Source organism: Vicugna pacos, chromosome 32 (assembly GCF_048564905.1).
Source record: "Vicugna pacos chromosome 32, VicPac4, whole genome shotgun sequence".
In the NCBI taxonomy this organism is placed as follows: domain Eukaryota; kingdom Metazoa; phylum Chordata; class Mammalia; order Artiodactyla; family Camelidae; genus Vicugna; species Vicugna pacos.
This window is the reverse complement of record NC_133018.1, coordinates 15,807,084-16,058,550: the sequence shown is the minus strand read 5'-3', so window position 1 is coordinate 16,058,550 and position 251,467 is coordinate 15,807,084. Positions and strand designations below refer to the sequence as shown.

The 251,467-nt window shown below is 48.5% G+C and overlaps 10 protein-coding genes, 1 long non-coding RNA gene and 3 other non-coding genes across 23 annotated transcripts; 10 read left to right on the top strand and 4 right to left on the bottom strand.

The window, feature by feature from the left end:
• The first annotated feature begins 17,462 nt into the window (after nt 1–17,462).
• SRSF9 (serine and arginine rich splicing factor 9) lies at nt 17,463–24,820 on the top strand. The gene is made up of 4 exons (XM_006204914.4): nt 17,463–18,553; nt 20,958–21,118; nt 22,626–22,798; nt 24,330–24,820. The coding sequence occupies exons 1-4, from the start codon at nt 18,366–18,368 to the stop codon at nt 24,471–24,473; spliced, it is 666 nt and encodes a 221-aa protein (XP_006204976.2). The 5' UTR covers nt 17,463–18,365; the 3' UTR covers nt 24,474–24,820.
• A 550-nt stretch (nt 24,821–25,370) lies between these two features.
• On the bottom strand, nt 25,371–32,961 carry GATC (glutamyl-tRNA amidotransferase subunit C). Its single transcript, XM_015239626.3, has 4 exons — nt 32,822–32,961; nt 32,556–32,728; nt 27,595–27,698; nt 25,371–26,038 (listed from the first exon to the last, which is right to left on the bottom strand). The coding sequence occupies exons 1-4, from the start codon at nt 32,906–32,908 to the stop codon at nt 25,983–25,985; spliced, it is 420 nt and encodes a 139-aa protein (XP_015095112.2). The 5' UTR covers nt 32,909–32,961; the 3' UTR covers nt 25,371–25,982.
• A 9-nt stretch (nt 32,962–32,970) lies between these two features.
• TRIAP1 (TP53 regulated inhibitor of apoptosis 1) lies at nt 32,971–34,737 on the top strand. The gene is made up of 2 exons (XM_072953380.1): nt 32,971–33,160; nt 33,797–34,737. Exons 1-2 carry the CDS (start codon nt 32,972–32,974, stop codon nt 33,878–33,880), a joined length of 273 nt encoding a protein of 90 aa, XP_072809481.1. The 5' UTR covers nt 32,971; the 3' UTR covers nt 33,881–34,737.
• Nucleotides 34,738–35,922: 1,185 nt separating this feature from the next.
• Nucleotides 35,923–38,168, bottom strand: COX6A1 (cytochrome c oxidase subunit 6A1). The gene is made up of 3 exons (XM_006204808.4): nt 38,025–38,168; nt 37,732–37,874; nt 35,923–36,189 (listed from the first exon to the last, which is right to left on the bottom strand). The coding sequence occupies exons 1-3, from the start codon at nt 38,122–38,124 to the stop codon at nt 36,106–36,108; spliced, it is 327 nt and encodes a 108-aa protein (XP_006204870.1). The 5' UTR covers nt 38,125–38,168; the 3' UTR covers nt 35,923–36,105.
• Nucleotides 36,979–37,057, top strand: TRNAS-AGA (transfer RNA serine (anticodon AGA)). The gene has a single exon. It is a non-coding gene; the product is annotated as a tRNA-Ser (tRNA).
• Nucleotides 38,169–61,250: 23,082 nt separating the features above from the next.
• On the bottom strand, nt 61,251–63,899 carry LOC140690981 (uncharacterized). Of its 2 annotated transcripts, XR_012066403.1 has the most exons (3): nt 63,654–63,899; nt 62,836–63,152; nt 61,251–61,586 (listed from the first exon to the last, which is right to left on the bottom strand). It is a non-coding gene; the product is annotated as an uncharacterized lncRNA (long non-coding RNA). The 2 variants fall into 2 exon arrangements; XR_012066402.1 differs by lacking the exon at nt 61,251–61,586 and having other exon boundaries at nt 62,808–63,152.
• Nucleotides 63,900–81,697: 17,798 nt separating this feature from the next.
• Nucleotides 81,698–103,972, top strand: MSI1 (musashi RNA binding protein 1). 2 transcript variants are annotated; one of them, XM_072952917.1, is made up of 15 exons: nt 81,698–81,888; nt 82,058–82,098; nt 82,660–82,741; nt 82,840–82,924; nt 85,890–85,931; nt 87,428–87,520; nt 91,069–91,117; nt 92,256–92,338; nt 92,832–92,949; nt 95,436–95,516; nt 96,736–96,792; nt 99,536–99,604; nt 100,435–100,589; nt 101,037–101,100; nt 102,190–103,972. In XM_072952917.1, exons 1-14 carry the CDS (start codon nt 81,830–81,832, stop codon nt 101,076–101,078), a joined length of 1,056 nt encoding a protein of 351 aa, XP_072809018.1. In that variant the 5' UTR covers nt 81,698–81,829; the 3' UTR covers nt 101,079–101,100; nt 102,190–103,972. The 2 variants fall into 2 exon arrangements, with proteins under 2 accessions (XP_072809018.1, XP_072809017.1); XM_072952916.1 differs by having other exon boundaries at nt 100,402–100,589.
• A 5,845-nt stretch (nt 103,973–109,817) lies between these two features.
• PLA2G1B (phospholipase A2 group IB) lies at nt 109,818–115,987 on the top strand. Its single transcript, XM_006204806.4, has 4 exons — nt 109,818–109,874; nt 112,470–112,629; nt 113,152–113,279; nt 115,833–115,987. The coding sequence occupies exons 1-4, from the start codon at nt 109,841–109,843 to the stop codon at nt 115,946–115,948; spliced, it is 438 nt and encodes a 145-aa protein (XP_006204868.2). The 5' UTR covers nt 109,818–109,840; the 3' UTR covers nt 115,949–115,987.
• Nucleotides 115,988–121,812: 5,825 nt separating this feature from the next.
• Nucleotides 121,813–134,281, bottom strand: SIRT4 (sirtuin 4). Of its 5 annotated transcripts, none has more exons than XM_072952950.1 (5): nt 134,066–134,281; nt 127,114–127,611; nt 124,270–124,564; nt 123,939–124,151; nt 121,813–122,314 (listed from the first exon to the last, which is right to left on the bottom strand). In XM_072952950.1, the coding sequence occupies exons 2-4, from the start codon at nt 127,608–127,610 to the stop codon at nt 123,999–124,001; spliced, it is 945 nt and encodes a 314-aa protein (XP_072809051.1). In that variant the 5' UTR covers nt 127,611; nt 134,066–134,281; the 3' UTR covers nt 121,813–122,314; nt 123,939–123,998. The 5 variants fall into 5 exon arrangements, with proteins under 5 accessions (XP_072809051.1, XP_072809050.1, XP_072809049.1 ...); XM_072952949.1 differs by lacking the exon at nt 134,066–134,281 and adding an exon at nt 131,391–131,661 and having other exon boundaries at nt 123,922–124,151; XM_072952948.1 differs by lacking the exon at nt 134,066–134,281 and adding an exon at nt 131,391–131,660.
• Nucleotides 134,123–134,263, top strand: LOC116276640 (U4 spliceosomal RNA). The gene has a single exon (XR_004186126.1). It is a non-coding gene; the product is annotated as a U4 spliceosomal RNA (small nuclear RNA).
• Nucleotides 134,282–135,042: 761 nt separating the features above from the next.
• Nucleotides 135,043–135,183, top strand: LOC116276639 (U4 spliceosomal RNA). The gene has a single exon (XR_004186125.1). It is a non-coding gene; the product is annotated as a U4 spliceosomal RNA (small nuclear RNA).
• Nucleotides 135,184–141,436: 6,253 nt separating this feature from the next.
• On the top strand, nt 141,437–183,837 carry PXN (paxillin). 4 transcript variants are annotated; one of them, XM_031670032.2, is made up of 15 exons: nt 141,437–141,671; nt 171,791–172,020; nt 172,309–172,424; nt 172,865–173,001; nt 173,096–173,297; nt 174,079–174,214; nt 175,673–176,554; nt 177,672–177,947; nt 178,186–178,500; nt 179,120–179,221; nt 179,481–179,651; nt 179,776–179,949; nt 180,508–180,589; nt 180,704–180,852; nt 181,724–183,837. In XM_031670032.2, the coding sequence occupies exons 1-15, from the start codon at nt 141,659–141,661 to the stop codon at nt 181,988–181,990; spliced, it is 3,252 nt and encodes a 1,083-aa protein (XP_031525892.2). In that variant the 5' UTR covers nt 141,437–141,658; the 3' UTR covers nt 181,991–183,837. The 4 variants fall into 4 exon arrangements, with proteins under 4 accessions (XP_031525892.2, XP_072808905.1, XP_072808906.1 ...); XM_072952804.1 differs by lacking the exons at nt 175,673–176,554; nt 178,186–178,500 and having other exon boundaries at nt 141,444–141,671; XM_072952805.1 differs by lacking the exons at nt 175,673–176,554; nt 177,672–177,947; nt 178,186–178,500 and having other exon boundaries at nt 141,447–141,671.
• A 2,544-nt stretch (nt 183,838–186,381) lies between these two features.
• Nucleotides 186,382–190,619, top strand: RPLP0 (ribosomal protein lateral stalk subunit P0). The gene is made up of 8 exons (XM_006204803.4): nt 186,382–186,434; nt 186,698–186,799; nt 187,738–187,913; nt 188,027–188,114; nt 188,239–188,385; nt 188,494–188,679; nt 189,485–189,625; nt 190,383–190,619. Exons 2-8 carry the CDS (start codon nt 186,746–186,748, stop codon nt 190,545–190,547), a joined length of 957 nt encoding a protein of 318 aa, XP_006204865.1. The 5' UTR covers nt 186,382–186,434; nt 186,698–186,745; the 3' UTR covers nt 190,548–190,619.
• Nucleotides 190,620–191,742: 1,123 nt separating this feature from the next.
• GCN1 (GCN1 activator of EIF2AK4) lies at nt 191,743–244,231 on the top strand. Its single transcript, XM_072953616.1, has 58 exons — nt 191,743–191,815; nt 196,018–196,120; nt 199,040–199,103; nt 199,606–199,737; nt 200,250–200,358; nt 203,034–203,132; nt 203,225–203,359; nt 204,202–204,270; nt 204,399–204,507; nt 205,096–205,170; nt 205,426–205,554; nt 206,050–206,100; nt 206,379–206,477; nt 206,702–206,875; nt 208,872–209,024; nt 210,282–210,374; nt 211,415–211,490; nt 211,633–211,792; nt 212,594–212,783; nt 212,875–212,999; nt 213,726–213,904; nt 214,208–214,301; nt 214,930–215,043; nt 215,159–215,357; nt 216,196–216,351; nt 216,814–216,995; nt 218,207–218,287; nt 218,583–218,726; nt 220,017–220,144; nt 220,298–220,487; nt 220,666–220,736; nt 221,374–221,539; nt 221,894–222,088; nt 223,152–223,398; nt 223,850–223,971; nt 224,321–224,435; nt 225,185–225,364; nt 227,586–227,806; nt 229,036–229,104; nt 229,300–229,438; nt 229,526–229,722; nt 229,920–230,062; nt 231,156–231,273; nt 231,383–231,598; nt 232,615–232,779; nt 234,064–234,225; nt 234,503–234,595; nt 234,773–234,916; nt 235,011–235,280; nt 235,519–235,632; nt 236,055–236,285; nt 237,971–238,164; nt 238,307–238,421; nt 240,274–240,370; nt 240,733–240,881; nt 241,369–241,476; nt 242,800–243,018; nt 243,550–244,231. The coding sequence occupies exons 1-58, from the start codon at nt 191,798–191,800 to the stop codon at nt 243,673–243,675; spliced, it is 8,016 nt and encodes a 2,671-aa protein (XP_072809717.1). The 5' UTR covers nt 191,743–191,797; the 3' UTR covers nt 243,676–244,231.
• The last annotated feature ends 7,236 nt before the right edge of the window (nt 244,232–251,467 follow it).

Sequence of the window (251,467 nt, the reverse complement as noted above, 5' to 3'; positions counted from 1 at the left end):
CAGAGTCACACAACTCCAAAGAGAAACAGGTAGGGGAGGGGGGAGGGTATAGCTCATTGGTAGAGCACATGCTTAGCATGCACAAGGTCCTGGGTTCAATCCCCAGTACCTCCATTAAAAAAAAAAAAATTGAAACCCCTAATTACCTCCTCCCAAAAAGAAACAGGTAGAAATAATGAGAAACTCAGGCACCACATATGCATGGCAATTAAATCAAATTAAGAGGCTTTTCCCAGTTCCAGCTTCCAGTGGTGGGATTATGGGTTTGACGAGATAAAAAGTTCTAATAAAAAAGATAAAAAAGTAGTTCTAATAAGGTGTCACTCCTGAGGAAGAAGTTGGATTGGCAATGGGAGTGAAACTGGTTAGTGCTTCTACCTGACTTGGGTGTATGATTCAGAGCTGTGGAAATCTGATGCTGGTGCCAGAACCTGAATCTCTCTCTTGGGGACCCATACACACAGACATATATATAATTTTTAAAAATTCCTCTGATCTATGGCTTGGCCAGCCTCGCCTTGTTTGAGCAGAAGGAGCTGAGAGTAAAGTGGATGAGGTCATAAGAACAGCAGCTGTGTAGAGTGGTTGCTTCCCACCAAGTGCTTTGCATTCACTCAGTTATTCCTCACAACAGCTGTGCCTGGGACCCCTTTCCTCCCACCTCCCTCTTGGCATAACCTCTGCTCATTTCGATTTGAGCTCAAATGCCTCCTTCCCTAAAGGATCATCTCTGCTTTCCCTCTGCCACCACCCTTCAGTTACTCTCTACAATAACACTTTTATTTCCTCCATTGTACTTGCCTCATTTATTCCTTCAGAACAAATTCACAGGAATTATCTCAGGTATTTATTTGCTTGGTTATTGTCTGTCCCTGCCTGTCTTGTTCACTGCTGCATCTTCAGCATCTAATTCAGTGTCTGCATACATAGCATGCATTGAGTTAAATATGCATTGAATTAAAAGTACCAGGTCTTATATCTCCATTTTACAGATTAGGACATTGACTTTCACAAGGTCATGCTTTTCATATACGAATACATTCCAGGTCTGGAAGATCCTAAAATCCATTCTTTTAACTTCAGTACATTTAGCTGAGTAGACAGTGTGCCTTTTTCTTACTTATAATTCTGAAGAAAAGGAATTTGAAATGAGATGATTTAAAGGTTTTCTAACACATAAGAGGATTTTGTTCAATAAATGCCCATAGGTTTTCCTCCATTTGTAGCACCTGCCTTCCCCAGTATCTCCTGTGTTTGCTGCTCATCTCAACCAGCTCCTGACCCTAATTATTTTCTTTAAAAGTGAATGAAGAGCACTATCAGAAACTCGGGCTTTTCTGACCTGTGTTTAACCCCAAGAGACCGTTTGGTGAGTATTGTTTCTAGGACCTAACTACCTTCTTCATTCCTTTACCACCTATTTCTGCAGAATCATTTCTCATTTCCTATCTACTTATTCCACAATGAAGCCAGCAATAAATATCCCCTGCTTACAAGATAAATGTACTGTGTAGGATTTGGATGCTTGAAATATATACCCAGAGTCAGTTACAGCCCCATCCTCAAGGAGTGTCTAGTCAACAGTAACCTGATCCTTCTAATATCTTAGGTTTGGGGGTTTGAAAGGGTTTTAGAAATCCAGGGGCTCAGTAGGTAATATTAATGAGAGAGGTGAGGTAGGTGGTACAATAGAGAGTGGTGGAGACTGTGGCAAATAGAAAAGCCCTTTCAAAGATGCCAAGTAGGTGTTGCAATTTGGAAATGCTGACTCAGTGTTGCTAAATCTTCTGATTTTCAAGAAAGATGAGAAATCTAAATTATTTTTATGAGCAATGTTAATTTTAAAATGTTGGTCACAAATTAATTTCTTAAAACACAGGGCAGTCTAGATATGACCTATAGGCCTCCAGTTTGCAACCTCTTATCTAGTTCAATAACTACTCTCTTTTTGTAACCAGAAGACAGACTCAGAGAAGTATAATTTAAAAGAAAAATACATATATATATATATATATATATATATATATATATGCATTTGATCTTTGTCCAAAGATCCTAGCACAGAGCTCTTAAAACCCTTGGAATTATTTGTGTGATAAGAGCATCTTTTTTTAAATCATAATGAGACCCCATCAACTACAATGGAGTTTAGGTAATGAAGTGACTGACTCTTTGTGGGGAGGGTGGCTAGATACCTTCAGAAACATAGATAGCTTCAGATATCTAGATAGCTGGTCACCAGAGGACACAACCATGTGATTAGAGGGCTGTAACTCTCAGCCCTCTATCCCTACCCATGTCCCCTTCACTCCATCTTCTCCATCTCCCGACCTCCTGGGAGGGAAGAGGAACTGGAGGTTGAATTCAGTCTCCATAAAGACTCCAAAACCATGAGGTGCTGTCAGGGTGGCATACCCAGTGAGGGCATGGGAACTGCACCAACCCCCACCCCTCCCATACCCTGCCTTATGTGTGTCTCCTATTTGGCTGTTCCTGAGTTGTATCCTTTGCAATCTGTAATAGTAAGTAGAGTATGTTCCTGAGTTCTGTGAGTTGTTCTACAGAATTATTAAACCTGAGGAGGCGGTCGTTGGGAACCCAAATTTGTAGTCAGCTGGGCTCAGTGAGGGGAGCCTGGAAACTTGATCTGCTGCTGGTGTCGGAAGAGGGGCAATCCTGTGGGACTGTGCCTTTAGCCTGTGGGGTTCTTGCTAACTCTGGGAATGAGTGTCAGAAATGAATAAAAGTTGGACACCCAGTTGATGTTGGAGAATTGGTGTGGAACCATAAGTATTTGGTGTTAGGAAAACAAACACAGTATCAGAAGTGTGGTCAGAAAAGACATCACAGAAGGGAATAGACCTGCCCATGATTACACAGCAAGTTAGTTACAGAGCCAAATCTCAGAGATGGTCTGACTCCAAACCTAGTGCTCTTTCCATCACATATGACAGGCTGGCTTATCCCTGGGCGCTGGGGAGTTCACAGTTTCCGGGAGTGAACGGAGCGTAGCCTATGCTTGCTACTTGGCACGTGATGTTTGCTGAATGAATGAGACTAAATGAGTGGGTATAGCAGCAAAATGCCTGCACTCAGAGCTGCATGAAGACAGTATCTGGCAGGAGGGAAGGTTCAGCTCATCACAGGCACTAGGGGTATTCCATAAGAAGGCAAGAAAGTGGAAACTCAGCAGTATACTTGGCTAATCAGTACCATCCAATCAGATGTAGAGAGCCCAAGAACAGGTCATTTCCAGAGTCCTCCAGAAGCTCAGATGACACTAAGGCAAACCCACCACAACTCCGCCAAGTAGAAACCCAAGGTACGTTTCCTAAATCATCCTCATGATTTTTGCCATACCTGCACCTTACCTCTTCAATATTTTTCTTTAAACTCCCTATGTTTTAAAAATAAATGTACTTTTGTAAGGCAAAGTTATATCACTACAATAAATGGAAAACTAGTCTCATTTGTCATAAATACAAGGTAACTATAAAATATAGATATTAGAATATAAAACATTTTGTCCTCATATTGCTAAACAGATCTGAGTCCCTACTAGTGATATGTGTCCCACACTTGGGAAATGCTGCCCTAGAGGAGGGTTCTTAAAGGGGGGTCCATGGGTGGATTGCAAAGGTGCTACAAGCCCCCTGGAATTATGCGCAAAATGTGTATTATGCTCACAGGCATTTTTCCAGGGAGAGGAGCTGTACCTTCCATCAGAGGCACAGAGTCAGAACTCAAAGAGGATAAAGAATAATTGCTCTAGAATAACTCAGACTCCTGGAATGAATGCAAGATTCCCTCACCAGGTCCCACTGAATTGGCCCATCTGGGGTTCCATAGCATCATATGTCTAGACAATTCACCTTACTCCACTCCCAGCTGCTAAATTTTCTTGAGAACCCTTGTGAGCCTGAAAACATGCATTTTTTATTCTTACCATCAGAAATCATAATTAGGGGGAGGCAAAACTTCTGAGATCATAGGCTTTGAATCAGACGGACCTGGGAAAAATCAAGTTGTGTGCCCTCTTACAAGTTAGTTAGCCTCTCAGAAGCACAGGGTCCTGATTTTTAAACAGAGATAATACCTTCATTGTAGGGTGGTGGCAAGGATAATACTAAATAATGCATCTAAAGACCTAGCCGAGGTCCAAAAGACGGTAGCTACTGCTGTTGTGTATTGAGACCTTACTATGTGCCAGGCATTGGGGACATATTATCTCCTTGACTTCTCACAACTCTATGAGGTGGATTTTAAGAGCTGTTGGTCTCTCCATTACAGAGATGAGGAAAATGAGGTGTAGAGAGGTGAAGTCCCTTGCCTAAAGTCACATTGCTAGGAAATGACAGGGCTGGGATTTGAACTCTAGTCTGTCTGACTCCACAGTCCTTCATGGTAGATGGAAACTCTGGGCTGCCCCACCTCGCAGACAAAGAGCTGATGTGTGTCCCCCAGGACTCTAAGCATCCCTGGCTCCTGGCAGGAGCTCCCTAAATATATGTTGAGTGGATGGATGGATGGATGGACTGAAGAAAAGATGGGTATTTCAAACTAATTCAACATTGCTTCCTCTCAAACCTGATCCTAGATTAGCCATCAGACTTTTCCAGGGCCCTCAGAAAGACCATTGGAATTGTTCATAAGCACGCTGAGGGATTCCTTGCAGGGATTAGAGATCTAAGCTCCCAAAATAGGCTAGAAAAGACCACAGCCTGTGCCACCTCCACACCACCACTGGCCTAGAATTGCACTGTTCCCAGCCCTGTCCAGCAATCATTCTTCAAGATTTTCTGGGACCTCAAGTTCTTTCTTGGACCATGAGTTCTGTCACCAGCCTAGCAGCTCCAGCCCTCCTTTACCTGAAAGGAAGTATGAGCAGATGTGACCCCGCAGTCCCCAGAGTTGATTCAAGGACGCCATCCAGAAAGGAAGGGCTCCATGCGAGAATGTGCAGGGCCTAGGTCTGACTCTAGAAGCTTTCTCCCCATGGAGAAGGGCTGGCACTAGCCTGGGGCTGGCAAGGGAACTGAGTTTTGGAGCCAAGTACTGTATACTGCAGTGCGGGGAGAGTGAGGCCAGACAGACAGGGACAACTCAGGGGAGAAAAATCTCCCCTCTGGCCAATAGCCAAGCCTCACTTGAATGGACAGACACCCTGAAGTTTCATTGCTCAGCCTCCTGTCCATGGGGGTAGAAGATAATTTTGGGCACGTCCAGAGTGGCCTAATGGGCCCCCCTCAGCTTCCAATTAGTGGGCAGAGCATCCCAGAGTAGAGGCTAAAAGTACAATCTTTGAAGCCAGGCAGACCTGGGTGTGCATCCTCACCCTGCCCCTACTAAGGTGTGTGACCTTAGGTAAGTGAGTCCACCTCTCTGACCCTCAGTTTCCTCAGCTGTAAAATGGGGATTGTAATAGTCCTTGTTTCTCAGGGACAATTTGAAGATTGAAATAGTGCATGTAAAGTGGGTAGTATAGGACTTGGCACATGGCAAAGGTCAGTGATGCTAGTAGTGGTGCCCTAAACCAGGATTCTTCAACCTCAGCACCAACATTTTGGACCAGAAAGGTTTTTTATTGTGTGGGGGCTGTCCCTAGCCTCCCACCCAGTTGTTAACCAAAAATGTCTCAGACAGCGCCAAATGTCCCCTGGAGGGTGAAACTGCCCCAGGTTGAGAACCAGTGCCCTAAATAATCTAGGCTGAGTCCGAATACCACAGACCCCAAACTCACAGCCCTCTGTAAGGACCACAAGGTGGGCGAGCCTACTTATCTACATAGGGATGGGATGTCCAACAATGGCAAAACAAGTTCCCTCCAGCACAGACTAAGAGGCAGGACCTGAGTCTGCTCTAGGAGCCCCCTCTGACTCACTAGGTGACCGTGCTGTCACTCTTTAATTATATGCAAAGTGGCCTCAAGTTAAATCTCAACTATTCTAGGGCCCCAGATAAAGGAACAGGTAGTTGGTATCTGATTTCTGGCATCTCCATTCTTATTCACTGACTAGGAGGAAACCTGATTCTTCAGAATTGAAGAGTTCATTCAGACCTTCACCCATGATTGCTGAGAGATTCTGGCGAGAGAACTAGTGTCAGTCACTGTCTGGGTGCTGGGGATTATGATATTATCACTTATGATAAGAAATATATACTTGGTCGTTTTCCAGTTCCTGGCTCACAACTCCCCAAACCCTTTGAATTTTCTGAGCAACAAGAGCAGTGGGAGCATCTTTTATTATAATATTTGGTCTCATCCTCAGTTCCTGAAATCACTTCAGAGCCATGAAGGTAAAATGAGTGCCCTGTTATTCATAACAAGCCCCTTTCCACCACAACTGGTTTTATGCTAATGAGTTGACTTTTGGAAAGCACCTGAGGTGAAGGCTGGTTGTGAATGGAGCCAACCATGGGATTAGAGGGTTGGAACATTCAGTCCCACCCCTGACACTCAAAGTGGGAAGAGGGGCTGGAGATTGAGTCCAATCACCAATGACCAATGATTCAATCAACCATGCCTATGTAATGAAGCTTCCGTAAAAACCCAAAAGGATGGGGTTCAGACAGCTTTCAGGCTGGTGAACACGTGGAGGTGCAGGGAGGGTGATGCCCCTGCAGAGGACATGGAAGCTCCACACCTTCCCACATACCGTGTCCAATGTGTCTTTCCCACCTGGCTCTTCCTGAGTTACATCCTTTCATAATAAACCAATGATCCACTAAGTAAAATGAGTTCTGTGAGCTGCTCTAGCAAATTAATTGAACTCAAGGAGTGGGTCATAGGAATCTCTGACTTAAAGTCAGTTGTTCAAAAGTATAGGTAACAACATGTGCTTGCAACTGGCATCTGAAGTGAACTTGACGGGAAGCCTTGTAGGACTGAACGCTTAACCAATGGAATCTGATGCTATATCCGGGTAGAAGGTGTCAGAATTGAGTTGAATCGTAGGACAACCAGCTGGTATCTGGAGAATTGTGTGTTGGTGTGAGGGAAGCCCCCTACCTCCCCACACATCTTAATTGGTGATCAGAATCCTATCAGGGATGTACAAGAGAACAAAACAGGCAAGATCCTTTCTTTGTGGAACTTATATTCTAGCAAGAGAATAAAGATAATAAATAAGCAAAAATATGCCTGACCCTGATAAGGGCAACAGATAAAAAAAAATAGAATAAAAAAACCAAAGATGACTGAGTGAGAGGTCTTGTCTTCAACAGAGGTTTCCAGGCAGGCCTCTCTGAGAAGGTGCCATTTGAGCCAAGACGAGGACCTGGCTACTGGGTGGAGGACAAAGTGTGGGGAAGCCAGTGGGAGCAGAGAGGCCAGGAAGAGGCTGTTGCAGCAGTCCAGGTGAGAAGTGATGGTGGCTTGGACCAGGACGGTAGCCGCAGAGGTAGAATGAGAGGTGTCTGGATTCTGGATATATTCTGAAGGTGGAGCTGACAGATTTGCTGATTAATTGAATGCAGGGTGTGAGGGAAAGAGAGGAGTCAAGCATGACTCCAAGACTTGTGGCCTAAACAATGAGAAGAATAGACTGAGATGGGGAAAGCTGACCAAAACAGAAACAAAAAGTTGTTTTGGCGATGTTAAGTTTGAGACGCCTGTTAGACATTCCAAGTGGAGATGTCAAATATGCAGTTGGATATATGAGTTCTGGGAAGAGGTCCAGGCTAGAGCTATAATTTGGGGAGTCATCAGATTATAGATGACATTTAAAGCCATGGGACTTGATGAGATCACCACTGAGGGAGGAGTACGTGTAGATAGACGAGGTAATGCTTATTCAGCTAGCAACATTCTCTGAGCTTTCACTGTGGGCCAGGCCCCAGCTAGGTAGAGAGATGTACATCCCTCGACACCTGAGCAAGAGATGCTCCATTACTTATTTAACTTTTCCTGTCTGAGTGCTTTGCCCACTTAGAAGATAAACACTGAGAGTTCCTGCCCTGCCTCTTCGTCACTTGTTCATTTTATTAAAAGAGAGATTTATCCAGTTGGTACTAGGTCCCCATCTAAGTCCTAGGGACATGAAAGGGAGCAATTCAGACCTGTCCTCCTGTCCTCATGGAATTTACACTTTATGTGTGGAGATGGACATTGAACAAGATGCACATGATGATGTGATTACAGTTATGACAAAGGCAAAGATGGAGACAGGCTGGTGTGAAAGCTGTTAATGGGGGCTCTCCTCTAGCCTGGGAGGCAGGAAAGGCTTTTCTGAGAAGTCACATTTGGGCAACAATCTAAAGGAGCTGGAACCTGGGCTAAGGAAAAGTGCAGGGAGCTTTTCTGGTGGAAGGAACATGCATACTCAAAGGCTTTGAAGGCCAGGAGGAGGTTGACAGCTGAAGGAAGGTCAACCTGGCTAACAGAGACGTGATCTGGGGGAGTATAGGAGAGATAAGGCTGGAGACATGAGCAGTAGCCAGACCTTCAGGGCTTTGTGAGCCTGGTTAAGACACATGGATTCTGTCTTAAAGCCACCAGCGGCCTTGAAAAGCTATTGGTAGGGGAGGGTAGAGTGCAGTGGTAGAGTGTGTGCTTAGCATGCACGAGGTCCTGGGTTCAATCCTCAGTACCTCCATTAAAATAATAATAATTTAAAAATAAATAAAAATAAAACCTAATTACCTCCCTTCCCTGCTCCAAAAAAAAGGATAAAATACTGGGCTTTAAAATGGAAAAAAAATAGAGAAAAAAAAGAATATGAAAAAATTTTTTTAATTTTCTAAATTAAAAAAAGATAAAAGAAAGGCTATTGGTGGGGTCCCACATGATCAGAGGATCACTGAGGAGAATGGGCTGGGGGGCCCATCCTGGTGTGGCAGCCAGGACACCAGTGAGGAAGTTCTTGACTACTGCCCTTTGCCTCAGCCCCTCAGTTCCTGCATTTTAAACACCTGTTTGCAGAACCTCAGTTCTCTCCAGAGCAGCAGGGGATGCAAAGAGGTTGTCACTCTCTCTCAGTAAAAGCAGAACACTTGATACTCCCCAATTTGTCAACTGGGGATCTCAAAGTCAGAGCTCAAGGCTGGACTTCAAAAATCTGTCTCTTCTAGGAGACACATCCCCAAAGAGGCTCCAAAAGTATTGTTTCCTTAGCAGGGGTGTCAGGTGGTTCTGGCCGGAGCCTCTGTGACTCTCTCCTCTGTGACTGTTTTCCATCTAAGTTTATATAAATCAGCCTCCTGGATCTATGGGCCCTTTACTGTGAGGCTATAAAGTAAAATAATATAATAAGTGCCACCAACTACAGCTGTTCTCAATCTCCATGTCATGGCCATTACATGTATGAAATATTTACGGAGTTTTTGACCAATTGGTTTTCTTTCCTGACGTCCATTTTTCATTAAAAATGACAAAAACAGTAAATGTACACAGTAGAAGATACAGAAGAACACAAAGAATAAATTATAAATATTAACTAGACAGAGATAACCATTATTAATATTTTGCCCTAAATATATAGACTTTTTATATGCGTACATATATATATATATATATCCATATTCATATAATACTTATCATATTGTGTACATCATTTTTGTTACTTGCTTTTCCATGTCCTTAAAAAGCCTTCTACAACATGATTTTTCAATTGCTTCTTAATAGTTCATCATTAATCTTTTGAAATAATCCCTTATCATTGGACACAGCTTGTTTCCAATTCTTCAATATTATAGTGATGCTTTGTTCTAATGAAATGTCTTTCAAAATTAAAAATAATCTGTTTTAGGAGTTACTAAGTTTTTCCGGGTCTTTCCCATGTATACATGTTATTAAACCTTTGTGTGATTTTCTCCTGTTTGGGAAAAAAATATCTGTATTACTCTACTTTCAGAAGTAATAGGTATTCACTGTACCAAAGACAAACACCGCAGACATTTAGAACATGGTAATCTAACAACTCAAAGATAACTTTTAAAATTAGGGGCTTTTTTTAATGCAGAATGTAGTTTTTTCTTTCTTTTTACCAAAATGGGATGATACTGGGTTTTCCATGTCACAACATATAGATTTAGTTCACGTCATCCTTTTAATGAACTTCCCTATGTTTCCAGCACCACCTCTACCCACACACCCACTTCTGCATGGACACACAGTCTCCTGTCCAGTTACCATGCAGGAACCATTCGGGCCATCTCCTTGGTGCTGAGTCCATCCCCTCCACTCCTGAAATTCCCTCTTCTCCTTCTCCTACATCATCAATTTCCACTGTCTACCGGATTATTCCCAGCAGCATACAAACGTGCTGTTACATCCCCCATCTTTAAAAAATACCTCCCTTGTCTACACATTTTCCTCCGCCTACCACCCCATGTCAGCTCTCTTCCAAAGAGTTGTCTGTAATCACTGTCTCCAATTCAGACCTGTAAGAAATAAATTTCTCTTGCTTAAAGCCACCCAGTATGGCATTTTGTTACAGCAGCCTAAACAGACTAAGACACTTTCCATTCTCTCTTCAGTCCATTCCACCAAAACAGTCTATGGAGTGACCCGTGACCACCATGCTGCCAAGTCCAGAGGCCAGTTCTCCGCATCCTTCATTGATGTACTTGTCTCAGTGCTCTCCTCCTCTTTGAAGCTCATTCTTCGTTTGGCTTCCAGGATTCCCAGGACTCTGCCTGTTCTCCTCCTGTCTCACTGGCTGCTCCTCCTCAGCTTCATCTATTGTTTCTGTCTCTTCTCCCTGACCTTGAAAGGAAGAAGTGTCCCAGGCCTCGGTCTTTGGACTGCTTCTCGTGGTTTCTATTTTCCAGGTTTTGAATACCATCTCCATACTCATGACTCCTGTCTTAGTCTGTTTAGGATGCTATAACAGAGTATCTTAGACTCGGTGGCTTCTAAACGATAGATATTTATTTTTCACAGTTCTAGAGGCCAGAAGCCCAAGATCAGGGTGCCAACGCTGGGAGGTTCTGGGGAGGGCCCACTTCCTGGTTCATAGATGGCCGTCTTCTCCCTGTGTCCTCATGTGGTGGAAGGGGCGAGGGAGCTCTCTGAGGCCTCTTCTATAAGGGCCCTAATACTATTCACGAGGGTTTTACACTCATGACCTAATTACGTCCCCAAAGTGCCATCTTCTGTACTATCACATTGGGGGTTAGGCTTCAACATATGAATTTTGGGGGATACATAAACATTCAGTCTATAGGAACCCCCAAATTTGAAGTCAGCCAGGAAGAAGTATGGGTAGACTGGTAACCCCATTTGCAGCTGGCATCTGTACTGAGGGGAAGTCTTGTGGGACTAAACCTGTAACCTGTGGGGATCTGCACTAACTCTGGGTAGTGTCAGAATTGAAGTGAATTATTGGACATCGAATTGGTGTTGGAGAACTGGTGTGGGAAAATGACACATTTGGTGTTGGAAGTGGTATCAAAAAAAAAAAAAGATACCACAGGAAGTCCCTGGATATCAGCACAGTGCTAGACATACAGATTTCAATAAATATAAAAATTATTAGCCACAAATAGGAGAAAAGAAAAAAGATATGAATAAATGGAAAACGATACCAAACTTCTGGATGGGAAAGCCAATTATAGCAAAAATGGAAAAAAGTTTTCTCCGTGTAAATTTATAGATTCAACACCATTTCAAAGAAAAGAAGGTACCATACAGAACTTGATAAAAAGATTCTAAGATGTGCTTAGACAAATCAACTGGCAAAAATACTGTGGGAATGAAAGGAGCAATAGGGGACAACTAGGTCTTCCAGAGGTACAAACTGGGAGGAAGGCTCTAGACTGGGGTCACACAGGTCTTGGCACCACTGAATGCTAACGTACTAAGTCAGGGACCTGAAGGCTAAGGAGGGTATGGTCAGGAAAAAGACTGGGGAGGTAGATGTGGGGAAATCAATGTTCCAAGGAGAGGTAGCCTCTGAAAGACACAGTAAAGGCTTTCAGACACAGCAGATCCTGGAAAAGCTGGCAGACCTGGCATAAGCGGAGGTAAGGCAGAGACTGGTGGAGGCAAATCATGAAGGGCAAAGATAAGGGGGTGCAGATGGGGCTCTCTCCAGGGGGGGCAAACACTGTCTCCTCCACCGCTGGGACCCTAGCATCTAGCACAGTGCACACAGTAGGTGCTCCATAAAAATCTCGCAGATCTTTTCATACCTACATTATGGATTTGGTTTTTTTAACATCTGCATGGTATTCAGAACTGCACATCTCCCATGTAACTAGTCCCCTCTGGATGGACCCTGAGGTTGCTTCCAGTTTCTAGGGGAATTAACAGTTATTAATAAACATCGCAGCATTTTGAATACAGCCCCCTCTGCAGCCCGTCTTCCTCAAGCCCACGAGAGATCCCTGCGTTTTGCTTGGTCCTGTTTTGCTTTCCTTCTGGCTTCCAAACAAGTACCCTTTTGCTTTTCACAGCTCCCCTAGAAGACTGTGAGACTCTCTTCCCCTCAGGCTCTCCCCTCCCCACTGCTTGAGAATCTCACCCCCTTTACAATCATCCTAGTCAGTGATATACAATAAACATTTGTACGAGCAGCTGAAATACGTAGCATCGACATGTATAATCTAACCCAGTTGGGCTCTGATTTACACTTGGGCTTCTCACTCTGTCACTGGTGGCTCTAGAGTGAGAAAGAAACACCCCTCACCCCCACCTAACTGTGCTGAGCTATGCAGCTTCCCCAAAGAACCAAGCCCTCTTCTGTCTTCCCAGCTTTCTCTCTGCACATGCTTTTCCTTCTGCCTGGAATGCTCTTCTTCTCTCCTCATGTACTTGGTTAACACTAGCTGGTACTTCAGGTCTCAGCTTAGAAGCCAGTCCCTCCAGGAAGTCTTCCCTGAACACTCCATGGTGTCTGGGTTAAGAGCTGCAGGAGCACCCGGTGCCATCACCTTTTTAGTTGTATGTGAACATCGTGAGGACACAATTTGGGTCTTGATCACTGTCGTGTCCCTGGCACTCGGCACAGAGCCAGGCTGTTCTGCAGCTCAGTAAATACTCAGTTGAATGAGTGAACAAATGTCAAGTGGGCAAAGAGTGGGGTAAGCTACCAAAGTCCGAGATGCCACATATACAACCCTGGGCTCTTTGAGCTGGGGTCAAAGCATTCCACGAGGGAAAAAAACCTGGTCTCCTGCAGGCACCATCAAGGAGTGTGCCTTAACAAGACAAACTGGCAGCCCATGAGAAGGATGGAATAATAAAAGAACTCGTCCCCAGCTGCCTAGCTCCAGGGAACGTTTGTCAATGTGACATTCACAGAAGCCCTGCACATGTGCTGGCTGAGGGGGAGAGCCAGCCTCAGTCAGACAGAAGGAGATTCAGCTACTGTGCACATATTAGCACTGGGGGAGGTATGGGTTGGGTTTTGCTGGGGAGGCAGTGGTTCACTGATCCCTGAAGCCCTGTGAATCCAAGAAAAAGAAGCCTTGACAATGACAAGCTATTCGAGGACTCCATCTCAGAAGACAGCAAGTTGGCAAAAATAAAGCAACAAGGCTGCTACAAACTCAGTATGCACCTCATATAAAAGCAGGCCCTTGGGTTTCTATCTGCCTGGCCACATTCAAAGAAACATCAGTTCATTATCCAAAAATAACTGAAAATGTTAACGATTTTCTGCAGTCTCTTAAGAGAACATCAAAGGGGAATAATATTCACAACGTACTGCAACTCTTCTTCAATTATCTTTCCCATCTTTTTCCTCTTCTCATCCTCCCACACATGACACTTGCTTCTCTAAAGCTCTCTGCACCTCCCTCCAAACTCTCTCCAAACCTCCTAGTTCTGCTGCTGCTTCTCCCCTTCCTCCCCTACATGGCTCAGTTCTTAATTACGTAGATCTCCAGAATACATTTGATTTTACTCCATCGCACAAATATAGTGGCAAAGAATGACAGAAAGCTCCCGGGGTGCAGTGACCAGAAGCACATTCCACAGCGACCCAGCCCAAGACCTCCCTGCCAGCCTGGACCAGTTTCGCTGAGATGACTCATTTTCCCACCAATGGTTTACTCCCCCATCACTTCCTCTTCTGCCCACTGCTCCCAGGGGCGAGGGTCTGGCAGAAGCTCATGACTGAGCCTGGCAGAGAGGGCTGGCATGCCAGAGGGGGCTGACGTCATAGGGAAAGGGAGGAAACCAGATGGGCAGGTTCATAGAATGTTTTATCCCCACTGTTAATTGTTTTATTATTATTTTTTATTGGGCACTGCCCTACTCCCTAGTAGGGAGTAAATGGCTTGCTGTGGGAAATGCATTAACTCTTAACAAAGGCTTCTTTTCAATCTGAAGACAATCCCATTGGTGCCATTCTTACCATCATATTAGGAAAGATGAATTTTATTGGGCCCCCATATAGTTAAAGCTCCTCCCTGTATCCCATGTATCTGAGGACTCCAGTGTCATCCACCATCACCTGGTCATGCACCTGGAATTGTTTTCAGTGGAGAAGGCACACAGAGCTGGAGCCATCACATCTTATCCTTCCTTCTTACATCCTCCACACATCTGAACTCATCATTGTCCATCCTCTCCAGATTAGTTCCTTCTGCTTTATTCCCCATCTCAGAACAATACCACTGCGTAACCAGTACCCCAAGCCAGAAACCTGGGAACTGACCCGGACTCCTTCTCCTTCCTCAGCTCCCACGTCCAGTCTATCTCCAAGTCTTATGAGATAGGATATGAGGTATCCCAAGGACACAAAATCATAGGACTTGGAGATAGACTGGATGTCCATCCAAAGATATGACAGTGTGTTCCGATTAACCTAAAGGTGCATATAGTTAACAGGGATAGCCCCAAGTGGTCTGTTGACTAGCTGGTTACATGGGGAAGTAATGTGGGAGTGGGTCTATTTCTGTCCCTTTATATCAGGCCACTGGCATCTCTTGCTTGGGTGACCACAGTGGTCTCCCTGTTGGTGTCTACCTGCACCCACTCCCATTATTCCCCTGTGTAACCTGTTCTTAACTATATGCAGCTTTAGGTTAATCTGAGCACACTGTCATATCTTCCCAGAACTATACGAATCCAACTTTAAAATCATCAATGGATAATGTAGATTTTTAATGAAGTCACAGGAGGGGGCTTACACTGTGATTTACACAGCAATCTTCCTACCCTGACCCCTTAATTACCTCTCCTCTTTCTCCAAGTTTCCCTATAATGGCTGCTGCCACATCTCTCCCTGACTCCCTCTCCTTTCCTACAATCCTGCAGCTGCCCTCCAGTCAAATTAGCTCTCAGTCTCCTGCCCTACTCCGACATCCCACCCCCTCAATTGCCCCTTCTCATCCCAACATAACTCCTTAGAACTCTTCAATGGCTCCTCACTGTCCTCAGTAGAGTCCAAACTCCATAAGATAGTCTACTAAGCCTTGCAAGCCCCAGTCCCAGCTCCTTCTCTCTACTTTTTCCTACTTGAACTCTTTGCCTTAGCCATTCTGTAGGGTGGTAGGGATTGTCCCTGGCCTGCCATGATCTCTTCGATCTGAGCAATGGCTCATGCTGTTCTTTTTGTCCGAAAAGCCTTCCCCTTCTTCTCTATGGTTAATTTCTACTGGTCCCTCAGGGCTCAACCTAAACATCTTCTCTTGGAAGCCTTCCTTATATATAATTGCTAAGACTGCATTAGGTGGTCTCACAGCAGTTTATCCTTATCACAACCGTCCTCTAAATGAACATCTGAATAGCAACTTGCATATACACCTTGAGGACAGAGTTGTATCACTGCTTGCACACAGGTCCTAAATTATAGCATGCAATTGATGATGCTGAATAACTGGACGAGCAAAAGCTCAAAAGGATGTCCCTGCCTAGCATCTGAGGCCTCAGTAGAGAATGGAGCCCATAGGCCTCAAGTAATTTTGGCTTCCTTTGGGTTCTAACCTGCAAAGGTTAGTACCTGGGCTCACAGAAATAAAACCTACCTTTGGGATTCCCTAGATGATCACAAATGACTCATAGCAGTTTAGCTGTCTTCTTCTAATCCAGAAAGGCCATACTTGTCGCATCCCCGCATCTGGGCACATTTTCTAGGCTAGGTGTGAACCAAGACTTTGCACAAGACAAGTTGAATCATTACTATTTACACCTAGAGTCCTATTAGGTCACTTAGCTGACTCCATTTCTGTCTCCCTAGGAGACTACCCATCCGTCTCCAACAGCACTTTCCAGGCAACAATCATGTAGGAGTGGTAGGACTCAGAGGGTGGTTTTAACACACATAAGCACAACCCCAAAATGAGGAGGCATCTGGACTTTAGGATGCTTTCAGGATACATTAGCTCCTATATATTCTGGTCAGGGCTCTTTCCTGCTTGCCTTCTGAAGGCCAGCAAAGAACTGGAAGCTTTACATAATCCAGAATACAACAGATGGTTCTGATTGTTTTATTGTAGAAATAATTTATTGTTTTATTCCAATTATGAAAGTAGTACATGCTAATTACAGGCAATTTCATAAACACAGAAAAGCATAAATAAAAATATAGAAGTCATTTTCATCAAGAGATATCTCCACAAACATTTGGAAGGTTATTTTCTTCTGTGCCTTTTTGTTGTAAGCAATGAAAAAAAAAAGTATTCTCTTTTACACAACTGAATAATATTGCATAACATTTCCTCTTTTTTAAGAATATAAAAATAAAACAGTTGCAGTAACAATCTTCAACTTTATACAAGTGTATGACATCCAAAGTGAAAATTCCCACAACTGCATTCTCTAGAGAACTGGTGTCAACGAGTTTAATAAATTTCTTCATAATACATATGTGTACAACATTTTAAATTAATTTTAATTATTACTAAATTAGCATGACCTAAATATCCTTCAAAACATCATTTAATACTTGTGTAACATTCAATATTATTGTCTGAACCACTCCTTTATTATCAGGAATTTAATATTTTTTTATTGAACAGAATGTAATGAATACACAAAATTTATTGTGAGGATTTCTTATGTCCTTGTGATAATATCCTACAAGTGGAATTACTGGATCAAGAGGTATATGTGTATAATCAGGACCTGATATATATGATCAATCTGCCTTCCAAAAAGCTACATATTCAGTAGTTACGTGTCTCTCCTAATTTTTTGTTTGTTTTGATTTTAAAAGGCTCAACTACATTCAGATTCAACGTCTGGTTTTATTCTCTTGCTATTGCTAGCACTAATACTTTGTGTTTCCTAACTCCCCTCAACATTTTATTATAAGTTTTCAAATATACAGGAAGGTTGAAAAAATGGTACAGTGAACACACCGAATACACCCACCGTCTAGATCATACTGTTAACATTCTGCTACACTTGCTTTCTCATATATCTACCCATCCGTCAATCCATAAAGGTTTCCTTTTTAATAAGAAAAATCCTTTTAGATCAAGACTCTTTGGATGCAAGTCCTCATTCTTGTAACGTTCCCAGGTTCAACGCTCTGCACCATGGAATGTAAGTGTGGTAACGTTCCAAGGTGGGAGTCTACCTGAGCTCCAGAGCTTCGGAAGGACTCAGCGCGTAGGTTGGAAGCATGGCTTCGGGTTCTGATCTTGACCCCACTATGATACCTCTGTTTTCTCGCCTGTAATATTGGAATCCCTCCATACTAGGTGAAGATTAAAAGCACAAACTGCCGGAAGCATTCTATAATGACAGTCTCTATAGTTATGATTCTTTTACTCCCTCCTTGTCTCCGATAAACTTCAAGTCCAAGCTACGGAACCCATCTCAGGCCTTTTACATCCATTGTAAGTCCATCTTGCACCTTCAGTTCTAAGCAATTATAAAACAGGGACAGGCGGGCCCAGAGGGAAACAAACCTGAGGCTCAGGGCCGCGACAGCCCCGCTCAGCCCAGCCGTCGGGGACTGCTTCAGGCCGCCGCGGGGTCAGCCTGAGGCCCCGGGCCGACTCCCTCCCTGCGGCGCCCGCACCCGGAATGACAGCCCGTGGGACCCGCCCTGGACGCTACACCCGCGTCACCTCAGCAAGTGCTCACAAAAGCCTGTGAGGTAAGCAGCGCTACAGAGAGAGAAAACTGAGGCCCAGGGAGCCTGAGTCACTTGCCCCAGTCCACTGAGCTGGCGTGCGTCTTACCTTCGGGAACTGAATCCAGTCTCCTCAGTCTCTACCTCTGGCCTCTCCCGAGCGCCCCCTGCACCTACAGGGAGAACCGGCCGGCGCGCACGCGCAGTCGTTCCGGCCGCGTCCCCTTTAAGAGGAATCCTTTTGCTTCCTCCGACCCCCTCGCTTCCGCTCCCGTTCCCACAATGCTGTGCGCCTGAGCGCCTCCGAGCCCGCGGGGACGCTGCGGGGGTACCCCGGCTGAGGCGGCGGCGGCGGCGTGGGCTGCGGCGGGCCCGCGGCGTCGGGCGGTGCGGATGTCGGGCTGGGCGGACGAGCGCGGCGGCGAGGGCGACGGGCGCATCTACGTGGGGAACCTTCCGACCGACGTGCGCGAGAAGGACTTGGAGGACCTGTTCTACAAGTACGGCCGCATCCGCGAGATCGAGCTCAAGAACCGGCACGGCCTCGTGCCCTTCGCCTTCGTGCGCTTCGAGGACCCCCGGTGAGGCCCCCGCGCCACCAGACCGCGGACCCGAGGCCCCGGGCCCCCACCTTCTCCCGTCCTCTTCCCCCTCCCTTTCCGCGGCCTCCCCTCCCCCCTCGCCGCAGACCCCTCACGGCGCCCCCGGGTGGAGGCTGAGGCCTCCTCTCACCGCGGGGCTCCGGGCCGTCCTTTGCTCCATCGTCACTTCCTCTATTATTATTTTTTTACTTTACTTAAAAACACAAAAGCTGGGCCTTGGGAGGGCCCAACCCCGCGCAGACCGGCCTCTGGGATGGTACAGATGCCCATTCCTTCCCTCACGGCTGGACAGGCACCCTTCGTGGGAAGTGATGCAGGGCTTGTGAAGCTTGGCCCCTGAGCCGGCCCGGGAGAGGACTCGGTGAGGAGAAGTGGTCGGTCGCCTTCCCAGCCCACCCCTCCCCCAGCTGGAACCCGCCGTTGGCGGGGCGCGCAGTGCGGGGATGTGGGTGCCTTTGGAGCGCAGAAAGGGGTCTCTGATGGAACAGGTCTCCATCCAGGCGCGCCCCGCCTCAAAATGCCGGGGCTTTTTCTTATAAAAGCATCAGGGATTTGGGAAAACTTCTAAAACAGTCTGGAGGGCTCTCTGAGTTCACTCTTAATCTAGTGAAGGAAGCGCCGCTAGCTGCTAAGGGCCCCAAGGATTTGGAAGCTCTCCATCCCGAAACCCAAAACCGGCTTGAAGGAGTCCTTGTGATTTTGCGAAGAGGGTCGACCCTTGGGCCGGAAAAGGCTGGGAACTTTCAAAACTGCGGTTGGTGGTTCTTAGAAGCCATCTCGCTCTGCTGGTTACTACACTCGGGGTAAACAGGAGCCTGCTCTCTGTTTTCCAGCATCGTCTCAGGGGGCGCTTTGCCTGGTCTGCGACCTTCGGGCTTCACTGCAAGGACTGACCCTGGGGTGTCTTACCCATCTGGTGTGGTTGTACAGGCAAGGAGAGCCTCTGAGGATGGGGAGGCAGGAAGCACCCTGAGGCTTTGATGGTTGAAGACTCTTGACAGAGCTCATTCCTAGCGTTTTGCCATTTGCCTCAGAAATGGAACTAGGCGTTTTCACACCTAAACTGGAAAAGGTTGCGCCACTATTAATTAGATAACAGTCCTAGTTGTTATGTGTCACGTATCATGCTATGTATCATTTAGCATTTTCAACAACTTGTAAGGTAGGCACCGTTAACCACATTTTATGGATAAGGAAACTGAGGATTTAGAGTTGATAACAGAAGGCTACTAAGGGAAGATAAGATTTGAACCCCCCTGTTCTGCCCTTTCAAATACAAACTTGCTGTGTGATATGCTACATTGTCATCTCGTCCTTCATTCCTTTCATAATAGAAGAGCTATCTTTTCATACCACTAGATGCCAAGTTTCAAGCAAAGCACTGCGCACACAGTGTCTTAGTTAATCCTTACAAAAACCCTGTGAGACAGGGTTTCTCACATTTAGAGATGTAAAAATCTTGATCAAATACTTACCCAGAGAAACTACTAAGTTAAGTAGCCAAAGAATGATTTGAACTGAGGTCGATTTGTGTTCATAGGCTGCTCGTAAACTCTTGCAGTTCTGCCTTTCTTCCTCTGTATTATGAACTTAGCTAGGGTTGAACTGGACGTGGTCCTTATTGCTTTTAATCCTGTGACTAGAATCTTGGTAAACGATTATGCGCCTGTGACAAGTGAATGATGCCTTCATTAGTATGTTTTCAGCTCTGCTTGTCCTCCCAACCTCTGAGGGCATTCTTTCTCCCATCAATACTGGAGAAGCGACTTGGCATTCCTAACTCTCCTAGAGCCCTAGGGAAGACTTAAAGTATTACTTTATTGGATATTTACCTCTTTCGGTGAAATTGTACTGAGTGGTTTTGACAACTTAGTCCTCCAAACCATGCTGAAAAGGTACACTTGAGGGAATCCCATATTCCTCACAAAACACTAATTTGCATTTGTCTTTTGAGCTTTTATCTCTTTCCCTCTTCTTAAATGGGTTTTTCTTTCTATAGACTTGATGGTACTAGGCCTTGAGAGTATTAAAGGAGTAGTGTGTGGTGTGCATTTTGAGAAACAGCTCACCACGGTTAGAAAAACACTTTCCTTGGCAAAATCAATCATCTGTCAACAGTTTGTTTTCATCTGAATTAGACCTCTTGTAAGTAATCTATTTATTTATTCATTATCATTTCATACCTAGAGAACCCTGTGTGTGATAGCTATAAAGTTCTATCCCAATATCATTAAAGGTTTTCAAACCAAAGCAGTAGGGTATCAAGCTTTGGGGTTTTTTTTTCCTCACTCAAAGTTTCCTTTTTATACTTGTTATTCATGCCCCTCATGGGGAAGTCATTCTGCCTTCCTGAGCAGCACTAACTCCAAACTTTTCTTTGCAGAGATGCTGAGGATGCAATTTATGGAAGGAACGGTTATGATTATGGCCAATGTCGGCTTCGTGTGGAGTTCCCCAGGACTTATGGAGGTCGGGGTGGGTGGCCCCGTGGTGGAAGGAATGGGCCTCCTACAAGAAGATCTGATTTCCGAGTTCTTGTTTCAGGTATGTTCCTTTCAAACTGAATGAGATAATGCATGTAAAATACTTAGCACAGAGTCTGACCTCCAAGAGATGTTATTCTTTAGTGCATGGGATATGTGGGGTTTCCTTTTCAATAGCCTACGTGCAGTGACAGTCTGAAGCTCTACCAGTGAGGCAGGTACCTTACCAATGAAATTGCACTGATAGTGCAGCCTTGGTAGAACATAAACTTGCTTCTTATAAAGGAGTTTTCTAGTGTTGAAAGGGAAGATGATGATAAAATCCCTTGAGCTGGAATTCTAAAGACATTTTCTTTTGGAATGTGCCCTGCTATCAGACTTGCTAGAAAGACATTCCAGGAACCAGATCTGAACATATTACCCAGCCTTGAATCCTAAAATAGGCCAGATTTTATGGTGGTTTTGGAATTATATAGAAAAGAAAACAAACAACTTGGAGTCTTAGGGATTGTATTGCAAAGTATAGAATGAAATGTCTAGTGTTGACAAGTGATGAAATGCTAAGCTCAGAGGTTTATGCGTCTTTTTGAAATAGTTAACACACTGGTAAAGACCTGGGGCTGGGGCCTTCTGCACGCAATATTACTGGGCTGTTTTAGGGCCCTGGTGGAGTGAAATGTATTGAGGAACCTCGCACCTTCTTAGACGTGAATGTCACACAATCACAGCAGACTCCCGTGGTGCTTAAGAGTGATACTGTCAGTATCTGCCTATCTGTGTCCCTTGTAATTTTTTAACCCCAGAACTCTATTCCCTCCTTCAGGATGTCATACATATCTTTTTTTCTCTCCATGCTGCTCTGAAATCCTGCTTAGAAAACTATTAGGAAATGGCTGCAGTCCTGAGCTGTGAGCGGTAAACACAGCCTTTGAGAGCAGGAGCACATTTCCCTTTCATGACATCAGGTAGGGTTGTATGACTCCCGACTAGTTTTAGCGTCTGAGTCTTACCTTTTCCCCTACTGTATTGAAGAATGTTGGTGATCTTTTAAGAGGTACTTTATCTAGTTTGTCAGTCATTCTTACCTACAAGAAACTTTAGGTTTTTGTTGTGTTACTTCAGTTACACTTTGGTTATCTTACTGGATGGTTTCAAAGTTCCCGTGTCCTGGGAACCCAGTCAGGCAAGAAATAATTGGTACTGATAAATTTCATAATGGAAAAAATTAGAACTCAAAGCCTTGGGAGTTTGTTATTAATTATGAAGCACAAAGAAAGAGAAGCTCTGAATTCTTAGAGATACTAAACCTGTAGTGGGATGGACTTCTTGCTTTGTTGAAAAGGCTTGGTCTCTGGAAACTTAGCCTAGGCCCAGCTTCTTATGGTGGTTTACCACACATACTTTAGTGCTTTTCTCTGGTTTTGTGTCCCTTATCAAGATTTGTGATATGAGGACCCTCAGGATTTAAGAGTAGTGATTGATGAAGAAGGGACCCTAGGTCTTGATGGCTCTTAACAGTTAATATGGATGAAGGATGTGGCCTCTTCTCTTATGTTCTCCGTGCCTAGGACTCCCTCCATCAGGCAGCTGGCAGGACCTGAAGGATCACATGCGAGAAGCTGGGGACGTCTGTTATGCAGATGTGCAGAAAGATGGAATGGGGATGGTTGAATATCTCAGAAAAGAAGATATGGAATATGCCCTGCGTAAACTGGATGACACCAAATTCCGCTCTCATGAGGTGGGTCCCCACCTTCTGTTGAGCTTGTACCCAGAGCACTCCACCTGAAGCTGACCTGGCAGAAGTAGCAACAGGCCATGCGTTTGCATTTGATGACCGCACAGTACCATTAAAGATCTGTCTTAAGTGGACAAAGCCAAGGAAGTCATCATGCCTAAGCCCTGCAGGGTCATAACAGAGAGGCGTCTGCAGTCATGGTATTTTTAACCCGGAGAGAATACCTGTGCAGTCTGTCATAATGTGGTGAGCTATTCTGTGATAACACCCTTTTCACACCTGGCTTACTCTGCAGTGTCCCTCCACAAACGTCATTATGGCTCTCCCTCCTCTGGGTCTAATCCTGGCTCTGCAGGCCAGCCTCTTCGTCTCAGCCCTTCTGAGTACTGCTGAACTGTCACTTCACTGTGCCTTTCCTGAAGCGGTGCAGGAGTTAGTGTCACTGGAGCCCTTGGCATTTTCTTGTGGTTCATTACCTCACCCTGGGGACTCAGCTTTTGATGTCCTTCCTTTCAAGAAGGTGGCTGCTGCTTTGGGTCTCAGTCTAATTCAGATGGTGATTGTTCCTTTGATACCATTGAGACCAGATACCAGACCACCAGTTGGACTTTTTTTTTCTGGTTATCCTATCCTAACTTGCTATGGGGTTTAAGGATGTCTGGAGACATGAATTTCTTTCTGGGCCTATTTCTTTTTCTAAGGATTCATATAATTCCCTAACTTTATGGCTTGGAGACTGCATGGCTAAACAATGCTTTTGCTCAGTCCTATCCTCTAAGACTTGAATTTGGAGCAGAAACAAAACAGCACCTGATCCTCAGTTATGCTGCAAAGTAGGGCCCCAGTAAGAGTAAATCACATTACTAACTTCACTGAGGAAAGAAGCATCTGGCTTCTTTCATCTTAGCATCTTTAGATCTGAGAATGTTGGCTGAGGACAAAGGGCCTGGAGACAGGCCAGCCTGGACATGACTCTGCTGCTTGTTAAAATCTTAGCTGAGCTACTCTCTGAGCCGTGGTTCCTCCATATGCAAAATAGTCACAATAATAGCATTGTCTTACAAGACTTTCCAGGAAGCTTAATTATGAAGATAATTAAGCATCTAGTCCAGGTCCTGACACCTGGAAGGTGTTGAATACACATTAGCTCCTTCCATGGGTGCCTATCGAAAGATGCATATGTGAGGTGGCAGGGGACTGAACTGTATTTATGACTTCTGAGATCCTTTTCAGTTCTCAGATTCTGAGAGTGGCAGTAATTCAGGTATGTTAACAGTAGTAGCTAGTATTTATTTACCACATAATCGAGTTGCCATTTATTATTTGTGTCACCTTGGGCAGATGGTACTTAGTTTTCCTCATTCTTGAAGTGGACAAGTAAGAATATCTACCTCCTGCACCGCTGTGAGGGTTAAATGAGGTAGCATTGTGCCAAGCAAGCCGTAGAACTATCAGTTAGGCAGCCATGTTAGCGGTGGTATGCTTTATTCTTCTGGGTCTTATTTTTTCCTTTACTTTTTTGTTTGAATTTCAGGGTGAAACTTCCTACATCCGAGTTTATCCAGAGAGAAGCACCAGCTATGGCTACTCACGGTCTCGGTCTGGGTCAAGGGGCCGTGACTCTCCATACCAAAGCAGGGGTTCCCCACACTACTTCTCTCCTTTCAGACCCTACTGAGACAGGTGATGGGAATTTTTTCTTTATTTTTTAGGTGAACTGAGCTGCTTTGTGCTCAGAATCTACATTCCAGATTGATGACTTAGTGTCTTAGGAAATTTTTTAAATTTTTTTTTAAAGGAAATAAAACTACATAATTTCTACCAGGGCCATATTAGCAGTGAAACATTTTTAACTGCAGAAATTGTGGTTTTGGTTCAGAAACAAGTTGTATATTTTTCACCCCTGATTATGGGAAAAAAATCAGTGCTGTGTCTTTGTGGGTTGCTCTTCTATGGAGATCAGCAGTTACTGTGACTGAGTCGGCCCATTCTGTTTAGAAATATATTTTAACGTTTAGTAATTGACACGTGTGGTTGTCCTTGATTACGTTTATAGATTTCACCATACAGGCACACAAAAATCAAGTGGTAGCAGCACTTTACACCCAATTGGTAAGAAGCAGGAGTAGATTATTTTATCTAGGGGATAAAGATAATTGCTCTGATGGTGGTTTGAGAACTTCAATCCCAAGGGCAGGTTCAGGGTTCTCTTACAATTCAAGGGCAACCATGTAAAGCAAGCAGCTTTAAAGAAGAAGATGCAGCTTTTAAAGCAAAAGGGAGCTTTGCAGATAGGGGAAGGGAATGGGAAGACTCAAAACTGACTTTAAAGTGGACACCAACATACAGAAAAAAACCCCTCTAAATTCTGGTACTATCTTTTTCACTCCTAAATTTGCCTCATTTGTCCTTGGTATCAGAGCTTTAAAAACCAACCCTGAACCAAACCCCACTATCTTGGATTCTGTTCAATTCAGTAATCATGGGGCAAGGGGCCTACTTTGTTGCAGGCTCAGGGCTATCCCCAGCCACCCCCCCAACCTAAAACACTTTATTGAAGTATGGTTGACCCGTAAAAAGCTATACTTATTTAATATTTACAAGTCAGTGACTTTGGGGTTAAGTATACACATGAAATCATAACTATGAAGGCCATAAATATATCCATCACCTCCCAAAGTTGCCTCCCTACTCCTGTTACCTTAGCAGAAAGTCAGCCTTCTATTTGGAACAAAGTGGGTACCCAGGAATGAATTCAAATGTGTTCAGTAAAGATAAAAGGCTGCTCAAGTTGACAGAAAAAGCACCTAAAAATGACAGCTCAGGTTGTCACACAGTGATCAGATGCAATGTCTAGCGGTTACATAAATAGAAAAATTCACTTAAATGCAGTTTGGTAGACAGTCTCATGGGGAGGGGTTAAAGTCTTTCACACCAAACAGCCTGTGAGTAAATACTTGATTCATTTCCTTGGGAATGGCAACACCTACTTCCATTGGCATCAGGAACTCATTGCCTTGTTTTTGCTAGATCTTTCCCAGTTGTCTTCAGAAGAGATAGTTACTAAAAAATACTTAACCGTCAGTTTTTTTACAGATGACTGGAGGAAGTGGGAACATTAGTGTTTATAATAACGAAACAGTCAGTGCACTTCCATGTGTTCATAAAGCACCCCTCCCCAGAATAGCTACTCAGCGGTGTGAGAAGGGCCTTTTTCATCCGGCTTTGACCAAGAGATATTACCTGTTTGAAAACAGTAACAAAAAAGAATGTTATAGCTGAACCTGCTTCCCAGTTGGCTCCAAACTGAGCTAACTTATCACATAGTTTGTCATGAAAAATAAGCAATAGAAATGTGTAGTTACTATCCTGTTTCTGTAACTATGAGTATCTGAAAGAATCACAGTTCTGAGTGATGCCTAATTAATGCACACTTCAGTAAGGAGCAGAGACAGGTTGGCCAGTCATTTATATGCATGTAGGAGAGGAGAGACTGCGAACTCAGTTCTTCCCAAGAAGCAAAGTCTGACACAAAGTTCTATTTGAGAACTAGCATATGATCAATGAATATGTTTGCTGAAACAGCAACTATCAGACTCTTGAGATGGAGAGATTATAAAATCTTATTTCTCTCCACAGTTAACTGAGGTAGTTTAGTTAATCAGAGGCATGATTAAGAGTTGAGTTCACAAATTTTTTAGCTTTCCTTCCCATCCTTGCTTCAACCAGAGCTTTCCTTTAACTCGTTGGTTAGACTTGATCAAAGAGTTAATCCCTGAGCTGGAGGGCTGATGTTTGTCTCTGGAGGCTGCTCAGAATGGTTCTCCTCTGAGGGGATCTCCTGAACTTGAAGTTGGCACTTGGAAAGCCATCTACCTGAGTGCTCAGGCTACTCCCATCCCCAAATGTCCAGAAGGGTGCAGGAGCTCTGAGGACTCACCTACCTGCAGAGGAGATAACAGTTCAACCCACCCAAGGTCTGAGTTTCATCACTGACCCAGAGTTTTCTTTCAAGCTTCCATTTAAAATAGTTACAGTGAGGTTTAAAGATGCAAATCTCTACACTAGGGGTTGCAAACTGATGACTCACAGGATGCATCTGGCTTGCAGGTATATTTTATTTGCATGGTATTTCATTTTTTAGTTGGATTAGTTCTCAACACTTAAAATATGGGAAATAACACACAAAATGCCAGATTTCTAGGTTCTCTTGGAAAATGGGCTCTCATTCCTGCCTGGTGCTGAATGAGAAGTAGCACATGCCAGCTGCCCCCTTAGGCTGAGCTTGAGCTCCAGATATGCCGCTGTCCCTAGAGGTGACTGTGACCCATGGAGTCTACTGCCACCTGTATGTATGTTACATTTTTTTTCATTGTTAATACATGTGGTTTTTAAAGAATTATTATTTCCAGTTTTATTGAGATATAATTGACATATAATATTGTATAAGTTTAAGGTATGCAACATAATGATTTGATATATGTATATACTGCAAAACGATTACCATAATAAGATTAACATCCATTATAATTTTTCCCCTTGTGAGGATTTTTAAGATCTGCTCTATTAGCAACTTTCAAATATACAATACAGTATTTCTATATAAGGTGACCATGCTATACATTACATCCCTAGGACTTAATTTATCTTGAAGTTTGTTATCTTTTGACCGCCTTCATCTGATACCCACATCATACTTGTCAGAGTGCTTTCACACAGCAAATTTGGGCCTCACAGTTCCTAGTACGTTCTTAATTTACTGTGGGACAGTCTGTTAAACCATTTTGGGCAACACATACCTGGGGGGGCCACAAAATACTCCTCCACAACTCGATGGGAGTTTTGTAGTAGCTCTTCAACACAGTTGCCTTCTACCACATTGTCAGATCGCAAGTACAGACATCTACAAAACCAGAAGCTTAAGGTTACCGTCTCAGAACAGCTTCTAGGGATGAGTGGAGAGGGTCAAGAACGGGACAAGGGAACAGCATATTCTGGAGTTAGGGTCACTGCTCAAAGATGGAGGAGCGATGTTCAACAGTAGACCAAATAACAGCCTACAGTTTATAGATTCTCCCCAAAACCCTGTGAGGTAAGTGGTAATTCCTCAGGATTGATACGTTCAGTAAATATTTTTGATGATTACTATGGATAGGTTGCTTTGGTGGAGAGAGGTAAACTCCCACTCTTCCCAGGGCCTACTGGCTTCATTAAAGTATCCAGGTGACAAACTAGTGAAACATGGGTTGAACATATGTATGGGGATTCACTATTTTAAGCTTTAAAAGTCCATGAGAAGAGGCCTGAGCCTGTTCCAGATACTTGGGCTGAAAAATAAGTAGTCTGCTCAGTCACTGATAGCAGCCAGGCTCTTTGTGCTTTGAGCCAGACACAGCCTGAGGGCCAAGCCTCCTGGGACAATGGGGCCAAGGATGTGACATGAACATCTGGGTAAAGGCTGCGTAGAGGGCCGACTTGTCACGATTCTTTCAGAAAAGGATTGGTTTTTATTTCTCTTGTGGCACGCAGCCTAGGAAGAGACACAATAAACACTTACTCATGGTACAAAGAGTGGCGAGCTGGACTCTCAGGATCTGGCACTGTCTTAACTGTGTGGCCCTGAACAAGTATGATCTTTCCAGACCTTAAGTTTCTTGCCAAAAATGAAAGCTGCACTAGATTTTTTTTAAATCATACAAGGATTGGGCATTCATGCACATTTAAGGAAACTTGGAAAACAAAAATAAAAATCATTAGAAGGAAAAAGAAGAAAAAAAATTAAAAATCACCTGTAAAGGTGACCACTGGACTTTCTGGAGTTTATATTTCTGTTGGGCAGTGTAACAAAATGGCTAAGAGCTTGGGCTCCAGAATCACAGCTGAATTCAAATGCCAGAGCCACATGGCCTGTATGCAAGTTACGCAGCCTTTCCATGTTATCACTTTCATTATCTGTATAATGCTTCAGAGAATTGCTGGGAATATTAAGTGAAATAATGTTCACGGAGATCTGACAGTGCTGGGCCTGCGTTCTCATGGCAGGAAGAGGTGGGCACTAAATACCACCCGCTCCTTTCAGAAAGTCTACCTACCCCAAGCACGCCTCAGTCCCCCCTCACTCGGAGAACACCTATGCACTTAACCTGGGTCCTCATGCATGACCTGCCTGGTCCCTAGGGACTGGAAGCTGCTACTTGTTCCTGGGCACTTGGAGATTTTGATGGAATATGAATGCTGCAGCCAACAGGTGATTAAAGACTACTGCTTCCCGGCAGTGGGTAGCAGTTGATTTGTTCACTCATTTGGTAATCAGGTTTCCTGTGTAAGTGACATTTCCAAACCGAAATCCACCTCTAAATGTCACACATTTCCACCTAATTACTGTTTGACATGGAGTCGTTTCTAGACTAAATCCACACCTTTCTATGAATCATAGGCTACTAAGCCCAGGGTCTCTGTAAGGGTGGCACACCAAGCAGACCCCTCACTTGGCAAGTCACTTAACTTCTTGACTTCAAATCATGCATAAAATGCTAAACAGGACCAGATGAGCTCTTCAAGTGCTTGTCAATTACTGACAATGTCTGCCTCACCTCACAAAGCTTTCTCAGTCAGGGTTCTACTATTGTAGAACAGTTGAATTTGGTCCAGATAATGTTTTAATCAACTTCTGTGCATCTGGGCTAATAGTTACGTACTATCCTTCACAGAATTGAAAAAGAGTAATGTGATCGTTCTGTGTTCTCATTCAGATGAAAAACCCTGGTTGAGAAAGTTTCCAGCAGTGAATTAGAAATCCCTGCCCTCTAAAGCTCACAGACAAGGCACTGAAACCAGTAACTAGGAAATGCAGTAGTTAATTTAACAGCCGCATGGAGGAAGAAGCGCCTCTGCCGGCCCTCGCGCTGACCATTGGGACAGTTCTGCTGCTGTTTTTGTTTCTTTCTGCCTCTTCCCTGGAATCAGGCTGCCAGGAGTTGTTTCTCTGGGTGCCACTCTACTTCCATCTACAAGTCTTTCCATTTATTTCTAGTTTCATGCAGACTGGAATTGAGAGCTAATTGATTTGGTAAATAAGGTTCTGAGGGACATCCTAAGCATTGAAGTATGTGACTGCAATCAGAGATGCCATCATCTGAGTCAGTCTCTGGATTTGAGATGAAAAACAATAAAGTTTCTAAAGGCTGACTTGAGGTGGCATAGCTAGAGCAGTATTTGAGAGCAGCTCTGAGTTCCAAGTCTTGGATTCTCCTCTTACTACCTGTGGAACTTTGTCGAGGGTAACAACCTTCCTGAGCCTTAGTTCCTTCATCTTCTTTACCTTTCGGGATTGTATCTGATAACTGAGATATAATGCATATAAAATCTTAGTGCCTGGTATGTAAGCACACTAATACTTTTTAGCTCGAAACAAGTGACGGGTTATTAATGTGCCAAGAGATTTCTATTAGCCAGTCAAGGCCTTTATAGCTAGTGTGACTATCACCTAAAACCCTTTTAACACTTGACTTAACTAGGTTCCATTTCAAATGTCAGTGAAGGCAGTATGTCCAAAACACGAAAATCCTACAAATGTCACACATTTGAAATGGAATCATTACCCTACTGGTTTCCTAATTTATGGCAAGACTGTAAATCACTGGATCCAAATCCCTCTTCAACCTTTCCACAGACTTCCCTGAGTAACAGTTGCATTTCTTTATAGTTAACCTCTAGATGACTGAGGAAACTGACTCCTCTTTGCACTTTTATTCCCTTTCCCGTAGATATTAATAAAGAATATTCAACGAACATTTACTGAGTGCTCAGTGTTAGAAGATGATGGGCAGCAGGAGAGGGGCAGAGAATCAAAGATCACTTAAATAGATGTATAAAAATATGATTACAGCTCTTTTAAATACCATGTGAGCCACAGGTCCTGAAAGGGAACCTGACTCAATATAAAAGAATGAAACTTCCTTAAGGAAGTGGCAGTTGAAATCTAAAGAAAGGAGGTTAAGTAGGCAAAAAAGAGAAGTGGGTGGGATGAAGGGGCAGTAAAAACAAGAGGCCAGAATTCTAAGAAGGCTAAAGAATGGAGAGCTCTGAGGGATCACTGTCTTGAAGAAGTGGGCAGGGGTGTGGTTAAATGATGCCTCCTAGGTGAGGTGAAAGTTTCCTCCTTATTCTAAAGAGCACCGGGGAGCCATCTCAAGGGCTTGGGTAGGAGAATGATACCAGATTTGTTTTGAAACACCGTAACTTTGGACAAATTTGTTAACCTCCCTAGACTTAAGCATCACTTTACAAAATAGAGGATATGAAGAAATCAAAGACTGGAGTGAGACCATGAGGCTAGCAAGCACTTTACACGAAGGTTATAGTTACAGAGGAGGTGGATCTCCTACCAGCATTAATGGCAGCTACTCCCACCTGTGGTAGTTTTTTTTTTTTTTATTCCATCAGGAAAAGGCTAAGACAGAGTTGTAGGCTGCCCCTATCTTTATGAACTACATACCCACCCTTCCTAAGAAACTGTAGTCCCAAACAACAAGTCTGCTTTTCAAAAAATACAGCCTCTTTTTAAATGTATTAAGATTTGGCAACAACTGGTAGAGGTGGGTAGAAGTTGCACCCTTTAAGAACAGTATTCACAGGCTGCTTTGTCAATGACCTGCCCCCTCTACTGCATTACACGACACGACTTCACTACTTGGGTTATTTCTCTGCTCCCTTATTTGTGTTTTTGAGTGCTAAGTATAAAAGGAAAAGTTAGAACTTCCCTCTGCATTTCCACTTTCTTTAACACTAACATTGTTAACAGTTTCTTGCATGCCCTTTCAGGGAACAAAACAAAACTTAATGCATACCAGAATATATAAAATAGATTACACATAAAGTATCAATAATACCACATACAATGTCCTGAACTTTGCCTTTTTTATTAAGTACATCTTGGAGACCTTTCTATATCAGCATATATAATTTCATTATTTTTAATTGCCAAATATTCCAGTGTATGATGAGGTATTTAGCCACGAAAGACTGTTTCTGGGTTTTTTTGTTTGTTTCTTTTCTGTTGTTTTGTATTATAAGCAGATTTGCAAACCCTGGACGCTTGCGCACACATCATTAAGCACTTTCACAGATTTCCATAGGGAACTGCTAGGTCAGAAAATAATGTGCATTTGAAATTTTTGAGGCAGAAATCCAGCAGTAAGCAAGTCAGACATGAGCTCACGTTCTAATAACAAGAAACAGTACAACATCAACAAAAATAAGATAATCAAGAAAAATATTAGAAGAAAACCCAAGAGAATAAGGAGTTAGTGACTGGAAGGGGGGAGGGTATTTGGTCAGGAGAGGCTAAAACCAGCCAAGAAGACAGGAACAGCAAGTGCAAAGATCCTAGAGAGGGAACGCATCCGGCGTGTTGGAGAAACAGTGAGGGAAGCCAGTGTGACTGGAGTGATACGAATAGTATGTGGGAATGGAAAGTTAGGGAGGGACTCTAGGAAGCTGGGCCTCAAAGGTGAAGCTTAGCAGTTCGGATTTTGTTCCCAGTTACACTGGGAGGCCTCGAGAATTTCAAAGCGAGGGACAGGAGCCATAATGAACAAGAGAAAGAGTGAAAGCACCTACCCGCGGGGTGACGGGGGGGCAAGTTCTTTTACCACGCTAATGCTCCTTTCCCCTTCGTGAAATGAGACACTAATCTCCACCTTAACTGGTAGCGAAGGCGCCACAGGCCAGGCTTCGAGGGCCGCAGCCACGAGCTTACCTGTCCTCCAGGACTGACTCCATGGGCTCCACCCCGTCCGTGTCCACGGCGCGGAGCCGGTCGGCAAAGGCGATGGCTTTCTCCAGCCGCGCCACGGCCTCCTGGCTGCCGAAGTCCACAAGCGCGAGCCGCTCCAGGTGCTCGATCAGCTCGGCCGTGACCCGGCCACTTCCCTGGGGGGATGAGGCGGACGGTGTGGGTCACGGGTGGGGCCTGCTCCGCCTCCCGCCCCGCTTCAGCACCCGCCCGGGAGCCCCGGCCTTTACCTGAGGATCCGCCCCAGCGGAGGTGAAGCTCCGGCGCCGGGACGCCGCCGAAGCCCGAAGGCCCAGGCACGCAGCCCGCGCCCACATCCCTCTCCTTCTCGGCCTCCGTAGTGCGTCCTCTCGTAAAGCCGAGCGACGCGTTTAAAAGTGATGACATCCGAGAGCGCCGCCGCCGCCGCCGCCGCCGCCGCCATGAACAGCGTCGGGGAGGCTTGCACCGACATGAAGCGCGAGTACGACCAGTGCTTCAATCGCTGGTTTGCCGAGAAGTTCCTCAAGGGGGACGGCTCCGGGGACCCGTGCACTGACCTCTTCAAGCGCTACCAGCAGTGTGTTCAGGTGAGCTGCGGCCCGAGCCCCGCGTCCCCGGCCACATGTGTCGTGTCTTGAGGGGGTTGGGACGGGCAGGGTGAAGAAAAGCCTCAGCGAGACCTGTGGTAGTTCTCTCGCCTGGTATCTCTCGAATAACAAAGTTAATTATATTTACAGCGTTTTACTTTTTATGGAGCCCAGTAACATTCTTTGGTTCATTTGGTGCTCAACCTGAACTTTCAACGTGGGCATACTTATTCATATTTTATGCATGGAACACTCATGGCCAGAAATAGGAAGGGACTAGTCGAAGGTCACTAGAATCAAGTTTCCTTGGTTTGCGGTGGTGTGCTTTTCCACTGTTGCTGAGGGGCGAGTCGCGGGGTGTTAGCCTCGCTGGCCTATTAGACATCAGTGGAGGGTCTCGTTTTGTTACAATCCCTTCATTGACTTATTTTCTCTCTAGGCTAATTCGGAAATTTTCATTCCAGCCCAATGAACGTGAAACTGTTTTGAATTGTAAGAATAGCCTGCGCAAGGCACTCCCAATTAGTTAACTTAAAAAACATCCTCAGAACAATTCCAAGATGTCTTTATCCCATTATAAGGTTTGGTCTTCAGGCTTCATGTAGATCTTTATCATGTGTTTTATTCTCCCATTAGAAAGCAATAAAGGAGAAGGAGATTCCCATTGAAGGACTGGAGTTCATGGGCCATGGCAAAGAAAAGCCTGAAAGCTCTTCTTGACCTTGACAGTCACCTTGAAATGGACTCCTCGAATCAGGAAATTGAGAACTCTGGATTGTGTCAATTAAAGCTGTGAAGCGATCCATTTGATGAGTTTAGGAGGGAGCAGTTTCCTCATTGATATTTTTCACTCGTTAATGAACTGTCACTCTTTGCTTTGAGATTTCTGGCTTTGACATCTCTGCAGAAACTCAATGTGCTAAATAATGCGATCATTTAGGATTGTGGTTGCAATACTTGGCCTGTGATCAGTTTTTAAAATATCTGATAAGCTTGTAAGGATGAGCAAGTTTCCCGACCTCTTGAGTTATGCTGCAAAGGACATGTACACTGTACTGGGGTTATTGTCCATGGAAGCAACTGCTTAGGATCTCTTTTCTCTCAGGGAGCTTATGCTCTGGAAAAGGCTCCCAGCACATTTTCAATAATGCTTGGGAGCAGAGTTTTACTTTTATATAGTAACTTAACTGTTAAGATTGCTGGTGGACTGGGTTAACCTAGAGGAAAACAGCTTTTAACAGTTCCCTGCCTTAACAAATAGTGTCAGATCTCACTAAGATGTGAAAGCTTCAAGAATTCTGCAGTGAGCACCATTTCATAGCTCATAGTGTAGTTCAGAAATTAAGATCCTTGGAGTAGCTATGGAGGATTATCTTATATTGCAAAGATTTGCTGTTGCCAGCTTTCAACCTAAGTTGATGAGTTAAGTCAACTTGTATGTCATAAAAATGCCAAAATGCTGCATCTGGTTAAATGGGGGAGAGAAAAGTTTGCTTTATTTTCTTTGTCTGCTCCCCCTGCCCTGTAATGTCTGTAATCATGAAGCTGGAATAAATTTCTATTATTTGCCCCTGGAACTCAGTGCACTTTATGGAAGTTATCACCCTGTAATCCCACATATCCCATGTAGACACCGGGGAGAGTTTTACATGTTTTTATGATTTAAAAATGAAGGTTTACCTAAGCTAGGTAGTATGGTACAGCAGTTGGAAACCTCATTGATTTCTAAAATTTCCACAATAAGCTACACAAATACCTTCTTTAAAAGTTTATATAATGGCACACACACACAAAAGTCAGAATCAGGTGAGCACCTACATACTTTTAGAATCTCATGTAGTCTCCACAACTGCAAATCGTGAATGATTTGGTTCTGTTTTTTATGTGCCTACATAGTGTGAAACTTGACTTACAGAAGGCCTAGATTCTATTATCTCCTCTTCACTTTATCAATTAAGAATTTCATATTTAACATGACCAGCCCTTAATGTCATTATAATACATTTTACATTGATTATTTTGACAGGTTAAGGTCCATTATACTAAAGATATTTGGAATGCAGCTGAGGGAGAAACCTGGAGTTAAGTATATCTGTCCTGAAATAAGACTGGCCACAAGCCAGTCAAAACCTTATAGCCTCTCGAATCTTACCACAAAAATGTCTGGTTGAGCCTTGAGAATAAAACAAATATTACTGTAATTGCTAATGAAGGAATAATTTTTTCTGATTGTTCTTATCCAACAATCAGCTACTTCAAAGGTTTTAAACTGTGAAGAGGAAAATCTTAATTGCTCTTTAACAGTGAGTTTGTAACTATTATTTCTCCTAAATCTTATGGCTACAGGAAGGTTTTAATTCCAGAAACCAATAAAGCTTGTACTACATGCAGAAATGTGTCATACTGCCTTTATTTCTCCAAAACTTTCTTCCAGCCTTTAGGCTGCTGATTAATGACCCAAGATGAGAACTTGACACCTTTGGAAAAAATTATCTGACTATAGGGAGTATTCTGCAGCAAAGGCTGGTGTCTTTGCCATCCAGAGTCTGCCAGGACTCTGCCAATTTTGACCATAAATTAGATCTACTTATAGTCTCTGCTTTACTAACTTCAGGCACAAGAAATCAAGGACAGGCCTGGTACACTGTTAATCAGAGGTCTGAACTGTACCTGAAGCAGCAGCCACAGATCTTCACTGCAGAAACAGAAATAACATTCATGCTAATTTCTGAGGGAAAAACACCAAGGAATGCCACTCCAGCTCATGACTAAGTTATTTATTTAAGCCATCTCCTGCTATAAGCAAAGGGACGGAAGATCAGTATAATGGTCATCACTGGATACAAGGTGAGCTTAAGGTCCCATACACTTTTCTGGTCCATGTGTGCAGAGTAATGGTCCAAACCAGTGCTGTGGTCCCCACTGGGTAGTGGTCCAGGTTCTCTTCATTCATCTTCATAGCCAGTTGGAAGCGGATTCACATGAGGGTTATGGAATAGGGTATGGTTACCATCTCCCCAGGGAAAGGGCTGTGGAGTAAACATGCCAATTAGGCAATTCCAGAAAATAGTTCCGCAATAGCACTGCCACAAGCTGCTTAAAATAGGGTAATACATTAAAAAAACAAAGTGGAAATTGGTCCTTTAACTGCTGACATATTTCAGTCCTCCCATAACTTAAGGGAGCTCTTATAAACTACAGGAGAGCCTGTACATTAGACCGTAGGAAAAGCAAGCTCAAGTTCATTACTCAGAAGCCTCTCCCTGGTAACTGTATATCAGTGATGTGTTTCTGAAAGTGTAATCCTTCAATCACCTGTCCCCCATCAGAATGGTAGAGGTGAGTACAGGGGAGGAGATGCTTACTTAAATGCAGGCTTCTGGACCTGAAACAACTCTCTGGATTGGAAACTGCAACTTACTCTCATTTATTTTGCATGCTACTATTGAAAAGCATTACTCTAGGGCAGTGGTTTCCAACCCAGGATGATTTTGCCCCTCTAGGGACACAGGCCAACATCTGGAGCCATCTTGGGGAGAGAGGCAGTACTACTGACACCTAGTGGATAGGATGCTGCTAAATATCCCATAATTTACAGGACAGCCCCTCACCCAAACAAGAATTACCCAACTCTAAATGTCAACAATACTTAGGTTAAGAAACCTTGCTGTGTGCCTTCTAATTCTATTGTACCGGGGTGGGGGTGGGGGTTGGGCTCAAAGATTCTGTCTGAATCTAAGAATTGAGGTTAAGTTTCCATGAGGCCAGTCCTACCTGGGCTGAGTGAGGTAATATTAAAGAATCAGTTTCTAGGGGGAGGTGGGTATAGCTCAGTGGTAGAGCACATTGCTTAGAATGCACGAGGTCCTGGCCTGGGTTCAATCCCCAGTACCTCCAGTACCTCCGTTTAAAAAAACAAACAAAACAGTGGGGGAGGGTGTAGCTCAAGTGGTAGACCACTTGCCTAGCAAGCATGGGGTCCTGGGTTCAATCTCCAGTACCTCCTCTTAAACAAACAAATCTAATTATCTCCCTCTCACCCCTCCAAAAAAATTATTTAACAAAAATCAATTATTAAAGTGCTCTTTCTAAAAATAGTTACAGCAAAAAACCAAATGATTATATTTGCATCAATAGCGAAAGAATGAAATAGCTGGGACGGTAACTAGCATAGAGGTGAGGAATAGATGCTGTCAGTCTCTTCATTAGCTGCTAATAGATACCAGGTGCCCAGATCTTAGAAAGGTGAACCACCTTCCGATTCTGAAAGTCTAAGAGTTCCCCAAACCTCCAAGTTTTGTACAACCGACAACTGTACAGTATCAGAGGGCAAAAGGTGGAATGACTCAGGGAAAGGAAAGCTAAAGGACACTTATCGTATGACAATGAAGAAAACTTCAGACATGACACCAGAGTCTCAAGTTTCCCTCCCGTAAAACCGGAGAAACTAAAAAATGTTTGGGAGGATTAAAGGAGAAACAACACACCCGGCTCCGACGCTTTTAGAGAATGAAGAACTAGGGCATTTTGAATGAAAGGTGAACAGACACTATAAGAGACTGCAGGGGTACCTTGGACCTGACGCGGAGATGGGGGTAAGCGATGAACTCGGGCCTCTCCTCCTCTCCGTGGTGCGTCTTCAGGAAGACGTTCAGCATGCTCACTCCGACCCCGGGGAGCGCCACGAAGTAGGTGAGGGTCTTCCACATGCGAGCTGAGGAGGGGGCACAAACCCTCAGGCCCAGCGAGCGGGGACCCGCCCGGGTCTCACCTCCCTCCCCTAAGGCTTCAAGCCAAGGTCACGGTCCTGCCTACCCTCGCTCGAGTGGGACTGAGACCCGCCCCGCGACCCCAGGCCCAGTACCTGAGCCCTCCTCGCCGTGGGCGCCACTCGACATAGGCCGCCGCAGTAGCAGCCGGGAACGACCTAGCAGGCCAGAAACCCGGGACGCAACCGCCGCCATCTTCGACCTGGATCTCCGCAACACCGGAAGCGGAAACGGAAGGATTGCTGTAGGGGCGGGACCACAATCTCAAAAGGAAGTTCCTATTGGGCAGTGCCTTTTAATCCAAGGAGCCTGCGCACTGTCCTCCTGGCCGAATTCGAGAGCTCCGAACCGTGGAGCTGGAGGGAGCGTGCACGCTGCATTTCCCCGTGCCCTCCCTTCTCCTTAAGCTCAGCACCCTGGTGAGGTTAAGCGGAGAAGAAAGGTTTGCGGAGGACACCCTGGCATCTGGGATCACTCCCTTCGTTGAAGTCCATGCACAGCAACAGGAGGTTCTGAGCACAAAACACCAATACCGTTCTAAAATGCCATCTCCCCTCCTCCCCATCCTCTGACTCCGCTATTTTTTTCATGGCACCTGGACATAATAACTGTCATCATCATTATTATTTTGTCGGCATCAGAGAGTTTATATTCCATCAGAGGAGACAAAGAGTTTGCCATTGCAGCATTCCCAGACTCTGGAATCGTACCTGGCGAGTAGCAAGTGCTCAACACAAATTTGTTGAATGAATGAATGGGTGAGTTAATGAATGAATAGCGACGGGTAACAAAAATTGGCATCTGTTATTTTTTATCTCTGCAATTCTTGCCCACCATCCATTTCTTTTTTCTTCCTTCTACTCATCTAAAAAGTTTTTTTAAGTTAAAAAATAGATACATAAGATAAAATGTAAGTAAACTTTTTGATCATAGGCTCCTTGAAGAATGTAATGAAAGATATGAATCCTTTCCCCGCAAAAACTGCGCCTGCTCCTAAGTACACATGGTTTAGCAGACAATGTTGGGGGGAAAGGTACCATAAATTATATCCGAAGATCCTCTAAGAATCCTTGTGCCCCAGATTAAGAACCCCTACATAGTTCTTACTTTTTAGTAGAGGAATAAACAGAGATTCAGGCGTGGGAAGACTGGGTTCACATTTTGTTTCTGTCCCTTACAGCCGGTGTGACCTTCAGCAAGTTAGATAAAATGAATGCTTTAAAGTCCTGCAGTTTCACAAAGACAAAAATTTAGGTCATATTACCGGAGTTTCACAATCTGATCCGGCATTGGATCTTTCTTTCCTTGAGTGGCCTGGATTTTTACATGTTATGGTGTAATCAGGATCATCAAATCCTTAGGCATTCTCAAACACAGCCGAAGAGGGTATGAGGCCCCAGAGGGTAGCTGTGGAAAGGGTCCTAGCTCGGGATCAGGAAATCCTGGCTTCAAATTTGGTCTGCCCCTAGCTGTTCCTCTTCTCTAAAATGGAAATGTAATATGCATTTATTCACCCCTTTATCCAACAAATAATTTATTAAGAAGCAGCTTCACCTGGGGAAGTTACTCAACCTCTATCTATAATAATGATAGTTCATTTAAAAAATATTAACTAAGGTGGCTACTGTGTGCCAGGTGGATGTAGTAGTATACAAGAGGTAGAAGATCTCTCTCATGTAATTTTCATTCTAGTGGTAGAGACAGGATTAAGTGAAAAATGCCCAATGCCTGGACTATACTAAAAATTCAACAAATATTTATTTTATCATAGGACGCTCATACATCTTGCAGGGTGGTACTGCTAAGTAAAGATCCTGCCTATCATGTGCGTGGCACACGGTACATACTCAGGCTAGATGCCTATGATGTTTTTGCCTGGTGTGCTCATCACTGGCAAAGCCTTGGGTGACTGAATTTAGACAGCCCAGGAAACCAAAATCATCAATACAAAGAATGGCTTATATTTACTGAGCACTTATTTCATGCCCACATCAGTCTAAGCTCTTTACATAAGTTGTCTTCCCACCTCAGTAAATGGCCACTCTATTCCTCAAGCTAAACATTTTGGAATCATCTTTGATCTCTCTCTCACACACACATATATTTTATATCCAATCCATCAGCATATCCTGCCAGCTCTTCCTTCAGACATATCCAGAATCTGACCACCTCTTACTACCTACTACCAATTTAATCAAAGGTGTTCTTGTCTCTCACCTGGATAATCCCAACAGCCTGCCAACTGCTCTCCCTGCTACCTGGCCCTTCTACAGTCTAGTCTTATGTGGCAGCCAGAGGGATCCTTTAAAACCTATCACATCATCTTCCTTCTCTGCTCAAAATCCTCCAATGGCTTCCATCTCACTTGGAGTAAAGGCTAAAGTCTTTATAGAAGGCTGCCAGGTCCTACACACCTTGCCCCTGCCACCTCTCTGACGTCATCTAGTCTACCTGCCCCCTTGACCACTTCATTCCAGCTACATTGGCCTTCTTACCTATCCTTGAACATATCAGGCATGCCCCTGCCTCAGGACTTTTGCACATGCTCATTTCTCTGCCTGGAAGAGTTTCCCCAACATGGTGCCATGAATTGCTTCTTTATTTCACTCAGGAGTCTACTCAGAAGTCATCTTATCAGAAAGGCTTTCCCAGACCACCCTGAAGTGAAATAACTCCTCCCAGCCCGTGACACCCTTTCCACCTTTCTGTGCCTTATCTGTCTCGGTGGTACTTCCCACCATCTGCTGACTTAAATATTTACTGGTTTATTGTCTGCCTTTCTTCACCACGCACTATGGGGGCAGGGCCTATGTTTTGTTAGTTGGTGTGACCATGTGGCAAATGATAGGACATAACTGAAGAAACATTAATTCCAACCATGATCCTGTGAGCTACTTAGTATTCGCCACATTTTTCAGATAAGAAAACTGAGAGTCTAAGATGTACAGGAAATTGCCCAAGGTCACAAAGTTTTAGGCCAGGAGTGGACCCAGGCAGAATGGGACTCAGGTCAGTTCTTTTAACCTCAAAGCTGTACAGACTTTGCTTTAGATAGAATGACACCAGTTCTGAGAGATCACGCTGATCATGCTCTGAATAGGGATGAGCATGAAAAAGAAGAGCTATATAATTTCTGACTTTGGTGGTTTTGGAAAGAAAAATATTTCATGTCCTGGGGTCCTTGAGAATGGATGGAACCTTCAAATGTGTTTTCAAGGTGCTGAACTGGCAGTTCCCAGCTTGTGCTGCCTTTCCCAGTGACTCCCCCCCCAACCCACCCCACCCCCCCACCCCACCCCACCCCCCCCACCCACCCCCCCGCTCCCAGGGCATCTGGTCTTTCTGTGCAGGGAGTCTCCCCAAGGCCATGGCCAGCCAGGCCTAGATTTGACGTCATCTTGTCTGGCAGCTGGGGATGTTTACACTCATGCTGAAGCCACTAAGGTCTCCGATGCTCTATTTCCTTGAAACAGTGAGCTAGAGGGCGGGCACCTCAGAACTGGTGGCAGCTGCTGCTGGGGGATTGGAGTGAGACTAGGGGAGGCTGCCTAGCCAAGGACAGGGCTTGCTTAGGGGGAAGCTTATCTGGGGCATTCTGCCTGCTACTTCTACTGTGGCTTCTCCCGGCTAAGAGCTCTTCCAGTTCCTGGACCAGTAAATATCTATCTTCCAAGAGACTAATCCTGCCTAAATTAAGTGCTCAGTTATTGTTCACTATTATTTTTGCCATGGTCAGGGGAGGGGTACAGGTTCTGTGGAAACAGAGCAGAGAGGCATTTGGCCTGGACTATTGAGGAGGCACTGAAGCATTTTCCCAAGCACATGGCAGGCAAGGGAGGTCAGGGTGTGCTATGACCACCACTTTCATCATCTGAATAACTTGTCCGAGCTGCTCAGCATCGTTAATTTATTTAATTAGGGCCTCAACTGTGTCCTTGGACTGGGGTAACAGCAGGGGCCCTCATAGAACACCCAATCTGGAGGGAGAAACTGACAAGTAAGCAGTTACTACAGCCAGTGTGATGGGTTCTACAATGGGAGGCAATACAGCAGAACCTTGGCATCAAGTTCAAGTCACAAGTTGGCTCCTTAGCTGCATAATTATGGGCAAATCAATTTGCTTCTTAAGGTCTCACCTGTGAATTGGAGTTATTACAAGGATTTAACAGGATAATAGTTATTAGCTAACATTTATTAAGCACTTGCCATGTACTGGGTCCCTCACATGCATTAATGTAGTCACTGCAGAGCTCCTGTGAGATAGCTAGTCTTCTTATCCCCATTTTACAGATAAGGAAACTGAGGCACAAAGGGAGGGATTTGCCTAAGTTTCACAGCCTTTTAAATAATTGAGCCAGGATTCAAATCCAAGAAGTCTAGCTCAAAAGTTGCACATTTAATCACTCTCTGATACCACTTTAGTAAGGTCAAGTGACCATAGCACAGTGCCTGGCACAAAGTGAGTGCTCAACAATTGTTAACTATTCTTATTGCCATGATTAGGGGAGGGGAGACAAGGTTATAGAAGCAGAGCAGAAGGGCATTTGGCCTGGAGGGGCAGTCAGGGAAGGCTTCCTGTAGGAGATGACATCTAAGTCATCCTCCCCACCACCAAAAAAATATAAGTAAGTCTGGGGCAAGTTTGGGTTGGGAGGGAGATGGGAAGAGTTTTCCAGGTAGACATCACCACAGAGAAAATATAGGGATACCCAGGGGAAGGGAAATAGCTCAGTGATAGAGCACTTGCTTGGCATGCACAATGAGGTCTTGGGTTCAATGTCCAGTACCTCCACTAAAAGAAAAAGAGAAGGAAAATACATAGGTATTGTATCCAGAATTCCAAACAATGCGCTAAGGTTAGAGGTGTGAGGGGAGGTAAGAAGCAAGAATATCCGGTGTCTTGCAGGCCATGCTGAATTAGGATTTTATCTGAAGTGTAGTGAGAAGATTTGCTTTTAAGCAAGGAGAGAGATGATCAAATTTGCACCTGAGACTTTGCACAGGCTGGCTCCTCCTGGCTGGAAACGCCCTTCCCACCCTGTTGCCTGTCTCTGTCTGCACTCACCCCGCTCAGTCCTCATCTCCTACAGGCAGCCTTCCCTGGTTACACCGCGTCCCTGGCCTCTGGTCCCCCAGTGATGTTTAAGCTCACTGCAACGCGTATGAGGACTATTCCATCTCCTCATTTCCACACTGAACCCAGGCGATCTCTCCTCCCCCAACCCTTTCCCAAGATTCCTCTAAATTCCCATACAGCCTGGCACAGAGCTGTCATAACAAAATGGTTGAGAGCTCAGTTTCTCAGACAAATCTGGATTAAAACTGTGGCTCTGCTAGTTTTGCTGGACAAATCACTTCAACTTTCTGTGCCTCAGTTTCTTCATCTGCAGAAGGGGGTATATCATAGTACATATTTGCCTGTAAGATTGTTGGGAGGACTGATTGTGATGTGTGTAAAAGCACTTGGCATCTTGCTCAACAAATAGCAGCAATTTTTAGTATAGTATTATTTTTTCTTTTTTAAGGGGGAGGTAATTGGGTTATTTATTTATTTATTTATTTATTTATTTATTTATTTATTTATTTTAATCGCAGTACTGGGGACTGAACCCAGGACCTCGTGCATGCTAAGCACACGCTCTGCCACTGAGCTATACCCTCCTTCCTCTGTATTATATTATTATTAATCATCTATTGTTACACTGAGTTAAAAACAGAACCAGTTTATGGTCTGTGAAATATATCCCAGTAAAGCTTTTAAATACCACAAAGCAAGCTACGAAATATTATGAAATGTATGTTTCCATATTGGTAAAATGCAAAGAGAAATACTGTAAGGGCTATACTTACATGTTAAAAGGAATATGTCTGGGTTTTAATTTTCTTTTAAAAATTTCTACAGTGAAATGTTTACTTCTGTTATAAAAACAAAGTCTTTCACTAAAAAGCAGACTTTGAAGTCTCTACCAGCACTTCTGTTGTTGGTATTCCTCCCATTAGACTATAAGCCCCTTAAGGGCAGGGACCCTTTCTGCCTGGTGCAGAAAAGGCGCTGAGTAAGCATTGATAGAAAGGTGACTATATGGATGGGGGCGTCTCTGGTACCCGCACCTGCAGTACCGCTCTCTCCCTGTGGGTGGCAGGCTCCGCATGTGCGGGCGCCGCCCACGAGTCTGGACAGAGTTAAGTCTTGCCTGCGACCTTCAACGTGGCTGTCTGATCTCAGAATCCTTGAAGGAGGGAGGGAGGTGGAAACTGCGAGCGGGTTAGAGGGAGCCTGGGCTCAGGGACTCCTTCTTAAGACCTTGCCTCTAAGACTTCCCCAGATTGGAACAAGAAAACTTCACTTCCTAGAGAATATCCCTTCACCCCACCTCACCCCACAATGAGAGGCAGAGAAGAGCCTGAAAGGCTCCCTGGGCCTAGGAAACAGAGAGAAAGAGAGGTCATTCCGAAAATCGTCATCTTCATAACTCATAACTCACACCGTGCTGCACTTGGCTGGTGACTAATTGCCCCCACCCAGTAGCTCTTTGATCTTGGTAGGGAGGTGAGCTAGCATCCCATTTTGCTAAGGAGGGTCATTGTGGCTTAGAGAGGTAGTGATCACTTAGACAGCCTTCAGCTGTGTCGGATTTCAAATCCCTTCCCTTGACTCCGCCTCCCCAATCTCCCCCTCAAACACCCCCCACCCCCCACCCCCAGCCTGTCAAGCTGAGACTTTCTGTGTGCCCACCTATGTTAGCATTATTAATTACTAATACTAATAGCCTCTATTTACCCTATCCTTCCTGTGTTGCTGGCACTCAATATATATTATCTCATTTAATCCTTCCAACAACCTTTTGAAGTAAGAACTGTTATCCCCATTTTACATTTTACAGAGACTCAGAGAAGCAAATGTTGACACAGCTAGAGAGAGTGCCAAGATTCAGAAGCATGGCTGTCTGACCCTAACATCTTTGCTTTTTACCAGTATATGTTTTTCCTTCATAATTATTTTAAATATAGAAGTATTGGATACATACATCTATATGGTTCAAATTACCAATAAATTAAATAAATAATAAAGAATGACAAGGCTCCCCCATCTCTGTCCTCCAAACACCCAGTTTCACTCCAAGGTTACCATACTAGAGATTTACCATGATCCTTGTAGAGACACTGGGTACATAGACAAGCACCCATTTTACTGCCTCTCACACATTCATCACTGACTTTCTAAAATATAAGAAGGACCAAGTCCTCTTCTTCTTCTAGAACAGGGTGTAATTTCTCTCCACTGACTCCATAGATTGGCATGTAGGGCCTCCCAGGGGCACCTCCACCCACTTCATGCGTCAGCCACATAGGTCTTCTCTAAGCTCCACATCACGTTGTCTTCCTGAGCCTCTTTGCCTCCAGCTTCCCTCCTATGACTCCATCTATTGCGATCTCTTTCCCTTTTGAGTCTCCCCAGCCACAATCTTTCCCCACTCCCTCACTGCCCCCAGAGGCCCTGCCAGCCTCTCTCTTTTAGCACATTTCATGGTACTGCATGTGATGAATGGTAGTCTCCAAGCCTGCATCTCCCACTATATTATTAATTTTATGTGTCTCTTGTCATTGGGTAGGTGGCCTTATAATGGCACCATCATCCACCCAGTCCTCATGCTGACAAACTAGGAGTCGATCATTCTCATTGTCTCTGCTTTCATTCTCCCACCAAGTGGATTTTACTTTGGAAATGTCTGTCTAATCTCCATCCCTGTTTTGTCATGGCCACTCTTCTCTCTCCTGGGTTATTGCAGTAGCCTGAGAGCTGGTCTGTCTCTGTATAGCTTCACCACCTCCAATCTGTTCATGGAGGAGCTAAAGTGCAAATCTGCCTAGACCACCTCTCCTCTCTGCAACCCTTCAATGGCCTGAGACCCAGGCGTGGTTTAAATAGATCTCCAAGGATAAAACCCAAATGCCTTATTCTGACCTCTAAAGCCCTGAAGGATATAATCACTGCCTATCACCACCATTTTCACTAAGGACACCTCAGTCATCTTCTGAGCTAACCTTTCTGTTTCTGAAATATGCCAAGTCCCTTCCAACCTCAGGGCCTTTGCTCATGCTGTTCTCTCTGGCAGGAATGCTCTTCCCACTCCTCATCTCACTAACTTCTAAGTAGCTGGGGAGTTCCATGAGAGCAGGGACCTTGCCAACCTTGCTTACTCCTGTATCCCAACACCAAACCCAGTGCCTGACACATCAATATTTTTTTAAATGAAGTGATTCTGCTTTTTAAAAATTTGACACAATTTTTGGACTTTACTGTGCCATACAACATCATGTCTTCCGTTTTTAGTTAACAACTTTTTGTTCCCCATGAACTATATCCTGAGCTGCACTCAGACAATTACCTTAATATCTGCATTTCCCATGACAGGCCACACAGTAATAAATATTAATTGTTCTTTAAAAAATTTTTCTTTTACACTGAAGCATTTTATTATTATTTTCCTGTTGTTGTTCTTCTGGTGACAAAAGAAAATATGTCAGTTGTAAAAACTTCAGACAGAAATATTAGAAGGTAAAAGTCCTCCCTGGGCCCACCGTTCAGAGCCATTGCTGATTTAAATGGCTCCTGTAACCCATTTTCATTTGTAGACTTTGCAGGGGAGGAAGAGAGGGCTCACTGCCTACCTGTGAGCCAACGTTGGGGGATCTGTTTCTCCCTTAATTTCTAGCCTGCACCCCACCCCGTAGTTAATGCACATAGTTTTGATCCCAACATTATACATTTTCTGTGTTGAAATCAGCCAACTTTGGCGCCAATGACCCCAAGGGAAAGGAGGTCTGTTTAAACTATGCCTGGGTTAGAGACCCTTTCTCAAGCTTAAATCAGACTCTAGGTCTCCATTCAAGTTTGTAAATGCTGGAAAGAAAAGTAGAATTCCTAGTGAACTGAACTCAGGTTCAAATCTTGCCTCCAGCACTTCTGTGCCCTTGGGCTAGTCTTGCTTTCTCTGGGCCTCCTTTCTTCAACTGGAAGACGGCAGCCACAGAGATAGGCTCACACCAAGCTGTACTGCCTTTCTTGTTCCTTGAACAAGCCAACCTTATTCCCGCCTCAGGGCCTTGGTAACGCTGTGCCCCGCTGCCTGGAATCCTCCTCCCCCAACCTGTCCTGTGGTTTGTCTCCCCTTCAATATCAGCCTTCTTGAGGAAGCCTTCCCTGGTCACTGTCTCTGAAGGAGACCCTCTTTTTTAAATAGCAAGTATCATATTTTTTATAGCACAAGTCGTAATCTGTGCATTTGTTTCTTTTTCGTTACCCAACATTTTCTGAGGTCCTACTGTGTGCCAGGCACTCTTCTAAACATTTCATAGGAAAATTCATTTCATTTTCAAAATAACACTTTGGAGATAATAGGTACTTTTAGTAACCTCCTTGGCCACGGGAGGAAATTGAGGCATCAGGAGGTCCAGTAACGTAGTCCAAGGACAGACGATTAGAAAACAGTTGGGAGGGGATTTGAATCCAGACTGGCCAGGGCCAGAGTCCTACTAACCACCTAATATGAGTCATCAGTGGTGGCCAGGAGGGTTATTCCAAGAGGAAAGAGACTGTGCTTTTCCTCTGTAATAGGGTGGATCTAAACAGGTGTTCTCCGGGTCCCATTACAAAGGCCTTCTACGCCATTTACTACCAGCACTAAGGGCTCTAGATGGAAGGACTTAGTACAGATAAACAAAGACTTAGCATTGACAATGGAGGTGAAAACAGCATTCAGATTAGAAGATGATTCGGCTTCCGCCCACTGTTAGTTGGCTGATAAGAGGCCTCTAATGTCCTGGGAGACCACACCTCCAGCCAGCCCTGAATCTCCTCCACACCCGTTCTCTTCACTCAAGATGTGATGAAGCCGATGCTTAAATGCTTATACCTGGGTGTTGGAAAACAGTCAAGATTCCTCAGGCTAAGTCAACGCCTCTTCTGCGGTCCCAGAGCCCCCGGGCGCATCACTCTGCCTAGTGGCTCCCCCTCTCCCACCCCTCTTCCCTCACTCCGCCCCCCTCCACTGTGAATCCCCCACAGACCGAGACTGGCTTCTTGCTTGCTGTGTCTCTTTCCTCTTCCTTTTGGTCTGTTCACTCCTATTCCCCCTTCAGGTCTCATCTTAAAGGTCACCTCCTCCAAGAAGCCTTCTCTGGTAACCTCCATAATCGGTAGAGGAAATTTTTCTCTGTGTAATAGTTGCTGGCTGCTTGCTCACCTTCCATCCAGACGTTCTATGCCTCAGTGTCTATAGTCACCGGGGAAGCTTGTCAGATGAATATTCCCAGGTTTCAAGCTCAGAGAGTCTGATTCCGGGGACTGGAGCAGGGCCTGACAATCTGTACTGCAACAGTTCACACCCCAAAGCTGGTGCTGGGAGTGTCAGAGGAAAGATGCCATAAATGGGGCTGCTTGAGGGCAGGGACCCTGATCATCGTGAGCCCCCATTAGGCAGTTGGTGTCTGGCCTGTACATGACAACTGAACAAATGCTTGAAGGAAAGACTGGTTGCCAGCAGTGTATGTTCTTCAAATACAGCAAATTGAATTTGGCCTTGAAAGAGCCACATGGGGCTCACATGTTTATACTTTCCTGGAATGGAGGTGGGAGAGTGCTGAGGCTCTGGTGTCTGCCCTTCTGAATTGGAATCCAGAGCCCCTGCTTCCTGACTCTGCTAACTGAGCAAGTTATTGAGTCCCACTAAGCTTCAGTTTCTTCATGGGCAGAACAGAGATGATGATAATAATGGCAGTATCATTATTATTCACGGGCTGGGAAGCATTTAAATGAAGTAAAGCTCTAAGCACAGTGCCTGGCCCTGAGTCAGTGTCCAAAAACTTCTGAATTCTTTTATAATTATTGTTATTGTTATCACGACAGGCATTAACATCAGAGTTGGATGGGACCTCAGATCCTCAAGTTCAGGGGCTTCCTATTCAGGGTTCCTTGTGTCACCCTCTCCTAAGGAATCTATAGTGGGCGTTCAGGAAGGTGTTCTGTGAACATCCGTAAATGGAGTCAAAAACTGTCTATGTATGTCTGCCCATTTTCCCAAGGAGAAGAGCCTCAGCCACTTAATGACGGGAGTCTGAGTCCAGAGAGAGCAGGGGACTTGCTCCAAGTTTTGCACATCATTCATTCATTCATTCCACATTTCTTCAACTAAGCACTGAATATTTCCTGAGGGCCTACTGTGTGCCAAGATCCAGAGATGAACCAGGGTCACATCCTAGTCTACTCCTTACCCCCTACTGCCCGCCCCAAGGCATCTCCTCCTCAGTTGCTAAAGATTTAGTGCTTTTATTCCTTTACCCCTTGGTTAACACAATGCCCTGGACTATAGGTGCTTCACCAAGTAAGTCTAAGGTCTTGCCCCAGTTGAATGCCTTGCTGATAGTTTTACTTGAAGCCTTTCTCTCCCTTCCCTGAGCCTTAGTTTCCCAACCTGTAAAAAGGGGATAATAACGCCTGCTGCCCAGAGTTGTGAGAATTAAATGAAATACACTTGAAAGTGCTTTATAAACTGCAAAGTGCTGTGCCAGTATCAGATGTCATTGGCTGCAGAGGGATGAAGTAAAGATCAACAAATAATCAAGAACTGCACAGTCCCCTCCTTCTTGTCTCTAATGTAAAAAATAATGCTGGTGGGGAAGGTATAGCTCAGTGGTAAAGTGTGTGCTCAGCACGCATGAGGTCCTGGGTTCAATCCCCAGTACCTCCATTAAAAAAATAAATAAATGGATAAACCTAATTACCTCCCCCTCCAAAAAAAGAAAAAGTTTAAGTTAAAAAAAATATGGAGTAGGAGCTCTGTAATCCAGTCTGATCAGATGAGTAGCTGGTAAGCTTATTGAAAAAGTCCATTGAAGCTGGACATGATAAAAAAAGAAGACTTACAACCCTTAAATATTCTAGTTTAACTTAAAAACCTATTGCTGTATATTCATTCACCAATCTTTTGACGTAGGGCCAAAGCCTTTTCTTTGAGCCTGATCTGAGTCAGCTGGTTGGCGTTTCCCCACTTCCTTCTTGCAGAAACCGCTCCCCTGAGTTCTAGTTTGGGCTTCTTAAAAGTTGATGTAGATCTCAAGGTCCTAGTTGTCTAGATTTTTAGAATTCCACCTCCATCCCCACCCAATAGTGTTTTTGTCCAGACCACACCTAACCCAACCAGCTCCCCCCCCCCCCGTCATCACACACACAGCCCCAGTGGTTTATGACAAAAGTTTATTTTGTGCTCATACCATATGGCCATTGTGGTTCAAGCTGTGGCTTCACTCATCTTTCTTTTTTAATCTTTATTTTCTAGAGCAGTTTTAGATTCATAGCAATATTAGCAAGAGGTACAGAGATTTCTCACATGCTCCCCCCACCCCCACACATATGCACAGCCTCCCCCGTTCTTAAAATCCCCCACCAGAGCGGGACGTTTGTTTCAATGAATGGACCCACATTAACACATCATTATCACCCGAAGTCCAAGTTTACATTAGGGTTCACTCTGATATAATGGTTGTACATTCTATGGATTTGGACATATTTATAATGACGCATAACAACGAACTGTTTTAAAGAATCTCTCCAAAGCATTCAACTGTGCATGTAGAAACATCAGTTGTCTTTTCCTACTCATATGTCATCTGTTTGTCATATGCAGTTATATGGTTTAATAACACGAGTAAGTGATTGGAGAACCCATCCAGCTGACGCTTGGTAAGCACACAGTCACACAGTTGTCAAGTCAGCAGGAGTTAGTGGCTGGTCCTACTAGAGCTGAGTCCTCCAGCTGCTGTGGGCACTGCCTTGTTCTGCAGTTTACAGTAGACAAGGTGAGTGTTGGCTAACCCAGGAGCCAGCTCCAGTGAATTCTTAATCCAGTGAGTTGGTTAATCCAGAAACCTTTACTATACAACCATGTGTAACAAAAACCCATCTCTCTGAGTAATTGGTGAGACCGGAGCTAATTCTGTCCTTTCTGCTCATTTATATTTTCTAGTTATTTTTTGCCCCTTTAAAATGGATGATTTTCTTTAGGAGTTAATGAAGAATATAGGGTCATATGTGCCAAGTGCTGAATGAACTATGCTAGACTTAAAACTCTTTGAATTGAGTCTATTGTATTAGACTGGACATGACATAAAATGCCTAATTGGGATAATGACAGTGGAGAAATCTTGGTATGAGGTAGTGGTTCTCAAAATATGCTCCTGGGACCAGCAGCTACAGCATCACCCTGGAACTTGTAAGAAATGCAAATTCTCAGGCTCCCTGCCCCCAGACCTGCTACAGCAGAAATTTCGGGGTAGGGCCCAGCAATCTGTGTTCGAACAAACTTTCCAGGGGATTGTGGTGCTCCCTGGAGCTAACAGATGTTTCACATCCCAGGTTTACCACTCAGAAGCTGTGTGATCTCAAACAAGTCACTGCACCTCTCTAAACCTGGAAAATATGGATAATAACAAACCCACCTTAGAAGGTCATTGTGAAATGCGATAATACATGTAAAGTGCATAGGACAGTGCGTGACACACAGCAGACATCCAATAAACCTTAGGAATAGTTAATGTTATTATTAGGAACTCACAAGTGACTGCTCTGATTATGGTGAAATACGTTTGGGAGAAAAGAGGAAAGATGTTAGGGGGTTTAACATCTTTCTGAGTGGTACAAAATAGGCATTTTGACCTCATTATGTCCTTGGCATAAACATGTTGAGTAACAATAATGTAGTCATAATAATATATAACTATATATAGTATAAAAATGAATAAACGTGTTAAAGTAGGTAGAATTATATGCTCTTCACAAACTTCACAAACGTGAAGACTGAGGCCTGGTGAGACTGAATGACAGCTAAGAAGTAGACGAGCTGGCACCTGACCACATCCGTGTACCCCACATGCCCTACCCCAACCCCAGCCCCAAGCAGATGCAGGCAGATTGCAGGCTCCCGGTGCCAGGGGAGCCTGGCTCCAAACCATCTGCCTTCCGGAGTCTGACTGTTCTTCTCCTGGGGCCCCCCTGCCTGGTGCAGGAGGAGGCTTGGATTTCCTGCAGAGGTCACAGCAGGATTGTCTCCTTGGTGCTCTAGAAGTCAAGCCTTTCAACTCAGTCCTGCTGCCCAGGGATTTCCTGGTTCTGTGCACTGGACCGTTTCTGCTGCTTTAGGCCCTAGCCTGGCTCCAGCCAACACCAGCATAATTCAATTTTGGACCTCAGACCAGAACTAATAAGTGCATTAATTCATTAACTCATCAGACATTCCACCTGCTACATGCCATGTACTGGGATCACAAAACAGACATGGGCCCTACTGCAGAAAATTCACATTAAGGACACACAGAACCAATGAATACCATACAGTGTGATCAGTGCAGGGAATACAACCTGGCCTTAGAGACCAGAGGAGGCACCAGATCCAGTCTGAGAGTGGAAGGGGATCCAGGAAGGCTTCCCGGAGGAGGTACCCTCTAAGCTGATTGGCTGGGATTCACCTTACTGTTTCATCAATTTCTCACTTTATAGATGGAGAAATGGGTCCAGACAGAATTATTTAGCTCATTCATTCATCTAAGCAAGCAAACATTTCCCCAGTATCAGGCCCTGAGCCTGAAGCTACAGAGGTGAATAAGGAAACAGCCCTGCTAGAGGGAAAAGTACGAAGAGGCCCAAGCACCAGGGGACCTCACCCACTCACAACCCATGGGCGCCTTTGTTTGTTTGGTTTCTGTATGTATTTTCTTTCCTTTTCCCTTTTTGAAGTCAGGATTATTACAGAAGGCTTTACACAGGGTAAAATTCTCCCTTTTTAGTGTATAGTCCTATGAGTTTGGACAAATCTATACAGTCCTGTAACCACTATCACAATGGAGACCTTGAACACTTTGCATTTCTTGCTCAACCCACTTCCTGAGCCCAGGCTTTCCCCCTAATTCACTGTGGGACCTAGGGCAGGTCTTCCCCTCCTTGAACCTCAGTACCTTTGCCTATAAAATAGGGACCCTCATGTCTATCTCATCAGAGTAAAGTGAAAATGCCAGGCACACAGTAAGCGCTCAATAAAAAATGCCAACTCTTATTGGGTGTTCCTCTTTCATTCTTTTTTCCTGGGTCTCTCTCTCTCTCTCTCTCTCTCTCTCTCTCTCTCTCTCTCTCATACACACACACGCACGCACGCACACACACACACACACACACACACACACATACACGCACGCACACAAAGACATTTTTGAAGCCTCTTGTTTCTCAGAGAGGTTTTATTTATAGGCCGCGCCTCATTGTGAATGTGAAAAGGAGAAAGCCCAGGCCCTCCGCAGACCTTTCATGTGTAAATCAGCCCGGGCCCGGAGCACCGAGGTCACCAGGAGGAGGATTTCACTCTTAATTACTCCTAGAGAAAGCGGGCGGGAGGGAGGCCGGGCGCAGGCTCCACCCACGTGGGAGGGAGGCCTCGCCGGGAGCCCCGCGCGGGCCGGGGCCGGGCCCCTGGCTGCCCCGGCTGGGGAGCTGGCCCGCCCGGGCCCGGGGCCGGCGGGGCTGGGCCGGGGGCCGCCTGGGCCTTGATTTCTGCTGAACCTGGGCCAAGGCAGAGGAGCAGGTGCCTCTGGGGAGGGTTTCTTTGAGGGCAAGATGTTTGGACCTGGAAAGAGGGCACACAGTTTGGTAGAGTGGGTGGCAGGGAGGCATCGTCTCCGAGAGGGCAGCGGAGGTCTTAACGAAAAAAAAATTTTTTTTGAGTCTTTCATTCATTCTTTCTTTTCCGGTGTAAAAATAACATGCTCTAGAAAGAAGTATGGAAGTATTCTCACCAGGCCCTGAACACTGTTAACCTCAGGGAATGATTTCGGAGGTGAGGACGTGGACATTATTAACATTTTTTTCTAACACGTTTCTTTATTTTTGGCTTATTACAATGACTATGTATTGCGTTTTGTAATTAAAAAAAGAGAGATACTGTTCATAATATCTGTGATACTGTTTTCTGATTAGAAAAATTTCTATTCAGTGTGAAACACTGAGAAAACTTAAAAACTACCCATGACCCCATCCAAAGAAAGTCACTTTTAACGTTTAGGTATATAGCCTTTGACGATTCATTTCTGCACCAAGTTTTTCCATTTGATTTTTGTTGATTTTGCAACTTATACTGCACAAACCGTTTTGGCACAACTTAACATACTGAGGTCTTCTTCCATTTGTCTTTTCTCTTCATGTGTTTTATATATGTGTATTATATATTGAAAATTATATAAATATATGTTTATGTATAATTTATATAAAATATATTTTATGTTTAAATATATATTTAAATACATTATATTGTATAAATATATAATATATTTAGATATTAATATATAAGATATATTTAAATGTTATAAATATATTTATATTTGGATGGCAATATCTTGAAATTTAAAGTACACAAATCCCTGGGCCCTGGCAATTTCACATCTAAAGTTCTATTCTACATATATACTCATAGGAGTCAGAAAAAGTTACATAGCACGAACAGATATGCTTAATGCAGCAGTGTTTATAGAAGCGAAAGTTAGCAATACCCTTGAAGTTCATCGCCAGCCGTGATCGTCATCAGTAAGGAATTAATTAAGTAAATTATCATGTCACATTACAGTGGAATGTTTTGTGGACATTATACCAGAATATCACACATACCCAAAGGTACCCGGAAATCTTGACTACATTGAATAACAAAGAAGTTTCAGAATCACTTGAATTTTCTAAATCTCTCTCTCTCTCTAAATATATTTTTAAACGGATAATCATATCTAAGTGTATATGCACAGAAAATTTCTGGAAAAACACATATGAAACTGATAAGTTACTTTCGGAGAAAAGGACTAAGGGATAAAGAGGGGTCCAAGAGCTTTTACTTTCACCTTATACCTTTATGTGCTGACTGAATTTTTCTTTTAATGTGAGCATATGTTATAATTTAAAACAAGCTAGTTAATAAAAATATCGTTTAGCTATGCATAATTCTAATGTATGTTCATTAAAGAAAATACAATATTCACTAAATAAACACAAAGTTCATTAAATAAATACACTGTCGGTTAAAGAAAATATAATCCTCTATACCATCCAAAGACGACCACTGTTAACATTTTGGTTTATTTCCTCCTAGATTTATTTCTAAATTTTTTTTAACTTTACAAAATATACTAATGGAAAAATACACACAAAGAATATATTTGTAGAAAAGTTGGGAAATAAATAGTAGTCAAACCCTACTATTCAGAAATAACCACTGTTTACATTTTAGTGTATAAACTTTGAATGCTTCTCTGCCACATTTTCTTTGGGGAGTTGATTTTCGGTTTTTTTACACCATTCCTTCCATCTGTGTAAATTTGTGTTTTCCTTTTATTCATTAGCTTATTTTTATATGCTTTTCTATGTTATTATAAATGACTTGTGTATATAATTTTAATAGTTACAAAATATCCTTCACTCAGACATTCGCCTCTTAATGGCCACTAAGTTGTTTCCAAGTTTTTGTGATTATAAACAACTCAGATGAACACTTTATACTTATATTTTTTTCTTCTATGTCAAGTAATGTCCTTGTATCTCAGCAGTGGAGTTACTGAGCTAAAGGCAATACCATTTTTCGGGCCCTTCAAAAGCATTATCAAATCATTTCTCAGGTGTTACCCTTTCTTACATTCCCCACTCACAGTCTATGAAATGTCCTGTGCATTTCACTGTGTATGGCTGGGCACCGGCATTCTAGAGGGGAGGGGTGTTCAGCTTGGCCAGATTGGGTGGCAACACCTAGAATTTAAATATGTATATGTGCCTGTCTGCTGCCTGCCATCCCCTTTCTTTCTCTTCTCTAACATTGCAGCTGCCGCTGCTGCCACCAATTACTAAGCATTTACTTTGTGCTTCACACTTTACATGCATTATCTCATTTACTTCTCACAAGACCCTATGAGGTGGGTAGTCTTACCATCCCCATTTTACAGAAAAGGAAACTGAGGCTTAGAGAGGGAAGTGTCATTCCCAAGATCACGTAGCTGGTGAATGGTGCGGCTGAGGTTTGAACCAGGTAATCTGATACCCTTTGCATGAATTTGTAGGCTGACCAAGCTCTCATTTTACAGATTAATAAAACAAAAACAAAAACAAAAAATCCTGAGGGAGAAAAAGGATGTGAACTGCCCAAAGTCAGAGAAAGAGCCTAGCCCAGATTGCTGGTCTCTTTCCCACTCTGCTCCATTGTCTGCTCACAGGGCGCTAATCCAGGGAGTTAGGTCTGTAGGAGTTCCAAAATTCTTTGCCTTAGAAAATCTTCCTGTGGGGCTTTTGGGTTCCAGCGAGACTCAGATTCTCTCAGAACCACAGCCCCAGCTGTGCGTCTCCCCTCCAGGGCTGGGTGCTGCCTGCCAGTCATAAAAAAAAAAAAAAAAAAAAAAAAAGGAAATAGCAGTGAAGCACCCACATGCCCAGACAGGGAGGAAGTCGGGCAACCCCAGTGCATGTTCAGCCATGGCCATTCCATGGTTGGGAGTATGAAGTGTTAAGATGAACAGAAAAGAGATGATCGAAGAGAAGGAAAATGCTTTCAAAAGGAGTGCACTCTGGGGGAAGGCTACAGAAACAGGCGGTGGAGGCGGAGATGGTGCCTGGAAGAAGTCAGTTAGGAATTGGCTGGTCCCCACAGGTGGAAGAGAACTAAGTGTCTGAGTTCCCACTTCAAAAGATTGCGGGGTGTCTGGCCTAGACGTTCCAGTCACAGCATTTTACAAATGAGGCTTCTGCAGCACAGAGAGGTAGGCTCTCCCCAGCCACAGAGACAGCAAGCCTGGGGTTCTGCCATTGCCTCTGAGGTCTCCTTCTGTTACATTGTCCCATCAGCTCTTGGCTGAAGGTCAGAGCTGCAGGAGCTGAAGATCTAGATCTTTTTTCCTAGCTCAAGCCTGGGCTATACTCACTCCCGGCTCATGTGGACCCAGCTGCTGTAATGGGGAAGCAACTAGTAGAATGGGAAATTCCAAGGCCAGGACACTGGATATCCATCCATCCATCCATTCATCCATGCATGTACTCATCCGTCCGTCTATTTAACTCTCCACCCATCCATTCATGCATTCATTTATCCACTGATTTGTCCATTCATTTACCAGTCCTCCTCTCCATCCATCCATCCATGGATACCCATCATCCATGCTAACACTAACCACTAGTTATAGAGATCTGTTGGTTAAGACTCAGTTCTGGAAGCAGACTCACCAGGTAGAATCCTGGCCCCACTACACACAAACTGTGTGGCCTTAGGCAAATTGCCTCGCCTTTCCAGTGTCTTAGTTTCTTCATTGAGAAAGTACAGATAACAGTATTATATTCACTTCCTAGTGTTGTTGTCATTGTTAAATGAGTTAATCCACTTAAGGTACTTAGAACTGGTTCATAGCTATTGGGCAAATGCTCCTCACTGTTAGCACCACGTATATTACTCAAGGATGTGCTGTATAAGGTCCTGAGGTTTGAATAAGGTGCGGTGGAATACAGAGGCAAAAGTGAATACCTTGCTTGGAGACCTAAGTCAGGGAAAGTTGAGGTTCTTGTTCCTTGATAACTGTTTTCAGGGTCTTTGTTTGGAGTATAGAGATGAGAAGAGGGGAGAATGGCCCCCGGGCTGTGGTCTGGGGGGGCTGTGTAATGGATGCCTTGGTACACTGTGCTAATCTCCCTTTAGGACTGAGGCATGCACTTCCCTGGTGTTGGTGGCTGACACCTGTTGGCTGAGTCCACTCTGTGGCTTCCTCACAGTTGAAGGGAGCCACAGCACCAAGGTCATGCCCCTTTCTCAGGGCACCTCAGGTCCTGGAACTGATCAGCGTAGGGATAAATGCTCAGCCCCCTTATCTGGACTCAGAACAACTCTGCTGGATCGCCTTAGCCTTGGAACTCCCCATGAGGTTGGCTGAGACCTCCACTGAGAGTGCAGTACAGCCCTGCTCTTCCCTCTACCCATTCCTGCTTCCTTCCTTTCCTTTCCACAGGTGTTGGCCCCAAGAACAAGTCCCAGTGGAGTTCTGCATGCTAAGCTCCATCTCTGAGTCTGCCTCCCCTAGAACCTGATCTGTTGGATAAAGATTTATATATACCATGTGGTATGTATATAAAATTCCTGACCACGCCCTCAGGGAGTGATGTGTTCCCATTTGCAAGTCTTTGGCCCTGCCTGGCCTTCAGTGGGAGCGGCTGGTATCTGCTACCTCGGTAGGGGCTGCGAAGCTATGGGGAACAGAAGGAGTGGAGTTAAACTGTCGGGTTCCGATCCCATCCTCTTAGCTGTGTGACTTCAGCAACTTACCCTCTCTGATCCTCTACTTCCTCTGCTGTGAAGTGAGAGTCTAACAGTAGCTCCTTCATAGGACTTGCTGTAAGGCTGAATACCACCTGAAATCATGCTGACCCCATAGTACATCCTCAATAATGCTATTTTGTTATTATTTTGAACCCACACCAGACATTAGAGAAGTGCTTTTCCAGAGGAAAGTGACTTTGTCTAGCAGTTATGTTGTCCATCCTTATGAAGCAGGTACTAGCATGCCCATTTTATAGATGAGGAAACTGAGGCTCAGCAAAATAAAGAAACTGGCCTCAGGTCACACAGCAAGTGAGTGACAAAGTCAAATTTCAAAAGTTGGTCTCACTCTGATTCCAGGGTTCTTCCTACCACCCCACAGCTGCCTCCTTGTTTGGCCTAGAAGCTTCTGGGTTGTGACAACTTGTCCTGTAAACTCTGTTCAATGCAGATATTTTGCCACCTACATGTTTTTCTCTTGTGTTGCCTACTCACAAGAGAATATGTAGGGATGCGCAGGTGGTCAGACTTCATGGGAAAAAAAGCCCCAGACATTTCTGTTTGTGTAGAAAGAAATACAAGTGAGACAGTTGAGATAGTCAAGCGGGGAGCTCTTAGAGGAAAATGGGAGGTTCAAAAGGCAATTAATGCTTCTGTCTGAAACTGTAAACAGATAGTTACCAGCTCTGACACCACCAGCACACAGACAAAAGGCAGACAGAAACAGCGCACCACAAAGAAGCTGGGATAGACTACGCCCAGGGTGGAAATTAAATGTTTTCCTGAAAGCAGAAAGGAAAACCATGGTTAAAGCCAAGCCATGACTCTAAGTCTGTGACTCCATGACAGTATAAGTTTAGTGAGTTAAAGGCCCATAATTTGTACCTAGGTGTTGTGAATCTTAAAGTCTTACTCGGCATTCCCTCTTGACCTAAGTTTGTAAAACAAAAGTAATAATTAGAAGTGAGTCTTCAGTGTATGCTGTCATTTTAATCAAAGATATGTATGTGTGTATATGTGTGTGTGCATATATATGTATATTTATATACAGAGAGAGGGGACATAATTAGCATGCTTAATCAGAACTCAGTTGTAAGCAACAGAAAATCCAACTCAAACTGCTGCAGATAAAAACTTAATAATTAATAATTATTGGGGGAAGGGTATAGCTCAGTGGTAGAGTATGTGCTTAGCATGCACGAGATCCTGGGTTCAATCCATAGTACCTCCATTTAAAAAATTAATTAAAAAATAATTATTATTATTATTGTTACTTAGTGGCTTACAACTAGATCCAGGCATACAAAGGTTTCAATTTTTTTGCCATGTCTTCGCTCTGCTTTCCTCGATGGCTTTGTTCTCTGGCAGACATGCTCCTCCCCAGGGTGACAAGGTGGCCCTCAGAAGCTCCCTGCTTGATTTCTCCTTCTAGTGGAAAAGAGATTGCCTCTTTCCAGCCGAAATCTCAGGGTTCTCTCTGATTGGCTCTCATTGGGTCACATGTCCATCTTTCAACCAATCCTGTAGCCAGACTAGATCACAGGGGTGGAGTAAGCCCCATCCAAGGCACCGGGACTGATACTGGTGGAGGGAGAGTTCCCCAGGGACACTGGGGTGCTCTTTCCAGAAGAAAACATATGTTCACCATCTGGAAGTTCCTGCCTCTCTGTTAACCAAGCTTAAGGAGAGGCTGTCATCAGGAATAATAATAATAAATAAATCTTACTGAGCACTCACTGTGCACTGGGCATTATGCTAAATGCTTTATATGCATTATCATATTTACTCTTCGTATTTATTCCTTAGCATCATCTAACTTTGCCAAAGGCAAACTGATGTTTAGGGTGTTTAAGGAACTAGCCCAAGTTTGTACAGATAGTAAGGACTGGAACCAGACAGTCCTTTTCCAAATCCTATGCTCTTAGCTGCTCTGGGAACTCCATTTAGAGCTGGCCTATCTCATAATTGCCAGCTTCAGCCACAGAGGAAGCCCTGAGCCTTCTAAAGGGCTACCTTGCAAAGGCTAACCCGTGTGGGATGGCAGATAGCATTCTGAGGCTCATTTAGAGTCATTCATGATTCTCAAAGGACTTCTCCTGGAGCAGTGCCACGAATCCAGTGCCTTGGATACCGAGAGGTTTGACAACAGGGAAGTTGGATCCAAGGATCACTGTGGGTTTAGGAGCCAAGATTCTTTGATGCTCCTGCCTTCCCTCCCATCAGGAGTGGCGGGAAAAAAAGTGTGCCACGGAGGGCTGTGCTAGGCTTGAGCCCATTCTGCCACTAACCAGCTGTATGTGTCCTCAAGTAAACTCCCTTCACCTCTCTGAGCCTCAGTTTCTGCCTCCATAAAACGGGTGTAATAACACCTTCCTCAGAGGGTTGTGAAAATTGCACTGCATACAAAATAATGCCTGCCTGTCACCCAGCTGGTGCTCCAAGAAGTTAGTTTTCTCGCATGACCTCCATTCTTAACACCCCAGAGATTTAGCAAGGGCGGCAAGGAAAGGGAAGCACCTCATGCCTTTTCCCCCTCCTCCATCCAGCACCGCTCCTGGGTTTGACTTCCAGCTCAGCTGTCCTCTTCCTAGCACTGTGACCTTGGGTAAGTCCCTGTCACCGCGCCTCAGCTAAAGAACACACCTTCTTCACGAGATCTGATGAAAACCCCCTCTGTAAAGGCACTGGTACATAGGTTGTTTATTCTCTGGGTCTGAACCGGAGAAAAGACAGAGCTAGGGGGTTAGTCTGATGTCCGGAGAGCAGAGGGGCCCTCTCAGCTCCACTCCCATCTCCTGAATAATTCATGACAAACAAAATGGCTGGCCCAGACCAGGGCCTTCCCTCCTCCTGGCTGGGGAAGGGAGAAAAGTTTCTAATTACAGGTCAGCAGCCTGGCTCCCCGAGGCCCCTGGGTGCTGCACACAGGGGGTATTTATGGGAAGAGACAGGAGGGAGGGGGGCCTCAGTCCCAGCCCCTTTCCAGAAGGAACTCAACTCCTTTTGAAATTGTAGCCTGGGCTTGCCAAGGCCCAGGGAGGGACTGGGGAAAGACACTTAGAATCGGCAGGAAGAGAAAAGTGTTCGGCGGGGTCAGAAAGGAGAAGTGTCCAGAAAGATGGCAGGCCAGGGATGGGCTCTGGGGAAGGCCTGGCTGGGGGAACACACAGGCTGGTGAGGGAAGAGACTTGCCCAAGTTCCACAGAGAGGGGGGCCCTGCTGGGCTTCAAAAGGAGGACGTCCTGACTCCAAAACTGCAGCGTCACAGTCACCTTACAGTTTCCTCACCTGTAAAATGGAGAGAAACACTGAACCGACCTGACAGCATGGTTGGAGAATTACGTGAGTTCAATACATGTGAAGGGCTCAGAATACTGCCTGGCACAGAAACTTAAAAAAATATATTAGGAGTAGTACAGTTGTTCTTTTTGACATTATGCTGCCTCCAGGGGAGGCCAGTAAAGAGAGGGGTGACAAAAAGTTTCAGAGAGATGGCAGGAGAGGAGAAAAATATGAGGTGATTTTGTACAGTAATTAAGAGTAATGACCCCATATATTTTACAACAACAACAATAATGGTAAAGAGTAAGAACCCCAGGACCAGGCTGCCTGAGTTCAATTCCAACTCTGCCTCTTACTAGCTGTGTGATCTTAGGCAAGTTGCTATACCTCTCTGAACCTCTGGATTCGCCATCTGTAACAAGGTCCCTGACCTCATGGAGCTTACAGTCTAGGAGAAAGTTTATGCTAATCAAGAGCATTTATTGAATGCCTACTGTGTGCAGGTCCCAAGGCCAACAGCTTCACGGAGCTTGCCATCTACCAGAAAAGCTATGCTAATCTATAACATTTATTGTATGCCTACTATGCATAGGTCCTGGGCACTGTGCAGATAGTTTCCCAACGAACCCTGACAGCATCCACTCCCATATTATAGATGAAGAGAAAAGCTCAGAGAGGTCAGGAGAAAGGGGGTTTGAAACTGAGGGGTTGTTCCACAGCGTGGCTGAATCTTCAAACTAGCATTTGAGTGAAAAAAAAAAAACAGACACAAAAGAATACACATTGTATGATTTCATTTATATGAAATTCTAGGAAATGCAAACTAACCTATAGTGACAGAAAGCAGATCAGTGGTTGCCTGGGAACCAGCAGGGGAGGGCGGGCATTGACTGCAAAGGGGCACAGGGGAACTTTTTGGGGAGATGGAAATGTTTTATATCTGACAGGGATGCTAGTTATATGGGTGTGTGCACTTGCCAATGCTCATTGAACTGGACACTTAAGACGGGTGCATTTTATTGCATGTAAATTGTATCTCAATGAAGTGGATTTTTTTTTTAAACAAGGGGAAAAAACTATGCACCAGACTCCAGAGCCCTGCAACCCTTCTTATATAGTGTCTGATTTCAAGCTCTTTTGTGGGCAGAAACTGTATCAGATTCATCTTTAGGTTTTCCTCCCACTTCCCACCCGCAGATCCTAGCAAAATATTCTCAAACCCAATAGTGCAGGTCAACAAATATACCATGGGCACCTTTATTTGTGTTGAGTGCTGAGGTCACAGGCAGTCTAGTGGGGAAAACAGACACAGTAAGACAGTGCGGTCAATGTCCCGATGAGGTAAGGGAGACACCGGAGATACGCCTGCTGGGTCACGGTCACGAATCCCATACAGAGCCTGGAGCTTGCATAGTGGTGAGGATGCCGCGGCTCTGGAATCTACTGCTTGGGTTCAAATCTTCACTCTGCCCCTTGCTAGCTGTGTGACCTTCTGTGGCCACCTTACCATTCCAAGCTCCAGTTTCCACTTCTGGAAAATGAAGGTCACAGCAGCTCCAACCTAGATGGCTGCTGTGAGGATGAAAGAAGACGGGCATTGTCACATGCTTAGCACAGTGAGCATAGTAAGTGTTCAATAATTGTTAGCTGTTCCTATCATGATTGAAGAGTCAGAGAGCTGGGCGGCACACACAGAGACAGGGGTACTCCGGACTGAACCTGGGGCTGGGAGAGGGGTCAGGGATGCTTTCCCAGAGAGGTGATACTTGGAGGAGTTGGCCAGTTTAAGTGGCCCTGGGGGCAGGAGAGTGGGAACAGCTTGAAGCAAAAGCTCAATAAATATTTGTTCAATAAATAGAGAAAAATAAAGACCGCAAGGCCTGCCTGTAACCAGGGGGACAGAGAAGGCCTGCCAGCCCAGACTAGGGGGGGTCCTCAAGAGGCCGGATCCGGGTAGCAGACCCCACTAGCCGGCTGCAGATCTTTCTGGACTACAGGGCCTTCCTTGGCCTGGCCCGACCCCAGCCTGTGCCCTGCCCAGTGCCCCTGAAGGGATCCGGACCCCCCCCAGACCTGAGGCCTGGAGCCCACAGGAGGGGGACCGGTGCGGCGGGCTGGCGGGGCGGGGGTTCTCGCCGGCCTTCTCCCCATAATGAGAATGGGCCACGTCCCCGCGAGGCGCCTCCCGCGCCCCCGTTGTCCAAGCCACAAAGGGCCGAAATCAATGGAAGGCGGGAGCGGCCGAGGGGCCTCCTCTTTGTGCGGCTGTCTCAGGCCTGTTTGCGCCGCCGTCTCCGCGCCCCCATTGATCAGGCATGTGGAAAGATTCCGCCTCCCGGGCTCCCTTTGTGGCCGCGTTGCCAGGCTGCGCCCGGCGTGACTGCACCGCGCAGGGCGCTCCCGCCTGCGGTGGGCACCGGGGCTGCGAGACCGGGCGGGGTCCCGAGACGGTAGGGTTGCCAGATTTAGCAAATAAAAATACAGGATGCCCAGTTAAATGCGAATTCCTGATAAAAAAAAAAACAAAACAAATAAAAGCCCAGAAAAAAAAAATCAGTGTATGCCCCAAATACTGCACGGGACATATTAATACTTTAAAAGTATTTGGGTTTTTTAAATCTGAAATTCAAATATAACAAGACATCCTGTATGTTTATCTGGCACCATATGAGAGAAACAAGTGGAATAAAACTCCATCGCCCAGCACTCAGGCTGATACTTCTCCCAACTTCAGTCACTGAAGTTTTTTTGCTTTTTTTTTTTTTTTTGCCATATCTGTATATTCCCCGAACTACTATTTATTCATTATTTTTCTTTCAATGAATTTATTTTAAAGTTAAATTGTTAACAATGACTTACTGATGCATACATTGCATATTTCAACTTGAATAAATACTAAATGTACTTCCAGATGCATATTTACCTACACAGACACCCATGTGACCACACCAGGCCAAGATATCATGTATCTCCTTCACCTTCTAGGGTTTTCTTGGATTGCTTCCCTTTTAAGACCCTTCCCAGTTGGCAGCCTCCAATCTGACTTCTGTCACCGTAGATTCATTTTAGTTGTTCTTGAACTTCATATAAATGGAATTGTAGACTATGTACTCTCTTGAGCCTGGCCTCTTTCATCCAATATTCTGACTGTGTGCATCGACCACTTCGTGGCTTGGATTAGAATTTATTCCATCATGTGGCTATACCACGGTTTTTTCATCCAGTCTCTCATTGATGGATGTCTCAGCTGTTTCTAGTTTGGGGCTACTACGAATAAAGTTGCTAGGACCAGACTTGTACTAGTCATTGCATGGACTTAAATATATTTAACCTAAGCAATAGTATTTGTGAATTTATAGACTTGAAATGCTAGGGGTTTTTTCTCTCCTGCACATTAAATATATAACTATCACATGTTTAAGTTTATGTGAACATTTTTGTACCGACCAAGCTCACCTTCTGCATGGTGAGTGGCCACATGCCAAAGTGCAGAATACCAGTTAAGGGAACAGGCCAGCTAGGGGCGGATCCTGGGCAAACAGTTGAGCTCCTTTTAGCCTTAGTTTCTTCATCTGTAAAATGGGAGTGATAGTGATCATTATCTCCTGGGACAGCTGAAAGGCAAAATGGGCTAATGCCGTATAAAAGGACTCAGCATTAGGCTGATACATAGAGGGTGCTCTCCCCTAGGGCTGCTGTCAAGCTCTGGATTGCCAGTAGTGACTGATGAGTTAGGTGTATTAGATGCCAGCTCTCATTCCATCCGCATTTCAATCCTTTGTGATAGGTACTATTATTATCAACCTATTTTATAGATGAGGAAACTGAGGCTCTGGGAGGCAAAGTCACTGGCTCATGATGGCCTAGTTAATAAGTGGTAAAGCCAACACCAAGTGTGGTTTACAGATCTGAGGGGCAGGAAGGACCCAGGAAGGATGAGGCTCGATGCCGGAAATGAGAGTGGGCTATAAGGAGGAACTGGGTACCTTCTCCTCCTGCCTCTGTTTCTCCCATTAGCACCTACTCCAAAGACTCGCAGGTGAAGGTGGGACCTGTCTTCCTTTGGAGAGCGAAAAGAGCTGGGCTGGACATTTCTAGGAGAAACCAAGGCTCCTAGCCACCAGACAGGTGGGAGGACAGACAGGGCGTGTCTAACAGGGTCGGTCGAAGGGAGGGCAGAGGAAGCAGGGAGCAGGAGGAAAAGGCAGGCTGTCTTACAGAGCTGCAGCCACAGGCGCTGGGCAGAGCCCGGCATCGCTACCTGCCATCTGAAGGGCACGCGAACTGCTGATCTCAGGCGATTAGCATAACAATCCCCGATCCTGCGTCCTCGGGGCCCAAAGCTGGGTCTGCACAATCCCATTTCGAGCCAGCTCTTTCTTTAGCTGGCTAATTACGGGGCGGGGGGGGGGAGGCACAGAGAGGGAGGGGGACATGATCTTCTTAAAGGGCCCCTGCACCCAGGGCCCAGGCTGGAGCTGGGAGCAGGAAAGGGCCTCAATAATACCTTTTGCTCTGGCAAACGGTGGGTACCATCACCCCAGGCTATGGGGTAAATGACTGCCCTCGCTAGGGATTTCAAAGTGCTTCTTGTTTTAATCCTTGGCTCCATTAGTGCACAGCTGGAGGATATGTCCTGTACACAGCTGTATCCTGGTGCTTGGCACAGAGTAGGTGCTCTGATGAGTAGCTGAAGCACAGAGCGCATGGCTCCAGTACCCAGGACTCTACCGACCAATAGCATGAGGCCCCGGCTGATGCTAATGGAGGGCATTAAGGCAGCCTCATCTTTGCAGGCCCCTTGGGGTCTTCCTTTTGCCCATTTCCAACTTCAGGTGCTGGAACCTCTCCTAGCCCCTCCAGCCTCCTAACATCGGAAGTCAAAGAGAGACTTTGAGTTAGAATAGGCAGAACACAATGACAGGGCTGGGCTCGAATCCTAACTCAGCTGCTGATTACCTGTGTGACCTTGGACAAGTCTTTTAACCTCTCTGAGGCTCAGTCTTCTCATCTGTAAAACAGGGACAATCAACACCTACTTCCTTATATTACTTATAAGTGTCCCCTAAAATACTGTATGGGAGTGCCTGCCACATTGATGGGGACAAGCGAATGGGAATCCTCTCTCTGCCTTCCATAGAAACATCTATTGTCTTATTACAAATGTGGCTCTTGTTTATCAGGCACCCATTATGTGCCAATCTGTGCTCAGTGCTTAAATTCTCTCTTCAACCCTCGAAACATCCCTGCGAGGTGTGTTCTGTACTGTTTGAAGAAGAGGAAAATGAAATCAGAGAGTGACTTGACCAAGGCCACTTGACCCTGAAAACAATAGCTGGGGGGTATGGTGGGAAGTGATAGCAGTTACTGCAGCCACGACCCCTTTCCCACTCAGCCAGCCAGCCAGCCAGCCAGCCAGCGAGCCTCCAGTCTCTTGATCACCTGCTGTGTGTTAAGCTTTGTGCTGAGCGCTAGGGATAGAGTGGGGCACAAGATGGACATAGTCCATCGTTTCGCTCTCCTAGGTTGGAATCTGACAATAGGCAAGTAATTTCTGTGAGTGATAAGGGCCTTGAAGATAGTAAAACAAGATGATGGGCTGGAGTTATGGGGGTTCGAGAAGTGATATTTGGGAAGATGGGAAGGGAGGCAGGAGAGCATACCAGGGTGAAAGCAGAGCAAGTGCAAAGATCCTGGGGCAGGGTGGAGCTTGCAGTATCCCAGGAGCTGAAAGACAGCCTTGTACCTGGAGAGGGTGAGAGAGGGATGGGAAGAGAGTGGGATGGGAAGAGGCTGGGGAGGGAGGAAGGGCTCTAACCAGGCAGGGCTTATGGGACATGTTAAGAAGCGTGCTTTTCCTTCCAGCCTTCCTTTCTTCCTTACTCTTTCCTTCCTCCTTCCTTCCGTTCTTTTCTTCCCTCCGTGCCTACTACTTTCCAGGCACTGGGCCAGGGACTCCTGTGGGTTTCTCCATGCTTCTCCCTCTCTTCTCATCTCCCCTCCCCCTCCTCTTCTGAACTGCTGCCCCACCCCCACTGGTCCAGCTCTTCCCCCTCTACCCCATCCTATCCCTTCCCCCTGACAATGAGAACGAACCCTGAGCCCAGCTCTCCCTCACATTGTCTCTTTAAGGAATCCCTAAATCCGGACACCCCTCTCCTCCCCCACCTGAGAACCAATTAGGGTTCCCGAATTCAAGTAGAGGCTTTTGTGTGTCACGTGTTTGGGGAACAAAGCCCTCTCCGGCAGGAATAAAAGCTTCTATTCAGGAGCCAGTTTGTTCTCATTCTAATCGTTTCCACTCCAGCCTCGCCTCCTTCCCGGGTTCCCAGGGCCGCCCAGCTTGGCCTCACCTTCCCGCCTCAGCACCCGCATTAGAGCCCTACTCAAATGCAGGTGGCCTCAGACCCAGGGTGTGACCCACCTTTTCTTCCTGAAAGGTCCTGTGACGCCAGCCTCTGAGCTGTGCTCAGTGCTTCATGTGCATCCTCCTGTAGGACTCTTACTATTCTCAATGCAACCGACGAAACTGAGGCTCAGAGGGGTTAGGGAACTTGCCTGAGGTCACACAGCTAGTAAGAGGGGGAGTCTAGACTCTAGAGCATGAGCATTACGCTTCAGTACCCTCAGCTGATTTTTGAGTGGGACAGGGTCAGGGAGAAGGGAGCTGTCATTTTCACAAAGCCCATGGGGCCAAGCAACTGCTGGGTATTGGAGACTCCTCACAATGCCATGTGAAGAAGCCACAACGGAGGTCAAAGTCACGGACAGGTCTGTGGCAGAACAGGAGTTAGGGTTGGAACTCTGGACTCTGAGGATGGAGAGACGGGAGGGTACTTTCATATAATGGAGCCATTAAGAAGATTGTATTGAAATGGAACGGTCATTGATATATTGCCAAGCGAAAAAGGGCAATATACTGAGTATAATATAATCCCATTTGTGTAAGAGAAAAAGGAGATAGCTACATATAAAGACACACACACGTATTGCACATTTCTATGTATGTGGAAAACATTTGAGGAAGAATGCACAATAAATTGTATCTGTGTTTATTTCCTTTGGGGAGTAGAAATGGGGAGTGAGAAGAGATCTTAGTACCATCCTGTGCTGTTGTAAAAAATATTTTCATACCACAATCATGTACTTCTTTTGTAATAATTAATTTTGTTTTATTGAGGTTAACTTAGCCATTCAAACGGACAATTCAGTTGCATTTAGTACATCCACAATGTTGTGCAACCATCGCTTCTATCTAGTTCCAACATATTTTCATCACTCTAAGGCAAACCCCATACCTGTTAAGCAGTTACTCCCCATTCCTCCCTCCCTTGGCCCCTAGCAACTACTAACCTGCTTTCTGTCTCTATGGATTTGACTACTGTGATTCATATAAATGGAATCAAAAAATTTGTGACCTTTTATGTCTGGTTTCTTTCACTTAGCCTAATGTTTTTGAAATTCATCATATTGTAGCAAGTATCAGTGCTTCGTTCCTTTTCGTGCCTGAATTATATTCCGCTGTATGGCTCCACCACTATTTGTTTATCCATCCATCCCTTGACAGACATTCGGGTTGTTCACATCTTTTGGTGATTGGGAATGGCACTGCTATAGTCATTTGTGTACAAGTTTTGTTTGAATACCTGTTTTCAGTTCTTTTGAGTACATACCTAGGGGCTGGGTCAGACAGTAATTCTATGTTTAACTTTTTGAAGAACCACCAAAGTGGCTTCCACAGCACCGCACCATTTTACGTACCCACCACAATGTATGGAAGATTGCAGTTTCTCCACATTCTTACCAACACTTGTAATTTCCCTCTTAAACATTTTATTGTTGTTTTGTAGCCTTCCTAGTGGGTGTGAGGTGATATCTAGCTTCTTGCGGCTTTGATTCACATTTTCGCTGTGGATAATGATATTGAACGTCTTTTCATGTGCTTGTTGGCCATTTGTGTAACTTCTTTACAGAAATACCTAGTCAAGTCTTTTGCCCATTTTTAATTGGGTTGTTTATCCTTTTACTATTGAGTTGTAAGAATTCTATATATGTTCTGGATACTAGACCCTGATCATATATAATTTGCAAATGTTTTCTCCCATTCTGTCAGTTTCTTTTCACTTTCTTGATAGTGTCCTTTGATGTACAAAAGTTTTTGATGATTTTGATTAAATCTATTTATCTGTTTTTTCTTTGTTGTTTGTGCTTTGGTGACGTAACTAAGAATCCATTGCCAAATCCAAAATCATGAAGAGTCAATCCTATGTTTTCTTCTAAGAGTTTTATAGTTCTAGGTCTTTGATGCATTTTGAGTAAATTTTTAAGTATAGTATGAGGTAGGGACCTAACTTCATTCTTTGGCTTGTAGATATTCTATCATAATTGGTTTTTTTTCTCCCTTTTCAGTTTTATTAGATAGAATTATTACAGTTTGACTGCACATACCATAATTGTTCTTAATCCTTGTCCTTGCTGTTTTAACCAATGATCTCCAAATTTTGGTGCTCATACATCCCTAAAAGGAAATCATCTTTGAGCCCTTATCACTGGTGTACGGAGATGTACTTATTTATAGAGTGTATTGTATGATTATATGGGTGTTTATACTGTTATAATATCTATGTTATAAAATGTACACAAAAGAAATTTTAATTTAAAAATTATTTGGGGGGGGAGTTAATTAAGTTTACTTATTTATTTTTAGAGGAGGTACTGGAGATTGAACCCAGGATCTTGCGCATGCTAAGCATGTGCTCTAACACTTAAGCTATACCCTCCCCCCAAAAAGAATATTTTAAAAGATGAAATAGAACTAAATACACCTAGAAGTCCTGGTCTTTTTTTGGTGGATCATCTCGAGTGTCCCCAGGGCTCTAGTCCCTCTCTGGGGCCTGCTGGTCCTGATGACGGGGCAAGGTCAGCAGTCCTTCTAAAGGGACAGCTGGGATTGCTGTGGCAAGGCCCGGGAGAGAGCGCTCCGGGCTGGATCTGACTTCCCTCATCTGGGTCACAAAGTCTGAGGTCAGGAGGACAGGTACTTAAACCCTGGCTCTGTTTCCTAGTGTGAAAACTCAGGCAAATGGCTTTGCTTTTCTGAGCCTCAGATAATACAGTCCTTACTTCGGAGGGTGGTTGTGAAACGAGTGAGTGCAGGGCCTGGCTCCTGGTAATGCCTCAGTAAACAGTGACAATGATCATTACTGCTATATGAAGGAGCCAAGTCCTGCCAGACCTTCTGATCCTTTTCTGCTCGCTAAAGAATTCAAGGCAGGTACCCCCTCTCGTTGGAGGAACTAAAGGAAGGGACAGGGGAGGGAAGCATGGAGAGGCACTCCTGGCAGGAGCGGCCCATGCTCTGAGAGGCAGTGCGGTGTGATGGGTGAGATGTACCTCGCGGGGAGAGGCCTGGGTTGCCTGCACTCCCTCTTCCCAGCCTTGTGACCTTGGCCAGGTGGTGATACTTCTCTGACCCTCAGAGTCTTCATCTGTAAAATGGAGATAATAATAATTACACTTGCATCATAGCGTTACCTAATGAGTAAATGAAACCACATGAGGGTGTTTGCCTTGCAGTAAAAGCTTGAAACACAACAGTGATTATTATTATTACTTGACATCCAAAGAGGGTAGTGTGTCTATCCCTCTACTCGCCTCTTTGTTCATTCTAATAAGATTTATAGGATGCCTACTATGTGCCAGCCATACAACAGGGACCAAAAGAAAACAGTCCTTACTTTCAAGAAGCTTATGACCTAGGGGTACACAGGCATTAACCAAGCAATAGGCACACTGAGGCATTGAGTGTGGGGGAAAGGAGGCTGGAGAGGGAGGCAGAAGCCAATTTATCCAGAGTTTTCTGGTCCACTGTAAGGATATGAATTTTGTTCTCCCAGTGCAGGGAAGCAATCGGAGGGTTTTCAGCCAGGGCAGGGGGCAACCGTCGCCTGCAGAATATCACATATGCTCTTGTATCTTGCTGAGGGGGTGGTACCTGGACTTGGTGCTGGATGAGAAGATGGATAGAAGTGATAGATACTGGGGAGGCTTAGAACCTGCCTGTGTTAAAATCCCAGCTCCCTATTTCTTTGCTGTGTGGCCTTAGGATGTTGCACGCCCTCTCAGTGTCTGGGTTTCCTCTTCCGTCAAGTAAGATAATAAATATACCTCAGCTTGGAGAGGAGGATGAAAGGAGACAATTAATGTCAATTGCTTAGCAAAGCACTTGGCACATTGTACGCATACGATAAATGGTAATTGTAGCTCCTGCACTTACTGTTGTTCTGTTGTGGAGAGGAGGTCCTGGTGATGGTATAGTTCACTCAGGTCCCAGGTGAAACACTTAGCACTATGCTTGGAACACAATAGACATTTAGGAAGTATTTGCTGAACGAATGAATGAATAAATGCACATTTCTCTCTCCATTTTCTGTTTTTAAACTTTTGTTGTTGTTGTTATTGGGGGGAGGTAATTAGTTTTACTTATTTTTATGTTTTTTAGAGGAGGTACTGGGGATTGAACCCATGACCTCATGCACACACTGAGCACTTGCTCTACCGCTTGAGCTGTACCCTCCCCCTTCTCTCTCCATTTCAGGTGAATGAGTTCCATCCTGCATCAGTCAATTAACACTGGTTGAGCCTTAATGTAGAGCCAGTATCATGCCAGGCAGTGGATGTACGACAGTAATTGGGCAGATGGGAAAAACGGACACAGTTCAGTCAACGCTGGTGCCCACCGGCTCCTCTATTTCCACTTTCTAATCCAGCTCAAATGTCAATCTTCTCTTTCCTCTCCAACCTGCTGTACTCTCCCTCCCTCCCTTGAGCCTCCAAAGCTCTCTTAAGGTCCTCATACTTTGCTTGATACACAGTAATTTGTCCCTTTACTGGAGCGTAAATGCCTTAAGAACTGGCAGCAAGTTTCATTCAGGTTTAGATTCCTCCGAAGTACCTGACACCATGGAAAAGTCATATTGCATTCATTCAATGGAAAGGGAAGAGACAAAGATGGAGCCACTGAGAACTTGGGCAAGATGCTTCTTTCTGGAGCTCTAAGTTTCTCCAAATGCAAAGAAAGATGTGGGCATCAGAGGCTCTTCGTGGCAGCTGATTCTCAACCTTTCTGAAATTGGGACATTCCTGATGGAATGACATTCCCATGTGACGCACAATTCCATGGGCATTCAGATAAGATAGCCCTACACACTATATAACCCCAGCTCTTCCTCTGCCTGCCGGGAGAGTGTGTCTGAAGGTCAGGGAGCAAGTGTGACGTTATTTACAGACATAACCTTGAGCCCACTCTTCCACATTTGTTTCTTTCTTCTTCCTTTCTTTCCTTCCTGTCTTTCATTCCTTCCTTCCCTTCCCTCCCTTCCTTCCCTTCCCTCCCTTCCTTCCTTCCTTTTTCTTTCTTCCTTCCTTCCTTTCTTTCTTCCTTTCTTTCTTTCTTTCTTTCTTTCTTTCTTTCTTTCTTTCTTTCTTTCTCTCTTTCTTTCTTTCTCTCTTTCTTTCCCTCTTTCTCTCTCTTTCTCTCTTCCTTTCTCTCTTTCTTTCTTTCAAGCAAGTAAAGCATCTCAAACTTCAGTAGAGGTAGCAGTTAACACTACCAGGCCAGGAGCCAAGGATGCCTCCATAGAAATCCCCTCTTTGCCACTACTGAGTGGAGTGACCTTGGCTGAGCGTGGGTTTCCGGGTCTGCAAAATGGGAGGATCATAGTAGAACCAGCCTCAGAGGGCTGTGGCGAGGAGTTATGCAGACAAGTTCTTAGCAACATCCTGAGCAAATGTCAAAAGCTCAGGAAAATTGTCTATATCCAGTTTTACTGTTATTAGTTACATGTAACACACTAGAAAATTAGGATACAATGCTGAAGACTGAAAACTTAAGCTCTTGATTAGTTTCTGCCAGAGTTAATCTTTTGTGGTTTTCTGACCCAGTCTTGAGGGTCCTGAGTGTAGGTGGATTTCTGTGCTAAGAAATCTGTGCTAGGAAATAGAATTATGGATGTAGCTCATTCTTTGTTTGCCTGGTTACTTTACTGTCTCTTCTTAACTCCCCTTTAATTTTTTTTTTTTTTTGCCTTTTTGGTAAAGTATCATTTTCTTATTGAGCTATAATTCACATAAAGTGAAATGCACAACTTTTAAGTATACAGCATGATAAATTTTTACGTATAATGACAACCCAGATTAAGTAAGATGTAGGCTTGAGTTGTCTCCTACGGTGACCTCTCACCACATGTGGCTGCTGAGCTTTGAAATGAGGCTGGTCCAACCTAAGAAGTGCCGTAAGAACAAAATATACATTGGGTACTGATGAATATAAAAAATGAATGTAAGATGTATCTTAACAAGTTTACATGGTTCACAACTCTGGATTGCATCTTACTTCTATTGGACAGTACTGATACCGAAGAACATTTTCATCCTCCAGAAAATTCGTTGCCTCCCAGTCAATATCTGCACCTTTTCCCCCAAGACAAACACTGTTCTGACTTCCCTCCCCATAGTTTCTTTTTGCCTATTTTAGAACTTCATATAAATGGAACCATACAGTATGTATTTTTTGGTGTCTGACTTCTTTTGCTCAACATAATGTTTCTGAAATTCATCCAGGTATCAGTCATTTGTTCCTTTTCATTTTTGCATAGTATTCCATTGTATGACTATATCATAGTTTATTCATTCTCCTATAGATGGACCGTTGGATTGCTTCCAATTTCTGACTATTATGAATAATGCTGCCATGACCGTTCTTGAAAAAGTCTCTAAATAGTCTTGTCCAAATTATTTTTACCATGTTTTTTGATTGTTGAGATGAATCCATGCTCACAGGAAAAATCCATTCGCATGCTAACACACAATATGTTCCCCCCTCCCCGTACTGTTTGATGTTAATGGCTTATGTTTTGATATAAATCCTTTCAGACCTTTTCCTCCATATATAGAATCAAGTATTGTCATTATTAATAAAATTGTCACTTTGGTGGTTCCTTCCTTGGCTACCTGATCCCTGGAGATGGCTGCATAGCTCTTGATACTTGCCCTTCTTGTTTTAAAGTCTCTAGAAGACCAAAACTGGAAAAGACATAGGGGTAGTCTAGGGAAGACAAATATATTGGCACTCCTTCCATATTCCCTGATTACCTGTATCCATGTCAGACATCACTAATCAATCACAGCTTTCTATCCTTGCCCTGCCCCAGCCACTACTAATCAATAGAAAAACTGAAACCAATTTCCCATGTCTGAAATAATCTGGCCACCTTCCATTTTGCTGATGAATAAACTAGGGCTCAGAGAAGGGAAGAGCCTGCTTCAAGGTCAGAGATGGAGCCCCAGGGCTCCTGACTTCCTGTCTAATGCTTTTACTATTACATTCACTGACTCCAGAAACAATTTCCCTGGGATACCTGAAAACCTGGTCTCTAGGGAAAGGGGAATTTGTTCCCCAGACAGGGCACATAGATGGGGACCCTCTCCTCTCGCCAGCTCCTTTACGCCCTCCCTAAGTGTAACCGGAAGCCCCTGCCAACAGACTGGCATCCCTTCCCCCACAGTCACCACCGACAGACCTGCGGTTTCTGTTCTCCAGGTCTGCAGTTTCAGTTTCCCAAAATAAACACTTAAAAAAATAAAAAATAAAGGAGGCATGCTCTTAGCATCTTTGTCGTCAGCCCCAGAATTGTGGAATTATTAATTGACCAGACTAAATCAAATTGTTAATTACAGCAGAGTGGTGACTTCAGATGCTGAAACGGTGAAACTCCAAAAGCATCCCCCTTTCACCAACACATCAAACCGATACTGGCTGTCATTGGAAGCGACAGTGAGAAAGTGGGAGAGTCAGCAGGTCTGGACAGACTGTGGGTGTTCTCAGCTGGGCAAGCAGAATAGTTTATTTAATTCTCTCCCTGCCCGGACAAGGGGGAAAAGTCAGGGGGTGAAAAATAGGTACAGAATGTAGCCTAATGTTTGAGTCAGGTCGAGCTGGGTTTAGACATGGCACTGCACACTTGCTAGCCACATGACCTGGGCATGTCACTTCTGGTATCTGAATCTCAGTTTCTTCGCCTATAAAACAGGCATGTTAATAGAACCTACTACATTAGATGATTGCAGTGATTCAAATGCCTTGCTTAAAAAGCTGTTAAATAAAACGCTCGTGAGCATCTGGCTTTAGATTGTAAGCTCTGAAAGAGTAGGGATAGCTGTCTGTCTCACGGACCATCACATCCTCCAGCCCCAGCACAGTGACTAGTTCTAGGGCAGGTACTTAATGCAACTGTTGAATGCTTACTGTAAAGTATGATCCTGAGGATGGGAATGATGGTGGAAGAGATCGCAAAGAGGCTTAGCAGTGGAACCCTACCCTTAAATAGTTCTCATACCAGCCAAACCTCTATAATAATAAGTGAATCATTATGCAATAAAGGGGAAGATAATATAATGTAGTGGTTTATGGCATCTGTGAGTTCAAATCTCAGCTCCCCACTTGCTACCATTCTGATCCTTATTAGCAAGGTTACCTCTCAATGCTTCCGTTTCCAGATCTGTAAAGTAGAGGCCTGCCTCATAGAGCTATTATAAGGATTGCATGAGCTTCCTGAAGCAAAGTGCTTAGTACAGTGCCTGGAACATAAAACTTGTTCAATAAATCTTAGCTATTACTTTTCCCAGTTACTATGTGACTTTGGACAGATTACTTAACTTTTCTGAGTCTTGTTTTCCTGGTCAGTAAAATAAAAATACAATAGTTACTACCTTGAAGAACTGCTGGGAGAATGAGATAGGAAAATCCCTGAAAACTGCTTAGCACAAGGCCTGGTATATGGAAAGTACTTAATAATTTCTAGATGATGATGATAATAATAATAATGATTAAACAAGGTGCTATGGGGGAAAAGAGAGTAAATTCATTTTGATGGATAGACACTGGGCTAAGAGAAAGGCTATTATAATAAGTAATTTTTTTAGTAACAATTTTATTGAGATGTAATTCACATACAGTATAATATACCCATTTAAAGTGTATAATTGAATAGTTTTTAGTATATTCTCAAAATTGGGCAGCTATCACCATAATCAATTTTAGAATACTGTCACTCCAAATAGAGACCTCTACCCATTAGCAGTCACCTCCCTCTCCCTAGAGCTCCCCCTGCCCCCCCCCAAACCCTAGGCAACCACCAGTTTACTTCCTTTCTGTGGATCTGCCTACAGTGGACATCTCATGTAAATGGAATCATACTACATGGCCTTTTGTTTCTGGCCTCTTTCTCTTAGCATCACGTCCTCAACATTCATCCATGTTATAGCTGCTCTCAGTACTGCATTTCTTTTTATGGTCAAATAACATTCCATTGCATAGAGTTAATAGATATTTGGGTTGTTTCCACTTTTTGGCTATTATGAATGAGGCTTCTATGAACTGTTATGGACAAGTTTTTGTGTGGATTATGTTTCCATTTCTCTGGGGATATATACCTAGGGGTAGAATTCCTGGGTTATATGGTTATTTTTTGAGGATCTGCTTTTCCAGACTGTTTTCCACAGTGCTGTACCATTTTACATTCCCACCAGCAATGTATGAAGGATCCAGTTTCTCCACATCCTCACCAACGCTTGGTATTATCTGTTTTTCTGATTACAGCTATCTTAGTGGGTGTGAAGTAGTACCTCACTGTAGCTTTGATCTGTACTTCCCTGATGGCTAATGATGTTTAGCATCTTTTCATATGCTTATTAGCCATTTATATATCTTTTCTGGAGAAATGTCTATTCAGAGCCTTTGCTCATTTTTAATTGAGTTGTTTATCTTTTTATTATTGTGTTGTAAGACTTCTTTATATATTCAAGATACAAGTCCCTTATAAAATTTATGACTTGCAAAAATTTTCTCCTTTTCTATGGGTTTTTTTTTTTTTTACTTTCCTGATGGTGTCCTTTGAAGCGCAAAGATTTTGATTTTAATGATGTCTGATTGATCTATCTTTTTATAGTTTAGCTCTTAGATTTAGGTCTTTGAACCATTTTGATTTTTGAGTTGATGTTTGTATATGATGTAAGGTAGAGGTGCCACTGAATTCTTTTCATGTGGACAATCCAGTTGAAGAGACTGTTCTTTTCCCCATTGAATTGTGTTCATCCCCTTATCAAAAATCAGTTGATTGTAAGTGAGAGGGTTTATTTCTGGACTCTCGATTCTGTTCTATTGATCTATACGTATATCTTTATGCTAGTTCCACACTGTCCTGAAGGTAACTGAATTTCAGCTGGACCAAGTTAACTAGACCCAGGAATACACAGTCACAGAGCCTCCTTACCTTTCTAGAGTGCTTCAGAATTTTTAAGGTGTTTTCATGTACATGATCTCACTTAAGTCTCGCAGCAACTCTGAGAGTAAATGGAAGCTCAGAAGACTGAGCGGCAAATCCCCAGACTCACCCAACCAGAAACAGTGGGGGCTCCGGGGCCAAGCTGTGGATCTTTTGACTCTCAGTCAAGTGTTTTCATGACACCGGCCAATCACCTGCTGAGTTCAGAAATTAGGGAAAAGTAAAAAGTAGAGAGAGAAATTAGGGCAAAAATGGGGGGAAGAGTGTAAAACAGACTGATTATAAATGTTTGGCTCCTAACCAGCTTACAATAAATTTTCCCTTCTCCTGTGTGGACAAGAAATGGGATGTTCTGGGTAATCTGGGGTTTTGCTTGAGTCTTGCATTTTCAAAGAATGAGAACACAGTGAAATACTCTCAACACTAAAACCACACAGACTATAATTTAATCTTTAATTTTGTTGTTGTTGTCATTCTAGAAGACTCTTTAGTACATTTTTAATCAGTGTTTCTTCAAGAGTGGTCCAAGGAAAACCTCAGCTATCAGCATCATCAGATAGAAGTGTTTGTTAAAAAATACAGCTTTCAGAGCCCCCATCTATCCTGCGTCTACTGAAAATCACTGGGTGGTTTTTTTATGCACATTAAAGTTTGGAAACCACTGCTTTAGAGCAGTGAAAAATCAAACTATGAATATCAATTATCATTGCACGCAAGAGATGTAGAGACTCTGCTTAAATGAGAATTCTGGATAACAGATTAATGTACCTAATTTCCTTCAAGCCTTTGCTAAAACACCCCTCTCCCTGTGAGAACTTTCCTGATTGAAAATTGCAGAGGGGGAGGTTATAGCTCAAGTGGTAGAGCACATGCTTAGCATACACAAGGTCCTGGGTTCATTCCCCAGTATCTCCTTTAAAAATAAATAAATACGTAAACCAAATTACCTACCCCCAAAAAAGTTTTTAAAAATAAATAAAATAGAATAGCATATCACTCTCTCCCCCATGCCTCCCACCCTCTCTAGTCTCCTTCCTTCTCCTTAGCACTTACCAACATCTAAGTGACACATCACTAGTTTATCTATCTATTTATTTATTATTTGACTCCTGTCTCTAGTAAGCAAGTTTCACCAAGGTAGGTGGTAGGAATATAGCACCTAAGACAGTGTCTGGTAGGTAGCAGGTGTTCAATAAATATTTGTGGAATGAATGAATGAATGTGCCAAATTGCATCTTGGTGCTTGGGTGAAATGTCACTCACCCACTGTATTTCTCAAAAGGATTTTTTTTTAAAGTATAGAGCAATTTCTGTTTTGATTCTCTGAGTGATGTTCAGGATATGTCATACCGGAGAGAAAGAACTGGAACCGCATCCTCTAATCTCCTAATTCTGGCGGTCTGGGCCCGTTGCTCTTAAAGATCGTTTTTTCTTAATACCGCTGAGATCCTCAATTTACTATGAGGATCATCCATTTACAGCTGCACTGTCCTGTGAGGGCTACCCCTAGAAGGATTCCTTGCTCCTACTGTGAACAAAGTGGAAGGAGACAGAGCCTGGGAGGAACCTGCAGTAGGAGGGGACTTCTGTAAGTTTACCCTACACGTGACAGGTAGTGACAGGGAGAAGCTTCCTCCTCTGAGGTCCTGCATGAAGGCTCTAATAAACGGATCCTCTCTCCCGTGGGCTTGGCTGGCTCTGAACAAATGACCCTTACCCATTTCCTACGCTCCCAGCCACCTGCCCAGCACTGAAATTAATGTTCATGGGTGCTTGGGGCTCCCTCCTCCCTGCACCTCCCCATTGGCCCCATTTTGCACACAGGAAACCTGAAGTTTAGACCTAGGAATAGTTCCCTAACACCAGTGTTACTCCCTGCTGATCCTCATCTGTATCTCTTCCAGGACACACCTAACATTCCAGTTTGTATTAAGATGGTGAAAAATGCCGTGTGGGGTGCCCCCCACCCGCAGTCCAGGGTATTCTGAGAAATGATGGGACAAGTCATAAAAACAGGAAAAAGCAAGTTTGTTTCTAGTGTTATGCACACAGGGTGGCAGGATATACCTGCTGAGTGTTCCCAGAAGGTCCCTGAGGAAACCATTAACTTGAGTCTCTCACGTTGTTACCGGAGAGGTGGGTGCAGTGCGGGCAGGAAAGGGATCCTGAGAGGAGGGGGATGGGCACGCTTCCAGAGGTCACGGTTATGTTGCCCAGAGCTCCTGCACACCTTAATAAAAGGTGGCTGACTTGAGGATGGAGGTCAAGGTGGGAAAGGGGCTTGTCATCAAGGATTGTCACTGAGCTACACAGGGTGGACTAAAAGTGGGTGGGGGAAGGCGTGGGAGGCGAATTGGGAGGGAGGGGCTGTGAGTGGCACTGAGACCCTCAGCGGGGTTGGGGCTTTGGAGAGGAGTGGCTGCCTCATTCTCCTGCCTTGACCCTTTCTTGCCTGGTTTCAACCAGAGAATTGAGGAGAGGATTTGGATTTGGAGAGGTGGGGATGGAGAGAGTGGCCCTGGATCCTGGGGCGATCCAGGATGGACTGTCTCAGGGTTCCCCGGCTAGAGGGAGGGAGTTCAAGGGGGTGGGTGAAAGGGCCCCCAGAAGCCTGGGGCAAAGCCCTGGAGGATCTCAGAGACCCAGAAGATGGGGAGGAGGGGAAGTGAAGGCGTTTGCCTCCATGGGCAAATTCAGACGGACTGAGAAGTAACTCCTAACGCAGTAGGCAGGCAGTTTAGGTTCTTCCAATTCGATGGGGTGGGGCTTAGAATCCTGCCCCAAAAGGGGGGTGGTCATTCAGAGGGGAAGGTGCACAGCTGAGCCATCGGTCTCCTAAACTGGAAACGGGAGGCTGTAGAGTCGCTGACCTTTCCACCAGCCTCTGTGGGGAGTGGGCGGTGAGCGTCTGGAACCGGCTTTCCCGAATCCAGACAGAAGTTCGAGTAGGGCTGACAAGAGTGAGCCAGGGAGTGAGGGAAACAGTGGCGACTCCTCACACTGCGGGGTGGGATGGGGGTCGGCAAACTAGAAACCCGGGCTCGGGGCAAGGGTTTTCTCGACAGACTGTACAGTCCCCGAGTGTGTACGGAAGGGATCTGGGGGACCTGAGAGGGATTCTCACTCGGAGACAACAAGGGTTGAAGAGGGATTGGGGAAACTGACACGGTTTCCACAGGGGTGCTGATGGAGGCTCCCCACTCGGGAAGCGAGGCACTGAGAGGGGTCCCCAAAGAAGATATGGGGGAAGTGGGACAGTGGGAGTGGACTGAGGGCCGCTGAGGGTGAACCCTAAATTAGGTTCGGGGGAACTGGGGGCTCCGAGGACGGTTCTCGTTCCGACTGGGGGAATACGTGAGGGGATTGGGGGGCTATCTCCCTCCCGACCCAAGGAGATTGGGGATCTCTTAGATTCTGGATAGCGGGGACCTGAGAGGGAGGACTAGGGGGTCCCCGATCCGGAACCGAGCTACCTTGAAGGCACCGGGAAGCGCTTCATTCCGGGAGGGCGTTCCCGAGGCCCGGCCCCCGTGCCGGGGTGGGTGGGGGGTGCGGCCGCGCCCAGGTCCCGGCCCGTCTCGAGATTCGGGGTCTCTCTCCCCCTCGGGGACCCGGGAGCCCGACGGGAGCAGGGTTCGGGCGCCGCCGCCTCCGCGGGCGCCCAGGCGCGCGGGCGAGCGCGGGGCTTTATGCTCGCAGAGCGGCGGGGGGAGGAGCCGGCAGGTCGGCCCCCGGCGGGCCCTCCCCTCGGCCGTCCCCGCCCGCCCGCCCGAGCGGGGTCGGGGGAGGGGGCAGCATGGCCTGTCCGTCCGGCCCCCTTCGCCGCGCTCCTCATCTGCCCCGCGCCGAGCGCTGCCGCCGCCGCCGCCGCCGCCGCTCCGCTGCCCGCGCCGCCCGCGGCTCCCGATGGAGACTGACGCGCCCCAGCCCGGCCTCGCCTCCCCGGACTCGCCGCACGACCCCTGGTACGGCCCGGCCCGGCCCGGCCCGGCCTTGCTGGCCCGCGCCCTCCCCGGCCCCGCCAACATGGCCGATCTGGGTCGGGCCGGGCCTCCCCGGGGCCCGGGCCCGCGCCCCCTGCGCCCGGGCGCCCGGCGCTCACGCGGGCCCTTTGTGTCTCTCCTCCTCCCGCAGCAAGATGTTCATCGGGGGACTCAGTTGGCAGACTACGCAGGGTGAGCGAGCTCGGGAGCGCCAGCCGGCCCGGCTGGGCACCCGGGACCCCCCGGCGCCCCGGAACCGGACACCTCAGCCCGGCCCTGTGCCCCGCTGACCCCGGGCGCCCCCGCGCCCTGTTTCGCGCCCCGCCCGGGGACCCGGAGAGCGCAGGGCGATCGGCGAGCGCGCACGGCCCAGCGGGTGGAGGGGAGGAGATGAGGGTTTCAGGGGCCATCGGGGGGGTGGGCTGGGCCCCCGAGACCCGCCGGCGGCAGCGCCAACTCCGCTCGCACCTGCGGCTCAAACTTTTGTGAGGCGGCTCCCGGAGCGGCGGGAACCCGGCCGGAGCCGTCCCCCCTCCAGCCCAGCTCGGCCCTCGGCTTCCTGGGGCCCCCGTGGGCGCCAGGAGGCTCCACGGGAGCCGAGTGAGGGCTGGGGAGGGGGAGGCGGTGGAGAGCGTGCAGGCTGCTGGGCGCGGGGGCGGCCGGGCCGCGCCGGGGTCACTGGGGGCAAAGGACGGGGGAAGGGGGGAAGGGCGCGGGGCGCGGGCTGGTCCGAAGGCGGGTGTGTGGTTACAGAAGGGCTGCGCGAATACTTCGGCCAGTTCGGGGAGGTGAAGGAGTGTCTGGTGATGCGGGACCCCCTGACCAAGAGATCCAGGTGAGCCCCTCACCCCCTCCTCCTGCTGCTGGCTCGCCCCCCTCCACCGCCACTCACTGCCGTGTAACCATCTGCCTCTCCCTCACTACGGCGCGCAGGGGTTTCGGCTTCGTCACTTTCATGGACCAGGCGGGGGTGGATAAAGTACTGGCGCAATCGCGACACGAGCTCGACTCCAAAACAGTGAGTGGCCCTCCGGGCTTTGGGGGCCCTTCGGGAGAGGGAGGTCGCCGGAGGAGAGGGTCAGGACTTTCCCCAGAGGACAGTTGGATGGGATCCTGAAGGAAGGAGGGAGTTTTCTGAATAGAAGGTCTGCCACGCTCTGAAACTTTGTCGCTAGAGTTGAGGGGAGACCCAGCAGAAAAATCCCAGGCCTGCTATGAGGTGTTACATCCCCCAACCCCTCCGGTACTGGTGAGGGAAGACGCAGCCACCACCCTCTCCCAGTGCGTACTAATCTTGATGCCTCAAGGAGGAGCCTGGGGTGGAGCTAGGTCCCTTCCCGAGCCCAAATTGGGTGAGTCAGGGTTGCAGTGACCCATCCGTGGCTTCTCTGAACTCTAACTAGTATTTGGCTCCCCCCACCCACCCCATTCCAGACCAATGGCAAAGCTCATTGAATCCCCCTCCCTTCTGCCCTCCCTCCCTTGACTTTTGGTCAATGAGCTCCTTGCTTTGTGTGGAAGACATGAACCTGCTTTGCCCATGAAGGGATTTATGAGAAGGGAGCTAGCTTGCCTGGAAACAGCTCTTCCCGGCTAGATCCGAGGAGAAACTGCTTGTTTGGCATTCAAACTCCTGGAACATTTTGCTGCTGTCCCACTGCTCCCCAGTGTCTTGGGCCCTGCAGGGGGCGCTGGCCCAGGCCCCAGCTCAGGGGGAGAGGGGAAAGGAGAAAGCAGAGGAGGGGTTCCTTCGTGATGGGGTAACTGTCTGCCAGGGGGGCCGGGACAGCGCGATCTCTCTCTACACTCCCCCACTCTCCTCCGGCCCGGCCCTGGGCCTCCCTGCTTGGGTCAGTCACTGGCTCCTGTTTACCTGCAACAATAGCTGGTTGTGCCCAAGAATTTGTCAAATTACCGCCTGTCCCCAGCTCCTGTTATCTCTGCCCAGTGGCTCCCACTCCTGCCCGCAGTGATGAATGAGCAAATGAGGCCAGGCCTCAACTTTGCCGGCTCTGAAAGGATCTTCTTGGCGCTGACTGAGTGACCCAAGCTGGGAATGGAAAGACAGTGGCCTATTGTTTTTGGTGATTATCTGCCATCAAGCTGCCTGTTCTCCTACCATCCCCTGTCCTCAGAATGCACCGATGGCTTCTGCAGCCCTCAGGAAGCCGAGATTTGGGGGCCGGGGGTCGGGGTGTGGGAGATTGATAAGGGGAAGAGAAGGGAGGGAGGAGGATGAGATGGGCATCCTTCTGAGATCTGGGATGTGAAAAGGGCAAGGGCTTTGTGTTTGGCGTTCCCCAGCCTGGGAAAGGGGGGGTGGAAGGGAGGCTTATTGTGGGGAGTCTATTTTGGGTTCTGACTTTCACCTTTTATTTACTTGTTGGGTTTTATTTATGCTGCCAGCTGTGAGTCAGAGTGGAGGTAGGGTGTGTCAGGGATTGGTGTGCGTGGGTCTGCAGGACATGGCTTTGGTACCACCTCCCCGTCAGGGTCTGAGCAGGGGAACTGTCTGAGGTGTGCTCTGGTAGCTTCCAGGAGAAACAGAAGGATGAACATGGCCACAGAGGTATGAACTCATGCCTTCAGACAGGGGAATGGGCAGCTCTATGAGCCCCTTGGGATTCTGGGAGAGAGGCGGCATTGTCCAATGTAGATTTTGGACGTTCCTTCTCTGTGAGTGTTTTTCAGTAGGGGAGCCTGTAGGAGGCTGGTCCCTCATCTGTGCCATTCAGGCAGTGAGGAGCCAGAGCCCATTGCCTAGAAGGAGGCTGAGTTTTGAACCGAAGGAACTTTGGGAAAAGAGAGATCTTCCTGGCGATTGGCTGGTGAACTTCTGAGTGGTGTCCACTCATGTGAGTGGCCAGAAACTCTGAAATGCCCCGGCCTCATAGGTCCTGCATTGATCACAGTGTCTCATGCCCTGGCTTTTGCTGTTTGTCAGTACGAATTCAGTACCTGGGAGTACCCAGGTGCATCTTGCTTTTCCTCTCTGGTTGTTCACAGCCAAGGGCAAAGGTGGCCCACTGGTAATAGCACCTTTGTTTGTGCAGTGAAGGGCAGTTCACAAAGGAATGCTTTCACCTGCGTTATCTCATTTGATTCCCTACAGCTGCCCCTGGGAAAAGTGGGTGTTATCGTCCCCACTTTGCAGATGAGGGAACTGAGGCGCAGGCAAGTTACCAAGATCACAAGCTTAGCCAGGGGCTCCTAGTTTCTGAGTCCAAATCCTGTGCAAGTCACCAAAGCCTGTGCTCTGCTTAACCCCAGGCCTAGCTGCATTATCAGGGAACTGTTTGCTTGCAGCCTCCAGAAGGGCTGCTAGATGTCAACAGTATTGGGAAAACAGAACTGCATCTACTCTTGGTGGTTTATGCACTCTTATCTCGAAGCCTTTTTCAGGCAGAGTGTTTCCATTCACAAGGCTTCCGAAGTCTAGATTGCATGCCTCACCTGGGCAGGTATCTGTGTGACGTCAGGCACAGAGGCCCTGGATACACCTGGTGCTAGAAGGAATAACACTTGGCTTACTTTTTTTGGGGTTCTTGCTGAGGGCTAGACACCAAGTGCTTTGTAAGCATTATCTCAGAAAATCTGCAGACACAGCACTGTAAACTGACTATACTTCAATTTACAAAAAAGTAAAAAAGAAAAAATCTGCAGACAACCCTTTGAGGTGGATGTTATTATTTGCCTGTTTTGTGGGTGAGCTCAAGCCTGAGGCTCAGAGAGGTTAAGTCATTTGTGCAGGATTTCATAGCTGGGAAGTAATGTAAATGGGATTTGAACCCAATAGCCTGGCTCTAGGGCCTAAAAGCTCAACTGTTACACTTTCCTGTCAGGGGCTGTGGCGGTTTCAGTCACCTCTGTGTCACCTCTGTATCCTGGGATGAGAAAGGTCCTCAGGTCTGCAGGCTGTGTGGTGTGGTCACCCATCTGAAGTGTGATAACCGAGGCCCCTCTACCTCTCTCTTCTCTTTTAGATTGATCCCAAGGTGGCCTTTCCCCGGCGAGCACAGCCTAAGGTAGGTGTGTCTGTGTCCGGGAGCAGCTTTGTACTGCCGGCAGTGATTTTCCCAGCATTCCCTTCTCTGGAAGATGCTTCTGCTTGGAGTGTTAATGGAATGGACTGGGATGGGGGAGGGAGGATTCTTTATGTCCTCGCTCTGTGGACTGCAGACACCATGCATTTTTCCAGCTGTGCTCTTGGGTGGACTAGTAAGAGGGGCTGCATGTGTTGTGGGAAGGAGGAACCCCTTAGGGGATTCATTGTCCTGTATTTGAAGCCAGTACACTTTGGATCCTGAGTCGAATTCTGACCTCAGAGATCACAATCTCTCTGCCCAGCCCCTCTGGGGGTCAAACACAGACTTACCCCTGTGAGGCTGAGCTAGAGTCAGGCCAGGGAGCTACCCCTGACCCCCCCCCAGGCTCCCCCCTACCTCTGAGGTCAGGTGTATTGAGCTTGCAGAGCAGGAAGGGACCCTGGAGTCTGTTACATGTTGTCTTGCAGCTTGGGTGAAGGTGGCTTCCCTCCCAAGTATTCTTTTTCCCTGGCACTGTGGCGAGTTTTTCTGGGTGTACCAAAAACAGATTTCTGAGCAGTTGAGGTATACAGAATTCAAAACTTTTGGTGCAGGACGGGGGCCTAAGAGTTTATTCCAGGCCCCAGGACTACTAGCCACATTTTTATGTTTAAGCAGTCAAAAACAGGAGACAGGTGGAAGCCTGGTTACTATCCAGGGAGCAGGACCCCTGAGTCTGCTGACTTACCATGTGTCCTGGGACTCAGTCCCTCTCCAGGAGAACTCAGTTTCCCCCTTTGCAAGAGGGTTGGTGGGAACTAAGATGCTTTAAGATTTGGAGTCAAGGTGCCCAGCTCCTGCCATGGCAAAGGGAGAGGGGCAGGTTTTGGGAGACAGGAAAAGGGCATCACTGGAAGGGTCCAGCAGAGGGCCTGAAAGCAATTATGAGGCAGGTATTCGAAGGAGGCCGCACCAGGGAGCACATGGTCAGAATTGGGTTAATTCCATTAAGCAGTTTGGTGACAGAAGGTGCTTTAGTGTTAGGATGGGGCTGGGAATTGCCGTGGATTAGCCATGCGCTCCTGGGGTAATTAGGACCATGTGTTCTTCCTAAAACAGGGCTGGGGCCACCAGGCTGCCAGAGGTTGGGTTGGGAGGAGGTTGATGGGGAAAATGTCGGCATTGAGGGGACCCTGGGATGGACCCTGGGGACCGTGGGATGGACCTGGGCCTCTCCCAGGAGGGGCTGGTGGGCTCTTTGAGGTAGGCTGACCTCAGACCCCAGGGAGTGAGCCAGCCATGGTGCGGGGTGCACAGCTGCCCGTGACAGGCCTAGAGGCGAGGGTCCAAGGGGGAGCTGGGGGGGGTGCCTTCCGAGTAGCTGGGGCCACAGACAGCTTGTCAGCTGGCGCCCTGGCAGGAGGTCTGGAGCCCCTGCTGGTGGCGGTAGGCCACAGAACTCAGATGCCCACTTTCTCATTCCCTTCCCCTAACAGATGGTGACTCGAACGAAGAAGATCTTTGTTGGGGGGCTATCAGTAAACACCACGGTGGAGGACGTGAAGCAATATTTTGAGCAGTTCGGGAAGGTGGGTCAAAACTGGGGGTGCTGGCTGGGAGCCCTGGAGAGTTTTGGTCAGAGGCAAGCCAGAGTCCAGCACGACCATTCCAGTCCCTGCAGGGGTGGAAAAGGGGGCTGGGTCCTTCTGCGGGTGAAGCCAGGCCAACCTACCGTGCGCGCTCCTGGCCTATCTGTGGACCTCAGACTCTGGGCACATCCCTGGGGAAAGAAGCCACACAGTAGCTGTCCCTGTTGTTGCCCTTCTGCTTATCTTCGTTCTCCTGAGGGAGGCTTTGCTCCCGAAGCCAGTTCAATCCAGTCACCCCTTGGCCTCCTGGGAGTTTGCACCTGTCCAGTCCACCGGCGGTTGTACCTTCCCCCACCCCTTCCTGGTCAGGATGATAAGGAAGCAATAAATATGACTCCCAGTTGTACTCAGGACCCTGCTTGCACAGGTGGGAGCTCGGGTGGGAAGCACTGATCTCTTAGCTAGTGGAGAGGGGCTGAAGAGACCACCCCAAATTGCTGATCAGTCCCAGAGGACTGGCTTTCAGCTCTGAGGTGCATGGAGGTTAAATTTCTGGGCCATTTAGTCCACAGATAAGTAGATGGGGTGACATCAGACAATAGGGTGTCCTCAGAACGGTGAGTGATGTGAACATCAAGGCCCCAGGGGGAGATGGGAAAGAGGGGGTCAAATTTTAAGCCTGGGGGTGAAGTAAGGCTGCTGTGCTTAGGCCTGGGGTCCCTGGTCTTTTCTGACGGGAGACAGGCTGCAGGTTGGGTCTCTCCTATCCCGAGGCTCATTAGTTCCCTGTTACGCAGAGGGCACAGGAGAAAGTGGCTGGAGGATGGGATGTGAGCTGGGGACTGGGTGGGTTTCCAGGCCCCTGTCTCTAGGGCAGAAGGGGAGAGGGTGGGAGGTCCCCTGGCCAGCGGATGCTGGCGATGTAGGAGCCAGAGGCCTAGGCTTAGGCGCCTCCGCGGGGACCCGGGTACAGGACCGAGAGCAGGTCGGCGGCCTGGGCCCCAGAGGGAAGGGCGCTCCTGGGAAGCAGCAGGCCCCGCTCGGCTCCGGTGGGGTGTCTTTGTGTCTGAGCGCCGAGCATTAGAGCTCGCACTAATCTGATCCAGCAGCTGTGATTGGAGGCCGCCTGCCCCCGGGGCCGGCGTTGCCATGGCAACCGGGCCCCAGGAGAAGCCGTCAGCGGCCGCGTCTTTTGTTCGGGCCTAAATCGGCGTTGGCATGTGAAACCGGCCCGGGGAGGCCAGGGGGAGCCGGAGAATAGACTGCCAGGGAGCGAGGGGGACAGCCGGGAATGCCAAGGGCCCCGCGGCGGGGGGCCCCCCGCCCGGATCGAGGGGCCGCCACCGAGGGGGGAACAATGGTCAGCCGCCATGGCTGCCACTCAGGCTTAGCGGCCGACGAACTTGGCGGCTCCCACTGGTCAGCAGGCCTCGACCGCCTCCCCTCCCCCGCCCGAGCCCCCCTGCCCCCGAGTTCCCATGGAGACCAAAGCCTATTAAGGACACTGGGCTGGGAGCCTCCCTCCCCTCAGCTGGCCCCACGAGGGGACACTGTTGGGGGTCCCCAGGACCCCCAACCACTTTCGTTGCTCTGTGCCCTGGCCTCAACCCCACTGCCCTACTATGGGTCTCCAGACAAGGCCCATATGGAAGGGTCTAGTGGACGTAGGTGGTGAAGTTGAAAGGTTGGGTGGAGAAAAGGCCATGGATCTGGGCTGAATCTCGTACAGGTCCCACAGCTACCCAAAGCTGCAGGATCCTGGAAGAGGCTGGTTCTTCTATTCATTTGTTCAAAAAGTCATTGAGCACAGGTCAAGGTCCTCAATAGAATGGTCATGATCATAACTGACACAGACACTGTGTTCCTCATCGAAACTTCAAAGCCAGTGGTGTTGGGCTGTTTTCTCCCTAGCTTTGCCACCCTCCCCCATATGACTGCGGTCAAGCCCCCCTATAATAAAGGTGATAATAATAATAATAGCTGTTATTAACTAAGCACTTACTATATCCCAGCTACTGTGAATTAGGCGTGTTACATGTACTATTTCATTTAACTCCTCCCTATAAGACACTGTTACGCCCATTTTATAGATGAAGAACTTGAATCATGGAAACATAAAGCCACTTGTCCAAATTTAATGAGCAAATGCGGAATCTAGGAATCCAATTCCGGCCTGTCATACTCAAAGCCTGTACTTTTGTCACAACCCTCCTTTCTGGGTTTCTCTTTCCCATGTGCTCAGTGTGAAAGGTCCATCTGGTTTGGACAGTCTGGTTGATTTGGGATTGGGACTCAGAATGGGTCCATAAGGATGGGAGTGAGGGTGGCACCATGCTGCAGGGCCCTGGGGCAGGAGCCTCCTTGGGAAGGGACATACCATTTCCCTCTGAGATTCTCCAGGGACCTAGCTGCCTCCTGGTTCTCCCAGGGGAAAGTCAGGGGCCTGGTGCAGCTTGGTGACTAACAAGAGCTGGAGGACCACCCTGTTCAGGGGCTGCCCTTTGCACTTTAACAAGGCAGTGGATGGGCCTAGAAAGAGAGCAAAGGAGAATGGGGAGGAGGCTGTGCCCCAAGGCCTCAGGAAGTTTTCCTTTATCCCTTGAGGGTCTGACCATTTTGGGGGAGGGTCAGCAGCTGGAGTGAGATGTGGGAGGGGGAGGCAGTATCAGAGGCAGCCCTTGATTTCCACCAACGATGAATCAGACCTTAGCTTAACCCCATGAGACAGCTGACATTGGCTGAAGAATTAAGAGGGCAAGCAGGAAGCAGCAGATGTAGGCAAAGGGAAGGGAAGGGACTGCAGAAGGAAAGCCAAGGCCTTTGGCTGTCCACGTATCCAAGAGGATGCCTTGAGGGAGTAGCAAGAAGAGAAGGCTGGGGTCCAAGGGATGGGGGATAATGCGGACCCTCCCCCTTCCTCTACCCTTTTTCCCTCCCCCAGTCAGTGGGAGGCTAGCAGCCCAGGCACTGAACTCTACTTGCTTTAATTACAGCCTCTAGCAAAAGGAAACCTCAATTAGAGGAAAAGATCTGTACCAGGAGAGGGGAGTTGGGTCTGGCTGGAGCGGCTGCTGTCCTCCTGGCCTTTTGCAAAAAGGAAAGAGGCTTTCATTTCCCCGTCTCATATCTCGCTCTCATATTTCCTCCCCTAGCACCCACTCTGTGCCTTCTCCTCCTAGGCTTGATCTGGGATTTGCTGTGTGACCTTGGGCAGGTGACTTCACCTCTCTGAGCCCATCTTCTGAGCTACCAAATGAGGATCTTACCATGCAAGGAATGGAATGTAGAGGAGAGGCTAGTGGGGCAAAGTGCCAGGCATACAGCTGGTGCTTAATATTTGCAGGCTGGTCCACTGAGAATCTGGTGGTTGAATGGGGGTGCGGTGGCATCCAGCTGGGGTTATAGATGGAAAGTTGTCCCCTGCACAGGGAGCAGATTTAAGATAAAGCCTGGAATAGGCAAGCAGGGAGGGGGTGTCGGAACCCTTGCTCCTGGGTTGTGGTAGTCCCCTGGGGTCTGGTGGGTCCTCCATTGCAGCTCTGTTTCAGGTGGACGATGCCATGCTGATGTTCGACAAAACCACCAACCGGCACCGAGGTGAGCGTGGCCCCCTCCCCCTTCCCGGGCCGGGCTGGGGGGCCTGTGGTCAGCCAGGGGGCTGCAGGTCACAGCTGCCCTTTCATCTTGCCTCCTGACATCCTATCCCCGAGGATCTGCATCCTCTCCCGGGCCTGGCCTTACAGAAGGCTTTTGTCCCGCCGTTTCCTGTGCTAGAAACTTGCCGAATTGCAGACACCCGAGAGGAGCAGAGGAGCAGACCTCTCCTCCCCCTGCAACTGAGCCCTCCGCCCCCGCCCGGGCCGGTGTCCGCCCAGCCAGTGTCTGCCTGGGTTTACCTTGTCCCTGGTAACCAGAGCTTAGGCTGCCCCAGGGTCAGGCTGACTCCACAGCCACGGGCAGTCTGCTCCCGCCACCGCCTCCTCGCCCCACCCATGGGCTGAGCCCAGCTCCCAGCCCCCTTGCCCCTGAACCTGTGAGCATCTGGGCCACCGTGTGCATATTGCCTGGTTGTTTTTCTCCCAGGGGCCTTGCCTTCTGAGAAATCCCATTCCAGCCCCTGGGGCACACCCAGGAGGAGGCGGGTTGTTTCTCCTGTGCCTTCAGAGCTTTGGGCTTTTTAGCCTGTTTAGGGAGTAGAGTATGTGCTAGTCTGTGTGTGTGTATCTGTGCATGTGAGCGTGTCTGTGTCTGAATAGTTGCATGTTTCTAGTGTGTCATGGTAAACCGTACATGTACACAGGGGCCTTTATGCCTTTGTGAGCACTGGTGAGTGTCTCTATGACATATGGGTACCTAGGAAGAGTGTGTGTGTGTATACAAAAATATATTTGGGTGTGTACACTTTTGTGTAAGTTTAAAAAAGTATGTGTGCTCTTTTCCCCTCTTTGGAAGGCATCTAAAGAAGAGAAAAGTCATGTTGAGTGGATTTTCATCACAACTTTTCTAACTGGCTGTGTGACCTTGGGCAAGTCACTTCGCTGAGCCTTGGTTTTCACAACTGTGATTTGGAGTTGAAACTCTGTCTCAGTGGGTAGTTGAGAAGTTGCTAGACGGTGGTCAGAGTATCTCCTTAACTTTTAGACACTTACTTGTGAGAGTGGAGTGGTGGTGTTGGTATGACTTGGGGCTGGGCTTTGACCACGAGCCTGGTTCTGACCCTTCCTCTGCCCTCTAGGGTTCGGCTTTGTCACATTTGAGAGCGAGGACATCGTGGAGAAAGTGTGTGAAATCCACTTCCATGAAATCAACAACAAAATGGTGAGCCAGGATTGGAGGGGGTGGAGATGCAGAGGGAGGCTGGGGCTCCAGCCTGAGCCAGCCAGGGATGCTTGGAGGTTCTGGAGGTAGGCAAACGGCCTCACAGTTAGTGGGGTAGAGCCAATTCTCCCACCCCCCAAAAATCTGGACAGGAAGGTGGTGTCCCGTGGCTCTTAAAAAGCACGGTTGGTGGGTTCATAGATACCTATGGTTGAAATCCATACTCCACCACTCACTAGTGTAGACATTGGGCAGATGTCTTCTCCACTCTAAGCCTCAGTTCCTCATCTGTAAAATGAGAGGGGGAGTAATACATCTACCATAGTTCGTATAAGCATTCCATGATCTATTGCACGCAAAGTCGATCTCTGGCACATAGCAAGCGGTCCAGAAATACTAACTATGAAATTACCAATAAAGAGCCCTGCTAGGGAATAGGAGGGTCAGTGACCCTTGGTCTATAGGAGGGACTGACCACCAGGTCTTGTTGCAGGTGGAATGTAAGAAAGCTCAGCCAAAAGAGGTGATGTCACCGACGGGCTCGGCCCGGGGGAGGTCTCGAGTCATGCCCTACGGAATGGACGCCTTCATGCTGGGCATCGGCATGCTGGGTACGTGCTAGGCCTGCACCTGCGGCTTCTTCCCGCTCGGAACTGCACCTAGGGCTCCAGGGGCTGGGTGGGTGTTGCACCTCCTCTGTGGTCAGCCCTCCTGTCTGAGTCATTGGGCCCCAATGTGAACGGAGTATCTCGGATCAGGCAGTCCTCATGAAAGTGGGGCGATTTGGTTGTGGGGTGCTGCCCTCTGGTGGTAGCCAAAAGAATGATCCAGCTGCTCATTAATTGGTCCTTCTGGTCATCCATTCCATTCATTTGTCCACCCATCCATCCACTGAATAGTTATTGAGCAACTATAAATGCCAAGCCCTATGCCAAGAAGTACAACAGTGACTTTCCTTGGAGCTTTACAGTCTGGCAGGGAAAACAAATAAGTAAGAACATAAATAAAGAGGTTTAGGACGAGGAAGTATAGGGTGCCAAGGGAGCATGGTCAGAGCAAATTTGACCAAGACTTGGAGAAGCTAGAAGTTACACTTAAACTGAGTCTGTGGGTTGAGTAGGAGCTAGTTATGGTAGGGCAGGGAGCAGGGAAGGGGAAAAATGGTCAGGCAGATGGAACAGCATTTACAGACCCAAAGGCCTTTGGGAAAGTAGAAAGATAGCTGCTTCTTCTTGGTCAGCTTCTGAAACAGGGCCTGCCTTCATGGGGTTCCCCATCAAAGTGGGAGACAGGGGTGAATGGGCAGTGTCACCACAGAGTGATGGGAGGCTGTCAGGGAGGCACTTAAACCCACTTGGGGGTTGGGGAGACTCCCTGAAAGAGGTAAAGGTTACTGTGAGCCTTGGAAGATGAGCAGGAATCAGCAGTGCTTGGTGCCCACGAATGAGGGAGAAAAAAATCTGGGCTGGGCCTCCAGGAAGGTCACAGTCTCCCTGGAGAGACGAGATGTGTCTACACAGTAAGAGCACAGTACAAGGGGGTCTTTATGCCGGGGATGGGGGAGGGGTGCACTGGGGATTCAGAGGAGGAGGGCATGGTGTGGGGTAGACGGTCAACATTGGGATTGCAGATGGGGAGTGAGAAGGAGGAATGGAACAGTCTTCTCCTGAAGTTTTTTCTAAACTTTTTATTTGGAAGTAATTTCAAACTTTCAGAAGAGTTGAAAAGATAAAGAGGCACAAAGAACATCAATTTACCCTTTCCCAAATTCACCTCTTGTTAACATCATATCCCAGTTGCTTTATCATTTCCTCTGTATGTGTATGTATATGTATGTATATATGTACATACATGTGTGTACACACAGACACACACAATACACTTGTGATTTTTCTCTGAATCATTTCAGGGTAAGTTACAAGCATTGTGGCCCTTTACCATTAAATGTTTTGGTGTGTATTTCCTAAGATTATGGGTATTCTTTCATGAAACCACAGCATGGTCATCAACTTCATACATTTATATTGGGATGGTATTTTAATCTAATCTACCAGGATTTCTTTGATCCAATGATGTTCTTTATAGCTATTTTTGTCCTCCAGAACAAGATCCATGCTAGAATCAGGTATTGAATTTAGTTATTCTGTCTCTTTAGCCTCTTTTGGAATATTGATAAAATTTTCTTTCACAACAATCATTAGCTAGTTTCACCCCATTTAAAAAGTGGGAGGGGGAAAAAAAGAAAAAGGAAACCTCTAATCCATAGAGAGAATTGTGGCTAAGAGACTTGGAGCCGGTCACATCTGAATTGGAATCCCAGTTACACTATGATTACTCACTGTATGATTTTCCTTTCAAAGCTGCAAATATTTATTATAATATATGCATACTAACTAGCAGGCACCATGCTGGTGCTGGAGATACAGAGGTAAAAGATAGAGAAGACAGAAAATCAGCACTTAAAGAAATAGTGGGCTAAATTCAGATAATAGTCATCAGTGCTCTGAAAGGAAAGACCCAGGGTGACATGATAGATATTGTAACTGATGAGAAGGAGGACTCTTGGGGGATGACCTCTCTGAGGAGGTGACATTTGGAGCTGAGACTTGCACAATGAGAAGGACACAGTCGTGGGAAAACATGGGGGAAGAGTTCTAGGCAATTGAAACAGCATGTGCAAAGGTCCTGGGGTGGGAAGGAGCTTGTTAAATTTGAGAAGCAGTGGGGAGGCCAGTGTGGCTGGAGCAGAGTGAGAGTCGGGGTATAGATGAGGACAGGACGGAGGAAGAAGCTGGAGCATGAAAGGCCTTGATATGAGTCTGGATTATTCTCAGCTAATAAGTGTCACCTCTATGGGCCTCAATTTCTTGATCTGTAAAGTGGGGCTCCTAATAGTACCTCTTAGGACTCTTGTGAGGTTTAAGGAGAGAGTAAAGTGTGCCACAGGCTTTGCACGGGGCTTGGCATGCAGCAGGTATTTGGTAAATATGACTGATTATTATTTGTGATACAAGGTGGGGAGGGAAATGAGGGGCTCACATTCTTCCCCGCTGAGCTGTAGGTGAGGCTTCTGACACTGGTCCCCTTGCCTGATCAGGTTACCCCGGTTTCCAAGCCACGACCTATGCCAGCCGGAGTTATACAGGCCTTGCCCCTGGCTACACCTACCAGTTCCCTGGTAAGTCCTGCCTGGTATCCCTCTGCTGCCAGCATGTCCCTGGTTCCCGGGCAGTCTGACTCCTCAGGGCGGTGTCTCGGGGTGCATGGCTGGGGGAGGTCTGCCTGCTGGAAGCTTGGAAGGAAGGGCATGTCTGAGGAAGGAGCGCCTCTCCCCACCTTCCCCCTCCCCACCCCATCCCCAGAAGCTGGGGGCGGGGCTCCCAGCGTGGCCCTGCATGGCACCCTCCCTTCCAGGCTGATCTCTGCCCGCCTCTTGCCTTTCTCTCCTCCCTACCCAACTCTGAGGTTGCCATTTCCACCAAAGCGGGCATCAGGCTTGTGGTGGGGGGCATGCCCAAGGGCCAACGTGGTGGTGTCTCTATGGACGCACTTCTAATGACCACTTGCTACACTGAGCCCCTTTCAAGGCCGACAAGACCTTTTGAGACCCTGAATGCTGGAAAACAGTGTGAAAGCACGATGATCAGCACCATCATTTGTAATTCAAATAAGTGGCAGGAATCCCAGCAAAATTCTGTACTTTCACGATGACTATTCATTGTTTTTTGTTTTAATATCAAATATCATATTTTTGCAAACCTTTTGTTTGTTTGCTTTTTTGTTCTTATTTTTTTAGAGGGCTCCCCCTCAGCACTTGTACCATTTGCCTCTTAGGCTGTCCAGCTTGGAATCCTCTGTCCACATTATGTTGTCTAACCCTGACAGTAGCCTCCTGCGGGGGGCATGACGATCCCCATTTTATAGGTGAGGAAATGGGCTCAGAGGGGCAAAGTGACTCGCTCAGGTGACTCAGCTATAAAGTGGTGGAGCGGGGAGCCCACCCGGAGCCTGACCTGCTCTCGAGTCATTGCTTCTCATCAGTGCCACCCCCTCCAGTTCCTCCCACCACAAAAAAAGAAGAGGTGGATTCTGGGAGATGTTTTAGGGCACTTTCAAGCCCTTTAAGGAAAATACTGGAAATAGCAGCTCCAGCATCGCCCTGTGCCCAGGGTATGGTGGCAACTCTGCCTGCACTTTCTGTCTGTCTCTCCTCTTGGTGTCTGTCTCCTTCCCCACCCTTCCCTGCTGGGGACCATGCTCTCCCCACCCCCAGCTCTTGGGTCCTATGCATGGCCTGTCCCCCTGACCCAGTGTCCCTGTGGGTACAATTGTCCTCCCTGGGCCACGCCCAAGGGGCCTCCCTGCATCTTCCTAAGCTGTTTTACGTTTCATTTTAGAATTCCGTGTAGAGCGGACCCCTCTCCCGAGCGCCCCAGTCCTCCCCGAGCTTACAGGTCAGTTGCTCGGATTTCGTACACCTCACAGGCCACATGGGGAGAAAAAAGGGCCCAGGGACCTTCCTGGGGAAAGCGAGCAGGACCTTTTCTCCTGCCTGCCAGCCCTCCGGCTGTGGAGATGCAGCAGACTCTGCTGCGGCACTGGCCAGTCTGTGTAGCTACATGGCCCTTAAGGGTGGGGCATGGGGCCAAGCCCAGCAGATGGAGGCTAAGTCACTCATTCATCCCTCTGACAAATATTTATCTAGCGCCTCCCATGTGCCAGGCACCATGTAGGTGCTGGGATCCAGTGGTGAACCAGCCAGGGTCTCAGACCCTAAGCAGAGTGGGCCGGGTAGGAGACTTAAGGGAATAGCAGTGGGCATGGCTCTCCCCGGTGCCAGCCAGCCCTGCCAGGAGGGGGTGTGGACCCAGCACTTTGAGATCTCATTTTCCAAGGGAAGCCAAAAACCCAGCTTTCACTTTCAAATGAATTTTTCAATTATTTTCCAATGTAGGCAATGAATCCAACATTTTTAAACCACCATGAGCCAAATGAAACTTTTTTGAGGGCCGAATCCAGCCCTTGGGGTGCCCGTTTGCAACTTCTGGGCAAGTGGGATGATGTGCTTGTCCACCCTGAGCCATTTCTCAAGCTGGAGTTCTCACTTGGGCCAGTCAGCTCAGCTCTGGAGCTGGGACTGAGGCCAAGGCCAAGGCCAAGGGGTGGGGTGGGGGGTGCAGGTGAGGTGGGCTGCAAGGGGTTTCTCTGTTCAACCTGCTTCTCCCCCCAACCCCATCCCCAGACTCTCCCCCCAACCTAGCCGTGTGTGGAGGATGTGAGCGTGGATGCTGCTTTAGATGAGACCTTCCTTCCAAGGGATGCTCAGGGAGCCCCAAAATGGGGGAGGGGAACGAGGAACAGGGGGTGAAGGACCAGGAGGGAGTAGAGGGTCCTGGCAGTTGGGGCGATAGAGGCTCTTCCCTGAGCAGAGAGAGGGGAGGTGAAAGGGGGTCTTTTCTACTCATTTTAGAACTCTGTGTTGAGGACCTAGCATGGGACACTTTGCCAAGCCCCGGAAGCAAAGCAGGGACCCGACAAAGCCAAGCCACGATCCACAGAACTTGTCCTCTAGAGAGGATGATGAATATTTATTATACAAATGAGGAATGCTTTACAGTTGTGATAAGAGCATGCTGATTTTGCTTTGGGGAAATGCCTAACTGGGCCCCAAACCAGACCTCAGAGCCCAGCCCTGCCCTTAAAGAACTGAGAGAAGAAATATCCCCTCTGCAGACATCTTGGCAGGGGAGGACGTGGGTTCAAGGATCAGCAATTCTTGGAGGTCTGGGGTCTGAACTTTTCCCTCCCCTTCAAGAGATGAGGATGTTTCCTTCATGCATTTAATCAATATTTGTTGTACCAAATACTGTTCCAGGCAGTGGGGATACAGCAGGGAATGAGACAGACAAGATCCCTGCTCTCCTGGAGCTGACATTCTAGTGGAGGGAGCCAGCAATAAACAAGTAAACAAACAAGGAAATCAGATACTTTCACAGGGTGAGACGTTCCACAAGAAAAATAAAACAGGGAGATGTGCTAAGGTGTTAGGGTCGGGGGCACGGGGCTGCCTTAGCGGGGGTGGTCAGGAAAGGGTTCTCAGAGGAGGTGACACCTGATGATCTTAGGCAAAGTGTCTCCTAACAGTGCAGGAATGCTGTCCTAGACTTTAATTCCCTGGCCTAAGGGCCTTGGCAAAGACTTTCAGGTTTTTTTTTTTCCGAGGTCCCTACCCCAGATCCAGTTCCATTTCAGGGCCATGGTCACCAAAATGGCCCCGAGGGGTGCATCTTGGGATGAGAGAGGGCAATGCAAACACGCCAGCCCCTGGCTGGGTGGGATTGCAGCCCCTCGGGCTGCAGTGGCAGAGCCAAGCAGCAGGGGGCACTAACCCGCCTGACGGGAGGGAGCTGCAGGCTCCCGCCAACCGGTTATTTCGGCAGAGGTCCCTTCTAATACTGTGCAGGGTGCTAGGCGCTGCAGAGGCAGGGGTGGCAGTAGACAGCAAACCAGGGAATAGCAAGATCCCTGTGTCTGAAGACAGATCGGAGAAATGGGGCTGGGGGGCTCAGGGAGGAAGTGGTCTTTTCTGCCCAAGTGGTGGTCAGGGGGCCCTGAGGCAGGAAACTGGGTGCACAGACTTTATGGAGGACATGTCCTCGGGAGAATGGGAGTGGGGAAGCCGGCCAGGCAGCAGAAGGGGCCAAACAGGATTGTGGCCTAGACTAGATCCCACAAGGAGCTCCAGGGCAGGACTCCCAGTCCATCCCTTGGGGAAACAGGCCCAGCTTTTTGTACCTGTGTCAGTCGGTCGCTAGCTCCAGTGGCCCGGGGTTGGGAAGAGAGACATAACCTCTGGATATCCCTGGGCTAAGTGGGTCCTGGTTCGACCAAGGGCCCTCCCTGAAGAGGGCAGCTGTGGGCCACGCTTAGAGCCACTCAGAGTGGGCTGCCCTTCCCCACCCTCCAGGAGATGTGGGTGGTTCAAGTGCGTCCCTCAAGTCCAGGGAAGAAGCTGAGGCTTAGCCCATCTCTGGGAAGCCATCCTCCCTCCTCCCTGTCTCCAAGGGAGCTCCTTTTGCCTTGACCCTGGGGCTGCGCTGACCCCTGTGAGGTGGGGTGAGGCCTGAGAGGCTCTGCCCTCCTCCACCTCTGCCCCTTGCCTGCCCGGCATGCTTACCTGCCCTCTTTTCCTTCTAGCCATTCCCCTCACCGCTTACGGACCCATGGCAGCAGCGGCGGCGGCAGCAGCTGTGGTTCGAGGGACAGGTGAGGTCTGCTGGGGTGCAGGAAGTGAGGGAGGGGTGCAGGTGGCAGAGAAGCCCAGGGGGAAGGAGACACGGCCACTGCCACCCCTTTCCAGAGGGACTCACTTACTCATTCACTCGACAAATATGAACTGAGCACCTGGCAGGCCAGCCAGGAAGGAGACTGATGTGGTCTCTGCCCTCAGAGCTTACAGACTAGTGGGGGTGTCAGGTACTAAAAAGGCATTCATCCTGAAGGACGCTGCCGCCCTGCGGGGGGAGGTCAGGGCAGAGGAGCTCACAGGCCTCTCGGGAAGGCTTTCAGGAGGATGGACCTCTTAACTTCCCATTTGAAGGCAAAGAAAAGGGAAGAGTATTCCCAGCAGAGGGAATAGCAGGTGCAGAGGCTTGGAGGCCAGTTAGCATGGGTGGCGCGCAGGAGTGGAGCATGGGGAGGAGGCAAGAGGAACCAGGTCTTGGGGAGACACTGAACATTTTAAGCAGTGGAGTGATGTCCACTGTAGGAAATGAGCACAGCTGCAGGGTGGGAACAGGTGTGAAGGGGCTGCAAAGGGGAGGGGAGGTCAGCGAGGAGGCTGCTGAGTGGCCAGACAAGAGGTGATGGGGGCCTGGGCTAGGGCAGCTGGGGGCGGACGGTCTTGGAGCGATCTCGGCCAGTGGACCCACATGCCCCGCTGGGGTGTGGGGGTGAGGCAGAGAGGGAGGGGTCAAGGTCAGAGCGGGTGGAACGGGTCAGAGGGGTGCTGTGGGGTGACAGTGGTCGCCGGGGCTATCACCGTCTTCTTTCTGGGTTGCTAGGCTCTCACCCCTGGACGATGGCTCCCCCTCCAGGTTCGACTCCCAGCCGCACGGGGGGCTTCCTGGGAACCACCAGCCCTGGCCCCATGGCCGAGCTCTATGGGGCAGCCAACCAGGACTCAGGGGTCAGCAGTTACATCAGTGCTGCCAGCCCCGCCCCCAGCACTGGCTTCGGCCACAGTCTTGGGGTGAGTGGCCGGACCTGGAGAACCCTGAAGTTGAAGGCGGGAGAGTCCTTGACTGTGGGTGCAGAAGGGAGGTGAGGGATGATGGGTGGAGAAAGTGTCACCTGTGGGGGATCAGTGAGGGTTATCATTCAGTCATTCAGTGGGCATTTAATAAGCACCCTCTGTTTGCCAGGCATTAGGTGGTCTCTGGGGATACTGTGCAAGTAAGACTCACCACCTCTGCCTGCATGGGAGCTAGATTCAAGCTCAGGGGTGCCCTGCTTTTCCAGGGTGCTGGTTATATACAGATTCCCTGATCCTGCCCTGGAGAATCTTCTAGCAAGGGTGATATGGGCAGGGCTAGACAAGGTCTTTGCCTCACCTGGGGCTCCTGCGGGAGAGAGAAGGAACCCCTGGGCATTCTTTGCTTCTCTCATGAATCTAGGCATCAAATGCTTTTCTTTCTAGGGCCCCTTGATTGCCACAGCTTTCACCAATGGGTACCACTGAAGCAGGAGACAGGTGGCAGGAGGTGAGGAGATGGACAGGGGCCTTGTGGGTGGGGGTGGCACTGGGGAGGCTGGTCCCGGGCAGCCCAGTCTGGGACACTGACCTCGTCCCTGCCTTCATGGAACCCACAGTCCAGTGGGGAGACAGACTTTCATCCCAGCAATAGTTGAAGGGTGGGAAAAGCTGCTCAAACTGCTACATAAAGATTGTAAATAAAAACAAACAAACAACAAAACAGTAAGGCAGCACATGCTGCCTCTCAGGAAAAGATTGTTTGAGATTGATGATGTCCAGTATTGATGAGGGGGGAAGGCAATCTGTGTAAACTGGCTCAGGTTTTCCAAAGGGTAGGGTTCTGGGGGAGGGTACAGCTCAGTGTACTTAGTATGCACGAGGTCCTGCGTTCAATCCCCAGTACCTCCATTAAACAACTTTTTTAAAGTAAGTAAGTAAATAAACCTAATCCGCCCCTCCAAAGAGCAGGGTTTATTCCAACTAAACATTCATGCCCTTAAAATAATGATTCTGCTTCTAGGCATTTATTTTTAAAACTGCAAATAACTGAAATGCCCATGAATAGGAGAGTGGTTAAACAGCCTATGCCTACAACAGAGTATTACCCAACTGGTAAAACAGGAACCTGTCAACTTATATACCAAGATCAAGGGGCAGGGAGAACCCCACACACAGGGTCATCATGCAGCCAGTGGTGACCTGGTGGGGTTCTGCGTGAACCGGCCGTTGCCTTTGTTCATTCCTTCATTAGTCCAGACAACTATAGGGCACTATTCCAGGCAAGAGGGATGCGTGAGACAAACAAGGTCCCTGCCTCACCCTACAGACAAAAATCAAGTGAGATCATTCCAAACTGAGTATGAGGGGTCTGCCTGCTTTAGGGGTTCAGGGGGCTTCTCTGAGAAGGTGAGGTTTGAACAAATCCAGCCGTTCAAAATCGAGGGAGAGTTCCAAACAGGGAACAGAAAATGCGAGGTGTAGGAACAACTCTTGTCTAGGAGGGGAGTAAGGGAAGAGGCCTTACGCCCGAGGATAGGTTTCTGGGGGTCGCAGAGGGGCGGCGGTAGGACGCCCATGACCTCCCCCTGTGTTCCAGCACCCCAGCCTGCAGCTGACTGAGGACCACGAGTGAGCCAGCGAGGGGGCGGGGACACCTCAGCCGCAGCCGCCGCCCCCTCCCCCGCAGCGACTCGGACCGCTACTGCCTGCCCCCCACTCCCTGGGCCCCGGCCCCTGCCCTGCTGCCCTCGATGGATGTGTGGATGTCCCGTCGTCTGGCTCCCCTACTAACCTCCCTCTCTGCCGCCCCTGGCCCACTTTCCCCACCTGCCCTGTCCTGCCCGCTTTTATTTATTTTGGATTAGCCGGTTGCCCCCACCCTCCCCCGGTTCTCCCCTCTCCTCTCGGATCTGCGCCCCCGGTCTCCCTGCCGCGCCCCATAGGACACCCCCAAGAAGGCTTTTGTATTTGTGCATAGCTAGAGTGAGGGCAGAGGGGGCCTGCTGCAGGCCGCAGCCACAACCCTGGTTTTTTTTATTCTGATTTTCCCTCCTTTTCTCTCTTTTTTTTTTTTAAAGAAACTGTTTTTTTTTAAACTATTTCTAGGTTTGTGAATGTGAAGCCCCAGGCCACAGGGGGCAAGGGGCCAGGTGCCCCCCACCAGCTTAGAACAAAATGTCTATGTGGGTGTGGGCCCCTGGCCACCTCCCTCCAGCCCTGGAGAGGAGGACAGGGCTGTGCAGGCCAGGCCGAGCCCCTGGACCACCCCGTCCTGTATCATATGTAAATACTGTGAGGTGAGGCCCCCACCCATCTCTCAGACCCCTTGGGGGTGAGGGCATTGCCTCGCCCCACCCAGCAAAGGTCTCCCCTGTGTTTCTGTCCCTTCCTCAGACACCGTTACTGTAAGCTTGCAGGCCTCAATTGTGGCCGAGGCAGGCCCTCTCTCTCAGGCCCTAGGGGTCAAGACCTTGGGCCCACTCACCCCGAAAACCCAGTGTTGGGGCAAGGGAAGAGAAGGGCTCGCCCGGAGCCACTGCTGGAAAGGAATTAACTCTCCAAAGGTCTCCCCCCACCCCCTACCTAGTCGGGCCTTCATGGTTTCTGCCCTGAGCCCCCCATGAGTGGGCATCAGGGGGCACTTTGGGAAGGGGCAGACCCCAGGGGAAAGCAAAGGGCTTCTCAGGGAACCCCCACATTTTTCTCACTGAAGTTCCCCACCAGGATGGTCCAGTGGCCAGAGCCCCTTGGCAGCCCCAAGCCCCCGAGTCCCCTTCAAAGGAAAACAAGGCTCAGGTCCTGCCTGTTCGTGAACAGTGAGTGACCAGGCCAGTGTGGCAGGGCTGAGGCCCACCTGTCATTGTCCCCCTCTGTGTCCTTCTCCCCCAGGTCTGAGGCTGGGGACCTAAGCTTCCTTCCCCATCATAGTTCTCCCACTTTAAAACCCCCTTTGGAGAGTTAATTGTGTGAGGTGCTTAACCTATCAGCCCCAAGATCACAAAGCAATAATCTTTGTTACTGAGATGCGCGGCTGTTCGTGGGTTTTTTTTTTTTAATGTTTCCTAATAAAAGAGAAGCTGCATTTTATTGGTTTTTATTTTTAATTAATTTTCTACATGTTTGAGCTGAGTCACAAGAGACTTAGCTTCCCTCTCCCCACTTCCTGTGATCCCTCCCACCCTGCTGGGCCCACCCATGGGCTCAGGGCCCTGGAATTCTGTTTTCTGATTTGTTTGGGAAATTTTTTTAAAAAGATGTTACATGGTGTTTCGAAGCCAGCAAGTTACCACCCTCCGGTGTCTCTTCTCTCCACATCTGTAACTTCTTTTTCCAGGTTTTATTTTCAGTTTTAAATTCCTAATAAATTATTTGAAAATGGGGCTGTGTTCGTGTCTTGCATCTCTGTGCATTTGGGTCTAGGTACCCCGACAGTACTCTGATTTCCTCCTGGAACAGTCCTCGATTTGCACTTGACCCAGCTTCCATCTCCAACTCCGTGACCAACCTCAAAGCTTCAAGTTGATGGTGAGATACCACTTGACACCCATTAGGATGGCCATCATCAAAAAGCCAGAAACCAACAAATGCTGGTGAGGATGTAGGGAAATTGGAACCCCTGTGCATTGCTGGTAGGAGTATAAAATGGTGCAGCTACTGTGGAAAAGAGTTTGGTAGATCTTCAGAAAGCTAAATATTGAATTATCATGTGGTCCAACAATTCCACTCCTAGGTATATACCCAAAGAAATTGAAAGTAGAGACTCAAACAGACACTTGTACACCAATGTTAATAGCAGCATTATTCACAATAGCCAAAAGGTGGAAACAATCCAAGTATCCATCAACAGATGAATGGATAAGTATAGTATACCCACACAGTGGACTATTATTCAGCCAGAAAAAGGAATGAAGTACTGAGACTTGCTACAATGTGGATGAACCTTGAAGACATGATGCTAAATGAAAGAAGCCAAACATAAAAGGACAAATAGTGTGTGATTCCACACATTAGAGGTACCTAGAATGAGTGAACTCAGAAACAATGTAGACTAGAGGTTCCCAGGGGCTGGGAAGAGGAAATGGGGAATTACTTTTTCGTGTTTTCAGAATTTCTGTTTGGGGTAATGAAAACATTTCAGAAATAGATAGTGGTGATAATTGTACAACATTGTGAATATAATTAATGCTGCTGAATTGTACACTTAAAAATGGTAAATTTTGTTATGTATATTCTACCCCCTCCCTTTTTTTTAAGCTCAGCATTGGACCTCTTGCTCTGGTTTTGCCTTTAACTCAAAGAGAATCCTGAGAGGGTAAGACGGGAAATTCAGCTCAGGTTGGGGTGGGTATCACCAAATGCTTAGATGTGTGGGTTCCAACACCCAGCTCCTCCCCTTCCTAGATGAGGGACGTTGAAGAGGTTCCTCAACCTTTCTGAGCCTCAATTTTCTCATCTATTAACCGGAATTATTAAGAAGCCGCTCGTAAAAAGCCACATATGGTAAGATTCCGCTTACATGAAAAATCCAGAAAGGGTAAATCCATACAGACATGGGCTGGAGTTGGGGGCGGTGATGGGGAGTAAATGTTTAATGGTTAAGGGGTTTCCTCTGGGGTGATGAAAATGTTTTGAAACTAGAGGCTGGTGGTGACACATTGTAAATGTACTAAATGCCACTGAATTGCTCACTTTTAAGTGGTTAATTTTATGTTACGGGAGTATCAGCTTTATGTTACAGGAAAATCTGAAAAGAAAATGCTGGCAGTAACTCAGGTGGTTGTTAGTTACATGGGAGGGCAGGTACGGAGGACACGCCACCAGGCAAGGCACAAACTAAGTGCTTGCTAAACAGGAGCTGCTGTTGGAGGGAGGGTATAGATCAAGTGTCAGAGCATGTGCTTAGCATGCACTAGGTCCTGGGTTCAATCCCCGGTACCTCCATTAAAAATAAAAACTATTAACAAATAAATGGACCTAATGATCTCCCCACCCAAGAAAGAATAAAATAAATTTAAAAAAAAATAGTAACTGCTATTAATACCAGGCTTCCTCAGGTGCCTGGAAATGCGGGGGCGGGGGGGTGTCATTTCAACTAAGATATGAAAGAGGGTAAGAATTAACTAGGTAAGGCTGGAGGGGAGGAGCATACGAGGAGAAGAGACCAGCAGGTGCAAAGGCTTTGAAATGGGAGGAAGCTTGAGGCCTTTAATCAAGGAGCTGAGAGAGGGCTGTTGTGGCTGGAGGAGAGGGTATTCCACCCAGCTCCAGGTTGAAAGGGAGGGAGGGGCAGATTAGACCGGGCCTCTAGGCTGGTTTTGTTGCTTACATAAGAGCCACTGGGAAGATGTAGAGGGTTTGAGGCAGTGGGGTGGGAGAGTGTGATGTAATGTAATCAGGTTTGCATTTGAAAAGGTCGTGATTCTCTACAATGGGGAACAGCCTTGAGGGCCGCCATCGTGGAGGGGAGCAGAGAGACCCTGAGGAGGCTGCTGCAACCATCTGGGCAAGAGATGCTGGGGTGTGGACTGAGGTACTGGAGGTTAAAAGAAGGGTGTGGCTGGAGAGCTAGACATGGGCTGGGACTGGATGGGGACGGGGGCGGTGAGTGGGGGAGGAAAGAGAGGGAGCGCTGGGGCGAGTTCCTGGGTTTCTGAAGACCTGGGCTCTGAGGAAGGTCAGCTTCCTTGGTAGTTGTGCTCAGTTTGAGAAATATTCTCAGCGAAGCTCGATGCAACTGGAGTCTGATAAGAGGAGGGATGGGAATCAGCACCTTAGGGTGACACTAGCCAAATTAAACCCAGTCTCCCAACAGCCACATACTGGGCTCAGTGCTGGACTAAGGCAGGTATACAGGTTCAAATCCTCTCTCCACTACTTTGCAGCTGATGACAACAATCATAACTATGTCAGAACATGGTTGTTAGGCTAAAATAAGACGAAGCACTCTTAGCACAGGGCCGAGCATGTAGAAGCACTCAGCAAATGGTAGCTGGTAGCTGCCTTTAAGCATTTCCTGGAAGCCGGAGCCTTGTCCTCCAAGGGCCCGGCAGATGTGACCTTGCTGGAGTGTGGGTATGTCATCACCTGAAGGAGCCGAGAAGCTATACTTAGCTGTTCTTTCCAATGGAGAGTGTATTTTTCTCAGGCTGGGAGAAGCTTTGCTGTGCACACCTGCGCATGGGGCAGCAGCCCCTGGCCACGGTACAAAGCGTAGGGGCCTGGTGGGCTGCCAAGGGACTCACCAGGTCCATTCCTCTGCCACCTCTGTGTCCCCTGCAGAGGTCTGGATTGTCGCATTGAGCATGTCTCTTCCCAGGGGGAGAGGGTTCCAGGAGCAGCCTGACCCCCCTCCTACCAGGTGCTCTGCCTGAGTCCTAGCATGAATTACATGTGGGAATTTGTCCAGCCCACCCTTGGGGAAGGCCTCCAGCTGGCTGGGGAAGGGCGGGGCAAGGAGGGAATCCGGCAGCACTAAACCTCCTCCTGGCTTCAAAGGGCTTTCGGCACTCCCACCTGCTGCTACAGTTCCCTGTCACAAGGTGATACTGTGGTATCATAAGCGGCAGATCCAACTAACATCTTGGTCCTGCTGTGTGACCTTGGGGCCGTCTCTTAACCTCTCTGAGCCTCAATCATCTCCTCTGTAAAGTGGAGTTTGTAACTGGACCTGCTTCAGAGTCTGTGCCAGTTTCTTAACGTGAAACTTGGACTAGTTAGCAGCCAGTAAATGGTAGTTAATACCATTAGCCTTAGGAGATGCTGAAGTACCAGCTACCTCTCCTTCCTCAGACCACCCCCAACAGGAGCAGTGTCTGTTCTTCTGTTTTCTCACCCCAAAGAACAGAGGTAAGAGGGACGTAGCATTTTTCTGGCCACGTCTCCCCTTTCCTTGGGCAGCCTTCACTCATTCTGGGGGATGCAAAGGCAGAAACATTCATCAGGTTGGTGCGGGGTCCTGAGCTAACCCTATTCTCCGTCCAGTAGCTCCCGAAGGCCTCCCGCACCTCTGGGCCAGCACTGAGACCAGCACTGCCATGACACCCTGAGCACTGCTGCCCTATAGAACCTTCTGTGATGACGGAAACATTCTGAATCTGCACTGCCCAGTACAACAGCCCTTAGCCGCATGTAGCTGTGGAACAGTTGAAATGTGGCTAGTGGGACTGAGAAACTGATTTTCAATAGTATTTAACTGTAATGAATTTAAATAGCTACATGTGACTAATGGCTACCATATTGCGCAGATACAGAACGTCTACAGGCAATTATGGAGAGACGGGTGGCCTGAACCCCAGGTCAGACAGGGGCAGAGTCAGGCCAAAGCAAATAAATCATTTCCCCTCTCTGGGCCTCGGTATCCCCAACTGCTTTCTAAACGCTGTTTCGGTGTTATCTCCTTAGCTGAAGGAGCTTTCCTGGGGCTCCTGGATTTGGGGTGAAACGGGGAAGCCCTTCCAAGTTGATTTCTTCTTTCTTGGCCCCAGCAGATGCTCAAGGGAAAAGTCCAGAGAGCTAAAATCCTGGAGTGCGTGAGCAGAGGTCACAGACTTAGGCCAGTCGATTCTGCTCTGACTCACACACACCACAGCCTCACCCGAGGCGGGGGGAGGGTTTAATGGGAAGAGGCAGGTGTGGGTTCAAGTCTTGGCACAGCCATTTCCAGCTCTATTTCAGGCTGAGCCTCACCTGGAAATTCTTATCTGAAAAGAGCCCTGTGCGATATGCCTCCCAAGACAAGAGATGATGAAACCTACCATGGCCATGGGATGAAAATGACACTTTACCTCTGTGATCTTCCTCCCCCAAGTCCATAACCAATCCCCAGTCTACACGTGAGAAAAACGTCATACAAATTCCAGTGGAGGGGCATCCTATGACACACCTGATCAGTATCCCTCAAAACAGGGCCCCAACAACAGGGACGCAGAGAAATCGCCACAGCTAGGAGGGGCCAAAAGAGACATGAGAAGTTAATATGGACACACACACACACACACACACACAAGAAGTTAATACGATTGGATCCTGGAACAGAAAAAGGACGTTTGATAAAAACTAAGCAAGTCTGAATAAACTATGGGCCTGAGTTTATTAATATTATTTTTGATAAGAAAAAGATCTCAATATTGGTTCACTAATCATAATAAGTGCACGATACTAACAGAAGATATTAGTCATAGGTGAAATGATAGGAAAGGTTGGGGGGTAGCAGGAGGGTATGTGGGGACCCTCTGCTCAAGAAAAAAATAACTGAATAGGTGAATAAAAACAATACAGCCTCCCTAACTCACAGGGTTATTGCAGAGATCAGAACCAAATGGGAAAGCACCATGCAAACCAATTATAAAATATTATATATAATGTGAAATATTTAAAGTAGGTAAATCTATAGAGATCGATAAAATTGGGGGGGGGTAATTAGATTTACTTATTTCTTTATTTTTAAAGGCGGTACTGGAGATTGAACCCAGGACCTCATGCATGCTAAGCATGCACTCTACCACTTGAGGTATACCCTCCCCTTCAAAGACCTTTTTTTATTCTACAAGTTACATCCAAGCCTTTGGAACTCCAAAGCCCAGGGTTTTCTTACCAACCCACAGTGGGAAATAGGGAGGGGAGAGTGGTATTGATGGAGTGGGAAAAAAAATAAAATGTGTGCCTTAGAATCAGACACGCTTACATTAAGTTTGAGCCCCTGCTTTGTCATTTGTTAGCTGTGTGGCCCGAGGCAAGTTGCTTCACCTCTCTGAACCTGTTTTCTCACCTGCAAAGTGCATGAGTGATAGGACCATTCAATGAGACCCACGACTCAGGCACATGAGAAGACATAGAGGCAGCAGTCAGTTCCTTCCCGACCCCCTGCTGCCAGCTGTTCAACAGGGCTGACAGTTTGCCACCCCCATACACCCCCCCCCAACACACACACACAGAGGCAATGATGAAGCTGTGCTGAGTGCAGAGGGATGGGTGTGAGGGTCAAGATTCTAAGACATGTGACTCCAGAAATAATCCCTTTCGTTCAAAAGCACTGATGTCAAATACATACACTGCTTCCAAGGGCCCCCGGCTGGCAGGGCTTGCTTGTTGCTAAGGATTGTTTACACGACAGGCAGGCTCAAGGCCAACCCAGAGTCCGCAGGGAGCAAAGCAAACACTGCAGCCTTATCTTGGGCGGTGGGGCAGCTATAAGCAGGAGGCCTTCGGTGACATCAGTCTTTTTCCTCACTCGCCAGCCTGACAGCAAGATGAGACTCCTCGTGTTGGCTGCTCTGCTCACGGGTAGGCGAGTGCCCCCAGCTCCACCCCTTCCTGGGCTGAGACCTCTCTCCTCTGCAATGGGGGCCACAGGCCCCTGGGCTGGCCAGACTTGGGGTCTTTTTCAGGGCTCACCATGGGGCTTAAGAGCTCCCATATTGGGGTTTCTTCACATCCCCCCAAAGCTGACCTTTTCAACCTCAAGTTCAAACTCAGGTGACCCCTCTCTCAGAAAGGCTTACCCCGTCCACCCAAGCTAAGACAGCCCCCCTCCTTTTTCTCTACCATCTGGCCTGGGTACAAGGTCTTCTCCGTCCCTGCCTTTGCCAGCAATTTGCATCTTATTGATTCATTTCCCCTTTTACCCTCCACCCACACCAAAGCATGGGCTCCGTGAGAGCAGGGAGAATATTGTTTGCACCATTTATTGAATGAATTAATGGAATCAGAATTCCCCAGAATTCAAATCCTACCTCGTTGATCCATGGTTCATTTGTTCATTCAACACTGATGGTATCAGAGCCTCCAAGGTTCTGGGTTGAGGCTGGGGACTCTGAGAGGAACGAGCCCTGCTCCCCTTCTGAGGAGCACACACATGCACACACGCGTGAGCAGGGATTTGTGCAGGTCTGGCCTCTGCAGAGAACACAGCTGGCTGGATCAGAGAGAAAGAACACGGAGGGAAACAGGACGGGGGCCTGGAGGGGGGCCAAGGTAGCCAGGCCACTCCTGTCTGAGCAGGCTCCTGGACACAGCTTCTGTGGGCTGCCACCGGGGAGGCTGCGTGGGGGAGAGCAACTAGCTGCCACCCTTCCTTCACCCTGAAGCTTAAGCACGTGGAGCAGCTCCAGTGTCCACAGCAGATCAAGGAAAGGACGGGCCAGGCATGGGGCGAAGAGACGACACTCGTGGCCGATTGGACAGGATCCTAAAATCACTTAATGCTGTCCTCTCTTTAGGGCGCCAAATCTCACAGGGTAGGGCTCTGCACATGGGGTAAAAGGGGCTTGCTTCCCCGAGTCTGCTGTGCCAAGCCTTGTGCTTGATTTGGGCACTTAACTAGAGGCAGACTTTTAAAACTTATTTCATAGAGAAATTCTTTTTCAGTGGAGGTACTGGGGATTGAACCCAGGACCTCGTGCATGCTAGGCATGTGCTCTACCACTTGAGCTATACCCTCCCCCACCAGGCACTTTCTTTAATTCATGTATTGATGATTTTATTTATTTAATTCATCATATATTTATTGAGGGCTCTCTTTGTGTCATACTGAAGGCCAAGCCCTAGGTTACAAAATCCATGAGGCCTGTCCTTGAGGACTTTATGGTCCTGTGAGAGGGACAGATTAAATACCTAGACGGACACAGGTTGTTAGGGATATGATGAAGCAAAAAACCTAAGGAAAGTGGTAACAGAGGAGCCACTTAGCTTGGCGGGGTAGGGGGCAGGTCAGGAAGAGCCTCTTTAAAGAAGCAGCTTTGAAACCAAGATGTTCCAGCCTTTTGAAAAGTAAGCTGACCAACGTGTGGGGCAGAGGGAAGGTAAGGCACGTGGGCTTTGAGGCAGAAAAGAGGTTGTCCTGTTGAGGACAGAGGTCACACAGGCCTCCTCACTATTCCTTACACTCCTGCCCCCCAACCCCTACCATTTGCCAGCCAAACCCTCATTGAGATTCCCTTCCCCTGCTTCAATTTTTCTCCCTTCTAATGTCTGATTTCCTTATTTATTACATTTACTGCTTGTTGGTTTTCTCCCCTACGAGGATGTAAGCTCATTGAGGTGACAGATTTTTTTATTTGCTCATGGATGTAGCTCCAGCTCTCAGGGCAGTGACTGGCACATAGTAGGTGCTCAATACATAGTTGCTGGATAAATAATGGGGATAGTTTTAAACGAGCGTGTGTTCACACAAAATCTAGTAAACAGATGTTCATAACAGCACTATTTAAAATAGGTAAAAAGTAGACACAATGCAAATGTCCATCACGTAATGAAGGGATAAACAAAATGTGGTCTCTCTGTACAGTGGAATATTATGCAGCCATAAAAAGGATGAGGTACTGATACATTTTATAACAAGGATGCACCTCAGAAACATGAAGCTAAGTGAAAGAAGCCAGTCACAATAGGCCACATATTGTACGATTCCATCTATATGAAGTGTTCAGAATAGGCAAATACATAGAAACACAAAGCAGATTAGTGTTTGTCAGAGGAGAGTGGGGCAAGGGGAGGAACTGTTAATGGGTACAGGGTGTTCTTTTGGGGGTGATGTAAATGTTCTGGAATTAGTAGTGATGGTTGCACAATCCCATGAATATGCTAAAAAACCACAGAGTTGTACGCTTTGGTTAATAATGAGTTTTATGTTATGTGAATTTTATCTCAAATATATATTTTATATGTATACTTTTTTAATGTATATATGTATTTTAAGGTCTTGGCTTAAAAAAATCCATACTCACTTTACCAGATTCCTGTGTCCAGCTCTCTTCAGGGGAGGCAGCTGGCTGGGGTCAGGGGACCAGCATGGGCCTGAGAGAGCAGACAGGCAGTGGGGCACCTGGGGCGCTGTAGCCAACTAGGACGGATTGGAACTCTGGCTGTGTCCTCTTGCAGTGGGCGCTGCCGGGAGCGGTGTCAGCCCGCGGGCATTGTGGCAGTTCCGCGACATGATCAAGTGCAAAATACCCGACAGTAGCCCCTTGTTGGATTTCAACAACTACGGCTGCTACTGTGGCCTGGGTGGATCAGGCACCCCAGTGGATGAACTGGACAGGTGAGTGATGGATCTGCCAGGGGAACGAAATGTCCCTGGGATGGGGGAAAGGCACCAGCCAAGGATCTCACGAGGCACAGAAAGAAGATTTGCCTATTTGCTAAGGATAACACACTATCACACCTTGTCATATAAACAAATATATTCCAAGAAGAACCCAAATCCAGTGCTCCCTATTAGCGACAGAAAGCAGGTCAGAGATGTAAAGTAGTGGATGCTGCTGCCCTCTAGTGGCAGAACTTTACAACACAAAACATCGCTGCTAGGATTCAATCTCCTAGCAGTGGTCAAACCGATCACAGCATCTTCAGAATATAAGCTTGTACTGTATTCCTGCAACCATTTTGTAAATCACCTTCAGTAAACATGAGAAAATGACTTAATTTTTTTCAAGCCACAGGACCAGCACATCTCAGAGCATGTCAGCTAAAACATCCCCACCTGTTCCTGAAGGAGCGGATACAGGCTGACCAGCTGCCTTACTCCTGCTCCTGCCTCAGCTCTGTCCGTCTCCTTCTCCAGGTGCTGCCAGACACATGACAACTGCTACACAGAAGCCAAGAAACTGGACAGCTGTGCAGTAATCGTGGACAACCCGTACACCAACAGCTACTCATTCTCATGTTCTAACACTGAGATCACCTGCAACAGTAGGTTTACCCACCTTGTTGGCTCAAAGGCCCTCAGCAGGCATGGGGGGAAATAACAGTAATGATGGCCATCATTGTTCGATCTTTTCCTTGGTGCCCCACAGTGCCTCCTTTAATCCTTGCAACAACCCTATGGGATAGGTACTATTATTGTCCCCTTTCCAATTGTCCAAGGACACACAGCCCACAAATGGTGGTATCTGATTTTTGAACACAGGTCTATACGACTCCAGAGCTTCTGCTTCTGCATGCCATACTGCTTCGTTATTTCATCAAAAGATCTTAGAACTAGCATATACTAGGCTCTCATTATATGCCAGGGACTAGGCTAGGTGGGTATATGAGATGGGTTTTATTAAACCCATTTTACAGGTTAGGAAGCTGAGGCTCAAAAATAGTCACTTGCAAAAAAAAAAAAGTCACTTGCCCCCAGATCACACAACTTATGAGTAGGGGCTGGCATTTTGAACTCAGTTGCTTTTGATTTTAAAGGCTCCAGTCTTAACCACTAGCTTATGCAGCACTCAGAGTGAAATGTGTCCCTCCATGGAGGTGGTTCTGAAGAGCAAACAATTTAGAGAGGTGCAAGGTACGGTCGTGTGAGACCAGCATTCGGGATTTTCATTGCCCTTCCTTTTGCACTCACAGACAGGTCCCACTTTTTAAAAACTGTACAAACAACAGTGGAATAACCATAATCCAACTCCCAAAGTGCTAAGAAAAAAACTACCTGGCACCCCATCACCCTAACAAATAAACTGTTTCATGTCTCTCTGCTCCTTTCTGCCCTGATCTTTGGAATAAAGCTTATATCATTTTAATCGTGGCTAGGCACGTGCCCATTTCCAGCCCTTTGATCCTTCTGCCTGAAACCCTTCCCACCAGATGTCTGCTTGAGTCACTCCCTCTTCCAGGTCTTTCTTCAGATGTCTCTTTTTCAGAGATGTCTTCCCTCAACACGTTCATTTAAATCACATACATACTCCCTCCATCTCTCCAGCATTCTTTTTTTTTGGCTTTATTTTCTCCACAGAATTTCTCAACAGCTGATATATTTATGTTATTTCTTCACTTGTTATCTCTCCAATAGAAAGTAGGATCTACAGGAAAGGGGGTCATTGTTTAATTCACTGCTGTATCCCCAGAATCCAGAGCAGTACCTGGCATCCAGTAGATGTTCAGTAAATGTTTGATGAATGCACAGTCTAGATACAATCTTGCATTCTGCTTTCTCTCACTCATCACCCTCTTATGACCATGTTTCTATACTGCCTCATAGTCTTCATTGTTACTTCTTTAATTGCTGCATCAGATGGCTTAATTTGCTTACCTGGTCCCCTGGTAACAGGGATTTTGGTTGTGCTCCATTTTAGAAAGCCAAAGGTGTGGGAAATCAGATTTTTTTTTTCACTACAACTTGATCAGCAAGAGCTCCCCTCTATGAATTCTGGGCTCCTTTACAAATCTGATAAAAGCTATAGACCCTCTCCCGAGGGGAAAAACACACACCCACCCACACATTTTTGCAAATAATTTCTTTTTAATGCAGCTGGCTTCTCCCCTCAAAAGCAGGTCAAGGAGCCTGCATCAGAAGGTGTTTATTCACATGATTAACAACAACTTGCTAACTAATTATCTCATTGTGCATACTTCGTAATCTAGTTAAGTGCTAATTTATGCTTTAATGGAGTAAGCAAGGAAAACGTTTGTGATTTTTAAAAGAAGGGATCCAAGAGAGATAAAACTTCAATGAGACTATTGAAGGTAAGCAGATATACATAATTAAATTACGGATAGTAAAGCTGAAATGCATTTTAAATGTTATCTTTGTTGCTTCTTTTGGCTCTAAAAATAAACAAGGCCAAAGTAATGTAATTTCAAATTCTACAGAAATATATGCCATGGAAAAGTTATAATCCTAATAGCCAAGATAACCAGTTAGATGTATCACCCTTCAAATTTTTAGGTATATATAACCTATTTTTTCTTTTAATAAAATAGCTTAGAAACATTTCCACATATAGACATACTTAATTGTTTGAAATGTCTGTATAATATTCTATTGTAAGGATGGTCTGTAATTTTAAAAATATGTGCTTTTAAGTAGAGAGATTGGCTTATGAAACTTCACTAAGTTGAAATGTACAATACTTTGCTGCCTCGAGTATATGTTTTAGTGTTTTCCATATGATTTGCAATGCTTGCCAATGTTATCAGAGCTCTGTGGCTATACAAGTTTTAAAAGCAGTGAGTTCACTGAGAGGTGTGAAATAGACAGGACTTTTCAAAAAGCAGCTGTCACACCTAGGATCATCAGATTAAAACAGGCTGTCCAGTTAAATTTGATTTTCAGATAGGCAAGGAATGATTGTTTAGTCTGTGTCCCAAATATGGTTTATCTGAAATGCCATTATTTTTATTTGCTTTATCTGTCAACCCTAAATTTGCACCAGTGGAATGGCCACCAGATCATTTCAGTTAATTCTTCCTGCCTCTAGACTGTACAAAGCATGATCCACCCTGGCTCAGTCCTCTGCTCTTACTCTTTTCCAGGCAAAAACAATGCCTGTGAGGCCTTCATCTGCAACTGTGACCGCAATGCTGCCATCTGCTTCTCAAAGGCCCCGTACAACAAGCAGCACAAGGATCTGGATGCTAAGTACTGTTAGAGTTGAGTATTGCCCCTGGAAAGTGTCATCCCTACCTGCTTCATGGCCTTAACCTTACACTGTGTCTTCCAATAAAGCACTTTGTTGAAAGGCCTCACATTTGGAGATTGTTTTATTCTCTGCCTACTGAACGTGATGAAATCTCTTCCTAGTTCATTGTGAGCATCATTCCTTCCAGCCCTGGGAGCTGAATTAGAGGGATATTTCCAGGAAGTGAGTACCACTGATGATTTACTCTGTGCCAGAACTCTGTGTCTCTAAATTCTCCGGGCAGCCCTATAAGATTTAGACACTATTAGCAAATCCTATTTTTCTAAGCTGAGCCTCAATTGGAGAGGTCACTTGCCCACTGCGATGCATCTGGTAAGTACCAAAGAAGGGATGTGAACCCAGTGAGTCCAATAGAACACACTTAACCAGAACCCTGCCCTGTCTGAAGCGGTGTGCTCTTCAATTTGAACCAGATTTTGCCCCCTTATTTCTCTGCCTCCATTTCCAACTGTGTGAAATCATTTTTTCTGTAACTCTTTTCTAAACCCTTCAAAGCTTTCACCATACTCTGCAAGCTGATTTGTACACTGTAACCATCAAAAATAATTAACAATAACAACTTCTACTTCTTTGGCACTTAACCACATATCACTGTGCTAAGGGCTTTCTGCATCTCATTAAGTGTTCAAACCAGTGTTATGAGATCACTATTACTGTCCCCATTTTATGGATGAGGAACTAAAAATTCAGAGAAGTTAAGTCACTTGCCTGAAATCACACAAATGGCAGAGTCAGGATTTGACCAGATCTGTCTGACTGGCAATGCCTTAGCTCTTACTAAGTCACTCAGCCAAATTTCTCTGCAAGGGTTTATGACTACGCTAACACTGAAATTCACCAGAGAGAGTGGGGAGGAGCACAGAATGGAACTGAATTGGAAAAGCAAAGATGAGAAAGGACAATGAGAACTATGAGAAGCCATCACTGCACGGTTTTAAACCACTGGAGGCTGACACTCATGCTGGGTGTATGTTAGGAAGCAAAGGAGTATGTGTGGATTTGTCTTTTGGCCCAATTTCTCCTTCATTTTATTCATCCATTCAATGAATATTTATTGAATACTCACTCTGGGCTAGACACCATTCAAAATGCTGAGAATACAATGTATTTGGAACTGGACTGAAGACAATGATTTATTGTAAGTAGCTGCCTTCAGTTTGTCTTCTCTGAGACTTTTTTTTCTTGCTCTCCGAATTAGTATATTCCATGCTTTGCTCTGCACTCCAGACTGTGCCAAACATTTTGCATAGATATCTCATCATTCTCACAACAGCTCTATAGTGAAGGTATTATTACCTCCCATTTTACAGATGAGGAAACTGGCTCAAAGAGGCAAGTGATTTGTCAAAGGTCACCCACTCATGGGTGGCATAGCTGAGATTGGAACGCAAATTTGGATAATTTAGAGGAAAAGTGCCATCATACCATGAACTTGCTGAAGGCAGAGCAAGGAGTCTTAATCACTTTTGTATCCCTATCTGCCTGGCACTGTTCTTGACCCACGGGGTACTCAATAAATAATTGCTGAAACCTGAATGAAGTGTTGGTCATTAGCGCTGGGGATCTTTTGGCAGGCAAGAACGTGACTATTTTCAAATTCAAATTCATCAGACTTAGATTGGCCATTTATACTGTGCTACGGTAGGATTGCAAGGGATACAAAATTAAGTTAGACCTAGCCTCAGCCTTTAAGGAACTGTAAAGATTATAAACTTCTTTCTTCAATGGAAAAAAACTTAATGCCCCTGTTTGGATGGAAGAAAGCTAAGATTTTAGGGGACTGTTGCTTACTCCCTTTTTTTTTCAGAAGATAAACAAGAGAGAGTCACCAGAGTACTCAAACTGGATCCAGAAATATCCTTTGACATAAAAACCTACCTCTTTTCATTATCCCAAGGGTTGAGGGAGAGAGAAAAAAATTCTTCTAACAATCTTTTAATGAACACCTGCAGGGTGCTCATTACAGGAATCAGAATACAGGAAACACTGATAAATACAGTGGCTGGGATGATTTAAATGAGTAAGTAAATAAACTGGACAGAGAGTAATGTGATGTTGGGATTACATATAACCTAGCAGCTTCAGTATCTTCATAGTGCTTAGCACATCTTACATACACTCATTAAATAATTGTTCAACGAAGGTACGGCATGGCGCACGGATTTGCTGCAGTCGAGGAAAAACCACGTGGCTATATTTACCTTCTCGGATCACGTGGGCCTGCGCTCCCATCCCTGGCAGTCCGCTGGCCACACTCCAGAAATGGAGGATTTAAGAGGACGAAATGTGATTGGGTATCTTTTGGGCACGTGGCTCAGGGTTCCTCTTTCCTATTGGTAGACAGCGCCCCAGCCTACCTCTACGCCTCCCAGGCGCAGGCCCCGCCCTTCTCGCGCTAGGATTGGAGGAGAGACAGCGCAGGCGCAGGTAGTTGGTGTCCTCCGAAGGTGGGTTCCCGTGCGCGCTTCTCCGGAATCCAGCAGGAAGAACGGAGTGGGCGAGCCCAGTGTGGAAAGAGGGTGAACTTACGTCCGCGTGACGTTGGGGCCATCTTTACGGCCATTCGTGTCCCTTTCTGGGTCTCTCACTACCCCCACCCCAGTCCCTTCTCCCCCAGCTCTTCTGCCTGTTTCTTGTTGGTAACTCCTCCAGTGCATGTATCTTGGGGAGGGACTGAGGGAGCCAGGAAAGTAGGGTGCAGGCAATCAGAATGAGGCGAGAAAGAGGAATGGCCAGAATGGCCAAGGAGAGGGGCGAATGAATTTTGGACAAGCCAAGGGCCCCTGGGGCGTCGGAAGTCCTCACTTGAATCCCTACCCCCACCTACAAGAGAGAAAAAGAAAGTGAAGGGATTTGCAGTTCTGATTAACATGCTTTTGCACGTTTTGTTGCCTCCGTTTGGAGTGATCTCCCTTTTCCTGCTTTGCTGATTGCTTCTTCATCTTTTGGGACCTAGCTGGGGTTACTTCTGGAAGTTTCTTGAGCCTTGCCCTTCTTCCTTCCCGAAGTACAATTGCTCAGTTACCCCACCGGATTTCGGAAACATTCAAAAGAGAGAGCAAATTTAGAACTGGACAGACTGGGTTTGATTGCTGGCCTAGGTGACCATGGGCAAGTTACATAAGGACTCCAAGCTTCAGGAGCCTCATCTTTCAAAAGAAATAATAGTGCGCAGATTACAGGATTGTGGGAGTTAGGTGAGTCGATGCGTTGTAAAATGCTTTCTACAGTGCTTGTTGTACAGTAAATGTTCGGTGAATACTGCCCAAGAAGAAGGAAGAATAATTTTCTTTAGAAGGGCTTTATTACACCAAGCAAGACTTGGCTTTTGTAATTTTTTTTTTTTAAAGACAAACAGGTACGTAAAAAGAAAGTGGCACTGGGGAAGTGAGTCCACTCAAGAGAGTACTCTATAGGAGACAAATGTTTGGCAGGAATGTTGACTTCCCCTCCTACCATAGTGCCCTCCTCCCATATCCTAGTGATAATGACTGACATCTGCTTCCTATGTGTCAGGGTCTGTGCTATGAGCTACACATACATCATTACCTTGTTTAATCTTCATGACCACCCTATGAGGTAGCTACTAATATCTTCATTTATAAAGAGACTGAAGATTTAGATAAAGTGACTTGTCCACATTCACCTAACTATCAAGTTTCAATGCCATGCCTTATTCCTTTTCTAATGAATAGAGGGGGGGAAAAATAACACTGCTTTCTTGGATGAATTTAATTTTTTTTTCTTCATGAAGTAGAATTTATCAGGGGGATGGTATAGCTCAAGTAGCAGTGTGTATGCTTAGCATGCACTACGTCCTGGGTTCAATCCCCAGTACCTCCTCTAAAAATTAACAAACGAATAAGCCTAATTACCTCCCTGCAAAAAGAAAGTAAAAAAAAAAGTCCCCCCCGCAAAGTAGAATTTATCTGTTTTGTGACCTAAAAATTAAGGAAACAATCTGAATCTCAGAGCATTATCTTAAATCTCAACAAGAATAATGTATCTGGAATTAATTATCATATCTAGTGGCAACTTTTGCTATTCCTAAGAGCAGGGTGACCAGCTTACCTTGATTTTAACACTTTAAGTCTTGCGTCAAGAAACCCTCTCAGAAATGGGCAATCTGGGACAGCTGGTCACCCTACCTAAGAGTGTTGAATCTCTTATCCATCTGGCCTTTGATCCTCTTAGGAAAAGTTTGACATTCACTGAAGACCAACCTTTATGCATGCCCAAGCATCTCGTGTGGGATTAACTCTTATTAAGTGAGCTGACATATTGTAAAATACTTTACAGAATGCCTGGGACAGAGAGTGTTCAACAGATGCTGTCATTTAAGGGACAGGTGAGAGGATATTCCATTTATGCCAGCATAAAAGAAGGAATATGAGTTAGTGGGAAGGAGATTTCGAGTTCTCTGTTCGTGTTTGTCTTTATGACTCTATGAACTAAAACTGTGATAGCAGGGCAGTTACAGAAGCAACTAGGAAAGATATGACTGAAAAGTCATGGCCAAAGCTGGGCTTATGCAGTCAGAACCGTGTAACTAGGGCAGTGACAAACCAGTAGCCCCCACTAGTGGATGTCATTCCAACAGAGTACTTAAAGTGAGTTAGGAACTGCCATGCTGGTAGAAAGCAAAAGATGTCAAGTAAGGAGATGTGAGAGGTATCAGCTTCAGGAAATACCAGGTTCCTCTTGAGACAAATTTTTTGCAAAGAATTCCATCTCAGGAGGAAATATGAATAAAGTGAACATTCCTAAGGCCCTCAAGACTCAGTCCTCAAGAATCGTGCCAGCATTAGCCTGCCTTCCCTCCCTGGCAGCCTCACCTGCTCCCACTGCCCATGTTTTAACTGTTTCCAGGCAGGTATACTGTTGGCTTCTCCTTCTACTTCAGGTTGACTTCCTTCTAATTCGAATCTTCAGACAAATAAGAATTGCTGTCTAAAAGAACTTGGAGGAAGATCTACTTGGATTCTAGTCCTGGCTCTTAGGTAAGTCTGGATCTTAGTTTCCTCAGAAATAAAGTGAAGGGAGAATGGACTGAATTTTCTTTCTTGTCATTCCATGCATGACTCTGTGACATTTTCTGGTAAAGAATGAGGGTGGGGGAGAAAACGCATCCTCTGTGAGCCACTTGAGAGTATCTTTGTAGCCTTAGTACCTTAATACAGTGGGGAGACTTGTGGATGAGAATGCCTTGAGATTCAAAAAACCCAGATTTGAATGCACATATTAGTGGTACTGACTTTGGGTAACTGAGCAGATCTGGTTCAGAGCACCTTAGTATCCCTGTCTGCAAAAAAGCTGGAGTGAGATTTATAACAACCTTACACCTCTCCGGAATGAGTGAATTGCTATGAGCGAACCTACAGTTGTGCAGATGAAAAGAACTCTTTGTGTGTTCAAGACCTTGGGTTATCTGTTAACTGAAATTTGCTTCCTAGGAGGATGCAGGGTGAGCATGTATTGCTTACCCTAACTTTAGACAAAAGGCTACCGAGAATAGACTGTGATTCTTTCATTTGCTTCATTTTTTGATGAGATTGTGCAGAAAGCTTTAGCCTGGGACAATGATTCTTTCTGGCTAATGCAGTAATCAAACAAGTCTTGCTGCTCTCCTCAGCAGAAACAAATCAATTTAAAAACCCACATGGGAATTTACTGTTTCCTCTGTACAGACCAGGTTCAAGGCTGTCTCATTCTAGCAGCTGAAATCAAGCAGAAATCCTTGGAGAACCGTGTCATAAAGCCCCATTCACTTTTAGCTGATTGAAAATGTAAAAACACAGCCCACATACCTAGTATGCTATTTTAAAAAAAGATTCCTTTATTCCTTGGTTAATTAAAAAAAATTCACTCATACCATTGCTCATCTTTTCAAAAAACATATCGAAATAGTTCAGTTAAAGACATTTAACCATTCAAAATTATAAATGAAGTCATTTCCTTCCCTCACTTCCCAGCCACCCGCCTTCTCCCCTCCCCTCCCCACTCCCCATTACTGAGATCCCTAGGTTAGCACTCCAGACAGCATTCTGGCCTACATATATCCCGTGCTATTTCTTCTGCCTGGTGAGTTAAAAAAGGGAGTGAAAGCAGTTTTCCTATCAAGAGAAGCTGCAGCTTTGAAAAAGTCCTTCTTGGGGAGGGAGCAGCAAATCTCATCAGCCTAAAGATCTTAACTCCTTGGCTCTGAGCCTGCCGGGTTCAGAGATGGGCTGGCAGAGTTCGCTGTCTTCTGCGGGCTAGGGCTACACTCGGTGAGCCTGGATCAGTTAGAGGAGGCAGGGATGAATCCTTAGCGATCTGAAAAGAAATGAAACAAATTAATGCCAAAATAAGCTGACAGTGGGATAGGGGAATGATTGCCTATGTCAGCCTACCAATTAAAAAACCACTACTTTTAGGATATGTAAAGGTGGCCATTATGTATTGTTATTACAGGATGTAATAAAACACAGCTTGATTCTACTTTTGTGGAGGTTTTTTTTTGTTTGAATGGAGGTCATGGGGAATGTACCCAGCATCTTATGCATGCTAAGTGTGCGCTCTACCACTGAGCTGTACCCCAAACCTGATTCAACTTTTGTAAGAACAGATTTAGTTATACCAGAATGTTAAATTTTGGTTATCTCAGTGGTGGGATCATGGGTAATTTGTATTCAAATCCTTCTTATCTGTATCATCTAAACTCTCTACAATAAATATGTATTATTCTAGTAATAAGAAGCTACATAAAAACTGATTGTACCAAGGGGACTTCTTGGGGGCTGGCCACATTCTGTTCCTTGATCTAGAAGTTGTCCACTCATGATACGAGCAATTCTCTGTATGTATAGTGTACTTCAGTTAAAATGGTTTTTAAACAGTGGTTTTCCGGGAACTCTCATTCATTGCTGGTGGGAATGCAAAATAGTACAGCCACTTTGGAAGGCACTTTGGCTGTTTCTTACAAAACTAAACATACTTTAACCATATGATCCAGCAGTCTCACTCCTTGATACTGACCCAGATGAATTGAAAACTTACATCCACACAAAAACCTACACATGGAGGTTTATAACAGCTTTATTCATAACTGCCAAAAAGTTGGAAGCAACCACGATGTCCTTTAGTAGATAAATGACAAATACTGAGTGAGTGTATGGGGCAACTGTATTTGGGAATTCTCTGCACTTTCTGCTCAGTTCTGCTGTGAACCTCAGACTGCAGTAAAAAAAATAAAGTCTATTTTAAAAAAAAAAGTGGCTGTACTCCTCTGAGAATATATTAAAGACTGTAGAATTGTACATAATAAGTGAGTGAACTGTATGATATGTGAACTATATCTCAAAGCTGTTACTTTTTTTAAAAGTGGTTGTATTCATAGGTTAAAACCGATACAAAGTACTGACATGCTACACTATGGATGAACCTGGAAAACATTATGCTAAGTGGAGAAGCCAGACATAAAAGGCTATATATTGTATGAAATGTCCAGAATAGGCAAAAACAGAAAGATTAGTTGTTGCCGGGGACTGGGGGAGTGGGGAATGGGGAATTGCTAATGGGTCCAAGGTTTCTTCCTGGGATGATGAAAACGTTGTGGAATTAGACAGTGGTGATTAACCTGTGCCTTCCTGAGTGTACTAAAACATGTTGATTGTATGCTTTTAAAGGATGAACTTTATGGTCTGTGAATTATCTCTCAATAAAGCTGTTTTTTAAAAATGGGGAAAAAAAGACAATGGCATATTTTGGAACATTGTCTTAAATAGCTATGTGCCTAGAATCTGGAAAATCACAGTCTTTCGAACAATATAACTTAATGTACATTAAAAATTAGTTTTAATTAAGAATGCCCATATGTTAAGAAGCCTAGAACCTTCTCTCTCGTCGGTGCTCCCAGTTGAGTGGGAACTGGAGTCTGATACCTGAGAAGGCATTTTACCATTAGCAGCGGAATTCAAGGGAACGTCCCAGGTTCTTGCTCGAGAACATCCGGCTGTGGTCAGTGCGGGTCTATTAAAGGCAGCAACTCTCCGCATGGAGAATCCAGTTTCAAACACGCCAAGTCGTCCGACCGCGTGGGCCCGATGTTCAGGATTGCGATCGGTAGCTTGTTCTCCCAGGCAGTGAGGATAAACCTGTAACCGGAGTACACCTGTCCGAGAGGAAGGCGCCGGTAAGAACTCTCTAGGCACAGGAAGAGAGAAAGCTAATGGGGAGGCTCTCCAGGGCTCCCCAAACGGGCATTTCCCCACTCCCCCTCCCCAAGTTACCTGCAAGGAGGATCCCACCACCAGGAGGGAGTCGGCTTCTTTTACACGCTTGTGCACAAAATCAACCTTGTCAGGGTTCACCGTGCCCCCAAAGAAGACGACGTCTGGTTTCAGGGGGCCTCCACAGCGAGAGCAGCACGGGACCTGGAAGCTCTGTACCTGCTCGTCGGTGAGGAAGACATCCCCGTCGGGAGCCAGGCCATGGGCCTCGGCACTCCAGGTGGGGTTCAGGACTTCAAAACGCTCCTGCAGCGCCGTGCGGGGCGTCTGCTCACCGCAGTCCAAGCAGAGGACCCTGAAACCCAAGAAGAGGCCGACTGAACAGTCTGTCCTGGGGAGGCACCAGGCTGCCGAAGACATTTCATCCCCAACCACTTCCAGCCCCTCCACCATCACTTTCTTTTCCTGACACCTGTGTCTTCCCCATGTTCAAAATACCTTCCCGTGACCTCTTTAGCTACCACCTTCCTTCCACTGACAATCTACTAGAACAACAAACATCTTTTTCCTTACTACACACTCCCTGCTCAGATCCGCTTGCTCACTTTTATTCTTAACACAGCTGCAAAGGCTTTACCAATTTCCTTCCTGCTGAAACCAGGGTTTTTTCCCTTCCATCCCCTGCTCTCCACTCATCTGCTGTAAATTATCGCTGTTCACCACCATCTTCTCTTTAAAACGCTTTCCCTCCCTTGGTGTCTGTGACAGTGTCTTCTGCTTCTCTTGTCACCTCCCTCGCCACCAGAACACAGGCTCTGTCAGGGCAAGACCTTGGAGTCCTTTGCCCACTGCTCTGTGCCCACCACCCAGAACAGTGCCTGCACACAGCAGGCACTCAGTAGCTGCTGGAAGAAAGAATGGAAGTTGATTCCTCCTCTGCTCCTCAAGTCTCCCCAAACTCTAATCCAAGTCTCTGTGACAGTCCTGCCAAACTTAACTTCCATCTTCAACCAGCCCTCCCCAAGTTCTCCATCACTGTTAGTCTTCCAGTTACCTGGGCTGAAACCCTCAGGAAAAAAACTTGTGATTCATTTTATTTTACTCTTTTTTTGGGGGGGTAACTAGGTTTTTATGTATTTATCTTTTTAATAAATATTTAAAATTATTTATTTATTATTAATTTTAAAATTTATTTATTTTCTTAATGGAGGTACTGGGGATTGAACCCAGGACCTTGTACATGCTTAACACACACTCTACCACTGAGCTGTACCCTCCCTGTCTTCTTTTACTCTTTATCTGTTCTACAATCAGACTGTGTTGACTTGTTTTTTTTAAAACTTAAAAGGGCTCCTAATGAAATGGTAAGAAGCCTTGGATTTGTTTTAAAATACTTAAAAAGAGACAGGAAGACAAAGGATAAAGTAGACATGATAAAATCTTGAGACAACTCTGAATCTGGGTGATGGTATGTGGGAGTTCATTATACTACTTTCTTTACTTTTGTGGATGTTTGAAATTTCCATCATGAAAAAAAAAATTTTTTTTAATGGGCCCGTAGCCATCCCTCATTCCCTGACACCACCTTAGTCTGAGTCCTGGCTGACCTCTCTGAGCCACTCTCTCTAATCCTGTCTAGCCTTCCTCAAATGCTATTTTTGTCATATTGCTTTCTTGCTCAGAAACCACTAACAGTCCCCTTTGGTCGGTCACAACAGACCCAAATTGCACCATGATTTTCAAATGCATCCAGGATTGGAGTCTAGCCTTCCCAGACAATCTGATTTCATACTAGTCTCCAAGGAGGCCAGCCCAGACTCTACAAGTTCCCTTCATTTAGAAAGCCCTCCGTCCCCTCCCCTTCGCCTAGTCAAACCTGAACTGTGCTCAACCCCAATTTACCCATAAAAGCTTTCCTGATTACTCCAACCTTTACTAACACTGTTTCTATGAACCTGTGAAATACGTTTATCAGAGACCATACAATTTAACAATCACACATGGAGTTTGGTTTTTCGGGTTTTTTTTTTTTTTTTTTGGTCATTAAACCTGTTATTTTTGGGTCCCCCCACCAAAGAGTACAAAGTTCTTGCCTATAAAGCAGACCATGTTTTAGGCTTTGGTTCGGACCCCTCCACACCAGCAAGTTGCACACCAGTAAATATTTTACTGGCACCCAATAAATGTTTTACCAGTGGCAGAGTGATTTCAGTCCTCAGAGGAGGATCTCCGGGGCTTAATGATAAGGAAGTGGATTCCAATTAACTACAAGTTACTTCCAGGGCTACATGTGTTCCTTTCATCAATATTTATTGGGTTCTGGCTAGATAGATATTAACTGGTCCAGGATATCCTGTGTTCTGTGTGTTTAAGCCCTGCAGACCTGGCAGTTTGTAATGTATGCTGTTGGTGCTCTGCTGAGTTCACTCAAGACACGCAAAGGCCATCTCCCACAGTTCTCTTATAAGCAGCCTCCTGTGTCTCTCCTGCTTCAGGAGTTCTCTGGCCACGGAAGCTTTCTCTGGAGGAGTCGGTGTTAGGGAGTTAATTCCCCCGAGAGTGACCCTCGACCAGTGAGGGATGGGTGATGGTCAATAAACGCCCCAGCTCCCTTGATTTTCAGTGAGACAATTCTGAAGCAGCTCTAGACAGTCGGAGGGCCTCTGATGGGGCTGAACCCCAGTTGTCCAAAACAGTAAGCCACTTATTAACATAACCTTTCCTTGGCTTTCCTACCTTCCCTACTCCCTCACAGAGTTTGCTGGGATCCACTCCAAAGGAAACAACTTCCTCCCAGTTCATTTTCTAGTGGTCTAACAAAGATAACAGTGATCAGGGCGGCCGAGGTCCCTGCTCTGATGGAGCCCCCATTTCCGCATTCACACTGTTCAGACTTTCGGGCACCTGTGCATGCATCCGTGGAGTTCCGTCAGGCGCCGACTCCCCGCCTTGGTGTGCAAGGCATCCACATTTTGGGTCACCAACCAGTACAGTTTTCCCAGTCTCTCCCAGTTGCTCAAAGCCCAGTGTGCAGGGTTGGGCTGGTGGGAGGAGAACCAAGGCCAGCCCACAAAGTTTCTCGCCCAGTACCGCTGGCGGACTGGAGCACTCCGCACAAAATCCCCATGCTGGATGGGCTTCCGGTTCGTGCGGGCGTACAGCCCCACCTTTTCTGACCTGTAGTCTGGGATCCCCGACTCGGTGGAGACTCCCGCCCCGGTCATCACTAGGAGTCTCCTGGAAAGGGTGATGAAGCGCTGTAATTCTTTGACCTTCTCAGGGTCCAGAGGAGGACTCGGTGGCACAAATAATCCAATAGATCCACCTGAGCTCTGCCGGTTGAGGTTCGCCATCCAGCGGCCTTTCGCCGTCCTGAATGTTAACCCAAAGCTCATCCTCATTCTAGAGAGCAAAGACCAGCAAGTGAGAAACTAGGTTTAAAAACGGAGGTAACCAAGGGAAGGGGGGAGGGGCAACGGAGGGGACGAAGAGGTACAAACTACTATGCATATAACACATAAACTACAAGGATATACAATATAACACAGGGAGTATAGCCAATGTCTTAAAATAACTATAAATGGGATATAACCTTTAAAAATTGTTAATCACTATGTCATACACCTATAACTTATACAATATTGTACATCAACTATACCTCAGTATAAATAAATTTAATAAAAACAAAACAACAAAAGTAACCATCAACTGATGAATGGATAAATAAAATGTGTTCTGTTCATACCGTGGAATATTATTCAGCCATAAAAATGAATGAAGTTCTAATATATGCTACAAAATAGATAAATATTGAAAACATTATGCTGGGTGTAAGATGCCAGTCACAAAAGGACAAATATGATTCCACTTACATGAAACGTCCAGATCAGGCAAATCTATAGAGATAGAAAGTAGATTACTAGGTCGCCAGGGGCGGGAAGGGAGAATATATCAGAACTTCATTCATTTTTATAACTGAAAAACAAAGGTAGGATCTCGGCTCTGAGCATCAACAGCTACTAACATTACAAAAAGAGAGAAAACCAGAATTGTGAGGGTTTCAATGGAAGAGTATACCCACCACACAAGATGTGGTCTTGGCAAAAAAAACACACACACACACACAAAACTGAACTGGATTCTGATCAAGTCTCTAGGGGTAATTAACGATTTATAGGAGTGGGGTTGGGTAATAGCTCAGCGGTAGAGCGCATGCTTATTAAGCAAGAGGTCCTGGATTCTATCCCCAGTACCTCCATTAAAAACAAAGAATAAGTAAATAAACCTAATTACCTCCCCCTGAAACAACAATAAACAAAAAAAAAATAAATAAAAGTAAAGTTTAAAAAATTGATTTAAAAAACAATTTATAGGAAATACAGAGGCCAAAGCAATGTGTTAGATGATACCATTTGCCAATCAGCAAAGTCCAGACTAAGGGAAAGTCAACAGGCTAGACAAACCAGAGACAGAGATAAAGAGCCACAAAAGGGCGATTCTACATTAAAAGAGGTTTCAAGACATACCAATCAATTATAATACTGTGGGTCTTATTTGGATCCTGATTCAAATAAACTTAAAAAATATGACATTTATAAAACAATTGGAAAGTTGAACATTAATTGGATGTTTGATATTTAAAAGTTACTGTTAATTTTCTAATGTATGAAAAATGGTATTGTGATTTTTTTTAAGTTTTCATGCTGCAGCGCTATACACAGAAATATTTGGATGAAATGATATATCTCGGAGGATTTGTGTCAAAATAATACTGGGGTCAGGGTGGGAGTAGGCAGGAGTAAATAGATGGAACAAGATTAGCCAACGGGTGTCATTGTTGAAGCTGGATGATGGGTCCATGGCTGGGGGTTCATTGTATTATTCTATGTCCACAATAAAAAATTTTAAAAAATAATTCCTTAGAGGAATGTTTGGATGGCAGATGCCCTAGTGTACCCAGGACAGTGGCAGTGCAGAAATGCCCAAAGCCATGAGGTGAAGGAAAATGCTTCTATCTTTTGAATATTCTGTAAGCTTAAGAGATATGCTCAGAAAAATGAGAAGAAAAAAAGAATAGAGAAGTTTGAAGAGAAGCTAAAATGTGAAATGTTTTACTTTAAAGGTAGACAAAACTCCAGTATCTAGACCACATCAGCAGTCATATAGTATTTGGAGAAAACATATTTGAAATCAAATGTACAAAGTGAACTAGGACAGGTAACCTAAAAGCAGCATACTTGAGTAGCATCCTTATTTCTCCAAAACAGCCCACCCTAAATTGTATTAGGGATCAGGTTACTGATGAGATTTCAACTTATATCTGGAAGCTGCCAACCCAAAAGGTATCTAATAATCAGCAAACTGGTACATTGAAATATTTTATGAGAAAGGTGATGAGAGCCAAAACTGTGAAACTAAGAAATGGCTGGGGAGTAGGAATTTGCTGGCATTGCATTCAATACTGTCCTCTGGAAGATAATATCTAGGTTTTAGAAAAATGTCTTGGAGAGGAGTACAGGTTTTGATCTAACAAGAAAGTTATCCATCCAAACTATACTACTTCCAGAGGCAGATTCCATGCTTATCAGAACAATCTACTAATAATGAATTAATCCATGACTTCAGTCCCTTGAAGGATGGCCCCAAGATTAACAAGAGTATGTTTCACTGGAAAGGCACAGCCGCCTTTCCCTTCACACACAAACACCTAGAATGTATTTATACTCTTGCTTTGTAATCCAAATCCATCTTTGGTAAAATGTGGAAGGGTGTGAGCTAACTCAGGAGCTAATAACTCAAGGATGTATTAAACACTGGGGGGTCCAGGCTCAGAGAAAACATTGCCTTTGCCAAGGATGTGCTGGTAAGCTGGCTTCCTCCCTCCCCTCCCCCTCAGAAAAGGATAAAAGAAAATGATCCGATCATGGCCATTTTGAGGCTACAAATGGTTTATTTAACAATTGGCTGGTAAATTGCTGAATATTTAACAACTGGCTCTCACTGGTACAAACTGATTCCAGCACACCCTCCTGGGTCCTGTGAAGTCCAATCTGAAACAACAAGTCAACCTGTTTATTATCTTTTTAATAATTGTTTTGGTCAAGAATTTCTAATACCCTCCACAAAATAAAACCTTGTCTCCACGCTAGACTGTTTCATAACAGCCCAAGCCAATCCTATCTTCCTGAATCTCTTAAGAACCTATAGCCAGAGTTCTCCTATGCTCTGGACATCACATGAAGATTACCTTAAAATGGCTAGTAAATTTGACAAGGCTTTCTGCATCCAAGGGAAATGGTATATTTTGGTTTCTTAAAAAAAAAGGGGGGGGGAATCTAAAAAATAAAGTCTATTTTCAAAAGGAGGGAGGATAAAGCAGAATTCTAGCATTACTAAGGCTTATTCTGTCTCTCCCAGTAATACCTGGCTGGTCAGAACTGAATTTCTTGGAAACTTCAAAATGTTAACAGCTTATCGCAGTATCTTTTAAGTCCCTTACCAGCTCATTGTTTACCTATGACTATAATTAAAGATGTCTCTATCAGAGGAATCCATTTATATTTTTAGTTAATGCCATCCCTTAGGGGACTACACAGTCCCAGAAACCTACTTCCCATTTTATAAATTAAAATTACCTTATTTCTTCATAAACTAAAGAAGCACATTTGAGTTCCAGTTTAGTTGATTAAGTTGTTGCTCTGATTTTTCAGGATTTTAATTTTATTAACGTAATTAAGCACATATCCACCTTTTATTCTATTTTTTTCTATATTCTGTTTACCCTCAGCTGCTTAGACACAGTAAAGAGTAGTGAGACCTGACAAGGTTTTCTACCTCAGCTTTTCTAGCTGTGAAAACAAGGCTTTGATATATTATTTGATAAAATGCGGAAATTCTCTAGTGACACGCACCCCATACGTAAATATTATTTCATGCTGGGCTTTCTAGATCTGAGATCAGGACCCTGACTGCGCCCTGACATTCCACAGCAACACGTGAACAGCTAAACAAATACATAATCCGGATTCCTGAGACCAAAGGGCTCGGGAAACCCCGCTGAAAACACTATTGGAACAGCTGCTCTCTCCCAGGTCCCACCAAAGAGCAAAGAGGAGAAATGGAATCCCTTACAAGAAATCTACAATTTCTAGAAACCTGCAGTCCGCAAGGAACATACTTACCTTTCACAGCTTAAGAGACACTTCACGCCCGACGTTAGGACTGGCTGTCTATTTTTGCATTTTGGGAAGTGTAGTTCATGAAACCGAAATAATACAAGAAAACTACAAGCCCCACAATCCTATGGCTTTCACAGTTGAAGGACCCAGTTTGTCCGATAGCGCCCCCTGTCGGCATTTCCTGGTCAGAGGTTTCCAACCTCGATTTGCCATGTGCCTCTATCGTGGTCTCTGTACCAGAGAAGTGGTTAGAGTGCCAACGTTCTGAATGGACATCCAAACAGCGCTAACTTAGAAATTCATTGTCTATAAAATAGAAGCTTTGATAGTGGATCTACATTTAATTCATCCTGAACTTCAGTGTGTATGATCCTTTCCACTTACCGAAACGGAATCAGGTATCCACCTTGCAGTGAGTTGTGAAGAAATACATTCACAAATATCTGAAAAACTGCAAATATAATATACGGGGACTAATGTGTGTACCCACGTGGCTTCTGCAGTTTTATTTCTCAGCTTGTGTTTTTATTAAATTAACCAACACAATGTCTGGATCTTACTCCCGGAAATTCTGATTTAATTGGTCTGGAGAGGTGCATGGGCACCAATCAGTTTATAAACTTCCCTGTTATTTCTAATGTGTAGCCAATGAGAACCAATGATCTATAGCATGTCCTAAATAAGACATCATTTTGTAAGGGTTTTAAAAATATCAAAGGGTAGCTAGCATTGACCTTGAAGACCACTCTAAGGAATCACTTCCCCCATTTTCAAATGAACTGAAGACTAAAGTAGTAGTATGAAAGCTGGAGTTTGACTCCTGGTCCTCTCATTGGAGGCATGGAGGGAAATATTGGCAAAGGAACTCGCTTTAATAGTTTGGGAGCAGTATCTCCAGCCACACCTCAAATAGGTCACTGGGCTAGAAGAATTACCTGAGGTCTTTTGTGCCTTCGTTAACATGACTATATTGGCTGGAAAAAAAAAAAAAAGGATCGAAATGCATACTGGAAACTTTCAATAAATCAAACAATTGTAATCCAGAATATTTTCTGCACCTATGGTATGCCAAAACAATGACACCTATGGAATAAGATCAAAACCTACAGAAATGCCAAAACAATGACACCACCACTCCCCTTGACAAACTGCTAATGAAAAACTTTAAACCCACAGTATTTTTTCAGTTCTCCAAGTGGAATAAGCATCATTAAGAGAATGGCCAGGAACACAGGACTATTGTGCTTTTAAGCCCCCCAAAATCTTATGTTCTGGGGAGAAGTTAGCTGAGTTTTCCATTTTTCTTAGTGCTTGGAAGTAATCCCTGGAGGATGAAGTCATCCACAAAAGCTGGTGAAACACACAAATTTCCCTTGATAGCTACTGACAGGGTGTAATGAGCCACCCAAACAAGACATTCTCAAGAGCTGAGTTCTTTGGATAACCCTAGTCTTTATTTCTCACAACTTCACCACACCAGAAATAAATGATGAAGTCCTTGATGATGACATAAATTGTTAACTGAGCAATACTTTGAACATTCAAGTTTGAAATTTTTCATAATAAAATGTTGGGAGAAATGTCATCTCAGAGACTACTATTTGCATCTTAATGTGTAGCAGAAGCCAAAAGGCTTTTGGAGAAAACAGATCAAAGAGAAAATACGTCCAGATACAGGTTTCCAACCGCTTTCCATCTGCTAAGGGAAAACAGGCAATGGAAGTGAAAGTTACTTCAGACTTCATGAACTGTGGACATTTCTGTGGAAATAGCCTTTTTCTTTCAGCCTCTCATCTCTGAATAAAGATATGCACAGAAAATCCTTTCATATTAAATGGAGAATTACCATATGATCTGGAAAGTCTCCTAGGTATATACACTTAAAATAATTGAAAATAAGGACTCAAACTGATACTGTATGCCAATGTTCATAAAAGCAATATTCACAATAGCCAAAAGGTGGAAGCAACCTCCTGTCCTCCTGTCAATCAAAGACTAAATGGATAACAAAATTCCATACAATAGAATCAGCCATAAAAAGGAATGAAATTCTGATATACACTAAAACATACAAGGACCTTAAAAACTTTATGCTGTAAAATAAGCCAGACACAAAAGGTCAAGTAATTGCATGATTTTGCTTGTATGAGGTATTTAGAGGGATCAAAGTAATAGAATTGTGAAATAGAGGTTGCCAGGGGTTGGGGGAGGGAGGAATAGAGAGTTATTGTTTAATGGGTACAGTTGCAGTTTGGGATGATGAAAAAGTTCTGGAGATGTGCAGTGGTGATGGTTGCAAACAATGTAAATATACTTAACACTCCTGAACTATATACTTTAAAATGGCTCAAATGGTAAATTTTGTTATGTATATTTTAACACAATTTTTTAAAAAAGCAAACCTCTTTCGGAGAGGATAGTTATACCGAGAATCAAGAGCCAAGTCAACTGTACCCTTAACACAGATCACATTTCTCATCCTCCCCAATGTCTACTCTAAATTCCTTGTTAGCATATTCCCTCCCATGATGCTTTGCTTCATTCTACACCAAAAAACTGAGCTATATCAAGCAACTAATCTTCAGAAACAGCCTAGCCATTTCAGAGAGATCTTCATATAGTTGTACAATTTTCAGCCAATCAATAATTGAAGGTTTTTCCATGAGACGCCAACTCACCTTTCTGAAATAGGAACCTTGCTTATTGGGAGTGATGAGTAGGGGGCGCTATTAGTTAGCTTTGCGCAGTGGCAGTATCGTAGCCAATGAGGTTTATCCGAGGCGCGATTATTGCTAATTGAAAACTTTTCCCAATACCCCGCCGTGACGACTTGAAATACAGTCGGCACTGGCAATTTTTGACAGTCTCTACGGAGACTGAATATTCTGGTTTGAAAAAAGAAAGAAACGTTGTTGCCCATAGGATAACTTCGTAGTTTACGATGTGAGGCTTTTTTTTTGGTTAGTCTTGTCGAAATGTCTTGAAATGTTGTTACAAGGCTTTTTTCACCAAGCATGGGGGCAGGTATTTCAAAAAGGCCGTGGATTTTTCCCAGTATTTAACGGTTCGTTTAAAGCTCTGAAATGGGGTTGGTAACCTCTGATAGCATCAGATCGCGGATGACCACAGACGTGTGAGAATGTGGGCGTGTTCATCAGAAACTTGAGAGTGGTCACCCACAGCACCGCATCAATTAAAAAAAAATTTTCTTATTAATCTTGCTTGTTGATTTCTGTTTCCCGAGCGTTTTCTCCACGGTAATTTGAGGTCTTTTAACTCTTTTTCTGAAAAATCCCCCTCCGGTTCTAGGCACACCCGCCTCCAGCTTTTCGTCTCTTTTCCTCTTACCCTCCTTTTCCCGGTCTCCCCACCGCTCGGTTTCTCGGTTAGAAGTTGAAGTCAACCCGATGGCCTCTGTGACGTCATGATTTGCATAAAGTTTCCCAGCATCCTCAGCGAAAGCGCTCTTGTTTCCAAAATTTAAATGTTCAACTCGAGATGATCCAACAGCAAGAAGCCCCTTATGCAGACCGGCCTTAAATCTAACCGTTTGCCGGGAAACACGTGGTGTTCACGAACTTGCTGGCGATCGCTCACCCTCACTAGAAAAACAGTTGTCGTCCATGGTGAAGCGTGGTGCGTGCTTTTTTTCCCCAGCTTTGCGCAGTGGCAGTATCGTAGCCAATGAGGTTTATCCGAGGCGCGATTATTGCTAATTGAAAACTTTTCCCAATACCCCGCCATGACGACTTGAAATATAGTCGGCATTGGCAATTTTTGACAGTCTCTACGGAGACTGAATCTTGGTGTCTTAAAGGAAAGCTTGAGAGTGGGTTCTTACAGTTCTTGATTTTGTGAGATAAACCAGCCCTCGTTTTTAGTGAGTTGTGGTAATTACTTAACTCGTAAAAAGAAAAACAGCAGTAGTTGAAATAAGTAATTATCTTTCTTTATTCCGAAGTGTAGCGTAGCTACTTTGTCACTGTGGTCATCCCTATTGCTGATTGATGTGAGTGAAGCAAGTCGCAGGTTAGCTGGGTTGGAAAAGAACCTGGAAAGCAATTCACTCGAATACTTCCTCTTATAACGGCTGGAAAGGGAGGTGGGCACGATAAATTTATACAGGTCTCATTGTAGAGTGCGGGGCGTGGCTATGTTTGGAACCAAGTTCCTTTATTCCTAATGGTGTGTTGGTTTCCACTGGGCCAGCTGCCCCTAGACTTGTCCTGTCAGGAAGGCCAGGAGTATCCCTGGGGCATGGCAGATTCATCTTCTTTCTCATCTCTAGCAAAAGGATGTGGGCTGGCTTCTAAGGGCAAAGAAGGCAAAACGGCATCTACTGGTTAAAAGCAGTGTTTTAGAAGGCAAGTTTGTGTGTCCAACATGAGAACAAACATCGAAGTTTGGAGCAGAGAAAGTTATTGCAGGGCTGAGCAAGAAGGACATAGTGGCTCATCCCCAAGAAAACCCTGAACTTCTGGAAGGGTTTCAGCAAAGCATATTTAAAGACTAGGTAAGGAGGGTTGGGGACGTTGCAGGTACTTGTACAGCTCCTGCATAATTCTCTCTGGTTGATGGTGAGGGAACAGGGGACTACTTGCTTTCCATCATCAAGTAGTTAATTTCTTCCCTTTGGTGGTGGTTTTAAGCATATGAAAAACTCAGGAAATATACACGATATACTATTATCAAGGAGGACCTACAGCTGAGGATATAGGGGAGGGGTCTGTCTCAGGAAGGCCCCATAGGGTCCTGCTCAGTTACAGCAGCACGCTGGGGAAAACCGCCCCTGTGACAAATGACATCCAGTTCCTGCTTCAGGGAGCTCACAGTCTTGAGACGGACCACAAGTAAACAGGTAAACTAGATAATTACAGATTGTTGTAATGTTATAAAAATAAATACATAAACAGGAGGATGTGATGAAGCCATCCAGGAGACCAGCCAAATTCTAACAATTCTTGAGCACTCACTGTGTGCCAGACTCCATGCAAAGTGCTTAGTATGCTTTACTTCATTCAATTCTCACAGAAACTATTCTCCCTATTCCCCTCTCCCCATTCCTTTATTTTTTAACAAGCAACTCTATTGAAGCATAATTGACATGTGATGAACTGCACATATTTAAAGCATATAATATGATAAGTTTTGAAAGCATACACTCATGAAACCATTACTGCAATCTAGATGGTGAACATATCCATCACTCCCCAATGTCCTAGTGTTCCTTTGCAGCCATCCATCCCTCCCATCTCTCCCGCTACCCCCACTACTGTCACTATAGATTAGTTTGCATTTTCTAGAATTTTATATAAATAGAATCATACGATACGTGATTTTTTTAGATTGATTTTTTTTTATCAAAAAATATATCCTTGAGGTCCATCCAGGTTGTTGCCTGTATCAATAGCTCATTCTTTTTCCTTGCTGAGTGGTATCCCATTATATGGAAGTACCAGGGTTTGTTCAACCATTCACCCATTGAAGGACATTTGGGTAATTCCCAGTATTTTGCTATCACAAATAAAGCTGCTAGGAACATTCCTGTACAAGTTTTTGTGTGAGCACAAGTTTTTAATTCTTTGGACTCTATAGTTAAGTTGCCTGTTAAGTTTTATAAGAAGCTGCCAAATTATCTTCCACAGTGGCTGTACCATTTTACTTTCCATCTAGTTTTTAAAATTTAGGCAAGTTCCTCTGCCTGTTTTCTTTCCTTCCTGACATTAATTTTTTGAGGAGTCCCAGACAGGTATCTTGTAGAAATCTCCCGTTCTGACTTCACTGGCTGTGTTCCCCCGGTGTTGGTTAACATGTTCTTCTGTCCCCTTTATCTCCTGTAACCAAGACTGTGGCTTCCTTGGAGTCAAGAGAACTTCAGAGATGTCATTGTGAACTTTGTACTGCATCTGCCACTGTAATCCATGCCGAATTAAAGCAGTAACTGCTCTATATCTCTACCGTGAAAGTGCATTTCCCCTTACGTAATCAGTTATCTGTGGAATGAACAGTCCTTGACAAAGGATTTGGTAGTAAAAGCCATTTGTTTCCCACAACCACTCCCTTAAACCACTTCCAGATCAGTCATATGGCTAATTAAGATAAATTAATGTCACTTCTCTGGAACCCAGGGTAGGTTTGCTAGGTCCAGGGAATACCTTTTGTTCAAGACTTGTGGTCCCAGGAAAGGGATAAAGAGTTCCCTGACAAGCCAATGTATCAGATTTGAGTAAATGTGATCGAAAGAGGGGGTCAGTGGTAACTGCCCAAAGGGACATCCTGAGGATCCCACAATGATTATGGGAACTACAAGAGGAGCTAATGTGTGTCACCCAGAGGCTGAAATTTCAAGGAGCTAAAAATATCCTTGACAGTGTAGTCTGAAAATGCACCCCAACCATTTCTTTTCGCCTTAGCCACTTGCCAAGATGGCTAATAGGGATGTCAAAACAGTCCTGGAGGAAATAGAAAATGAATGCTCCCTTCCATGGCAAATTTCATATTGATCAGAAAGTCAAGTGATGCTCTGGCAAACACCCATGTGATTGTGTGTGTGTGGGTGTGATTTACTTAGAAATTCTAAAATCAGGTAAGTAAAAATAATGACTCATTTGTAAGCAAATACAAGAAAGAAAAACATGGGGAAACCACCAAAAATTGAACAAAAAGCTTAAGGAAAGCAAAACAATGCTTTAAAATAAAAAAGGAAATTTATAGAACATACATGTGGTATTTCACTCTCAGCTATCCTGAACACTTTGTCTGGGAACTTTGAGTTACAGTGACTTTTCTTTTTTTTAAGTGAAGTAAAATCACATAACGTAAAATTAACCATCTTCAAGTGGATCCATGTGATTTTTACCTATTATTCTTTTCTGTTCCACAGCCTAATTGTTTTCCAGTTCTAAAATTACTGCGTGTTTGTATATAAAATCTATAATTTTATATATATGCAGCAGTGACAGTCAAAGATCCCAACCATAACCCTACCTCCACAGCTAGAAGAGATGGCCACAGGGAGGTGAGATTCTGCCTCCAGATTATTCTATTTATATGTCAATACAGTTATGAACAAACATTGGATTATACTCTACAGAGTTCTACTATTTCCTTTTTCTTTCTGCTAAACTAATACATGACGTCAGCGCATATCTCCCCTCTTCCCATATGGGTACATCCCACTTCAGCTAACCAGTCCCCTGTGGGAGATGCCTATAGGTGAGGTGGCTTGCACAAAAGCCATTCATATTTTCTATTGTAAGAGGTGCCCACAAACAACAAGATCTTACTGTATAGCACAGGGAACTATATTCGATAGCTTGTAATAGCCTATAATGAAAAAGAATATGAAAAGGAATATATACATATATATCACTCTGCTGTACACCAGAAATTAACATAGCACGGTAAATCTACTTCAACTGAAAACAGAGATGCCTCCCAGTTGGGTCCCCCAAGAGTGTACCAGTATTTTCTCCCCCAAAGCCACACAAGACAGCATCTGGAGAGTGTTTGATATTTATGTTTGGACTTGCTCTATAACTTTCACAGCACTGTCTGGGGCAGGGAGGGGAAGAAGGTGAATTCATCCCCAGTTCCAACACTTGTTTGTTCTCTAGCTCCTTTCCAGGCAGAGAGCAGGGAGCAGGGACTGGGTTGGGTGAGGTAATCCTGACCCTCTCCCCTTCCACCATGTAAGGAAATATCCTTGGAAATATCAGTTCCTGATGGAGCCAACCACCACCCGTTCCCCTCCCACCCTGTCGCCTGAGCCAGCCTGGACCTGCTGGCTATGGGGGACGGGAAAGCTGGACTCCGAGGACTAACTCAGCAAGGAAAGGATTCACCAGCCTCCAAACAATCTCCCCAGTGTTCAAGTTACTGCAGGCTGTCTGCAAGAATCACTGGCTTCTCTAGGTTAAAAATATTCCATGCCTGAGGGGTCCTAGTGTCTGTCTCAGAAGAGAGCTGGCTCACAGCTCCATATCTCTGGGGAAATTAACTGAGACCAATTGATTTTTCTTCCATGAAGCTTTGAAGCCAGACTTTCTGGATTCACATCCTCGATCCACAGTTCACTAGCTGTGTGAGCCTAGGCCACTTACTTAACTTCTCTGTGCCTCAGTGTCTCTGGCTGTTAAAGGAGTATCAGGGTCACATCTATCTCCGAGATCAGTGAGTCTCTACCCTGGCTGTGTACTGCAATCATCTGGGAAGCTTTTTAAAAACCCTGATGCCCAGGCTGCATTCCGGGCCAATTAAATCTGAATTTCTGAGCGTTAGTTCTGGGCAAAAAAATATATTTTAAAGCTTTCCATGTTATTCCGATGTGCCACTGCTGTAGAGATTTTGTGGTATTAAATGAGCTACTATAGGAAAAGTGCTCCCTATGATGCCTGACACAGAGTTATATGCTTTGGTGGGGGTCAGGGAAGGCTTCCTGGAGGAGAGGGTAGTTGAGCTGTCAACTGAAGGAGGAGAGAAGTTAATCAGGAGGAAGAGGACAGGATGCATTGCAGTTGGGGTACCAGTACCCACAACGGTCTGGAGCCAGGAGGATGTGGCCTCTTGGAAAATCATTGGGCTTTATTCTGATATCAGGAGGGTTTTAAGCAGGACATTAACTGACCCAGATGGTGGCCTCCCCCCAAATTCAGAAACAGCAGGACCTCCTCAAGGCACTTTTGTCCAAGCTAGCTTGAGAGCTTGAACTTGCCAAGGGATGTGACCCAATCCCCAAGCTCTCCTTCAGGAACCATACCCTAGATGCTAAAATCAGACAGTCCTAGGTTTGAATCCCGACTTGGCCACTTTGTACCTGCGTGGCCTTGGGCAGGTGTCTTCACTTATGGGCCTCAGTTTCCTGGCTTGGAAAATAGGCATAAAACCCCCACTGGATCTTTGTAAAGATTAAATGCGATAATAATGTAAAAGATACAGGGCCTTCAGAGCAAGGCCACATGCTCTCTGGGCATTACCAGCTGACAGCTGAATACGTTGGGGAAATTGGGGCCCGGACATTTCTGCCCACTAACGAATTTTTGTTCGGGACTCCCAGTTGCGATGGCTTATCTATGTCAGATTTGAGTCTTTCCTTGCCGGTTCTGCTTCTTCCTCTTTCACAGATGTTCCTCTAAATCAATTTCAACATCTGCTTCCTGGAAGACCTGACCTGACACAGAGGGTCTTGGGGGCTGGATTCTTGTGGGAAGGGGAGCTTGAAACTGTGCATACAGAGCATTTTCATGTAAAATCAACAAACTACTATTGCACATTCCAAAGTGTGCAGAAGTGTGGATAGTAATGATCACCTCTATGAGAATTAATTTAAACAATAGCTATATAGTATCAGGCACTCGATAAATGGCAGTTGTTGTTATTACCTAATTTCTGTCTGTCCGAGCAGAGCCCCTCTGGGGTCTGGATTGGCAGTGGGTTGTTTCAGGAAATTGTGCCCAGTACTGGGTGTAACCTCCCTGTAGTTTTTCCTTTAATGTCTAGGTGGGATCTCTTCTGCTTCTTGCAGTTTTGGAAAAGTCTTCCTCTAGGGAGGGTGCACATGTGGAAGATTAAGGGATATATCACCTAGAAAGTATTGAATCTGGTCCCAAAGGCTGGGCTGCGAGCTCCACTGGCGGCCCCAGAAAAGCTATTCTAAATGTTCCCAGCCTCGCCTGGTACTGATTGAGGATCCTCTTGGGAAGTGACTTACTGGGAGATACAAAGGTGGAGAAATCTGACTCTCCAGTGGACAGACATGTGGTGAGCGAGTGACTGATGGATGGACAGACACAGGTCAGACTGTGAGATGTCAAGACAGGAGGATGGGTCCGAAGGCCAGACAGTCAGGCATGTAACTCTGAGACAGACTGAATGAGGGCTTGCAGGCCTGGGAGCCTCCCACCTGCCGGCTCGGCCGCGAGGGGGCGCCGCCGCCCCGCCCAGAGGTGCCCACCGTCCGCGCTGGGCGCGCGCTCGCGGGCTGGCGGCGGGGGCGGGGCTAGCGTGCGCATGGGGCGGGGCCAGCTTGCTGGCGGGGGCGACCATGGGCGGAGCGCGCGGAGGGTCTGCCGCTGCCGGGGCGGAGCGCGCGTGCTCGAGGGGGCAGCAGGGGGCGGGGCGCGCGGCGGGAGCGGGCGCGGGCGCGCGCGGCGGCGGCGCGTTCCGTTCCGGGCCGAAGCTCGCGGCGGAAAAGTTGCGCGGCGGAGAGGAGCGGCCCCGGGACAGGCAGCGAGCGCGACGCCGAGCCGGTTCCCCGCGACCCCGGCACGGCCATGGACGACCTGGGTGAGTGAGCAGGAGGCCGAGGGAGGAGGCAGCTAGGGGCGCGCGGCCCTGGGCCGGGCGGGTGCGAGCAAGCGGCGGGCGGAATCCCACCCCCGGCAGCCCGGGTCCCGGCTCTGGTTCCGGCCCCCCGGGGCTCCGCGGGGCCAGGATCCTGGGCTGGGCCTGAGTCCCAGGCCAGACCAGCCCCGCCGCCGTCCTCACGGCAGTCACCCCCCACCCCCGTCTTGAGGACAGCCCCACCTCCGGACCCCCAACCTCGGGGACCCCCATCTCCCAGAGCAACTCCAGGGACCAGCTTGCTCGTCAAGGACTCCCCCCGTCCGCCTCAGGGACGGGCCCCCTACTGCCTGGACCTGACCACCTCCCCAGCCATGAGACCCCTCACTTCACAGACCGCTCCCCCACCCCCATCACACAGATGAAACACCCAGCTGCCTAATCTCACAGGCTGGGTCCTCCATTCCAGGACCTGCTCCCCCCCCTTTAGGAACGCCCCCACCTCACAGACTGACACCCCCACTTCAGGGATACCCCTCCAGGCCGACCCCTTTCATTTCACAAGTTAGAGATGAGCCTCCAGGAACCACGTCCCCACAGACAAATTTCCCAGCCACCCCACTGACCCCCCTCTCCCATTTCCCTGACTGCCCTGGCCATTCCATGGACCAACCCCTCCCCTTTCATATCACAGACCAGCCTAATCCTGAAAGAGTAAGTTGGGGAGACAGGACTCTTACCCCAGACTCTGGTGAAATGCCAGGGGAATGAGGTGGGAAGTGGGCCCCACGGTATGGCTATCTCTGAACGTGTCCAGGCTGGTAGAGTTCCCCCCACCCCATCAAACCTTGCTGGAGGCCACACAGGTAAGGAGGACAGGATGCCCAGAACAGAGTTTTACTGTTTTCATGTTACCGGAGCTCCCAAAATGCTCTTTTCAGTCCAGTCCCGATCTGGTGTTAGGGCAGGGGAAATTATCTGCTGGAACCAGACACTAAACCCAGGCGGGTTGGTGCCAGGGTTCTAGGAATGCCTTGAGTGGTGTGAACCCTGGGGTGGGAGGATTCACTCTCCCTCCCAACCTCCCCTTCACGCCTGTAGCTGAAGGGCTTCTGAGCCGGGCAGTTGAGGAGGGGGGGAAAGTTCTTTCTCTGTAGGAGCCTTGTCTTCCCTCTATGGACTGTGAGTGGCTTGTGTGTCCACTCATGCTTTCTCTGCCTCAGGCTCTGAGAAGTGGATTCATCAGACAGGACTGATGGGGCCCCCCCCAAGCACACAGGGCACTAAATTAAGACTGGCTATTTGTAGGCACTGGACTTTCAAGGGGACAGGGAGGAGGACTGGGACTTGACTGCTCCTCAGAATCTTCCTTTTGGGATCAGGGTGCCTCCCTACTCCCCTGACCCCCGGGATCCTGGAGCTGGAGAAGGTGTACAGCCCTGTGTGTCTTGCAGAGCGCAGCAGCTGCCAAGCATAGTTCTGCCTTTGGGTCAGGCTTGGCACCCATTTTTCTAACACACTCAAGGTTGGCATGGCTTCTGGGCAGGTATTTTTTTTTTCATGTAAAAATAACTGAGCTGAAAGGCGGCTGAGGGATATTTTTTGAATCAGGATCTGAAAGTCTCAGTGCTTTCCCAGTGGGGAACTCGGGAGCAGAGTTACAGTTTCTGAAATGCTGATGTGGGTTCTCTTGCTTCTAGACAGTCCCCATGCTGTTTGAAGGACTGAGAAAGTCTTTGTAGAGTTTGCAGTTGAAGCCTGGAATTCCTGTCCTCTGACAGTCTTCCATTTAGGGCCAGGAAGCTGAGTTCATCTCTGAAAGGAAAGAGAGTGCCCTGGCCGAGCGGATTGTAGGAATTTACATTTGCTGTTCCTGGAGTACTTCCCCATGCCTCAACTCACCCCATCCTCACAGCAGCCCTTTATAAGAGCCCCTCAGGGCCACTGTTATCATTACTACGTGCCTTTTACAAATTGAGAAAAGTGAGGCTAAGAGAGGTTGATTCACTTGCCCAAGGCTGCACAGCCACAGAATGACAATCTCATAGCTAGAAGCCCAATCTCTAGCGCTCATATCTGCAGCTCTGGGGACCATGAGGCCTTTCTTCCTGAGGAGGGATTGCAGTGGGGCGATGCCTGCCACCTGTAACTACTGCTGCCTTCCACCGTAGGCCCCCCAGTTGTCTGGATCTGAGCTGCCCGGCTTCCTTGGCCTAAGCTCCCAGGGGCCAGCCACGCCTGTCTGACTGGAGCTTGGGGTGGGAGGAATGGGGCGTGCAGGAGGGGAGAGGAATTTGCCTCTGCGCTCAGGCTCCATCAGCTGTCTGGGTGGCTGCTCAGCACCCTGCCCGTCAGCTGTTTTCCTTAGTTAGGGTGGACACAAAGGCCAGGCCTCTCGTTTTTATTTTTCTCCTGAGTACTCTCAGCTGTGAGCCTCTCAGCCCCTGAAACAGGGGAGTTCACGGTCTGTCCCATGGCAAGTCTGGAGGGGTCAGAGTCGCTGCTGTGACTTTGTTTTTTAGGTCTGAAAAAAAAAAAAGGGAGAACTCTTCCCCTCCCTGTAGCTGTTAGTGACAAACGCACCATGTGCTGTTTAATAAGTTACAAATTTATAGCTCTTTGGGCAGAAAAACATAAACACAGCGTGTCCTGCCCTTGCCTGTGTGTTCTCTCTGCTTTGTGCTGCAGGGTGGCTGCTGGTGGCTTTTCTCATTACTGTTTAGATGCTGGTTTGGCTGGGAGCTCTCCCTGTTCGAGTTCTGGCTGGAGTTTCCTGGACAGAGTTCCCACAACACTGAGATGCACTCTGATTACGTTTTCTGACCTGACTCCTCGCTCTCCCCTAAATTCCTCATGTAATTTGGGGTGGGGGTGGGGGCAGTGACCACAGCTGGGAGCTAATAGTGATCGTGCGTTCTTGATGGGAGCCAGGCAGCAGCCTACTCAGCACTCCATGGTATCATCACAGCCATTCCGAGAGGGAGGTGTTTCATCTCTGTTCTACAGACGCGGAAATCTGAGTCAGGAAAGTTCAGCGGGGGAGCTGGGATTGGAACCCAGATTGATCCGTGCAACATCATAATATGTTAGTAAGTGCTCAGTAATTAACCAGGGGGATGAGCCATGGGGCCTGCTGAGTAATTGCTGGCTAGGTACCTTTTAAAATTTCTGGCCTGGGGGCCATCCCATATGGCCTGTGTGGCAAAGGGTGGTCGAGTGCAGGCCCGGAGAGCTTCGCTTTTCTCATCTCTCTCAGGGGAACAGCCAGCTGTTGGCAGTGCCCTGTTGCGACTGGAATCTGGACCTGTCTTCTTTCAGCCTCTGAGCAGTCTTGACCCTCTGGAAAACAGTACCTCATTGTCCTTGGAGGGGGTACTGGGGGTTTGGGGAGTTGCCTGGGGGCATTCCAGGCTACGGAGTCGCTCTGTTTCCATGGAAAGTCTGGACTTTGGGCTTGCCAGTCTGTGGTGCCTCTGTGTGTTCGGCCAGGGTCAGGGCACACAGCTGCTGGCCCTTGGAGTGTTGGTGCGCTCCTTGTGGGGCTCTGTGTCAGCGCTGCGTCTCCCCCTGGGCTGTGCACTGGTGGGGTGCAGAGCTGGGATCCACACTCTGGTGTGTTTGACTCCTAAGCAGGTACCCTTTCTACTGGGCATCCACTGCTTAGTGTGGAGAGGTTCAGGGGCCAGAGCCCTGCCACTGTGGGTTTGAGGTCCCCCAAGGGACCATCCCGGTATTCCTTTCTAGTTTCCCCAGTGATGGCTGTGCACTGGCCAGTGGAAGGCTGACCAGCCCTCCTCCCCCATTTATGCTGACCTTCCAAAGCGTCCCTTGGGCTCTTACCTCGTTCCAAGGCCAGAGATGTCCAAAAAAAACTTCCTCCCAGCCTCACTCTCATTCCAGCCTCCCCTGGGTTGTCCTGGTCTCATTGCCTTCATTAGTGATGATAGCCATCTGTAGAACACTTTTACTGCTACCCATTTTATAGATGATGAAATGGAGAGGGACCAAGAGGGTGAGCCTACTTGCCCAAGTTCTATAACCAGTGAGTGGCGGGGCTGGGATTTAAATGCAGTTTAGGCTTGTAACCATTTTTACACATCTGTTCATGATACTGGTTTGGATCTGGGTTGCCTGTTGGTTCGATTGCTTTCCGTTGTTAGGATGCAACAAATCTTTTCTGGCCCCTTCCTTCATCCCCTGTTCCCTGTTCAGGCTCTCGCATCTCTCCTTTTCTGGTTCTCTACAGCTTTTTCCCCTCTCTTTTGTTCTTCCTTGGGGATGCCATGCTCAGGATGGGACCCTGGGTGCTTGTGGCAGTGTCTCCTGCTCAGTGAAGGACCTCAGTCCTCCCTTACCTGTTAACCTTCAAGACAGAGCTGTGAGCTTCTAGTACGGCTGCCGAGGAGAACCTGAGGCGGGCTCTGTGACCCTACCCCGTGCACTCTCCTGTCTTTGTTCAGATGTTTGCTTGTTGCTGCCATCTGGAGCCAGCCCATTTCCAGAGGAGGGAGTCCTTGAAAACTTTTAACATGGAGAATTGAGGATGTCCTGAATTGAGGGAGAGAAAGCGTTGGGAAGCTGAGTTTTCCCAGAACTCTTTGATAAACCAACGGATTAAAAGGGGTGTCCAGAGGTTGTCTTCTAGCCTAGGGTGGGCTAGGAACCTCCGCAGTCCCGCTTTGCCTTTTCCGCTGGAGTCTTGTTGGGAGTCTCACATCTGGCCTTAAGCGACCATTCACGTCCAGAATAGTCTTCCAGCTAACAGAATTGATTGCTTAACCAGTGGGGTTCAGGGCTGGCCTCTCCAGGGAGGCCTTGGATGCTGGGCCAGTGGCAGGCGAAACGTGTGGTTGGCAAGGCCCAGCAGACCCCTGGTGGCCAAGTTTTCCCTTAAAGATGGCCTTTTAATGCTTATTTCTTGTGTGATTGTGGTATTGTGGTTTTATGGGAGAACACTGTTATTGTTAGGTGCATGCAAAAATATTTGGGAGTGAAATGTCATGACGTCTGCAGCTTAGTTTTAAGTGATTAAAAAAAGGGAGATGTGTATATGCTGTGCACATATCTAGAGAGAGAGAGGGAGAGAGAAAATGCGTGCATGTGTTTAGACAAAATGGCAAAATGTTAACTGTGGCTGAATCTAAGTAGAGGGCATATGGGGGCTCATTGCAATGGTCTTTCAACCTTTCTGTATGTTTAGATGTTTTCATGATAAAAAATTGGAACAAAGTAAGAAAACCTTGCTTTTGCATGGTGGGCTCAGAGTTATTTGACCAGGGGCGCCCCAAGTGTCTACACCTCCTGTGACTGTGCGGGTGGTGGAAAGACTGGGTGGGCAGAGACAGGAGCCACACAGGCCCGCGATGATAGTGGCTGGTGATTCTCAGCTGGGCATGGGGGCACATCATGACCTGTGCAGAAAAAAAGGACAGGGCCTGGCAGAGAGTGAGCTTCTCAAGTGTGGCAGGGGCCTCTGGGGTTATCGTGGGTGTGGTAACATTAACCAGGGTCAGGGCAAGGGTGATACTGGGCTCTGGTTGGAGTTTGGAAGGGGTTGCCTGGGTGGGATGCAGAGCAAGGCTTTACTAGAGGCAGAGAGCAGCCTCTGGGCAGCTGGAGCTTGGGGGAGGGGACGAAATGCCTTTCGCTTCACATCATGAGCCTCTTATCTGTGGCCAAAGGAACACCATTAGCCTGTGGCAGGGGAGGCCGGAGTGGCCCCCAGGCTCTTGCCTGCAGCTCTGATCTGGCTGTCCGGTTCCTCAGACTTGAGGCTCCCTCTCAGAATCTCCATGTCCAGGTCCCTCTTGTCTTGGTTTGTGCTGACTCAGAGCCTGGCCTCTCATCTGTTCAGGAGAAATAGCTGGATTCTGGCCCCAGTGGCCCCCTTGGCTTTGAGGGCCCTGGTGCCTACTGGAAGCACTTTGGGCAGCCAGTCCTCCCTCGTAAGGGGAGCTCTTCGTGTAAAGGTCTTGGAGCCTCCCGTCTGTTTGTGTGCAAGGACGCGGAGGCTGGCCACTTGGTCGTGATCATGGGGTCATCCTTGGTCGTGATCATGGGGTCGTCCTAGCGAGGGCTCAGAGCCGCATGTCCGGCCTGACTCTGCCTGTCTGAGGAGCAGGATGATGTGTGTTTTATTGGGGGGGAGGGGTGGTGCCGGGAGGAAGCTTTATGTAATTCTTGGCTGGGACTCAGGTAATTGTTTTAATGAAATGGAATGCAGCTTATTCAGAACTTGCTTGGCAGAAACAGCCATGTTCTGTTCTGTTTTCTTTTTGGGGAGAGCAAGTCACACACTTCCAGCGTTTGGGAAGTGTAGAGCCCGCAGGGAGCACGAGCAAGGTGGGCAGAGGCCCCCAGGGACCTCCTCCCAGTTCAGCACGAAAATCCTCGGGTGGGTCCTCTGGATGCCAGTCTGGGAGTCTTTTTCAGTGAGCCATGGACCCTCGGGCCTCCTGCAACAACAGAAAAGCCCTATTGCAAGCAGGCTATACACTGAGCCTGAAGCTGCCTGAGATGAGGGATGAGGGGGTGCTCGGGGCATAGCAGACAGACCCTCCACCGTGGCCTGTTTGTTATTTGCTGTGTCCCCTTCTTTCCACCTCAGCACCTCCTGTACCTCCCCCAGCATCTCCCATTGGCGCCAACATCTGAGGCTTAGAGTGACCGCTTATTCTCCATCTGCAGATACACCTGGACCCCCTTCCCTTCTGGTTCCCTTTTTCCTGTCTGCCCTTCCTAACATCTCTACTTCTTTCCTTTTTCTGTTTTTTTTGGAGCCTGGGCCATTCTTCCGTGTTTTCTCTTTTGCTAAGAATGCATCTCACTCTGTAATGGCTATATTTCCCCTCCCTTCCTCAAGATCTCCTCTGCAGAACCCTCCCCCACTCCCTTCCCCACCTCCTTCTCTGATCCCTTTGTAGGGTGCACACCATTGTTTTCCCAAAGGCTTTTCCTGGGCTCCCTGTTTCTCTCCTAGGTGTCCAGGTCAGTTTATCTACTTGCGTGACCTCTTTTTATCACTCGTCTCTTGGTGACTCCTAAATTTATGTTTCCACCCTGACGTGGATTCTATTGTCCAGATTCTTCCGGTCTGCATGCCAGCAAAGACCCACCCCGTTTCCTTCTCATTCTCTCTTCGAGGCCTCGTCTCTTGTCTGCTCTGTTATCCCCCCTCCCTTCTCTTGGCCCGTCTTAAATCCTTTCTGCGACACCTTAAGGGTTAGGAGACATGTTCATGGACTGCATCATTTCTGATCATTCTGACCACAGCTCTTTGGGGTTCGTGGTAGTCTCCCCCGTTTTACAGATGAAGAAGCTAAACTGCAGCTGGGGAGACTTAGAGGAAGGGGACACACCCAGTGTCACCACAGATAATGTTGCAAGATCTTGATCTTAGGTCCTCGGATGTCCAACCGTTTCCCTTTTTGGTTCTTCGTACTGGGAACCTTCAGGCAGAGATGGGAGCCCACAGGTTGGATTTGGCCTCAGAGCCGTGTTACTTGGACTTCGTGGTATTTAAAAATATTCTAGATTGGTTGCCAACATTTAAAGTATCAGGAGATTGCACCTAAAAATCCACGTGTCATTTCTTTTGAAAAATCAGAGTTGGCTACACCAGATACCCATCCTCCGTGGCACCAGTTGGTTGAACTCAACAGCGCCAGCCCTCCCAGTGGCTCTCTCTGCTGCCTGCAGTGGGCCCTCTTCGGAAGGTTCCAAGAATGCTCCCTTTCTGCCTTCTATTTATGGCAAACACACAGTTGCCAAGTCTGGGGGGTTTCTTGAGCTGCATTCTCTGAATTAGATCTGACTTTTGTCCCCTCCAAGCATTTAGCTCTGCCTGGAGTCTGGACCTTTGTCCATGTTGCAGAGAGCAGCCTCCGGACCTGTCACCTGCCCTCACTCTCCACCTTTGAGATCTCAGCCGCAGCCACCTTCTTGAGAAGGCTTTTTCCTGGTTAAAACCAGCCAACCTCTTGACCTGCCCACTTCACTACAACTTCACAAATCTGCGCACGTGGGCTACTTCCCTTTTGTCTGTCCCTCTGCCCTGTAAGCCCCTTGAAGACAGGGATCTCACCTGCCTTTCAAACGTCTCTAACCACTAAGCAGGGCTCAATTCACTCTGCGGTTGCTTGTTAAATATTTGATGTTGGTTGATGATTAAATGAGTATGAACTGTGGACACCCACCGTGGTGCCGAACTTCTAGCCGCCACTTCCTCCACAGGAGAATCTGAGTGAGAAGCTCTGGGCTCCGGGCAGGCGAGGAGGCAACAGAGTGCCAGAGGCAGAACACAGGCTGCCCCCTCAGCCTCTCCTGGGTCTGTATCCAGGCTGCCACTTGCCAACTGGGTGATCTCGGCAGGTCACCTTACACCCCGAGCCTCGATCCCCTCATCTGTGAAACAGGTGCATTTCCTGAAATGCTTTAAAATGCTCAAGAAACAGTCACGATGACCATTATTATTCATCCCTGGCATGGTCTAGACATTGCTCAGAGGGTTCGGCTTTCTCTGTCACCTCCTCACCTCACCCGTCTGCTGCCTGTGCTTGCTGTGTGGCCTTGGTGGTGGGCATTTAGGGCACGTGTACCTGGATGGCCATTTGAGGAATCTGACTTCCATTATCTCCCTCAAGAGTGTGACTTGGGACCCTTCTTGGCTCTGCAGGGTAGAGAGGGGCTTGGCTCTGCAGGTGAAACGGTCGGACCCTAGTGCTGGTGGTGTGGAGCTGGGGTTTGGTTATATGACATCCCATTTCCCCTGAGCCTCTTTGGTTCCTTTGAGGAGAAAGCGGTGTGGGGAGGAGATTCTTCGGTGGCTTAGTTTATGCCAGTCACTCATCTTAACGTTCGCATTTAAGAGCAGCCAGAGAGCCGCTCTGGGATCTGCGTCCCGTTCAGCACTGGGCTCCTCCCAGGCTTCGTGGGCCTTCCTCTGGTCAAAGCAGCCCATCAAGGATGCTCTGTGACATCTATAAAGCCTCCGGGGTGGGTCTAGGCCAGTCCTAGTAGCAGTAGAAAAAGGGAGAGCTTGATTTTTCTGGGCCATGAACTGTGATTTGTGTGCATTGCTTGGGCACAGACATTGCTAGAAAGCGGCCCAGTGACTGGGCTGCGCCCTGCCTGCCTCTGTACTGGTTTAGGGGCAGCCAATCTGTTGGGTCAGCCCTGGGCCCCGTTCGGGGGTTTAAGTGGCTCAGCATCCTGGCCAGGCTTTCCCTTGCTCTCTGTTTCCAGGAATGTTCCTCTTAGGTGGAAATAGGAGTGTCCCACAGCCTGCACTTGGTTTCCTGCGGGTTTACCACTTGCCGCGTGGACTCCTGGCTCTGCTGGCCAGCTAGGGTGGGTTCTCATCACTGGTGAGCTGCAAGACGGCCGCGTCAGGGTGCTCCTCGGAGGTGGGCATGAAGGAGTGGCCGTGGCACCGGAAACACTGCCCTCATGCCTTGGAGCCCTGACCTGGTGCCCTCCTGGACTTGTGTGGTCACTTTCCTGTCATGGGAAGTCCTGTGTCCCCATGAGTGGATGTGCTGTTTCCTTAGGAGCGTCTGCCCAGCTGCATCTCTGGGGCAAGGGAGATGGGAGGGCTCCGTGGCCCTGTTTCCTCTCTGTCTCCACCCCGCAAATGGCCTCTTCTGCTGTGTCCTCAGCTTTCCAAGAGTTCCCGCCCCTTCTCTGTCTTTGGAGAGGTGCACTGGGAGTCTTTTTGCCTGTCCTGAGGCAGCCATGCCAGAAACCAGCTGGGGAAGAAGAGGGGTGTCACCTGGACGTGGTTGTCATGCTTCCCGTGGTTGCTTGTGGTCATCTGTTGCCAAACATCCTGTTTGCACCCTTGGAGCGGCAGAAACTCTGACCTGGAGACAGCTGTCATCTGATCTGCCTGACCTCGGACAGAGGCACGGGGGCCGGGGGTGTCACAGCCCATCTGCTCGCGGGAGGCCCTTGGCTTGCTGGTCACTGGCTGTCGATGGTGTTGCTGGTAGCAGCTCCCATTCTTCGCTGCTGGCTTGGGTTTCATGCCGGCTCTGCCCTTTCTCTCCTCGCTGCTTCTACTGCCTGTGAGGTTTTTCCTCCGAATGTTCTGTTGAGTGTGACCGACACTCCCATCTCGGTGGTTCTGGACCAGTTCAGCCTTTCTCAGACTCCTGCACTGCCAGAGTGGAGGGAGCCTTAGGGTACCACCCACTCCTGTGGTCGGGATCTCTGCCCATCACTTCCTTTGTCAGAGCTGCTCACTTTTTATCTGTTGATCTATTGGGCTTCCATCGAAGACTGCAATTGCAAAAAGGGTTTTGTGGCTTTTAAGAAATTTGAAAATAAAAATATAACAACACTGGAAAATCATTTTTGAGGTTCAACCCACCTGTTTTACAGAGGGACAAGCTGAGGCCGTCTGAGGAGAAAGCACATGCCCAGGACACTTAGTGGCAGAGCAAGCCTCTGCTTTTTTCCCTCTTTTTAGCCCTTTTTGGGGAATATCTAGGGTCCTAGTGTTCTTCATTTCTAGAACCACACACTTGCTACAGTGTGATCTCAAGCCTTGTTTTCTTCTAGAGACCCTTCTCAGATCATTTTTGTATCCGATATTGTTACTTACTTTGTTAAGTTTTTTAAGTCAAAGAAGATACATGCTTACTGCAAGAAGAAAAAAAGAAAGAAGTACCAAAATGAAAGTCCTCCATCCTTCCCCCACCAGGGGTAACCTGTTAATAGTTGGATGTGTATCTTACCCAACCATCTTCTATACACTTATAAATATATAAGCATGCATATGATATATACACCCATCATTTAAAAAAAAAAACTAAGATGAATTCACATAACATAAAATTAACCACTTTAAAGTATGAAAAGAAATAAAGTATAGAATTCAGTGACATTTAGTACATTGACAGTTTGTGCAACCATCACCTCTTTGTAGTTCCAGAACATTTTCATCGCCACCTAAGGAGTCCCCATACCCATTAAGCAGTCTCTTCCCTTTACTCCCTCCCTGCAGCCCCATGGCAACTACTGATCTGCTTTAGAGACACTATGGATTTGCCCGTTCTGGACGTTTCATATAAGTGAAATCATAACAATGCATGATCTTCTGTGATTGGCTTCTTAGCATAAATGTTTTTGAGGTTCATCCATGTCATAACGTATATCAGTATTGCATTTCTTTTTTATGGCTGAATAATATTCCATTGTGTGGATAGACCACATTTTGTTTATCCATTCACATGTTGATGAACATTTCAGTTATTTCCGCCTTTCGGTTATTGTGAATAGCACTGCTATGAACATAACTCATTCCAGTACTTATTTGAATACCCATTTTCAAGTCTTTTGTGTTTATACTTTGTTGTTTTTATCTCTCCCCTTTTTTTTTCTAAGTTGAAGTATAGTTTATTTACAATGTTGTGTTGGTTTTAGGTATACAGCATTATGATTCATTTTTTTGTTTTGTTTTGCAGATTACATTCTGTTACAGGTTATTACAAGATACTTGATATAATTCCCTGTGCTACACAGTAAATCCTTGTTACTTATCTAGTTTATGTATAGTAGTTCTCATTGTTTTTAAAGTTTATTTTTCTATATTGTTGTAAATGTCTATTTAAGGGACTAGTCATGTTCCTTTAATATTTAACTGGTTTTGATTAAAGGAACAGAGAAAAAGGCTCTATGTTTAAACCAATATTCTGAAGAATGGGTAGGAATTGGCCAGGTGAAAGGGCTGGGTAAAAGTGGTAGAGTTTTTAAAGATTTTTTTTAATTAAATTTCTTTTTTTTTGTAAAGAGTGGGTTCAGTTTTACATAAAACTTGAGGAGAAAGTACAGAAAATTTCAAAAAATAATTTAACTGGTTTTAACTGATTACCAGTGTTATATACATTCACTGTAGATAAATTTGAAAAGTACGGGATGCACAAAGAAGGAAATATTGAAAACTGAGGGAGATAATCGTCCAGAGATAACCACCATTACTATTTTTATGCATGTTTGTGTCATCTCTTCAGTGCATGTCTATTTACATAATTGGAATAATAATTGCCAGCATCAATGTAACATTTACTCTGTGCCGGACACTGATCTAAGTGCCCGACTTGCATTGCCGTATTTTTCCCTCACAACAGCCCTGGGGAGTAGGTATTCTTCTAGATGCAGACATGGAAGGGAGGGTACCTGACTTGCCTGGCGTGACTGCTGGTGAGCGACTGAGCGGGGATTGGAGCCCAGCGACTGCTTTAGCCCGCTGTCCCATTCAGCCCCCTTTGACCCTGTGGACCCTGTGCTGACTGACTCCCACTCAGAGATGCCACTGCGGAGGAAGGAGACAACGGGGCTGGTGTGTGTGCATTTTGTGTGTGGATCACAGTGTGCTTGGGGGTGCAGTGACTGAGGAAATGGCCAACCAGATGCCGGGTGGTGGTGGGGGGGATGTTAAACACTGCCCTCCCAGAGCTGTCAGGGGGTGAAAACCACCGCGAAGTGCGGTGTGAGCTGACAGGCCTCCCTTGCCTCTCCGGAGGTCTGTGGGGGGGCGCCCAGCAACAGGAAGGGAGCCTGTCCTGCCCTGTGGGGGTGGGGGGTCCCCACCTCTACTTCAGCCCTCTGTTTGGCCCTCGGTCCTGCTGCTCCCCAACCCTCTGCTCATTTGCTTATGTCTTCCTCTGGCTTCCTTTTGAAAGGTTTTTCCCTCAATTACTGAGCTTTCTCAATTAGAGAGTTGAACTCTCCAGCTTCAATTATGGATTTGTCTCTTTTCCCTTTCATTTCTGTCGATTTTTGGTTCATCTAGTTTGAAGCTCTCTTATTGGATGTATGTACATTTGGGACTGTTACCCGTTCATGACGAATTGACTTTTTTGTCATTATGATATGTTCCTCTTTATCTCTAGTAATATTTCTGTCTGGAAGTCTACCTCATCTGACGTTAACGGAAACCACTCCAGCTTTCTTGATGTTAGTGTGAGTGTGGTATATTTTTCTCCATCGTTTTATACCTACCAAACTGGTAGCAACTCTTTATCTGTGTCTTTATATTTAAAGTGTTTCTTATAGACAGCATATTTTGAATCTTGCATTTTTCTCCCGTCTGACAATCTCTACCTTTTAATTGGAGTGTGTAGACCATCTAACGTTTAAAGTAATTATCAACATGACTGGCTTTAAGTCTGCTGTCTTGCTATTTTTTTCTGTTCCTGCCATTGGTCCTTTATTCTTTCTTCTTTTCCTGCCTTCTTTTGGATTCATTGAATACATTTTAAGATTCTGTTTTATCTCCACTTATTTGGCTGTACTTCATTGGTTTACTTTTTTTAGTGGTTGCTGAATGGTTTGTGGGATTAACTTAACACAGTCTACCTCCACGTCATGTTACAGCCACTTCACTTGCAGTGTAAGAACCTTGCAGCAATACAGGTATTTCCAATTTCCCTTCTTGTCCTCTGTGTCATTGTTGTCATAAATTGTACTTCTACTTATAAAACCCACACTATGTTGTTAGCCCATTATATTGATCCACAAATTTACTATTTCTGATACTCTTTGTTCCTTTGTAAAAAGGGCCTTTTAACACCTAAAGAAATTAACAAAAGTGTTTGCAAAACATTTTTTTCCCCTTCCTCTCTCTTTCAGTTTCTCTTCCAAAACCTCGTCATCCTCTTCCTTCCTCTGGCTAGTTTTCCCTGCCCATGGAACTTCCCTCAGCGTCCCTAATCTTTGCGTGCTTTTTGGCTGTCTCATCTGCAGCTCGGTCGTGATAATCAGTGATGCTATCAGCCTCGTCGGCTACAGAGCCTCATGGCTGGTGTTGCTAACACATTCCAGTGGCCCACGTTTCAGAAAATCCACACATTCCAGCTTCTGTCCCCTGCCTCCTCTGCCCCACGGGGTGAGGTGTGACACAACCCATCTGCAGGACACTGGGGTTGTGTTTCTGCCTGTTCCTTCTGGCCTCTCCCTCCAGCACCAAGGGGAAGTGCCACCAGTCCCAGGGCCTGGCTGCCTGAGTACCAGATTCCTGCCAGCTACCTCACTCCTGTGAGCCCGCCCCCATCCCTGACTTGCCCTCCCCACCCACAGAGGAAGCCAGACAGGCCACACAGTGAGTTAAAACCTTAAGTACCCACAAGGGGCTGCTATCCTCAGGCCACAGAGTCTTGTGCGGTGTTCCTTTGATTTTTTTTTCCCTCCTTTAAGGGTAGGAGTGGTGCTGGTTGGGGAGGGGTGGTGGTAACTAGATCACAGCAGAGGGAAGTTTCCCAGGATAGTGATTATGTGTTGCTCGCCGCCTTCGTGCGTTGCGTCCACTGAGTGCTCACAGAGGCCCAGCGTGGCGTGGACTGCAGTGGTGAGACAGGTCTCTGAGACAGATGGGCTTGGTGGGGCTAGGCTGTGCTTGATGCAGGGAGGTAAAGATGGATGAAGACAGTTCCCTGCCCTTGATTAACTGTCACAGGCTGGGACATAGGCACTCAGGCATAGTTCCTTCTGGTTTGATATGTGCTCTCCTAGGGGATGTGCAGGATGCTTTGGAAACTCAAAAGAAAGGGGTTTCGAACCCTGTGCAGGGAATGTGGTCACAGAGGGCTTCCTGGAGGAAGTGGTACTAAGCTGATGTGTGCTTATTTTAATTGGAGTCTTGACATTTAGGAAGGCCTCAAACCTTCATCCTTTATATAAATTATAAGGATTTCCATAATAAGATTTATAGAAGATGCTGTAAAACGTGCACCTTATGGTATATCTATCCCTAAATAAGTGTTTTTTTCTCCCTTTAAATATTGCTGTAAATAGTGGCACCCATGTAGCATAGGTTTGACTTTTTTTTAATGTTTTATATGAAAACCACAAACTACCTTAATTTATATGTGGTTCCTCATTATGAATAGGCTTGTCTTCCTATCTGAATTTTTTTGTGTGTGTATATGGGTTCTATGAATTAACTACCTTTGCAATTCTAATCCTGTATTATTTCTTCTACTTTGTTTTGTGTAAAAGGGGAAAAATAAAACATACAGAATACCCTGCCTCCCAAAATAAGATTTGGGAATCTCTTACAGAAGAGGGTTCCAGCATAAAAAGTGCACATTCCTTTTTCTTTAGGTAGACAGGGCAGAGCCTTTTAATCCGGGGGTTGCAGAAGAGTAAACTGAACTGTGGTGAGGGATAAGAAAGAGTTTAGCTTGTAAAGAGGGCAGGAAGGTGGTCTAGGCACGTGCAAAGGCCTGGAGGGTGGAGACTTGTGTGTGTATGTGCTAAGTTCACTGGCTGTGATTTGGCACCGTCTGTTGTCCCAATTGAATCTGGTAAACTCACCAAACTAAGCCTGAGCCATGAGGCCAAGGACAGTAGCTAGCCTTTGCTTCCTTTTGGGGTTGTCTTGCTGTAGCAGTTGTGGGGCTGACCTCTGGGGCTTCTCTTATCCTCTGGTCAGATGCTGAGCTCGGTGGATGCAAATTCTTCGCAGGCGCAGTTGGGGTGGAGCCCAGGACAGTTCTAAAGGGCATTTCCACAAGAGTTTGGGGCCTGAGATTGTGTCCTGGGCCTGCTGGCCCCACTGGTGACCCCGTATGCTTGTGTGGCAGGAAGAACCTGGTTCCTGTGATAACGAGCTTGACCTTGCCCCTCTTCCGGAGTGGTGCTGTCAGGGGATGGAGACTGCTCTCTGTTTGGATTTCAGGGCTGGACTTCGCGGGAGTGGGCTGTGGGAGGGCTGGGCACTCAGAGTTCCCGGAGCTGGCTGCATGCAGCTTACAGCTTCCCCACACCCGGGCCGGAGCAAACAGGAGTGGCAAGACTGTCATTCCCTAGACCTCTGCTTTCTGGTTCTGTGAGAGATTCATGGGTGGCTTGGCCAGGGGGAAAGAAAGGCCCTCGGGCTTAGGCAGCCCTGTGGCTCTGCCCATCCTGGCTCACTGCCCTCGCCGCCCTGACCCTCCCGTGAGCCTTCTCCCCTTTGGCCCTGCTCCTCTGCCTGCCTTCCCTGTCTCATCTGGTGGATGTGTCCTCCCGCAGGAAACAAACGTGGGAGGCATCCTGTACTCCTCCTTCTCCTCCTTCTCCATAGCCACTCAATTACCAGGTCTCCTTGATTTCACCGAGTGTTATTTAGAGCACTGAGACTCTTGGTCTGCTTCCAGTCGAGCCCCGCCCCCCTCCCAGCTCTCCTGCACACACTGATGTAAAACACAAGCCTGGTCCTGCCGTTCCCTGCCGGCAGCCTTCCGTGGCTTGCCCTTGTAAGTCCAGACTCCTCTTCTCTGCTCCTCTTCCCCCAAGCTGGGACTTGCATTCTGAGCTCCAGCCCCCTCTGCCCGCGAGGCTGTGCCTTCCTGTGAGTGGAAGACCCCTCCTGCTCGTTCCCTCTGGCCCCAGTTATGACCATTTCCCATTAGTTAGCACTCCCTGGGGACGCACACTGGATTTTTGTCTCCCCTGTGCCCAGCGTGGTGTTTGTGGACACTGCAGGACCGCCACGGGTAAAGGTAAGGCAGCATCCAGGGACAAGGATGGAGGGACCGGAGGAGGCAGGGCTGGGGAGTTCCTTTACCCCCATGATGTAAGAGGCTGTCGCCACACCCATCCTACAAGTGCGGCAACTGGGCTCAAAAACGTGCAGTGCTAGCAAATGGCAGAGCTGGGGTTTAGACCTAAGTTGTTCAGCTGTAAAACCCACGCTATATTATGTTGCAAACTCATGTTTAGGTAGGCAGGGCAGGTGTTGTGAATGGATGGAATGGAGCAGATTTCCTGTTCCAGCCAGTGGTGGCCCTGCAGAAGAGTAGACCAGGATTGCTAGCTCTTCTGACTTCTCCTGGGAAGCCAGACATTCTGGCTTTCATGTGGAATCTCTTGATTTCTTAAGACTAGTTCAGATTTCTTTAAAAAGCACAAACACAATGTGAGGGGCTGTTTTGTGGTAGGATGTGGCCGGCAGGCCTCGGGCTGGTAGCCTCTGCCATATTCTCTGTTGCCTCCCTTCCCCTACCTCTTCCCCCTGGTCCTACTGCCCCTAGAATCCCCTCTGGAAGGCAAAGAATCAGAATTCATTGCTTGAAAGAGATCTTGGAAGATTATCTGGGCCAACCCATAGCCACTTATGATTCTTGTTTCACCAGAAGGATAGGTAGGTGTGGCCAAGCAAGGAACTGTAAAATCTACACTCAGGAATCCGTGCTTCCGGGCCTGGGCGTCCCGCTTGGCCCTGTGATGCTGCCCCCGAGGCTCTGGGCACTTCCTGCTGTCAGCCCCCACACGTGAACTGCCCTCGCCTCTCAAGTTGAGGCAGCTCCCTGACCTTCCCTCAGGGGACCCGGATGCCTGGTGAGAGCACCGTGTTTGCTCTTTCTGCCTGGGTCGCGAAGCTTTTCCCTCTCCCGTGGAAACAGGAGCCCTTGCTCTTAGTCAGTGACACCCAACTCCTCTCACCCCGGCTCTTCCCTCAGCGAGATGTGGGCTCGGACCGTGGGTGGGGCCAGGTGCCCACCCCTCTTGCTTGCAGGCAAGCCCCCCTACTCCCTGCAAGGGACGGTGCCCATGGAGGAAGACATCACAGCTCGGGGCACAGCAGGGAGGAGTGGATGGGGACAGAGACTTGCACTCTTTTCTTTCCTTTTTTTAATTGAAATGTAGTTGATTTATAATGTTGTGTTAGTTTCTGGTGTACAGGAGAGCATAGTGATTCAGTTATACATATATATACATATTCTTTTTCATTAAAGGCCATTATTTGGGGGGGGAGGCGGTAACTAGGTTTATTTACTTATTTTAATGGCGGTACTGGGGATTGAACCCAGGACCTCATGCATGTTACGCACGTGCTCTACCACTGAGCTATACCCTCCCCGCTACAAGATATTGAATATAGTTCCTTGTGCCATACAGTAGGACCTTGTTGTTTGTCTGTTTTGTACATAGTAGTTGGTTTCTGCTAATCCCAAACTCCTAATTTATCCCTTCTGCCCCTTTCCCCTTTGGTAAGCATGTTTGTTTTCTATGTTTGTGAGTCTGTTTCTGTTTTGTAAGTAAATTCATTTATGAGAGACTCAGCACTTTTAAAAAAGAGGAACAAGTGGTAGCGGGTGGCGCTTGGAGAGGGCAGTAGCAGGTGGTGCTTGATCAACTCGCTGACCTCCTTGGTGACCACTTCCTTTCTGGATGTAGAGAAAGACAGGAGGCGAGGCAGCAGCCCCAGCTGGCAGTTTTGTTCAGATCAGAGGTTGTCTCGTTAACCACAAGGTTCCCTGATTTTCCATACAGTTCTTCAGGGGCAGAAGTACAGGATTTCTTGTCCTGTGTGTCCTTGGGAAGTTTAGACCAGGAGTGGCCAGGGCAGCTGTATCCTCTGGTGCATAGCACACCGCCGGGCACAGAGCAGGTGCTGTGAGTGCAGAACGAGGGGATTCAATGCTCCTGACTTCGGCTGGCCTGCCCCCCGCCATAGGCGGCCCTTCTCCTTGGCCCCTCAGGGCCCCTCAGGCCCCTCAGGCTGCAGAGTCTAGCTTCCAGTGGCATGAGTGATAGAAATGGTCTCTCTGAACCATCACCCGAAAGAAGACAGTTCAAAAATCCAACTTCCAGAGAAACCTGTGGATGCTCTGTGCGTGGGCCTTGGGGACTTCCTGCCTGATGTTGTGGGGCGTTACACTCGGGCAGTGCTCTTGCCATCTGTCCTGGCTGCGCTGGGTTGGATTCCCAGAGCCCCAGATGTCTCGTCCGATAAAATTCAAATCAGGGCTGAGATGGATACCCTCCCCGCCCCACCATCAATCTTCTCATGGAACCAGCTGGGCATGGTGGAGGAAGGCGAGCTCTACCAAGCCAAGCTGAGCCCTGGGACCCTCTCTGCCACATCAGCCCCAGGGCACAGACCATCCTGGTTGGTTCTCCCATGGGGCTTGGTATCTGCTGGGCCCTCTGCCTCAGCTCTGGGGCTGGTGGGCTTCTTGCAGGAGGACTGCAGGGTCTTGTTTTGCTTCTGTTCCCGCCCTATCCTCCTCCTCCGCACCTTGATGTCCGCACATGTGAGCCCTGCCAGCGAGACTGACAGCCCAGAGGTCTCCCTGGATGCTTTTTGTTTCAGGAAGGTCTCTTTCCTTCCTTTTTTTTCTGTTGTGGTTTCTGAGTGTGACTCTGGTTAGCCAAAGCTGTGAGGACTGTGGCCTCCATCTGCTCCCTCCCTGTCCAGGGAGAAGCCAGTTTCCCAGTGCGTAGTTGGTTAGGATCTGCGCTTCCAGAGAAAGCTGTCTGGCCCTCCTCTGGACGATGGCTGGAGGCATCTTTCCATTGTGGATCAGCGACACCATCCCACCAGGGCCAGTGTAGGGCGCTCGGGACGGACTGGGACAAGACCTGGGGCTCCTGTGTGTGCAGTGGGCCCTCCCTTACCAGGAGGTGCTGACAGTCATTCAAATGGCCTGAGAATTTTGTCTTTTTCAGAACGAAGCAGATGGCTTCCCAACTTGTGAGACTGGATGGATGGCGTAGATACTTGTAGGGAAGCAAAAGTGTCATTGAGGGTCACCTGGGGCCTCTGCCTGGCTCTTTCCTGCCGCATCTGCCCTTTCCCTGCTCTTGACTGTCTCAGAGAGTGGTTCCAGCTGTGTTCTGCAGTGTCATACCCTACTGCTGACACTCGAGGCAGATAAGGATCATGAGCTGCCCATCTCTCTTCCGGAGTTGCTGCCTGGGGTTCTGAGCACCTCCCAAGCTCTTTCTCAAGAAAGCAGATTGGAACACCTGTAGGTGGGGTCGAGGGTCATGGAGTCGTCTTGAACCCACTTCAGTTTATTTTCGAAAAGTAAAAAGCAAATAAATCGCAGATGTCGTGATCCTTAGCTAAGGATAGTTGGTGGCACACCTCAGGCTGATCAGTAGCCTATCAGGCAGGAGATTCCTTGTCCCTCCTTCAGTTGGCTGTTTGGTGCCCTCAGTGGAGTCCTGACTGCCTTTCTCGTGATGATTTTCATCCCCCCTCTGCCTGATTCTGGTGGGGGCGGGGAGGCCACTGATACGTCTGTGCTGTGGAACAGTGGCCCACGCCCTTCTCTCTGTCCAGATAAGAAATCTGCGGGCAGTAAGCCAGGGCGGAAGTCAGCGCCTGGGGCAGCTCCTTGAGCACCATGCTGGGGCCCCTGCAGGGTGGCGCTGTGGGGAAACACTCTTGCAAGGTGACCCACCCGGCAGGGAGTTAGCCTCGAACATGGAGCTCCCTGTGCCACCACTAGGGGCTCTCCTGTAGCTCAGGACCCTGCATGAGGGGGACCAAGAAGAAGGGAGGCCCAGGGCAAGGGCCCCGGCAGAGGTGGGGGGGTGAGGCGGGGGTGGAGCAGCACCCCGGTGACCAGCCTTCTTGGGTTGCTCAGGGGCTCCAGAGACTGGTGCTTTGGAAGCAGAGAGTGTGGAGAGTGGTGACAGGCAGAACGAGGGACAGCTGCTGGCAGCCATGTTCTATCCCCGTGGGGTGGGCTCTGTGGTCCGGCAGAGCTGTCCTCGCAAGGGTGGGGACTGCGCCGGCCTGCAGAGTGTGCTCGTCAGACATCCCTGAACCTCTTTGTCCTGATCTGTAAAATGGGGTTGTGAGGCCAGCCTCCAAGCAGATGCTCAGTAAGGCTTATTTTACATCTCTCCCCGTGTCCTGGTGTCTGAGCTTCTTTCTGGCCACTCAGCTCTGTCTCTGGGTTCCTTTGTGGCACTCTGCAGGGCTCGGAGTCTCGGCGGCAGGAGCTGCTCTCCCCTGGCCTTGCTTCTCTGCGAGGTCGGGCTGAGAGCTCCCAGGGAGCTTGGGTAGCTCCTCTGTTGTCACAGTTCCAGGTTCAAAGCCGCAGGGCTCTCAGAGGCGGTGATTTCCTGGCGGAGACTTTCCGGCAGGCAGGCGGTGGAGCTGGCATGGGGGTGGGGGGCGCCCTGCAGCTTCTCTCTGGCCTCTGTCCCTGCTAGGGAGCGAGTCAGAGGCTTCTGGGCTCAGTTGATGTTCTCCGAGGAGGACTTGGAATAAACCCCAGGAACAGAGGGATGAGGTCAGTGGTTTGCCCAGCAAGGAGGCCCGAGTTAGTGACAGACCTGTCACAGCTCCCAAGATTCCTGGCTGCAGTCCCTGGCTCTGCCTCCTCCACCGGGTGATTGTGTCACAGTGGAGGGGAGGAGGCTCTCCCCAGCCATCAGCCATCAGCCATCAGCCATCGTGGTGGCTTGCACATACTTTTTGATTGATTACTCATCCTATGCTCTCTGAGGTGCTGAGCAACTCAAGCCCAGAATGTCTGCTAAATTGCCACCCCAGCTGGTGAGTGGTGGATTTGAACCCGTGCTTTCTGCTTGGCCACACAGCCATGCGGGCTGGGATGCCAGAAGGGTATGTATATATATACAGAGAGCCATGTGACCGTCCCAGCTCCCACGGCCACCATAGCAGCCAAGTCTCTGGTGTGGGTGAAGTGGCTCTGTGGTGCTGCCTGCACGTCACCTGAGCCCCCTCCGTGTGTAGAAGGCTCTTTGAAGCCTCACTTCTTGTCTTACAATTCGTCTGCGTTTTGCATTTGACTCCATGAAGTAGCCTTGCTCCTTTTAATTAAAGAAGCAGTGGTTTCAGTTTCTTGCTCCTGAGTCAGTCTGATCCTTAGAAGGTGTTCTGGTTTACTTTGAGGTGTTTCCCATGCCCCCGGCCCCCATCTGCCCCCTGGGGGTGTGGCTGTCCCTGTAGCTGGTGGAGGTGGTGGGGGCAGGGCACGTTCAATTATTGTGAATGAAGCCACGCTGCTGGGGAAAAGGAAGGGGGGGCCCAGTATGGCCAGAGAGGTGAGTTGCAGTGAGTCTTGTGAGAGGCTCCAGACTAGGATGCCAACCCCAGGGGTTCTGATCTCGTCCTGTGAGCAGGGAGGGCTGTCAGTGGCTGAGTACTGTGGTGCCCCCCGTGCTCGGCACACGTGCTCGTGCTGTGGATCTAGGGAGGGGGAAGGGGTCCCTGCCCTCAGAGGCTAAGCAGTCCAGTGGGCGAGGCAAGAATGATGTGCACACACACAGAAGCAGTGAGGTTTCGAGCTGCTGGTGTCTGTTGCAAGGGTTAGAGTGGGGGAACCCAGGGCAGGGGGCTGCCAGTCTAAATTGTCGGCTACCTTTGATGAAAAGAAAGGGAGGCAAGTAAAGGGGGAGGGGCCCATGAAGGAAGAACTGATGATCCTCGGTGACAGTGAAATTCGGGGAGCTGGGAGAGGGTCTCGTGTCACAGGTACTGAACCCAGGAAGGCGGCAAGAGAGAGCCAAGTGGGGAAACGGCCCAGCTGCCCGGGGCGGGGACGTGCTGGCCTGTTCCGTGGCCGTCTTGAGTTGTGTTCAGTAGTCAGAACTTGACTGGCCCAGAGCGGGTAACTAGTGCTATGAAGTTCCCAAACATTGGGAAAAGACTACAGCTCATTCTTGGAACAGGCAAACTTTTGAACCTTCTGTTCGGTTCTCTAGGGGGCAGATGACTCACTTCTGAGCCCCTCCTAACCTCAGTTGATGGTTAGTGGGGGTGAGAGGCCCTCGGGGCGCCCTGCTCTTTAACAGACCCACTTGCCTCAAAGAGCCCAGACTGCAGGAGTGGACTTCGAACGGCTGAGAAATACTCCAGCCGCCGAAGCCTCCTGGGTTTGAGGCTGTAGGGTTTTTTTGGTATGTAAATTCACATTTACCCATTGAAGGAACCGTGAGGTGGGCCTGGAGTTGGACCTGAGACGTGACCTTAAAAAGTCCAAAGTCTGTGAGTGACCTGAAGAGGTGGATGAAATCTGACCAATGAAATGTGTCCACAGTGTTCCTGGCCTTCTGGCTGAGGGCGGAGCCCTGAGCCTGCACTGAGAGGTGAATTATTTACAACAGAAAGGAGACTGCACTGTCCTGCCAGCCTGGACCTGCTGCTGTGTGTGTTGTGGGGGGTGGAGGTGTGCAGAGTACACCTGGCGGCTTCTCCCACCTGTTGCTGCCTTGCCTGCCAGAGCCCCATCAGACGGGGAAGGTGCGGCCGGCGGGGTTTGATCAGAGAGGGTGTCCAGTGCAGACAGGCCTGGTACAGTTGGGCTTCTGCCTGGAGCTCAGGGTGACCTCCGGAGTTACCTTTCCGCCTTTATTCTCTTGAGTCTCTGGTTACCTGTGCTCTGTGACCCTGGATGCCAGCCAGGCACCCAACAAAGAGCCAACCTGCCGGCAAACGCACATTGTCTGCCTTGCAGGGAAGGGCTTGGCAGACAGGAAACCGCCCTCGTAAGGCATGTGGGAAGCCCCGGAAGAAAAGCCTTCTCCGAAGGGCCACCTCCCACCTCTCCCGACAGAAGATTGGAAGACTCCGGCCTTCTCCCTGGTTTCCTGTGTGTCAGCCCCTGCTCACACTTCCTTCAGGGCTGAGAGTAAAATGGCAGTTCCTGCTGAGTGAGGCGTGAGTCAGCGAAGGAGACAGTGGCTGTGTCTTCATAACCTCCAGGCACGGTTATTAAATATTTAAATGACACTACAGTATTGGTTGTTTCTCATCCATCACCTTAGGGAGAGCAGTTCCTGTCTGGGATTCAGATAATAGCAGTATCTTGAATTTAGACAAACTCCTAAGAGCTCCAAAAGGTTGTGTATAAATCTCACTCGAAATCGTATAATCTCCTCCTCAGAGCTTGCTCCCGGACATAGAAACAGATTGGGGTCTGCCTGTTTTACAGACAGAAGACCACCCAGAGAGGCGGTTTGACCTGATGATGGGCCCTGGCATCCCGACCTGGCTGTGTTCTCTGCTTTCGGTTCCTTCCCCATCTTTCCCTCCCTCTGTCATTCAGCCATTCATTCTAGCTGCTGGGGATGTGGCATCGAGCAAGATAGACAAAACCTCTGCTCTCGAGAGCTTAATTCTTGGAGAGGAGTCAGGCAGTTGACAAGCACCCACATTGGCAGGGAAGCCCCTCCGGGAGGCTGAGTTCCTAGTCAGTGTCCAGGCCCTGGGTCTGAGGGCTGGCTGGTGCCGCGCAGATCTGGCCTGATTGTAGATCGGCCCTTTCTGGTCACAGATCTGCCTTTCCTCCCAGGACAGTTATCAGGATAAATATACCCAGCTCCCCATTCCTGGGGAGTTACTCACAGAGTAAAAGTGCCCCACCGTGGATTAGATTACCTCTGCTCATGTGCTCAGGGCTGGGGGAGGGGGAGACCCGCCTCCTCCTCCTGCTCTCCTTCCTAATCTGGAAGAGTCTCAGCAAAGGGGCCCAGATGAGACCATCTCTGCGAGAGGAGCCGATTCTGCTGTTTACATAGCTCCTTCCTTAGGAAGGGCCGAGCCCCACTCACTGCTTATGTCCCTGAGTGCGTGCAGCCTTAAGGAGGCTGGGCAGCTTCTCCTCTGACCCTTGAGGCCAAGGCTGCACAGGTGGTCAGCAGCAGGGCCGAACTCCCTTGCCCAGAGTTCCGAGTCCAGCAGGATAGGCAGGCCAGAAGGTGGGCCTCTTCAGGACCTGAGGGCAGGGGACTTGCCAATCCGGTGCTATCTCTCTGAGAGCCTGAGTCTCATATTAAATGTCGGGGATGGACGGTTGGCCCTGGGCTGTTGGGAGGGCCCTTGTGCAGGGGCAGCCCCTTAAGGCCTGTGCTCAAACTCTGGGAGGTGTTTGCCACACTTTCCTTCTGCTCCTTAGCTCCTGAGGAAACCATGCCAGCACATGCCTGGGGGAATGAAAGCTGAGTTAAAGTGGCCTGCAGTAAGATCTTATTCTTATTGTGGACCTCGCCTAGGCCAGGCCTCGAGCATACAGGGCATGTTGAGATGGGAGCTTCCTGATGGCCACAGGACTCCACCTCTTCTAGCGTGGCCTGGGGCTGGTGTGGCAGAGAAGCCTGTAAACCCTGGGATGGGATGACACTCCATCGTGAAGACCCAGTGGGGAGGCTTCTCCAGGGCAACTTTGTCTTCCCCAGAATGGTGCCCCCAGCTGCTGATCCAGGATTGTGGCATCCTCTGCCTTCAGGACTGGGGTGGGCTGGGGAGGCGCTTTCCTCCTCCCCATCCAGGGCTAACCATCTCTCTGGGAGGGAACTCCCATGTGCTTAGCAACTCCCCTTTACAGAGTTGTGCTAACTCCAGGGACTGTGCTAAAAAAGCACTTTATATTCGCTCACGCAATCCTTCCTCCTGTAAGATGGTGGAATTCCCATCGGACACACAAGAAAACCAAGACACAAGAGCAGATTAGCAGCCTGGTGAAGCAACTCAGCCCCTTTCTGTGGGACTCAGAATCCCCCCGTGCGCGTTCTAACAGCTAGTGTCCTCCGAGCCTGGGGGAGAGAATGGAATAGCTCTGGTTTGTCCCCCACTCCCCGCCACGCATTTGAGGGATCTTGGATGGCCCTTTATCTCATTCTCTTTGGCACCCGTCCAGCTCCAGCCTCTGATCTTAACAGTCTTTATCCCATACTAAGAAGTAGCCTGGCTTGGGTAGGGAAAGCCAGGCTTGTGAGAGAAGCCTGACCTGTTTTTATTCTCCAGTTGAGGGTGGAGGTGGAAGGGGTTCATTGATTTCCTTTTACTTATTATTGGGTGTCATGTGTCTCTGGGTTAGCCCAGGTCTGGGAGCTGCAGTCTGGGAGAGATCCCCTACACTAGGGGGCCAGGGGCTCCCTCTGTTCTGTGCTCCTGGGCTGGTTTGGGAATGTGAGAGGCACAGCTGTGGCATTTGCCCTGGAATGCAGGCCGATTGGCCCCTAGGTCCCCTCCCTCCATGGGCAGAGAGCCAGGACACCTGAGTCTTAACCGCCTCTGGGCTGCGGACCCAGCGGCTCCCACCTGGCCCTCAGGATTATGCTCAGCTGGTGGCTCCTGGGGCCCAGGAAAGGGCCTTTTGCTTTGCCTGGCCGCGGTGCACTGTGCCCACCCAGCTGCCAGTCCCAGGGCAGCCTTTGGATCCAAAGCCACAGAGGCTCTGAGCGCCTGCTCAGATGTGGACACGAGGTGGGGACAGGGGCACCACCCGCGCCGCAGTGTCTGCAGAGGAGGCAGTGAAAGCGAGGGCGTACATCTGTCTCTGGGTCTCTGGAGCCCGATGGGCTGCGTCACTCTCGGGTCACACCTTCAAATGATAGTGTCCTCCAGACATGGTCCAGAGGCTTGACATCCAGACCTCCTTGTGCTCCTCCTCAGTCTGTTCCGTCCCTCTAGCTCAGTCAGGCATTCCCGGTACTGAAACTTCCCCGGTGCGCCCATGGCCGGGGGCTCCCGGTCTTCCCTGGCTCGAAAATACCGTGATTGCGCGAGGTTACCTTCGGTTATTCCCCAGGCGGGGAGCGACGGGCCGATTGCGCCCTCTGGCGGACAGCGGCGGACGGTCCGCACCCCTTCGCCGCCAGGGCGCAGCTGGGTGGCCTTTGCCCCTGCTGGGCTGCAGACTTTGCATAAACTCCCCGGCACCCAGCTCCAGGAAGAGAGCCCTTCCCCTCCACACATACGTTGAATGGATTCACCCAGAGACTGGGCTTTCCCTCTTCCCAGATGGAAGTGCCAGAGCCTGCATCACTTGGACGGCAGAGGCAAAAAGCCTGCAGAATCTAGGGTGGTTTCCTCCAGAAAGGGGCTGAAAAACCCCAGAGAGAGAGAGAGCTCCTTCTCCAGGGTCCCAGTGGCTCTGACTTGTCTCCAAGGCCTCAGGCCTGGACCCAGAAGCTTGATGGAACGATGCTGAGGAAGTTTGAGGCCTTCCTTATCCTGAACAAGTGAGCCCTGCTGCTTCAGATACTGCTTCTGTGTGTATGGAAGGCGCTCTCCCCACGTGTGGGAGGGAGGGAGGGTGTGTTCCAGTGCTACTATTGTCTTTGAGACCTTCTTTGAGGTCTATGTAGAATGAACCTCTGAGCCTGTCCCTAGGGTATTCAGAGCTGGAGCCAGGAAGTAGCTGTAGCTGAAAACTAGCCCCCCACCCCCACCCAGCGTGGGGCGCTGACTGTAAGTGGACTTCCTTTCCAGTCCTCCGTCTGGCACCTCTGTGTACTCAGGCAGGGGAGGCGTTTGCTGAGATTGCAAGGAGACTTTGGCCTGTCACCACTTTGTAGCCTGCAGGACACTGCAGGCTTCTGTGCCCACAGAACCCAAAGTCGAGGCCAGTGGTACCCTTCTGTGCCTCCTGGGTTCCTGGCTCTCCCCTGCGGTGCTTGTGGGAGGTTTTGGGGGATGGTGACACCAAGTCCTGTCCATCACTGAGCAAAGACTGAGGACAGAGAGGGAGGAGGAGCTACACCACAGACCCCACAGTTGTGCACATCCTCTCTCACTCGGATGCGAGTTTGGACAATGATACGCCTTCTCTCTCTGACATCCGCACGTGTTTCCCTTTGAACGTTACTTTATTACTTTGCTTTTCTCTTCAAGGTTGCCCTTCTCTTGTCCTGCCGGGGTCCTACCCACAGAGGACTGAGAAGTCAGCACCTTGTACCCCAACCTGACCTCCCTGGAGGAAAATCTTTTTCTGAATTTCATAAAGCAAATAAGATGTGTTTGCAGCTTTCTGTGTTGTGGCATCTGCAGTCCCATAGACACCTCACACGAGTGCTTGTGAGTGGGGGAGTAGGAATCCCAGCTTCATGAGGAGACTGAGCCTTGGGGGAGCTGCATAGTTTGCTTTGTGGCCGTGGGAGGGGCCGACAGTGGAGCTGGGACCAAGCTCAGGTTTGGCTCGGCTCCACAGCCTGCGATCTTTTGTCCATCCCCCGGGACTGCTCCTTCTGACCAATAGATGTACCCCTGGTGAAAAGAGTCTGTTGAAGTCATAAATCAGAGTCTAGTCCTTAAACCAATAAGCAAGGCTTAGAGTCAGGCCGTGAGTGGAGTGGGCGAAGGTGTTTGATGCCCTGGCTCAGAAAGTTTGACGGGGAAGGTTAACTGTCTGTCTTCTGTTGCATGTTTGGAGCCCGGGTCCCAGCTGTCACATTAGCTGGCTCAGGCAGTGTGGGGATGTGCCAATGCCTCTCTGAGTCTCAGTCCTGCCCCCTGTGCTGGTGGTGGTGTGAGGGGGAGGCAGGTGACACAGGTGAAGCTCCTGGCTCGTGGGGGAAGAGCCAGCATGGCAGCTGCCCCCAGTACCCACCAGGCTTGCACTTGTTGCCTGCTCTTGGGGGCTGGCCCTGCCTGTGGTGGAGGAGGGACCTGCCCCTGCTGGCCTGGGCCCAGAGGAGACAGTGACACCGTGTGAAGCCAAGGCAGCAGGTCTGGCCGTGGAGAGGCCACTGGGATTGGCTCCGGACGCTAGTTCCTTTTCTCCTGTTACCTAGACACACGCTGACTCCCTCTAGTTCCGGTTTGCTGGAGACAGGAAGTCAGACTTCTTCCAAAGGCCCCGGAGCAGGAGGGGCTGTAAGAACTGACCTTCCTTGGAAGTCGGGAGGCATCCCAAGCCTGGGAACAAGCTTCTGATCAGCTGGGTAGGAGCCTGGGGCGGGAGTCACCAGCCTCAGGGGTAGGAGATCAGCGCAGGCAGCTGAGGAGGTGTGGGCCCGCAGGCCCAGGCCCCGGGGTGGGGTGGGGGCCCTTGCTTCCTTCTTCCTTCCTCTGAGCAGGGCTGGGGTTGGGGACAGGGCCACCAGGAAGGATCAGACTGGCAGCCCTCAAAGCTGGGTCCCTGTCACTCAGGAAGTTGTGCCGTTTAAATCTGGTGTCATCTTGTGATCCCATCAGCCTCCTTCAGGGCAGATTATTGGGGTTTGGGGCCTCTGAGGAGTCAGGCAGTCCTGTCACTTTCCATCTGTGTTATCTGGGGCTAGTCCCACCACCTCTCAAAGCTGGTTTCCCATCTGTAAAGGGAGGGTGAGAGTTCCAACGTCACGGGACGTTGGGAGGATTAACTGAGACCATGTATGAAATGTGCCCAGGACAGTGCCTGTTACGGGTAAACAAATGACCTTGGAGCCAGCTATCACTTTTTTTTCTTTTTGAAGGGAGAGGTAATTAGGTTTATTTATTTATTTAATAAATTATATTTTTATTATTTTTTAAATTTGTTTTATTTATTTTTTTGTGGGTAGGGTGTTACTAGATTTTTAGATGGAACCCAGGACCTCGTGCATGTTAAGCACTCACTCTACCACCAGCTATACCGTCCCGACCCTAGCCAGCCATTGCACTCTGGTGATTATTATCAGGGGGGCCAGGGACCAGGCATCCCCCACCCCAGCAGGTCAGCAGGCAGGTAGCCCAGAGCATGGCAGGAATGAGGGCGTGGCATGTGGGGCCGGGCTCTGTAGGCTGTGGGGCTGTTGAGGGTCCTAGGAGGGGAGGATCAGCAGTTCCTGTGCCGCCCTCAGCTGTATCCTTCTTGTCTGGGGGCTGAGGAGACGCAGGGCCCCCTGTTGGCCGCCCATTGCTGGGGTGATGGAAGCTTGCACTAGAGGGTGGATTCGGCTCCCTTGCTGCTGTTAAAAGCAGAATGGTGGGGCCCTGGAGCTTCTGGGGCCAGGCTGCTTGCCAGGCTTCGGCAGAAACAGCCTACAGAGCAGTCTGGCCCCCTCTGCCGAGGGGGAGGGAACGCTGCACCAGCCTCGTCCCAGCCCCCACCTCTCCATACACCTCCCGCAGAGCCCAGAGACTCCGGAGGAGTCTGGAGCCTGAGCTTTGGCTTCTACCAGGTCAGAAAGGGCAGGTGCCACCCCAAGGACCCCTCCAGTTTAGGTGCTGAGAAGGCCTAAGCTCTTGGAAATTAAGTGCGACCTGGCAGTGCCCGGGCCCCTCCCTGTGACGTGGGGCCCCTCCTGCCCCGCCCCTCCTCTCCGCCTGGCCCTGCGGGTAGTCGGAGTGCCCGGTTCCAGGCAGGCATTTCTGACTGCCAAGCCAGCGAGCCGCGCGGCCCTGTCTGGAGGGAACACAGGTGCCCGACTCCCAGAGGTAGGAGAGCCCCCAGGGTGGCCCCAGGAGCATCCAGAGTGCCTTTCTGGGCTGCAGAGAAGAGCTGTGGGAGATGCTCTTAGCCAGGCTGGTCTGCGCCAGTCCCGTCCTGACCTGGGGCTGGCCGTGTCTCCGATGGGCGGGGCAAGTACTCAGAGGTCATTAACTTTTGGGTACAGGCAGGGAGAGTGCTGCCTTTGGAGACTTAGTGCCCAGGATTCCTTTTCTTACCTGCGCCTTCTCTCTGCAGACGCCCTGCTGGCGGACTTGGAATCCACCACCTCCCACATCTCCAAACGGCCCGTGTTTTTGTCTGAGGAGACCCCCTATTCGTACCCAACTGGAAACCATACGTACCAGGAGATTGCTGTGCCGCCCCCTGTCCCGCCTCCCCCATCCAACGAGGCCCTCAATGGCACAATTCTTGACCCCTTAGACCAGTGGCAGCCCAGTGGCACCTCCCGATTTGTCCACCAGCAGGTAAAGTGGGGACCAGGGGTCGAAAGTCAGCTTCGGGGCAAAAGGAACTTGTCTGGCAGTGGCTCAGAGAGCCGGGGATCAGGGGAGTGGGGAGAAGAGGCATGGGACGTCCGGCTCTCCCCACCCTGCACCACCACGTGAGGGCAGTGACCAAGTGTTAATCACCTGTCTCCCAGCCGAGTGTGGAAATTCCCTGGTGAGACTGGCTGTGAGCAGGAGCCTCCCGGGGATGACTTGGGTGGTTCCTTTTCCTCCTCTGGGAATCTCTGAACACATTTCTTCCTGCAGCCTCAGTCCCCGTCCCCCGTGTACGGCTCCAACGCCAAAACTTCCAGTGCCTCCATCCCCCAGGACGGCGTGGGCCCTCCGTGTTCCCGAGCCGGTGAGGAAGAGCACGTGTACAGGTATTGCCCAGTCCCCACCCCCACCCCCCGCTTGGAAATCCAGCGCAGCGGCCTGGCTGGGGGCAGCTGAGGCCAGGGACCAGGCATGGCCACGGCCCTCGGTGTCGGGGGGAGGTGGGCGTTCTGCCTCCAGGGTCATTGGGTTAGACTGCAGAAAGCCTGAGGTGCCTGGCCAGTTCCTGAGGCCTCTCCATTGGGTCGGTGGCCTTATCACTGCCATCTCCTGCAGCGGCCAGGGTGGCTGTCACATCACCCTGCACTGAGGAAGGTTCAGGAACTGAAGCAAGACTTCCTTCCTACCCTCTCTTTACCACAACCCGTATCCACTCTCCGTCTTCTGGCTGGCAGAGACATTGCACCCCGCCCCCCACCTGTTCTCCTTGAGGACTTGGGGGCCACCCGAGCATTGCTCACCGCAGTCTCCCCTCTGCCTCTCAAAGCTTTCCCAACAAGCAGAAGTCAGCCGAGCCGTCACCTACTGTCATGAGCTCCTCCTTGGGCAGCAACCTTTCAGAACTCGACCGCCTGCTACTGGAGCTGAATGCGGTGCAGCATAACCCCCCGGGCTTCCCCACAGGTAGGACGAGGTGAGACCCCGCCCCAGGCCCGCCTGCCGGCCTCTAGGCTCCCCCAGGGCTTAGGGATGAGCAGCTTTTCTCTCTCTTCCCAAGATGAGGCCAACTCAAGCCCTCCCCTGCCCGGCGCTCTGAGCTCCCACTATGGCATCCCGGAGAATAACAGCCCGCTGGGGGGCAAAGCCGGGCCGCTGACCAAAGAGAAGCCCAAGCGGAATGGGGGCCGGGGCCTGGAGGACGTGCGGCCCAGCGTGGAGAGTCTGCTGGACGAGCTGGAGAGCTCCGTGCCCAGCCCTGTGTGAGTGTCCGCGGGGCCCTCCCAGGCAGAGGGAGGCCTCGCCCAGCCCATCCCCTGCTCCGGTGTCTGTCCTCTCATCCCCGGTATCACATGTTCCCTCTGAAAGTGTCCGTTGTTTGCCGGGCCCCGAGGGATGGTGGTGAATCACACAGAAACCATGCCTGCCTTCAGCGAGCCACGGCCCTCAGAAAGGACAGCCGCTGTACAGGCTGAGGGCGCCGGTGGCCAGCGGCTGCCAGTGCAGGCTTTGGAGCAGCACAATAGGGTTCATAGCTTGGCTCCGCCCTTACTGACTGTCGTCTCTTGAGCCTTTGTTTTCCCATCTGTAGAATGGGAGAAGGGATATGGGATGATGGGACACACGTAAAGCGCTGCACATGATATGCGTGGCAAGTGCCTACCAGGCGTCGGCTCTGCTCGGTGTTAGCACCTTGTTGGAACAGCCTCACTCGTACACACAGTGCGGTGGGGGATGCGCAGGACGCTTGGGCTTGTTGAACAGGCGGGCTTGAACTTGGTCTTTCTGGGAAAGGGGCTGCCTGAGCTGCCCTCTCTTCTCCCCTGTCAGCTCACCTCAGCGCTCTGGCCCCTTGGCTGACAGCAGCCGCCTCCCAGGGATGAGTCCCCAGGAGAGACTGGGGGCTGATGGGCTTCTCCAGTGTTGGGGGTGGTGGGACCTCAGTGTCAGAGCTGAGATGGTGATCCCCTGTGAGGGGAGGGCCACGCTGGGGGAGGGCAGGCTGGACGCTGGGGCCCCTGCTCATGCCACGCCTGCCTGCAGCCCCGCCATCACTGTGAACCAGGGCGAGATGGGCAGCCCCCAGCGCGTCACCTCCAGCCAGCAGCAGACACGCATCTCGGCCTCCTCTGCCACCAGGGAGCTGGACGAGCTGATGGCCTCACTGTCGGATTTTAAGGTGCCTTAAGGCCCCTCCTCTTCCCTGCCCTGTTCCCTCAGGCCCCTCTCCCTTCTTCTCCTCCCACTGGAACTCGGCCCCTCAGTGTGTGGGTGCCTCTCCCTGAGCCTGGGACCCCGCAGGCAGTGCCCTGGCCTTATCAGGATAGGGGGAAGGGAGGGCCCAGCCAGGCTGCTCCGAGACTGAGCTGCCTTACAGCCTGTGAAGGCAAGAAAGTGCTCGGAGGGACATTCCTTCCTCCCTGGGTGCTCCCAGCTCCCAGCCACCCAGGGAAGGGATCAGAGGCTGGGACAAAGGGCCCTGTGTTGATGCTGCTCTTGGGGGAGGGTGTTCCCTGCTGGGCATGTGGGACTTGGGATCCTGTGCCGAGAGGTCTTTAGCCCTGGAGCCTCATCTCCCACGCTGGAGCTGTCCTCAACGCGTCCTCTTTCTTTCTGCCTCTGGCTCCTGAATCCACAGGCCTCCTTTGCCAGCCTCCTTCCATCCTCTGTGGTCCTCTGAGTCCCCTAAGTTGCCTGGGAGACCTCACCCATCAGGCTTCTGGGCTAGTCCTGTGTGAGGTGCCCCCCTCCCCCCGGGCCTCCCCAGGCCTGCCAGGCCCGAGATGTGTTATTTAGAGGATGCATTGCATCCCTGGGGGCTGATATTGACTGAGCTCTCCAACGGTTGCTGACTCTGCCCTTCCACATGGATTGGCCAGACCTTGGGGCATGACTTAGAGAAGCTGAGAAGGGGAGCCAGCTCTTGGCCCTGATGGTGCCTCCCGCCTCCCTTCAGCTGGGCTTTCAGCGATGGGGTGGAGCTCGGGGGGGGGGCGAGGTGGAGGGATGGGAGTGACCGAGCTGGTGACCCCCGTGTCCCAGCAGCTCTGAGCGCCAGGGTCAGAAGGCAGGTCAGCAGTGAGTCCGTCAGGCTCAGGTGTCAGCCCCGGTGCCCGTTAGGCTGTGCTGCTTTCTGAGACTGCGGTGTCTCGCTGCCCCTGGAGAAGCTCCGCTCGTTCTAGCTGTAGAGGTTGTAGCCTCTTGGGCAAGGACTCGGGGTGCAGGGAGCTGGGGTTGTCTGGGCAAGACAGAGCCAAGCGCTGGGCCGAGGCTGCAGCAGGCAGGGTCCTGCCTGCTGCTGGCCCTCCCTTGGTCGGTGCCCGGGCCGACCTCCCTGTGGTCCACCTCCCTTCCGTCTGCTCTGACAGGCCTGGCTCAGAGGCTGCATTCTGCTGCTGAGGTTTGACGGGGGTCCAGGATGTAGAGCCCAGGAAAACTTCTCTAGGAGGCCTGGGTCTTTTTCCAGGGCCAGTCCTCATGCTTCGGCTTCCCTGCCACCTGGATGAGACATCTGGCCAGGGTAGATGGTGGCTCTCAGAGCCCTGAGGCCAAGCTGGTCCCTTGCAGTGAGCTTCCTTCCTCACCTCTCCTGTCTCTCTCTCCTTCTCCTTTGCCTTTTGTCTTTCTCCTCCTCCAGACCAGCTCCTCTGCTGTGGCCTTGAGCTCCCTGGGGCTGCACGGCTCAGCTCCATCCCCACACCAAATGTTTCCTCCTCCTCCTCCTGCTGGCCCCTCTGTGTTCCTGCCACCCACTAAGAAACCCTCCCCTGCAGGCCCTGGCCACACCCTGGAGGCCCTCAGCACTGAGGACAGTGATAGCACACGGGGCCTTCTACCTCCTGTGGCCCCCAGCTGGCTTGATTTGGCTGGCCTCGGGGTGATGCCTGACATCCGCAACTCAAGTTTTCCCTCTTCAGAGGGTTCTCTGGGGCCATTGAGTGCAAAGAGCCAGGCTTGTGTTTGGGGGGACCCAAACCTGGTGGTTGAGCTCTCCAGGGCACCCCCTAGCCATACTGTACTTAGTGCTGGGTGTGCAGGTCCCCAGGAGGCTGGGGACCCCCGAGTGCCATCGGCCAACCCTTTGTGCCCAGAGGAGGCTGTGGCTACCTCATGGGAGCAGCCCAGGGCCCTGGGGACACTCAGGCCTGAGACCCCGCTGGGAGCTCTGCCCAGCTTCCAGGAAGTAGCTGAGCAAGCCATCGTGGCTACAGACCGGCAGGCTATCTTACCAGATACCTGGAGTCTCACGAAGGAACGTGGACGGCAGAAGGAGAGGGCAGGGCCGGAGCCAGGGGAGCCGGAGAGCGGCTGCCCGGCCCTAGTTGACAAGAAGCAGTTAGGTGGAGAGATGCCCACGGTGGGCCGCCCAATCAGGCCAACCCAGGGACCTGAGACCCCCAGGAGGCCAGAGGGTACCGCTGAAGCTGCTGCCGAGGCCGGGAGGGAACAGCCGGAGCTTCTACAGGCCGTGGTCGTGGACACGCCCAGCACCACGGAGAGGATTTCCACCTCTGGCCAGGCAGGCGTGAGCTCTTGTGGTTGCTCGGCATGGCCCTGGCCATCCTCACGTCAGCCATCCCTGGCTGACTGCATGTGGCCTCCCCCTCTGCGCATGTCTGCTTGGGCAGCCCATCCCCAGGTGCTGTGGCCTGAGACCCGGGCGACCAGCACTGGGCAGCAGGCTCCGTGGGGCCAGCGGGGCTCCCTGGGCCCTGGCGTTTCTCTCAGTGACACCCTGCCCCTTGCTTTATGGAGGCTTTTTCCTTTAGATGAGCTTCCCCCGACATCCTGATGGGATGTGTGTGGCATATTAAAAGCACGGGCTTTGGAACCAGATAGAACTGAGTACAAGCCTCGCCTCCAGCCCTTGCTCCCTGTGAGACCCTGGGCAACCCCCCACCAGCCTCAGTTTTCTCATCTTTAAAATGAGAGTAACAGAGCATTTCCCCCCAAGGTTCTCCAGAGGATTGAATGAAGTAATGCCTGGAAAGTGATTAAAAAGAACACAGCACGTGGTCCCCAATAAGCCATGGCTGGTGATAGTGTCATTATTTGCTTCTTGCTTGGTTGAAATTTTAGGCCCTTTTCAAAACAAAATAAAACAACAACAAAAAACCAAACTGCTTGACACAACATTGTAAAATGACTATTACTCAATTAAAAAAAGTTAAAAACAAAAACAAAAGCAAGCAAGCAAACAAACAAAAAACCCAAACTGCTAGAAACAAGTAGGTTATAATAACAGCAACAACAAGAAAAAGCTGGCTGAAAGATTTACTGGGAGGAAAGATCATACTTTTCTATTAAAAATGAAAAAAGGAAGGAAGGGCAGTCTTGTGCTCTCATAAGAATGTCCATTTACAAGCATAATTCTTGTAATAATCCTTTAAGGCAGTTGAGAAAATACCAGTATCCCATTTCAAGGATGGAGAAGCTGAGGCCCTGGATGTGACATGTCTTGCCCAAGGTCAGGGCTGACTTGAAGGGAGTCTGCTCTGCCCACCCCCATCCCCCTGCCTCTCAGCTCAGCTTGGCCCTTCTCTGGTTCTGCCCTCCGACCTGGGGGCCCCTGAGTGTGGACTGAGCAGCAGCGGCTGAGCCCAGAGTGGCCTGTGACAGCCTCCCTCCCTCCTCAGATCCGCTCCGTGATCAGGAGGAGCCGGGAGACGGGCCACGCGCACCCCATGTCCCGGGAGCCCTCCCCTCGCCGCAGGCTGGACCCCGCCGCCCTGAGCAGGACCCCGTCCCAGGAGCGGCTCATCGCAGAGCTGCAGGGCCGGCTGGGCATCCAGCCAGAGGCGGAGGCAGATGTGGGGGACCCGGGGGCCTCTGCCAAGGACTGGCTGGCTGAGGGCATCATCATCACCGTGCAGCCGCGTGGGAGGCGGGCTGGGGGGCAGCTGGTAGAGAAGGTAGCCGGCCCAGAGCTGGGCCAGCGAGGTCCTCTTGTTCTTCCTTGGCCCTGGCTGGAGGGGAGGTTTGGCGCGTGGGGGGTCCTGCATCCTGTGACCTTGTGAGGCTGGCCTCACTCTTGGTGCCAGAGTGGGAAGGCCCTGGGCAGCCCAGGGGACGTCCCCTCTCATGTTCCTGCTGGTTGAGCTGGTGCTTCCTCTGTTGTCTTCATCTCTCTCCCTCCTTTCTTCCTCTCAGGTTGTCTTCCCTCCCGGCTCACCCATTCCCCTGAGAAGAACCTTCTCTATTCTGCCTTCTCCTTCTCCTACCGGCCCTTTGCTCCAGCATCGCAAAGACGCCTCTGCCAGCAGCTCTTCTCCCCCGCCCAGCCTGCCCGCCTCCTCCACCCTGGGGCCCTCAGCTCTCCCCCTCGGCTCCCCCGGGGTCCGGAGTGCTGGGGCAGGGCCTCGGGAGGATGATGCGCAGGACCCCACCCCTCCCACTCCAGCACCCCACTCTGTGAGGTCCGTGGGCTGCCAGACCGACGAGGACCCGCTCTTCCCCTCGATGCAGGCAGGCCTCGGGGCCCTGGCACCGGCCCTCCCTGTGCCTGTCCTTATGCCTGAGCTGTGTCCCCACCCTGTACATGTGTGCACACACACACGTACACACACACACGCACACACACACACCACACACACACTCTGTCCTTCCATCCACAAGCTCTGCACAATACCACAGCCCTTCCTTAGACCTGGCCTTAACTTGATGTCCCTGGTCCTACCCTGGAGATGTCAGTTGACTTCTTTCTTCCCAGTGGGGCTTCCCCTCAGCCCTGCCCTAGGCTCTGAGCAAGCCGTTCCCAGAAGGGAAGCCAAAACGTGCTCCCCGCCCCCGGCCCCCGGCGCAGTACCTGCAGGTTCTCCTTGCTCTCCGGCCCCAGTCATCTCCCCTCCCTAAGTCCCATGCCTCTCTCTCCCTCTTCATCTGTCCCTGGGCCTCTCTCTCCTGGTTGGTTTTCTCTAGACTTTTCCTCCTGATTTTGGTCCTGCCAGTGGAGGGAAAAAAATCCATCCTCTTATCTCATCCTAAATTCCTTTTTGTAAAATGGTTTAGTGACAAGTTCTCATATTCTTTTTTTCTTAATTAAAAAAAAAAGAAATTCTTATTCTTGTTTCCTCCCCCATCTAAGATCCAGAGCCTGGAGCAAAGAGCGGACGGAGAGCTGTGCTGGGTGGCTGGCTGGCCTCCAAACGGCAGGCAGAGCAGCCCGGAAGGGCAGGACGAGGGAGGGGTCAGTGCCGAGGCTGGGGCTTAGGGTCCTGCTAGCCGTGTGTTCCGGGGCTCTGTCAGGTCTGCAGGGTGCCCTGCCCTCTGACCACCAGGATGTCTTACAGATGCCACTCCCACCTTGAGGGCTCCCAAGGCCCCTGGAGGAGGTTGCACACCCTGCTTTGATCAGCCCATCTCTCCGGGAGGGAGAAAAGCCCCTGGTGCTGGGAGACCCCCTCCCCCTGGATGTCCTGACCAGCCCTCTCTCCCTGCCTCCACAGTTCATGGCCCAGGGGAAGACGGGGAGCAGCTCTCCCCCAGGGGGGCCCCCAAAGCCCGGGAGCCAGCTCGACAGCATGCTGGGGAGCCTGCAGTCTGACCTGAACAAACTGGGAGTCGCCACAGTTGCCAAGGGAGTCTGCGGGGCCTGCAAGAAACCCATTGCGGGGCAGGTGATGATGAGGGTTGGGGTTGGGCAGGGAGGGAGCGGCAGAGGGGCACGGGACCGTTGCTTCTCTGGGGCAGGTGCTCCGTGGCAGGCCCAGGTCCTGAACCACATCCTGCCTCCCTCCTCAGGTCGTGACTGCCATGGGGAAAACGTGGCACCCAGAGCACTTCGTCTGCACCCACTGCCAGGAGGAGATCGGGTCCCGGAACTTCTTCGAGCGGGATGGCCAGCCCTACTGTGAAAAGGACTATCACAACCTCTTCTCTCCGCGCTGCTACTACTGCAATGGGCCCATCCTGGATGTGAGTTCCCGGGTGCAGGGGGTGCCGTCCGAGGCTCAGAGAGGTCGTGTGACATGCTGGGTCCCACACAGTTACGAAACCGGGCTTCATACTCAGGCCTGATCCCCGGCCCGTCCTAAGGCACATGAAGCAGCGTCACCTCCCTCCCACCTCCCATCCCAGATTCCCTTCTGCCAGAACTCCAAGAGATGAGGAGCCCTGCCCAGATAAACAGAGTGGAGTGCCGGCTCCCTTGCTCTCCCGCTGTGTGATGTTAAGGGAGAGTCTAGCCTCTCTGAGACTAAGTTTCTTCACTTACAACATGGGAGTCACAGTAGAACCTGTGATCTCAATTGCGCATGTGAGGATTAAAGGAGACAGAGTGTGTCTGGCACGTCACATCCTTCAGTCAGTCAGAATTCTCAGTGATACTCAGAGCACAATGTGGAGAGGTCCCCATCTTGGGGTGTTTTGCTCTTTGGGACTGGGGGTGGGAAGGCCAACCTTGCCTGCAGGTCTCAGCTGTGGGATGTCCACGGGGCAGCAGCTCAGCGCTGATCCCACCCTTTGCTCTCACAGAAAGTGGTGACAGCCCTTGACCGGACGTGGCACCCCGAGCACTTCTTCTGTGCCCAGTGTGGAGCCTTCTTCGGGCCTGAAGGTACTGACCTTTGAACTCACTATCCCTGGGAGCATCAGGGAGGTGGGGACAGGGGTGGAGGTTGGAGTCAGGGTGGCCTCACCTTGGAGGCCTTCGCTCCCCCTCGCTCCTCAGGGTTCCACGAGAAAGACGGCAAGGCCTACTGCCGCAAGGATTACTTTGACATGTTCGCGCCCAAGTGTGGCGGCTGCGCCCGGGCCATCCTGGAGAACTACATCTCGGCCCTCAACACCCTCTGGCATCCTGAGTGCTTCGTGTGCCGGGTAAGGGGCCCCCATCCCCTCCTCTGGAGGGGGCCAGCAGCGGGCAGGAGGGAGAGGAGGGCCTACCTTGCTGTGCTTTCTGGATCCAACTCAGAGGCCCCATTTGGGGTTATTAAGGGGGTGGGAAGGCAGGGGGTCCACTTCCTCAAGTCCTGTGTGGGCTCATACTGGGGCTGCAAGAAACCAAGAGCAGGTAGTACTGTGCAGCCGCCCCGAGACGGGTCGTGTTCGGGAGAAGGGAGTTTGAGAGTGAAGTGAGGCAACGCAAGCATTTAGCAGCTCAGCTTGAACAGGCACTGGTTACCAGACTGCATTCTGGCAGGTAGTGGCCCACAGATGTTACTGAAGATCCAGCAAGGATCCTCTGATTCAATGAGTTTGGGAAACAGTGTTCATTGCAAAACTTCTCAGAGCCGTGTTTTTTTTTTTTAGTGGATGTACTGGGGCTTGAACCCAGGACCTTGTGCATGCTAAGCCTGCACTCTACCACTGAACTATACCTTCCCCTCCTTCCTCAGAGCCTTTTATACCTAAGAGTGCATGGAGATCTCCAAATGGGAACGTATGATGCAGAGCTTGACTGAGGAACCCTTTTTTTAGCACAGGTTTAGGGTTTCTGGGCACACCATTACAGCCATCTGCTGAAGTGCTCAGGAGTCCTACCTGTGTTTGAATCCAGGCCGTTGTGGCGAGTCAGGATCATTCCTGGGAGAACTCAGTAAGCGCTGGGCACAGCGCTTGGCGCGTGGGGAATGCTTAGCGAGTGGGAGCCGTTTCAAGTGGGATGACCCTGGCTGTCTCCTGCCCATGACCCGGAGCTGCCCCAGCCTGAGCCCCCTGCCCCCCAACCCCACCCCTCTTCTGCCTCCAGGAGTGCTTCACGCCTTTCGTCAACGGCAGCTTCTTTGAGCACGACGGGCAGCCCTACTGCGAGGTGCACTACCACGAGCGGCGAGGCTCGCTGTGCTCCGGCTGCCAGAAGCCCATCACGGGCCGCTGCATCACCGCCATGGCCAAGAAGTTCCACCCAGAGCACTTCGTCTGTGCCTTCTGCCTCAAGCAGCTCAATAAGGGCACCTTCAAGGAGCAGAACGACAAGCCTTACTGTCAGAACTGCTTCCTCAAGCTCTTCTGCTAGGCGCCCTCATCCCTTCCTCTGCCCTCCCCTCCCCGGCCCAGCCTCCCAACTGCTACTGTGACCCAGAGGCCCGGGGGTGGAGGGGCAAATCCGACCGAAACTGGAACCACATCCTTGGCTGGTGCAGGATGGCACGAGGACCCTGAGGGGTCCCGCCTGTTTTTCTCACCCGCTGCCAGAGCCTCTGGGCCTCCCTCCTCCTCCTGCAGCTCTCCCCAGGCCGCCATCTCTTCACCCTCCCTAGAGGCAGAGGCTGGAGGGCCCCACCCCACCCTGCGTGTGTCCCCACCAACCCACCTGGCCAGGCCAGCACCCCACACTGGAGCCATCCCTTCCTCATGTTTCGGCAGTGGAGCCAGCGGGGAGGGCAGGCAGGGTCAGATGGGGGCCCCTTTTCATCGGTATCCTCCCCGCTCAACCTAATTCTCCTTGTTCTGAGAATACTGGGGGACTAAGCTCCCTCCAGACAATGCCAGCATCCACCCATCCATCCATCCAAGGCTGGGCGGGCCCGGGGCCACGGAGGGTTCCTTGTGCTCCTGCCCTTCCAGCCTCTCCAGGCCTGGGTGACTGCCCCCACCCCCATACCTGCTCTGGTTCTACTGAGAAAGGCCTCTCTCCAGCAATAATGTTTTATAGTCACTCCCTCCGTCCCCGGGGACGGCGTGCGGCGGGGCCTTTCACCCCGTGCCTGGACACTGTACCGACTTTGATAGATTTCTACACTGAGGTTTGAATTCATATCGTCTGTGTTGCTTTTACTTCTCTCTACAGAAATGATTTTGAAGATTTTAAAGATGTTCCCTTTTGTACTCTTCCCCACTGTGCACTGCCACTGGTCCTGTGGGTGACGGTGGCTGTGGTATATGGGGTTTGCCTTGTACTGAGGGCTTGGGGCGGGGAAGCAATTTGTATTTTATTTTTTCTTAGCACGAGCAGGTGAACTGGGAGCAGTTCTGTGACTCCCCTTCCTTAACTTCACAGCTCACCAGGACTGTTTTTATAAACTGCTGTATTCCGGGAAAAAAAACCCTTCCTTACTGCCCAGGCCAGCAAACTCTTCACTGAAACTGGCCTTAAGGGTGTCTTGCCCTTTGGGGCCCAAAATTCTGAACCTCATCCATCTTGTTCCTGAGAGAGGAGAAGGGGGAAGTATACTTTCGGGGCACTGTCTCCCAAGTAAGCCATTAGGAGTGTCCACTCCCTTGTGAACTTTCTGGCAACAAAGAGAACATTCTCAGCCTCCTCACTGCTTCTCTGGAGCTCTTTCTTCTGCCTTCTCAGGAAGCTGGTATCTGATTTTGACCATTAGCCTTGTTGATTCCACTGGGTACATCATGTCCCCAAATTTCCTGCCCTCCCTGGAGACTGGAGGCCTGGGGGAAAGAGCCCAGGTTGTTGCAAGGGGGCCTGATAGGACTCTGGGCAGAGAGACAGGATCCTGCTGAGACAGCAGGAAAGCCCCAGAGTGCTCTCCCCCAAGGATGAAACAGGCAGGGCTCAGGTTCCAGATACAGCAGAGGCTGAGTGTGCTGTGGTCCCGAAGAGGGTCCCTCCTTGGTGCGGGCTGGGGAGCAGCCAGGGTCTGGGAAGGTCAGCCAGCCCCCCACCCCCCGCAGGTCTGATGTCTCCACTTCCACCCACAGGCCTTACCGCTCTGTTTACAGTGACCCGCCCCAGACCCCTCCCCTAGAGGGCGTGGGGTTTCAGAGGTCCACCCTCTGAGTCAGTGGTTATTTGATGATTTGATTTTTTTTCTTTTTTTTTTCCTCTTTAAACTTATAACCTAGCTTTTCCCCCATTTCAATTCCTGTGATTTATGCCAATAAAGTTTGCCATTATTTTCACCTGTGCTAGTAGTGCCTTTTCTTTCTGGTCTAAGATAACAGCTTAGTTCTAGAAGAGAGACTAAACCCTCCCCAGACTCACAAGGACCACAGTTTGAGGGTAAATCATTGAAGTTCTCTTACTTGAAGCAAAAAGCCCTGGAAATGGATCCCTGCCCCACAGGGATGTCTGTGGTCACAGGTCCTCCTGGCTCCCTGTGTGGGTCAGGCCTGGCCCTCTGCACTTTCCCGTGGGTGTGCTGAGTGCATCCTCATAGGGGCCTGTGGATGGCCTTACGCTCACTGATGGGGCAAATTTCAAAAAGGAAGTTGATACGCACAAGGAAATCCTCTGAGTGAGCGCAGAGACAGGATGTGAACCCAGGGCTTGTCTCTGCCTGTGTTCCTAGGTTGACCAGACACCACCACTGCCACGTGTGCACCACACCTTGGACATAGAACCTTCCCAGTTCAAGGTGGCTGTCCTTACAGTTGAGGATGAGTCTCAACTGCCCCCTGGTGTTCATGTCCATATTTGCATGCTTCCTCACTCTTCTCAGAGCCAGAACTCCAGTCCTGGGGCCTCAAGATCTTCATGGACAGCTTTGTAGCTTCAGTTTCCCTGTTATTGGGATGACCCTCCAAAGGCTGCATGTTGACTTTTAAGTCTAAACCCTGACCATATCCCAGTGAGCTCAGAGGTGAAAATTACCTTCACCCCCTCACCCAGAGATAATTTTTCCAGCCATGTTAGATTTATTTATATAAATGAATGTGGTACATTTGTCTTTTTGTTTTTAACTCAGCTGCACTTTGTGAATATTCTCCCATGTCAATAAATATAGACCTGCAGCATTTTCTACTGGCTTCATGGTATTCCATTATATTGATGTACTACAATTACAGACTATTTATATCATCAGAGCCAGGATGTCCTTGGGAAGTTACTACATGAGTATGTACATACTCAGAAAAGTGCATTTGGCGGGAGACAGCCTCAGGGTTTGGAAGGGACTGTATAGCAGAGTGATGCCCATGGGCTTTGAACTTGCTCCTAGATTTCAGTTCTGAAGCTATCGCTTACTGGCTGAGAGACTCACGTGAATTATTTAACCTCTGTGAATTTTTTTTTATCGATACTGTACCTCCTCAGGGGATTGTTGTAAAGATTAACAGTGGTAATGTGCACAAAGTACTTAGCACAATGCTGAGCATGCAGTAACAGATTGTCACTAAAAAGAGATCTTAGCAGTAATGGACTCCAGCAGGTCTCTAAACAGGCTCACCACTGGAGACACTAGAAGGCTTGAAAGCACAATGCTGAGATTTCTAACTTGGTCAAGCGAAAAGGGTGGAGCTAGGGAGAAACCCCCATTCTGCCCTAGAATCTAAGCTCATTCATTAAAATCTTATTTACTGATATAGCACAGTTGTCTGAGTGTTGAAAAAAGGTATATAAAATAAGCTGACGTCTAGTGATCCCAGGAACTGTGTTGTCTTAACACATTTCTCATGTAATCCTCATAACAACTTGAGAATGTGAATGCTATTATCTGCACTTTACAGATAAGGAAAGGGAAACAGAGGGTCAGCAGGGTGAAATCATTTCCTAAGATGACAGATATGGCAAGTGGCAGAACAAGAACATGGATCCAGGTTATCTGACTGCAAACCCTGCATCTATTCATTCAGTAAATATTTATTATATGCCTACAATGTGTCAGGCACAAGGCAAAAATTTCTACAGAGAGAGATAATGCAACATATTATACAGTGTGTAATAAGGTGTAAGTGCTACGGAAAAGACAGAACAGTAAGGGGGGAAGTGGAGTGGTTTGGGGGGTAATTTTGAATGGGGCAAGCAGGGTAGGCTTCAAGCAGGTGATATTTGAGTCAAGACTTGATGGAATTGTGGATGTCAGCACGAAGCCTTCCGAAAAGAGGGAGTAGCTAGTACAAGAGCCCTGAAGTGGGAACATCATCTGGCTGGAAGGGAATGGGCAGGCAAATAAGAGATGAGATTATAGGGGTGAAGGTGGGGGGCAGATCATGGAGAGCCTTGTAGGCAGTTTAAGTTTTAGGCTTTTTATTTGGAGGGAAATGGGGAGCCTTTCAAGAATTCTGAGCAGATGAGGAAATGATCCGACTTAGGTTTTAAAGGATGCCTTTGTTTCCACAGGGGAAAGAACAAAACTGTATAGGAGACAAGAAGACCATTCTGTTTCTAAAGCATGTGTAATTATTTCTTAGCTCCACGTAACTCTCTTTAGTTTGCGACTTGGCCAGATGACAGAAGGAAACCTGGCCTCAGCTTGCCAACTCTAGCTCCTACACGAGGGCAGCTCCAGCCCAGCAGAGGGAGGCAGCTCTAAAAAAGCCGCCTCCAACACACAGCAGCGCCTTCCTTAACTAGCTTGTTTAAAGGCAGTTTCCTGTTGGTTGGAGTGGCAGCTACACCATCCAATGGCTGTCAGTATCAGTTCAGCTTCTTCAGACAGACGTTGCCGTCAGCCAGTAGGCGAGGGCGCTTTCCGCGGCTTCTGATTGGTCGCTTCGTTCGCATATAAAAGATTCTCGTTGACCGGCGGTCCTTCTCTCGCCAGGCGTCCTCGTGTGAGGTTCGTTCGTCCCGTTTGGTCTCACCAGGGACTGGCGGCGGGAAGGATGGGGATCTCCGGGGGTTCTTTAGGGGGCTCTCTGGGACCTCAGGGTCCTGGCCTGCTCCGCCTGGGGACCCGGTGGCGGTGCCGGCGGCAGCTGCAGCCTGGGGCCCAGCCGGCGGGCGCCGATACGTGGGCTGCTCCTGTGGGCCTTGGGTTTGGAGCCCGCCGTGCCGTGGGGACGGGTGTCAGGGTGTCTTGAGCTCCCTCTCTCTCCTCAGTGACATCGTCTTTAAACCCTGCGTGGCAATCCCTGACGCACCGCCGTGATGCCCAGGGAAGACAGGGCGACCTGGAAGTCCAACTACTTCCTAAAGATCATCGTAAGTGCGCGGTGGGTCCCGGCCACCTCCCACCACCGCCTCGGCCCTGGGCACTAATAGGGACAAGCTTGCCATGTGCTGAGTGCCTGATCGCTACCAAATCAGGTCGTTTTAGGCAAATCTCATTTAATCTACACAACTTTCTGAGATCTGCGCCCTTCCCCCTCCCTTTGTTGCAAATAATCAGGCTCAGGTAGGTTCAGTGGTTCCTAAGATGACAGCATTCACAGCCAAGTCTGTCGGCCTCCAAATAACCCTCATCGTGCTTTTACTCCTCTGCCTCCGTCATTGGGAAGGTCTGAGGCAAGGAGTGATTAATTATAAAGACACGAGTTGTTTGCATATTTAGGTTCTATCAGTCAAGAAATTAAACTTTCAGTGAATGTTTTCTTTTGGATGGCCCTGATGTGGGTCTTCTCTGCCCAGAATAGCAGACCATTAAGTCATGCTGCTCTTCAGTCTTAAGCTGTGTAGTGGAGCTTAGTACACTATATTCTTTCCCATTTATCTTGGTTTTCAGATACACAGACTTAATATACCTGAAACCTAGATTCTACAAGCATCGTTTTCTCGTATTTTAATGTTGTATTTTGACCTGCTGTAAATGTAGCTTTACTTGAGGTAGTTTTTTTTTTTTCCTGTTAACATGGTCATTTTAGGGAATCAAAAACGTGCCTCATAATTGGGAAAAGTTAAAATGAAAGTAAGATCTGAATTTTGGGGATTAAATGGAGAAACTTAATTTTCACCATTCACACTCAGCAAGCAATTCTTTGACAAATCTGGCGCTGTGACACCTCAGGGATTGTTCCAATCTCTGAGTTATTTCAAAAAGCACAGAGGAAAGGGAGTGAGGTGGAAATTGTGGAATTTGGTGTCTTGATCTTTTTCTTCTTTCTTCCTGTGAAACATTGTTTGTTTCTGGCTTGTTTGTGAAGCAACTCCTGGATGATTACCCAAAATGCTTCATTGTGGGAGCAGACAACGTGGGCTCCAAGCAGATGCAGCAGATCCGCATGTCCCTCCGCGGGAAGGCTGTGGTGCTGATGGGCAAGAACACAATGATGCGCAAGGCCATCCGAGGGCACCTGGAAAACAACCCAGCTCTGGAGAAGTCAGTTCATCCTCCTGGACATCTTTATCCGCTCTTCTCAGTGTCCCTGTCCCTCTTCCTGGAGAGGAGTGGTGCTGAAAGGTGACCATCTCCCCGTACACTTCTCTCTGCAGACTGTTGCCACACATCCGGGGGAACGTGGGCTTTGTGTTCACCAAGGAGGACCTCACTGAGATCAGGGACATGCTGCTGGCCAATAAGGTAAGGGGAGAATCAGGTTCACCGAGAGATCTTACAATTAATTTTGGCTCCTTAAAAGCAAAGCTGACCATTCTCAGGTTGTCTCTGGAGAAAAGACTTCTCATGGATTCTTTATTTTGTTCAGGTGCCAGCTGCCGCCCGTGCCGGTGCCATAGCCCCGTGTGAGGTCACTGTGCCCGCCCAGAACACTGGTCTCGGGCCCGAGAAGACCTCCTTCTTCCAGGCTTTGGGCATCACCACCAAAATCTCCAGGGGCACCATTGAAATCCTGGTGAGTAGACCTGTCTTAACTAGAGGTGGCCAGGTGAGGGGTGGAGGCTTCGCTGCCGTGGACCTGCTGGATGTCCAGGTGTTAACTGACAACTGCTTTGTTTTTCAGAGTGACGTGCAACTGATCAAGACTGGAGACAAAGTGGGAGCCAGCGAAGCCACATTGCTGAACATGCTGAACATCTCCCCATTCTCCTTTGGGCTGATCATCCAGCAGGTGTTTGACAACGGCAGCATCTACAACCCTGAAGTGCTTGACATCACAGAGGAGACTCTGCATTCTCGTTTCCTGGAGGTACATGGCTGCCTATTCCAGGCCCTCCTTACATGGATAGTTGAGAGCATGTCTACTTCAGACTGAATTTTGCCCATGTATCTGACTAGCAGTGTAGTAACTAAGGACAGTTGTTTAATCTATTTCAGTTTTCCTATCGGTAAAATGGCAGAAACAATATAAGACTTTTGAAAGATTTAATGAATTAATGGGTGAAAAGCCTTAGGACAGAGCTGGGCACATAGTAAGGGCTATTCCAGGGCCAACAATAAAACATGAGGTTTTGAATGTGTCAATGAGTTGAAGGAGAAAGGAAAATGAGGATAGTTAATACATAAATGTTGCCAAATACCCTATCTTGGGAGGATGGACTCTTTTCCAGGAACTGGAAAATCTTCTAATTAACAAAAACGTAATAGAAGATTTAAATCCATTTTTCTTAGACAAATGAAGCATTGCAATTGTATATACTCTTAACTCCAGTTACTTTTTGGAAATCTTACTAGTGGGTGAAATTTATATGTGGAATTAATTTAATGTTTTTCTCTCTTGGAATGTAGTAGTCACGTTTATTTTCACAAAACAGTGGCTTTTGAAGTAAATGCAACCATTATGGTATAGGGAATGCACATGTTAAGAATAAGGATAAAAAGGATTTACAAATTACTGTGTCTTTTCCTGCCAGAAGCATTTGGTGTGAGTTGAAGTGTCCTGTGTGACTAAGATGCTAACCTAGGAAGTCTTGCATGCTGCTGAGCTTTGCTTGGACTTCATCGTCTCTAAGACGTCTCACCTAAAATGTGATATTCCCCCCCTCCTTCCACAGGGTGTTCGCAACGTTGCCAGCGTGTGTCTGCAGATTGGTTACCCAACTGTGGCATCCGTGCCCCATTCTATCATCAATGGGTACAAGCGGGTCCTGGCTTTGTCTGTGGAGACTGATTACACCTTCCCACTTGCTGAAAAGGTAAAAAGAATCCACCAGGATTAGAGCAGACCTGATAGTTGGCAGGAGGATAAATAGCAGCCTGCTGAGTTAGTGCTTTTTAACGTAGCAGATATTTTTAGGAATATAGTTGTCCCTTGCTACCCGAGAGGGATTGCTTCCAGGGTCACACAACCCTCCCCCATACCAAAGTCAGGGCTCAAGTAAGTCTAGACAATACTTACTGTAAATACTATGTAAATAGTTGTAAAAACAATGTAAGTGCTATGTGGAGGAGGAGTAATAGTATTACTGAACATGTTTTATTGTCTAAAATATGTTTGCCCTTTAATTTTATAATCAGCAAGACATTTGCATTGGGAAAAAAAACAATGCAGATGCTATGTAAATAGCTGCACTTGTGCAGCAAATTCAAGCTTTGCTTTTTGGAACTTTGTGGAATTTTTCTCTTTTTTTCCAAATTTCCATCCTCAGTTGGTTGAATCTGCAAATGTGGAACCCACGGATGCAGAGGGCCAACTGTATACTTAAGAGGTTGGGTGTAGTGGGCAGAGGAGGTGTGTCTTGGACTTTAGAAATTACAGGAGACCTAAAGAGGGGTTAGTTAATGGGTAAGAGCTGGGCCTAAGCTCACCAGGCTACACCTAAGCTGTCCTGCCCGGTCACTTCCATGGAAGTTGGCTGTTAGAAAACTAAGAGCTCCACAAAGGCTGAAGGGTTGTGGGTCATAGGGCTTATAGAAAGTTATTTTGACCATGAACTTTCCCCCTTGCTTCAGATCAAGGCCTTCTTGGCTGATCCATCTGCATTTGTGGCTGCTGCCCCCGTGGCTGCCGCCACCACTGCTGCTCCTGCCGCCGCCGCCGCCGCCCCAGCCAAGGTTGAAGCAAAGGAAGAGTCAGAGGAGTCGGACGAGGATATGGGATTTGGTCTCTTTGACTAATCACCAAAAGCAGCCAAAATGGCCAGGTTTATTTGTGAAACAAGGAAATAAAGGCTTAATTTCTCTCAAAAATCTCTGGGCCCTTTGTTTTGTGCATTTTGAGGTTCATGGTACTATATGCTAGAAGCTAAGGCCATGGTAAAATCAGGCCTTTGCTTGGAGTTGGCATTTGGGTGTGCTCTATCTACTTCTATACTTTTTCTAGACCCAGCTTTAACTGTATTTTTATTAAACTAGAATTGTTGCGGTGATCATCAGGCCACTAGCCTGGGTCCCTCCAAGATACTGAGTAGGCTTAGTGTCAGTTGAGATAAACACTTGATGAATGCTGTAAGGGTTTTTCAAGCTGGGTAATGATCCAATTCATAAGTAGGTGGTGACACTTAAGGAGATAAAACGGGTGACACTTATGGATGCTGAACAGGTAGGTGTTGTGGATTTTATATTTTACTTACCAGGACTGGGTCATGATATACATGTACTTGTAGCTAGGTCTCAAACGTTTGAAAGCCATTGTTGGGGTCAACAACTGAGCTCTGCAGGCCGTATTCTTCAAACCTTAAGAGAGTTGGCAAGTCTGCACACAAAATTCTAACAACTGAACCATGAAGACCACTCCCCTCGGCCTTCCACCCCGTGGCCTTGGCTCAAATAGCTGTCCCTGGGCAGGCTCCTTCAGTTCCAGAATCCTCCCTTGACTGCCAAGCCTACCCTGCTTTAAAATCCCCATTGTCCACCGCTGGGGTACAAACTAACAGGGTAAGACACTGCCTCCCTTTCACCGAGTTCAGTTCCTGCCATCGAGGAAGCTTTAGGAAACATCTAAGGCCCACTTCTCTAAAATGAGTTTCGCTCAGGAGGGGACCACAAGGCGCAGGGGGTGGGGGTGGGGTCTGGGCTGGACCTGCGCACCAGTGGTTCTGAGCTGCGGGGCGATCTCACCGCACTGCAAACCCTCAGGGACCCTCATCTCCCACGAGGCCAGGCTAAGAAGGGCACTGGGGCCCCGGGGTCGAGGGCTGGGCTCTAGGGAGGGGGCCCTGCCAGTCCCCGGCGCAGACCCAGGCACTGGGTCCGGCTGCTCGCCTCGGAGCCTGGGCTGCCGCGGCCGCCGTCCCGCCCGGGGGCGCCAGGCCTCGGGCCCCAGCAGGCTCCAGGGCACAGCAGGCTCCTGGCCTCGCCCTGCCGCGTGGGCCCGCGCTCTGACCCGGAAGCGTTCCGGAAGCGGTTCCGGAGTCAGCGCCGGCAGGATGGCGGCCGACACGCAGGTGAGGAGAGCGGCTGCGAGGCCAACACGGCCAGTGACTGGGCGCGGAGCGCGGCTGTCGGGCAGGGCCGTTCGTGCCGCTGGCTTAGGGGACCCGGGGGCGGCGGCTGCGGAGGGAGCGGCCCGGGGACCGCTTCGGGCCGGTCCCTTATGGGCGCGAGTCCGGGCCGGCCCCCGGCCCCGGGCGGCGCAGACCGGCCGCGGGCTGGAGGAGTCAGGGATTCTGGCGTCGGCCCAGGCAGCTGGAGCCCGGCGGACCCTCCCCGGTCGTGGAGTTGCAGAAGTTCCCTTTTCAGAGTCTCTGCTGCATTTCTCCGAAGCTCTCTGTCAGTGAGCTCGGGCCAACGCCAACTCTTACTTAATCTTTATATTCAACAAATTATTTCTCGAGCACCTACAATGTGCAGGGACTTAGAGCATATAGACTTTGAAGTCATACACATCGGAGTTTGAGCCCCAATTTGTCAATTTATATAAGGCGCTGGGCAAGTTTAACCCCGCCAAATCTCAGTCTTTTTATCCATAATATGGGGCTAAACTAATACTTGCGTAGCGTTGTTGTAAGGAGTCCATGTACGTTGATAGTTGTTATTAGGCCCAGCGTTAGATAAAAGAACTGTCGCAATCCAGGAAGAGTCCTCTGTCACCCCTGAGTGTTATCACCTGTGACCTCATGGTTCAGGGAAGGACTTAGGAAAACCCTTTTCCTCCACGTAGCTTTGTTTGGAGCTGTGAATGTTTTCAGGTGAAAAGACATCATAAGAAAAAGAAATGGGTCTTTAAAGAACAGCTTGGCTCACTTGGGTATTCAGAGTGAGGAGATTAATTGATTTTAACATGGAGCCCCTGAGGCCAGAGAATGACCCCTTAACCTGAGCATTCAAAAGATGTGTATCTCGAGTTTCCTGTGCAAGGGATGAGGCTGGTAATTTGTTCGAAGTTTGTTATAGTGAATCCTGGAAAGAAAAGCTTAATCGTTGGGTATTTTGAAAGGGGCTGGGAGAATAATGCTGAGTGTGTAACATTAAAACTCAGATGCAACCCCCCCCCAAAAAACAACAGAAGTCTCTTTAGAAACATTAAAAAAAGACAAGAAGAAAATAAAAACAAATAAAAAAGAAAAAACTCTAGAGCTGTGTTGTTTAGTATGGCAGCCAATTAATTAATAGCCAAGTGGCTATTTGAGTTAGTTACAATTAAATAAAATTAAAAATTCAGTTATTCAGCTGTACTAGCCACATATCAGTACACGAGTAGCTGTATGTGGCTAGTGACTACTGCATTGTAAAGTGTAGAAGAACATTTTCATTGTCACAGAAGGTTCTACTGGACAGTGCTACTCTAGAGACACTTGTGAAATTTAAAGCTGTTTGCATCTGATATCACCAACAAATGATTTGGAAAGATCTTAGTGTGCTCTTCCTCAGTTTTGTTCTGACAGCGTCCCCATAGGGTAACATTCATTTTCTGATTAAGGAAAAAAGAAGTGCCTTGAACCTGAAAATCTCTTTCATCTTTGGGAGAGGAACTATAGCCAGGAATTTAATATTGTTATGAAAAGACAGTTCTGTGGGAATTCTGGGTAGAGGCTGGATTATATATATGCATCTATCTTTGCTATCTCCTCAAGCCTCACTAGAACTAGTAAAGGGTTTGAAGAAAATAATCTCACAAGAATTGGGAGAGTGGGGAGCAGACAACAGCAGAAAACTTTCAGAAACTAGAAAGGGATAAGTGGTAAACCCAAAGGAAATGAATCCTAAGCCAACAGTTAGGAAAGCTGAGAAACTGACCTGATTTACATTGCAGCATCTCAGACAGATGGGGATTGGTGGTGTCAGGTAACTTCTGGAAGTCAGGGTGAGTGGGGAGGGCTCAGTTCAAATGCAGTCACATCCCCAGCTGTCTTCTCTACCTTGGCAAAAGACGGAAAGTCTTCTCTCTAGAGAGTGGAAAACAGGATCACACAAAAATGTAGGAGTTCCAGTGTCCAAAGAAATCATCACACAAAATAATTTTAGAAACTTTCCCCGAACTGAAGGATATGTTTTCAGATCAAAAATGCTTGACACAATGGATGAAAACAGACTCACAGTAAAGCACATAAACATGAGATTTTAGAACCTTAGACAAAAAGAGATCTTAGTTGTTTCCGGGGGGGATATCAGGTTTTATACAAAGGATCAAGAATCAGAATGGCAAACAGACTTGCAGACATAGTAAACAGTCTTACGGTTACCAGGGAAAGGGGGTGGGAAGGAATAAATTTGGGAGTTTGAGATTTATAAATGTTAGCCACTATATATAAAAATAGATTTTAAAAAGTTTCTTCTGTATAGCACAGGGAACTATGTTAGATATCTTGTAATAACCTTTAATGAAAAAAATAAGAAAACAAATATATGGAGCATATGTATGTATATGCATGACTAGGACATTGTGCTGTACACCAGAAATTGACACGTTGTAACTAACTGTACTTCAGTTAAGGAAAAAAAAAGCAGAATGGTGTTGGGGTTCTCAACAGTACTGAAAGCTAGAACTCAGTGGAGAAAAGTCTTCGGTATTCTGAAGGAAAATTTCAACCTGAAATTCTATATCCAGACAAACTTCAGGTATGAAGCCAGAACATTTTCACAGTTGCAAGGACTTCACAAGATGGAGAATGTGCTTCACCTAAGCCCAAAAAAGAGTGCATTTTCAGGGTGATAAACTTCATTCTAGCTGTAGGAGATCACCTGCCAAATTGGGGCTGATCAGAGAGCTCCGGGAGAGGTCTCTTCTGGAAGGTAGAATTTAGTGGAATGCCCAATCTGCCTAAATGTACTGAGATTTAGACATGTGGCAGAAAGTTCAGGATTGAATTATAATTAGAACAGATAAAACAAGGCAAACTGAGGTGAGGAGGGAATGGTCAATTATTTAACTCCAGGGTTAGTTAAAAAAAAAAGTGGTGCGGGAGAGTAAACATAGTTTATTAAACAGAAGTTGAGTGCTGTTTGCATATAATGTAAACACTGAACCACTCTTGCGTCTTATTCTACTAATAAAACCTGTCCATGAAATACCCACCAAAGGAAGAGGTGGTGGCACCAGGGTGTTAGTCACTTGGTCTTATGTCCGTGCCCTGCCCACTTTGTAGCCTGTAGAATGTTGTTCAGGAGCAGATTTTCAGGAATATTTGCAGACTTCCCCTCTTTCTGGCTCTTACCGTTATGTTCCCATGCAGGGGATGCAGTTGTGGTAACACGGATGGTGGTTGAAAGCTAAGGACTTGTTAGCACCAGTTTTCAGACCTATTGGTTTCAGGTTTAGTTTCAAAAATGCAGGTGCTGCGGCTCTCAGCTCCAGTCTGAGCAGTGGCTTCCCCTCTGGGACTCAGTTTCTTCATCACCTGTAATATGGGGATACGGTGCCTACTTCGAAGACTTGCTGGTAGTAGTAGTAGTAGCCGATTTTGTGTTCAGGATGGGAGTAAATGCTCTACATACAAATTGTCTCATTTCGTCTCCAAAACAGTCCTGAAGTAGGTGCTGTTACCTGCATTGTGCAGATGGGGAACTGGAAGACCAAGGAGGTGACATAATTTGACTGAGTTTCCACAGCTGGCAGGAGGCAGGGCTGGGATTCAATTTCATAACCTTTTACCATGTAGCCAACTGTGCTTATGATGTGCCAGGATACCCCTCCTTACGGGAGGTTTACATGAGGTAATATAAAAGGAACATACTCGGCCCTCCCTAGATTTTGCGTAGTTCTCAAAGGATATTTTCTGTCCTGAGGTTTTTGCCTTTTCCCTTGCCTCTTTTTGTCCAAACTTAAGTGAGGTGTATAGACTAGCTGCCTGATTGAGTTAAAGCAGTACATCTCAACTGGGGATGAGTTTGTCCCCCAGGAGACGTTTGACAGTGTCTGGAAACAAATGGGGTTGTCACAACTGCAGCAGGAGGATGGGGTGCTGCTCCTGGTGTCCGGTGGGTAGAGGCCAGGAACGCTGCTCAAAACCCTGCAGTGTATGAAGACAGCCCACACAGCAAAGAAGTGTCCGGCCCGAAATGTCAGGAGTGTGGAGGTTGAGAAACCTTGGGTTAAAGAGAGCTTCGCTGAATTCTGTGCCCCTCTTCCCCAGCATGTGCTCTCTCTCTCCCCTGTTGTATTGCAGTCTGACTGGTGAAATTCTTTCTGTGGGCTTGGTCTTCACAGGTTTCTGAGACACTAAAGCGTTTTGCAGGGAAGGTGACAACAGCCAGCGTGAAGGAACGGAGAGAAATCCTCAGTGAACTGGGGAAATGTGTTGCCGGAAAAGGTATTTATTTTTTGTCCCCGTGGCCTAGAGACAATTTCATTTCAAATTAAATTGGGGTCTCTGTTTAGAACCATGACCTTCTTGTCCCCTCACAGCAACTTCTGTCTTTGCTTTCTGTATTTGCATGTTACAGTGTGCATTCAAACAGTTGGGTTGGCAGAAAGATTATCTTTCTAGGTGCTGAGCCTTTTCACAGTTTTAACTATTTTGACTGGAAATAGTGCTAAAAGATACCAACAGTCTTTTTTAAATAGTTTACTGGATGCGAAAACAGTTTCTTTCTGACCTGGGACATCATTTTTCCCAGTCAGTGTTCCATGGACGTCAGCAAGGTGGTAACAGGTGACTGGGTTGTAAAGGATTCCAATATCATATAAGTTTGGGGGATGTAAAATTTTAATCCAGTGCTTTCCTTGAACCTCTTTTTTTGCCAAAAACCTGCTCAGGATCTGGGCAGCGCATTTTGGGAATTGCCGAGCACATGTGGTTATCCTGGTACCACACCATGACCAAGGGACAGACCTGTGGGGATGTATAAAACTATTTCCTTCATCCAACAAATCCTCATTAGTTGCTGAATTTCCTTTTGGTGTGTTTTTACTATACAGCATTGGTTCTCACAGTGTGGTCCCTAGACCAACAGCAGCAGCATCTCAAACAGAACTTGTTTGAGATACAAGTTCTCAGCTCCACTCCAGGAATTCAGATTCAGAAACCCTGGGAGTGGAGCCCAACATCTGGGGTTTTAACAAGCTCCCCGGGTGATTCCTGTGTTGGCTGCAGTTTGAGAGTCGTGGCGGCATAGAATTGGGCCTCCCTGTCTGTCAGCTCTCACTTCTTATTAGTAAAGAGCCTATGTTCTACCAGTGTCTCACCCACGTTCTCATTTGCTGCTTCTGATCTACTGTTGCCTGGTTACATACCCAAGCTTGTTAAAGTTGTGTGAACATTAAGTAAATCCCTGCTTGTGCACCTCTAAGAGATTCTCCTATGCATTAATGCTTTGGTGTATGAGTTTTATGGCACCTTCCAAAGTCTTTCTGGTCACTTCTCAACAGGGTTCTAGGTAGGAATGTTACCACGTGACGAGATGCTGGCTGTGCAGACTGAACCATAGTGACGGACTCCCTGCTCAGTAACTGCTGAGTGCTACCCTTTCCCCATTTACGGAGTAAGGGGATCAATGTGTGTGGGTGAAGTTTATGAACTACTCAGGGCCTTTTCAGGGTGATTTTACTCTTCAGTCACCTTGAAATTGTGCAATTCAGGGTGAATTATATTTGTAAAATGTTTAGTAGCCTTTGATGTGCTTGGAAGAACATCCAAGTTCCTCAAGTTCTTTGAATTATTGGAGGAAGTTAATGAAATTGTTCGTTCTCAATTTTCTAATTTTCTGAGTCTAAGGAGGAGCCTTCACATGGTGATAATTATTCTGGCCTTTTCTTTGTTAGGGCAGCGTGTTGCCAGGTGGGTCCGTCCAAGGTGGGGTGAGATGTTGTCTGCTAGGCCGAGGAGCTGAGGGCTTCTCAGAGCTGTCGAGCCCTGGATGCAGGTGGTCAGCTGGGCTCAGCCCAGCCTGGCCCTGAGGCCTCCGCGGCTCTGCTGCTGTCCTCAGTCCTGGCTCCCAGCACGCGAAGCCCGAGGCTCACAGATGCGGTGTATGCTGTGCCTGATCCTTCCAGTCATGGGCCTGTGGTGCAGTCAGAGGCGAAGGGCTCTGCGTTCTAGCCATGGCTCTGCCACATGGGCCGCGGGACCTGGTTCAGGTTTCTCCACCGTCCGAGCCTGTCACCTTGCTTTGAGCGTGGAGAGGGCGAGCGGGAGGAGTGAATGAGAACATGGAGGGACCACTCGGCACAGCGCCTGGCTGCGCTCCCAGTGTCTCTTAGCTGTTCTTGTTACCTTGGCCACTGTCTCCTGGCGCCGTCTCAGTTACTGAGATCCCTCCATCATTCGGGTGTCTGAAGCGTGAGGCCATGTGTGAGTCCTTCGTGGGCCTCCTGCTCCTGGCGCCGCCCGTGCTGGTCTGTCTGACACTCAGAGTGCATCCCTCCCGTCAGACCCTCCTCCCTCCATCTGCGGGCTCTGGGCTGGCGGGCGAACCCAGCACAGGTTCGCTCCATTACGAATCACTGTCGTTCCACCGCAGTTCTCTTTCACTCGGCCTGCCTGCTTGGTTTCTTCTGCTTTGGTTTCTTCGTCTTAAAAAGGGGCTCAACCACAGTACCCACCTGGTAGGACTTGGGTTAATGTGTGTGAAATGCTGAGAGCAGCAACATCTCGTGCCTTGTGAGCACTGATTAAGTGCTGGATGTTACCTCTCCTCCTCATGGGTCCTGAATAGGCATTGTGCACTCGCATCCCCGCACTTTTGCTCATGTAGTTACCGCCATTCAGCACACGTGCTCTTCTCTTTCCATTTTCCCACAGCTGTCTCATCTATTAGGCCGAGCTTCTGTGTCCTTAAACCCTCGGCACCATGCCCCTGTAGGTGTTCTTCCCTCTTTTGACCCCTCCTAGTACTCTCATTTTTGTCCTATGTTTTAAAACCATTTATTAGATCGTACATAAGGGGAGGTGCACATACCATAAGTGAGCAGCTCACTGAATCGTTCGCAGCCTGTGCACAGCCATGTAACCGGTGCCCAGATCAAGAAGCAGGCGAGTTCCAGTCATCTAGCACCTTCACTCGACAGCATGTTAAGTCTTGAGGAAGAGGCCTCTGTTTCATTCATTTAACAAATGTCCTGTACCAGCTGCTTCTCTACAGTCCTGTTTTGTCATTGCGTCTTCCTGTTCTATCTCAGACATGTGGGGAGTGTCCAGCGGCCAGAGATCCTGTCAACAGAATGCCTGGCTCAAGCAGATGCCTAGGAAGTAGCTTTTATTCACTAATCTCTGTGTAACCTTTGGTTTTAGATCTGCCGGAGGGAGCAGTGAAAGGGCTCTGCAAGTTATTCTGTTTGACCCTGCATCGGTACAGGTGAGTCCCAGCCAAAGGCCCAGTGTCTGGAGCACTTTGTGCAGAGAGGTGGTAAAGGGTAGTGGTTAGAGCCCAGGCTGTGGAGCCAGACTGCCTGGGTCCTAGGCAAGTTACTTAACCTCTCTGTGCCTCAGTTTATTCGTCTGCAGAATAGGGATGATGTCATTAACTATCTCATAAGCGGTTATTAGTCAGTATCAAGTTCCTGGAACAGTGCCTGCTGCTCCCAGTTCTCAGTCTGTCGTCAGTCATGCATGTAAAAGCACTTGGTCTAGTTTGTAGATGTTGCCCTTGCAGCATTAATGTTTCATCTGCTCTTATTAGCTGCTTCCAGAACTCTAGGATGAGATAGATTTCTCCAGTTACTTCCTAACCCTGTCGTCTGCAACCCACTGGAAAAGAGTACAGTCTGATTTTCCTGAGAAAGACTGGCACTTGGCCTGAGCTCCCTGCTCCTGCCCCGAGTCCACATACTCACCTTCCCCTTCATTCCTTGCCCTAGAGATGCAGCCTCGCGCAGGGCCCTGCAGGCAGCCATCCAGCAGTTGGCTGAGGCCCAGCCAGAAGCCACTGCTAAGAACCTTCTGCACTCTCTGCAGTCTTCAGGCATTGGCTCCAAAGCAGGTGTCCCCAGGTAAGAGGTAAAGGTGGTGGCCCACTTGGGGTTGGTGGAGTCCTACTTGGGAAAAGCTGGTGCGGATGAGCTGTGTTGAGCAGGTGTGAACATGCCTATCTCTTTCCCCTTTGCAACTCTGAGTGGTGCCGGCAGTCTGCCTTCTGAATGGGGTGGGAGAAGCCAGATGTCAGGCTCAGTGGAGAGACCACTTTCCTAAGGATCAGGGTTGGGAGATCAGTGGAAGCAAGGCCATTTTAAGGAGAAACCAAATGCCCACCAGGCGCTGAATGGGGGAAACCATCCTTTGGTTTTTATAGTTGTGAGTGCTAACAGATGGGCGTTTGGCTGACCGGGCCTGTACTCCTTGTCCTGAATTGTCCCAGATGATGTGTGGGAACAGGTTTCCAGTTCTGCCCAGTTGTAGGTCAGTGCAGGGTCCTACATACCAGACTGGGCCTTGCAGTGAGCATGTGTCCTCAAGATGGAGGCTGCAGCTCTGAACTCATCCCTCCCCTCCCCTCCCTTCTCAGTAAGAGCAGTGGCTCGGCCGCCTTGCTGGCCCTGTCCTGGACCTGTCTACTGGTGCGCATTGTCTTTTCCTCAAGAGCCAAGCGGCAAGGAGACATCTGGAACAAACTGGTAGGTTCCCCGGGTCTTTGGAGTCATGCCGGTCAGCTCTCTGCACAGAGCTGGGCTATATTTAAGCACCGTCTCTGGCCAGTCCTTCTCTCGGTGCAGGGTGACCAGGCACTTTGAGTTATCCTGAGGTGTGTGACTTTGGTAGATGGGCGTGATTGAAGCATAAAAACATTCATCTATTGATCAAAGATCTTTGAGCTTTTCCGTGTCAGGCTTGGTGCCAGGCCCTGGGATGAGCAAGAGAAATGTGGTCCCTGCCTTCATGGCCTGTGTGGAAGATGTATGGGCCAGAGTTGGGGAGACGGCCGAAAACAAGGAAACCAGAAAATACCATAATGAATTCATTTTGTTTTTTTCTGGCTAATGAAGTGGAACTCTTGCCTTGTGCTTTGATCTTTAAATTCTCTCCCCTCATTCTGTGCCTGCTCCTCCCTCATTCCCTGCCTTGCCTTTCAGCATGCCTGCTAACCAGAGATGGCCCAGGAGGCCAGGGTGGGAAGTCCTTTTGAATGTCTGGATATGCTTAGTGGAGGGCAAGAGGAATGGTCTTATGGTTAAGCAGAAAAGAGTCTGAGGATCTTGGTATGCAATTGATTCTTGGCCATGAGATTTGGCCAAGAACCTGATTTATGAGCCTGTTTCCCATTTCTGCAAAATGGGAAGAAGTACCACCTACCCATCCACCTCAAAGAATTGTCACGAAGATGGGCTGAGTAACGGTGGGAAAGGCTGTAGAAACTTGCAGAGGGCTGTGTTGGTAAGAGAGGAGCAGCGTTAGGAAACCATCGGCACCTCTACCTGAAGCAGCCAGCTGGTGAGGCGTATTGATGGCCTCGTCCTTGGGAGCTTACCCTGCACATTTCTGGGGATGCCCATGCAACAGCCACCAGCAACTGATGGAAGGATAAGAACACTGAACCCTCACAGGCAGTGCATCTGCTGGAAACCCAGCTTTAGAGCGAGGGTGTCATTGCTACCAAAAGACCTCCTTGTTAGATGGTTCATCATGGGCTCCCTTGTTGTATCCCTGATGAATTCCGATAGCTGTTATTCAGGGTAAATCAGTGTGCTTGTGGGTTAGTGAGCCGGAGGGTCGGCCCTGGAGTGTTGTGTTTATGGGACGAGATGCATCAGGAGCTTGAGACCGTGGTGTCTTTTTTCTGTCTCTTGAATCTGGGTATTTCCTTCGCTCGTTGCTGATGTTGACCGTCTGCTTGGGTTGTAGTTCATTCAGTTGCTTAAGTGTTTGTTGAGGGCCTCCTACGTGCCGGGTGCTGGGGTTCAAGCAGGGATCAGGATAGAGGACCTTGCTCTCCTGGAGCTTACCGTCCTGGGGAGAGGGTGGGCAACAGACAGGTCCACACATAAATGGTAAGATGCAAAGTCGCACAGCAGAAAAGCAAGTGGAAGGGATAGAGAGAGTGGGTGGAGGGTGATGGTGGGAGGAAGGCCTTCAGGGGAGGTACCATTTGAGCCAGAGACCTGAAGGATGTGAAAGAACAAACCATGCTCAGATGAAGGATTAGAACATTCCAGGAAGAAGGAACAGCAGTATTGGTTTGAATGTGACACCAGCAAGCTTGAAAAGCTATTTTAATAATTTTTTTAAAAAAGGTTAAAAATTCAGTAGATATAGAAAGATATACCAGTTAACTTCCCATCCCTTCCTTAGATTCCCCTGTTACTAGTTCCTTACGTGGGCAGATACATTCTCTGTGTAAGTGGCTAAATAGGTTTTGTTTTTTTTTTTTACAAATGATAGCATACATGCAAACTTTTTTTTTTACCTTTTTTTCCCCTCTTAACCTGGTTTAGAATTTATCCCAGGGTAGTATAAAGAGTTTCTCATTCTTGATGACTGTTTACCTGTCCTTTGAGTGGCTGTTCCACAATATATATGACTAGTCCTCTATTGATAGGCATTTACGTTGCTTACAGTGTTTTGTTATAAAAAATGTTGCCATAAATAACCTTGTATATCTGCCACTTCATACTCATGCCAATGAAATTTGGCAGATTCTTCATGTCCTTTTTCTCAGGGTGGCAGTCCACACGGCTCACCTTGGGTATTTGTGGCACAGATGGTCTCTGTGAAGCTTTCTAATTAATACCTATTATGAGCTTCAGTCTGGTTTGGACAGTGAGCTCCCTGCAAGCAGGATCAGCATATCCGTCTTCACTTCTTTATCCACAGTGCCTAGCAGAGTGCCTGCCATTTAGTTAGCGTTCAGTGTTTGTGGGATTAATGAAGGAAAAGTCAAGGCAGAGGAAGAATTATGTGAAACAGAATGCTTGTCTGTTTCCCGCATGACACTTACCTCGCTGCAATTATGTATTCATCTGTGTGTTTATTTGTTTAGTATCCTTTTCTCCCTCTGGACTATAAGGTGCATTGAAAGCAAGGACCATGCCTGTCTTGTTCTCCATGTGTTTTCATTGTCTGACTCATAGTAGGTACTCAGCAAATATTTATTAACTAAGCGTTTTTGTGAACAGATGTAATTCCAGGACAGGGCTAAGTGGGGGGAAGGGGATCTGTCTGGAGTCGAGTGGGAAGACCTGGTGGAGACCTTGGGTTCTGGTGGGCCTGTCGAAGGTCTTAAGCAGGCTGTGAGGGCCATGGGACCTCTGCTTCCGTTTTACATCCGGACCTGAGCTGCTCCCTGTCCTGGCAGGTGGAGGTGCAGTGCCTACTCCTGGTGGAGGTGCTGGGCGGCTCCCACAAGCACGCTGTGGCCAGTGCTGTGAAGAAGCTCACCAAGCTGTGGAAGGAGGTGAGAGGAGGTAGCAGGGGGTGGCGGGCATTGCGTCTTCCACGCCACCCTCACTGCTTTCTGATACACCTGCTTTATCTGTTCCTCTTCAGAATCCCGGGCTGGTGGAACAGTACTTGTCAGCCATTCTTAGTCTAGAACCCACCCAGAACTATGCAGCCATGCTGGGGCTGCTGGTGCAGTTCTGCACGAGCCACAAGGAGATGGACGTGGTCAACCGGCACAAGGCAGGTGGACGGACTGGAGGGAAGGACAGGGAATTTGTTTTGCCTTGTTTTGCCCTGCTGCCCCAGCTGCCGGCCTCATCTGAAGTTTGTTGGTTTCTCACCTGAGACCCTGGCCTTTCACAGTGATATATGAAATATGAGGAGCTGGAAAGTTTCCCTCCAGTTCTGGCTTGGAGTGAATCTTGGCATAGTTACTGAGACAGTGACTTGCCTGGTTATGTAGTCATTTATTTACCCACCACTGAGTAGCTGGCTGGTGCCAAGCTCTGTGCCAGGTGTCGGGGACGTGCCAGTGAACAGGGGAGCTGTGGTCCCTGCCCGGGCGGGACTGAGTCCGCGAAGGCTGCCATTAGACAGATCGTCGTCTGATTGTCTCTGTGAGATGCGCTACAAAGGAAAAGCTCAAGAGGCTGGGGTGCTCTGTGGCAGGGACCTGACTTAGGCGGTGGGTCAGGGAAAACATCTCTCATGAGGGGATTTAATGGGTGAATAGGCGTGACCTATTAAAGAAACGGGTGACCTTTTAAAGAAAGGTCAAGAGGCGAGGAAGGGCATCTGGGGCAGAGAAAGCAGCGTGCAGGCAGGAAGGTAGAGGAGGGCGTGTGGGTGAGAGCAGGTAGTAGGCAGGCCTGTGAGCCATGCCAAGGACTTGGACTTGATCCCGGAAGCCATGGGAAGCTGTGGAAGGTTTTTAGATGAGGAATAGCATGACCACTGGCCTTCCGTGCTTGACGCCATGGCATCTGGGGCCCTGATTGGTGTTCTTTAGGAGTGCTCCCACAGGAGGGGTCCCTTAGACACCTCAGGATGTCAAGGTCTGACCAGGGCTCTGTGTCCTCTAGAGTGCCCTGCTGGATTTTTACATGAAGAACATCCTGATGAGCAAAGTGAAGCCTCAGAAGTACCTACTGGTGAGTGAGTGGTGGCCCTTACTCACCTGGACAAGCTGGATCCTGTCTGAAATTCTGTGACTCAGAACCATCCTTTATTCTCAGTCTGTTCCTGCAAGGGCTGGTGCCTGACTTCTTTCTCTTTGTAGGATAACTGTGCCCCTCTGCTCCGGTACATGTCCCACTCGGAGTTTAAGGATCTGATGCTGCCCATTATACAGAAGTCCTTACTGAGGAGTCCAGAGAACGTTATTGAAAGTAAGTTGCTGCCAAACAGGGCAGTGGGAGGGAGACGAAGTTGCCTGATAATTTGGCTCCTTGGCAGCAGAGAATGTTCAGGGTCGGGTTGAGGGATATATTCACTGTTTGCCTCGTTGGGACCTTGGGAGAGCGATCAAGGACCCTGTTGAGAATATGTTGAAAGTCATGGGCTCTCTTTCTAAAAGAATGCACAAAAGTATACCAGCTTAAAATACTACATATAGTTTTAGAGGTCCAGGAACCTTCTGGAAACCATTCAGGTTAAGAACCTCTGCTCTGGACAGTTTGACCTTGGTGTGGAGGTGACATTCGAAGCCATCAGATACGAGAGCTGAGTCTCTATCTTGGTAAAAGGTGTAGGTGGAACGTGGGAGGGGCGAGTTTTTGCTGATGAGGTTGGGGCAGTATATAGCTTTACAGCAGGACTGTGGGACAAAGGTGTGACCACCACGTGACCATATAGAGATGAAGAGTGGTCATGTTCCGTGTGGCTAGACAGCCGGCCTAAGCATTGGCTGGGGAGTCGGGCAGAAACAAGCATTTATACCTGAGGCCGACAAGGCATGTGCTTTCTGTCCCCCTCAGCTATCTCCAGTCTGTTGGCATCAGTGACTCTTGATCTCAGCCAGTATGCCCTGGACATCGTCAAAGGACTGGCTGGTGAGTGTCCCGACCCCTCTCCAGCCTCTGGACCTGCGCCCTGGGTTTTGATTGTACTCATCCCAATTATTGTTGAAAAGCAGGTAGGAGACCACTCAGTTTAGAAATAAACTATAATCATGTAGTTTCTTGCCTGAGATCCTTTATCATGAGAACACAGAGCTAGGATTGAGGAGCTGGGAACAGGAAAAGACAAAGCTGAGAGCCTGGTTACTCAGCTCTCAGCAGCTTCTGAGCAGCGGCTCTCCCGTCCAGGTCAGCTGAAGTCCAACAGTCCCCGCCTGATGGACGAAGCTGTGCTGGCGCTGCGGAACCTGGCCCGCCAGTGCAGCGACTCCTCGGCCATGGAAGCCCTGGCCAGGCACCTATTTGCTATCCTCGGAGGTGAGCAAGCCTCTCCGGGCTGAGGTGGGGCCCCTGGCTTTCCCTGGGCACCAGATCTGCTGGGGCCTCAATGCTCCAAGTCTGCTTGTGTCAAAAAACTGTGAACATGTGCAGTGACCAGGAGATTGTGCAGGGCAGCGTGGACCAGGTGGTCTCGACTATTTTTCAGTATAAACACTACTGTATGTATAGGGGAAAAATTAGAGGGAAATACACCAAAATGGTAATAATATTTTTGAGTAGTGGGAACAGGAGTGATTTTTAGATGTTGTCCTTTATATTTTTTCTGTTTGTTAAATTTTCTGTAGGAACATACTTTTTTGGTCAGGGGTTAAAAAAAAAACCCAGTAAATGATTTTTAAGCCCAGCTTCAAAATAGAGAGGCTGCTTGTGGAATCAGACACCGTATCTTGATGTCACACATGACTACATTATTCACCCCCTTGGGAAAAGTGGCAGATGTGAATTTTAAATCTTTGCTGTCTGTCGTCTCAGGCACAGAGGGAAAACTAACTGTCGTAGCCCAGAAGATCAGCGTCCTCTCAGGTACAGAATTTTTCCCCGGGGGTAGGAAGTGTAGTGGAGGAGGTATAACGAGACTGTTTGGTAAGTTGAGTCTGTTGGATCTTGACACCTCTGACAATCTTGGACATCCCAGCCTGGCTTCTGTAAAAGGCAGGACGTCTGGAGAAGGGATTGAGGGAGGGTCATTGATGGCCAGAAGAGAGGCACGGCTGCCGGGGGTGTGGGCAGCAGCAGGGAGACTGGCATGTTGGTGGCTTTGTGCTGACGAGGTGCTGAGCTGGGAATCCCTTGCCTTTTAGGGATCGGGAGTGTCAGTCATCACGTGGTGTCCGGGCCTTCCAGTCAAGTCCTGAATGGGACCGTGGCTGAGCTGTTCATCCCATTCCTCCAGCAAGAAGGTAATTCTGTGCAACGTGGTGAGGGTGCAGCCTGGTCCCATTCCTGACCCTGGTTTTCACGCTCAGAGCCTTCCGTGAACCCCTTCCCAAGGCCCTGCTTCCTCTCCCCTGAGCCATCACTGTTTCCTCTCCCTTTACTCCTGCTTGCTTTCGTGTGCACCTGGCAGTGATGGGACATGGGTCTAAGATGTCGGACTGACTGGACTTGTTGCTTCTTGCCCTAGTTCACGAAGGCACCTTGGTGCACGCTGTCTCTGTTCTGGCTCTCTGGTGTAACCGCTTCGCCACGGAAGTGCCCAAGAAGCTCACTGAATGGTTCAAGAAAGCCTTCAGCCTTAAAACCTCCACCTCTGCAGTGAGGCACGCCTACCTGCAGTGCATGTTGGTGTGCTTCCGAGGTGAGATGCCTCCCCTGCAGAGTTGACCGAGTCCTCAGGGTGTCATCGCTGTTCCGGGCTTTCCCTTTTGGTCCAGTTTATTTTGCATCATTTCCTCCTGAGTCTCTGGCTTAGCCATCCATAAAGCCCAACATCAGAGCCCAGTCTTCACAACAGATTCTGGCTTCTCCCCCTCATCAGACTGTCAGAGTACAAAGCTTTATTCAGAGAGGGCCCACATCCAGAACCTGTCACTCTGTTTTCTGAAATCACGGAGAAATGATTGTGATCAGACTGATTTATAAGGTGTAAATTATATAATCTTTACACTGGACCTATAGAAAAGCACCACCCTCACTTCAGTGCTAGCAAACCTGCCATTTGGGTGTGGGCATCCACCTCCTTCCCAGGCGCAGCCAGGGGAGACTCCCAGATCTATGTGGGAGCTTGGTGTCCAAGGTAAAACTCGGCTTTTGATTTCTGTGTCTGAAATGGGCTCATATTTCACTTAAAAGATAGTTTAAACTATGATGAGCTATGTTTAAAGAAATGTCTAAGAGATTCCAGAGCTGTCCCTAGAGAGGGGACCTCCTTCTATACAGTGTCTGTACTTGTGTGTCTGTGTGCAGTTTTGGCTGCATTGATCAGTCTTGATTTTAGATTGAGTTCTAGATACCCAAATCTTTTTTTTTTTTTTATTTTACTGAGTTATAGTCAGTTTACAATGTTGTGTCAATTTCTAGGGTGGAACACAATTTTTCAGTTATACATGAACATATATATATTCATTGTCTCATACTTTTTTGCTGTGAGCTACCACAAGATCTTGTATATATTTCCCTGTGCTATACAGTTTAATCTTGTTTATCTATTCTACGTATGCCTGTCAGTATCTACAAATTTCGAACTCCCAGTCTGTCCCTTCCTGCCACCCTTCCCCCTGGCAAACACAAGTTTGTATTCTATGTCTATGAGTCTGTTTCTGTTTTGTATTTATGTTCATTTGTCTTTTTCTTTGCTTTCTTTTTTTTTTTTTTTGTTAGATTCCACATATGAGCGATCTCATATGGTATTTTTCTTTCTCTTTCTGGCTTACTTCACTTAGAATGACATTCTCCAGGGACATTCATGTTGCTGCAAATGGTGTTTTGTTGTCATTTTATGGCTGAATAGTATTCCATTGTATAAATATACCACATCTTTATCCAGTCATCTGTCGATGGACATTTAGGCTGTTTCCATGTCTTGGCTATTGTAGATAGTGCTGCTGTGAACATTGGGGTGCAGGTGTCTTTTTGAAGTAGGGTTCCTTCTGGATATATGCCCAGGAGTGGAATTACTGGGCCATATAGTAAGCCTAGATAGCTGATTCTTGATTTAATCTAGTCTCTTTAGCTTGAGCTAGTTCTGCTTGATACTTTAAAAATAAGTGTAATATAAAATAAACCTTTAAAATAAACTTTTCTAGATTCAAATCCATGACATCATCCAAATGAAATACTTGTTTCATTATGAAATGTTCTGATATTAGCAGTTTAGGTATTAAGAAAATATGGGTTTAGCTATAATTTTAATAGATTTCTACTTTTTTTTTTTTTTTAACTGGGTTTTGTTTAGAGGTTAGCAGATTGGTTCTGCTTTGGGAATTTGGGTCCAGAAATTGTCTGGTGTAGGGGAAGAGCCCCAGGAAGAGATTGGTCGACTTTAGGTTGGCCCTGGCTCTCCCTTAACCAGCTGTGTGGCCTTGGGCAACTCACTTTACCTCTCGGTCTGTTTCTTTATCCATCAAGCGAATAGCTGAACTGTTGGATTAGCAAGGATCCTTCTAGCTCTAACTTTGTGGTTGTAGAGTTAGATTTAAGCCCTGGAATCTCATTACATTTCTTTGAGATATTTGAAAGGTAGCTGAAAGGTGTTAGTGGATGACTAACATCATGGGTGGATGACTTTTTTCTCTGATAATCTTGTCAGCCTCATGATCAGCGTGTTCTTTAAAGTGCTGGTCCTCTCTCCACAGGTGACACACTGTTGCAGGCCCTGGACTTACTGCCTTTGCTCATCCAGACAGTGGAGAAGGCAGCTTCCCAAAGCACTCAGGTTCCCATAGTCACCGAAGGGGTTGCCGCTGCCTTGCTGCTCTCAAAGCTTTCAGTGGCTGACTCACAGGCTGGTAAGAGTCCAGGGATGTCCAGCATGTTAGCAGACAAGTGTCTTCTTTCAGAGTCCTTGGGAGGAGTGCCTTGATGTTTAGGATTTTACAGGATCAGATTGGCCTGATCTGGGCAGCTACAGGGCAGCTTGTCATCTGTAGGGATGGGAATGCAGCCACTGGACTCTGTCAGTGTCCTCCTTTGCCCTGTTGCTCCAGTGCTCAGAGACGGGGGCTTAGAGAAAAAAACCCAGAATGACCTGGGTTTATTATGGTGGGACTTTGTTTTTATTGGTTATACATTTACAGTGTAGAACATGAAAAGCTTACCCTTAGCCAACCTGTCTTCCAGCCACAGTTCCCCTTGTTGGAAGTATTACCAGTTTCATGTCCAGAGATGGTCCATGCGTCATCGCCTAGGCATACTGGGCAATACACTGCACATGCCTTACTATGTACTGAACCCATCTTGGAAGAGATTCCAAGTCAGTACAACAAGAAGCTTGCTTTCTTTTTGTAGCTTCATGGTATCCTGTGCTTGTTTGGTCGACCTCCTACTCTGTGTGCAGACATAGCTGAACTTATTCCTGTGGTTAGAAGTGGAGTTCAGCTCTTTTCATATGTTATTGTGTGCCATCTGAGTGTATGCCAAGGCACTGGGCTCTGTCTGCGGGGGGAGGCAAGGATGCATGTGTCCTTGCCTCAGCACATTTTAAGCTGCTTAACTTAAGTGGGAGAGAGAATATGCAAAAATATCTGTTGTTTAAGGTAAAATGTGGCATCAGAGCAGTTTCAGAGGAGCAGGTGCTTTTAGTTTAGGGGCTGGGTATCAGGAAAGGCTTCATAAAGGAGGGAGCATTTGGACTAGGGCCCTGAAGACTAGAAAGGGTTTCATTAGCTGGAAGGGAGCAGCCCAGTGTGAGTGCAGACCAGCCTCAGTCAGGGAAGGGTGGGGAAAGCACCACGTGTGGTCCTCAGATCGTTCAGCCTGGCACCTGAAACAGGTGGGGATTCCAGGTGGGAGGCAGCTTGCCTGGTCTCCTGTAGAACTGCCAAAGGTCTTCATGTCGGAGATGCTCCCAGAAGGACTGGTTAGTTATCAGAGTGGGAGGGCAGTGAGCTTAAGAGTGCCTCATCCCTGCTGGGGAGCAATCCTGCCTGCTGCAACAGAGAGGGGATGTGTCAGCAAAGCCAGCCCCAGCATCGTCTGCATGGAGGGGACCAGCCCTGGTGGACGTGGTGAGTTGCATCATAGAGGGACCTTTTGTTTTTTTGCAGAGGCCAAACTGAGCAGTTTCTGGCAGCTGATTTTGGATGAGAAGAAGCAGGTTTTCACTTCAGAGAAATTCCTGCTCATGGCTTCAGAGGATGGTGAGTTTCTGCTCTCTTAGTTGAAGTCAAGTTTGGGACCAGAGAGGATCCTTCCCCAACTGCGTCTTGTTTTGACCAGTCAGCTTGGCAAAAACCTGGACCAGAGTGATCTGGCCAACAGCTCAGCTTTCGTGGGGATGGGTTTATTCCTGTGGGGCATAGAAGGCTGGGGAAATGAGGGGAACATGGGAGATGGTGGCGACAGAGCGCTGATAGTTGTGGTGCTGAGGTATGGGGTGTAATTATGGCTGATTGGGTAATTGGTGCTGTCTTAGAGTTTTCCTTACATTAAGAGGCAGCTGAGAAGCTCTGGGGAAGTGTGGCTGGCTCCGCTCCCCCACCAGGAGACAGAAACTGCTGGTTTCTCTCTTGGCAGAGAAGGAACAGTTGATCTTTAAATGTATGTTTAAAATTCTAGGTTGCCTTCAGAGTGTCTGCCACTAATTGGTGATTTGAAAAGTTTTGACTCACAAATCACAACATTCCACTAATGAGCTACAACTGTTCGCCGTTTCCTGATGTTTAAAAAACATTTACCTATTTCTTGAACAGGAAATATGTTCACATAATTCAGAAATAAAAGATCCAAGAGGATCTACACTGAAAGTTATACTCCTGCTTTGATCTCTGGCCATGCATTGTCCCTGGCCGTGGAGAATCAATTTTATCAGCTACTTGTGTATGTTTGCTATTTTATATTTTTGCCAGTGAATATCATTATGTTTTAGTTCTCTTTCTTTTTTACACAAAAGGTAGCATGCCTGTTGTGTGCATTATGCTGTCTAGATCTGGGAATCGTGTCACGTCAGTATGTAATGAGTGCTCTCATTCTTTTTTAGAACTGCCTATTAATTTTTAATTAATTCAAGTGTATACTTTTGCCTATTTCAAAATACACATGCATAGTAGCAAAAAGAAGCAACTTCAGATGAACTATTAATTTCACATTTACATTTTGGTGTTCATTTCTGGTTCTTCCCGTTCTTTCTGGACGTGTTCTCTATTTTAAAGACACCTGTGCTGTTTCTCTCCCCTCCCAGCCCTGTGTACCGTGCTGCACCTGGCCGAGAGGCTGTTCCTTGACCATCCGCACAGACTCACAGGCAGCAAAGTTCAGTACGTGGGGCTTGTTTACCTTTCCCCTTGAACCGTATGATGCAAACCCTGGTGGGAGCCTGAGACACAGCGGAGTGTGAGGGGTAGGAGTGGCCGGCCTGTGGCCGGCCTTCCCCCAGGATGCCCTGTCTCTGTGCTGCAGGCAGTACCACCGGGCTGTGATGGCGGTGCTCCTGAGCCGCCCCTGGCACGTGCGCAGGCAGGCCCAGCAGACAGTTCGGAAGCTGCTGTCCTCTCTCGGGGGCTTTAAGCTGGCATGTGGACTCCTGGAGGAGCTGAAGACTGTCCTCAGTTCTCACAAGGTGAGGGCGTGTGGCTCCAGAGCTGGGGCTCTCAGACCCCCTTAGCTGACCCTGCTTATGCCTTGGAATTTTGACTAGGCCCTTCCTGGGCTGTTCTCACTCACTCAGACTGTGATGCCAGAATCTTCTGCCCTGCCCTTGAGTTTGGATAATATCTTGTTTCATATAATTTCTTTTCCTTTTCAGATGCTTTTCTTTCTTTTTGTGTCTTTTGACATGTAGCTCAACCTTTTTATTCTTGAGTAATGGACTGACATTTTGTTTTGAAAACACTTTATAATTTTAAAAGCATTTTCACAAAATGTCCCTTTGAATTTTCTCAGAAGACTGACAGGCTTAGTACACTTACTGTATATGAGTTGTCCAGGGTTCCAGCAGCTGAAATGACTGACTCAGGCAGGGTCTCCCAGCCAGTGGGTGGCAGAACTGGACGCTAACCCCCGAGACCTGGCTCTTGTGTCAGTGCCCTCGGTGCCCTGCTTCCCTCCCTTTCTCCCTCCCCTAAGCCTGCCTGGGGGATGTGGGCCAGTGACAGACTTGCAGTCTCAGCATGGGTCCCTGGACCAGTTTATGTTTCCTTCTTACCCGCCATGGGCTTGTTTAGGTGCAAAGCCATAGGTGCTTCCTCCTTCCAGTCCTATCTCACAGCCTGTGGGTCTCAGAGCAGGGCACTAGGCATCAGTCTCCACTCTGGCAGGGAGCCTAGAGAACAGTAAGAATGAGTCCCTGGCATCGTTGTCTCCTGTGTGCCAGGCCTGCGTGGGCTCTGATCAGTGGGGCTCACGTGTTGTCTCCCTGTAGGTGCTGCCCTTAGAAGCTCTGGTGACCGATGCTGGGGAGGTGACAGAAACGGGCAAGGCCTACGTGCCTCCACGGGTCCTGCAGGAGGCTCTGTGCGTCATCTCCGGGGTTCCAGGGCTGGAGGGTGACATCGCCAACACTGAACAGCTGGCCCAGGAGATGCTGATCATCTCCCACCACCCGTCCTTAGGTCTGTGGCTGGGGTGGGCATGGGAGGGGTCGGGACTCTGTTGTAAGCGTAGGCCAGGCAAAAGGCCTCAAAGAGCCCCCCTTCCCTTCAGTGGCTGTGCAGTCTGGACTCTGGCCAGCACTTCTTGCCAGGATGAAGATCAATCCGGAAGCCTTCATCACCCGGCACCTGGATCAGATCATTCCCCGGATCACCACACAGAGCCCCCTGAACCAGGTGATTGGCGTGTGAGCTGGTTTTGGCTTCAGGTCAGAGTACAGACAGGGAAGATTCAAAGAAACAGGTGAGGGTGTGATGAAATGTGGGCTGGACCCTTGGGTTGCAACCTAGTTTGAGCATCAGAGGGAACTTACTTCTCATCTAACTGGCAAGTCCCAGGATGTGACTGGACAGGGACTCAGATGTCCTCGGGACCTTATAGGTGGTATCACTCTTATTCTCTGTCCATCTCTCTGTCTTATCCACCTGTGTCTTATGAATGGGCTCCATTTTCAGTCTCTCCCTTTTGGTAGCAGGATACCTGTTCCAGGCTTACATCTTGTTCCCCATCAGCTCCAGTGGAAAGAGCTTGCGTTTTCCAATCATTTCGTGGAGTCTTACTGCCCTAGTTGACCTGACTTAGGTCTTATGCTCATCCCAGGGCCCGTCCTTCTGGTCTGGGTCATGTGCCCACCTCTGGAGAGGGTAGGGGCAGCTCTACCTTTTCCACAGAGACTGAGAATGGGAGAGGAGTGTTTCCCCGAATCAGGGTGCTAGTCCTGGGTGAGCGCAGCTTCCTGAGAAGGTAGGCGTGCCCTCTAGCTGTCTCCTCCGGCGGGCAGTGCTCAGAAGGAACAGGCAGTAGCAAGAAGGGGAGCCAGTTGCTGGGGGCCTTTAGGCATGGCGGGACCTGTCTCCAGTGCCAGCTGAGGCATGCATGGACCGTGTCTGTTTGTCTGGCAGTCTTCCATGAACGCCATGGGCTCCCTCTCCATCCTGTCCCCGGACCGGGTCCTCCCGCAGCTCATCAACACCATCACCGCCTCCGTGCAGAACCCCGCGCTGTGCCAGGTGACGCGGGAGGAGTTTGCTATCATGCAGACCCCTGCCGGGGAGCTGTATGACAAATCCATCATCCAGAGGTGAGCCCCCGCTCGTGGGCTCAGTTGCCCCAAGCCTTAGTTTTCCTGCCTGTAAGATGGAGACAACGTCTCCTTTGTAGGGGCTTGTGAGGAGTAAAGGACACAGTCTCGCTGTTTGCTGGACGAGTGCCTGCTGTGTTCCAGGCGCAGTGCTTAGGCCTGGATACAAGAGTGTGTCGAGTATCTAGCGCTTTCCTGGTGCATACGTATGGCTGAAGAGCTAGCTGGGGTTTCGTAGCTGCGGAGGCCGAAGGGCCTGGTGGCTGTTATGAACCTGGCTGATCACCTGCTCTGGTGTTTCAGTGCCCAGCAGGACAGCATAAAAAAGGCCAACATGAAGCGAGAGAACAAAGCCTACTCCTTCAAGGAGCAGATCATCGAGCTGGAGCTGAAGGAGGTGAGCACATGCCTGCCATGGTTCGTCGCCATGTTCAGCGATGACAGCTGGTTCTGCTGGGAGCAGAGCACAGGGCTCTTTCCTGTCTTAGAGCCTTTGCTCGTCCCTGCTCTTACTGAGGCTACGTTCTTGTCTTCCATGTCACAGCCCACATGTCCCCTTCTCAGAGTGGTGACCCCTCCCCGGCCCAGCCTACCCAGAGTAGAGTGCACCCTGCTTAATTGTTGTGCATCGTATTTATTCTTTTTAATAACATTTGTCATGATCTGAAGTCACCTTGTTTATGTGTTTGTTTACCTGTTTGTTGTCTGCCTTCACCCACTAGACTGTTAGCCCCATGAGGACAGACTTGGTCTTGTTCCTGTGCTATCCCTGGCATCTAGAACAGGGCCTGGCACCGTGTGCGTGCTGAGTAAATGCTTGTTGGATGAATGAGCGCTCTTGGCCTTCAGCAGGCTGCAGCTTATTCCTGGGGGGACGTGTCTGTAGGGAGGGCTGGCAGGAGGGAGGGCTGGCAGGAGGGAGGGCTGAGGTAAGGATTCTGAAGCTGTGAGGAACTTTAGCGCCTTGGTGGAAGGGAGGGAGATCTGTTCCCTGGAGATGGAATTGCTTTGCTTGTTCCCTTCAGGAGATAAAGAAGAAGAAAGGCATAAAAGAGGAGGTGCAGCTGACCAGCAAGCAGAAGGAGATGCTGCAGGCCCAGCTGGACAAGGAGGCGCAGATTCGGAAGCGGCTGCAGGAGGTAAGCAGTTGCTTCCCCTGCACGCCCGTGCCATGGGAGTGCGGGCCCGCCCATTCCTGCCTGTCTTGGAGTGGGGCCCCGCTGACCAGCCTTCTGTGGTGACTTCTGCTTGTAGTTGGACGGTGAGCTGGAGGCTGCGCTAGGACTACTGGACACCATCCTGGCCAAGAACCCAGCTGGCCTGACCCAGTACATCCCTGTTTTGGTCGACTCTTTCCTGCCCTTGCTGAAATCTCCCCTGGCGGCTCCCAGAATCAAGAACCCTTTCCTGTCCTTGGCTGCCTGTGTCATGCCCCCTAGGCTCAAGGCTTTGGGTTAGTCCTCCTGGCTATGGGCGTGGCCTGGGGCAGGGTGGGAGGTGGGCAGGGATGCCCTGAGGGCGGTGGGGAGACACAGTGACCTAGGCTGCTGACTGTGGCTGCAGTCTAAGGCACCTCAAGCTGCATATTTTTAGGAGCACATGGCACCTCCTCCACTCGTCCATTTTACGTCTGTTGTGCCTTCACTCTGAGGACCAAGCTTTAGACGCTGGTCAGTGATCTTTCTGATGCAGTTTTAAATTCAGTGGCAGTGGAGGTGGTTTGGTGCTACGTGGTGGCCAGTGCAGCCTGGAGCATCTCCACGTGTGGTGACTGGAGGTCTCTGTGGCCGTTAGCTTTCTGTTGGCTGTGAAGAAACAAAGACCAAGTGGGGTGGCTGGGAATTGTGATGGCCTTGCTTTGTGGGTTGTTTAACTACCTTGAGCGGACTTCCTAGCCTGAGGGTACAGCCCCATGGGTGAAGTTGGAATCAGTCAGTACACATAGAACCTGCCGGAAGTGTTACCTGGCTGGCTGGGCTGTTGCATGGAAGGCGGGAGCACCATGTGGATAGAGCTTTACTTTTGGCCACATGACCCCTGGGTGGTTCATGCCTTCTCTCAGCACACTTTTAATTTCTTAGTGTCAGAAAGACAGCTCCCTGTCTGCCTACCCTGCAGAGCTCACAGGCATGAGATGAGAAATTGGGTTAAGGACACTTTGTCAGAACAGAATTGATTACTGTTAAGTCAGGGGGATGTGATGTCTCTGCCCTGGGTCCCTGGTTTGCACCTGGGCTAGATTCTGTGTCTGCATCGGTCACCCCCTGCTGGCTTCCTTCTCTCGGACACAGGCACTTTGGTGAGCCACGTGACTCTGCGCCTGCTGAAGCCAGAGTGTGCCCTGGATAAGTCATGGTGCCAGGAAGAGCTGTCGGTGGCCGTGAAGAGGGCGGTGACCCTGCTCCACAGCCACACCATCACCAGCAGGGCGGGCAAGGGTGAGCCAGGTAAGGGACAGGACGAGGGGCCTGCCATGGTATGGCCAGTGTGGGGAAGGCACGAGTTCCGGCGTTTCCCGGGGCTTCCTGAGGTGTGGCCTTGGGCAAGTTTCTTCCCGCCCTGGCCTTGGTTCTCTCATCTGAAAAATGGGAGTTAGACCAGATGGACGATTTTTGAGTCCAATCTCTGGTATTCTGAGTCACTTTGACCCTCATTGAGGGTTTAGTTCTTGTCAGTGGAATCTACTGGTCTGCTTTTAACTCTGACACTCGGGAACCGGGCATTGTTTGGAGCAGGAGCAGGACTGGTTCCAGGACTGGGCTACCGTCTTGTCTTCCCTCTTGTCATCCCACGTGCTTCCAGGTGTCAGAGAGGGCCCCCCCGCCCACTCACCTTAAGCATGGGAATTCAGGCTCGGTGCCCCCTCGCCCGCTGACCTACAGCGTGGGGTCTGCTTCTTGCCCGCACAGATGCCACGCCCCTGTCCGCACCAGCCTTCTCCTTAGTTTTCCCGTTTCTGAAGATGGTGCTGACTGAGATGCCCCGCCACAGCGAGGAGGAGGAGGAGCGCATGGCCCAGATTCTTCAGATCCTCACCGTCCACGCCCAGCTGAGGGCCTCACCCAGCAACCCGCCTGGGCGTGTGGACGAGGTTGGCCCGGGAGCTCAGCTAGGCTCTCCCCTCTGCTTGAGGGGTGGGGGAGGCGGGGGCTTTTGACACTTCCTGACCCATCAACAGGTGTACTCCATGAGTACACCCAGAGCAGCAGCCAAATGTTCTGTTCAGCACAGCTGTCAGTGACTCGCGGAAGCTTCTGGGTCTCCTGTGTTTGATAGTCTCTGGCCTGAAAAAGTTGAAGGATTTTATGTTAATTTATTGTATTTTGTTTCTAACTCAGAAGATAGTGCTAATAACTCTCCCTTTGACTTGCTTATAATTGAGATTGGACCTCACTCATTAAGGGGTTTTCTTTTTAATAGATTATGTTCTAAAAATTTGCCAAAGTAATGCATTCGTATTTTTAAAAAATTTCAATATTATGGAAGCAAAAAGAGAAATGCCCCTCTCCAGAGGTAACTTGCTAACAGTTTGGCCTACACCCTTGTGGACCTTTTTCATAGCACATGCAAAACACCCCCCCCAACACACAGCAAAGCAAAAAACAAATCATGCTGCTGCTTTTTCTGTTTCTCTGAGTCTCCTCCCATGTCAGGACCCATATGATTCATGTCATGTGGATCTAATTTTATGGGCTGTAGGGGATTCTATGCTATGGGTGCACCATGTTTTAGTTAACTTTTTTACCTGTTGATGGATATTTTAAGGTTGTTTGTAACTTTTTCGTGTTTTGAACGTTGCTGTGGTATGCCCCCTTGTACGTATGTCCCTCTTGGACACGCGTGTGAGCATTTCCATAGGACAGACTTGGGTGTAGAACTGTTAGGTTATGTGACATGTTCTGAGCTGTTCCCTCACTAAGTGTTTCCTTTTCTCCAGACGTAGTGCAACTTCTCATACATAGTGTTAAACTTGCCAACAATGAGTAAAAGAATGGAATCTCATTTTCTGTTTCTTTACTTGCTTTTGAAGTTCAGTATCTCTTCATATGTTTATAAGCCATCTGTATTTCATGTTTTGTGAATTTCAAGCAAGGTTCGGCATTTATTTATTTTTAGTTCCCGAGGAGCTTGGTGGACTGGGGTTGGCTCCTGTGGCTTTAGTTGTAAGCCTGCCAGGATTTCTGCAGTGGGCTCAGTCAGAATGTTCCCCTGTGGGTGAGAGGGTGCTACTTCATGTGTACGGGGCTTGATGACAAGACCTTCCCCCGGCATCACTCTGACTTACCTGCTGTTTTCTCTTAGAACGGCCCGGAGTTGCTGCCTCGCGTGGCCATGCTGCGCCTTCTGACTTGGGTGATTGGGACGGGCTCTCCCCGACTGCAGGTGATCTGGTTTTCAGTTGACTCTTGCTGTGACTCAGTTTGTAACCCTAACCGCAGGTCCTAGTTCTCTCTCTCAGCCATCAGTTCAAGCCTTGGGCAGATGGGCTGCTCTTGAGAGCCAGCCTGACTGTTCTCAGCTAGTGAGGGGTTTTATGTGGGTCCTGCCCCTGTGGGGTGGGCTTTCCCAGTTCAGATTTGTCCCTGTCCCCTCAGCCCATCACCTGGCCCCCTCCCTGGCTCCATAGTGGTAAGTAATTTGCTGAAAACTGAGCCCAGTGGCTTGATGTCTTTCTCAGGTTCTGGCTTCAGACACCCTAACCACCCTGTGTGCCAGCAGCAGTGGTGAGGATGGCTGTGCCTTCGCAGAGCAGGAGGAGGTGGACGTGCTGCTCTGTGCCTTGCTGTCCCCATGTGCCAGTGTGCGGGACACCGCGCTACGGGTGCGTGCCCACTCCCTTGCGGGGCTCCCTTGGCATCCCTTGTCCCTCAGTGCTGGTGTTTCGGCTGCACCCTGATATGAGATGCTGCATATTTGCACCAATGTGTCCTGGAGGCAAAGAGAAGAGGTCACAGGATGTGGGTTGGGGTCATTCTAGATAAAGTAAGCAGCCATTGTGATGTATCACTGTCTGTTTTTTCCTTCACCTCAGAAGACTTCGCCTGATTTCTAAAATGGAACGTGGCTTTGATTTTGAAAAAAAAAAAATTTTTCGTTTTTCAGTTTTATTTGTTATTGTTATAATTTGCATATATATAGTATATTGCTTGAAAATACATATATACAATATATTGCACATAATTTTTTTAGTTTACGTATATATACTGTTCGTTGTTTCTAAGAACAGTTTAGAGCTTTAGCTTTTTAAATTTCCATAGTTGTCAAAGGAATAAAGCCAACCACAAAGTAAGACTCAACAGAATGCAATAATCCACTCATAAAGGACAGTCACATGTGCTACATATATTCAAGAAATCAATCATCTCAGTTATAAATAATAAGTAGTTCATTTGTGTCCTTTTATTTTTAGATTCCACATATAAGTGATTCGAACTTGGTATTTTTATAGACAGATATAACTCACAGGTTTGGTTCATTTCTTCAGCCCACTACCTTATACTTGGCTTTTCTTTGTGCTTTTGGGCTTAAAACCAAAGGGTCCCCTTGGAGTATGAGATATTGATTCCCAAATGCCATTCTGCAGCCTGCTGCTATCAACCTATGACACAGTTCTCACTGGTCCTTGGTAAAATGTGAAAAAACAATGGCAATGTGGCAAATTTTTCTTAAAGGGAATGTCTTTTTTTGAGGCTTTTGTCTGTCTTGCATGGTTAGAGTTAAAGTTTTAAATTTTACGTTAATAAATCACTACATGCCATCATTTCACGAAAGAAAAGCTCTTTGAAGAGACAGAGCAGGTAATGAGTTGAACTGGCTTGTGGCACCCCCTCACCAGCACTGTCTAGTGGAATTTCCTGCAGGGCTGGAAATATTTTATATCTGTGCTGTCCAGCTCTAGCTACCGGCCAGCCTGTGGCTGTTGAGCACTTGAGTTGTGGCTTGTGCAGCTGAAGAAGTTAAGAGTTCATTTTAATTCATTTAACTGTGAAGATCCATGTGCAGCTGGTGGCTGCATCTTGGACGTACAGCCCTAGACCGAGGCCGGGGTGGGGGCAGGTTGGAGGCTCTTCCGAAAGGTCACACCTCACACATGCGATGCTATGCCTCTCAGGGGCTGATGGAGCTCCACATGGTGTTGCCAGCGCCTGATACCGACGAGAAGAATGGCCTGAACCTTCTGCGGAGGCTCTGGGTGGTCAAGTTTGACAAGGAGGAGGAAATCCGGAAGCTGGCTGAGAGGTGAGAGCTGAGAGGACGGATCCTGTCTCCCCTCATGAAATTGCTGGACCTGTCTGCTCAGCCTACCGAGGGAAAAAGGGCTGGATGGTCGCGTTTGGTGGGCCTGGTGCTGCAGATCCTTGTGTGAGCAGCCTCGCCTTTGGTCTGCTGTAGGCTCTGGTCAACGATGGGCCTAGATCTGCAGCCAGACCTCTGCTCCTTGCTCATCGACGATGTCATCTACCATGAGGCAGCTGTGAGGCAGGCCGGGGCCGAGGCCCTCTCCCAAGCCGTGGCGCGTTACCAGTGGCAGGCGGCGGAGGTTATGGGCAGGCTCATGGAGATTTACCAGGAGAAGCTCTACGTGAGTAGCCTGCGCACCCTGATGTGGTCTGGGCATGTGAGGGTGGGCTGGACTCTGTTCAGGAGTCTTGGAGATCACTGTGGCTCAGGGTGGCTCGTGCCTCATCTCTCGCCTCACCTGGGTCACTGGCTTGCCTGGAGACAGCACTGCAGTGCATTGATCAACCTGTCTGTTGCAGCGGCCACCTCCAGTGCTGGATGCTTTGGGACGAGTTATCTCAGAGTCTCCTCCAGATCAGTGGGAAGCCAGGTAAAACAGTGATTGCAGTCTTGTTCCTCTCAGCACTTTCTGAGATGCAGCAGGTTGGCTGGGTGGAGTGCTGTGAGGAGGCAGCATGGGATAACGGAACAGCAGACGGAAAGGGCAGGACCTCCCTCTGAGGGTTCAAGTTCTGGCTCCTTCTGGCTAGCTCTTTGATGGGCATGTTTCTCCTTTCCTTTGGGCCTCTGTTTCCTTGGAGGTGGGGACCTCCTTACTGCTATAGCTGAAGGAATAAGCACATTTAGCCTTTGTGGAATATGTGCACTTCACATCTGCCTTGACATCTGATTCCTTTACCTCTCTCTCCTCCTGCAACCTGTCCTGGAGATAGAGGGTTAGGCATTGCACGCACACATGGGGAAACAGAGGCAGAGCTGGTCCCCTGTCCAAGGTCACCCTTAGAAGGTGAGCTCTCCATTTTATAAGTGGGCTGTTCCAGACCAGCGGGCAGACTGTTGGGTAAGCACTGGGCAGCAGGCTCCATGCTGTGCTCTCCCCCTCTTCCGAAGCCATGTGTGCTGTTGGCAGGCTCACTCTCCTCGTGACATACTGGGATAGATGCCACCAGCAGGGGAGGCCCCTGGCCCGCCCTCACCCCCCTGACACATTCCCCCTTCTTTCCCAGGTGTGGCTTGGCTTTGGCCCTGAACAAACTCTCGCAGTGTTTGGACAGCTCTCAGGTGAAGCCACTCTTTCAGTTTCTCGTCCCTGATGCCCTCAACGACCGAAACCCAGATGTCCGGAAGTGCATGTTAGATGCAGCCCTCGCAACGCTCAACACGCATGGAAAGGTGAAAGATTTCAGCTGGCCGGGGAGGTGGGGGAAGGCTGGGCCAGGGCAGGAGGTGGGGCTGAGCAGTGGTAACACAGAGGAGGCTGAGTGCCAGAAATCCCAAGGCACTGGCCCCCATTGAAAATTCCATTTCTATTTCTTTTGAGCCATAAAGACCCCAAAAGGGTGTTAAATTCTTCTAAGTCTGCTGCAGTCCTGCCAGAAAACTGGAAATCCCGCTGGCACTGCTGGCTGGCTTGTCAGGATGCCTGTCCCAGAGCCAGACTTGGGCTTGGTCCTCGAGCAGAGACCGTCATCCTCAGGCACAGCCTGTAGGGTTGACAGGCGGCTCCGGGTGCACTTGGCTTTCCAGGAGAACGTCAACTCACTGCTGCCAGTGTTCGAGGAGTTCCTGAAGAACGCGCCCAACGACGCCAGCTACGATGCCGTGCGGCAGAGTGTGGTTGTCCTGATGGGCTCTCTAGCCAAGCACCTGGACAAGAGTGACCCCAAAGTGAAGCCCATCGTTGCCAAGCTCATTGCTGCTCTCTCCACGCCCTCCCAGCAGGTACCTGCCCCGTGGCCTGGGGCTCCAACCATGGAGGCAGTGGGATGCTAGGGACAGAGGTGGGCATCGGGGCTCAGAAGTCCCGGTTCTCTGCTAGGAGTCTTCCCCTCCTTGAGGACAGCCTGGTTTACGGACAGGAACACCCCTGCAGCGGGGGTTACTTTGTAATGGTAGATCTCTTAAGATATTTTCATTTTTCTACTTACTCACTAACTGGTCATTTTTGTGTGTGTGTAAGCTCGACTCTGGGGATACAAAGATAAAAAATTCAAAACAGAACAAAACAAGAAAAAGCATTCTTGCCATGTTAGGCTTTTCCTGATTCTCTCTTTGTGTTACATTTTTCAAGGGCCTTTTAATGCAGCCTCCAAGCCACAGTGCAAAGGACTTTTTTTCCTCTTTTTCTGCAAAACACAGTTACATGTATTTTCTGTGACTTGTGTTTTAGATCACTCAGAGTGTACTCCTTAGAGGCACAGTTGAAAAACATAGGTTTACAGACTTGTGGTCAGATAAGCCGACCTACGAAGGGTCCTGCCCAGGCCCATGGCTGGTCGCTGCCTTGCTGCTCCGTTGGGGCTTCATGAGCTGTGGCTGGATGATGATTGACAGAGTCTTTTGGAACCATTGGATTTGGGCCCAGTCCTGTAAGGCCAGCCCCAGTTTCCTGTGACTCTGACAAATTTGAAAACAGAGTTGTGGGCTCTTTTTAAGGAGGCACAGTAGTGCACTTCTCTCTGGATCTTTCTCTGTGAGTGGGTTTAATCTTCCTGGAGTTTCCCTCCATCTGCCCAGGCCTAGATTCTCCCTTCAGACCAGAAGTAGCCCCCTAATGGCTGGTGGGCTCCTGGCTAACAGATGCAGCATGCACCCTGGTGGAGCACGCGTCAGCCACTGGCTTGTACCACCATTTCCTCTCTGATGCTCAGGGTTATCTGACAGGCAGAGGCTGAGATGGGCCGTGGGGACATCTACGGGTGAGGTGCCATGGAGGACTGTGCTGGCCGCCGGAGACCCGCTGCGGTTAAGCTGTGGCACTGATGCAGCGCTCCCCCCTCCACAGGTCCAGGAATCCGTGGCCAGCTGCTTGCCGCCCCTCGTCCCTGCCATCAAGGAGGATGCAGGAGGGATGATCCAGAAGCTGATGCAGCAGCTGCTGGAGTCGGACAAATATGCTGAGCGCAAAGGGGCCGCTTATGGGCTGGCGGGCCTGGTGAAGGGCCTGGGCATCCTCTCGCTGAAGCAGCAGGAAATGATGGCTGCGCTAACTGATGCCATCCAGGACAAGAAGAACTTCCGCCGGCGGGAGGGTGAGTGTCTCCAAGCTTGGTGCGCCCCAGTGTTGGGGGTGGGTCCCCATGGCTGCCAGATGGAGGAATCTGGCCTTTCCTCCCTGCTGAAGGCTGGCGTTTGTGTGTGCTGCAGGGTGTGGCTGTCTGTGACCCGTTCTGCCCGGTCCTTGCTGCTGTGGCCTGGGCTTCCTTATACTTAACTCAGCAATGCCCTCAGCCAAGAGAGACTTTGCCTTTCTTTCTGGCTGTTAGTGCCAAGAAGTGACTGACGCTCCCTGTTCTCCCCTCCTTTCTGCTCAGCCATGTCCCTGCTCAGAGGAGGCAGAGGGTGGAGGTCTCTTATGGGGCAGCCCCTTTAGTCCCACGGCTGCCCTGAGTGTTTCCAGAGGGTGAGGAGGTGGCAGGATGGTTGTCCTGTGGCTGCCCCCAGAGGACATCCCGTTCCCAGCTGTCCCGCCTTCTCCCCCAGGAGCGCTCTTTGCCTTCGAGATGCTCTGCACCATGCTGGGGAAGCTCTTTGAGCCGTACGTGGTTCACGTGCTGCCACATCTGCTGCTGTGCTTCGGGGATGGCAATCAGTACGTGCGCGAGGTAAGTCCTGAGGCTGCACATGGGAGCGGCCAGCAGCCGGGGCCAGGCTGCGGGGTGTGAGGCTTGGCAGGGAGTCTCTGAGATGGCGTGAGGCCCCTGCCGCTGGAACCCCTTCTGCCTGCACCCTGGGCACTAGTTACTGGGATGGACTCCTCTGGCTCCTAGTGAAGTACTGAAACCCAATGAGATAAGAAACCGTGTCCCTCCCACTCAGCTGTCTGTGGATACCGGGCACAGGGTCCGACACTGTAGACCCCTGACAGATGCTGGTCGCCAGGGGAACACTCGGTCTAGCATCAGCCCTTTCTTGGCTCAGGAGGCCCCTGAACGTCTTTTCTCCTCCCTTGAGGCTGCAGATGACTGTGCCAAGGCTGTGATGAGCAACCTGAGTGCTCATGGGGTGAAGCTGGTGCTCCCCTCCTTACTGGCTGCCCTGGAGGAGGAGTCCTGGAGGACCAAAGCTGGTAAGCCCGCTCTCTTTTGTGTCTCTGTCTCAACTTCCTGTTCTGGAAACTGCACTCACAGGGATCCAGGTGGCCACAGCTCTTGTTCTGTGTGTGTGTTCCCCCATTCAGGGATAAGGCCAAGACTCTCATTAGGCCTCTTACTCCTTCCATAGTCTGTGTGCTTTCATGCAAAGAACAGGCCTCTGACAGGAGCCACAGACCTAAGTCAGGAAATCCCAGAGCTTTAAAGCTAGTTTGTGGCTAGGTCTGTGATTTTAAAGCCTTTTCCACCATTTTACCCCCTTTATAAAATGTAATCTTATCTGCAGTCCTAATATGCAAAGCAGAATTGCTCTGGTTTGGAGAGGATCAAGGTCGAGGTCCTCCCCCTTGGCATCCCCCTCAGTCCTTCAGTCTTCGTCCTATGTCTTGGGAAATCACAAATCTTAATCAGTTTCATAGGTAGATAAGTAGACTGAGGCCTGAGAAACTCAGTGAATTGGCCTTGGAGCACCGCCAGCACTAAGCCGGGTCTGGCCTGTCTCTCCCACACCACCCAGCCTTTCGCCCAGGCTCCTCAGCTCAGCGGGGCCCCAGGAGCATTTTGCTTACTCTGCTGGAGCTGGGCCCTCTGCCGTCCTCCCAGGACTGCGTGAGCACGGCTGGCGGAGGAGCAGGCCGCTCATCCCTTGCCTGGGCAGCCAGCCCAGGCAACTTGCCAGCCTGTGTTCGTGATTTCACGCTGGGTGTGTGTCTGCCGTCTGCAGGGTCGGTGGAGTTGCTTGGGGCAATGGCGTACTGTGCTCCCAAGCAGCTGTCGTCCTGCCTGCCCAACATCGTGCCCAAGCTCACGGAGGTGCTCACCGACTCCCACGTCAAAGTGCAGAAGGCCGGACAGCAGGCACTCAGGCAGATCGGCTCCGTCATCAGGAACCCAGAGATCCTGGGTAGGATCCTCTCCCATGAGGGCACCAGCTCTGGCTCCTCCTCCCATCCCTGGACATTGCAGGAACATGCACCCACTCAGCACACGCTCTCTGAGGACAGATAGGTTCACACTGAAATAAGCTCTAAATTCCAGGAAGCTCTTTTCCTCCAATAGTAGGTGGAAAGTAATTTGGAAGTGGTCTGGAGCAGTCACTATGTGCATGGATAGGGAAACTGAGTCCTTGGCCCAGGAGCAGCTTGACTGTGAGAGTCAAGCTCGGGGGGACCATGTCAGTGTCATCCAAAGTGTTAGGTGTGGGGGAGCTTTCCATTCTGCCTCATTCTAGAGCCTGTGATAGAGGGAAGGCTCGGGAACTTACTCTTCAGTACAGTTCTTTTTTTGAGTGATTAGGGGAAGATTGATTTCTAGAAACAAACCCTAGCCAGCTACCGAGACCAGGACCTTACAGTATCAGTGCCCATTCAGCGCGTCTCAGCCTGAGTATTGCCAGATGTGTTTTCATTTAGAAAATGGTGGGTTTTTTATTTTTTAAGTTTGTGTTTGTTTTAGAGGAGGTATTGGGGATTGAACCCAGACCTTGTGCGTGTTAAGCATGCAGTCTACTACTTGAGCTACACCGTCCCCCTGTTTTTGTTTTTTAAGGAATGAATAGGTAGATTTGGATTTTGTCATTGTTTACAATGTCCAATAGCTCTGGGGATTTCTAAGGCCCGGGACAGTCTCATCTCTATCAAATGAATCCCTTTATTTTGGGAATCCAGCCCGGACCTTTTTTTCCTTCTTTCTTTCTTTAATTGAGATATAATTTTCATAATGTAAAGTTCACTTTTTAAAAATGTACAACTTAGTGGTTTTTAGCATATTCACAAAATTAAGCGAGCATCACCACTGTCTGGTGTTAGAGCATTTTCATCATCCCAGAAAGGAACTCCACATCCATTAGCATTCACTCCTCATTTCCCCTCCTACCTCTAGCCCCTCACAACCCACTAATCTGCTTTCTGCCTCTGAGTTTGCCTATTCTGGACACTTCATGTAAATGACATCATACAGTACGTGGCCTTTTACGTCTCGCTTCTTGCATTTAGCGTCATCTTCTCAAGGTCCATCCACATTGCGGCATGTGTTAGTGCTTCTTTCCTTTTATGGCCCGATAATGTATTCCATTGTATGACTAGACCACATTTTGTTCACCCATTCATCAATCGATGGACATTTGTGTGGTTTCCACTTTTTGGCTATTAGGAATAGTGTTTCTATGAACATTTGTGTACAAGGTTTTGTTTTGTTTTGTAGACATATTTTCAGTTCTCTTGGTTAGATACTGAAGAATTCAGTTGCTGGGTCATATGGTAACTGTTTACCTTTTTGGGGAACTGCTAGACTGTTTCCCAAGGCGGCTGTACCCTCGGACATTCCCAGGAGCAACATATGAGAGTTCCAGTTGCCAACACTGTTACTGTCTGGCTTTTTGGTTACAGCCATCCTAGTGGGTGTTAAGTGGTATCTCATTGTGGTTTTGATTTGCATTTCCCTAATGACTAATGATGTTGAACGTCTTTTCTTGTGCCGTTTGCATATCTTCTTTGGAGAACTGTCTATTTAAATCCTTTGCCCATCTTGTAATTGGGTTGTTAGTTTTTGGAGATTCTTGACAGGCATACGTCTTTATAGTGGTTGAATTCCCTAGGCTTATGGAAAAGATAAGCCAGGTATTCCTCTTGGAATTTCTTCCACTAGGCTGATGGTGCTGAATTTTGAGAGCTCGTTGTATCTGGGCTTAGTGGCTCTGAGCATCGTGTGATTCACCCCCACCACTGGTTCAGGGGGCTTTGGTGTCTCCAAATAGTGTTTTCACAAAACCACTTTGGGTTGCTGCTGCCAGAATAAGGCCCGTGGTTCCCCAGTAGCTCTCCCATGGAGGCCCAGCACTGGCTGCAGCTCAGTGCCCAGAAGCTAGCCCATAGGTGCCCTGCCAGACCACAGCTCCATGGTGCAAAGGGGTGACAGCTGCTGTCTCCACACCACTTCCTCCTGGGGAACTAGAATAGAATTGCTCTTTGCAGACAGGCTGGCTTCCCCAGCTGATGACTTGTGGGGCTCCAGGGAGGGGGGCCTCAGACTCCCTTCTCTTCTGACCCCCATCTAGTTCTGGGGATCTGGCAGCTTTGCCATGCCCTTGACTTGTATAAAGCAGCGTCTCTTATTTGGACATGCAGCCATTGCCCCAGTCCTGTTGGATGCCCTGACGGACCCCTCTAGGAAGACCCAGAAGTGCTTGCAGACCTTGCTGGACACCAAGTTTGTCCACTTCATTGATGCACCGTCCTTGGCCCTCATCATGCCCATCGTCCAGAGAGCCTTCCAGGACCGTTCCACGGACACGCGGAAGATGGCAGCCCAGATCATTGGCAACATGTACTCCCTGACAGACCAGAAGGTATCAGCCTATCTGGGGCTAATGCAGGACAGACCAGTGGATGGTGGTTTAGGGCAGAGTCCCTGTGGACAGTAGACATGGGAGGGCTGTGGGCTTTTGGTCCCTGGTTATATTTGGGGGTTGAAATAGACCATCTGGGGGTGGAGGACAGAAATCTCGGCTCTTTGGGCATCTCTCACAGCATAGTCATCCAGGTCCTTATTAGCTCAGCCCACAGGTGAAGCCCATCCCAGTTTTATAGATTGAGATGGAAGGAAGGTCCAGCCTCGCCTTTGACCTTTCGGGAGTGTTGGGAAAGCAGCTGCTTGCTTTGGCTATTTGCAGTGTTTTCTTGTCACAAGCATTTGTTTCTGTAAGCCTCTCGGGGGGAAATTAACCTCGTTTGGGAGATTTACCTTGTTCACTTGCCCTCGGGGGCTAGTGAGTGTGTGTGAGTTCACCGCCACAGCTCTGCTTTGCTTGCTGAAGCCATGGACACAAGAGGTAGAGTGGGAACGTTGTGTCCAAGAAAATTTGGGAAATTGAAAAACAGAAACCAAAAAATTTTATCCATAGCCCTCTAAATGCTAAAACAATTACTGTTACTGCTTTTTTAAAAAAAATTCCACTTCAGTTATTCCTAAACATATTTCTCTGAGGTGGAGAAACATATTTCCAAGTTATAACAAGTTATTCATAAAACTGAGTTTTTAATGGTCATACAATAAATATTCGAACAGGTTTATATATCATACCTTATATAATTCTATTGTCAGTCATATAGTGTCCAAGGTTTTTTGCTATTTTAAATGATGCTGCAGTGAACATAAGGCTTTTTCTATATTTAAAACTGTTTCTGAAAGCTGAATGCTGTATCAAGAGACATAAACCTTATAAGGTGAAAAAAGGGAAAGATGATATTGCAATTCTGAAAGGAAAGTGCTAGAAAGGATTTCCTAGATTCCAGAGGCTGGGCAGGTCTTGGTCCTGGGAGGGGAAGAGCGTTGATTTGCAGCTGGAAGTTCTCTCGACCTCTTGAGGATGGGCCTGGGATCCCTTGTAGGTTTCCCTGTGCAATCATATGAAGCCTTCAAGGAACTGGTCTTGGGGTGGGGGTGTTCTTTGCCAGCCGCCCTTCCCCACCTGGGAGCGCAGCACCCCTGGTCAGCAGAGGGGCGCGGTCAGGGTCTACAGAGAAACAAGTCTGGAGAAGGCTGGCCTCCGCTGAGCCTCCTCTTCTGTTGCTGCAGGACTTGGCTCCTTACCTGCCCAGTGTGACGCCTGGCCTGAAAGCCTCTCTTTTGGACCCTGTACCTGAGGTGAGTCTGGGAGGAGACGGGGCAGGTGCTCATTATTTTAGCCCAGTCTCTGACAGTTGATTTCTGAGATTCCCTATGAGCTGCGTTTGCGTCTGTCTGGTAAAGGGAAGAAGACCCTAGGGAACCCTCCCTGCTTTTGTACATCACCTAGTTTCGAGCCACATCTCACCATCCCTGCTCTCGGTTATGTGACAGGTACGGACAGTGTCTGCAAAGGCTCTCGGGGCCATGGTGAAAGGCATGGGGGAGTCGTGCTTTGAGGACTTGCTACCATGGCTGATGGAGACACTGACCTATGAGCAGAGCTCCGTGGATCGCTCAGGCGCTGCCCAAGGTGAGGCAGGGCGGGCTTAGGGACCAGACCAGAATGCCACCTGGGGGCCCTCAGATCTAGTGGATGCATTCTGTCTCTTTGTTGCAGGGTTGGCCGAGGTCATGGCTGGCTTAGGGGTGGAGAAGTTGGAGAAGCTGATGCCAGAAATCGTGGCTACAGCCAGCAAAGTGGACATTGCTCCCCACGTCCGAGATGGCTATATCATGATGTTCAACTACCTGCCTATCACCTTCGGGGACAAGTTCACTCCTTATGTGGGACCCATCATCCCCTGTATCCTCAAAGTAGGCACCAGTGACCACGCTAGGGGTAGCATTACTGAGGAGGACAGGACACGTGCTCTCTCGGAGAGCTGGGGCTCCCTGCCAATTGGGGCTGGGTGGCAAGAGTCCTCATCCCACTCTTCAGAGAGTCCATTTCCTCTTGGGTCTGGGTACATAGTGGGAGGCAGGCCTGGCTGACCCACCCTCTGTGCACACAGGCTCTTGCTGATGAGAACGAGTTTGTGCGTGATACCGCCCTGCGTGCGGGCCAGCGGGTCATCTCCATGTACGCCGAGACGGCCATCGCCCTGCTGCTGCCCCAGCTGGAGCAAGGCCTCTTTGACGACCTCTGGAGAATAAGGTGAGAACTTGGGCGGAAAGGGTGAGAACACTCGTGGCCTCAGCGTTGTGTTTGGGGAATTAATTGAGAAATGAAAAGCAGAATGTTGCCAAGAATTCTTTCAGCTTTTCCAGACCCTCACTTTTAACCATTTTGTGACTCTCCAGTTTCCTGTAGCAAGGTCTTAATTCTGAGTTGTCATCTAAAAAGTTCTGTTAAGTCCTTCAGTTTGCATACATATTTTAAATGTGAATACTTTTTAATCTGGAAATTCTCTACTTATAGGAATTGATTCCATGGACATATTTAGTCAAGTGCTTACAGGTGTATATAGAAGGATGTTTGTGGAAGTGTTGTTTAGCATTTGATAAACTGGAAGTTGATTTAAAAGTCATAGCACATCCACACCATGAACTTTGATTCGGTCGTTACAAAGAATGGTACAAGGGCTATGTCAGCTGACCCAGAAAAGCCCCTCAACCTGTTGCTGACAGATGGTGTGGCCATCTGTCCCGGTGCACGTGGTGCAGGCCTGCTTTGCACGTCGTGTGTGGGAGGCGTGTCTCTGTGTAGAGGGGTCTTGCTGGAGCGTCAGAGTGGTTGCCTGGCTGGTGGGAGTCTGGGTGATTGTTGACACTCTTTATATTCTTTTGTATTTTTTAAATTCTCTGTTTGAGTATGGCTATTAATTTTATAATCGTTAAGAACAATAAACCTAATTTAATTTGAAGAGAACCAAAGTTTGTCCTTCCAGGCCCCTCCTTAGGTCTCTAGTTCTGATGATGCGCATTCCTGGTTTCCTGTTAGTACTTCCCTCTCTGCTCTGTTTCTGTCTTTTCAATAACTTATTGTTACAGAAATTTTCATACCTGCTTTTAAAAAATGTGTATTCTTTTCCGTTATTCTGTAATATATGTTCATTAATAGAAAACTTGGGAAGAAAGTGTGTGGGAGACTGTGAAGAAGTGAGTATTGTCTATAACCTCCCCTATTCTAAGAGAGCCACCATGAGTATTTTGAGCACATATCCTTCCAGTCTCTTCTGTCTGGTGCTGGTTGTGCCCTGAGACTTCCCCCTGTGGCTGTGCGACTCTGTTCTTGGCATCCCTCTCAGGTTCAGCTCTGTTCAGCTCCTTGGGGATCTCCTGTTCCACATCTCAGGAGTCACTGGGAAGATGACCACAGAAACTGCCTCTGAAGATGATAACTTTGGAACTGCCCAGTCCAACAAGGTGCGCACCTCGAGTTGGTTTTCCTTCCTCTGCTGATGGTAGGGAGACGCCCTGGCGTGCACGCTGTTGGGGCTTCACCCATGTTCTCCGCTTCTTTCTGCTGCTGCAGGCGATCATCACTGCCCTGGGGGTGGATCGGCGGAACCGGGTGTTGGCAGGGCTGTACATGGGTCGCTCTGACACCCAGCTGGTGGTGCGGCAAGCATCCCTGCACGTCTGGAAGATTGTGGTCTCCAATACCCCTCGCACTTTGCGTGAGATCCTGCCCACCCTCTTTGGGCTCCTGCTGGGCTTCCTGGCCAGCACATGTGCAGATAAAAGAACGGTAAGTTTCCCGGGCCTTGCTTCTGGCCAGCAGCCCCTGATGCCTCCTTTTTAGAGGCTAGGAAGCAGAGTCTGCAGAGACTGAGAGAGCGCCTGGGGTCCCGTATCTAATAGGGGAACATTTATTTATTTACTTAGTCATTCAGCAAATATTTATTAAGTATTTACTGTGTGCTAAGCTGGGGCCTAAGACCAGGGAAGATAGTGGAGAAGAAAGACAGCTTTATGAAGCTGTCTGGTAGAGGAAATGGATATTAATCAAATAATCACACCAACAGGTGGAAGATGCAGCCATGGCAAGTGCTACATTACATTGCAAATGCTTATGACAGGGCATTTGACCCAGCTGGGGGACCAGGGGAGGCTTCTTAGAAGAAATGACAGATGAAAGATGAGTGAGCACTGAAGATGAGTGCTTTAGATACCAGGACAGGATGTGCACAAGCTGTGAGGTGGGCGGGAACAGGGCTGACAGCAGGGGCTGAGCAAAGGCCTGTGCAGCTGGAGGAGGGGCCCAGCCTTGGCCGATGATCACTCCTGCCAGTCCCCTTTAGCCCATTCCCAACCCCCATCCCTGGCAAGCAGATTGCATATTTGGCTTTGAAAAAGGTTTTGCATGAGGCCTCAGAAAAGATGGGTTTTTTTCCTTAAAGCATTTGTTTCAAATTCATTTCCCCTTCCCTGCACAAGAGCACAATGTTAAGTGACTTCTAGACCACAGTTTTCAACCCAGGGGAACTGGCCCTTGACTGGGCAGCATTTGATGACTTTCTTGTTGATATATAAGGTGCCGGCTCTTGCTTTAGGTTGTGTAGGCGTGTGTGACGCAAAGAGATAATTTTATTTTGTGGTGTTTTGCAAGCACCCTGGAGGCTCTTCAAGGGTAAGGGCATTTGAGGAAGTTAAGTCCAGCTCTGATAAAGTCTAGTAGGTTCCAAGGCCCTCGTTCTGGAGTTGTCTATTGGGTGCCCTGTAGTTTTCAGGGAGTTGATGTCCTGACTTGCACTCTGCTGACAGATTGCAGCCAGGACACTAGGAGATCTCGTCCGGAAGTTAGGGGAGAAAATCCTTCCTGAGATCATCCCCATCCTTGAGGAAGGCCTGAGATCTCAGAAGAGTGACGAGAGGCAGGGCGTGTGCATCGGGCTGAGCGAGATCATGAAATCCACCAGCCGGGACGCCGTGAGTATCTTCTGAGGGCTTCGCAGGCCCCGCATCTGCCGCAGAGGGTGAGGGGAAGTTTACAGAAGCTGCCCTACTAGAGACTTGAACCTCCATGCGGACTTGAACCTCACTCCAGTGGACGCTGGCGGGGCAACAGTGCACTGGAGTCTCCTTCTCAGCTTTTCCCATCAGTTTTTTGCAGGCTAATACCTAAGCGATTTAGAGGCCTGGAGTGGCCTTTGGAGTTGGGAGGTGGTCTTTCTTTCCCCCTCCTGAGGTTGCTCCAGATTAATCCTTTTGTGTCTGCATATCAGTTCAGTTAACAGGTGTGGTGCGCTGAGTGGAGAAAGGAGGCATGAGTGTGTGAATTGTGGAGGGTGGCGGGGAGCAGGAGGGGGCGAGGCTTATTCTTAGAAGGAGTGGAGTCGAGGTGGGTAAGTACCCAGTGGGTGGAAACACATTGTCTCTGGCAATGATACTGTTTCCGTAGTAGCAACCTTTTTGCTGACTGTACTTTCTGAGGTAATGGATCCTCAGAGCAGTCCTGGGGAGCGAGTTGAGCGTGTGCATAGGGCTGTCGATTGGAATGAAATCACCAAAGCAGCGAAGGAGCTGCTGAGTCAGAGATACAAGCACAGAGCCAGTTGCTGAGCCTGAACGTCCTCGTCTGTATCAGTATTTGTGTTACACTTGGGGTTTTCTATTTTCATTTGTCAAAGAATATATTCTGTCACCAAATAGAGCTGTGATTCATTGAATAGTTCCCAGTGGCGAGGGCACCATATAACCTGTCCTTAGATTCATAGCGAGCTTTGCTTTGGAATTGGTCACAGAGGGAATGGAGCTGTCATTGGCCCCACTTTAGACCCAAAGACTTCATAGGAGAGCAAGTATTTGAGCTGAGAGTTGAAGAAGGACTTGGAGTTTCCCAAGAGGATAAGTGAAAGGAAGAGTCTGGGGACTGGAGGCTACGTCAGGCGGGGCCTCACTCTGAGAAGGAGCTTGGAGCTCCTGAAGGAGATTAGAGTATATGGAGGACTCGCCTGAAAAACCCAGGCTGTCTGTTATTAAGTCTGGGTGAAGGTTCCTCGGGGGTTGATCACACAGCTGCTCCCCATTTTCGCACTTGCACATTTTCACAGAAATCAGCTAAGTTATAGCAACAGTCGAGCCGAGGGAGCAGCGGTGGCCTGGCTGGGCCAGAGGGCCTCACCGCCCGCTCCCCTCCACCACTCTGCTGATTTCCGCTCCTTCCCTGCCTCTGCCGTGTTGGCTACCGTGCATGCACGTGTGCTGTTGCAGGTGCTGTATTTCTCCGAGTCCCTCGTGCCCACGGCGAGGAAGGCTTTGTGTGACCCACTGGAGGAGGTCAGAGAGGCGGCGGCCAAGACCTTTGAGCAGCTGCACTCCACCATCGGCCACCAGGCCCTGGAGGACATTCTCCCGTTTTTACTGAAGCAGCTAGTGAGTGGCTCTGCCTCACACCTACCAGTTTGGCTTTTACTGTCTCTGCAGAGGGAAACCGCAGGGGGCTTATTCTGCCAATACAGCTGCAGTGTGGGCTCCAGAGGGAGTGGGTGCACAAGATGGATTTGGCTCTGTGCTTCTCCTTCAACAATCAGTCCGTGTGGGTGCAGAGGGAGGGAGGAAAGTGGAGAAGGAAGTTGGCGTGGGTGGTCCAGACAGCAGAGGTGGGGACGGGAGCCAGTTCCTGAGCGCTGTCCACAATGCCCGTCTGCAGGATGACGAGGAGGTGTCAGAATTTGCCTTGGACGGTCTGAAGCAAGTGATGGCCATCAAGAGCCGTGTGGTGCTGCCCTACCTCGTGCCCAAGGTATGTCCCATCGCGTGGCGACGCCCTCTGGCCCAGAGGCCACAACAGCATCACTGTTCCCGTGCCTGTGTGAAGATCAGCTCTGAACTCAGGTGCTGGGGGAGCAGTGACTCTTGCAGTGGGGTGGGGTTTCCCAGCATGGGGCAGCACCCACTATTGATGTTCATTGTTCTGCAGCTGACGACCCCACCTGTCAATACCCGGGTGCTGGCTTTCCTTTCATCTGTGGCAGGCGACGCCCTGACCCGTCATCTTGGTGTGATCCTCCCAGCAGTCATGTTGGCCCTGAAGGAGAAGCTGGGGACTCCGGACGAGCAGCTGGTGAGTGTCACTGTCGCTCCCATTGGCTCTCTAGCACCATCCAGTTCTGACCCAGAGGAGCCATGCTCAGCCCAGCTATCCCCTATGATTTTAGGAGATGGCCAACTGTCAGGCTGTGATCCTCTCAGTAGAGGATGACACGGGGCACCGGATCATCATCGAGGACCTGTTGGAAGCCACCCGCAGCCCTGAGGTGGGCATGAGGCAGGCTGCAGCCATCATCCTCAACATCTACTGTTCCCGCTCAAAGGCGGACTACACCAGCCACCTGCGAAGCCTGGTCTCGGGCCTGATCCGCCTCTTCAACGACTCCAGCCCTGTGGTTCTGGAGGAGAGCTGGGATGCCCTGAATGCCATCACCAAGGTGAGGGGACTGCCACAGCCAGCTTCTGATTATAGACATTTCCAGATGCTTATACGACCAGACTCTTAACCCCCCAGGTACTGTCCCCCAGCTTCAGCTTCAGCTTCAGCTGATCCACAGCCAGTCTTGTCTCTCCTCTCACCCACACCTCCATCCTGCTACATGACTTTGAAGCAGCCTTGAGAGGGCAGTACTTAGAACTCGGCCATGCTCTCTTCTTTTTCCTGGCTTCCCACAGAAACTGGATGCTGGCAACCAGCTGGCCCTAATTGAGGAACTGCACAAAGAAATCCGGCTCATAGGGAATGAGAGCAAAGGCGAGCACGTGCCAGGGTTCTGCCTCCCAAAGAAGGTGAGCCAGGGCCTCATGGGGTGCAGCCGCCTCCACCTCCCCTGGGTCCCAGGTCTGTGGGGTAGCAGCGGGAGCAGCTGCAGATTTGTCTGGCTGTTCCACACCTTCACAGACAGCAAGTTTCTTCCCCGTGGTGGCCCAGTGGGGACGGGGTCACTGCCTCCGGTAAGCAGTGGAGGCCACCTCAGGCAGAGCAGGTGACAGCAGCGCATCTGCCTCTGTGTGGTGGGCCCGTTCGGACTGCTCGTCTCATCACTGTGAAGGATGTTCCCCGACCGGCACCCTCTTGGGCTGCAGCTCTGGCAGCCTGAGTCCATCTCACAGACTTGAGGAGAGGAGGGCTGACAAGCACCTTCTCTGGGTGGGAGTCACCTGGGCCTGAACCTTTGAGATTTGACTCTCAGGTGTGGTTGTCTTGTCAGGGGGTGACCTCCATCCTTCCAGTGTTGCGGGAAGGTGTCCTGACTGGCAGCCCAGAACAGAAAGAAGAGGCAGCCAAAGCTTTAGGCTTGGTGATCCGCCTGACCTCAGCTGACGCCCTGAGGCCCTCCGTGGTCAACATCACTGGCCCTCTGATTCGCATCCTGGGGGACCGGTTCAGCTGGAATGTGAAGGCGGCTCTGCTTGAGACTCTCAGCCTCTTGCTGGCCAAGGTGAGCGACTGGCGAGTTCACTCTCTCGGTCCATTTGGACCTTAGAGAACAGATCTGTGTGCCCGAGACTGCCACGCGGTGTTGTGTGGCAGCAGAGTGACAGCTTGTGATGGGGAATCAGCAGAGAAGAGGGAGCTAAGACCTTGGACTCCAGATTCACACTACACATGGTCAGTTCCAGGTCCAGCACTTGGTAGCTGTGTGGTTGGTATGACCTTGGGAAAGTCCTGCAGCCTCTGTTTCCTCACCTATGATTTGACAGTATTAAGGCTGCCTGCCTCTCGGCGGGTGTGACGTGGGGCTCAGGTGAGACAACCCGGGCGTGATGCCTGACACGTCCTAAGCACTCAGTACACGGTAATTGCTATTATTTAGAAGTGGTTCAATGGGCAGAATCCAGGGCCACGTAAATACAATTAAAACCTTATTTCAAATACATTTCTTTTCTTTATGACCACCTCAAAAAGGGAGATGAAAAGATCCCGAGGAGAGAATGGAAAGGAAGTGTGAGAGCAGCTATGGTAACTTCAGTTTTTGCCCAAAGTGTCAGAAGCAAAGATCGTACATGTTAACCATTTTTGGGGTTTTATGGTACAGGGCAATAATTAAGCCTTCTAGATTTTAAAAAAGGATAAACAGCCGAGATTTGTTGTTGTTAAAAAAAAAATTCTTACTTGAGGTTTGGAAGCAAAAACAAGCGTAAGATTTGTAGCTTTTTCCTTTTGGGAGGAAGACGGGGGGAGGAACATTCCAGCTGAAAAATGGGGTTGTGAGCCTCAGCCTCATTCTTGTAGAAACTTGAGTCTTTTTTTTAAGTATCATTCTTACATACTGTGCTGTTTTTTCCTGTGATTTTTTTTAAAATTCTACACACAAATGGAGCCCTTTCCTCGTGAAACTGGTCCCTCAGGCTGTGAGTCAGATGTCACCCATGGGCAGGTGGTTCCCACTGCAGGTTTACCAGCTTCGCTGCGTGGTGCGCCTCCCAACAACCTGCAAGCCCCCTGACACCAGTGTCTCCAGACCTTTATTGATATTGAACCTCCAAACAGCTACTTTGATTTTCCCATTTAGCAATTATGTAAATGTTTCGTCCTCGACCCATCTGTATTTTGTCACAAGTGTGCCTGCTTTTCCATAGCGGGCAGAGATTAGCCTGGATTGTTAGTGAGGGGTGCGCATGTGTTACCAGGATGACCTTCGGAGGCCATTTGTTTCATAGGATTGTTCTGAAGGCTAAAGGTCAAATGCTCAGTAGATGGTACCTGTCCTGACGCACCTAGTCTGTTTCCCTGTCTTGGCATTAGAATGTTCCTCCACAGGTCTGCTGACCCGCTCTTTAATGTATTTGGAGATGGGGTTTCAAGTTACTTGTCTGTGTGGACAAGGCTCTACTAAGCCAAGCCCAGTCAACGGCTCCCTTTGGTGGGGGGGTGGTCGTCATCCCCCCACCTTCCTCCTCCTCCTCCCCCACATAGTGCAGCCAAGGACACTGAAAGTGGGAGGTGGCTGAGCATAACCTCTCTGTGCTGGGCTCCCCTCTCTTGCGGGATGTCTGTTCCTGGCCTGTGTGTGGGAGCCCGGGCAGCTCACGGGGATTTGTGATGGTTTGCTTCCGTGCCTGCGATGCACGTGGCCTTGGGCTCCTCCACAGCTGGCCCTCTGGGCGTGGGTTTCTCACACAGGTTGGGATTGCCCTGAAGCCCTTCCTGCCCCAGCTGCAGACCACTTTCACCAAAGCCCTGCAGGACTCTAACCGGGGCGTGCGCCTGAAGGCCGCCGATGCGCTGGGGAAGCTCATTTCCATCCACGTCAAGGTGGATCCTCTCTTCACAGAGCTGCTGAACGGAATCCGTGTCGTGGAGGACCCGGGTGTCAGGTGAGGTGCCGGCAGGGGAGAGCTGTGGCCAGGAGGGGTCCAGGAGGGGCTGAGCAGCTGCTGAACAGCCCCGGGCCTGCCTGTGCGGTGGGAGCAGTGGGGAAGGAGAGCGGGTTTTAAGTTGGGTGCCTTGGTTCTGTAGGGACACCATGCTGCAGGCCCTGAGGTTCGTGATTCAGGGAGCAGGGGCCAAAGTGGACATGGTCATCCGGAAAAACATCGTCTCTCTCCTGCTGAACATGCTGGGACATGACGAGGTGCGGCACCAGGTGGACGCAGGGCTGCTGGGCCCGGCTGGTTTCCCTTCTCTTTCCTTGTTGGCATCTCTGCTTCATGTTAGAAAAACTTGTAGTGATAATCGCTCCCAGGGTTCATATCACCCTGGCATTCACCACACACATGGTAGTGAGGAGACAAGGCACATGGTGCTCACGTCAATGATATGACAGATGTAAGCGATGATTTTATAGATGAGGAAAGTAAGGTTTTTAAAGTCTCAGGTCTTTCGTTGATTTGCTACAAGTCACTTTCCCTCTCTGCCCCTCAGTCCCCTGGTTGTAAAATGAAGAGATTTGTTTATGGGTTCAGGAAACATTTGCTGAGCTGTGAACAGCCTATCCCAGAGGTGGATAAAAGCATGGTCACAGCCCTCAGGCAGCAGTGCCTGGTGTCTGTCCAGGTGGGAGGGCTTAGCCCCGTTTCAGAGGGTGAGACTCTCCTAGGGCCACACCTTAGCAAGTGGCAGAGTCACAACCAGATCCTGAGCCCTGTGGCTCCTGGTTCTGTTCCACTGCCTTTAGTGTAGCCCTTCCTGACCGGGCCTGGAACATTTGTGAAGTACCCATTGGCTGCCCAGCACTGTGGTGGGTCCAGCAGGGGTTGAGTCTCTGGATAAGAATTTTCTCTTTCTGCTTTGACAGACAGCCCTCTGTTGTGTGGCCAGATTTACATCTGTGAGGCTAGTCTCTGGAGAGAGGCCTTTGGGTTCACGTGGTGTTACACCTTGTCTGTCCACATGGGGCTGGTCATCACGGCTCTCCGACTGAAGCCCCGCCCTTCTCTGGGGACACACATGGGAGACTCTAACTTCTTTTGGTCTCTGGCTGTCAGGGTTTTTATAGGACCATGCACAGTGCAAGCAAAAGTTAGTATTTAAGCCAATTTGCATTTCACCACAATGGAGCTTAAAATAGATCCTGTTAGAGAGTGGGTGTCATGTCAGAGAAAGCCAACTTTACCCTTGCTTGGCACCTGGGCTTGGAGCTCAGAGACCCAAACTACTGGCTGACCTCTCTCCCTCAGAACTTCTGCTGGATGGAGGATGGCACTTCAGGATGCCAGCCTGGTATTAGCCTCCCCACTGGCCTTTGAGGTCCTGTTTGGTTGTTTGGTTTGTTTTGGGGGAGGCAAGTCAAGTCAGCACTCTCTTAATACTGTAGCACGTGACCTAAGGTCTGCTGCACGGTGTCCCATGTTAGCTGGCGAGGAGAGCAGCAAGGAGCTGCTTGTATGTGTGGCTTCAGTTTGGACAGAAAATACTCAGCCTTTACCTATTGCCTTGAGTTGATTAGAGGTTCAGTTTGACTTCCTAGAACAAACCCACATAGTGTCGGTGGCCTCAGGACACAGACAGAGTAGAGAGAGAGCAGGGAGTCTCTGGACACGAGTGGACCCATGAGAGGTCCCTGGTGGGAAGGAGCTCTGAGTGGTTCTCTAGCTGACTTCCCGGAGACTGTGGGCGGGAGCCCCCCTCCCCGCCGCACCCCTCTGTGCCTCACAGGGCTGTTGATAGTAACTGAGATAATAAATGTGAAGCATTCAGACTTGTAAGAAAAAAGGTGCTATGTAAATACGGTTATTATTGCTATTATGATGATGATTACCATATGCACACACACTGGAGTTTTCTATAATTAAGTTAAGTGCTGGGTGTGTAATTTTTAACTCCGCACCGAGTGGCAGCTGCAGTGAGTGGCAGTCCCACTCCGGCGGTGGGCGCCGAGTGCCTGGAGGGAGGACTGGATTTAGGGTCCACCTTCTTCCTGCCCTGGTTCCTGCAGAGCCGGTGTGTGGCTCATACCCCCTTCCACTGCCTTTTCTGCTCATCAGGACAACACTCGCATCTCCTCAGCCGGCTGCCTGGGGGAACTGTGTGCCTTCCTGACAGAAGAGGAGCTCAGCGCTGTTCTTCAGCAGTGCTTGCTGGGTAGGCCTCTTGTGCCCAGGGGGTTCCCTTTCGGGACCTTTCTGTCTCCCCTTCCCCTCAGAGGGTCTTCTGGCAGCTGGACTCCCCTCTCCTTGGGAATCCAGCTGTTAAAACAAAATGGACTTTCTAGGGGCCCTGTGCCCCGAGTGTCTCTGCTCCAAGAACATAGCCACGATCAGAAGCAGTTAGTGAGAGACCGCTGCTCAGTCCACTGCGGGCAGGGAGGTCTGTGTGCAGTGTGGACTTGGGTTCCCGCCAGGCCTTGAGTCAGCAAACGAATCTGCGCTGGGGGAGGCGGGCTTTGTGGGTGGTGGGTTGTGCTGTGAGGTACAGGTTGACCCCAGTTGTGTCTTTCCACCCAGCGGATGTGTCCGGCGTTGACTGGATGGTTCGGCACGGGCGGAGCCTGGCTCTCTCCGTGGCTGTGAACGTGGCTCCCAGCAGACTCTGTGCAGGCAAATACAGCAGTGAAGTTCAGGACGTGATCCTCAGCAATGCCATGGCAGACAGGGTAAGGCTTTTGGGGCAGCCAGATCGGCACCCCCCATCCTCTAGTCACAGCCTTGCTGACACAGCACAGGGGGAGCCCCAGACTGGGTGGTCAGAGGCCTGGGTTCGAATTTTACCTTTGCCAGAAACTTACTGTGCCCTTGGAACAGTACTTGATCTCCCTGGGCCCCAGTTTCATGATGTAAACAATGAGGAGTTCGGGCTGGAGCATCTAGAGGTCCCCTCCTAAGTCAGAAAGTCTCTGATCCCTGTTCCTGGAAACCAGTGACTCAGGCTTTGTTCATTTGCCTCACAGCCAGGGCAGGCCCTCCACATTCCACGTGAGAGCTGTCGAGGGGTCTTGGATGTGAATGGGCCAGGGGCGAGGCTGGCGCTGGTGGTGAAGAGCCGGGCTCCCGGAGATCCCTGGGGGAGAGGATGACGCATGGCCTGGCTGCTCTGAGGAAGGAGCCAGAGGCCACTCCATCTAGCTTGCTCTCTCTCCACAGATCCCTGTCGCCGTGAGCGGGGTCCGGGGCATGGGTTTCCTGATGAAGCATCACATCGAGACAGGAGGAGGTCAGCTGCCAGCCAAACTCTCCAGCCTGTTCGTTAAGGTGAGTGGGGCAGCCTGGCTTGTGAGAAGGGCCTGTGACCAAAGAACATGGACAGTGTGCCCTCTGTGTTCTAGGAGCTCTCCATGGATGGCCTGCGGGGTCTCTGAGCCCTTGGGGCTGGAATGCAGAATAGTTCTGTGGGAGTTTTTCTCTGGAAGAGTGCCCAACTTTTTGTCAGAATCTCAAATAGACTTGGGACCCCCAGTCTAGTTAAGAACCTCTATCCTAGGCATTCTTTCTAGGCACCCCCGTTTTTTTTGTTTTTTTTTTTTTTGGTGGGAGGTGGTAATTAGGTTTATTTATTTATTTTTATTTTTTTAAAAGGAGGTATTGGAGACTGAACCCAGGACCTCATGCATGCTAAGCATATGCTCTACCACTTGAGCTATACCATCCCACTAGGCACCCCAATTTTGTAACATCTGGGACAGACCTGGGTTCAAATCTCAGTAAATCTTCTCTTCCCTGCCTCCCTTTAGCTGACGTGGCACTTACTAGTGTGGCTCTTGTGGGGGCTGCAAGGCCCAATTAGGAAACCCAGAATCCTGTGTAATAAAGTGTGCTCTTCAAATGTTGATGTGCACACAAGTCAGAACCAGAATCTGCATTTTAAGAGATGAGACAAAGCCTGAGACTCTTCCTTTGTAACCAGCTCCCGGGCGATTTCAGTGCTGATGGTATGCAGACCTCACTTTGAGTGGTGAGGTTCCCAAGGCTGACTGCCCTGGCCCTGCAGACACTTAGAACCTGCCGAGAGTTTACAGGGCCCCGATCAGATCGAGCCTGTGTGCATCACCCTGCATGCAGCTGTTACCAGCACTTATTACTGAGGACCCACTGTGCGCCCAGCTGGGCTAGATCCTGAAGGTGTAGTAGTGAACAGGGCAGAGAGCATCTCTGGAGCTGAAGGTACACAGAAAGCCCAAGGGAGGGCCCTAATTTAGATGGGGCTGTCAGGGAACGTCTGAAGGCTAACTTTTGAGCTGAGCCCTGAAGGATGAGCAGGAACCGACCAAGTAAGGATCTGGGGCAGGCACGCCTCAGGTCTTGGGACCTGCCAGGGCACAGACCTGAGGCAGGAAGGGGAGTATTGTGTTGGAGGAAGTTGAAAGCCTATGAGGGGCCGAGAGTGGTGAGCAAAGGGGAAAGCAATGTGAGATGAGGTGGAAGAAAGAGATGGTCTAAATCACTCCTACGGGAGGGAAGGCATCAGAGGGGAGCAGTGGGATGAGTTTCCATGATGGAGAGTCAAGGCAGAAGTCTGGGCTGCTTTAAGAAACACGCTGGATGTGCCTGACTAAAAGCCTGTGTTCCTCTTCGTAGTGTCTGCAGAACCCATCCAGTGACATCAGGCTGGTGGCTGAGAAGATGATCTGGTGGGCAAACAAGGACCCGCTGCCTGCCCTGGACCCCCAGGCCATCAAGCCCATCCTGAAGGCTCTTCTTGACAACACTAAGGATAAGAACACCGTCGTAAGAGCCTACAGCGACCAGGCGATCGTCAACCTCCTGAAGATGAGGCAGGGAGAAGAGGTGTTTCAGGTGGGAGCCTGGGACTGGAGTGCCTCCCCAGGCGTGCTGTGGGTATTTGCCTTTCAGGCCTTCTGCACGACAGGATTTAACCATCGCATTCTCCTCCGCCACCCCGTATGCGAGTGTTGATGTGCAGATGGTGATCGGGGGATGGTCTGGTGCCTGGAAACACATTCCTCTGTTCCTGAGGTGTTCAGACTTCTTTTAGCAGCAGAGCCCTTTTCATTAAATAAAATCTCACACAGCACCCAAACCTATAATAGATCCCACAGGGCTGCCCATTGAGGCCCAGAGCCCTGTCACTCATTCCCCAAGCCCCTGAGCAACCTTTAAATTACTGAATGCTCTAAGCCCCTCTCCCTCGTGATGTGAAAAGCGTGAAGAGTGGCTGTCTTGCTTTCCCTGGATCCATCTGATTCTTTTATTTTGCTGGACTCCACCTCAGTGGTTCTAGTTCTGCGTTAACATTCATTTTTGTCTTTGGAGAAATCTGTAGCCATATTTTCTGACTCCGTCTCCTCATTTCCATCTTCCCCACAGTCTCTTTGCAAGATCCTGGATGTGGCCAGCTTGGAGGTGCTGAATGAGTGCAACCGGAGGTCCTTGAAGAAGCTGGCCAGCCAGGCCGACTCCACGGAGCAGGTGGACGACACCATCCTGACCTGAGAAGCCTGGCCTGTCCACTGGGCTCCGCATCAGCATTTCAGCTCCACCTCTTTGTTCAATGTTTTCATTTTTGAAAATACGTTTGTTCCGATGGGGAGATGGCATTCCCAGAAAGTATTTTAATATATCAGCAGACCACAGCCAAAGCCTTAAATCAAACCCACACACAACTGAAAATTGCCTCCTCCATCTCTCACCCTTTCCTTTGGAGAAGAGAAGAACATACATAGGTGGGAGCCTCGCCCGGTGGTAGCCAGGGGCTGCTCTTCCCGCTCTGCATGGCTGGGTCTGGAACAGGGAGGCTCAGACTTCTGGTTCCTGGTCTCCTGTGCTTGAGCTCTGGTTCCGGAGCCAGTGCTGCCAACCTTTGCCTAGATCCTGAAGGGGCACAGAACCGTGGAGGTCTGCCTGGTGTGCGTGTCTGGCGTGGCTTTTCAGCATTGCGTGGCCCCACTTTTTCTGACCCTTCAGGTGACAATGACACTTGCACAACCCTGGCAGTTTGCGAGTTGCAGGTGGTTTGAAGGAGGAATGTTTAATAAAGGCTTTGATTTAATCTTGCTATAAGCAGATTTTTAAAAATCTCCAAACATCCACTAAACACAAAGCTTCCTGCCTCAGGAACAAGGCAAGGCTTGCAGCTGTCTTCGAAAGCACAGGCAGCACTCTGATTCCTGGCGTCTCTCCTGCCCTTGGAAGTCTCATAGATATCTACAGCCTTCTCTGTCCTGAGATCGGGTCTCAAGAGGCATGCAGCCAGGCCTGTGATCTCAGCAGGTGTGGAGGATGCGGGGGTCAAATTAGCCACCTCCCTGCTCTGTCCTGACTCAAAGGTAGGGAGCTTCTGACAGTCAAGTTTTAAAGAGAAAACCATCCCCTCTGTGGTGTAAGAACAAACCACATTCCTGTAATCAGAATTGCCAGAGGAAACCGAAGTTGTAGTTCAGCATCTGCCTCCTTTATGAATGACTTCCTTCCTCCTGGTTCTTAGAAGGCTCGTGATCCAAGCGTCCTGTCTGACGGAGCACGCCCCTCTGGGCCAGTGACGCAAGTTTTTCTGGGCTGTTTCCTTGGTCACAATGTGAAACAAACCTCTGTCAGAATTACTGGTCAGAGCTGTAAAGGGAAGAAAAATTAAATGTGGTAGCAAACTCACTTTGTCAAAGGCCTAAAGTGCTACACCGAAAGAAAAGTAAGGCTTTGCTTACTAATGTAGCAGAGGTAGAAAGTAGCCTTGTGACTCAGCATTTCTGGTGAATAAGACAAGGTGACCTCCAAGATACTCCTTAGGAAAGCCTGCTTTCCATGCCTGAGACTTCTGTGCCACAGGACTTCCTGTTTTCTTGCAGCAGACATGGCCTCAGCTGGCTCACTGTAATTGTAGAATCCCAGCGCTGGAAGGGACCTTAAGAGGTCAGCTGAGTGGTCCCCATAGCCAAAACAGCCAATCGTTGCAGCTTTTGGTAGCCATGGTAACTGTTCCCTGCTTCTGGGATTCAGATGGTCATCAGCCTTCTCCCAGCTACCTTGGGCATATGTCCAGCAAGCTGTCCGCAAATACGGTCACCTCTGCCAGTTAGCCGTGGGGAGGCAGATGAAGTTGCTGTGTGAGGGGGCATGGGCTGGGAAACCTCTTTTAAGCCCCTGAGGCAAGTCTTCAGTGTTTTCCTCCATAATCTTAAGAGTAGATGCTTATGTCCGCCTGTGGTGTTCCATCCCTAGTCTGAAATTGCACTTGGAGCTGGAAGACACTCCATAAGCAATTTTGAAGGAAAAACATCAGGTTCCACTTCCAGAAACTGGAGGAGGATGAGAGCTCTGTGTTCAGGATAGATGGATCAAGGTTGATTCACAGACAGAGATGACTCAAAGGCTCCCAGATCATGCTGAATTGCATTCCCTGAGTCTGGAAGGAGGGTATGAGCTCCCAGAAAGTGAGCCATGAAGGGCTGCCACAGCCGTGACCTTGGAGCAGCCAAAAAGGGCCTCGTCAGCCCAGAGTCACAGCAGTCCTGAAAACAGCCGCCCAGACTGAACACCCTGGAGGAAATGGAGCTTGACAGCTCTGGTGGTTGGTAGAGCTGTTTAGCCTTGGGCAAGTCATCCAACCTCTCTGGGTCAGTTTTCTCATCTATAAAATAAGGAATTTGGAATGGAAGCTTTAAAAAAATCTCTTAAAGTTACCCTTTAGGGGTTAATAGTAACTGTAACAGATGACATTTATTTTTTTCACTTAGTCCGCTCAACCTATGAAGTCGGTCCTTTTGTTACTAGTTTTCCAGAAGAGGAAATTGAGGCACGGAGAAGTCACAGCCAATACTCGGCAGTGTGGCCCCAGAGCTCACGCGTATCCTTAGCCTTTCTCTTACTCCTGCGTGCTGGCTAGTTGGGCACGAGCACCTGCCATTCTTCAGACCAGCGCCCGTGGACCTTTCATGTCCTGCCGTACACGAGGTCTGAATTGCCGAGGTGGCTTCAGGTGACTGGCCCAGGACCCGACCCATCCAGTCCTTACCCAGCTGCTTCGCAGGGTGATCCATTCCTCACCCAATGTACAGGACATTTGTTGCCTTTAGAAATGACATTTCTCCTCTAAGACTTTCATGATCCTTTAGAGAGGAGACTCCTCTATCTTTCTGTGCCACGTGTCTTAACAAAATGACGTGCCCTCGGCTAATCCATGGAAAACTAAACTGAGCGTTCTCAACCCTTTGATATGGTTCATGTCCCTTTGAGGAACCAAACGTACAAGTGAGTGAATTCCCATCATCCCACTGCTGTGATGCTTACAGGGCTTGGGAGTGGGGCGAGGGATCTGCAGGGTCGACACCATTTTATTTGCAGGGATTTGGAGACATTATTCTACTCAGAGCAGATCTCGAAACAAGATAGGGGGTTAGGAATGTTTTTCTCTAAGTATGGTTCTGTGTGAACCGGTCCTAAATTGCTCCAAGCCTATCTAAATTGGAGCAATGGGGAAAAACAGGAACCAGCCTAACTTAAAGATCTAGGTTCTAAAATGTGTTTAAGGAAATGCAGCTATTGCTTTAAAATTTTAGTACAGTGAAGCCGCACAGACTTGAAGTCAGGTTTAAAGCTTAACTTTACTTCTTAACATTAAGCCAGAGCCTGTCCGCTAACCTCTCTGAGACCACGTGTCCTCCTGTGCACAGTACAGCCCACAGGCTTGTCTGGAGTGAATGAGATAACGCACTTCGTACCCAGCCGGGCACGCAGGAGGTGCTGCATCCGTGGATGATGTGGGTGAAGTGAGATATGTGGATGAGAGGCGACTCAGCGATGGGCACCTAAAACCGCCCAAGGCGTCACAAGTGCAGCACGCTTGTATCTGGGAGATAATTGCTGGACCCAGAATTTGCAGATACACTGTTAGGTTTTTGAGCCCCAAGTTTGAAAAGCTACTAAAAACCAGATTTTTCTTGAGAAAAGATGATTACTGTGTGTGAATATCTAAAACATGGAAAAAGGTATGTAAACACACAGACGGGGCTTCACTCTGCCTGGGCTGGGAAGCACCCTCCCCTTAGAACTGTGCTTCCGACACCCTTTCGGGAGAGGTGGGAGGAGCCGGTCCATGTTTTGCAAGGAGTAAAAAGTTGAGGCACAGAAGGAAAGGAGCGTCTTTGAGGTCATGTAGCCAATTGGCTACAGAACTGGAGAAAAAAAAAACGTATTTCTTGCTACTCTGGTCACCAAGCCCCAGGGCCATACTATAGAAATACTTCTGGGAGGTGAAATTAAAAAAGAAACTAGTCAAATTCTTGGTGTGTGGCTCTCTGGAGTGAGTGACTAGTTTTCACTTTTCGGAAGAGGTGGAGCCCAGTTACTTAGCTGGGTGGCTCCAAGTTGTTAGGAGGGTTCCCTGCAGCCTGCGCTGGTGGAAGGATAGTGCTGATCTTAGCAAAACACAGGAAACTGGAAAAACTGGTCCAAGGATGATTAGCTCAGTGGGATTTTTGGGTGAGTCCTGATGTGTCTGCATGGAAACACCAGGCACTTTCTAATGCTGTGCGGAGAGGACTCTGGGTGAGATGGCAGCCTGGTCATAAGCTCCACCAGATCCTTTCTACCATTTAGCTCCCCATAAAAAAGGGAGGTGCAGCAGTATCTAACCTGGCATTTCTCAAACATTTTGGCCTTGAGACCCCTCAAGGGTTCAACCTGATTATTTCCGATGTTCCTTCTAACTCTTTAAGTTCTATATGTGGGTTCACTTTTAACGAAAACAGAAACCAGGTGCCTACCATGTGCTAGGTCCCAGTGGCTAGCAGGATGATCCCTGTAATCAAGGAAGTTAATGTTCACTTGATTCTGGGAGGCTACCAAAGGGCAGGGCAAGGCCATTGCCAAGTCTCTTGCCTGCAGGTGAGGGAGAACGGGCCAACTCCCAGTCCCATCAAAGGGAGAGACCAGGGGTTTCCTTTATTCCTTCCCTCTTGGACCAGCATGTTGGATGGCGCCCCATCCCCACTCCTCATTTAAAGTCCCTGATGTTCAGTGCACCTGCCCCCTCTCAATTCTTATTTATACCCACTTCCCCTTCTTACACGATTGCAGCATGTGCTTCCTCCCTTACTATCTATTTCAGCAACTTTAGAATCCAGCGCTGACCAGTCTGAAGTGTGGATCTCACGGGTCCCACCCGGTCTCCACCGCTTTAGCCCTGTCTCTCCTCCTGCCACCCCGAGGCACTGATGGCTCTGTCTCCCAGGCCTTGGGCTTGAGGGTCCCTCTCCTTCACCCTCCTAGTCTCTGTCTTGGTGACACTGCACTTCTTGACTCTCCTCTTTGCCAGTAAAGCTTTTTCAAGTGCTCTCAGCCCATCTTCCTTCCGTCCTTACTACTCGATTCTTACTATTCACTGGCTGTTAATCCTCTACCTACGCTATCTTGAAAAACACTTCATTCACTGCACTGTTCTCACCAACCATTCTCTTTCTTTTCATTCACTGCCAAACTTCTTGAATGAACAATATATACCCACCACCTCCACAGCGTCACTGTCTGTTCTGTAAACCTCTGTACACTCCCATTCTCCTTACCTTCCTTGGTTTTTCCTTTTAACACGTATTTATTTGCATTCTCTATCAGAAACGTCCACGAAAGCAGGGATTTCAAAGTTTTATTTATTGCCAAATCTCCAGCTCCTACATCAGTGCCTGGCACACAGTAAGCCCTCAAATGTTTGTTGAAGGAACAGGTGATTTTTTTTCCTTCCCCAACTGTACCGTAAGCTCCCTGAGGATGAGGCTTTGTTTTGTTCATGTTATATTCTCAGTGCCTGGCACCTGGTAGGCACACACATAGTTATTGAATTAGGAAATGAGTCGAGTTGTCAGGTAGGTTACGTGATTTTCTTAAAAAAAAAAAGCTAAATTGGTAGATATTGTTTGCATATTGTCTTTTGCATCTGTCCCTTCCTGCTGTTACCTCACACCTGAATTAAAGTATTTAAAGTAATCTTCTTTAAAGCTCTGCAGCTGAAATCCATCCTGCACGCTTTTACAGATTACTTTCCCCCAATTATTTTTTTTCAGTTGAAGTCTAGGCAGTTACAATGTGTCAGTTTCTGGTGTACAGTATGTTTCAGTCATACATATATACATACATATAATCGTTTTTATATTCTTTTTCATTATAAGTTACTACAAGAACTTTGAATGCCTCCCCACTGTAGTTCCTAATGTATGAACAGGTGGTGTTGCCAAGCTCATCTGTTAGCTGGCTGTTGAGAACAGTGGAATGGGAACAAAGTTTCCTGTCCATGGTACATGCTTCTAATTACCTCAGGTCACAAAAGTTTATGCCCATCTCTGTATATAGACTTTATCTACCTACCGTAACATAGCTCCAGTCACTGAACTGTAGTTTCAATAATGTCAAACAATGTTTCTAGAGGTAAATGTGCTCAGAGTTTCATTTTTGGGAGCCAGGCACACATCCTGGTCTGTAGGGAGCTCTCCCTCAAAGCTAAAATGGATGATTCTCACAGGCTGTGACAGCAGCTGTCTAAGTACACCCCGCCATTCAAGGAGCTCTAAATTCCAAATCCTTTCCCCATCATTCTAGCTGAAAGTGATAGCTCTCCTCCTCCGAGACTGCTTATTTGATAGCTATTCTATCTCTTGTATTGTCTTGTGTTTTTCACTCCTCATGAGTGTGTGTCTTATCTCTGATGAAACTGAAAGCTCCTGGAGGGGAAAGGCTCTACCCCACAGTCTGTGGCACATGACAGATAGTGAGCACTCATTAAATGGTTACTGAATAAATGAATTAATGCTTACTGCTTTCTAGAAGGCACATGCAGGCAAGTCAGGAGTCTGGTCTTCATAATGGCCAATTCTGTTCTACTTTTTTTTTCTTTTTTATTAATTTCTTTTCGGGGGGGTGGTATAGCTCAAGTGGTAGGGTGCATGCTGAGCATGCATGAGGTCCTGGGTTCAATCCCCAGTGCCTCCTCCAAGAATAAATAAGTAAACCTAATTACTTACCCCCACCTCTTTTTTTTTTTTTTTCCTGCTCTACTTCTTGAAAGTATCCTGCAGCCCTGGTATCAGGAGGCTGCCTTGGGCATGTGTGCTTGCCTCTGTAACAGGAAATAGCCTAAAGCATGAATGAGTCACTGCAAAATGACCTTGGTTTAACAGCATTACTGTTTATCACATGCCTATATGAGCCAGGTAATTTGCAAATATATCTCTAATCCTCACAACTATTCTGAGGAAACGGGGCTCTGAGACCCTGTGATGTGATTTATCCGACATCTCAAAGCTTTTAAGGGATTTCAAAGCTAGCACTGGAACCAAAGTCTCTGTGCCTCCAGAGCAGGTTGAGATGATCTAGAGTGACCTCCTGCCTCACTGGCTGGTAAGAGTGGAGTGTGCTTGCCTGGGGTCTACTCGAGGCTTCTTCCCTTGAATTTCCTAAATCTGCTGGATCAAAGGGGATCCAACTAACCTCTCCTGCACCAAGAAGGACCATTTTCCAGTGGTCATATGAGTATGTGAGCAGCTCCTCTCCTAGCTAGTTCCTTCAGATCCCAAGCCCATGTTCTTTGGACATCACCATGCTGATTCTCAGCTCCTGGAAAAACAACTGAAAGCTTGAGCCACACACTCCATGTGCTGTTGAAGGATCTTCCCTATAACATTGTTTATAACAAGAAATTATAAACGTGAATGCCTTTCAACAGCAGAGTGGCTAAATTATAGTACTAACATAAGATGGAGTGCCATACCACTGTGAGATGACAGAACATCTGTGTTGTTAAAGAGAAATGGCAACATACATATGTACCTACATACATGTTTGCACAGGCAAAATTCACTGAAGGACATGTATTCATTAAACAAACATTTGTTAAGCATTTTAAGGTATCCAGGACACTTACAAACCAGGGATACTATGAGGAGTGGGTCTGAGGGAAAAATAGTAATTTGTACTTTTTGGTAAGGTTCTGTACTTTTTAATTTTTTTTAAACACGAGCATTACTTAGTATAAACTCAGGATAAACAGAAGTTTGAGAAAACAAGTAGAAATACCCAACAGGTACTTGAAAAGGGATAGGGCTACATGGAACTTACAAATAACTTAAAATTTTTCTCTACAGTTTTATAAATGAGGATGGCAGTAGGCGCATCCTACTTCCAGTGCAGGTGGGAACTTACTCTAAAACCAGAAAAACTGGGGCTGATGATAAACCGAATACTGCTTAACTTATGCGGCCCAGGTTTTCCTATCATGCGATTTGGAGAAGTGTTATTGTAGACG

Bases quoted from the DNA above. Each gene is read 5' to 3' on its own strand.
- SRSF9 (XM_006204914.4), top strand. From the start codon at position 18,366: ATGTCGGGCTGGGCGGACGAGCGCGGCGGCGAGGGCGACGGGCGCATC. The intron at 18,554-20,957 runs GTGAGGCCCCCG...TTTTCTTTGCAG, and splicing joins GTGCGCTTCGAGGACCCCCG to AGATGCTGAGGATGCAATTT. The intron at 21,119-22,625 runs GTATGTTCCTTT...CTCCGTGCCTAG, and splicing joins TTTCCGAGTTCTTGTTTCAG to GACTCCCTCCATCAGGCAGC.
- GATC (XM_015239626.3), bottom strand. From the start codon at position 32,908: ATGTGGGCGCGGGCTGCGTGCCTGGGCCTTCGGGCTTCGGCGGCGTCC. The intron at 27,699-32,555 runs GTAAGCTCGTGG...CTGGTTTTGTAG, and splicing joins GAGTCAGTCCTGGAGGACAG to ATGTCTGTACTTGCGATCTG. The intron at 26,039-27,594 runs GTATGTGTTGCC...GTTTTCAAACAG, and splicing joins GTATTTTGTGGCCCCCCCAG to GTAATATCTCTTGGTCAAAG.
- TRIAP1 (XM_072953380.1), top strand. From the start codon at position 32,972: ATGACATCCGAGAGCGCCGCCGCCGCCGCCGCCGCCGCCGCCATGAAC. The intron at 33,161-33,796 runs GTGAGCTGCGGC...TTCTCCCATTAG, and splicing joins GCTACCAGCAGTGTGTTCAG to AAAGCAATAAAGGAGAAGGA.
- COX6A1 (XM_006204808.4), bottom strand. From the start codon at position 38,124: ATGGCGGCGGTTGCGTCCCGGGTTTCTGGCCTGCTAGGTCGTTCCCGG. The intron at 37,875-38,024 runs GTACTGGGCCTG...CCCCCTCCTCAG, and splicing joins CCACGGCGAGGAGGGCTCAG to CTCGCATGTGGAAGACCCTC. The intron at 36,190-37,731 runs GTACCCCTGCAG...TTTACTCCACAG, and splicing joins ATCTCCGCGTCAGGTCCAAG to CCCTTTCCCTGGGGAGATGG.
- MSI1 (XM_072952916.1), top strand. From the start codon at position 81,830: ATGGAGACTGACGCGCCCCAGCCCGGCCTCGCCTCCCCGGACTCGCCG. The intron at 91,118-92,255 runs GTGAGCGTGGCC...TCTGCCCTCTAG, and splicing joins AACCACCAACCGGCACCGAG to GGTTCGGCTTTGTCACATTT. The intron at 99,605-100,401 runs GTGAGGTCTGCT...CTGGGTTGCTAG, and splicing joins AGCTGTGGTTCGAGGGACAG to GCTCTCACCCCTGGACGATG.
- PLA2G1B (XM_006204806.4), top strand. From the start codon at position 109,841: ATGAGACTCCTCGTGTTGGCTGCTCTGCTCACGG. The intron at 112,630-113,151 runs GTGAGTGATGGA...CTCCTTCTCCAG, and splicing joins CCAGTGGATGAACTGGACAG to GTGCTGCCAGACACATGACA. The intron at 113,280-115,832 runs GTAGGTTTACCC...ACTCTTTTCCAG, and splicing joins CACTGAGATCACCTGCAACA to GCAAAAACAATGCCTGTGAG.
- SIRT4 (XM_072952950.1), bottom strand. From the start codon at position 127,610: ATGAGGATGAGCTTTGGGTTAACATTCAGGACGGCGAAAGGCCGCTGG. The intron at 124,565-127,113 runs GTGCCCGAAAGT...CTTGGGTTTCAG, and splicing joins CTCCACGGATGCATGCACAG to GGTCCTCTGCTTGGACTGCG. The intron at 124,152-124,269 runs GTAACTTGGGGA...CCTCTCGGACAG, and splicing joins TGGTGGGATCCTCCTTGCAG to GTGTACTCCGGTTACAGGTT.
- PXN (XM_031670032.2), top strand. The intron at 172,425-172,864 runs GTATTGCCCAGT...TGCCTCTCAAAG, and splicing joins GAGGAAGAGCACGTGTACAG to CTTTCCCAACAAGCAGAAGT. The intron at 179,950-180,507 runs GTGAGTTCCCGG...TTGCTCTCACAG, and splicing joins GCAATGGGCCCATCCTGGAT to AAAGTGGTGACAGCCCTTGA.
- RPLP0 (XM_006204803.4), top strand. From the start codon at position 186,746: ATGCCCAGGGAAGACAGGGCGACCTGGAAGTCCAACTACTTCCTAAAG. The intron at 186,800-187,737 runs GTAAGTGCGCGG...TTGTTTGTGAAG, and splicing joins ACTACTTCCTAAAGATCATC to CAACTCCTGGATGATTACCC. The intron at 188,115-188,238 runs GTAAGGGGAGAA...TATTTTGTTCAG, and splicing joins ACATGCTGCTGGCCAATAAG to GTGCCAGCTGCCGCCCGTGC.
- GCN1 (XM_072953616.1), top strand. The intron at 212,784-212,874 runs GTCTGTGGCTGG...CCTTCCCTTCAG, and splicing joins CTCCCACCACCCGTCCTTAG to TGGCTGTGCAGTCTGGACTC. The intron at 227,807-229,035 runs GTATCAGCCTAT...CTGTTGCTGCAG, and splicing joins ACTCCCTGACAGACCAGAAG to GACTTGGCTCCTTACCTGCC.